The sequence below is a fragment of the Plecotus auritus genome, assembly GCF_963455305.1.
Source record: "Plecotus auritus genome assembly, chromosome: 10".
Taxonomy (NCBI): Eukaryota; Metazoa; Chordata; class Mammalia; order Chiroptera; family Vespertilionidae; genus Plecotus; species Plecotus auritus.
In genome coordinates this window covers 24,056,713-24,281,716 of record NC_137785.1, presented here as the reverse complement: position 1 = coordinate 24,281,716, position 225,004 = coordinate 24,056,713, and the positions used below count along the sequence as shown (strand labels likewise).

Genomic DNA, 225,004 nt, shown 5'->3' with positions numbered 1-225,004 from the left:
TGCACGATTAAGGATCAGAGCACGGGGTACATATATGAAGAGCAGAATCAGGTGTCCCTAAAAATTTGCCAGGCTCTCGTTAACCTGGAAAAAGAATCCAGAAGCAAAAGCCCAGTCTCCCCGTCCAGGAGACACCATTCCCCCAATCTCCTCCATCTCAAAATCCCAGGCTATTCCCATGAACTTCGGAGCCTCATAAAACTCCTTTGATAAATGATCGCCAGGGTGGACCTGCCACTGGGGATGATGGGACAAACCCTCCACATAAATCTTGAGTGTGCTCAAAGACTCCCTTGCTGCTGGCTTCTCAACAGACCCCTGATTTGCAGCACAGAATCCACAGCGATCATTTCTGTGGTTACTTCCTGGCTTCTGAGCCAGGAGGTTTCTGGAGAAAGTTGGGCATAGGTGGGTGGGGGAGGGGTGGAACAAAAGTAGAAGGGAATGACTTGGAACTGCCTCGAGGGTGCCTGGCATGCAGTAGGTGCTCAATACAAACCAGTTTGTGCCTTACAGCATGTAAAAATAGCAGCCAGTGTTTCCTGCATACTGACTACATCGAGATGCTATGCTCAGCATCTAGTTTAGGTCTCCAGACAGCCTGAGAAATAGGCACGTTACCTGGTTTTACTGATGGCAACATTGAGACTTGGAACGTTGAATGTGCATCCACGATCACAGAGCCGGGAAGTGGTAGAACTGAATTCAAACAGAGGCAGACGGGCCTTGCTCTGATGTGTACTGACTGCCAGCCAGCCTCCCCTGATCCTTTGCAATAAAGGCATCCTTGTCCCTGGGTGGGTCCTGTTAGGGAGGCTATTGTTCAGGGCTTGCTGGACGCCTGTGAGTCCGGCTTAGGGCTTCACCAGCGGCCCTGCCCCCGCCCAGGCTCCCCTCGCCCTCAGCAGCCAAGCTCTCAGGCCCTGGAATACTCAGTGGGCTGCGGCAGGTCCTCTCAGTGCTGGTACTGCCAACAGGGGCTGGGAAGTCCGCAGCAACAGATTCTTTCCAGCTGTTACTCTGAGTCACTGCAGGATATTCCAAAGCCTGACCGCCAGCCGGCCTGTCCTAGTCTTTTATTTCTGCCGTTAGTTGGGCCTGGCTCATTGATGGGGATGTAAACTGGGCCTGAAGCATGGAACCAACACTAAACTGGGGTGTTGTTTCTTAAAAACCTTTTGTTGAAGTGTGGCCTCCATACAGAACATTGTGCGTCATCACAGGGGTCCAGCTTGTGGAATTTTCACAGAGTGAGCACATCTGTGTAACCAGGACCCAGAAATAAGGCCTGTCCCGTCTCCCAGCAGCCTCTTGCAGGCCCTACCCCGACTGAGGCCGGCAACTTACAGCCAGGAGAACTCCAGGCGTCCTGACTTCTAACACCAGGTTGCTTTTTATTTTTAGCCGCTTTATTGAGATATAATTCACATACCACATAATCCACCAATTCAGTGATGTACAATTCAATGGCTTTTGGTATATTTAGAGTTGTGCAACCATCGCCACAATCAATTTGAAAACATTTTCATCACCTCAAAAAGAAACCCCGTTCCTTTCAGCTGTCACCCCTCAATCCCTCAGCCCCTGGCAGCCACTAATGCACTTTCTCTCTGTATGGATTGGCCCATTCTGAATGTTTTATATAAATGGGATCAGGCATGTGTGGCCTTTTGTGTCTGGCTTCTTTCACTCAGCGTAATGTTTTCAAGGTTCACCATGTTGTAGCATGTGTCTGCGTAGACCGTCTTTGTACTTTGTATAAATGGAAATGCATGTGCTCTTTGAGTCCGGCTTTTGGCTCCGTATTATGTCTGTGAAATTCTTCCCTGTTTTGCCTGTAGGAGTACTCAATGCTTTTTGTTGCTGTTTAGTATTCCACTATTTATATAATACCACAATTTATTCACCCATTCCACTGTCAGTGGGCTTTTAGGGAGTTCCCATTTTAGGCTAACATGAATACTATTTCTCTGAACATTCTCATTCATGTCTTTTCTTGAAAATACATGAGACATTTGTGTTGAATAGATACCTAGGAGTAGAATTGCTGGTCACGGCATAAGCATGTTTGACCTTAGTGCATATGACATTTTTAACCACATTTGTGGTAGCTTGTGGGATTCCCAGGGTTCCGTAGTTCCTAACCCCACCTCTGAGCTGCAAAGGGAAAGGGCTTAGCGGCTGGTGTTTTCGTTGGGTTGTGCGAGCACGCGTGGTTTCTCTGTCCTGGCTCTGAAACGATGTTCCTTTCACGGGCCAGAAATACTTAGGCATGGCTCCCTCTAAAAGGGGAAACACATTTTAAAATGCCAATCTGCCCAGGTCTTAGAAGGATTTAGAACATTCCAGCTGTAGAGAGGATGGCGCTCACCAGGAACAGTGACTTATAGTCCCTGGTTCCCATTTTGGGTCTTGACTCCACTCCCTCCTGGGTTCAAAGTGTGTTCTTACCTGCCATCCTGGGGAGCTGGGTTAGCTACTGCACAGGGTCCACAAAAGTGGCCAGCGGATGGTTCAATGGGATGTGCCTTAGAGTGAGGAGATCGACCCTTAGCCAGCCACGCTCTGTTCTAACTCCCCATCCATCGTCCATTTCATCTTTTCAGTGACCAGATGAGGTACAAGTATTATTTCCACTTTATAGACGAGGAGACTGAAGTCCAGAGAGGCTAAGCTACTTGGCCAAGATCACACAGTTTCTAAGTTACAGAGCTCAAATTTGCACCCAGAGCCCCCACATTTTGTTGTTGTTGTTGTTAATCCTCATCTGAGCATATTTTTCCATTGATTTTTAGAGAGAGTGGAAGGGTAGGGGAAAGACAAGAGAGAAACATCAATGTGAGAGAGAGAGACATAGATTGGTTGCCTCCCACACGACCCCCAACCAGGGCTGGGGATTGAACCTGCAACTGAGGTATGTGCACCTTGACTGGAATCAAATCCAGAACTCTTCAGTCCACAGGCCAACGCTTTATCCACTGAGCCAAACTGGCTAGGCCAGAGCCCCCACTTTTAAGTACAGAGCCTCTGGATTTGGATAGAAATCTCAGCCCTGCCACCTCTCTGTGTGACCCTGGGCAAGTGGCTGAACTTCTGAGCAATATTCCCCTAGTCCAGGTGAGTGTGGAGAAAAACCATGCCTACCTCCCCTCATTGCCGCGGGGAAGTCAAGCGCCAGGACATGGAAGCGCCAGAAACAGTGGGCATTGTATGGAGGTCCATTTGGCCCACGGCTGCTCCCTGAAGTGGTCCCCACCTTCGAGAAGTACATGTCTTCTAAAGGAGATATTCTTGGAGAGAGTTGAGACTTTCGATCTTTATTTGACAGGTGGAAGGTCCAAGACCCTGGGCAGCCCTGATTCCTCCAAGGTCACATGCAGGTTCTCAAGGAGAACCCTCAGCCTAAAGCCCCGCCACCCTTTTAGAAAATGGGGCAAGTGGTTCTGAGGCCATGGTGCCATCACCCAGTCCCTCAAGAACTTATTTCTTTCTGACTCCATCTCTTCCTCAGAGCCCAATGCTTAGCTCACACAATGCCAGCTCTGGTTTTAAGAGAGAACCAGACAGATCTGAGGCTCTGGGGGTCTCTGGGACTCCAGGCTCACCCCAGAGTCGGGTGGGTGGGGCAGGCAAGGAGCTGGGAGTCAGGCCTGGTGTCCTGTTGCGACGCTGGCTAGGCACCCTGACGCGCCTTCCAGAAAGACTATCTCCCTGTGGGGACACCCGCGACCCTACTCAGCCATTAATATTTATCAGACCTGAAAGCTGAGCCCCTGGCAAAGGGAAAACAGCCGTGAACAGGTGCCGCGGCGGCTGGCACCCTGGCCCGGGCCGTGGGCAGCTGGGGGCTTAGTTGAGGGTAGGGGGCTGGATGAGGCAGGCTGAGCAGGGGCCTCCTAGGCGGCAGAGATCTTAAAGGAGGGAAGTGGGCGACCAAGGCCGAGGACAGCTCACTGTGAGAAGCTGGGGGCTCCTCCTGCTGGGGCGGGCGAGGCCAGAGGGCTGGGGATAGCTCGAGGGCTCCAGGCCTGGGTGGAAACCAGGAACCGGGGGATGGGTTTGGCGGGGCAGCAATGGTTGCTTCACATCTGTTCTCTACCCAGGAGACAGCGTGGTCTTTTCAAAAGTGCAAATCTGATTGTGGCCTCCTTACTGCGTAAAATCCCTCTCAGTTTTCATAGCTCTCAGGTTAGAAATGAAACTGCCTGTGAGCTGGCCCTGCCATGTCCCCGGGAGACCACAGGACCTCTGGGCCCATTGGGCCTCCCAAGGGACACCCTGCACTTAGCATCAAGGACCTTTGCACATGCCATTTTGATGGCCAGGAACTTGATTCTCTCCCCCTGTGCCTCTCTAACTCCTGCCTGTGCCAGGCAGAGCACTCCTCCCTCAGACGGCATTGCCCAGATTCCCATGCCCCTGGGCTTCCCACTAGGTTCCCCCAGTGAAGACACTGGTGGAGACCAAAGTGCAGGCAGAGGGAGCAGCCAGGGCTTTTCTTCCTCTCCTCATCTCCCTCTCCCCCACCTCTCCTCTTCCCCTCTTCTCCTCTCCCCCTCTCCCCCTCTCTATTCTTACCTCCCAACCTTTAGGCAGTGTCTCTGGAAACGACCGTATTCACTCTGTGACTCCAGCAACTCTGTCTCTTCTTTGCCTGCAGCCCAGGGTGATGGCAGCTTCCTGCCATGCCTAATAGCCTCTGTTTGCTCTTGCAACTTCATGGTCCCTTTTATAACCAGGTCCCTTCATTTAATTCCCCCTCTTGGGCCACCTGACACAGATGCCCTTCTCCTGGCGTCACTTGGCTCATCCTTGGGTTCCTGCATGAGGGTCCAGACCTCACGGGAGCTTCCTGGGGCCCCCGGCCTGGCTCAGGAACCTCTGGGATATACTAGGTGATTTCTTTTCCTTCTGGGCACTTATTGCTGTTTGCAATTATGAATTCATGAGTGTGGTTATTCGATTAACATCTGTCTCCTCCCAATTTGCACATTCCACGAGGGGAAGGGCCAGACATCTGCTTTTGCTCAACTCTGTATCTCCCGTACCAGAACCTAGTGTAATGCCTGGCAGTTAGGAGGCACTCAGATATTTGCTGAATCATGAACCAGTGCATAAAGGAATAGGTGGACTAGGAGAGGGGTGAGGAACTCATTCAGATAGAACCACTGATTCTGGGTGAATCTCCCCCCCCCCTTTTTAAAGGTCACAGGATAAATTGCTTGGAGAAACTCATCATGCATTCATTCCTACAATTTCTTGAGCACCTACTGGGTGCCAAGATGAATAGATAGATAGGTGGGTGGGGGAGTGGATGGATGGTAAATGGGTAGATGGATAGATGGATGGATGGTGGATGGATGGATGGATGGGAGGGAAGAATAGATGGTGGGTGGGTGGATGGATGGATGGATGAATGGAAAGGAAGAATGGGTGATGGATGGACAGAAAAAGGAAGAATTAAGGAATGGATGAGTAGATGGGCAGTAGAAAGAACAGATTTACTCCTAGAAGAAAAAGGAAGGCAGGGAGGGAAGACAGGCAGGTTCAATTTAGAGAAAAGATACAGCTGTTTTGTTGGGGAGAGGCAGAGGGATGGGGAATGGCAGCACTCACACGGGAACTCTGTGTTGTGTCCCTCAAATATGCAGGAAGGGCAGGCTCTGAGAAAGGGGCGGGCAGGGAAGGTCATTTCTGAACTGCAGTTGCAATTCCCTTGTGTTAACCAAGATTAATGACTTTGGTTTGAAGAACCCATTTCTAGCCATGACTTTGGGACCAACAGGATGTGACCTGTAGCCCTTGGGCTGCCCCAGAGACCCAGGGCTCCTGACTTGGCAGTTAGGGTTGACATGCCCTGGCAGCAGGGGGCAGTGGCAACAGCTGAGACCCTAAAGTCCTAAGCACACACACAGTCCAGTGGCAGTCGAACAGCATTTCCCTTCGCCCCAGACCCCGGGGCAGATACTCCCTCTGCTCAGGGCCTCGCCTTCCCCCAGCCTTAGAGAACCAGGCTCTGAAGGAAATGCTGGTCTCCCCGCCCGCCTCAGCTGGTCCCCCTCTCTGTGAGAGTCCCAGGCCCAGCACCCCTGCTGCGGACGCCGTGGGGGCCCAGCATGGAGCTGGGAAAGCCAACCTCAGAGGCAGGGAAGAGGGAGGGGCAGGGTGGCAGGGGCGGCTGGGTGGGAGCTGCTGATTCACAGCCACCCTTCAACAGGTGGCCTGCCATCTGCGCTGGCTCCCCGCCCCAGCCACGTGTGCAGCCCTCTTGAGTTTAACTTCGGCTGTGCATGCGGCTTGAGTTCATACAGCCAGAAAAAGAACTCGCCGAGAGCGGGCTGGGCCGAGGACAGAGCGAGGGTCACTTGTCCCCTGAGAGCAGGGCTAAAAATGACCAGGGAATTTGGAAAGTCCCTGTGCACAGGCCCTAACCTGCATTTCCTTTCACGGGGTTCCTGGAGCTTGGCCTAAAAGCTTTTCGCAGCTCGGTGTGCCCACTGTTCACCTGGCAGATACCGAAATGCAGGCCCAGAGAGGTGAAGAGGCGTGCCTGGGCGCACACAGCTTAACCTTCCTGGATTCACTCTACTGATTCCCTGTTAATGAGTGGGCTCCCTGCCCGCTGCAGAAATAAGGCCTCAGGAGCCCATAAATCCAGCTAGGAGACCAGCCACAGAGAAGCCAAAATAATGCAAGAGCCTCCCAGCCCTGCCGCGAGGGTGACCAGAGGGTGTTTGAAGCTTTCACTCAACTTCTTCATTTGTAAAATGGAAATGATTATAACAATAGCATTGGCCTCTTAGGGCTGACATGTGAAAGGAGGTGTGGCATTACGTGCTATGGGGAAGATCTTTTCATTCAACTTCATTCAGCATCCTGTACCCTTCTTCTCCAAACAACCTCGTGCGGTTACTGTCATCAGCCTTTTGCAGAGGGAAGGGGTGTGGCTGGTCCTTTGCCAGCACTCCCAGGACAAGCCCAGACTTGAACCCAGGACAGTCAGAACCCCAGCTGCCTCCACACCCCACCCCCAGCCCTTCTAGGGCCCCCTCTTGCCTCCATACTGATGCTGCCTCCACCCTGGAAGGGAACGTGCTAAAACCTGTCCCCAGGGCAGGGCCCAGCTGTCACCCTCCCAGCTGCTGGGACCCTGTTGTGAGGCATCCAGTGCCAGCCTGCAGGCCGGGCCAAAGACACACATGCAGCTTCTGACACATCAGAGGTAGGGAGGGGCCTCGTGGGCCAGGCAGGCGCCGAGGTTACAGCATGTTCCACCGCTAATGGGCCCCCTCCTCCAGGCAGGCAGCCAGGCCTAGTACCTTCCCCACACTGGCCTCAGCGAACAAGCGAAGAGCCGTGGGAACTACCTGTGCGCGATGGAATCTCAGGAGCCTGGAACGCACGTGCTGGTTTTTTCAAGTCCCAGCTGGAAGAACGTTCTGTGAAGAACCCCTGGCAAACCTTGAGCCCAGGCTTGTCCTCCCGCAGGGGCAGTCATTCCTGGCAGAGCACCCCCTTTGCTACTCAGGGTGGTTGGTGGGCCAGGATGAGCGGATGCTTATTGATGTCTGGGTGGCCCTGGGCCCTGTCTGTGGTCTCGGCTTTCCTAGCTACCCTGTAGGCCAGGCCTCTCCCCTCCACTGGACATGATGACCTTGAACCTGGAAACATGCAGTGACTGACCCAGGGGAGCTGCACTGGGAACTGGTGGGTCCAAGGCCACCCCTGTCTCCTTGGCAGACATACAGGGGGCTCCTCTGGGCATCCAGCTAAGGCCGGTGTTGTCCTGGGGGCTCTACCTCGGGGGTATGGCCAATGGCCTCTACCTTCAAAGCTGGTAGGGCCTCATTAGCAGCTCATTCAAACAGGGGCCAAGAAGTGCAGATGGAGGAGGGGAATAGTGGGGGGTGGGGGTAGGGCGGCTTGTGGGAGGGTTCCGGAAGGACAGAGGCAGGCACAGGAGTGGGGGCAGCCCTCCCCCTCCCCCTCCCATAGAGCCCCAGGCACAGAGGGTGGTTGCATGGGGGCAGGAGGCAGCAGTCTCCCCCCAGGCTTAGGGCCCTGGAAAACCCAGGGGAGTTCATCCCAAAGGTGTCGAAGAAGAAAGCCAGCCAGCGGCCAGGGAAAGGGAGCAGGCGCCCATCCCAGGAAAGGCCTGCCTGCCAGGCCCTGGCCGCCCTGGGCTGAACGCCTCTTCCCACCGCCGGCCCAGAGGCGCCAGCGCTGGCCTGGGGAGAAACCGAGCCAGGTCAGGGCGGGCCTGTGGCCCTCCCTCCAGCCCCCACCCTGACAAGGGTTTTCTTCCCACAGGAGCCAGAGGCAGGGAACGGACATGATGATTCTGACCATGCAGAGACAGAGACGACAGACTGAGACAGAGACAGAGAGACAGAGAGAAACATGGACAGAGAGACAGACAGACATAGAGCCAGACAGAGATACCAGAGAGAAACAGACAGATGCAGAGACAGAGAGAGAGATACAGAGACAATGACACGGAGACACAGACAAAGAGATACAGACACAAGACCTCATGAACCTGGAAACACATAGAGACAGACAGACACACTGCACAATGACACCCGGATACAGACCCTCAGCAGGCCCTTGCCAGCCGGCTGCCCTCACTGCCTTCTGTCTCCCCAGGCACCCACCCACACACCGGGTACCGCACATCCCAACATCAGTGTCCTAGGGTTTTTTTGTTTTTTTGTTTTTTTAATATATTTTATTGATTTTTTACAGAGAGGAAGGAAGAGGGATAGAGAGTTAGAAACATCAATGAGAGAGAAACATCGATCAGCTGCCTCTTGCACACCCCCTACTGGGGATGTGCCCGCAACCAAGTTACGTGCCCTTGACCGGAATCGAACCTGGGACCTTTCAGTCCACAGGCCGACGCTCTATCCACTGAGCCAAACCGGTTTTGGCAGTGTCCTAGGTTTTGACCCAGATTCGCTCAGGGCCAATGCTCTGCGCCACGAGGGAGCCCGGGGGATGGACCTGCACCCAGCCAGCCACCTGCAGCCTGCGTTTGAGTCCTGGGTCTCCCATCTGCCAGCTATAAGACAGGTGGAGGGACATCACCTCTCCGAGCCTCAGTTTCCCCCTCTGTGAGACAGAGAGAGAAGGTGGCCGACTTGAAGGGTGGCTAAGGGACTGCAGGAGAAAAGTGATGAGCTTTAGAAGTGCCACCAAACTGCCCAGCTGAAGAGAAGAGTCTACACCACCAGGGCGAAGAGAGCGCTGGCCAGACTGCAGGGTCCGGATAGAGAACTGCCTTCCAGGCCTGTGGGGCAGTAATCCGCCATCACTCTGCCCACAGTCCAGGCGCCTCAGTCAGCCCGCCAACTGGGTATTCCAACGGGTCTACTGTGCACCGAGCACTGGAGGGCTCAAAGCTGCTGCAAACGCGGGGACCAGGCAGAATAAGGGGGCCGAGGCTTCGCGGTTCAGAGAACAGGGACCTGGTGGTGGACGTGGAAGAAGACTGTGGGTATGTGAGGCTGGGAAACACAGCTTCTTAAACCGATTTTATGGAAGCGTAATTTACACAACAAAATGCATCCATTGTAACCTTGACACATGTATACACTCACATAGCCACCTCCCTAAGCAAAACAATCAACATTTCCATCACCCCAAAAATCTTCCCTTATGCCCCTCCCCAGCCAACCCCCATCTGGCGGGGAAGGGGCACCCATCTTTCTCTATCCCTGTCGTTCGGCATTTTTTAGAGTTTCACACAATTGAGCACGCACTCTGTCGGGCTTCTCTCATTCAACATACGGTTTTTGAGATTCTTCCAAGTTACTGCGTGAGTGGCTCCGCTCCCTCCTTCCTTTTTGTTGGTGAGTAGTATTCCACTCTGTAGTGGCACGACCCTGTAGTTATGTCCCCTGTTGATGGACATCGGGTTGTTTCCAGGCTGGGGCCATTAGGAATGAAGCGGCTATGGGTACTCGGGTCCAGCTGTGGGTGTGGACGTGTTCCCCTTTCTCGGGGGTAAATGCTAAATGTGGAATTGCTGGGTCAGAGGCAAGTGTTGGCCCTGGGCCTCAGCTGGTGTGTCCCGTTTTTCTTTTCTTTAAAATGGGGGTGAAGAAAGTGGAAATAATCCAGATGTCAATCAACAGAATGAATAAGTAAAATGGGGTCTATCTACACAATGGAGGATTATGTGGCCATCAAAAAAGCATAAAAACAAGTGCTGGCGAGGATGTGGAGAAAAGGGAACCCTAGTGCACTGTTGGTGGGAATGCAGACTGGTGCAGCCACTGTGGAGAACAGAATGGAGTTTCCTCAAAAAATTAACAATGGAACTGCCTTATGACCCAGTGATTTCACTTCTGGGAATATATTTGAAAAAAAAAAAAAAAAAACCTAAAACACTTAATTCGAAAGAATGTATGGACCCCTATGTTCATTGCAGCATTACGGTAGCCAAGATTTGGAAACAGCCCAAATGCCCATCAATAGATGAGTGGATGAAAAAGCTGTGGTACATTTACTCAATGGAATACTACTCAGCCATAAAAAAGACAGAAATCGTACCCTTTGCAACAGCATGGATGGACCTGGAGAGCATTATGCTAAGTGAAATAAGCCGGTCAGAGAAAGACAAAACCATATGATTTCACTTACATGTGGAATCTAATGAACAAAATAAACTAACAAACAAAATAGAAACAGACTGGTAGATACACACAACAGACTGACAGATGTCAGAGCGGAGGGGGGGTTGAGGGACTGGATGAAAATGGTGAAGGAATTAAGCAAAAAAAAAAAAAAAAAAACCTCATGAACACAGACAGCAGTATAATGATTACCAGAGCGAAGGGGCATAGGGGTTGGGGAGGGGAAAGAGAGTAAAGGGGGATAAACAGAGATGGAAGGAGACTTGACTTTGGGTGGTGAACACAATACAATATGCAATTGATGTATTATAGAACTGTACACCTGAAACCTATATAATTTTATTAACCAATGTCACCCCAATAAAGTCAATTAAATAAAACAGTACAGTCCTGGCGCATGCTACAACATGGATGCACCATGAAAACATCATGCTAGACACAGACAGTAGGGCGGTGAAGGCCTGGAGCAAGGGGCGGGGTGGGCTCAGTAGGGGGTCAGTGGGAGAAAAAGGGGGACATATGTAATACTTTCAACAATAAAGATTTTTTTAAAACACAAAACACCATGCTAAGTAAGAGAAGCCAGACACAAAAGGCCACAAAGGGTAGGATTCCATTATATAAAATGTCCAAGGTAGATACATCATAGAGACAGAAAGAAGACTGATGGGGTGTCAGGGGCTGGGGAGGGGGAATCAGGAGTGCCTGCTAGTGGGTGTAAGGTCCCCTTTTGGGGTGATGAAATGTTCTGGAATTAGACTTAGGTGATGGCTGCACAACCTTTGAATGTACTAAATGTCACTGAATTGTACACTTTAAAATGGCTAAAATGCTAAATTTTACGTGATACGGATTTTGCCTCAGTGTAAAAGGGGGGCGGAGACAGCCCGGTAATAACAGTGCCCTCCTTGTAGGGTTTCTGTGAAGGTTAAGGAGATGGTACATGGAAGCACTAAGCACGGGGCAGGGCACACAACCACCGGAATAAAAGCTGGAGATGCTTAGGAGTTTTGTCTGGTTATTCCCAGGTGTAGGTCTCTCCCCCAGGCCTGGCACATAGTAGGTGCTCAACAAACATTTGCTAAACCATGAATGGCTGGCTTTAAGATTATGATCTCCCCTGTCTCTTAAACCTTTTTTTAAAATATATTTTTACTGATTTTAGAGAGGAAGAGAGAGAGGGATAGAAAAATTAATGATTGAGAGAGAATCATTGATTGGCTGCTTCCTGCATGCCCCCCACTGGGGATCGAGCCTGCAACCCAGGCATGTGCCCTTGACTGGAATCGAACCCTGGACTCTTTAGTCCCCAGGCCAACACTCTATCCACTGAGCCAAACCGGGCTCCCCTGTCTCTTAGATGCAGCCCTGCCAGGAAAAACGGGAATGAGCCTGTTTGTAGCACTACTCTGACCTTCAGAAATCTTCAGAACAATTCCATCCGATGGGAGGCTTTTAACGTTTATTAGAATTAATCTCCTCATGTTTACGAAGAAGGAAACCAGGAGAGGTTAAGAAACTCACCCAAGGTCAGCCACCAGCCCAGGCTGGCCAACGTCAGAGCCCACGGGGCTAAGTGAGCAAGCCAGCTCCCCAGGACACACGCCACGGGCAGATGTGCCTTTGACCTCTGCAGAGTGAGGTTCCCGCCCCAGCTCTCTGAGGGGAGGGGAGGCCAGGGATGTCCCTGGGGCCTGTGCTGAAAGCCTGGGCCCAGCGGGGAAGCAGGATGTGGGCTGACAGGGGTCCCCTTCCCCCTGGCTTGGCTCCCATGGACGCGGGGTCAGTGTGGAGTTCCCGGGGACTCCATGTCTGCTTTCACTCACAGGGAAAGAGGAGGTAAGAAAAATGGAGCAAAAACAAGCCAGGGAAACCTTGCTCACAGCTCCAAGCAGGCCTCTGTCCCCAGGTGGTCAAGCCTCTCCCACAGCCCCAGCCCTTGGCCTCTGGGTCCTGGGCCTCCGTGGCTGTGGGCACACCTCGTCCTCTTTCTTGGAATTCTCCAGAGACCTCCTTCCTTGGCTGCATCTCAGCCTCTCTGACGCCTCCCAGAGGCCATCACACCTCTTCCTGCCGGGTGGGGGGGCAGTCTCCCATAGAAGCCTCTCCCTCTGCCCTTCTCACCCCCTTCTCTCACCTCACCCCGCACACAAACACGTTTCCCCAACCAACCCGTCAGAACACCATTTTGCTCACATCATTCCCCTGTCACCAAACCATCTGTGGCTCCCTAGTGTGCCCAGAGAGGCAGTTTGGAGACTGGCCACAAGCAAGGGCCCTGTAGTCAGGATATCTGGGATTCAATCCTGGCTCAAACATTTAGAAATTGAGGGATACACCGGGCGAGTTACTCCACCCTTGTGGAGTCAGGATCACCCCTCCCGCACCAGGTAACTGGCACAGTAAATGAGTTGAAACGTGGGAAGCGTTTAGAACGGGGCCAGCTGAGCATTCTCAGTGTTAGAATTATTGAGGATGGAGGCAGCCCATCCCCTTGGTCTGGCCCAGGCCGTGGTGTCCTGGATCCGCACAGCCAGATGCACAGCCCCATCTGCCTGCTCCTGGCGCAGCCCTGGGAACCACTGTCCCCATCACGATGACGTCAGCCTCCTGCTGTCTGCCTCTCCAGAGTCAGGTCACCTCGTACAGCTCAGCTCCACGCACTCCCCTTCCCGAAGTCTCCCCAGACTCCCCGGCCAACTGGGCCCCTCAACTTGGCTTCCTGCATCCATGTCTACACCCGTGCTTCTCAGACAAGCTGCGAGGCCTTGCTGAGAGCCCCGGGGGCTCAGGGTGGGTCTGAGATGCAGCATTTCCATCAAGCGCCTGGATGCTGACACAGCTCATCCGGAAGCACTTCTGAGACCACCATTAGGGGAATTCAATCTCAATCCATTCTCCATTCCATTGTCCCCTATGTGGCAGTCCCATCTCTCCAACCAAACTCCGAGGCCCAGGGCCACGTCTTTCTCTCCTGCCTCTCTCCCAGGCCCCCTGACTTAACAGGTGTGGGTCGGACTGAACTGGGCCAAGCCCGCGAGCTGGGAGGAGAGACTCGGCACACACACCTCGGCCTCCACTGGCGAGGGCACGGCCGTTGGTCCACTCTGCTAGAAGGTCCTTGGTGCACACACAGTCAGCACTAAGAGCCTTACATGGATTGACTCATTTAATCATCATCACAACCCTATGAGGTGAGTACTAGTCTATCCTCACTTGACCAATAGGGAAACTGAGGCACAGAGAGGTTAAGGGTCGCACAACTAGCACTCTGACAGAGGCAGGACTGACACTCAGGCACCCTGGCTCTTGACATGTGGTCATAACGCCCAGGCTACAATGGCTCTCTCCAGCCTTAGCACAGGTCTGGCACATAGTAGGTGCTCAGTAACTGCGAACATCTCTTAGATGTGAGTCGTGGCTTCTCCAGGGACACAGTAGCATGTGGCAAGAATCAGGCCTGTGGCCACTCAGGATGCTGGGAGTCTCCAGGTGGGGGCAGCCCACTCTCTGCTCATCATCTCTTTCTGCACCCACTGTCTCTGAGTTTAGTCACACAGCTACTGGTGGTTCAGGGGACATTGTGGCCCTGGACCTGTGGCCACCTGCCAGGAATACCAGCCAATACACACCTGGGACTGTCCCCTGGACAGCAGCCTCTGGGCAGGAGGCCCCCATTCATCCAGTGACCACTGCCCCAGCCTGTGGGCCCTGTGGCTGCCCCTCCTCAGAGCAGCCTCGGGTTGGTTTACAGCCAGCTCCCAACCATTCATCAGATTAAAGGACCTCTACATTGAAAGAGGCGCCTCTGGGAGAGCAGGGGCCTCAGCCAAGCTCCAGGCCTCTGCCCCCCGCCTCCCAACCCTGGACAGAGGCCCTTCCCCTGCACAGGACCCAGGTCCTCCTGCTGGTCCCCCCACCCCACTGTTCATTCATTCCACACATCCGTCATGTACCTACTCTAAGCCACAGTGAGTTCTCTTGTCTCCTTGCTGTCGCCAGAGCTATGCATCTTGGGGCACGCTTTACTTTCTCACCTTCTGAGATGGCCCTGGGGTGGATCGTTTCACCCCAGGTGGTATCATCTCTCGGGGGCTCAGTTGAGGGGCCCCTATGGCCAGTTGCCAGCACAGGCTGGGCATCTACTTTGTGTTGGGCACTGCAGCATGCGATTTATGATGTGATCCCATTGACCCTTCCAAGCCCTCGAAAGGTGGGCCTCTCATGCCGCCACCCTTCACTGGCAGAGAGTGAAGCTCAGAAAGGTAGAGTGACCTGTCCCAGGCCACACAGCTGGTGAGAGACCAAGCCAGGGTTTCTCGTTGCCAAGCCGGGGGCTTCCATGTTCCCATCACACCACATCTGTCTGAGCTGGCTGGGTAACAGTCACACCACATCTGTCTGAGCTGGCTGGGTAACAGTCACACCACATCTGTCTGAGCTGGCTGGGTAACAGTCACACCACATCTGTCTGAGCTGGCTGGGTAACAGTCACACCACATCTGTCTGAGCTGGCTGGGTAACAGTCACACCACATCTGTCTGAGCTGGCTGGGTAACAGTCACACCACATCTGTCTGAGTTGGTTGGGTAACAGTCACAGCCTATGGTGATTCTCTGGATCCGAGGCCCCTCCAGGCCCCGCAGGCAGCAGCTTTCCTCGTCACCCACCCTGACTTCAAGGTCCTGGATTCCCAGCTCAAGAGATCAACCTTAACAATCAATCTGTGGTTAGCTGAAGAGCAACCCCTGACAGGGCCCATGTGCTAATCCCTGGAACCTGTGAATACGTGGTGACAAAAGGGACTGCACAATAGGTTAAGTGAAGGATCTTGAGATGGGAAGACTGTCTTGGGTTATATGGGTGACTCCAGTTGTAATCACAAGGCCCTTAGAAGAAGAAGACAGAAAAGTCAGGATCAGAGAGAAGGATCTGAAATTGCTAACACTGTGGGCTTTGAGGATGGAAGAAGGGGCCACAAGCCAAGGAATGTGGGCAAACTCTAGAAGCTAGAAAAAAGCAAGGATACAGATTTTCCCCTAAAGCCTCCAGAAGGAATGCTGACCTGCTCACACCTTGATTTTGGCCCATTTAGATCTGTATCAGATTTCTGAACTGCAGAAGAAATCTGTAATGTTTTAAGCCAACACATTTGGGTCGTTTGTTATAGCAACCATAAGAAACTCATACAACAGCCTAGATACCCCCTCTTGTCAGGGTCCTCGCCACACCTTCCCTCCCTTCTTCACCCCCACCATGCCCAGACCTGAGGCCTGAAGTAAGGCTTGGCTATCCTGGTCCATGCAGAGGCCCGCCCACCTCTGGGCTCTCACACCCGCACCGTCTGGTCCTGCTCACTTTCTTCCCCTGCCTGCCATTGTTAGTCACCTTATCACGCCTCTCCATCTCACCTCACATCTAATTGGAATTTCCTCAAAGGCAGGAAACCTGGTTTAGGCCGTCTTTGTCTCTCCCAGAGCACCCTGCATGGGGTGGGCTCAGACAGAGCACACTTGGCTTTCCTGCCCTGGAAGCCCAGGGTCTGCCCTCCCCTTCCGCACTCCCTGCCCTCCAGGCGGGCAGTCCACTTCTGCCTCTGGCAGAGCCTTAGTCCCAGGGGCTCCTGGAGTGCTTCTCCTCTTTCAGTTCAAAGCTCTGTCTTGTTCTCAGGGCTCAGCATGGTGTAGATGAGAATGTCACCTCTTCCGAGAGGTACTCCCTGATTGCCCATTAGAGGTTCCCCAGATTGCATGACCACAACTGGAAACCATTTCGTTTGTTGCTTAGCTTTTTTTCTAGAAACTTCCTGAGGGCAGCACTGTGCTACACTGAGGAGAGGGACCCACAGAACACTCAAATAAGATGAAGATAGATGTCTCTGCTTCTAGCCTGTTTCCACCTGACCAGCTGGGCGACCTCAGAGGAGCCTTGACCCTTCCCAGAGTTGGGGTGTTCCATCTGGAATGTGGCATAACAGTACCGGCCTCCCAGGATGGTGAGAGCCAAATAAGATGCCTGGTGTAGTGGCCCGGCACAGGTCTGCACATACTGAGTGCGCAGTTAGCAGGGTTCTCATTTTCCTTGACTGTCTGATGGTCACCACGGTGACCAGTGATCCATGGGCCAGGGAGGTGTTGATTTCCCTGGCAATGGAAAGAACAGCCCATCGATGCCCTATCCTCCTTACACCTGGACTGAGGGGAGACCCACAGCTGCCCAGTGTCACCTCTGGGGGGAAGGGACACTTTCTAGGTGAGGCCATGTGGGGGCATGCCCCTCGCTCAAGGTCATGCAGCCAGACTTCCAACCGCTCTGTCTGGTTTCCCCCACGTTTTGCTGTGGCTGCAGGAATCCCAGCAGCACTCTGAGGCATTCTGTGGGTGGACAGGAGCATCCCAGTCTGTCCGTGGCTCTGCAGCAATGAACATCTGACTAGCAGCACATCAGAGGCTCCCAGCCGGTGTGGATGGGCAGAACAAGGACACGGAGTTCCAGGTGGTGGGACAGAGGGACCAGGCTTGGGGGCTCGGAGGACTTTTTTCCCGTTGTCCTCAGACTCGCCCCAGCCCTGGTCACCACCCTAACCCCTCATCGAGTTCCTCGTCACAATAAGTGGGGTCGCGTCTGGATCCAGGCCACAGAGAACAGGAATTGGCCTTGGAAGTTTGGTGACAGGAAACGCTCTGTGGCCTTGGCTGGGTTTGGAGGAGGAGGCAGGGCAGGTTGTGCCCCTGGAGTATTGTGACTCGAGCCACAGAGCTTTTCTGGGGGAGGGGGCAGGGCAGGTTATAGGGGGTGGGGGGGGCAGCAGGATATCGTCCCTCCCCCACTGTCCTTCCCAGTCCCCTGACAGCCATTTGCTGAGGCCCTGTCTGCGAGGCATGGGGTGCACACTGTTTGTATATAAAATTCTGTTTTGGCCGGTGTGCATCTCTGCCTCAGCCAGGAGCGACAAGATCTGGCTGTCACGGTAGAGGCCGAGGCCGGATAGTCCTGGTGACCTTTTACAGTTCACTCCCACACACCCTCAGTGCCAGAGCTGTGGCCCCAGCCCATGGGAGGTGGGCGTAGGAGGCGGCGGGCACAGGGGTTCTCCTGATAAGGACATGGGGACCCCCATTAAAGCCCCTGACATCCTAGGTATCATTTCTGCTGGATGCAAAGAGCAGAGTAGCTGACAGCCAGCTGGGTCAGGAGAAGGAGGCCCACCTCCAGGTCAGAGCCCAGCTCAGCACCCACTCACTGCAGAGGATGCTGGGAGGTGCCCCATACCCAGAGCTGGGGGCCGGTTGACAGGGCTCCAGAGCCCCATGGCCCAACACGCAGAGCACATCCACTTCCTGCAAGGCCCTCTCCCCAAGGCCCCATTTGCTTTGAACAAATACCCCTCCTGCTGCCTCCTGAGCCTGAGCCTGGCCAGGCAGCGCAGGGCTCTGGGGAGGGTTTTCACAAAGACCTGTCCTACCCTGGGTCACCACAGGAAATCCTGGAGGCCAGCATTACAATGCATTGCTTCCGGCTGCCAGGGGGTCCCCGGGCACAGGAAAGAGGTGCCGGTGGCCCTGTGCTTCCCAAAGGGCCTGGGCCAGGTGGCTCCCAGGAATGCCCTGCGCTGAGTGGCAGGGGGGACGCACGCAGAAAGGCTGCCCTGGGTGAGGACCATGGGCATGTAAGCCTGTGAGGGACAGCCTTCCTAACATACCTCTTCCTCATGCTACTCCTCTGCTCACACACCGCCTGTGGCTCCCCGGGGCCTAAGGATCCAAGTCGACACACTGAAGTTCGGCACTCAAGGCTCTCAGGCCTCTCCAGCCCTGGGACCCTTCTCCTCAGCAAGGCCCCTCTCTGCCCCCAAATGCTCCTGTCTTGATGGGGCCTTTGCCTTGCTGTCCCGCCTCCTGGAAGACTGTCAGTCCTCTCGCTGCCCCAGCTCTGGCTGTCGGTCCAGCTTATTTAGTGTAAATCATGATCGATTCTGACAGCTCCTCCAACTCTCATGTTGATTGACACCTCCTGGGTCCCAGATGCTCCCAGCTGCTCCCACAGGGAAGATGTGTGCCGTGTGGTCAAGACAGCCAGGCCCACCTCGGTCCTGGTCCTGCCTCTGCTGTCACGACCTCCGGGTCTCTGGTGTCCCACCGATGAAACAGGAACACTGTGTCCCTGAGAGTGGCCATGCGGCCTGGTACTAAAGCACAGTGCCTGGCAGGTCAGAAGGGATCAATTCATATTAACTGTCGTCACTGTGGTCGGCAGAACAATGGCTCCAAAGATGTCCATGACCGAATCCCTGAATCCTGTGAATATATGACCTCACATGGCAGAGGGACTTTGCAGACGTGATCAAAGTAAGGTTCTGAGATGGGAGATGCTCCTGGATTACTCAGGGCGCCCAATGTCACAAGGGTCCTTATAGGAGGAAAGCGGGAGGGTCAGAGAAGGAAATGTGAGGACCAGGGGGGGAGTGGGGGAGAGAGAGAGAGGCTACGTGGCTGGCTTTGAAGATGGAGGAAGCCATGAGCCAAGGAATGGGGGTGGCCTCTAGAAAGTGGAAAAGCGGAGAAATCGTCTCTTCTAGAGCCTCCAGAAAGAATGCAGCCCCACCGACACCTTCGTTTTAGGGCTTCTGACTTCCAGAGCTACAAGATAGTACATCGTGTTTCCAGCCTGAAATTGTGGCAGTTTGTTACAGCAGCCACAGGAAACTTGCACAGTCAGATCCACATTGATGATCTCATTTAGTCCTAGAGCCGCCCTGGGAAGAAGGCCTGTGGGTTCCCATTGACAACAGCTCCTGGAGCGGGGGGGGGAGGGGTGCTCCAACCGGTGGCCTCAGCTCCTGTGGGGGGTTCCCAATCTGTGGCCTTAGTTCCTGTGGGGGGTTCCCAACCCAATGGCCTCAGCTCCTGTGGGGGGCTCCCAACCCAATGGCCTCAGCTCCTGTGGGGGGCTCCCAACCAGGTGGCCTCAGCTCCTGTGGGGGGCTCCCAACCAGGTGGCCTCAGCTCCTGTGGGGGGCTCCCAACCAGGTGGCCTCAGCTCCTGTGGGGGGCTCCCAACCCAATGACCTCAGCTCCTGTGGGGGGCTCCCAACCCAATGGCCTCAGCTCCTGTGGGGGGCTCCCAACCCAGTGGCCTCAGCTCCTGTGGGGGGCTCCCAACCCAGTGGCCTCAGCTCCTGTGGGGGGCTCCCAACCAGGTGGCCTCAGCTCCTGTGGGGGGCTCCCAAGCCAATGGCCTCAGCTCCTGTGGGGGGCTCCCAACCCAATGGCCTCAGCGTGCTGCCCAGCCCCGGGGTCTCGCTTTGTTCCTGGACTTTGGCTGATCGGCTGTTTATCTTTCATTTCACATCTCCACACCTTGTGCTGTGTCGGTGCCTTGTCCTTTGACCATACTTCTTCACTGGCATGCCTCCTTGCTCCACCAGCTCAGCTGTCAACTTCTTGATGGCAGGGGACTTGTCCTGTCTGGATCCATGAACATGGCCTCAGGAGGAGGGTACAGGTGCTTTACCCGACAAGTGGAGATGACTGTGTCAAGTTAAACAACGGCCCTTAGCAACCTTTCCTTTAAAATTACCTGGGAGTTAAAAAAAAAAGTTTCCTGGCTGTACCCTGAACCTATCGAATCAGAATTTCGGGGTGGGGCCTGGCAAGGCTATGTTTTGAAGCTCCCTAGGAGCATCGTGTGTGCGGGCAGGGTTGGGAGCACCTATCGTCTGGGGCTGTTGCAAGGCTCCGAATGGTAGCTGATATTTATTGAGCACTTATTCTAGGCGATGAAGTCCTTCAGCTGTGTTTGCGTATTTCAGCCTCACAGCAACCCCATGAGGCAGACACATTCATCACCCACATTTCACACCTGAGATGCCTGAGGCACAGAGAGGCTCAGGTAAGCAGGGGGGCCAGGGTTTCACCCACGCACTTTGGTTCTTCCGTCCATACTCAACCAGTGGCACCCAAGGCAGGTGTGGTGGTGGCAGATGGAGGATTTTTATCACTGATATTGTTTAGAATAAAAAGCAGCCTGAAAGTTGATAAGCTGATTCTCAATTTCATATGGAAATGCAAAATGCATTTGGAAAATTCCGAAACAATCCTGAAAAAAGCGAGCAAAGGTGGAGGGCTGACATCGTGATTTCAACACTTACTCCACGTCTGTAGTCTTCAGGACAGTGTGGTTCCTGCGTGAGGGTAGACTACCCATCAGTGGAAGAGAACTGCGAGTCTGGAAATAAACTCTAACCTTTATAGTCAACCCCATTTCCCCCATTCCATTGGGAAAGAACAGTCTTTTCAATAAATGGGGCTGGGACAGTTACACATCCACCGGCCAAAGAAGGAAGTTGGACCCTTATCCCATGGCATATGCTTACACTTCAAATGGATCGAGACCTACATATAAGAGCTAAAACTATAAAACTCTTAGAAGAAAACGGGGAAATCTTCATAACCTCGGACTAGGCAATGGTTTTTAGAAATGACACCAAAATGGCAACAAAAAAAAAATAGGGAAATTGGACTTCATCAAAATTAAAAACTTTTGCATTCCAAAGGAGACCACAATGAAATGAAAAGACAACTCGCAGAATGGGAGAAAAAATCTGTGCAGATAATATATCTGATGAGGGACCTGTATCCAGAACACATAAAGTGTATTTACAACTCAACAATAAAAAGTCGATCAAATTTTAAAATGGGCAAAGGGCATTGCCCCAAAGAAAACAGACAATAAGCATACAAAAAGCATGTAAGTTCAAACAACAAGGAGGTAGTATTTTATACCTACTATGATGGCTAGAATAAGAAAGACAGTAACAAGTGTTGGTGAGGATGTTGAGAAATTAGAACCATCATGCGTTGTTGGTGGGAATGTAAATGGACAGTTTGCTTTGGAGAAGTCTGGCAGTTCCTGAAAAGGTTAAGCATCGAGTTAGCAGGTGACCCAGCAATTCTATCTGTAGGTATATGCCCAAGAGAACTGAAAATGTACAGCAACACAAAGATCTTGCACACAAATGTTCATAGCAGCATTGTCAGACTATGTAAGTGAAAACAACTCAAATATGCACCAATGGATGAATGGACCAACCAACATGGTCTGTCCTGACACTGGAATATTATTCAGCCATCAAAAGGAGCGAAACAGAACATGGATGAGCCTTGGCAACATCATGCTAAGTAAAAGAAGCCAGGCAGACCACATACTGGAAGATTCCATCCACATGAAATATCCAAAATAGGCAAATCCCCAGACACAAAAGGAGGTTGATGGTAGCACAGGGGGAAATGGGGAGTGATTACAGGAATGGAGTGTGGTGTTTCCCTGCCGGCTGATGAGAATGTTCCGGAGTTAGGTGGTGGTGGTGGTTGCACAAGCTGTGAATATACTTAAAAACACTGAACTGTACGTGTCACAGGGTGAATTGTATCGTATGTGAATGATACCTCAGTGACACTGCTGCAGATAAAAGGGCAGACCGACTTGGCTGGTTTTATTACGTTTTCTTCCGCTGATGCCCCTCGACACCTGCACTGCTCCCACCCACGCGCTCCGTCGCTGTGGCACGTCACCGTCGCAGACATACGACACCTCCGTGCAAGGTGTGCCGTGCAGCAGGTGCTCAGAGAAGGAACCCAGGCCTTCTCTTCCCCACGTGCCTCCCCAGGCAGAGTGCAGGCCGCAGCCCACCTGGGGCTTTAGACACCGCCCCCCCCCCCCCCCCCCCCCCCCCCCCCCGCCGACATCATTCCCACACATGTTCTTTCACTCGGGTGCCTCTGTGGGGCTGCCCAGACCCCCTCAATGGGGATGTGTTTTCCCGACCACTGGGACAGACGGCTCAGCTGTCACCCTCAGGGTCAGCCCCAGCCAAGGTCAGGCCTTCCCAGGTGGCCAGTGCTCAGTGCTCAATGACCCACGCTGGTGCATGAAGGCCCGGACATCTTGGCTCAGCCGGGGACAACTCTGAGGACCACCCCAGCTCCATAGCTATTAGGGGGCTGGCCAAGGCTGCATGGCACTTCGATGCCCCCTGCCCAGCCTGTTCCTTACCCCTCATGATGCTGCTCCCAGGGCACCCCCAACATATCGGCCCCCTCCAAGCGTCAGCTCCCCGGCATGCTACTGGGGTAGAGACGCTGCCCAGCTCAGTGCACAGGGTGGCCCCCCACAGAGGAGTATCCAGTCCCAAATGGCCAAAGCCTTGACATAGTGCAATGGTTTTTAAACATATATATAGTTACTTAGAGACCATGTTAAAATGACTCCCGGGACTGTGGGAATCTCTCCAAGACAAACAACCCTGCTTCTTCAATAAATACATAGTAACAAAACGGAGATGGGGGGGTGTGTCGGGGAGAGAGACAGGAAGGGAGAGGGAGACAAAGGCAGACAAGGCGAGAGACAGGGCATGGGGAGGAGGAGAAAACGACAAGAGAGGGAAAGAGATGGAGGCAGAGAGACAGAGAGAGAGAAGAATGGAGGGAAAACCTATATATTAAAGAGACTATTAAACTTACATATTAAATTAAACCTTCAGTGTGTGGACCTTATTTGAATTCTAATTCAAACAAACCTGGGGGTGGGGGAGGGTGACGGTGTTAAGAATGGAAATAGCCCTGGCCAGGTGTGTCCGTTGATTGGAGCATCGTCCTGTACACCAAAAAAGGTTGCGGGTTCGATTCCCAGTCAGGGCACATACCTAGGTTGCAGTCAGGGTGTGTGTGTCTTGCTCACATCGATGTTTCTCTCTCTGAGTCTCAGCCCTCCTTTCAATTCTCTCTCTCAAAAAGAAATCAATGGAAACAATATCCTCAGGTGAGAATTAACCAGCAACAACAAATCCTTGTTCCTAGCAGACCCAAAACAGAAAAAGGTACCAACACACAGACCTCAGTGACACTCTCTCCAGAGGTCAGAGGAGGGGCCGGGGAGGCGGGTGCAGGTAGGCCAGGCCCGGCCACCATAAAGCAGCAGATGCAGGAAGAGAATTGCAGCAATCAGAGCTCCAGACCCCCAAATGGAAAGACACTTCTTGAAGCTTAATCTCACCTCTCAGCCTGAGCCGTCTGTCCCACAGCCAGACGGGCAGCGCGGCCACCTTCCCAGGGAGGATGCTCATGGCTGATTCTTCTTGGGGGAGCTCAGGGAGAAGCTGTTGAGTTACAACCAACCCTTCTAGACATGTCTCCCCCACACCAATGCCTCCAGCAGCAAAGGAGATCTCTCGATACCACCTGACAATGACACTGAGGATTAGATCCTCCGGTGGCCCCAGGGGCCCTCAGAACAAAGTCCTCCACCCTCTGTGACCTCAGGCTGACCACCAGCTGGCCCTGCCCGGCTCCCCAGCCCCCCCTCCGCACCTCCGCACCTGGGAACAGATGTGCATGCTTCCACGTGTCCCCAGCCCTTTGCACAGGTTGTTCCAGTGCCTAGAACAGTTTTCCCCGCCGCCCCAGTCCCCTTTCTGCTTGCTCTTACTCACCTTCCCCTTTTCAGCTTAAGTGTCTCCTCCTCTAGGAAGCCCTCCTGACTGTTCCGCGTGCCTGTCGTTAGCGACTTCTGCAGTCTGCTGAGCTACCCATATAGTTTCTGTTTTTCAGTCTGTATTGTAAATACTTGTTTAAGTGTTTCCCTTGCTAACTAGCTCCCTGACTTGTCCAGATTTAGCCTGTTGTTCTCTACCTCCAGGGCCTCCACCTGTCCATGCCACCAATTACTGCAATGGACTCCTCCCTGTTCTCTCACTCTCTGCCTCTCCTACCAGCTGCTGAGTGGCCTTCCTGAAATGTGAGCCAGATTATGATGCTCCCCTGTTCAAGCCCAAGGAGTAACTTCCTCGTTGCTCTTAGAACAAAGCCCAAAGTCCTGGCATGGCTCACAGGACCCCCATTTCTAGGCCCTGTCCCCCAACCTCCTCTTGTCCCTCTCTCCTTCTTGCTCCCTTCATTCAAGTCCCACTGGCTTCTTTTCAAATCCTAGAACCCACCAAGCTGTGCCTACCTCAGGGCCTATGCATGTGCTGCTCCCAATACCTGGAGAATTCTTCCCACTTCTCACAAGACTGGACCCTCCCTCCTGCCCAGCCCAGGTTGAAGGAGCCCCCCCCTCTGAAGCGGACTGACCTGGGACTCATAGGTTCTGGTGCCTAGTTTATTAATAGACCCCTCCTCGTTGTAAGTACTTGGATTTACTTAATTTTGTTTTGTTCCTCACATTCTGCTAAATGAAAGGAGGCAGGGACATTCTGTCTTGCACACTGTTATATTCCAGATACTGGCACACAGCGTGACCCGCCCCGAAGAAGTCAGTCACTATTTGTGAAACAAATGAATACACAACGCAGGGAATGTTCCTGGCCAGGCCTCGAAGCTGCTGAGATCCCTGGCGATCCCGCAGGGCTTCCCCATTGCTGGGGGTTTTGAGGAGACCAGGGGCCAGCACCCCTGCCCTCCTCCACCCTACGGTCACCAGCCTTCCCTGGTGAGCTTTTTTATTTGCAGGAGAGTTGATACTATTAAACTAAATGAACATGTCACAGAGTGGCCTGGTGTTGGTGGGGGTTTAAGCAGGTGTCTGTTCGAGGGAGCCACACAAAGGTAGACAAAAGGATGGACCGACGGACAGAGGGCCAAGCAAGCGAGGGGCCGTCTGGTGTCCAGCCAGCTGGGCTGGTGGGTTTGTGCTGTGGCTGGAAGGACTCTGAGAACCGTGGCCTCGTTCCAGCTCTGTGGGCCGTGAAGGTCCTCTCTGCACCCACGAGCCCCTTGGAGCCAGCGTCTATGATGTCTGAGCATCGGGGGAGCTCTGGGCCTGTAACTGGAGGCTGAGGGGCCATTTCTCTCCTTGTAAAGGCTCACGGGGAGGGGGACAGGCAAGAGCACAGCCAGCTCCCCTGCCCCCTAACCCCCAGTTGTCTTTCAACAGAAGAACTAGGTTTGTCTAAAATGTTATTTGTTCAGGCTCTTGCCTCCTGCCCAGTTTCCAGGGAGGACCTTAAGGATGTGCTCTTTAAGTGGGAATATGAAAAAGTTGTGGGGAAGAAGGAGAGGAGAGGGGAGGGGAGGGGAGGGGAGGGGAGGGGAGGGAAGGGAGGAGAAGGGAGGAGAGGGGAGGAGAGGGGAGGGGAGGAGGGGAGGGGAGAGGAGTGGAGGAGAGGACAAGGGAGGAGAGGAGAGGAGGGAAGGGGAGAGGAGGGGAAGGGAGAGGGGAGGGGAGGGAAGAGGAGGGGAGGGGAGGGGAGAGGGGAGGGGAGGGGGGAGGAGGGGAGGGGGAGGGGAGGGGAGGGGGGAGGAGGGGAGGGGGAGGGGAGGGAAGAGGGAGAGAGGGGAGAGGAGGGGAGGGGGAGGGGAGGGGAGGGGAGAAAGAAGGGAGGGAGGAACAGAGGGAGAGAAGGTGAGAAAAGAAGAAAAAAGGAAGAAAGTATCAAAGAAAGGGAAGGAGAGAAGAAAGCTATGAAAAAAGGAAAAAGGAAAAAGAGGAGAAGGGAGGGAAGAAAGAGAAGGAAGAGAAGGAAGGAAGGAAGGAAGGAAGGAAGGAAGGAAGGAAGGAAGGAAGGAAGGAAGAAGAGAAAGATTAAAAGAGGAAAAAGAGAGAAAGAAGGACAGAAAGGAGGGGCAGGATGAACACACTCAGCCCATAATCAGAGAAGCCCAGACACCAGGCTGTCCCAGAGCTCCCCCCACCCCCTGCGCCCGCTCTGGACTTGGCAGGCGGACTCCCTGGCGGGACCCCACCCTGAGCTCAGCCCTCTCCTCCCTCCTGGACAAGGCTGGTTACACAACCGCCTCTGTGGACGCCATCCAGGAGCTGCGGTCACATGGGGCAGCTTCGAGGGAGGGGCGGGGGAGGGAGGCACTTCCCAGACCCAGCCTGTCGCCACTGCTGCCCCCCCCCCCCCCCCCCGCCCTGTTAGCTTGGCTGGGAGTCAGCTCTTCAGCCCACTGGCTCAGCCAGACTGATCCGGGAGTGTTCCCAGATGTGCGCTGCGGGTAATAAAAAGGCGAACTGGTTCCTGTCAGCAGCAGGAAACTCCAAGAGAGCGACCCCCAGCAGCCGCTGGGCAGATGTTTGCAATGTGTGCTCTGGCGGCAGAGAAGGGAGGCCGGGGCAGCAGGACTGCCTGGCCTGCTGCACTGGAAGCACACTGGGGTGTCACTACATCCCCTTCTCCTTGGACACATGGCAGAAAGGGCTGGGGGTCCCGATGTATTCCCCTTGCAGGGCCCTGCTCATGCGACTCCCTTCCACCCTGTCCCCATCCCCCTTGGACTTCCCCTAGGTGTGCACATATGCCTGCCCGTTGGATTTGCCCTGCACCCGCACTCTCTGTCCATGGAACTGCCTCCCTGACCTCAGGGAATGGGCTTCTCCCAGCCAGAACCTAAGGTTCCTGGGACAGGTGCCTAGCACAGTATTTTATTCTTGCCCCTTGGCAACAGGAAAAAGCATGTGACTCAGGTCTGGCCAATCACAATTTGCCATTCTCCTAGCCACTGTGATTGGTGCAGAGATGGGCATGTGACCTAACCTGGACCAATCAAAATCCTTCCCTGAGACTTTTCTAGGTGGACAGAGGTGGAGAAAAGTGCCACCCTGAGCATCAGACTTTGTGAGAAGCAGTGCCAGAGGGATGTTTCTGGTCACCTAATCTGGGCATCTAGAGCTCGCACAGCAAGTTGGTGGCAGAACCTGGTCAGGGCAAGAGGAGCTCCAAAGGGGTCTCAGAAGTGCTGCTTCTAGTTCCGCTTGGTGGCCCCCAAGCTACCTCCTTGGCCAGAGCTTGTGGGTAGAGAGGGAGTGGCAGAACCACACTAGGTGACCCATTGACCTTGAGTGTTAGAGCACCATGAAACTGGAGCAACTGGAAGGGGGGTGCACGGGCAGCTGCGGCCGTGTGCAGGGGTGAGGAGAGGGACGGTCCCATGGGGTTCTGCAGGGAGAGGTTTGTTTTGCTTTAAATTGCAGGCTGAGGCCAATTAAACCAACCCAGCCAGGTCAGGCCCTGGCAAAGCAGCTGAGCTGACTCTGGGCAGCGGAGGGGTTAAATGAGGGCAGGCCCAAGCAGCCAGTTTGGGACAGGAAGTAGGGCCAAACTGAGGCCAGGCCCTGGAGGAAATGGAGGATTCTTTCTCTCAACCCTCAAACTGACCTTTTGGGATGGCCTGACTCTTTCCCCTTTTCATCTAATATGTATAAGCACCAAGAAGCACTTGGTTTCACAGTGATAGCTAATCTGCTCCTCGCCACACCCCTGTGAGGTAGAAACATGTGGTACTCACTTTCCAGATGAAGAAACTGAGGGCAGGGTGGTGATGCATCAGTCCTGGAACATGACTGCTCACAACTGACAAGGCCGAGGCCAAGATCCGGCTCTCCTGACCCCTAGGTAAGGGCCCTTTCCTCGGCAGCCCAGTGGCTCCTACTGATAGGGCTTTGCTGGGGGGTGGGTGGGGGTGCAGATATACCCCCAGGGCCTGGAGTCCCCGCCCCGAGTAGCCGTCCCTTCTCAACCTTTGCCCTTTACTCAGGCAACTCACTAACCACCCCTGGTCTTGTGACTTGACTGTGGTCCCTGCCTCCCTCACCCTTTTCCTTCTGCCCCTGCCTGTATCTTCCCTCTGACTGCCAGGCCCCGAGGAGCCATCTGTCCACCAGGCGTAGGTGGTACACACTCACACACTCATGCATACATGCACAAGCACACCAGGGTCTGTCCTGGACAAACTTCAGAAGGAAGCCACACAACTGCTTCTGGTCTCTCCCACAAGAAACACTGTTTGGGCCAAGTCCACTTGACTTTCTGGCCTGTTCGGGGTGTTTTGTTGGATGTTACTAGAGCTAGGAGTTGGCGAGGGAAGGGGATTGGGGGGAGGGGGGGATGTTCTTTCTGATTCCAACAAGGTCCCAGGCATCTCTACCAGGTGTGAGAATCACAGACGCAGCCTGAGTGAGTGGGCTGAGGCCTGCTGAGTCTTGGGATTTGCAGCACCTCCATAAGACAGGATTGGAGACCCTTCATATTTGGAGGCAGATATGCCTGGGCTCAAACCTTGCTCTTAGTCCTCCCTCCAACCTCCCATAAACTTAGTTATGCGACCTCATTGAGTTACTCAAACCTCTCAGAGCCTCAGTTTTCCCATCTGTGAGATAGGGATACTGGCAGTTGCCTGTCCGAGGACTGCTCAGCAAAGCCTGAATGAGTATGTTTGGAGGGTGCCACATACTGGCTATTACACAGATGAGCACCAGTGTCTCAAAAGCCACCCCCACCTGACATGACAATTGAGTCAGGTGCACAAAGCCCAGGATGGCATCATCCCCGATCCTATCTCCCAGCTCTGTCACCTCTTAAAGGGCTGAGGCTCCCAGCCCCACGCCCCAGGGAGCAGCTCTGAAAGGCTGGGAGTGGTGGCAGACAGAACATGGAGCAGCCGGCCAGCAGGGTGGGGGCCGGGAAGAGAAGGGGCGGCCACAGGAAAGGTGTGGCCGGAACTCCGGGAGCCGGCAGCTGGAAGGAAGGAGTCGCCAGGTGGGCCCACCCTCGGCCCGCAGGCAGAAGGCCAGGGCATTGGGAAGGACTGCTCCAGCCTCCGGAGACCCCGAGATGTCCTTCAGGACTGAAGGCCAAGCATTGTCCCCGATTACAAGGGGCTCTGGCCAGTGGCTTTCACACGGTTCATTGTGTCTCAGGGCCTGGGAACCAGCTCCGGTCCCCTGGCTCAATGCGGTTTTGGATTGGGGCCCCTCCATCTGCCACCATTGCTGACCTCAGCACTGCATGGGATGCAGACAAGGAGTGAGGCTGGGAGCATGGACTTAGCATTCCCTCAATCTGCATTACCAAGTGCCCACTGTGTGCCAGGCTCTGTGCCAGCACTGAGGGGACAGTGATAGCAAGTGTATATAAGCCCGACCTCCTGTATTCCTTCTATTCCTTCCTTTCTGACCCATCAGTGCCCTTTGTCATTAGTGGTAAGACGCTGGGGTGAGGCCCAATCACAAGCCAGTGAAGCCAGGGATGCGCCTGAGTGGTACCCAGGCTCTGGAAAGGCAGCCCCTAGTTCAATTCCGCTTACCCATCAGGGCGCTATGTTCAGTTGGTTAGGTTGCGCATTGTACAAGGTGCCACATCCAAGGGGATGCTGTTTACACTGTGGGCATTTTTATTATTTAAAAAACACTTGTTTTATTTTTATTACAGCTTTACTGATGCTAAAGATGGGCTGCTCACACATCAATTACGTCAGTTTTGTAATAGATGGCAACAAAGGGACTCGATCTAACAAAATCAGTGTAATGCAATTACTCCTAATGGTTGTTATTAACATTTGAAATTCCCATTATTTTGGGTTCAGTCGTTTACATACAATGCCTTTATGTTTGGTATACCATTGTTGTTGAGAAATTAATAATAGTATAACAAACATATTTATTGGAGCCTGGGCCAGATTGTTCAACTCTCTGAGCCTCCGTTTCCACATCTGCCTCATGAGCCTAAAGGCCTGTCCCTTGCACGGTGAGCTGAGGATGCAGGGAGCATGTTGGAACTCGGCGGTGCACAGTAGGTGCTCAGCAGGTGGTCCTTGCGGTGACTCCATGACGTGCAGCTCTCCTGGCAGCTTGCTCTGCAAAGTAGAGGCACTGTGGTGCCTCAGTTTACCCACTGAGAAGCAGGGGCAGCTCTCTCCAAGATCACCGATGGCAAAGAATGCTGTGCCTTACAAGGTCCTGTTCCGCCTGCCTGAACTTCCTAGCCCTTAGTTTCTCCAAATTTGGTCCTGCCCAGACTCTTGACCCTGCTTCCTGTCCCCCTCCCTTGACACCGCCCCTCGGAGCTGGTCATCATTGATGGGGGCCCTCCCCGGAGCCCCCAGAACTGCCCAAAGAGGAAATCCTCTTCCTCCCCTTGCAGACTGGAAGCTACAGAATGTTTCTTTTGGAATTTTTTGGCTTCCACGTTGTAGAATGTTCTAGCCTTGTCAGCCACAGCCCCCTCCCCCTCCCCCTGCCCCCCCCCCCCTCCCCAGCCAGCAATGCTTCAGCCAAAGACGTGCTTGGACCTTACCTCCCTTCTCCCCGCCCGCCCCCACCCCTTCTTCTATGTTTGTTGTAAGGAAAGCAAAATATGCCAAGGAGCCCAGAAGAACCGACTGGAAATCACCCAACCTCGCCTACAGCTGATTGTTTCCTAAACGAGAGGTGCCGGCGTAGCGGGAACATGGCAGTCTGCGGCCCTAACGTGAGGACAGGAGCAGTCCTAAGGGCTAGATGGGATCCTGCCTTGGCCTTTGAAAAGAAAAATCCAGCCCTTGATTCATTTAGCTCCCAACACTCCCCTCCTGGCAGCAGAATAATTAAATATTCATGCATTTTCTCCTTCCCCTAAAAAAAGTGATAAGTCAGATTTCTGCGCACGCATAGAAAAAGTGCCCCAAGGCGAGGGGTTGGAGCCCAATTTCAGCTGAAGACAAAGCCTCCACTTCAATTTACGAATGAAAACACCCTTCACCTTTGCTGCTGTGAATTTCCTAGATACACATGGTCAAGACAATCCGAGAATTATGAGGCTCCAGGACCAATTAGGGCTGTTTGTGTTGACGTCAAGTCTGGGGGAACTTTTTTCTTCCCCTTGCAAGTATTTATGATACTGACAGATGCAAGGGAGGGTGGGGGTGGGGAGGACCAGAACAGGAATAAGCCTTGTGGGGCCACGGGGATAAGGATTCAATGTGAAAAGCAGTCCCTGGTTTTGCCAGATCTGTCCGCGCTCCAGCTCTGCCGCTGCCGGTGTGAAGGCAGAAAGAGAGCGCTATTACACACCCAGGCACGTCATGAAGAGCAGGCGGCTGAAGCCACACAACCAACTTGAGGGCAAGGTGTTCATCCCATGTTGCCGTGAGGAGGGCGAGGTCTCAAGCAGCGAAATAATTTTCTCACAGTGGCAAGGCCGGGGAGTGGGATCTGAGTGCTGGCTCTTCAGGGACAGAAACTACCACGCTGTTTGGAATGCCATCCCATTTCAGTCCTACTGTGCACCAGGTGCGGGGGGGGGGGGGGGGGGAAGGGGTATGCCAGGCGAGGCTCCCACTCCTACGAGTGGCCATCCAGTGGGAGGCAAAGCCGTCAGCCTTGGAGCTGCCCCAAACAAGCCTCTCTGAGGCATGGGCAAAGGTGGGGGAAGCAATGGAAGGGTGAGGGGCACCCAATCAGGCTCAGTGTCTGACCGAACCTCCCCGGGAATGGTGTCCTACCTGCCTCTCACAAAACTGCCTGGACAGTGGCAGGGCCACTGGTGTGCCTTATGTACCCACAATGCTCACTCAAGCAGGCATGTATTTAGTTAGCACCTACTAGGTGCACGGGCACAGTGCATGGTGTAAATTCGGCCTCTCCACTTGAAGCCCTGGACAGGTGGTGGATCCCTCTGACCGCAGTGTCCCATCTGGAAAACGGGGCCAATGAGAGAAGCCCCTAGCAGGGTTGCTGTGAGGACTCCCTGAGATGCGGCAGCACAGGATCCCTGTGGGTTTATGCACCTAGAGGCCTGGGTTCAAATCCTACCTCTACCACACACTCTGAACTCAGGCCTGCAATGTACCCTCTCTGCATTTCAGTTTCTTCATCTAGAAAATGGGATGGTAAGAGTGCTGCTACCTCATGGGGCTTCTGTGAGGGTTAAAATTACTTGTGATTTGTTAAACATATACGTATACTTTCTATATACGTTATGCTCCATAACATAGGTTGTGTGTGATGGAGGAAGAGGCATTGCACACAAAATCCCTTAGCACAGCCTGGGCCTAGTGACTGGCCAGGAAATGTGATTGATTATTATTATTATTATTATTATTATTATTATTTTATCCTGTAGGTCAGTGGGAAGCCATGAGGTGTCTCAGAGCAAGGGGTCACCCTCAGCAAAGTCCTGCTTAATACCTATTAGAAGTAAAGATATGGGAGCCAGGACCACCAGCCCATGCAGTGCCTTTTTTAAAAAATTTTTTTAGTGATTTCAGAGAGGAAGGGAGAGGGAGAGAGAGAATCATGGATCGGCTGCCTCCTGCACGCCCCCTGCTGGGGATCGAGCCTGTAACCCAGGCATGTGCCCTCACCAGGAATTGAGCCTGGTTCATAAGTCGATACTCAGCCCCTGAGACCCACTGGCCGGGCATTGAGCCTTTGTATGTGTATCGACAGATGCCCCAGCTGGGCGACAGAGCCCCACGGCAGCACACATGGCTGGCTGGCTGGCTGGAGCCAGGTCCTCCCACAGAGGGAACAGCCTGCCCAGCAGTTCCGGCAGCCCTGGTCGGGGGGAAGAATGGAGCGGTTGGTAACTAGGGTCTCCCCTCTGAATTTCTCTGCCTCCCTGGCTCAGCCCCCGCCCTCCGCAGAGCAGGCCGCTCTGAGCTTGGAAGCCCACGCAGCAGATGGAAGGCTCTCCAGCTGGCGTGTGTGGGGGTGGGGAAAAGCGGGGTAGCATTTCCTGTGCCCCAATCCCAGCTTGCTCCTTCTCTGAGCACATTTTTCCACCTCACTTTTTTCCTTCTAATGTGCTCACACATCTGAAGATCTAGCTTGTTTTTTGTGAATGGAATGTAACTTGAGAGCCAGAGAGGAAAGTCAGGGGAGGCTGTGCAGATGGAAAAGGTGCCCCTCTCCATGTGAAAGGCAAGCCGCAGCCACAGCAGCAAGATGGACAGGGCCAGGTGGGGAAGGCCGCGCTGCCAGCGAGCCTGAAACAGGAGAGGCCAGGCCTCCCCGGCCCCAGGGCTCCCCGGCCTCTGGACTTGGTGCTGATCCACGCCAGTGCAGGACCACCCATGGAGAACCCGACCTCTGCCCCGCCCAGGGTGGGACATCTGGGGGCTGTGGCCTTGTGTCCGAGGCATCTGGTGATTTCCAGAGGTCCATCCTGCTGTATTGGCATTAAGCTGCACGCACTCACTCATTGGTTCAAAAAACACGCATGTGTGCTTACCATGTGCTGGGATTTGCACTAGGTGCTGGGCTCTGCTGTGAACGAGACAGTTGAGCCCCCTGACCTCATGGACTGGTGGGATAAGCAACCAGCACATGACTCTGAAGATTCACATGGACAAGAGGTTTCTCTGCATGCATTAATCCTCACAGCAATTCCAGGAGGATATTGCCACTGCCCACTTCACAGATGAGAACACTGATGCCCTGAGAGATAAAACAACTTGCACAAGAACAGAGCCGGCCAGGTCCTGTTGTCTCCGGGGCCCCAGTGTCTGACCAGGGTGCTTCCAAAAGCTAAAGCCCAGCGACAGGCAGGCCACAGGCCAGTGGGAGTAGGGAGACCTGGGGTGGGAACTCCTGGCCCCACCCAGTGGTCAGACAGGGCCTGCCTGGGGTGGGACAGGGCATCCTTCCCAAGGCAGCTGTAAAAGGAGAGTGCATCACTGAACTTTCCAAGGCTCCTGCCTTCCTAGAGGGCGGATAATAGCTCTCACCAAAGGGTGAGTGTGAGGATTAGACAAACGTTATTGTAGGTCAAGTGCTCGGCAGAGTGTCTGGCATCCAGTAAATGCTCAATAGATGCTGCTTGCACAGTGAACAACGTGCCCAGCTGTACCTGGCAGTACCTCTGTGTTCCCTCTCATTACAGGGCTATCCATTTAAACCGAGAGGGACCAGCCACGGCTGGGGGTTTTATTTGTTTGTGTTGTTTTTTTTAATACTAGAGGCCCAGTACATGAAAATTCATGCACCGGAGTGGGGGGTTCCTCAGCCCAGCCTGCCCCCTCTCACAGTCCGGGAGCCCTCAGGGGCAGGAGGCGACCCGGCGATCAGGGGAAGGTGATGCCCCATCACACCTCTGCTGCTGCCACTGCTGGCAACGCAAGCCTCGGCCAGCCCTGGTTACCTGTGCCTCAGGCGGCCCTGTGCCACTGGGCAGCCACCATCCGAGGCTTGCCTGCACCTCGGGCCGGCTCTGGGCGGCTGTGGGGCTGAAGAGACTGGGGAACTCCAGAGGCAGGTCTGCAGAGCCTTGCCACACGCCTGTTGCCCCAGTGGGGCTGAGGGGACTGGGCGCTGCCATCTTGTGGCTGTGGGCACCGGCACCTTTGAGGGTGTGGCAGTCAATTAGCATATTCCCTCCTTATTGGCTGTGGGTGCCGCCATCTTTGCGATGGCATGAGGGTCAATTAACATATTCCCTCTTTATTAGATAGGATATTTTTATTGATTTCAGAGAGGAAGGGAGAGGGAGAGAGAGAAACATCAATGATGAGAGAGAATCATTGATCAGCTGCCTCCTTCATGCTCTGCACTGCGGATTGAGTCTGCAACCCAGCCATGTGCCCTGACCGAGAATTGAACCCTGACCTCCTGGTTCAGAGGTCAATGTTCAACCACTGAGCCACACCAGCGGGGCAAAGAATGGTCTTGAAGGGCGGAAGGCTTTGGATGAGCTTCAGAGCAGCAGGGCGGCGGCCATCTCAGACCTGCCTGCGGATGCGAACACGCCTGTCGTTACGGAGCGTTTACTGTGCTCCACGCGTGCCAGCGCTGCCCAGGCAGCCCAGGCCACAGGAATAACCCCCGCAAGAGCTTGAAGAAGGGGCCACAGTTATCGGCTTGGAGAGGCTGGAAGGTGGAAGAGGGATGAGTATTGGGTGTGCTTTTCAGGACTCTCAGTGACAACATCCCCAAAGACGGAAAGCCCCCATTTCCCAGCCCTTCTCTGCTTTTTAAAAACACTGAAATATAACTCATGCACTATAAAATTCTAAAGTGCACAATTTGGCAGTTTTAGTATATTCACAAGGGTGTGTAACCGTCGCCAGTATGTAATTCCAGGACATTGTCATCACCCCCAAAAGAAACCCCTATCCTTTAGGTGTCCCCCCATTCTCCCTCCGCTAGATCCTGGCCCCCACCAATCTACTTTGTGTCTCTAGGAATTTTCCTCTTCTTGACATTTCACATGGACTCACCTTACATGGTTTTCTCGTGACTAACACCTTGATGTGCTCAAGGCTCGCCCATGTCACACCCCGTATCAGTGCTTCATTCCTTTTCGCGGCTGAATAATATCCCGTTGTAGGCTAGACCACAGTTTGCTTCTCCACTCCTCTGTTCACGGGTTTAGGGGTTGTTTTCACCTTTTGCCTATTGTGAATCATGCTGCTGTGAACATTTGTGTACACGATTTTATGTGGATGTACCTTTTGTTTGTTTGTTAATCCTTACCCGAGAATACCACTGTTTTGTTTTTTTTTGAGAGAGAGAGAGAGTGGAAGAAAGGGAGAGAGACGGAGAGAAACATCAATGTGAGAGAGACACATGGATTGGTTGCCTCTTGCATGCGCCTGGACCGGGGGGAGGGGGGTGGCCCTGGGGATGGAGCCTGCAACTGAAGTACATGCCCTTCACCGGGATCATACCTGTGATGCCTCAGTCCATAGGCTGATGCTCTAACCACTGAGCAAACCAGCCAGGGCTGGATGTATCTTTTCATTTCCCACGTGAAGACCCTGGAGTGGAATGACTGGGTCACGTAACTCTATGTCCAACCTCCAGGCTGCTTCCACAGCACCAGCTTCCATCCCCACCAGCAGTGCACCGGCCTCTGACTTCTCTCACCGACGCTTGTCATCACCCACCTTTCTGATTCTAACCGTCCCTGTGCGGGTGACGGCTCCTCTCTGCTCTCACTCCTTCTTCCACCAGATCTTCTGAACACAGTCCTTCCCACCCACAAAACTGCTCTTACTGGGGGCTCCCTCCAGACCGAGACTCCAGGAAGTCAGGGCACCCACCTGTCTCGTCCACTGTGGTTCCCGGGCCCCAGCCCAGCACGTTTGCTCAATAAAAACTGAGTTGAATGAATGAATGAATGAATGAATGAATGGCTTTGTGACAATCCTAAAGCATCAGCATGTGAACACATACCCTGAGATTGCATACTGCTTTGAGTTCTAAAGGTTTTTAAAAAATCACTTAGCAGTCCAAGGAGCCATACCCAAATTGGCGTTCTGTGGAAATTTCCAAGTTCTCATTAAGTTCTCCTCCGACAACTTGTCCTCGCCTCGGGCCTGGGAGGGACTTGTTCTCAGGGCGGGGGCGGGGTGACTCTGCCAGCCCCAGGCTGCCGTTTCCCTCCTGGACGGCGCCCTGGCCTGGCTGGGCCCAGCCCCCGCGTCTTGGCCTCCGAGGTGGTCATCTCAGCCAAAAGTGGCGGACTGTCAATTCACCGGGCGGATGCTGCCCTCGGAGAGGAAACGCGAGAGCTCAGCACTTATTGTTTAAAGAAACGCGTCCTGCACAGCCCAGGACAGGCCAGGAGGTGTCCTGTGGAACCGGGGAGCCTGCGGGGAGGTCACCTTTTGTTCCCTCTGACAGAGGCAGCTTGGCCGGTGGCCGGGCTTCAGCGGAACCCTGAAGTCAGCAGTTGATCTTGGGTGCCGTCCCACTTTCCTCGCTCATGCTCCCCATCCTCCCCGCTCTGCCAGAGAGCTCCCGAACCAAGCCCGGCCCGGCCCGGCTCCAGGACCAGGAATCAAAGCAGCCATCGCTCAGGGAGCACTCGCTGTGCGCCAGGCCCTGTCCAAGCCTGTGGCCCCCTACTAGGAAGGAGGCTGTCTCCCTGTGCCCCGTTCACAGGCGAGGCTGCAGCGGTCAGAACTGTCCACCAGGACGCAAGGCTGGGAGGAGGGGGAGCTGGATTCCAGCCAGGCCCTTGGGCTGTGGCCCTCCCCAAGGTGGGCTGGGCTCCTCGAGGAACTGGTGATGTTTTCAGGAATTCAAAACAGAGGAGCCAAGTAAGGACCCTGAGCTTTAGCTTATGTCAGTGAGGGGACTGCTGGCCTCTCTTCTGTGTCTCCTCCCTCCCTCCCTCCCTCCCGCTCCGTCACAAAATTCTTCCTCTGAATACATGCTGTGATAGAAAGATCTCATTTTGGAGGCTTTGTGTTTGTTTGTTAATTGTCACCGGCGGATATTTTCCCATTGATTTTTAGAAAGAGTGGAAGTGGGGCCGGGGCGGGGGGGGGGGGGGGGAGAGAGAGAGAAACATCGATGTGAGAGAGACACATTGATTGGTTACCTCCCACATGCAAGCGCCCGACCAGGGCCAAGGATCGAGCCTGCAACCGAGGTACGTGCCCTTGACTGGCATCAAACCCGGGCCCCTTCAGTCCGAGGGCCAACGCTTTATCCACTGAGTCAAACCGGCTAGGGCTCACTTTTGGAGGCTTTTAAGAAAATTTCCAACTTGACCAAGTAAAATATTGTCGAACTTGTGTTGGTTTCCCCCAGGTTATTATTTAAAATGTTTCCGACTGGTGGAACCGGACCCAGTGTGGGAGAGAGACATGGGCTTCCACACTCAGCTCTGACTGTCTCCAGCACAGAACACAAACCGTTCCGCGCCCGTTTCCTCGTTCGGAGGATAAACGTGTCCAAGCTCGGGGGGCTGTGTCCCTGGCTGCCCTGCGCACATTCTCCCAACCCTGCACTGACCAGGAGGGCTCGCCTGTCTCCCTGGTGATGGGACAGGTTAGATGGTAAGAAACTTGAGCTTGGGGTTAGTGCTGCATTTTCTCCCTCAGTTTTGGGGACCAACATAGGGTTGCCAACTTTTCGTTTTGCCAAGTAAGGACATTTTAAAAATGCCACTCTCACCGCTGTCATTTTACATCAGACAAGACACACAGGACCACCAAAAGCAAAGGAAGGCAGCAGTTTTAAAAAATGGGACCAGCCCTGCTCAGTGTGGCTCAGTGGATGGAGTGTCAGCCCTCGCACCAAAGGCTGGGCTCGGTTCCCGGTCAAGGACATGTACCTGGGCTGCAGGTTTGATCTGACCTGATGAGGGAGGCAACCCATCGATTGTGTCTCTCTAACATCCATGTCTCTCTTTCTCTCTCTCTCTCACCACCCCCCCACCACCGCCCCCCCCCCCCCCACACACACACATATACTCCTTCTACTTTCTCTAAAAAATCAATGGAAAAAATATCCTCCATGCCCAGCTGGTGTGGCTCAGTGATTGAGCATCAACCTATGAACGGAAGGTCACGGTCCAATTGTCTGTCAGGGCACATGCCTGGGTTGCGGGCTCGATCCCTAGTGTGGGTCGTGCAGGAGGCAGGCAATCAATGATTTTCTCTCATTATTGATGTTTCTCTCTCTCTCTCCCTCTCCTATCCTCTCTGAAATCAATAAAAATCTATTTAAAAAAAAAGTCCTCGGCTGAGGATTAATCAAAAATTTTAAAAAACAAACAGAAAAATGGGATCAGCCCCATTTCATGAGCACATTTTTGCATTTCCCATATTCTTCCATGTTTGCTCCCTTTGGACTGTGGAAGCGCCAACCAGGCCATGCTTGGCATGTGAATTCGGGGTGCTGGGCTGGGCCCCCGGCGGTGGCTGTTGTGGGGACCTGGCAGGAGAGAGCCTGGGCCCCTCCGCGCTGGTTTTCCACGGCCGGGAGGTGTCCTCCGGAGGCCATCCTGCCGAGGAGTGGGCCCCACACCGATGGGACGCCTTCTGGTGGACAACTCTCTCCCCTGCAAAGGTGCCCTGAGCTCCCGGGAGGGGAAAACGTCACTTTGCCCGCTGGTTTGGTTCCTTGCATCTCCCTGTGGCCTGCACTACGCTGTCTGCTCTGCAAATGCATGGCTGTTTGTTCCCGGACATGGTCCCCGTGCCCAGGAGACGCTTAATCAACGTTTGTTCAGTAATTGACCAAGTCCAAGTACATGGACTCTCTTGGACTATTAACAGCTGTTTAAAGCGAGGTTAGTTAACAACAGTTGAACCCAGGTGCTGGGTATACAAATTCTATTGTCCTCTTTTTCCCATTGTTCTATATACTTGAAATTTTTCTTAATAAAAAGATGGAAAAATAACAATGATACCAATGCAGAGTTTACAAGAAACAACATGGAGATCCCTGGGATATGTAGAAATTATGGAACCATGAAAGTGGTTTACCAATGAGATTGTAAAGAAATGTACCAAACGTCACTCAGGGATATCTGTGGACACGGATTATGGGTTTTTTACTCTGTACGTCCTACCAATGTTTCTGGCTTTTTCTATAATTAGGGGAATAAAAGTTTTATAAAAAATATGAATAAGATAGTTTAGGGTTTTAATTTCCCCATTGTCCTTCCCCTTCTCTCTTCTCCTGGAGGGCTACTGACTCTCCCTAAACTGTGCTCTCCTCACCTCGGAGCCAACAAGGCTTCCCTGTTCCATGGCGATGTTTGCGCTGCCAGGAATCCAGCAGGAGAGAGAAAAGAGGGGAGAGAGGCTCCCGCACATGGAACGGGGGCCGGGATCCCAGAGCTGGGGTGCCCAGGACAACACCCAGCTGTGAGCTGAGGCCTTTCTGTTCATCAGAAAGCTATTCAGGGGCAGCGTGCAGGCTGTTGGGGTTGTGGGATAGATCCCCAGGGTGGCAGAGACAGTAGGACACTTGGTCCCGCCCTCTCATTATTCAGAAAAGAGCCTGAGATTCAGAGAGGGCTCGTGACCTGCTCCAGGTCACATAGCAAGCAGTGGCCAAGGAAGCCCACAATTCCTGAGCCCTCCCTCCCAGGCCCCCTCACCACACTCCAGTGCTCCCTCTCGACCGCCCCACCAATGTGCCTGGATTTTTCTGTTTACTGGACCCCAATAGCAATGACTCCAACCCTTTCCTCACTTCCTGCATTTCCAGGTTTTGAAATCATCCCTGAGTTTTCCAAGGAAAACATTTTGGTTTTTCTTTCTTTTCTTCTGCTCATCGGAAGAAATCCGAGAACCCTCACTGCAGACAGGCAGTGAGGCGTGCCACAATGTGACCTTACGCCTGAGGAACCTGCGGCCACTGCTGGCTGGAGAAAGATGGGACACCAGGCCTGTCACTGGTGCTTGGTCAGCGCATGAGCCCTGAGCTGTAGGGAACACAGGGTGTTTGTCAGGTTCCTCAGATCCCTGACCTCGGGCTCCTCTCAGAAAAGACTGAGGGAGTCTACACTGAACTGCCCTTGGCCAGGGCTTTATTGGCTTTGAGTGCCAACTGGTTCAATGGGGAATTCGTAGACGTGAACCCTGCCCGAAGAGGGGCCCTGCAGGCTTTCCTAGCCTCCCTTGCAGCTAGGTGTGGACATGTGACTGAGTTCTGGCCAATGGGCTATGAACACAAAGTGATGTGTACAACTTAAGAAGGAGGCATGCCCCTATTTGCCCCTCCCTTCTTCAACCATCCCTTCTTCTTCTGCTTTTTTTTTTTTTTTTGAGGTATTTCTTTTATTATTCTTTTTTATTGTTGGTTTCAGAGAGGAAGGGAGAGGGAGAGAGAGAGAGAAATATCAATGATGAGAGAGAATCATTGATCAGCTGCCTCCTGCATGCCCCCTACTGGAGACCAAGCCCGCAACCCGGGCATATGCCCTTGATCTGAATCAAACCTGGGACCCTTCAGTCCACAGGCCGACACTCTATCCACTGTGCCAAACCGGCTAGGGCAGTGGTCGGCAAACTCATTAGTCAACAGAGCGGCAAACCGCGGTTCGTGAGCTGCATGTGGCTCGCGAGCCGCGGTTTGCTGACCCCTGGGCTGGGGCGACCATCCCTTCTTCTTACTGACTACATGTGGATGTAATGGCTGCAGTTCCAGCAGCTGGTTTGGGCCATGAGGCAACTCTAGGAATAGAAGCCAATGGAAGAACAAGATAGGAGAAACCTGGGCCCTGACATCATGGTGCCTCACACAAGTCAGAAGTAGATTTCCAACTTCTAAAAGCCATGATTATTTGGGGTTTCCCTTTACTTATGGCCAGTATCATCCCTAAGTAACTCTTCTTTGCTTGGGGGTGTGAAGCTGCTGTCCTTTGCAGAGTGGCTGTAGGGGACCTATTATGTGTGAGAGGCTTGGGAAAGCTCTGAGATGAGACCGATAGTTATTATATGTCATAATAATAGTGACATGTGCCCTAGCTTGTTTGGCTCAGTGGATAGAGCGTTGGCCCGTGGACTGAAGGGTCCTGGGTTCAACTCCTGGTCATGGGCACCTCAGTTGCAGGCTTGATCCCTGGCCCTGGTTGAGTCTCATGTTTGAGGCAACCAATTGATGTGTCTCTCTCACATCCATGTTTCTCTCTCTGTCTCTTCCTTCCCTTCCACTCTAAAACAAACAAACAAACAAACAAACAAACACAATCAATGGAAAAATATCCTTGGGTGAGGATTAACAGAAAAAAAAAAAAAATAATAATAGTGACATTTATCAGTGTGTATGTGCAAAACACTTAGCCCAGTGCCTGGCCCAGAGTAGAATCCAACAAATGTTAGCGACTTCCTGTCCTTCAGCAGGTCCCCTTCCCTGCTCTCACTCTCTGTGGTTGAAGTTACCCACAGTCAACCACGGTCCACAAACAGTAACTGGAAAAGCCTAGAAATAGACAATTCATTGGTTTTCGAATGTGCGCTCTTCTGAGTAGTGTGCTGGAATCTCGTGTCATCCTGCCCCATTCTACCCAGGAAGCGAGCCATGCCTCTGCCCAGCCATCCACCCTGTAAACACCACCCCCCGGGACCGACTGGGTTACCAGACCCACCGCCGTGGCATCGCAGCGCTTGTGTTCAAGTCACACTGATTGTACGTAGTCAGGGCCCCAAGTACAGGAGGAGTGATGCTGGCACTGCCCTGTTTCCGGCGGGTCTTGGAACATGACCTCCGTGGGCAAGGGGCACTGTTGGAGGGGTGTTTGAAGCGTGCACTCCGGTGCGTGGGGTACAAAGAGCTCTCTGGGGTCCGAGGGAAGAGCCAGGGGAGGGCTCTTGGACATGGCCCTAAAGGTGAACAGGAAGAGCAGGCTGGCCAGGCAGTGACATCGCCAGGCGCTGTGACCAAGAGCGTCACGGCACCACCTCCCACGCTGTCCACACGCCTGAGAGGAGACTCCCCAAAGCTCCCCCAGAGCCTGGCTTGGACTCCGCACTCTGGCTCCACGGTCCTCTTTCCGGAGGGCCAAGAAAAGTCCCCCCAGGAACACAGGGGCGCGGTCTAAAGCATAGGTCCTGTGCCCAGGAGCGGGGAGGTGAGAAGCTGGGGGCGGGGGCTGCAGTCTGCTGTGCCCCAGGGCTCCCATTACTTCTGTGTCCGCTGTGGCCAGCCCCAGAGAGAGGATAAATGGCCAGGCTTTGAATTAAAAAGGCGTTTCCTGTGGCTGCGGTATCAAATGAACCCCAACCTAGTTTCTTAAACAGCACACATTTATTACCTCCTCTCCTGGGGGTCTGAAGTCCCCAGGAGGCAGCGTCTGAGGGCGGGGGACAGGAGCAGACACCCTGCCTTCCTAGCTAGAATCCAAGCCCCTGACATTTTTAATTGAGTGAAAAGGGTTGAGTTCGCTTTTCTTTGGGGCTGACGTTTCAGAGGCCAGGACGCTAGTAGGCTGGCACATGAACTCTGGAACGGGCTCACCCGGGGCTGCTGCAGACCCCACCGTCGGCCTGGCCCGTCTTCTGAGTCTGAGTCTGGCTTGGAGGCCAGGCTAAGAGGATCCAGTGGGACTCGGGTCGGTAGAGGCCCCAGCTGGGTCCCCTGCTGAAAGCAGCAGGTGGTCTGGCCCAGGAAGTGGCTCTGACCTAGGTGGGCTGCACGGGAGCGGGGGAGGGGAGGCATTACATCATCCCGGGAGGGGTGTGAGGCCCTTCCTGGCTCCGTCTGGTTTCCTCCCCGAGGTGACATTATGAGGGTGGCTGAGGCTCAAAGAGGCGTCCTGGTGGCCCCGGGGCCCAGCTAGGAGCAGGGAGCTGGCACTTCGCCCCGTGGGCAGAAAGCTGTACAGTAAGGCAGGGTCCTGCCTGCCTGCGGAGGGCTGTGTGCCCCCAGGAGCCCAGGACTGGAGTGGAGGAGACGCTCACAAACACCTAGTGGTGGACAGAGGATGGACGAGCCCAGATGCTGCAGAGGAGCAGGTGGGGAGAGGGCTAGAAATGGTGGGGGCGGGGTGCTTAGCCTGGGTAGCCACAGTGCAGGAAAGGTAGTCTTAACGCAGGGGCAGGACCCAGGACCCCTCTGAGAGCTCCTGCCCACGCATTACACCTGAATCAATGTTCCAGGAAGCATCAAGGAGCCCAAATTGAGTGATGTTTCCCAAAGCACCTGACCCGGAGTCCGCAGAAATGTCAGCATCGCACCAGCTACAGGCAGCAGGTGACCCTGGCCTGGCTTCTGGGCCAGAAGAAGACTATTTCCTTATTTACTAAAATGAGATTATTGAGCCAGAGTGTGAGATCTGAATACAGTGTGTATAGATACTAGAACACAGTAATGTATAACTGTCAATCATCTGACTTGCTGTTTGTACTGTGTCTCTGTAAGAGGCTGGTCCCATGCTGAGGAAACATACGGAATATTTGGGTAAAAGGGCAGGGGCATGCAACTTGCTCAGAAACTATAGTGCATGTACGGAAAGAGAGAGAGAACGATAAAACAAGCAATAAAATGTTAACAATTGAGCCCTACCCGGTTTGGCTCAGTGGATAAAGCCTCGGCCTGGGGACTGAAGGGTCCCGGGTTTGATTCCGGTCAAGGGCACATGCCCAGGTTGCGGGCTCAACCCCTAGTAAGGGGTGTGCAGAAGGCAGCCGATCAATGATTCTCTCTCATCATTGATGTTTTTGTCTTTCTCTCCCTCTCCCTTCCTCTCTGAAATCAATTAAAAAAATATTTTAAAAAAACAATAAAAAAATAATCGGGGAATGTGGGTGAAGGAGTTCTTGTATTATTTCTGTGCAAACTGAAGATAAAAAGTTACAAAATAGAAAGAAAGAAAAGTCAATACCCGGGGTGGGGGGAGAGGGGGGAGAAAGAGCGAGGCTCCGATCCAAGGAGTCTGAACAGGCTCAGGCAGGAATTGCAGTGTGTCCCGATCCGTGACATTAATGGGGCAACTGGGAAAATGCGCGTGTGGAGAGAGGGGTGTTGGGTGCCAGCGCTGCATCTTGAAGTTTCCTGGGTGTGGTGGTCACACGAGGGTTTTCAGGACAATGTCCTTGCTCCTCTGCAGTGTACACTGGGTTTGGGGCTAAGGGTCAAGATGTCTGTAACCCTTTCTGTGGTTCAGCAAAAATACATTTATAGGAAAGAGAGAAAGCCATGCACTCTAAATGTGTGTGTGTGTGGGGGGGGTTACAAGGGGGTCCATGCTATTTTTCTCAAGGACACACACCTCCACACCCCTGCAGCCACGGGCAGTGAAGGCCACCCCCAGCTTCTGCATCCCCTCCCCATCTCGTAGCTTTTCTCTCTCTGACCACAAGATGTCCCCACGGAGCCCTACTAGAAGGTGGTTTTCTTTTGTTCAAGTTTCTTAACGTTTCTAAGATGTGAATTAAACCATCGCCCTTTCTCTCTGACCTGCTGCTCTTTCTCCCATGGTGTGTGAAGGCAGATTTTTTTCTCTGATGTGCTTCCCTTGGTGTTTTCTGGGGGCTCACCCAGCCCACTTTGCTGTCCCCGCATGGAATCCCCATGAGAAGGTCTCTGCTGCCCTCTGGTGGCCACTGCCTAGAACTCAGACCCCACCCTCCTTGAGGGGCAGAAACCTGAAAGGCTTGGCAGCTTCTCCTTGTCCTAAAAGTTTTGGAGTCTCCAGAGAAACAGCCCATCAGCTACACGGGGGTGTTTACCTTAAGGAGCTGGCTCAAGTGATAGTGGGGGCTGGCAGGTGTGAAGCCCACAGAGTGGGCTGGAGCCAGGCAAGAGCCAGCAGGGCAGTCTGGAGGCAGAAGTTCTTCCTCCCCAGGGAACCCTGGTTTTGCTCTTGTGGTTGTCCAGTGATGGGACGAGGCTCACCCCCATTAGAGGGTCATCTCCTTTACTTAAAGTCAGCCGACTGTAGGTGTGACCATGTCTACCAGATACCGTCACAGAAAAGTATGCTTTCCTGCTGATTTCCGACTCCTGCTTTGCTAAGAAAAGGAGCTCACTGTGGCTCCTGAGTGTGTGAGGATGGAATGAGTAAACAGCCAGCAGGGCTCTAAGCGCAGCTGTCCCAGGGCTGGCCTGAAGACGTTAGTCATTATTGTTATTACTAGAGGCCCGGTGCACGGATTCATGCACCGGTGGGGTCCCTCGGCCTGGCCTGCGCCCTCTCGCAATCCGGGACCCCTTGGGGGATGCCAGACTGCTGGTTTCAACCCAATCCCCACAGGCCAGACCGAGAGACCCCACCTCATGCATATGCATCCTTATATCCATCCGGGCCTCTAGTATGCATATAAGATCTTTGGTTCATCTCTTCCCGCCCTCCCCCTCCCCCTTTCCCTCTGAGATTCATCGGTCTGTTCCATGTTTCCATGCCTGTGCGTTGAGCGTCTGCCCCTTGGTGGTCAGTGCACATCATAGCTACCTGTCGAACAGTCGAACGGTCGCTTCGGCTTTTATGTAGATAGATGGTGAGAATCACCTGCATGAGTCAGTAATTAAGTTAGAGAAAGAGAGACAGGGAGGTCAGAGGAAGGAGGGAAGCAGGGAGGAGGGTTACTAGTTTCTTATGCCTTTCTTTGAGGTAAAATGTAGATACACGGACATGTACAAATATTACAATTAGTAAAACTATTTAATTAGTACAATTTTATATGTGCTGTTATATTTTCTCCTTTTTGTGTTATCTCTACTTTCTTTCTTTTCTAATAAGGAACAGATAGTTTTTATAATAAATAAGGGGGAAAACAATAAAATGATGATACAATTAAGATGCTCCTTTGGGCGGGTGCCCTGTCCCCTCCATTCTGCCACAGGCCTGGAGACTCCCCGACCTCCTCTGTGCTTTCCCATACGCCGTCCTGAGTAACCAGGCCTCCTAGGACCTGCCTGCCTTTCCCAGGCCCCCGGGGAAGGCCTGTGGCCTCCTGGAAGGAAGGGGGCCTCCGCACACAGGACCCACAAACACAGCTGGGCCCAAGGCTGAGTCCACCTCCGGGGGACCCAGGACACTGCCCTGTTCCACAAGAACCTCCACCTGCAAGGGGAGAGAGGGGGCCTCTCTGGGACTCCTCTGACCGATGCAGGGCTGGGCAGGCCCTCCTAACCCACTGGGAGCGGCTGGCCTGGGGAGGGGTTGTCAGGCAACCAGCCGAGTCTCCTCCCAGGGCAGCTGCGAGTGGCCCCGTTGCCCAGCAACCAGGTGGCAGCGTCCCCTGAGCCAGGACCTCGCAGCTGCGCCCAGCCCTGCCCTGCTTCTCACGGGCCTGCAGGACCCCTGGGGCGCCGTGCTTATTCCGCAAGCCTGGGACAGCTGGGGCCTCTGGTCACAATGAACATTGTTCTCTTCAGGTAAGTGGCTCTGTACTGGTGCTGGCCCTGGCTGGGAGGTGGGAGGGGGAGGCTGGGTTTTCAGGACCCCATGCATGCAGACAGATGGTGCAGCTGGGATTGCTCGATGGGGATGGAGTCAGGGAGGTGGGGAGTGATGAGAGTGAGCTTTCTTCTACACCCGCCTCTCCTCAAGGTCAAAAGAAAGCATCCAGAATATTGTCTCTGTCCACTTCTCCAGCATTACTGCCCACAGCTCTGAGGAAGCCAATTCACAGGGCCCACCCCCAACTTTCCTCGCTCACCTCCACCTAGAAAAGCCCTCCTCATGCCGTAAAGCCCGCCAGGGCTTGCCCCTTCTGTGGAAAGGTCGCGACCCCCCACTCTCAGCCTGATTCTATCACTGCTTTCTTACAACTCGCCTGTCCCTTAACCCATTGTTTCCACGCCTGCTTCCTCGGAGGGCCCCAAACCCGAGGGTGTCTCTGAATCACCCGATGTGCTTTTTAAAAAAATGCAGCTCCCTGGGCCTCCCTCACAGGGATTCTGGTTCACAGGTCAGGGCTGGGGGCCTGGGGCACTGCATGCTTAACTTGTGCCTCAGGTGATTCTGCTGGGAGGCAAGGACTCCACCCGCAGGAGCTGAAACTGCGGGCAGCTGTGTGACGTTGAGCAAGATGCTTCACCGCTCCGGGCCTCAGTTTACTCGTTCATTAAAAACGCTGATAGTATTAGTGCCTTGCTTATGAGTGATGCATATGGAGTGTTTTGCAAACTGAAGTGGTGCATGAGTCAGGGTTTGTTAGAAGGAGGACAAAGGCCCTCCTCACTGTTTCCAGCTTCAGGGATGTGATTGGATGGTTGCACAGGGGACTTTAGTCAACTGGAGAGAGGCAGCAGGGTCCTGGGGACAGGGACTCGGAGTTGGGGAGCGGCCCGGGCAGGAGGTGAGTGCCAGGGTGTTTAGGGGAGACTAAATTCAGCAGGGCTGGGAGGGGAGGATGAGTGGATGGAGCGGCTTTTCAGGGCAGGGAAACTGCTCTGTGACACTGTGACAGTGGATATGGGCAGCGGGCATTTGTCGAAACCCACAGGATGTACAAACAGCACGTGATCCATGTGCCCTAATGTAAACTATGGCTTTTAGGTAACAATGCATCACTATGGGCTCATCTTTTGTAACGAATGTCCCCCAGTGATGTGGGATGTACTAATGGGATGTGTGTGTGCTCAGGCACAGGGTTCCGGGACCTCACAGTGTTTCTGTGAACCTAAAACTGGTCGCCCAGAAAGTTCATCCATTTAAACATAAAGCTTCAAGGTTCAGAGAAGGAGAATTTCAACAACTTGGGGATAAGATAGAAAAGAGGACATGTCGGAAGGAGGAGACCGAGGCGGCCAGGAAATAAAGAGCAGCTCTGCCAGGGGACAAAAGCCCTCTGAAGGGTGGCAGGGGAGGCGCTTGGAGCCGAACCCCAGTTGGCGCTCCCGCCTGGCCACTGGCCCGCTCTGTGACCCAGCGCGACTCCCCCTCGATGGGCTGACACCTAACCTTGAGTGCTGTCCCAGGGACAGACGCCTGCCCAGCCGCTGGCCACCTGGGAAGAAGGGGATGGTGGGAGAGCCTGTGTCACTGCCCAGACGCCCCCTCCGGCCCCCACCTCCTCAGGGACAGCCAGGTGAGGGCGATGGAGAGCGCAGTGACCAACGCTGAGACGTACTTCGGCCGGTTCTGCTCGCTGCTGGCCGCCTACACCAGGAAGACAGCCAGGCTGCGGGACCAGGCCGACCGGCTGGTCAGGCAGCTCATCGACTTCGCCAACACGGAGAACCCCGAGATGCGGGCCACCATGAGGAACTTCGCCGAGGAGTTGGCCAAAGTGCAGGACTACCGGCAGGCCCAGGTGAGGTAGGCCCGGGGGAGGCAGGCCCGGGGGAGGCAGGCCCAGGTGAGGCAGGCCCAGGTGAGGCAGGCCCGGGGTGGGGGCAGGCCCGGGGGAGGCAGGCCCGGGGTGGGGGCAGGCCCGGGGTGGGGGCAGGCCCGGGGTGGGGGCAGGCCCAGGGGAGGCAGGCCCGGGGTGGGGGCAGGCCGGGGTGGGGGCAGGCCGGGGTGGGGGCAGGCCCGGGGTGGGGGCAGGCCCGGGGGAGGCAGGCCCAGGTGAGCGGGCTGCAGAGGCCCCACGGCCAGAGCCAGGGTGGGGTCAGAGGGTGGGGGCAACCCTGCAGGGGCCACAACCAGGGACATCTCCTCCCTGGGTGTGGGGGGCCACACCTCCGTTTATAGGACTAAGAACAGGAGGCTTTGGGGGCTGGATGAGCGGTGGACAAGGCCAGAAGGCCCAGGCGGCCGGTCCTGAGTCCTGCCGCTATGGGCTCCTGCGTCCCAGGCGGGAGGCGCATTCCGGGGCCCAGAGAGCCTGGAGAAGGGACAGGAGACTGCAGCATATTAAGAAAATAATTAAAAATAAAAATCTCCTACCAACCCCCAAAACTCCTGTGATTGTAGAAAAGAACAAAACAGCTTTTCTACTAAATGAGCATTTCACCAGGCCTGCAAGGCGCAGGGGATCGGATTAGTGATGGGAAGACAGACCAAGCCTCAGCCCCGCGCAGCCGGGCAGCGGAGCCCTCCCAGGCACGCGGTCAGGTTCTCCGGGAGGGAGAACTGGTCCTAGGCGAGGGGCTCAGCACCTTTGTACACAGGGTTTCCTGATTTCACCTGGGGACTGGGTGGCACCTGTGCCAGCTGATGGTCTTTACCCAAAGGAAAAGGGAAGTCTCACGTTTGTATGACAAGCAGGAGGTCACCGCTTGCAGTGGGTGAAACTTGGGAGACGCTCGCTGCCTTCCTGGATGTCTCCGTTTCAAAGACAAGACTGCGCTCTGGGTCATAAAACCCACAAGAGGCCTCTTTAGCTTTGACAAAGGTTTAGGTGCATCTCACAGGGACAGAGAAGGGGTTCACAATGGCACGTTTTCTAAAGGAGTGCTTCCAGGAAAGGGAAGGAAAGTCCCTTTCCCTGTTGGCTGTGGAAATCGTTTTTTCGATTTGTGTTTATCCTCACGAGGTCAGAAGCCTCAGTGAAGGAGACGGAAGGGGCCTTGGAGAGTGCAGCTCCCCTGGCCATGGGGGAGCCAGGCGTGCAGGGAGCCCGTCCTCAAGGCACCAGCCTCCCTGGAAACGTGTTAGGAATGCAGATCCCAGGCCACCCCTGGACCTGCTGAGGCGGAATCTCTGGGGTGACGCTGGCAATCCAGGTTCTCAGGAACCCCTGGGGGCATCCCGAGGCCTACTCTAGGTGCCACTTCCTGATTCTGAGCAATGCTGGCACCGGGTTAGCTTTGATTGTGATTATCACCATCACTGATGCTGTTGATTGAAGTGTCTAGTATCAGGCTGGACTCGGGTGTGAGGCTTCCCCCTCGCCGACCCTGCTGTGTTCTTAGGGTCAGCTCTGCATCCCAAATGAGATCCTAAGGCAGTCTGGAGAAGTAAAATAGCGACAGGTCCCATTCCTGTACCCATCCCTGGTGGGTACAGTCATTATACCCATTTTACAGGCACGGAAATGAGGCGCAGCGAGATGAAATGCATTGTCCAAGCCCTAGAGAAGCAGAACCCTGAACCCAGGCTGGTGATCGCAGCCGTAGGGTGAGGGAGGGCGCCCCGTGCTCCCCTGCCCCCTGCAGGCCCCACCTGCAGCTCTGTGTGTGTGACGACCCTACACGTGCGGGCTGGAGGTGGCTAGTCTCCAGGCATCCCCCTGGCTCCATCCATTCTGATTCTCTGCGTGTCTGTGCTCCCCCAGGTTGAGAGGCTGGAGACCAAGGTGGTCACCCCCCTGAAACTCTATGGGCCTCAGATAAAGCAGACACGGGTGAGTGAGGGCACTGCCCTGTGGGGTGCGCAGTGTGCGGGGCTGGCTGAGCCCCAGCCCCAGGAAACAGCCCTCCTTCTTCCTTTAGGCCGAGATCAAGAAATGCAAACATATACGGAATAACGAGATCAAACAACTGGAAAAGTTGGAGAAACTGAGGCAGAAGTCACCTTCAGATAGGCAAATGATCGTATCCTCCCCTGGCGTCCAGCCCAGGGCCTGGGAGCCCCGGGGCCAGGATTACCGTTTGTCACGGGCGCCCTCTGGTGGGGGCTGCTGGTTAACCTGTCTCCTTAACATCTCTCTCAGTCCCAGGTGAGGGTCACAAGGCTGGCTGTCTGGGGAAGGTAGATCGCATGCAGGTAATGAAAGACCTCACAAAACGGCGAGGTGAGCTCTTCCCTGGGCAGGTGTGTGCTGAGCTCAGGATAGGAAAGTCAGGTGTGGGGGGAGCCTGGGGCCAGGAGCCCTGGGGTCTCTCCACCACTGACACCGAGCAGCCGGTCAGCAATCACCCCCTCCTCAGGTCACCTATTTAACACTCACACGCGTAGGCACTTCTAGATGAGGAAACCCGGGCTAAGAAAGGTGTCTTCCCCAAGGTCACAAGGGAACGAACGGGGCAACCTGAACTCAGTTGAGGGCGCTCTAAAATCCAGGCTGTGCCGGTGTGAAGTGGGGTCATACAGAGGTCGATCAAAGGAACCAAGGAATTAGTTGATTAACTTGAGGGTGTTCCACATGCAGGAATTAATTATTCTCAATGTGGAGCACCTGTGATAATAATAGCTCAGCAGGTGCCCACTGCCTCATTCTTACAACAACCCTGGGAAGTAGGTCTTATCCCTGTCCCCTGTTCACAGGCAAGGGAATTGAGACTCTGAGAGGTTAAGTGACTTGCATGATGTCACACAGGTAGCAAGTGAATCTAAGCAGCGCCTGCCCCCTTTAGCCATGGTCCTACTCGGCCATTTCTTCGATGACCAAATTGTCTAGGGACCCCCTGAGCCGGGAGAGCCGGCCTACCAGCAGGGTGAGGATGATCCAGGTGGAAGCACCCCTGACACTGTCTGTCTCGGGCAGGCAGAGACCAGTGTGCAGAAGGCCTCGGCGGACGCCAGCCGCACTACCCACCAGCTGGAGGAGACGGTCGACGCCTTCCAGACGCAGAAGCTGAAGGACCTGCAGGTGGGTGGTCTGCCTGTGTTGGAAGTACTGAGGGCTGCCTTGTTCGTGCCGTGTGTGTGTGTGTGTGTGTGTGTGTGTGTGTACCTAGAGAGTGTGCGCATGTGTGAGTGTGTGTTAGCTAGTGCCCACTCAGCTCCCGGCACAGTTAATCCCAGCCTAATCCTGGCCTCGGGGCAGGAGGCCGGCTGCTCTGGGCAGCTGTCCCTCCCAGCTGGCCTGCTCAGTAGCCAACATTCGGCAGCCCTGCCCCTCAACACCCAGGCCCAGCTCCCCACCAGGAGAACGTGGTAGAGTGTGTCACCCCCAGCTCCCTTTCTTTCCACACAAGGACCCACAGGACTTGCCCTGACTTCCTCCTTTTCTCCATGAAGTTCTAAATGCCTTCCTCCTCCGCCCGGATGCCACCCTATGCAGCCCAGAACCGTGGACCCAGAGCCCAGCTCTTACCACAGGGCATCAGGGCATCGGGGTCTGAAGGACAAGCTGATCACACAGGCCCCTGCATCCACTTGACCCCCCTCTAGTCCATTTTCCAAACTGCAGCCTCAAGGATCTCACCAAAGGCAGCCCCAATCTGTCACCCCCAGGTTCAACTCCCTCCTGTGACTCCCCTTGTTCCAAGGATAAAGGCCTAGGTCCTCCCCAAGGCTGCAGAAGCCCCAGCCCCACCCCCAAGCTTCATCATAGACATTCCATTCCAAAAGCACCCACAGGTCCTTTGCACAGGCTCTGCCCTCTGCCAGGAAGGCCTTGGACTCTCAGGGAAAATTGCCTGGACTCCCAGACCAGTCCAGCGCCATTCTTTCTTTTTTATTTTTATTGATTTCTGAAAGGAAGGAAGAGGGAGAGAGAGAGAAACATCACTGGTAAGAGAGAATCATGGATCAGCTGCCTCCTACACTCCCCCTACTGGAGATTGAGCCCGAAACCCGGGCATGTGCCCTGACCAGGAATCGAACGTAACCCCCTAGTCGGTGTAACCACTGAACCACGCTGGCCAGGTTCCAGCCTCGTTCTTTTTCTTTTTTTTTTTTTTTAATATATTTTATTGATTTTTTTACAGAGAGGAAGGGAGAGGGATAGAGAGTCAGAAACACCGATGAGAGAGAAACACCGATCAGCTGCCTCCTGCACACCCCCCACTGGGGATGTGCCCGCAACCAAGGTACATGCCCTTGACCAGAATCAAACCTGGGACCCTTCACTCCGTAGGCCGACACTCTATCCACAGAGCCAAACCAGTTAGGGCTCCAGCCTCGTTCTTAATACACTCTGCTCTGCTCCCTCTGGGGGCAGTTAGCCCAGGGACAGATTAATTATATCTTTAGTTTACTCCTTAATCTAACAAACGTTTAATACACACCTACTATGTGCCAGTGCTATGCCTGAGGCTGGTCACGCCGCAGCCAGAAAAGCAGGGCCCTGTCTGTCCTCATGGGATTGACATCCTTCCCATGCCACAGGCCCCGCCATGCCGCATGCCATTCACCCGGGAGGGGAGAGTGTGGTGGAGAACTCGCGGCTCCATGCCTGCCTCCCGCACCACATGTCCCCAGGGCAGACCCCTGCCTGGCTTGTCACCTGCTGGGTCCTGGGTAGTACACAGCAAGTGTTTGGGAAATGAGTAAATAAACAAATGCACACGTGAGCCAACAGTGGTAATTAGTGCTCAAGCATGTACGTTGCAGGCAGGACTTAACCCACAGGCTGGCCATTATTAAGCACCTGATGTTTGCGGCCTGAAAACAGGGCTCTGTAAGGCGCCAGCGAGAGCACGAGATTCTCAGCCTCCCTCCACGGTCAGGGGCCACCACAAGTTGCAGTTTCAAGTGCGCATCCTTTAAACTTCCGGGGTCAAGGTGGTAAGGGACACTTAACCAAGCCATTCCACAAAAGCCCTCCAAATTTTAAGAGATAAAAACCCAGAACTTGAAATAATGATTACCACCCTATTGGTTTTAGGTCACACTTCTAATAAAATGATCAGATTTCCTCTCCAGCCCCCCTAAAAGAATGTCAGGAACATTTCATACAGGGGTTCCCATACCTGAGCATGCGTCAGAAGTCACCCGGCGGGCTCCTGAAACTGCAGAGCAGCAGGCCTGTCCTGGGTTCCACTCCATGGGGCTGGGGGCGGCGGAGAACTGGCATTTCTGAACAAGCTCCCGGATGGGGCTGGTGCTGATGCCAGGAGCAGACTGAGAGCTAATTGAATTCTCGTGGGGCTCTGCGAACAGGACTGCCCTGTCCCTACGGTGCAGAGACATAAACTGAGGCTGGAGGGGATGGCATTCCCTCGGCCCAGGCAGGATGAGGCTGTGACCCGCCTCTTGATTCTCAGCTGCTATCACCAGCCTGCCTGCCAGGGGCAGGAGGGGAGGAGGCAGGTATTTCCACCAGCCTTGGGACACTCTGCGCATTCTTCTCCCAGGCTGCCTTGCGGGCTTCCTCTGGCCTGCCTCTCCCAGGTGCTTCCCATGTTACCTGAAGTGGTGTGTTTCTAAACTTCAGGCTCCTTTTCTGACACCTAGCCTGTGCCCTGCGAGGGCCCTACACACAGTAGGAGTTTGTAGTAGGCCCCAAGCACAAAGGAGCCTCTGCTGGGGCCTGACACACAAAGGAGCCTGGCACGCAGTAGGAACTTGTACTAGGCACTGCACACAGTAGGAGCCTCCACTGGGGCCAAACAGGCAGTGGGAACTCTAAAAGAGCTTATTGAGACAAGCTGATCATTTGATCAAGAGAAGCCAATATCTAATTACATTTTAATGTGGTAACTCAGGTTGTGGAGCCTCTGGGCTGAGCCATGTCTGCCAGCAACACCCCTCCCTCTCCCGGAAGACCCACTCACAGCCCGTGGGTGGCAGAGGCTGAAGGTCTGTAGCCATCAACCTGCAAAGGCCGGGCGAAGGAGCCCAGGGTGACAGAGCTGAGGAAAGGACGCCCCTCAGAAAGTCCTCTCTGCAAAAGGAGGCCTCTACATTTCTGGAATAAGCTATGTGCAAGGCAGCTTTTGAATGGGAATGCATTATCTGTTCGAATAAATTAAAACTAACATTGACCGAGGACCTATCCCCATAAAGACAACTAATGCCTCCTCGCCCCCCAGTTTGTCCACATGCGAGGTGACCCCGGACTCTCCTTTTGACAGTGTTGCTTATGTGATTCGCACTTCCCTCCCCACAGAAAATTTTTTTGGACTTCGTGACCATTGAGATGGTCTTCCACGCCAAAGCGGTGGAGGTTTATTCCAGCGCCTTCCAGACGCTGGAGAACTACGACCTGGAGGGGGATCTGCAGGTGGGTCCCAGGTGCCCCGGGCCTGGCTGGTGGCCTGGGCTGAATTCGATTTGGGTTCTGTCTGGATAGAAGCGGTTTTTGTTGGCAACATTTTGTAATTTTTATCATTTGAAAGACTCATTCTGATGAACTGTTGTAAACCTCTGCCCCTGGGTACCAGTTTAAAAACAAGCAAATGAATCAATAATGACAAAGCCTCTCCAGGCCGATGCGCACTGTTGTTGGGATGTTCACGAGGTGCTTGTTACCCCGTCTGAGCTGATGAAAATCGAGCATTCTCTGTGACCTATGACACGACGGCCACGCCCGTGGTGTAAACAGCAGTCACTTGTCCTGGTCCCTTGGTGGTTCTGGGGTTGGTGAGCGCCGCTGGGTGGCCCTCACTTGGGCCTGTGGTCAGTTATCAATCAGGCGTAGCTGGGCTGGGTGCCTGTCCAAGGCTGGCTCGCTCACGTCTGGCAGTTGATGGCTGCCATCTGGGTACAGGACAGGCCATGGGATTTGCAGAGCTCAGTGCAAAATGAAAACGTGGGCCATACTGTCCAACAATTATTAAGAGTTTCCAGACGGCGACAGCGGGTCCCTTCTGAGCTCAGGGCCCTGGAGCCCGAAGACCTGGGGGTGGCCTCTCCGGGTGGCGTGGGCCTCCTCACAGCACGGCGGCTGGTCCAGGCGCCAGTGTTTATCCCGGGACAGAGCCAGGAGGAAACTATCACCTTTGGTGACCGAACCTTAGAAGTAACTTAGTGTCACTTCTCCTGCATTCTGTTCTTAGAAGCGAGTCACTCAGGCCACATTCAAGGGGAGGAGGGTTGCATTCCAGCTCCTAGTGGGAGACATGTCAAAGAATGTGTAGAGAGGCTCTAAAACCACCATATGAGGTCAGAAGCACATCGGTCGGGCTCTCCTCACTCATCCCTCTGATATGCCTGTAGGGGGAGAGTGATCTCTAATTTTCCTGTGCGAATCTGGACGCGTACCTAGCCTCTGGGCCTCAGCTTCCCCATCTATAAAACAGGATGAGAACGCCCACTGCAGGGGCTATTGTAGGTCGCATAGGATACTGAACAGGAGGTTCCCCGAGAGGTCGGTGCGGGTGGGGGCTCCGGGGGCGGGGGGTTAGCTGTGTCCCACCATCGTCCTACTCTCACCCCCATCTCTGTTTTCCTATTGGATCTAACCCACCTGAGTCTCTACGTGGCAGGATTTTAGAGCCAAGATGCGCGGAGTTTATGGGCATAAGGACGCGCGGCCCCGCAGGGACACCGCTCCCTCCGCAGCTGTTCCGTGGTCTCGCCCCTGCCAGGTGAGCAGGGGGGGTGGGGTGGGACTGTCAAACCTTTGACAAAGCGAAGTGACTCGAGGGGAGGTCATCTGAGAACATGGGTTTGAAAGGGGACGCTGAGAAGGAGGCGCTGCCAGCCAGTCTGACCTGGGCTTCCTGGAAAAGGATTCAATGAAGCACGGAGCCCAGCGGTGCTGACGCCATGTGTCCCGCGCGCCCCCTAGAGGCACCCTGCAGAAATGTGCACTTGAGAAGCCAGGGCTCAGGATGGTCCTCTAGGTATTAACGGAGCAGCATAAGTACAGACTGGAAGCAGCCTCCTGCCAATAGGGTAGGTTCAGTCACCCAGCGGGTGGGGGCGAGGGGAAAGCTCGCCCCACAGTGTGTGGAGGGGACAGGGGGTGTCTCTTGACTTTCTGAATCATTCTCCCCCAAGGCAGCGGAGGAAGTATGGCCCCAGGCAGGCCGACTGGATCCAAACCCACTGCTCCCAAGCTGAGTGACCTTGGGAATTCCTTAACCTCTCTGTGCCTTAGATTCCTCACCTGCGAAGTGAGGCTAGTAACAGTCCCCCCTTCGTAAGGCTGTGGTGAACGTTAGGTGAACAAATCTACGCAAAGCATTTAGAAAATGCTCAGTACTTGTGGCGGTCATTATTGCCACCGATGTGCAGTTATTATGGATATTGCTGTGATGATGATGATGGTTATTATTTAGAGCGCCCAGAGCACCCCGCGTGGCCAGAGAAAAGAAGAGGAGGCGAGCGAGGACGACTTCGCGGAGGCGGACCTGGAGGAGGACCCCAGGGGCTGGGGTGGGGACTCCATCAGTGGGACAAGAACTTCCAAGTCAGAGAACTAGGGGCTGACCCTGGATGTCTGGGGGGACTCTGCTGTGTATCCCTGGCAAATCATGTGTCATCTGAATTTCAGATTTCTCGTCTGTACAACAGGGACAATATCACTCGCCTCCCAGGTGGCTCTGGGGTTCAATGTGGCCAGCATGGTGCCTGCTGCATAATGGGTGTTCAATAAACAATGGGTGCATCCCCACCTGACTCGTGCTGACTCTCATTTCCCACTATGACCCGGGGACCCGAGTGTTTAAACCCTGTGTGTGTGCTGGAGTCCACATTCCCTCTTTTTATAAGGACGCCAGCCCCGCTGCCCTATCCAGTATGACCCCATCCTAACCAATTACAAGTAAGAGTCTATTTCCACTTTCAGAGGCCCTGGGAGTTAGGACGTCAACATGTAAGTTGATTCATCCCATAACACATGAACATGGTGTGCAGGGATGACCTTGGGACTGGGGACACATCACAGAAGTCCAGGGAAGTGGAGGGGCGATGCAGGTCAAGGAAGGGGTGGGTACATGATTTTCTCATCAGCAAGAGGAGATGCTGGTGACAACATCTATTTGACTCCAGAAAAAAAAAGTTATCTTTTGAAAAGCCTCTGCTATCACTGGGATTGCAATTTCTCAGCGATATGTGAAACAAGCAACTGGACAGCCTGACTTTTTCTTCAATGATAATTTATTTCAGTTTCCACCTTCTGACAATCCGAGGTGCAATATACAGACATTCTTTTTTCTCCCAGCAAGAAGCAGTGCTTGATTTCAGCACAGTTCTGAGATCCTCAACCATGAAACTCTCTCAACCTAAAACACAGTTTGCAGAGCATCACCCAGTGGGACACATTGTATAACTGCAACACATAAAAGACCTGCACCCCGAACGCCACCTTTAGCTTCTAAAGGTGATGTCCAGACGCAAGCTTAGGTCTGAGACAAACTGGGTGAAAGAGAAAACGGGGAACGCGCGTGTGTAAACCCCACCTGAAGCCCCAATGGAAGCCAAGCGTACCACAAAGGCGGCCGATGTTCTAACCCACTTACAGGTGCTCAGGGGATCATGTCTGTTGTTTGAAATCCTGGCATTTTCTAGTGTTCAAATGTTTGGCTTGTCTTTAAGGTGTCCCTGGGAAGTGACCTCATGGGCCGGGGAACTTAAGCCTTACTGTCTCCAGGACAGGACCCCACCCATCAGGCCTCATGTGGAAGGCCATGCACATCCCACGTCCCATTCTCCTTTCACGAGCACATGGCCCAGGGCCAAGGGGAGACAGGCACAGCCCCCCATCCTAGGACTGACCCCCAGGGCCAAGGGGATTTACTAGCAGGAGTCCTCTTTATGGTTAAAGTGCAAACCCCAGTCAGGGGCAGCTCCGAGGAGCTCCAGGCTATGGGGCTCAGGTCTGACTGGCCTTGTCAACGCCTGGAGTCTGCAGGTCAAGCCAGGATCGGGCTCCCCTGTGGCAGACGCCCCGAGAGAGCTGTGTGTGTAAGTGACAGGAAGGGCAGGCGCAGACCATCCCGGCTCGCTCCTGAAAACGATGCGTTTCCCACAGCAACCAAGAACCGGCACTGGGAGCGCTGCCCCACCTGAATCCTGGGTTTCCACTCACCAGCTGGCTGACTTGGGGACACAGGCTACACCAGGTTGGTTCCCCAGGGAACAAAGGCTGGCCCCCAGGTGCTCCTTCCATCCCTCCTGAGGAGTATGACACAGAGGCCCAGAAAGGGCAAGTGACACCCAGCCCAAGGGAGGCCCCCGAGAGCCTGCCTTGGTGTCAGCACTGGCTGTATTCGCTGGGTGTGAACAGCCTGGAAATGATCCTCCATCTGTTCTCTGGAGAACCAACATGCTCCTCCTCCCGGCCACACAGGGGTAAGGACGTGCGGACACATGGCCCGTGTGGCTAAGTAAGTCCTGCCCTGCCTGGGGCCTGAACACCGCACACCAGTCCATTAGAGGTACTTCTAGTCACACAACTTCCCTTCACCAGGAAGCTTGGCGGAAAGCCGTTCAAGTAAAACATCCCCGAGAATCACGAAAAGGAATAAATGGTTTGCAGAAAAGCGGGGTGAGCCGGCTGAGTTGTGAGAGCAATGGTTCAGGAGAACCAAAGGCTGGGAAGGTGTGGGAGGGGCAAGAATAACCCTTGGAGCAGATTCATCTACGGTTGAGGAAGGTGAGAGATTAGCCCTACACCAGCGGTCGCCAACCGGTGGTCCGCGAACCACTGGTGGTCCATGAGGTCCGATAGGTTGGCAACCGCTGGTTTAAGGAAACCTTTGGACCTGCTGGGTGTGGTGGGCGGGACTTGCTGCACCCGTTGCCTGAGGTTGGGGATGAGCCTCGAGCCCTCCTGCCCTTTCCCTGATTCCCAAGCTCCCTCAGTTCTGGGCTAAGGACTCAGCCCCCTGCTGCATAGCTGTCTTAAGTTTTGGGTAATTTGGCAATCAAGCTGATCTAACCATGGGTCTACCTGGCTACTCCCTAATTAAAAAGCCAAAGGTTAGAGCACAGTAATGCCCAGGAGGGCCAGGCTTGCAGCTTGTGGCCCTAACTTCCCGTCACGAACACCCGGGCCAGACAAAGCCCATGGCCAACTCCTGTGCAGACTGAATGCTGTGCTTCTCACATCAGGAGGCCGGGTGGTAAATTAACCACATAAAATAGTCCGTGAACGAGCGAACCTCCAGCTGCTGCCCTGAAGCCACATGAATCCCGCGGTCTCCCTGGGCATGGAGAGGTGAGAGCAGGATCCACGGGGGGTACCTGGCTCCCGCCCTGGCCTCTGCCCGGCATCCCCAGAGCTCGTGGGGTTAACCTGAACACCCAGGCCTTCATTGGGTGCGGAACTAGGAAGGGGACTCCTTTCCCAGTCCTTTTGTAATGTAAGAGCCTCTTGGCCCACTTTTCTTTCCGTTGGCCATAGGAAGATCAGGCTACCCATCTCACTGTACAAAGTACTTACAATATCAGAACTTGGCTCTCCTCCCTTTGGTTACACACACACACACACACACACACACACACACACACACAATCCGAATACTAACGTGGTCCCTCTTAAACACCCACCAGTATTGCAAAAATTATAACAAAGCTTAAAAACATACAAGGCTGCATTTCAACCTCACTGTTTTCCAAGCAGGGCACGTCTCACTTGCAAGCTTTACATGTCTCTTGGCTCACTATGACTCAGCCCGCGGGCAGCCAGCAGAAAAGCTGGGCTGCACTGCGAATGGCAGGCCTACGGAGCTCCGGCCTGGGAAACGGCACCTGCTGGGACCGGAACCTCTCTCCTTGGGCTCCATCTGAAGCTTCCTGCTCCGAGGCGAAGGCTCGCGAGTTTACAGGAAGGGCTCAGAGCTCTATGACCAAAGCGTCCTGTGTGCCACTGGGTGAGCCAGCTCCTCGGCTGGGGCCTCGAGAGCGCGTCCTGTGTCTGCTCGCTCCCAAGGCCCTTCTCCTCTGCCTGCCAGGCCCTGGAGGGAGGAGACGACATCACAGAGAGGAGAGGAAATACCACTGAGGCAAGCTGCCAGCTTTCTAAGAAGCCGCTCCTGCAGGAGGCAGTCTGAGGTGAAATGCTCAGCCAAAGGCAGCTGCCAAGGGAGACAGAGCAGCCTCCCATCCCCCTCACCGGGCCACACCAAGGCGGGCCCAGGGTCTCAGCCAGCGCTCCCTGGAGGGGCTGAGCATGACAGGCAGCACCTCTGGGGCCAGACTTACCCCCTGCGAGGAGGTGGATCTGTGAGAACAGGAGTGAGAGGGGGAAACAAAGCAACCCTTCCTTCCACCTTCAACTGCCATCTCCAGGGGCCTATTGATTAAAAAATGTCTCCAGATCATCTGGGAATTAAAGTGTTTGGAAAAGCCCATAGAGTCCAAAGCTGCATTTCCTCCCGAAGGCCGTGTGCTCCCGCCCCACCCCGCAGCTCCCCGGGAAAGTCTCCGAATGCACCCTTCTTCCTCCGGAAATCAGCGCTAACCAACGCTTCCCACACAAACACCTTGGAGCACAGGGATAAGCGCTTGGGGTGTCTTGAAGTCTTAATGCACCTCAGCTAACTGCTAGGAAATGACTGCTAAAGCAACACGGGCAAGCTGAGGGGCCTCCCGCAGCCCTGCAGGGCTCGGACAGACCACGGGGAGGCCCTGCTCTTACAGAGGGGTGCGGAGGGGGCACAGCAGTGCATCCAGGGCTCAGAGCTGGATGGTTGAGGGGGATGCATTACCTGAAGGAGGCACTGGAGGAGGGGGGTCCACACAGCCATCCATTTTGTTATTCCTCCGAAATGCACTCCTAGAGACACTGTCATCACTGGGGCCCAGAAATGGGGCTGGGAGAGGGACATGCCAGCCTGCACAACCTTAAGACACACGGCAGGCAAACCAGCAGCACCGCTGTGCTTGCTTAGTCACATGGCCAGAGAGGCTGACATCTCACACACACACACACACACACACACACACACACACACACACACATAAGCTCTTTCGGCTGATGACACTTACACCACACACTCTGACCACACGTTTCACGGCGCCTCTCCTGATTATCCAGACGTGCGTTCAATGGCTCTGCCAACACCTGCTCTTCTCTGGAACCTTCCAGGGAGGCATTTCATCAGTGCCCGTTTGAGCACTGGCTGGATAAGTGACCACCAGGCATGTATCCGCTGTGCTCAAGAGGAGACAGTAATGTGCTGTGGTTTCGAGCTGGAGGAGGTAGTAGGGAAAACAGGATGGAGAACAGACAGCCCCATGAGCCCATCTGAAGGTCAGTGCCCATGAGTGATGGGCGGGCGGCACAGGGAACGAGGCTGAGAAATTCCCACTGGAGGAGCCAGCATGCCAGACGCTTGCAGGCTGAATTCTGCACGTTTGGCTGGTGTGCTGTGCCTGGTACACACTCAGGGAGGAGTCCTGCTTCCCAGGCACCGGATGGGAGAGGGGTTGCCTGCAGGGCTTGCAAGGAAGAGCTCAATGGGGCCCAGGCTGCAGCAGGGAAAAGCGCCTCCCCGAGGCTGCCAGGGGTGGAGGGCCCAACACCCCGGAGTCCTCCGCTTAGCGGGCCTCACACCACCACCACCAGGAGCTGCCTGTGCCCAGCTGTGTAACGCCGACACAGACCTTTCCCTTTGAAATAAAGAGCAGCACTGTTTGCTTTCAGAAAGGGCGGCTGTCTTGCAGCCACTGAAAAAACCTCTTTCCTGCGCTGTTTCCTGGGACGGACGGCTGAGGCTACTCCCAGCGAGCGAGAGGGCGCTGCCAGCTGACCAGGTACAGTTCGACGGCCACGCAGACTCCTCAGCCCTGGGCTGAGTGCTGCGGTGACCTCTCCGGGTGCTCCACACCGACTGTGGCCAGGCCCTCTGCGCTGGCCTCTCTCCTGCCCTAAATTAGAACGTCTTCGAGGTTCCTGTGACTCTTGTTCCTGTGACACGGCGGGAGGAGCCAGGAAGAAGCCAGCACCGGCGTGGACCAACACCGAGAGGCCCCACCCGCCACAGGCGCTGCGCAGCAGGAGCCGACTGGGCGTCTGCCCTGCCCGAGCCTGAAGCAGAGCCCCAGGCCGTCTCCCAGCTGCCGTGTCAGTCGTGGCCGGCTCAGGGCTGCCCTGTGTACATTCCCACGCACCCCCCTGTCCTGCAGGGGCTGCGGGCAGACACGGCCCTGTGCCCACCCTGGTCCTGGCCTCCTTCCTCTTCCTTCAATTCCACGCCACAGGCCTGGCACTTGGGAGGGTGACGTCACCTCGTTTTAGTCACACAGTCCAGGGACACTTTGGCACGTGAGCGGGGGAGTAGACACAGGCGAGGGGGTGGGGAGGCGGGCAGCCGGGGTCTTCTAACCGCTAGTTCTGGGGCAGCGTGGGGCGGCGCTGGGTGCTGCCAGTGTCATGCAGGGTCATCAGGTGGGTGACAGCCAGTCGCTGGCCCAGGAGAGCGGTGCCCCCTCGGTCCTGAGGAGTGCCCTGGGCGACCCCGTGGCCTACTCGGCGGCCATCTGCTCGATGTGGTCGCTCAGCAGCTTGTATTGCTCTGGAAGAGAGGACAATGCTATTTTGTGGAAGAAATGGTGGCCTGGGCAGACCACGGGGAGGCCCTGCGGGTCCTACTCTTCTCGCCGAGGCAATGACAAGTCGGGACCGCATCAGGGACGGTGAGTGCAGGCTGCTGAGGCGACACAGCCCTCGCCACCAGCTCGCTGCGGGCCAGGCGTGGATGTGCACCTGGAAAGGGGCTCCTTGGCACCATGGGAACGATAATGCAGAGTGTGGTCCCTCGGGCCCTCCCAGAAGCCTGTGGGAGGCACGGTGCGGGCAGGCTAACTGTCATGGGAGCCAGGTGGTGGGAGAGGAATGGCGTTCTTGCCCTTTGCTGGTGTGGTGGGCTGGTGACAACATCTGAGATAATCTAGGGATGCCTCTAACACTCTCCCCTTCTTGAGGCCATTCTTTTGTAACGCCTTCAATTTGGAGGAGGATGAAGTTTTTTTTTTTGTTTTTTTTTTGTTTTTGTTTTTTTAAAAAAACACACATTGGCCAATCCAAATATGCATTGAAGTGGAAGGCTTGGAGGCCTGGAAGAAATGCTGTTTGTAGCAGGTGGGGTGATGCATGAAGGTGGGCACAGTCCTATGCCAGGGGAGCTGACATCAGCAATGGATCCCCTTCTGTTACAGAAGCAGAAACTCTAGATAAACTTCAAAATCCCCTCCACCTTCCCCAGCTGCCCGCTCACTGCAGCTGGTTTAAGAAACCAAGGAGGCCATGTGGTGGCCATTTAGGAGGAGGGGCAACTGGTGGTGAGTGTGGCCATTTTCAAGTTCAGAGTCGGAGCACCCAGTTCCATCCTTACCCTTGTCCCTGACCTTAAACACGGCCCCTGGCAGCCCCGCCCCTGGCAGCCCCGCCCCTGGCAGCCCCGCCGGGCTGAAATGGGCTTCCAAACAGCGCGAGCAGTGTCTTGTGCATTTAAGTCGACAGAGACAGAGGAGGGGCGACCCAGCGGACTTAGCACCCCACTTCTCACTAAAATGGGGCCATGCTTTCAGCAGGTGGGGAGCCTGGTCTGCAGAGCACGGTCCCTGGAATGGCAGCCCTGCCTCTGGCCGCGACTCACCTTCGTCCAGGTTGCCGATCACAGCCTGCTTCTTCAGAAAGTCATTGCACAGCTTCTTGTTCAGCCCGAAGGCCAGCATGTTGTGAGTGAACGTGCTGGAGGGAAAAACACCATGAGCTAGCACCCTCCTGCCCCCCTGGGGAGAGGGAACCGGGACCTGCCCTTCTTTCTGGAGGCCCAGCCTGCCGCCTGCCTGCGACTGTCAGACAGAAGTAAAAATAAATCGGTCCTGTCAGCCGGCCAAAGGCTCCCTGTGGCAGTGCCGCCTCAGGTGTGGAGATAGGAGGCGGGTGGTAGGAGCTGGAATCCAGGCCGAATGTAATGAGTCACACGCTGCCGAGTTGTCTGAGCCTTCTCGCTGTGCTGACCCTGTCACCGAGTGGACACCGTGGGTGGGAGCGTCCCCACCCAGTGTGGGCGTCAGCGTCAGCGCCTCTGCCCTGCTTCTCTTTCTGTGGGTGACCTGGTGTCACGGCCCATGTCCTTACCCCAGCTGCCCGAAGGTGATGTTTTCGTTGAACCGCAGGCTGTCGTCGCGCTCCTCCTGCGTCATGTGGCACCACTTCTCCCTGCAAGCACAGGGGACAGGAGGGCGTTCAGAGCACCACTGCACCCAGCCACTCCCCGCCCTGCTCTGTCCTAAGGTGTCAGCTGTACCCACGCAGGGCCTCCCCACACAGGAAGCCCGCCAGCGTTCCCACACTGCCTGAGGGCCCCCCCCCCCCCCACTTACTAATGTCACCCTTCCTAAGATGAGGAGGGCCCAAAGCTCAGACACTTCCTACCGACGGGAGGGGACGTGTGCTTGGTGGTTGCCTAGGACATTCTCCAGGAGCTAAGAATGCCACCCCCATGCCCTGCTCTTTGGTTTGAGGATGGGAGGTCACGGCCCATTTGACGTACAGAGAGACATGTGGAGGAAAGGACCCTGTGGCGTCCCGTGCGGAGTGGACGTCCAGACCCTGCGAAGAGGCTCTCTGGCCTCTCCAGCTTTGGTGGCTCTGGCCTGCAGGGAGGGGATGGCCTGCTGTGGGCGGCTATGCCTGAGGCCCAGGCAGCAGGGGGGCTGGAGGGCCCGCCGCCCTCACTGCCTGGTCAGGCAGCCTGGGTGCTGCGGTCACTCTCTCCCTGTGGCTTCCTCACAGCCAGCGCTGCCTGTCCACACCCTCCTGGGTGCGTGGACCAGACTCGGGTCCTCCCCGCAGGCCCCAGTGAACGGTGACCTGTGCCCACCATGAAGATGGCATAAAGCCTCTAACACAAAGCGAGAAAAGGATGCGGGGAGGGATGGTGTTCTGAGTGATTCATGCTGTCCCTGCCTGAAATCTGTCCCCACTGTCTCTCCCTGCCCTGTCCCCAGTGGACAGGAGACCACCCCACCCCTGCGCTACTCTGCCCCCATGTCCCCTGCATCGGAAGTGTGCTACTTGCAGGAGGTGCAGATGGTGAGAAGCTCATTTTAGCCTATTTCCCCCTAAAAATTAAACTCTGGATGATGAGTCTGACTAAAACAAGATTAAGAGAAAGATCAGAGAAAAGGGAGAGAGGAGGCAGTATGAGGGACGAGGGTTGGGATAATGGAGAAGCCAGAGGAAGAGAAACACCAAGAACATCAACACTTCACCCGCCCCTCCCGGCCTGGGACTCCGCAGGTGCCGCTGCCGCTCAGCGGGAGGCCCAGGACATGGGCATGAGGGAGGCGAGGACATGTGCAGCGCCCGTCTCCTCTGCCTCCGACAGGGCACCCAGGCAGACAGCCAGAACCTGCTCCCAGGTGCTGCACTAACCCCGCCCTCTCTCCCCAGAGGTCCCCTTAGAGCTGTCCAGGCACCCAGATCCCACCCTGCCCCCAGGCCTGCTGGGGCAGGTGTGCAGGCTGCAGGCTGCACAGGCCCAATCCCAGGGGCGCAGCAGCCCTGACTCCACCCCTCTGGGCCCAGGAGCAGAGGGGATTCTGTTTGCTGTGACTAGGAGTAGAACTGGGACCTTTAATCTGACCTCTGAAGCAAGAGGTAGAAGGTGATGCCTACAACCAAATCAATTCCTTTAAACTGTCCACCACCCAGACCCAGTCGAGTTCTAAAGCTCCCAGGGGGTGGAACATGCATCTAGACTGCAGCAGTGGGAACTGCAGTGACCAACAGCCTGTAGAATGGGGAGCCGTCACAGGAGATGTTTTCACCCAGAACAGAGAGGTCACTAATGGCACTGCAGCAGTTTACAATGAGGAGAAATAACACGGAGGCATCAAGTTGCCCTGGAGTCGGAGCTGACCCTCCTGCCCCCAATCTAGAAGCAACACCTGCCCCTCTTCCAGGTACGGCCTAGGGCACGTTTGGGTGTGTGTGGGGGGGGGGGGGGGCAGGTCTGAGATGTGTGCGGTCAGACCACATCTGCTCCAGTGAGAAGGCCTGTAAGGCCCAGAGGCTGGCCTGCTCCCGGGCTGGACACTGAATGGCCGGAGGCCACATGCCCCCACCCTCTTGGCCTGACTGAGGCTAAGGAGCCTGCTCCAGGAAGCTGGTTCACCACCTCACCCAGAGAGGCTGTGCGAGCTCAGGGGCTTTCTCCTAAAGGAGACACTGGTTATGCCTAAATGCCCCTTTTAGAGCCATAGGAAGGCTGCATAAAAAAACAAGATTTCTCATAAAACAGTAAGCACCAACACTATATTACTGATTAAAGGAAGCATGTTTTGGGAAATATTCATGGGGGGGTTTAAATCTTTGTATCAGAAACGATACTTTGAAGAGGCAGGCCCCTATATTACAAAGGATGTCCAACAAATAGAAAGTTCAGCTAGAGTCAGACCCCATTGTGGGCTAGCAGGAAACAACCCCTGCTAGGCCTTTCTCTCGGGGACCCCTCATACACACCAGCTCCGTTAGGCTGGGAGAGACAGCAGCTGTCCCTGTCCTGTGACTCCCACCCTGTTACGGCGGTGAGGGTCTGGCAGACCCCTGCACACCCGAGTGTGTGACTGAGTGTCCCCTGCACCTGCCCAGGGCTTCAGAGCCAGGATTCCAGTGTGACACATTGAAGGTACGGGTGCGGCTGTGAGGTCAGCCTGGAAGGGGCCAGAGTGGCCGGTGGAAAGCTTGATTTGCTTGAAGTCGGAGCTGACTTTCTGGACTTCACTGTTCTCTCCTCTCTGAACTCCCACTGGACCTTCTGGGAGGTCTGGGTGCCTTGTTTGTTTCCTATTTTGGGGTGCTCTGTCCTTGGAGAGCTCTCACCCGTCACCAGCCTGGCCCCCAGGGACACCCTCACTGCTGGCAGCCAGTGCTGAGTGGCACCTGTGTCTGGGCTCCGGCCACCCCCGCCCACCCTGAGGTGGCCCTGAGGGGACCCAGCACTGTAACATGAACAAAGTCACGTGGACACACACCTCTTCTTCTCCTCCTCTCCAGCATCCCCTCTGGAGCGGCAGCAGAAACAGGTCAACAGAGGAACATGTCAAAGTCATGCAAGATATGTGGATGGAAAAAGAGAACAAGCGGAAGAAGGAGGGTTATTACAGGCAGAAGCAGAGAAGGACAGAGAGAGGCAGCGTATTTGAGATAAATCTGCTTCCTAGGGATTTGAGAGCTAAGCAACAAGAAACCCCATTCACCTACAAGCATCTAAGCATTTCCTTCCGTTCAGTTCCCTGGCGAGTGTAGAGTTCTCTCTAGAGTCCTTGGGAAGTGTCAGCGTCCTCCCCCAACCCCCGCGTGCTCCCTCTGCCTCCCCCGGAAACGTAGCCACAGCAGACTGCTGGGGGCAGAGGCAGGCCACCTCGCTCCCATTAGGGTTCAGCTGCCACCCAAACAGGTTTCACCTGCAATTCCCCCACATGCTAGTGGGATGAAGACTCAAACGGCAGGATCTGCCCTCTCTCCTGCCAGGGACCAAGGTTAAGGGTTCTCCCTGGGGTTAGGGGGGAGGGGATTCATTTTGTTAATGAGAGAGGTTCAGAGGCTTCCAAAGTCCCCACCAGGGAGGCCAACAAGGGCACCCAGGACTGGGCCGCTGCTGCCCCTGTCCTGCCCAGCGCTGTGCGCAGTGGGGGGAAACCTTAGCTCACTGTGACCAGAGAGAGAACTGAGCCCCAGCCCATGGCAACCTTAGCTCACTGTTACCAGAGAGAGAACTGAGTGCCAACCCCTCAATGCCACCACGTGCCACGTGCTTGGTGAGATGGTTCACCCAAGGGGTCTTCGGAAGTGGCGAGACCACCCTCAGGGAAGCTGGGAAGGGCTGCAAACCAGAGGAGCAAGTTGAAAGCAGCAACTGCATTTCTCCAGATGTTCAAGCAGAGTCTGGGGGTGGCGGCCAGCCCTGCACCCCAGGATCCTGCAGCAGTGGTTCATGCTCAGGATTCCGACTTCTTACAGAGAACAGGCAGAGTGAGCCCGAGGGGTCCTGAGGGGTCCATTTAGGGGGAGTCTGCATTTCTTAGGGGAGTCAGGCTGAGTCATGCCAGTCCCAGGACAGGGAGAGCTCATGCAAGTACCCCACCCACGCCTGGAGTTCTGCGCCTGGGCCTCAGGCAGCCTGCAGGCAAAGGCCCAGGGCTGAAGGAGAGAGACCCGTGGACTCAGCCGTTCTTCTGCTCTCCTCCTCAGAAACAGGGAAAAAGTGCTGCCGGGTCCTCTTCCCCAGAGCGCCAGCCCACAGGTTGCTCCTACCTGGTCGTGGGGGACCGCTTTCTCCTCTCACAATGCACAGCATCGAAAAAGGCCGCATTCCAGAACCTCAGTGTGTGCCTAGGAAACAGAGACACACGTCACTTCTCTCCCAGAGGTGAGGGAAAGGCAGCTCCCGCCCACCTGAGGGGGGAGGAAGCCGTTTCCAGACACATCCAGATGATGGACAAGTCTCAGGGAGGCAGGGCTGAGATGGGAAGACAACTGAGCCTTAATCCTAAATCAGGTGCCTCCCTGGGGCTCCCGGCCAAGCATCATGAGTGCCTGGGTGAAGTGCAGGCAGGAAGGAGGCAGAGCTGGGTAACCCTGGATTCCTCAGGTCAAAGCTGAAGCCACTAGGGGCAGGAGCCTTTCCCACTTCTCCATCTCCCACTGAGGCTCCCAAGAGAACGCAGGGGGTTCAAAGAGACCTGCTTTTCTAGAACAGGTGCTAGTAACATAAACAGAACCTGGCAGGGACAGGCTACGTGCAGAGGGCAAACATGTTTATAGGGACACACAGTAAGAAGCATTCCTCTTAAAGAAGATCAGGGGTCAGCCAATCATGGATTTGGTGGGTGGGCCAAATCCAGCTGCTGCCTGTGTCAATCAATGTTTATAGGAACATAGCCCCACCCACTCACTTACATATTATCTAACAGCAAAGTTGAGTGGTCGCCTGCAAAGCCTAAAATATTCACCACCTGGCCCTTCAGGGCTGTTCCACTATTGCAGGTGATGAGACAGCCCCCAAGTCAAGGCCCAGGGGCTGTGACGGGCTGGTCAGCTTCCACTTCTCCCTGATTCCCCTTGAAAGTGGCCCAACTCAGATGGGACCTCCCCAGGGAAGTTTCTGGACAGCTCCAGCCCTGCCCTCGGCTGGGCCCTGGCTTTGTTGTGGCCTAGTTCTCCCACAGCTACACTGTGATCTCTGAGGGAGGGCATGCCTGCTACCCTGGGGTTCCAGGTGCTGCTGCATTGCCTGCTGTGAGCAAATAAATACAGGGATGGAGAGGCTGCAGAGGGATTAGCAGCACAAGTGCTCATCCACACAGAGCAAGACGGAGGGCAAGATTTCCCCTGACCACTGGCCTCTCACTTCATCCGCACCTTTATGTATATGAAGTGTCTTTATTGGGATATAACTCACATACCATAAATTCACTCTTTTAAGCATGCAATACTTAAGTGGTTTTGGTATATTCATAGAGTGGTGCAATCATCACCACTATCTATTTCCAAAATATTCTCATCACCCCATACCCATCAGCAGTCACCCCTCATTCCCCAATGCCCGCAACCCCTGGCAACCACTAATCTACTCTGTCCCCAGGGCTGTGCCTGTCCTGACATCTTATATAAATACATCACACCAGCTGGTCTTTCGGTCTGGCCCCTTTCACTTAGTAAAATCAGTTCCAGGGTCGCCCATGCTCCAGCAGGTACCAGTGCCTCGTTCCTTTACATGGCTGGGTGACATCCATGTATGGATATGTCACTCTGTGTATCCATACAGCTAATGTCCGTAGGGATGGACAGACAGATTGTTTCCACCATTAGGCTCTTAGGAAGAACACTATTGTGAAGATACATGCACAAGATTTTGCTTGAATACCCGTTTTCAATTCTTTTGAGTACATTTCTGGAGTAAAATTGCTGGTCATGGGTAACTATGTTTAACCTTCTGGGGAACTACCAGACTATTTTCTAAAGTGGCTGCCCCCGTTGACAATCTCGCCAGCAGTATATGAGGGCTCCAATTTCTCCGCACCCTCACCAACCCTGCTATTGTTCATCTGTTTATTTGGCTATCTTATGTGCGTGAGTGACCTTCATTTCTGGTGTGACCCAGGTGCGAGGGGAGCCTTACCAGATGGGCTGCTGCTTCAGGTGTGTGTACAGGTAGATCTTGTCCCCCTTCCTCTCCTCCTCCGGGCTGCACACGGTCACTGCGGGAGGGGGCGGAAGACTGAGCATGGCTCTGGTTGCAAACCCCATGGATGCTGCTGAGGCCACTGCTGCTCCCCAGTGGCCACCGGCATGCACACTGTTGCACAGTTGAAACTGCACGACAGCTTTGCCACTGCCCGTGGGCAGTAATGAGGCTCCTCACACCTGGCAATGACCCTTTCTGAGGGAGGGATCCCCAGAAGGCTCCTGCACCTCCAGGGATATTTCCCTAAACATCTGGGATAAGGAGCTTAGTTCCCGCTTCCTCTCCCTAGAGGACTGGCTCTCCTGCGGAAGTTCAGCAGGAGACAGACGGGAGCTGAGAGGGACTGGGGAGTCACCTGCGGCAGCACCTTGTGCTGCAGGGGCAGTGCAGCCCAGGACAGTTAGGCACCCGCTTGTTGGTGCTGCTAGTTAAAGGGGGGAGGGGCCTGGGTTACAGGACCAGGTAGCTGGGTGGCACTCACCAGTCTTCTGCTGCTTGTCCTTGGGCTTGCTCTCCTCCTCCCTGGGGGAGAGGGACCATGGCAGTGACAACATGACCCCCACACTCTCTCAAAGAAACCGTTTTACTCTGCTGAAACGGGACTCAGTCTCACAACCAGTGTGTACATTTCATGTGGTGTTCTCTAAACCAAATTTCGATTAAACCCATGCTACATTTGTCAATTGCCAGTCTTTTTGAATTTAGGCTACTTTGTGCCATTTTCTCTGAATTCAAAACTATGTGGACCAGAAAAGGAAGAAGCCGAGTTGCCACGCTGTAATCAAGCCATTGGAGGTGATCGCGGGGACCCCAGGTGGCTGGCACAGGCACCTGGCCCAGAGCTCTCTTGCTGACGCGCCTCTTCCTCTGTGGAAGTGTTCACGTCTGCACGCGTGAACAGGGTCCTGAGTGTCTGTGGAAGCTGCTGTCCTGGGGACAGAGGCTTCTCCTGAACCTGCCTCTTCCTTTAACACAAGCTCTCACCAGTCAGAGGAAGGAGGAGGGAGGGTTTGTAATTTCCCTCCCGCCAACTGACAATGTCCAAGTGCTCCTCATCCACCCAGAAAACGCAGACCCACGGGGGCCTCCCTGCATGTCGACAAGCAGAACACATTTGGGAACCCTAAAACCTCTGGGGGCAGGGAGGCAAGCCGGGCTGGCAGCTGCGCTTCTCGAGCAGCTCCTGGGCCCCTGAGATCCGAAGCAGCTCCTGGGCCCCTGAGATCCGCAATGGCGAACAGACTGTCATTGGCAGGCCAGCAATTCCTATCACCTCGAACTTAGTCACCTCTGCTGTTTGTCGTGCCTGAGGGCTGCCCCTCCCCAGTGAGACAGAGACGGCTCAGCAGGCGACACTTACTCGTTTTTCCTGACCAGGGGTCCCAGCCCCCCGAAGAAGCCCTTGACGTTCTCCGTCTTGGCCGTGTTCTTCAGCAGCCGCTCGGCGATGTCCTTCTTCTCCGCTAACCAGCTGTTGGCGGACTTCAAGTAGGAGTCGATGCTCCCTGCAGGCTTCTCCTTGGATTCTGAGGGAAGCAGGTGTGGTTTGCCTGGAGCCAGAGGAGAAAGAAAGTGGGATTAAGGACCGTATTGTGCAGCAGCAACAACAAAGGGCGGAAGGAACACCTGTCAGCTGCTGGAGCCGCTCTGGTGTGGTGGGGAGGCCTCCTTCCACATGGCCGGACACGGCAGCGAGAAGCAAACGGCTGAGAGGTGCCCCAGGGAAGACGTGAGCCTGGGCACCTTCTGTCTCGGGCAGTCACTAAGCACTGACTGTACAAGAAGTCAGCCAGGTGCCACAGGGGCCAGAGAAGAAACAGGCGAGGATCCAGCCCCAAAGAAGCACGCAGCCCAGAAAGGAGGTGAGCAGTGCACACAGTGAGAGTGTAGTGAAGGCAATGGCAGAGGCCGAGGTGGGGAGGGCGACAGAGGAAGGGTATTTCCTTGTGGTGGGAGGAGGCATGCAGGTTCCAGACAGGCTGATGGCACCTGCATGGGGCCTGAAACAGAAGGGCGTTGTATGAGGGAGATAGCCAGAGGAGGGTGTTCTGGGAGGAGGAGTGTGAGTGGAGGCAACACAAGGAATGTCCCTTTCTAAGGGCAGTGTATGGACCTTCAGGCCAAGACCCCCCTGCAGGCCAAGGCATCCCTTATAGGCCAACGTGCCCCCTACAAGCCAAGGTGCCCCCTATAGGCCAAGTTACCCCCTTATAGATCAAGACACCCCCCATGCAAGATGCCTCCTTCAGGTCAAAAGTGACCCCTTCAGGCTCAGGTGCCCCAATAGGCCAAGACATCCTCTACAGGTTAAAGGGCCCTCTACAGGTCAAGGTACTGAGTATCTCCTAATTTCAGCTGCTCTGGGCACAGATCTGGCTCAGATAAGTAGCATCTAGCTTTTCTAGGAGAAGAAGGAGCCACAGGTTGGATGTGTGTGGGGGGGGTTCCCATCTGACCCAATAGCAGCCATGAGTGGCCCAGCACCGAAAGCCTGCCCAGTGGTGGCCTGGCTGAGCTCAAGCAGTCAGACCAGCTGCTGCCAACAGAACTGAGGGGCACCGAGAGGATGGCTGTTGGGAATGAGGAGGGGACAAAGCCAAATTGCAGAGGACAGGGGTACACACAAGATCAATCTGTGGGTCACGCAGAAAGGGTGGAAAGGAAGGCAGCGCTAGCACTGCCCTGACATAGCAACGTCTCCTTACGTGGTCCGAATGAGACTGTAGCAGCTTAAGACAGGGAGCCCTCCAGCTCCGTATACCAGTAAGTCCCAATGGGATGAGCCAGAAGAGCTGTGAGAGCCTCAGCATGAAGAACAGCCTGCACTCTGCATGAAGGCATCCTGACCCGTGCCTGGGAGTGCTTCCCAGCCCGGAATCCAGACTGCTTCTCTCACCTTCCCGCAACAGCCAAGCCTAAAGCTGATGTCCTTACATCCAGCAGTGCCTGGGCCATCATGAAACGCCCCGCTGAAAGTGTTTCCTCACTTCCCAGCAGCTTGGAGGTTTCCTTCATACTGTGGACCAGGGGTCCTCAAACTTTTTAAACAGGGGGCCAATTCACTGTCCCTCAGACCATTGGAGGGCCGGACTATAGTTTAAAAAAAAACTATGAACAAATTCCTATGCGCACTGCGGGCCCGGGACGAGTCGGCTGCTGAGCAGGACAGGCAGCGGCACCCGGCGGGCCGGATAAATGTCCTCGGCGGGCCGCATGTGGCCCGCGGGCCATAGTTTGAGGACCCCTGCATGTGGACAGTCAACGACTTGACCCACCAGGTAGACCATGTCTCTTCCTGTCTCAGGAATCTCACTCCTCGCTCATTCCCTCCCTGACATCAGCATTCCCTGTCTTCTGGAAACCTCACAGCTTTGCCTTTGGTCAGGAAGAAATCCTCATTTGATGCCAGTTAGAGTTTCCAAGTTTGCCCTCCACGTGAGCCATGCCCCATGTCTTACCGATGTGGTAGTAAGTGAAGCACATGGTCATGAGGTTCTTGGCAGGCCCGAAGTCATCCATCTGATGACACCTGAAATGGGAAGCAAGGTTGACTGGCTAAATAATTGTCCCATCTGATTTTCTTTCTTTTTTTCCTACCCGATCTTTTTATTGCAAGTTCATGAAAAAAGACCAAAATCCTTTCCAAAGATGCCCAAATTAATACCTCACTTCCCAGATGCTACTTAGGAGAGACAACAAAAATAATGCCCCTTGGTCCAGTTACGTGAGTTACGTGAGTTAGATTTTTTTTAAATCCTCACATGAGAAGTGAGGATATTTTTTCCACTGATTTTTAGAGAGAGTGGAAGGGAGGAGAGAGGTGGGAGAGAGAGAGAGAGACATCGATATGACAGAGACACATTGACTGGTTGCCTCCCACATGCACCCTGCAAGCCAGGTATGTGCCCTTGACTAGGAATCAAACCCGAGACCTTCCAGTGCGCAGGCCGATGCTCTAACCACTGAGCAACATCGGCCAGAGCTAGTTTAATTTTCAACCTTGAACAAACAATGCTTAAAGAAAAAGTCAATAGAAATGATCTAGATAGTGGGTTTGGATCATTTTTGTTGCTATTTTAATATAAAAATAATTTAATAAATTTAAAGGACTAAACTACTAATAAAACCATACAGACTAGATGAAAGTAAAAACTAAAGATACTAATAAACTAAAATTATAAAACTCATATTTCAAAAAATAAATATTTCAAAATATTATAAAGTTTTGTTTTGTTTGCAATCCTACAACAATATATATGCTCACAAAGTAATGGAAAGATTTTGTGTTTTAGCAGGGTTGAAACTTGAATTTAATTTTTCCCCCTCAATTTTATTTAAGGAAGAATGCAAAAAAAAAATTGAGAAGTAGATAAGTGTGTTACCATGTGGGACAGGCACAATCTACACAAACTATGGGTTCATGAAAACTTCTGTAGATGCAAATGTCTGGAAGTTGAAGAATGTTGTGTCTAAGAGCATGGTGCACATGAGACAACATGAGCCCTCAGCTGAAGGCGGGGCACACCCAGTCCCCCCACCCACCCACCCGGGGCTATCTCCTGAACTTGGGGTGTTTTGGACAAGTGCAGGAAACACAGATCCTCGGCTCTTTTGCTCACTTTCCTCCAGTACATGCCCCATGTTCTGAGGAGACACAGGGGGATTAATAGTGAAGAGAAGAGCGACATTTCTGTTGTGAGAAGGAAGGGAAGGACAAAACAGACATGGGGACACAGGGAGGCGGCCTTGGTAGAAGCCATGGGACCAGGACCTGCTTTGAGGCCACACTGAGGTGATGGGGGAAGGATACTAAGTGATTGTCAGACCAGCCCCTTCCTTTTCCACCCACAATCCATGCTGTCCACCTGGATCATTGAAGCCACTGCTCGGCTTCCCCCAGGTCTAAATGTGTCCCTTAGATTCATAATTTGGAGGACACGTCACCCGCTCTGATACAAGTCCACGAGGTCTGAAGCAGGCCTGGCAGTCCTAGAGCCGTGGGGCCCCAGGAGGAGAGGCCGCGAGTCCGGGGCCTGCCTCCCACAGCTGCACAGAGGCAGAGGGCCCTTTCCACCCCCACACACATACTGTCTACCAACGCCTTTGTGAGAAAAGGCCCAGCAGTGCCAAATGCCTACTCAGAGCAGGCTGTGTCACCCAGTCGTATCATTAAGTGGGCGGTTACCTAGCTCGAAGTACTTCACAACAGGAAATCAAGAAAATTCCACATCTCTGCTGGAGGAGGGTGAGGTCAACTGTGTGTAATCACAGCCTGCCCCGAGGACCCGAGTGAGGGATTTACTCACACCCAGCTGCACTCTCTACTGCAGGTAAGGATTCTCATTAACTCCCTCCCACAGCTGCTGGTCACGACTTCGCCTTTTAGCTGATGCTGGGTGCATCACAGCAGCTTCGAGCTGATGACTCGGCGGCTCTTACTCACAACTGGGTTATCATGGGGCAGAGTAGGAAGAGAAGACAAGCTCCTGAGGACAAAGGCTTTGGGCAACAGCATTACTTACTCGAACAGGACCACCGCAAAAGACTGCACGAGGCGGTAGAAGGTCGGCTCTGAGACACACTTGGAATTGCAGCGCTGTTGGGGGAGAGGGCAGACACGTCATTGGGCAGCCGGGTGGCAGAGGCACAGCGCAGCTCAGAGGGGCTGTGGGCTTACCACGCTGAGCATCTCTCAAGGCAGCGGGGTGAGAGCCCAGGACCATACAGCCTCCCCTGCTCTGAGAAGCCAGGACCCTGGCAGGTGCTGGCACCCAGCACAGGACACAGCTTGTCGGAGCACAGGCAGATGTTTCACTGCATCTCCTAGGAACTTCACCCCTCACCCTCACACAAAAGTGTGGAGAGGCAAAACTCCAAATGACAACATTGGCTATTTCTGGATTGTAGGTTTATTAGCAGTTTTCTATTTGTGCTTACCTGCACTTTCTAATTTCTCTTTGAAGAATAAATTACTTGGGAGAAAAATACTTTAAAAACTAAGAACGTAAGCCACTTTATAGAAAAAAAAAAAAGGAATCCACTGGATATTTACAAAATTTAATTCTTTTCTGAACTTACAAGCTATCATTGTCCTGAATATATCTTTAGAAAAACTGAATATTGTAGGTTATTTAATAAAAATATGCATGGACATAACCCACATGCTTTCCATTAAAAGACGAACTTTTCTGGACTTTCATGTGGTGGATAGGCCAGTTTCTCACTCATTCCTTCCCAGCGGGGCATCCAAATGAGCTACATGCCACTTCCCACTATTCTAAATAGGCCTTTCGGAACATCTTGAGATAAGTGTTACTTTTTTTTTTTCTGTTGGGTCATTTCCCTCGACTCCTTTCTCCTGAGTGGAGGAATTAAAAAGAAAAAGGATATCACCAGCCCCCTGCCCATCACCGCCCTACCTCTCCCATCACACCTGCTCTTACCTGGGCGCTCACGTATCGAGCAAACCACTCCCGGCCTTTTCCACTTTCACTGCTGCAGTACTCCCCAAACTTGGCTTTCTCCTCCTGGTCCAAGTCCTCCCTGAAAAAAAGAGCAGAGGGAAAAAACTTTCAATTCCAAAAAGGTTACTGTAGGAGAAAAGGAAAGAGAGGAACACCAGCTGAGTACAGCTGCCTGAACTCCGTCAGCTCATCTTTACCCTCTGAGCAACCCTCTCAAGGAAATGGTGTTATTTCTATTTCAAAGGTGAGCAGACTGTGTATGGGAGTGGGGTGGGGGGCAATGGAGGGATATGAACACATATGTAATACCTTCATCAATAAAAAAAATTGAAAACCAAAAAGGGTGAGCAGACTGGCTTGGGGGACCAGGCACAGCTGGGGAGCGAACAGGGACTCCATCAGACTTCCTGGCTCCAAAGCCCATGCTCCTTCTCCCTGGTCCTCCTGCCTCCAGTTCGGTGGTCCAAACACTAACAAGGGTGACATCGACCTCCTCTGAGGGCTCGTTCTCTAGCTCACTAATCTCCAGTGCTGAAGCCAGCATGGACCCACCCACTGAATTCAAGGATGCCTCAGCCTCAGTAGGACAAGCAGCTGATGCCCCTCCCACCAATCAGAAGGTGGGTGTGGTTACTAAACCTCTGAGCTTCTGAAAAGCCAGTCTGCTCACCTCTATCCACTCTGTGTGAGGGGTGGAGACTGGGGGACCTTAGGGGGTCACCACTCACCACCTCCAGAGCGGACAAAGTGCTCACTGATCTCAAATCACTTCTGATCAGTCTTCATAGGGGGTGAATACTCCACCCAAAATTCAATGACTGCAAAAATGAAGTAGGGGCTGAAGATCAATTGGCTTATCCAATATTTCATTTATTTAAGGTTCTGTAGAAAACATCTTGGTCTCATTTATCCCCAAACACCAGATGAAATACGAGAATTTGCCAGCCATTTGCAATGATTTCTGGAATGCTCTTGAAAATGCACCCGATCCAGCTGTCCATGTTCCATGATGCCGACAGGCTGCCGCAAACACAGACCAGCCTTCCTGGCAAACTGACAGGCTTCGGGCTTTCTCCCCTGTTTGTTAACTGGGTGTGCTCAGAGAAAGCTGAGTAATGTCAGTGTTAGTCAAACAAAATAAATAGGAAGCCACATCTTCTGCTCTCCCAGAATGCATTTAAAATCAAACATACATGATTTTTAGATAGTCAAATAGATGGATTAGCATTTGAAATTTTCTCTTTTTTAACTGCATAGGAAACTGAGGCACACCTGAGTTTGCCTCAAACAATGCCAGTTTATAAACAAGGGACCTAAATCACGATAGAAAAGAATGTATCCTTTGCTGAGTGTCAACAAGTAGACATCCTCACTGCTTTAATGAAATTGGAAAACTTCCCTTTCTTCCAGAGCTCCTCAGATGTGATGAGTGTGAGCAGTTATACGTGTGTGAGGCCTTGTTAGAAGGCAGATCCAGGCTAGTGTGTGTGGAGTGGGGGGTGCTGCCCAAGACTGCATTTCTAAGGAGCTGCCAGTGATGCTGATGCTTTGGGTCCACAAAAGACAGTTTGGGCCCAGCCAGCATGGCTCAGTGGTTGAGCATTGACCTATGAACCAGGAGGTCATGGTTTGATTCCCAGTCAGGGCACATGACCAGGTTGTGGGCTCGATCCCTGGTCAGGAGGGTGCAGGAAGCAGCTGATCAATGTTTCTCTCTCATTATTGATGTTTTCTATCTCTCTCTCCCACTCCCTTCCTCTCTGAAATCAATAAAAATATATTATACTAGAGGGTTGGTGCACAAAATTCTTGCACTCCAGGGGGGTCCCTCATCCCGGCCTGCACCCTCTCACAGTCTGGGAGCCCTCGGGGGATGTCCAACTGATGGCTTAGGCCCTCTCTCACCACTGCTGCTGGGCTCGTGAGCCATGAGCCTGGCTTCTGGCTGAGCGGTGCTCCCCCTGTGGGAGTGCACTGACCACCAGAGGGCAGCTCCTGCATTGAGCATCTGCCTCTTGGTAGTCAGCGGGCGTCATAGAGACCAGTCGTCCTGCCATTCGGTCGATTTGCACATTAGCCTTTTATTATATAGGATATTAAAAAAAGACAGGCTGAGTAGCAAGACTTTCAGCCTTGAACATGCTGCTGTGAATGATGCAAGATCTCCAGGCAACACCTCACCCCTGAATTTGGGTTTGTTTGCCTCCCCTGACCCTTGGTTGAGATAGTAATTACATGAGGCGGGAGAGCTAGAACCTATCCACAGACTCCCTGCTTCTCCTGCATTCTAACTCTCACTCCCACTTCCTGTTGCTCCCAATGCCATGCTCCTTACCCATCCCTTCAAGAATCGTGAAAGGACAGGAAGAGGTGTGAGGAAGAGTCCCCACCGTAGCAGCTGCTTAAGGCTCATCACAAGGAGCATGACTCTGATACCTTCTTGCCTTATATTGCCCCTAAATTTAATGCCAGCTAATAATTGTGGCCCCCTAGCCAAGCATGACTCTGGCACGAAAGCGTGCAGATACCGGGGAAGCAAAACTAGTGTCCTTGGATTCAGCAATGGTGAGGTAAGGGTGTCGGTGGAGTGGTCAAAGCAGTAGTGGGATCAAATAAAGGGTGAAAATTCCCCACCTACTTCTCTCTGTAGCCGGGATGGGGCTGTGAACCACTGGGGAGGCCCATCACAGGCTGATGAGCGTCTGGGAGCCCTGGCCCAGGTGATGCTCTGCTCAGGGACAGAGCCCAGAGCGGAGAGGCCCCGGACACTTACCCTCCGGAGAAGATCTTCTCCACGTAGCCGCGCATGAACTCCCTGAGCTCCAGGGCCTCCTCATCCTTGGCCGACTCCGTGCTCTGGTTGGAAGAGAAGGACTCGTTGGAGGAGGAGCGGCGGTACTGGTCCCAGGATGGGTGAGAGGGCGACTCGCCCATGTCATTCTCGCTGTCTGCTGACTCCGTGGTCTCACTCTCTGACCCGCCATCACCCTGGGAGCTGTCCCCATCCTGCAGCTTTGGTGGCAGTGCCTCCATGGGTGAGGAGGCAGATGGCTCTGTCTCGAAGTCAATCAACGAGCCCACAGGAACCTCCGGGGCCTCCATCGCTCGGTGGGCTGCCAAGGAGGATGCCAGCTGGGTAGGTCGGAGGACTGGATTTCCAGGAGTGTCAGTGGGAGCTGGAGACTCCAAGGGAGCCTGCCAAACACATGTGAGTTGCTTGGCAACTTCTGGCCACCAGGAATGAGTCCTCTGGGGCAGCTGACGTGGCCCTAAGGCATCTAGGATGGAAGCACACACACATGATCAGCAGGAGGGCAGCTCCTTGTGTAAGGGAAATTCAGCACTGAGAATCCAAACTTAAATGAATGAACTAGGTTACCCAATTCCCTGTAAAGAGAAGAGGCCCCAAAATTCCAGAATTTGGGACCTCTCTATACTACTGTCATTTTCCTCTTGTCTGCTTCACTGTTAAATACCTGGTGTGTACACAGTAGGCACTCAGTAAGTATTTGTTGAATAAGTTGGCACATAAATACCAACAATCAGGATTTCTCCAAATAGGCTTCAAGAGGGCTGCGTGTGCCGGCCCTCTCTCCATTCCAGACTGCCTGACTGAGGACAACAGATAAAGTCTGACCCAGGCTAGACACCTGCTGCCCACTGTCACTGGGATCAGTAGCTGTGGGAGGTGGGTGTTGTCAGGAGGAGTCTTAGGAAGAGGCTTCTGCTATATATCCCTTCTCATCATCCCACTCAAAGCCTCCAACAATTTCTTTTTTTTTCTTTCTTATTGATTTCAGAGAGGAAGGGAGAGGGAGAGAGGGATAGAAACATCGATGAGAGAATCTTTGATTGGCTGCCTCCTGCACGCCCCACACTGGGAATCGAGCCCGCAACACAAGCATGTGCCCTGACCGGGAATCGAACCGTTACCTCCTGGTTCATAGGTTGCTGCTGGCCGTGCCCCTACGACCATTTCTAACATCACTGGCCATCTGGACCCAACCTCTCCTCTCCCCCTTCTCCCTGCACTACAGCCACCCTGGACAATGACATTTGCCTTCTGGTGTCTGTCCTGTTACTCTTCCTTCTCTTCTATCTTCCTCCCTCTTCCCCACCCAGAATTCTATCCATCCCTGGAGGCTTGGCTTAGCTCAGCTCTTCTGAGAAGCTTCCCTATATAACCCTGCTGAGCCCTGGCATTTCACTTACACTCACTTATAATTCTGTTTGTTTGGCAGGTAGATATTAGTCTTTTTGTTTATCCCACCAAAGTATAACCCCAGGAGGGTGGAGCAGGCCTTAGCCACCGTTGTAGCAACCTGAGTGCCCAGCACAGTCTACTCTTGACTAAATAAGTGTTCATGTACGTTTGCCGATGATGAAACAACCTGACCATGGACGTGCTCTAAGGATCCAGAGAGTTGGCAACACAGGCTATGTGGTAGTAGAGCTGGGGACAGAATCTCTGCTTGTAAACCAGGTCTCCTGACAGCCAGTCTGGGAGTCACCTGACAGTTCTGGAGCCCTCCCTTCCAGTGACGAAGCGGGAAGAAGTCCTCTGGTTGCCAAAGCCCCTCCAGGCAAGAGCACATCCCGAGCCAGGACCACATCCCTCTCCTCCCTTTTTACCGACCCCAATGTCTGGGACCACACCTGGAAGACAGAGGCTACTGATCTTGATGAACTAATGCATCTTCTGAGGGTAACAAAACTGCATTTACTGCCTGCTAAGAGCTTATCGATTATGGGTTTCTCCAAATTCCCCAGCCCAGGGTATTTTTAAATGCCCTGAGTCAGAAAGATGGAATGGCTGGCTCTTTGTCATCAGAATGGCAACAGCACGCCCTCAGTAGAGTCCTACAAAGCTTGCCTTGGTCCAAAAAAGAGACCCATAAACCCCAGTGCAAAAGAACTTTTTGGGCGAGAAGAGCAACAGGGACTCTTAGGGGCTCAGATCAGAGGGCTGGCGATTTGGGCAACCTGGCTCCCCTCTCCCCAGCCAGGTCACTGAGCCGTGGCCTTTGCTCTCTGGGCTGGGTCTCCCCATCTGAGACAGGAGGCCAGGTTAGGTCTCTAAGGTCCTGCTGGCAGTCGTGTTCTCAGAATCTCTGCACAACAGAGAGTCACACCTATAACACACCTACTATTAAAATGGAAAATCACACACTAGAAAAATGTTTGCAGTCACTATGATAGGAAAATTGAACCAATCAATTAATATTATAAATTAACTCAAACCCAGCTTTAAAAAATCTATATTCTGATAGATACTAAAAAATCTATATTCCAACAGATATGCAAACTACTCAAACAGGTAAGGCACACAAAAGGAAACACCATTATTAAATGCTTAGACAATTCTTCAACACATATTAAAACAAGTAGGTACCATCTGATATTATAAAATTAGCAAAAATTTAAAATTTATAATCCAAATGCTGATGAGGTTATGATAAAACTAAATTTTCTTAACAACCCTGGTAATAGGGATAAATACTTTAAAAGGCAATTTCTATAATTCTCGTTTTTCTCTCCTCAGATCCAGAAATTTAAATGCTCAGAATTTATCCTAAGAAAATAATTCAAAACACTAAAAAAATAGTTATGTGAAGAAAAGTGTTCACTGCAACAGTATTTCTAATCCTGATAAATTGAGAGTAAAATCTAAATATAGCAAAATGGCAAATAAATCTAACAATTTGATGCAATAGTAATCAGTAGATGTACAATTAGAAAGCAATTAGAACATCAGTGAATGTTCACTGTAAAGTTAAGTAACAAAATATTTTATGGTCAACAAATAATTATTAATCCTACTGCATGCCACCCTCTGTTCCAGGTTCTGAGAATCCTAAGTGAGTGAATTTTAATTTTACTGTAATTACAATTATTTATACATATGGAAAAGACTGGAAAAGAATACAGAAGTGTATTATAGGGCTGGCACAGAGGTAATTTCCCCTTTTCATTTTGTTCTTTACTACAACAATGCAGTATGCAATCAATAAAAATCCACAGGGAAAAGGAAACAAGAATCTCAAAACATTTCAAGTGGTCAGAAGGGCTGTGGCTATGTACCAAGGAAGCAGAACCCCCACCGCACAGGAGGTTCAAGATCAGACCCAACCATCATGGTTATTTCTGGTCCAGCCTGAGGCTCATGAGAAGCTCTCCCAGCGCAGTCTCAGCTAGAAAATCCTGGGAATGCGTGAGTCACCCTTTCCCAGGAGCCTCCTCTGTGGGCTCAGGAAGGAGGGGACGAAGTGAGATGGAGGGGACCCAAATGAGGGCCCAGGCCTGAGCTCCAGGCAGGCACTGGGCTTCAGCACTCGGGCCCCAGGGGCCTGTGCACTGTCATCTCATGTGGCAGCCCCGGGCCCCTCAGCCCAGGTTGCATGTCTCTCTGGAGAGAAGGCCAGGATGCCAAGCCTGTTCATAGAACTAAGGGCAAGGTGAGGGTGGTTGATGCTAAGGCCTTGAAGCCACCCCACCCTTTTCCTCCAGGAAAAACATGTAATTCCGGGCCTCTGTGCAGGACACGATGACGGGCACTCTGAGCACACCAGGATCCACAAGTGATTGCCTGTGTTGGGCCAGCCAGAGAACACAGAGGAAGTGAGCCCAGAGGGAACTGACCTCACTGTCCCTGCTCAGACCTAGCCAGGTGCCACCATGCAGGATCTCGGGCCCAGTGGAATCAGATCCAAAGAGCTTACCAAACAATGTTGAACTCTACTATGAGAAATCTTCCAATTCTGCAGCCTTGGCAAGTCATTTAAATTTATTTCAAAACATGTCGTTGGCCAAAGAAAACACATCTTTGTGTTAGGAACAGCCCTAAGTAGTGACGGCTTTGGAGAGTGGATCAAGCCCCAATCCATTTGCTTTGTTTTACACACACGGAGACTCTCAGACCCATAGTAGATCCAGCCTCTGACACTCTAGGTTTTAAATTGTGGCAGAGCCCCTGCAGGTCCAGCATGTGGATATTAAAAATACTTTTCTACAGGCTGGAAGCAGGACAAACCTTCCCACAATTGCACTTTTACAACTGATTTCCTAAACCTTATGGCAGAGACTTATGGCAGAATCTCCACCAACCAAATTAGGCTAAAATTCCAAGTCAACCTATAACTTCCAATGGCTTTAACCATCTATTCAGTCAGCAAATATTTATTGGGCAGCTGTAGGCATCAACTACTGTGCAAGGAGTTGGGAATACAGCTATGAACAAGGCCGTATGGAGCATTTGGTCGTGTGTGTGTGTGTGTGTGTGTGTGTGTGTGTGTGTGTGTGTAAGGCCGGGGGAGGGTAAGAGACAATTAATAAAAACCCAGATATAGTCTCAAGGTGATGATGTCCCTGAGAGTGCTGAGAGGTGGGGCTTCTTTGGACTGAGGGTCAGGGAGGCACATATTTGAGGTAAAGACAGAAGATCGTCTGGGAAGACTTGAGGGTCTGCTGAGCAGAGAAGGACAGTCTGGGCAGAGGGAACAGCCCTAAGTAGTGATGGCTTTGGAGAGTCCAGGATGATGAGGTAGAGAGCAGCTGCTCTCAGAGAAGAGGTTGGCCAGGCAGGCTGGGATAGATGTGCAGGGAGGGCATGTCGGCACGGTGGGAGCCTGGAATGCAGTGCAAGGGCGCTGGGCAGCCATGGGAAGAAATGAACACAGGCAGCTGCCATGGAGGACAGGAGGAGAGCAAAGGGGCCAGTGGGCACATCTGGTGGGAGGTTTCCAGACCTCCTGGGGACACCTCCTTCCGCCCAGCCTTTTCCCGCCACAGTGGGCCTGGCTGCAAAAGGAACTCGGAAGGAGATTGCCTTCTTGCGGCTGCTCAGCCACATCCCCGAGGAGCTTTGCTCAAATCTGATTTCCCCAACACCCCCAGCAACCAGAGGTAGGACTTCCCCAGCAAGTTGGCCTTGAGCAATCAGATGAGGTTCCCTGGGGGACAATCCAGAACTTTCTGTAACTCTGCCCCTTGCCATTAACCTCAGGCAGCTCCCTCTCTTTTACTGTCCCCAAGAACCACCGGACATGCTGCTCCTCCCACAAAAGGATTGCAATACCTCACTGGACCAGCATAAATAACACACATGGGCTCATGTTCATGTCCACCTGGCTTGTCTCCCATTTTACAACATCAGTAAATCAAGGCTTGAGAGGTGAAGGAGGGGGCCCATTACACCCAACTCGGAAGTGACAGGGCACAGAATCTAAACACAGGTCACCTGCAAAGACCACCATGCTGTCCTTGCAGCCACCTCCCTGGTGCTCCCCCAAGGACATATTTCCAGCAGTAGAGCTGCCAAGTCAGAGGTCTGCACACTCGGAAGGCTATGATGGCATTGCCAAATTACCTCCCCCAAAGTCTGCACTGTGGCGAGATATACTTGGTGGGTTTTACATTTGCACCTTCATCTCAACCATAAGGCCAAAACACCGCTGTACCCCGATTCAGAACTTGGATCTGCACAAGAAGGCAGGTGCACTGTGCAGACAAAGGAACTGGGACTGTGAGGCCAGTGTCTTTGGGGAACCAGAACACCCCCTCATCCCCAGCACTTGACTAAGGCGTCTGGTTTGATCACTTCACCTGATGACTGACCCACATAGAGAAAAACCAACCTCTTCTTCCTCGAGTGTCAGTCCACGCAGTCAGACTGGAAAAACCATTTAAATCTGCATAGGGTTCCTATTTTGGAAAATGTACATTTGAATTTCTGTTTGACCTAATCATTTGGAAGGTCATAGAAGTCAGCACGTAGGGAGCCATGCTAGCCCCTCCTGGCTCATGGGGGTAAGCTGAACAAGATCCCCTGTGACAATGTGAGACAGCTGAAGAAAGAAATCGAGGTTGATATTATCAGAGCATTTGATACTTCCAAGGCACAAACATGTAAACACGGTTCATTCTGGACCACTCCATCAAGCTGCTAGGGTAGTGTTGCGTTTTTACTCCCACTTTAGAGATAAGAAGTCTGGGGCTGGACAGAGGTAGGGTCACCTGGTAAGTGGGTGGAGAGCAGCACTGCCTACTGGTCAGGACTAGAGGTCAAAGGTCCCTTGCAGACACTGCCTGAACTTCTGCTATATTTTGGCCTCTCTTCAACCACAACTTGAATGTCATCTGCTGGGGCCTCCTGTAAAGCAGTGAGCTGACCCCCCCATAGAAAACCTATCTTGCTTTGCCTACATGTGGTGGAGGGCCAGTGAACATTATGAAGAGCTGCACACCCCTGCCCAATGTGGATTACTAGACTAAAAAACCCTCTATCCTGAGACCCCAGTTCACAAGACTGCAGCCCCACCTGCACCCATGCCAAGGCTTTGTCTGAAGAGAGAAAGTGAGGATCTTAGGTGGGAAGCAGAGTATTAATAACTCTCTCTCTACACAGTCACCAGACTCATGATAACACTGGGACTTAACCCTTGAAGGACCATTCACTCCATAGAGGTGGGCATCCTACTTCACTGGTGCAGCCTTCTTTGACTAATGCAGCCACCGGTCAATTGAATGCCCCCTATGGCTTTTAGTAAATGTCTTTCAGGAAACATGCCCAAAGAATCCCAGAAAAGTAAGTCTGTTCTTCCTTTGTGGTCGTGATCACAAGGGGTCCTGAAGAGCCTGACTCTGCATGACCTGTGATGGAAGAGAAGGGCCAGTGTGACTGGCTAAGGAGGCTGATGAGCCCAAGCCCACCCAGGTACAGGGACGGGGCTTGGCCAGGAGCAGACTTGGATCTGATGGCATCTCCTTAGCTGGATATCTTAGCTTTACACTGCCCAGGACTAGAGGAGACAGCCTGGCCAATTGGGGACACCCAATCTTCACCACAGGAGGCCCAGCCCAAGGAGCTGAGTGGGGAGGCTTTTCACCTAAAGTTGTGGTTCTCAAGCTTAGCCGGACACCCAGACAGAGGTGCTGTAGAATATTTCAATTTTTGAGGAAAACATGGTAATAACTTGACACTTGCTGGACACAAAGCAAACCACCAACTGGAGCAGTTTCACTTTAGGTCATCCTCCATCCCTTTAAATGATACCGTACCGCTGTGAAGCTGGATTTCCAGCAGTTTCCCGTGATAAAGAGCAAGTACGACCCTCAAATCAATATGGGGCAGGAAAGGAGAGTGGCTGTGTCCAATCAGATTCCAAGGATTAGAAGTTGGAATGTCCCATTAGTAAGTAATTAAGGCATTAAAGAATGAAATAGAAAGACTTTTTAAATGGTGTGGTAGGCTGAATAGTGGCCCTACAAAAGGACTTTGCAGATAGGATTAAGTTCGGAGCCTTGAGATGGGGAACTGATCCCAGATTATCTGGGTGGGCCCAACATAATAGCAAAGGTCCTTATAAGAGGGAGGCAGGAGGGTCAGCGTCAGAGAAGGGATGATGCTATGATGCGTGTTTGGAAGGTGGCGGAAGGTGTACAAGCCAAGGATGCAGGTAGCCTCTGGAAGCTGAAAAAGGCCAAGGAATGTGATTCTCCTCTGGGGCCTCCCAAGGAACCAGCCCTGCTCACACCTTGATGTTAGCACAATGCGACTGCTTCTATTTTTTGTCTTTTTAAAAAATTTATTTTAAATTTTTTATTTTTTTCTTTATTAAGGTATTACATATGTGTCCTTATCCTTCCATTGTCCCCCCACTCCCCCGCTCATGCCCTCACCCCCCTAGTGTCTGTGTCCATTGGTTATGCTTATATGCATGCATACAAGTCCTTTGGTTGATCTCTCCCCCTTCCCCCCACCCAGCCCTGCCTTCCCTCTGAGGTTTGGTGAACTGATCGATGCTTCTCTGCTTTTGAAGGTCTGCCCTGCTATAAAATAGCAAACGTGTTGTAAGCCACTAAGTATTTTGTGTGTGTGTTTTTAAGCAGCTAGAGAAAACTAATGCCAACAGCTAGTACGTTGTTAGGACATAAATACTTATTAAGTTGCTCAACTATTAAGGAATTTGTTTTAGCCTAAGGCTCCAGGAAAAAAATGACTGAGGCACGAAGATGCTGTGAAAGTTTGGGAACCTCTGGCCTAGAAAGACCCGGGAGCCAGTGCCCAACAAATCCCTTCTCTGCCACTGAACTTCCAACCGGAATCTCACACTGTCCTGCTAAATGGATTCTGCCCAGAACTTGGTCAAGCTTGTGGAGATCACTTCATTGTATTTCCCTTTATTAGAAACACTAGAGGCCCGGTGCACGAAATTTGTGCACAGGGTGGGTGTGTCCCTCAGCCCAGCCTGCACCCTCTCCAATCTGGGACCGCTCGAGAGATGTCCGACTGCCCATTTATGCTCGATCCCAGTAGGATCGGGCCTAAATGGGCAGTCGGATATCCCTCTCACAATCCAGGACTGCTGGCTCCCAACTGCTTGCCTGCCTGCCTTCTTGATTGCCCCTAACTGCTTCTGCCTGCCAGCCTGATCACCCCCTAACCACTCCCCTGCCAGCCTGATTGATCCCTAACTGCTCCCCTGCCAGCCTGTTTTCCCCTAACTGCCCTCCCCTGCAGGCCTGGTCCCCTCCAACTGCCCTTCCCTGCAGGCCTGGGTCCCCCCCAACTGCCCTTCCCTGCAGGCCCGGTCACCCCCAACTTCCCTCCTCTGCTTCCCTCCTGGTCACCCCTAACTGCCCTCCCCTGCAGGCTTGATCACCCCCAACTGCCCTCCCTTGCAGGCCTGGTCCCTCCCAACTGCCCTCCCCTGCTGGCCTGATCGCCCACAACTGCCTTCCCTTGCAGGCCTGGTCCCTCCCAACTGCCCTCCCCTGCTGGCCATCTTGTGGTGGCCATCTAGTGTCCACATGGGGGCAGCAATCTTGTGTTTTGGAGTGATGGTCAATTTGCATATTACTCTTTTATTAGATAGGATAGAGGCCTGGTGCATGGGTGGGGCCAGCTGGTTTGCCCTAAAGGGTGTCCGGATCAGGGTGGTGGTTCTCTTGGGGTGTGGGGCGGCCTGGGCAAGGGGCCTGTGGTGGTTTGCAGGTTGGCCACACCCCCCAGCCACCCAAGCGGAGGCCCTGGTATATGGGATTTATTTATCTTCTATAATTGAAACCTTGTAGCCTTCAGCGGAGCCAAGCCTCCTGCTTGCTCCATGGCCGCAGCCATTTTTGTTGTGATTTATTTATCTTCTATAATTGAAACTTTGTAGCCTTGAATGGAGGCCTAGGCTGGCCAGGGTGTGCAGAAAGCTTGGCTTCTTCCATTACTGGGAAAACCCAAGCCTCCTGCTCGCTCCGTGGCTGCAGCCATCTTGGTTGGGTTAATTTGCATACTCACTCCTGATTGGCTGGTGGGTGTGGCTTGTGGGTGTAGCAGAGGTACGGTCAATTTGAATATTACTCTTTTATTAGATAGGATATCGTCAGAGAAAGGTTTGGAAATAGAAACATCAATGATGAGAATCATCTATCAGCTGCCTCCTGCATGCCCCCTACTGGGGATCGAGCCCACAACCCAGGCCTGTGCCCTGACCAGGAATTGAACTATGACCTCCTGGTTCACGGGTCACACTGGCCAGGCAGAAGAAAAACTTCTTGCTCCCACAACCCCATCTCCATTTCTGTGTGGTCCTTTCTAGTCTTTGTCAATAGGCAAACTTTTTTTTTTTTTTTTTTACCATTTCAATGCCAAGAGAAATCTGAATTATTTCTTTGCACCTAGGCAGTGGCTATCCCTCTTGTGACATCTACAAACATGGAGGCACCTGCTGAATAGCGTTCTCTGGTCGCCTGAAGAATATTGTATTTCAAACTGACTTAACAAACTGACCTAACAGAGGTCAACCATCAGTCTGGAATTGGCTGCAGGAATTAGGATAGACAAACCCCTGCCTTAGATTTCTGGTCTTTGGGACTATCTTGAGATAACTGAACTTGATAAATTACTAGATTACTGTTATCTGCTTTTGTTCAGCTATTAAGTGACATAATAATGAACAGTTTCCAGGAAAATCATGCCTCACTGAAATAGCTGGAGGAGAGATGAGGGAGACGAAGGAAGAGAAGCCTTTCAACATGCTGTTCAATGCAATCACCCCATAAGGAAAGTGCTGTGAACACAATGCATGAAATGTAAATTATTGAGCTTCCACAGAACGCCCCTCAGCTCCCCTGTGCACCAGGCTCTGCCCTGGTGGAGTTTGGGAATCAAGAGATATGGGAACAACTTCCATCCCCCTCCTACACCCTTCGCAACCGGCAACACACTATTTGCCTCACAGCAGTGGTAGAGGCTCCTCCTGCAGCTCCACCACCCTCACCGCTCCCTCAGGTGCCCCAATCCCTGCAGCCACTAGTCAGAGAAGGACTCCAGTTGGCTGGCCTGGGCGGGCTGTGGTGAGGACACCCAGGAGCCCCACAGCACAGCCTGGCTCTCCAGCCCAGCCAGACCGCAGCACAAGCCCAGGCTCTTTAAAAAAAAAAATGTGCTTCCTGTTGCTCAGAACCTCACACTCTTGAGACCACAAGGTCTGCCTCTGCAAGGGGCTGCACCACTCACTCTAATACAGCTCCTGACAAACAAATCCACTCATCATTTTCTGGCTGGCTGATAACTGGCATTGCCTTAGAACCAGGGAAAGACTTTGGGGCATTTGGGGCTCTGAGGCAATAGTCGTTCTAATGAATGAATATATGTCAGTAAGAAGAAATGTCACAATGTCTTTTTAGATGTCAGTGTGTTCAAGCAGCTATTCAGACATGGATTTATATCCATTTGACATGGATCTAGAGCTACTTACAAGCCAGTGGAATCAAAGAAACCCATGACTGCAGCTGGGCAATGAATGCAGTGGTGTTTCCTGGCAGCCAAAGCAAAAATAGGAATCGTACTAGGTCATAAAATTCTTTTCATTCTGACAAATTCACCTGCAGAGTAATTTTTTCCAGACACTGAACTTAAAAATGAATTTGTCAAGGAGGCCCTCAAATGAAAAGACACTAATTATTATAATGAAAGTCTCTAATAACAAGGTTCTTGAAGAGATACAGAGATGTTGAAACTTCTATTTTTTAATTGACTCCCCCAAAATCTGAGGGCATTCATTAAATGAAATTGGTACAAGTATTTGTCTGGCTGGAGCATGCTACTAGGTGAAGATGAGAAGCCCCTGGTGATACAGGGACGCAGAGTCACACACCAGGAGACATCACAGTTAACATACCCATGAGCTCCTCTCCCTCAAATAGCAGATGTCCCAAAGGGCTTTTGGCAAGCACTGGATGATCACAGATCAGTGTTCCTGGCTGATTTCTCTGAATAGCACCTGAAGTGACAACATTCTAATTTGATAATCAAAACAGGATCCCTGTGGTGAAGTTCCCAGCGGGAGAGGATTGTCCTTCTGCTGTGAACCTTGAAGAGGCTGACTTATTCCCTGGGATACAACAGCAGCAGCATCTTAGGCAGCTTCAGGGGCTTCTCTTGTGGAGAGTGAAGGCCCAGTGAACACAAGGACAGTGGCAACTCCACCGCGCTCCTCCACCCCCGTGTGCAGGCACACCTGGGTCCCACACAGGATGGCCTGCTCACTGGCAGCTGGCTTGAAAGAGGTAATCCCCTACACTGGGAGCATGTCTGAACTGGCAACCGACAGGAGAATTCTACTCCTGAGTGTCAGGGCTAGGCTCTAGTTGGCTGCACCTCTTCATGGCCCAGAACAGTGCCAAGCACGTAGAGTTGCTCAGTGAATATCTATTGTTGAAAACTCACAGGTCAGGGTTCAAAGGTGATCTCCATGGCCACAGGCTGCTTCGTCCACCTCTGCATTAGTTTGCAAAGTCAGCTGGCCCGCCTCGGCCTAATCATCACCACACACTTCCTCCCACTGCCCTTGGTGCTCAGAGAAGGGAGAAAGCAGCTTAAGAAAAATGGTCAGAAAAACTGCGCTGCCAATGTATTTATAACCAAAAGGAGAAAAGGCTATAGGGTCACTATTGATCTTTTAGTCAATAAAGTTTCTAAGCCCTGCCCCTAAGCTATTGTGCTAGACTGCAAGAGAGACCACCACACACTCCTTGGCCTCAGTAAACTGCAAATATAACCCACAAGGCAAACAAAACTCATTTAGCAGTTCCACTGTTCTCCGCGTTAGGTGCTGTGTGCAAAGCACTATACGAAGAATAATTTATGAACTCAATCTTTAGAAAGTGCACATCTAATAGGGAAAATAAGACAAGTATGAATGTAAATTGTGCAATCGGGCACAAACACCTGAAAAAGAGGCACAAGGTTGGAGTAGATGGCAGCTCAGAAGATGCAAAACCACACCCAAAGGCAAGGAGATTGTCAGGGAAGAAGCCTGACCTGCATCTCTCTGAAGTCAAGGTCAATTCCTGCTAAGTAGAGATGGAAAGGGAGGCATCTCTAGAGAGCAATCGATGTTAACAAAGTCCTGACTTCCCCATGGAGGGGCTATGAACCTCTTTGGTTTGTGGAATGTAATGAGTTACCACTGCAGTGTGGCCTTGGGAGAAACTTAATTACCCTCTTGTCTTAAATCTGAAGCAGAGACTTCCAAAGTACTCAAAAGTTTTCTGATGGCAAAGTGTCAAGAAGTGGCCTCTTGTGATGTCCCTGACCAAAAGGAGCACAGGTGGGAGGCTTGGGGAGGAGCGGAAGGCCTGTGGCCATTCGGCGCCCATGTTCAGGACCTTTGTGGCATCCATCGCAACACAACCCCCAGCTCCCTGGGTTCAAGGTGCCTGCTGGGACACACCTGCATGGGAATAGGTGAAACTGATTGGCTGTAGCTCCCAGTAGAGTCCAGGTTAGACACGGACTTGGGGATCATGAACCAGAGCACATGCGAAGCACCAAACCCCTGAGAGAGCAGGAAGGGCTAAGCTGCTCTGCTGACACTGAGAGGTACCAACAGGTGTGGGAAAAGCAGAGGAGCTGCTCTCAGGAGAGTAAGCACAGGTTGCCTCGAATCCCTGCACAAGGCACCAGGTTGCAGGTTTGAATATTGGGGCTGAGGCCACACTGGTCAAGGAGAGTGGACTGAGCACATGGCTGCCACAGTCATGAATTACGACACACAGCCTTTACAGGATAAGTCTCTGAATCACGATTTCTCATTTCTGAGGAAGCAAAGGTAGCAGGTGGGGAATGCGAGAGAGGGCAGATGTAAACCTCATTTCAAAGAGGAAGACGGCAGATTCTGTGAAATAGATTTAGGGAGATAGCCCTGTCAGGGAATACCTCGAAAGAGGCTGCTAACAGGATGGCTCTGTGGGCACCACAGAAGGGACGCGATGAGAACTGAGGTCAAACCCTAAAGTCACACTGTGCTCTGGCGCTATATTTTGTGTTTCTTACAGATGCGTGGATGGAGGGGCACGGTGGGAGGAGCACCCTGGGTGTTAGCACGCTACTTGACAAATGCAGGACAACTTGGAGCCTGAATGTTATGAATTCAGGTGGATTTATAAATACTGGGTTTCATTATCCTGAAGGATACTTCTGGGGTTTTGGTTGTGCATTTTCAGATCTCTGAAACAGATGTGCCTTAGCACTGCTCCCTGCCAGGCTCATCATGATCCAGCTGTCATTGCCTGGAGACCAGACTGGACTCTGTTTTCTTTTTTTAAGCAATTAAAAAATAAAATTAAAAATACATAAATCATAACTATATATCACTCAATGAATTCCCTCAAAGTGAATATTCTATGTAACCATCACCGACCTCAGGGAACAGAACATGCCCCTCCCCTTGAGCCCCTCCCTGACACTCCCCTCCTCCCCAAAGGGAAATGCAGGGAGCACTCTGTAAGGAGCATATTGATGGCAAAGATGATGGACTTTGATGCTCTGAGACAACTTCTAAAGAATGGGCCTCTCTGAGTGGAAGTTTTAGAAGTGCTTTAACCAATTTATTTTGCTAATACTTTCCTCTTTGTTATGAATAAGAGTGATACTTGATAATAATCTATGTCTACGTAATTCTGAAGGTGTTCTTTCAATACAGAATAAAAATTCTAAGTGAAAATAAAGCATTGTGGGACCGTTTAAATGGAAATATTTGATCTTTCTTCATAATGCATAAAATAAAATGGTGAATATTACAACTGATGATGTCTTAAATTTGATGAAATATGATGGTCGAGCCGCCTCACCCACAGTCAACGTGGAAAGATGTCTCTATCGCTAATCGGCAAAGGACTCCAGTCCAAGCTCTATCCTACGGCCTCATTAATTACTCAGATTTAAATGCAGTTAACATGTTGATGGAGAACGTGGGGGGACATAAAGCTAGAGGGATAGAAAATGTGGTATATATGTACAAAGAAATATTATCCAATCATAAAAGAGAATAAAATCCTACCATTTGTGACATGGATAAAAACTTAAGGAAATTATGCTAAATGAAATCAGACAGAGAACGACAAATACTGTATGACCTCACTTATATTTAGAATCTTAAAAACAAAACCTCATAGAAACAGATATCACATCTGTGGTTGCCAGAGGAAGGTGGTGGGGGAAATGGGTAAAAGGTACAAACTCCCAGCTATAAGATAATAAGTTCTGGGGGTGCAATGTACAACTTGTGACTATGGTTAACATTACTATATTATATATTTGAAAGTTACTAAAAGAGTAGATCTTAAAAGTTGTCATTACAAGAAAAAAAAATGAAACTGTGAGCTAATGGGTGTTAACTTAATCTGGTGACTATTTCGTAATATGTACATATATCAAATCATTATGTGGTACACCTTAATGTACACAATGTTATTTGTCAATATCCCATAAAACTGAAAATAAATACGCCTCTTGATAGGAAATTTGTTCATTCCTGGGAGTTTGCTAAGGGCCTTCCATGAGCAGGACATACTATGGAACAAAGAGGTGATGACAACATTGTTTCTGCCCTTGAATAACACATAAATTATTAGTGAGGGTGTCTGACAATTTGACACAAAGTTACACAAGTCCAGAGGCAGCTCACAGGCTGACTGTACGTGCACTTAGTCAATGTGTTTGACGCCAAAAGCAAAAAACTCTAACCTGACCTCCAGGTCCTGCTCCAGGACAGGAGTGATGGTTTCACTCAATTCTGCTCACCTGTCAGGCTGCTCCTAGAACATCCTGGCCAATCCACACTTTGAAAGGAATGAGCAGTCTCTCTTACAGTAAGTCAACACACCTAAGAACCCACATGCATTGTTCTCCTCAACTATTAAGGCCAAAGCAACCCATTAGGATAATAATAAACTTGCAAAAGCATCTTAATTTAATTTTGAGGGTATAACAAGAATATTTTTGATATCGAAGAATTCAGAAAGTTTATATCTTGCACACCCTCTCTGAAAGAACTACTGGAGGATATATTTTAGCAATCCAGGGCGAGTGAGTATAAACACATACAACATATATTTTCCTCCCATAGCAAAAATCAACAAGGAAAACTGGACAATAAAATGCCACATATTTATCCAAGAAGATGGGCAGCTAACAGTATACTTGGGGATGAGAGACAAGGAAGATTACAGACATCACCTAGATGTTGGTAAAATTAAAGAGTGTAGTCAAATTTTTAATGATAATCCTAACTTGAGAGGGAGGGAATCTTGCAATGTAACCATAGACAGGAAAAAGGGGTGGGAAGTATCCTATCTAATAAAAGAGTAATACACAAATTAACCATCACTCCGCTACACCCACAAGGCATGCCCACCAGCCAATCAGGAGCGAGTATGCAAATTAACCCAACCAAGATGGCTGCAGTCACGGAGAGAGCATGAGGGAGGCTTGGGTTTCCCCAGCGATGGAGGAAGTCAAGCTTTCCACACACTCTGGCCAGCCCAGGCCTCCACTTAAGGCTACAAAGTTTCAATTATAGAAGATAAATTAATCCCAACAAAAATGGTAGCAACCACGGAGCTGGAGAGAGCAGGAGGCTAGGGTTGCCCCTGGCGATGGAGGAAGCCAAGTTTCCGCAGCCCTGGCCTGCTTTGTCCTCAACTTAAGGCTACGAAGTTTTAATTATAGAAGATAAATAAATCCCAACAGAAATGGCTGCCGCCACGGAGCGAGCAGAAGGCTTGGCTCTGCTCCAGGCTACAAAGTTTCAATTGTAGAAGATAAATAAATCCCAGATACCAGGGCCTCCACTTGGGTTGCCGGGCGGCGTGGCCAGCCTACAAACCACCACAGGTCCGTCACTCAGGCTGCCCCACGCCCCAAGGGAACCCTCACCCTGATCTGGGACACCCTTCAGGGCAAACCAGCTGGCCCCCACCCATGCACCAGGCCTCTATCCTATCTAATAAAAGAGTAATATGCAGATTGACCATCACTCCAACACACAAGATGGCTGCCCCCACGTGGTCAAAGATCCTGCCCCCATGTGGACACAAGATGGCCACCACAAGATGGCCAGCAGGGGAGGGCAGTTGGGAGGGACCAGGCATGCAAGGGAGGGCAGTTTGGGCGATCAAGCCTGCAGGGGAGGGCAGTTAGGGGTGACCAGGCCGGCAGAGGAGGAAAGTTGGGGGCAAAAAGGCTGGCAGGGGAGCAGTTAGACATCAATCAAGCTGGCAGGGGAGTGGTTAGGGGGTGATCAGGCTGGCAGGCAGAAGCGGTTAGGGGCAATCAAGAAGGCAGGCAAGCGAGCAGTTGGGAGCCAGCAGTCTGGATTGTGAGAGGGATGTCCGACTGCCCGTTTAGACCCGATCCCGGTGGGTCTAAACAGGCAGTCGGACATCCCTCGAGGGGTCCCAGATTGGAGAGGGTGCAGGCTGGGCTGAGGGACATCCCCTCCCCCCACCCCCCGTGCACAAATTTTATGCACCGGGCCTCTAGTTAGAAAATAAAAAGAATTTAAAAAAATGGATGGCAGGACAAAGGCATTTTAATTCAATAAATGCTTGTAAGAATTTTTTTTTTAAAGGGAAAGGCAAAAGGAGAGATCTATTGAGATTCTGGAGAGCATGCTAAATAAACAAGTAAATAAATAAATAAAACAAAAGCCTTCCCGATAATGGTGTCACATAAGCAATGGTGAAAAAGTCGAGGACATTTACCATGGAGAAAGTAACTTGGGAGACAAGATAGTGGTCTTCAAATTTCTGAGGGTGACAGAGAGATCAGATTGTTTCAGTGGCTGCAGAAGGCAGGATGAGTCTAACAGGGGAACCCTGGCACAGCAGCATCTCCAGTCATTAGCGCAGTCCCTCCAGAGTCCCCTTTGGGGAAGCCAGAATCGGAAGGTGGACATCTGCTGTTAGCAGGTTTGCAGCGGGAAAGGCTGCTGAACCTCTTAGGCTTCGTGCCATGTCCATGCTGAGATAACATCTTAGGATGCTCAGTGCAGGCTTCCCTCCAATGCAGCTGTCCTAATGGCTGCATCCGACAATGACTCCTATTTTATGACCTCCAGGAAAAAGGAAACATCTAAAATGTTCACTGTGCACAGGAAAGAGATAATGGACCATCTGCTGGTTCCCCAACACAGTGACTTCCTAACAAAACCGTGGCTTCACCATGTCAGTAAGAGCTGAGACAGACCGTGGGAGAGACAATCTCCTTGCCTCACGGAGCATACACTCAGGAGATCCTGCCTCCCTTGGTTCAGCAACAGTGCAGTAGGCTCCAGAGCTCACCCCACTCACCACATTGCCAAAACCCAGAAGGGTCCAGGAGTTCAACTAGTCCCCAGTGGACTAGGAAGGAAGGAAAAGGGATATCTGATTATAAACCAACTAGAGGCCCAGTGTACCCTCTCCAATCTGGGACCTCTCAGGGGATGTCCAACTGACAGTTTAGGCCTGATCCCTGCGGAATCTGGCTTAAACCATCAGTCGGACATCCCTCTCACAATCTGGGACTGCTGGCTCCTAACCACTCACCTGCCTGCCTGCCTGATTGCCCCTAACTGCTTCTGCCTGCCAGCCTGATCACCCCCTAACCGCTCTCCTGCTGGCCTGATTGATGCCAACTGCCCTCCGCTGCCAGCCCGATCACCCCCAACTGCACTCCCCTGCAGGCCTGGTCGCCCCCAACTGCTCTCCCCTGCAGGCCTGGTCCCCCCAACTGCCCTCCCCTCAGGCCTGGTTGCCCCCAACTGCCCTCCCCTGCCAGCCATCGTGTGACGACGTGGAGGTGGCCATCTTGTGGCAGCCATCTTGTGACGACATGGGGGCAGCCATCTTGTGATGACACAAGGATGTGAGGGTCAATTTGCATATAGGATGGCTCCTCCACAATCTGAGCCACTAAGATTTCTCAGTTTTTCAAAATCATCCTAAGTCCCAACTGAAGTCACCTTATTCAGGCATTTGGGTATACATTTTACACTTTACTAATATTTGGTTCATCCTAGGAAATTCCTCAGCAAATTTGTGGGCCCTCTAGTTTAAAGCAATAAGGAGCAATTTGGTGACAGTGGTTTTCCATTAATTTTTGCTATTAACTTACTGAGTTGGTTCCACTATAACCAAATGTTAGAATTTACTGCAAGGAATCCTCCCCACCCCCTTAGTGAGCAGCTGTACCTCTTTAATAAAAGAAGGACACAGCTGACAATTCGGGGACAGCTGGATTCAATTTGGATATAGACCCACTTGGCCTTCCATCCTTTTGGGTAATTTGGCAAAATAAATGCATATTGCCCCAAACCCTGGTATGGAAATAGCTGCATTCAATTATTGGATTGGGATAGGTTCCCTGAATAATCTGTGACTTGGTCCTTCACCAGAGAAGGGAGGTCAGGGATGGGCTGAGCAAACAAACGTCTGATCTTTTCCAGCTTGGTGCTTTGCTCCCATTGGCCCAGTGAAGGGCCAAAGAAAAGAGCGATGTGCACCGGACATCTGTGTCTGTGGGAGGAAAGGCTCCGGGCATATCCTCCTGGACACAGGGATCACGGGCAGGCTGCAGTACACCCTCTGGTTACAACTGCCAGTGTTTGTCACCGTTCAGCTATAACACCGTCATCCCTGGCTGCTGATCAAGGTGATCTGCAGTCTGGAGCTGGTCAAGGCTGCCCAGGCAGCTCTCCACTGGCCATGCACAGAAGGGGCGCTGCCACTATTCAAAAGCAACCTTGCAGAAGCATTTGGTAGTTGGCTTCTTCAAAACAGAACTTCTGCTTTCATCAGGCTAGTTGCACCTCCATCTCTCTCTCCCTCTCTCTCCCGCTCCCTCTCTGACTTTGCTAACGCTTTCTTCATTTCCCTATACACACTGCCCACATCCTTCTGGCTAAATCTCTTGGCACATCCTAAACCTGCTCTTCAACATGGAGAAATCTGAAAATTGTTATTGTGTTACACTGGTATTTTTTATAGGTCATCTATGGTCTTTTGAAATCCTCCCTAATGTTGAAATATGTTTAACAATATTTTAATGGATATCTATTTAACCTGTCCTAAAGAAATAACCCAAAATATGACCCAAGAAACCTATATGCAGCATTATTTATAACATTAAAATTTGAAAATAATCTAAATGGTCAAAAAAATTATGTAAATTCTGTTACGTTAATTATGACACTCTCTGAAATATTAGAGAGATCAATAATGAGAATATGGCATCATGAAAATGCTTATGTTAAATGGAAATGCAATGAAAAATGAAGAAACCAAGAAGTAAAATTATACTCTCCAAGGTAACAACAATGTAAAAATAATACAGGACAATACCACAGCTATCCTGTGTGCCCTAGACTGTTGCTATAAGGATCAAATGGTCTAATAAAGAAAAAAAAAAGTCAAATGGCTAAAGTGCTGTCCAAATTCTAAATGGTAGTAATATTGGGCATTTGCAGACTGTTTAGTACATGAATCAATAGAGCAATAGAAACTTTCAAGATCATATCGGTTTCAGATGCCCTGAAGAAAGTGGCCATTTCAAAAGCTCTGCTTTACAAGTTTAAAAAAATGTTTTTACTGATGAGAGAGAGAGAGAGAGAGAGAGAGAGAGAGAGGGAGAAACATCAATTGATTGCCTCCCGTATGTACCCCAATTTGGGCCCAAACCCACAACCTGGGCATGTGCCCTGACTAGGAATCAAACCAGTAAGCTTTTGGTGCAGGGGATGACAACCAACTGAGCCACACTGGCCAGGGCTGCTTTACAATTTTTACATGGCCTTTGTTTTCATCTGTGTCAACATGTGTAGATGGAAATTCAGTGACTGTCAGTGGTATCACTGGTCCACTTGTTCAGAAAGTCTTTGAACAAAGCAGGAGTTATTCTTACAATAAAGGCTTTGCTTTATTTGAGTGAATGAGTGACTGAGTGAGAGCAAAAGAGAGAGAGAGAGAGAAGTCTACGTTAAGAGATTAACTTCTCTATCAAGTTCAGATCAGACTCTGCAGCATGAACTACACACACTGGTGACGACCTGGATACAAACACTTGATATCCTAGATTAAAGACACAAGGTAATCTTTCTCTAATTCTCCATGTATACTTTTCCGTATGTTCCTGATGGAGAGAAAACCGTTCAGTTCAAGCTGGCAGCCTGCGTGGTTGTGAGGAACTCCCTTCCCACTCCGTAGGAGTAGCAGATATGTAAAGATGGGGATAAGGAAATTTCAAGGGAGAGGTTTCCCTAAGTTCTTTATGTGACCCTGTATATCAGGTATTTCTGTCAATATCTACCTAACCTTTCAACTTTTATTTTCCTCTTTCCCTATAGGAACCACAATTTTCCTAAGCCAGATATATCCTAGCTTCCTCACTGCGTTGTTAAATGCATCTAAAAAACTGTCTCTGGCTTCCTTGTGGATCTGATTAAGATGGAATGAGCACATTCCACCCGTCTCGCCCACTGAATGTGGCTATAAAACCTGGACAGAATAAACAGAGCAGCTATTTGAAGTCTCTGAAAAGTAAACAGTAGTGGAGAAATGAGGGAAGACAACCAGAATTTGATGTACCACCAAAGTGGTGATGACTCTGTCATCTCCTCATCCAGGAGCCCCAGCCTGGACTAAATACAGCCTAATACCCAAAAGCGAGCATCCGTATGGACAGCAGAGTACCAGGAGGAGCCACCTAGTCCTGGCTTGTAGAGCATGAAAGAGATCACCCAATTCTCAGAGATAGCGGGCCAAACCCAGGCAAATTCCCTTTTCCATTCCTGTCTTCTCAGCTCTCTTGTGTCCTGGTCCTCCCGTGAGTTCCTGAAACTCGGAGGGAGGAAAACTTTCTTTGCAATTGGAAATGCTATGGTCTGGAGAAGGGAAAAAAACAATAACCAACGCTTGGATTTTCTCAGTCTTGCTCTTGCCTAGTCATGGATGTGAGCCAAGGAAGAGTTTAGCAGAGAGGAGGAATAAAGCCCATGCTTTCTGGCTTAAGGACAGACGGCCCCAGGAAGTGTAATGTACTACAGCAATTGCAAAGAGGGAGGAGCTCAGGAAAACCACCCCATAAAGCTGTTTATGAGCTCCTGGGCTCACCCTGAGCTGAGCATTGTAGATATAATCCTAACTAGCATACTGTAGACTCTGAAGTTCAGGCGAGAATGCCTGGGACCCATATGGCCATGGAGTGGCTCAACAGGGACAGATCAGAAGAGCACAGTGAAGACTTTGAAAACACAACTGATACTGAAACTCACAGAAGGCTGGTAGGAACTTAGAATCCAAACTCAAATTGGTGGAGTCTCTTAATGCAATGTTCAAAATAGTCACCAAGATAGTCCATACTGTGGCTTGTAAAACAAACCTTAGAAAATTTATAACAATTGAAATCACACCAAGTATGCTCTATGGCCATAATGGAATTAAACTAGAAATCAACAATAGAAGCATAGCTGGAAAATCTCCAAACATTTGGAAATTAAACAACATAATATATTGGTCATAAAGGAAGTCTCAAGGAAAATTAGAAAACATATTGAACTGAATGAAAATGAAAATAAGATATATTAAAACCAGTGAGATATAGCTAAACCAGTGTTTACAGAGATATAAATAGCATTCAATGGTTGTATTAGGGGAAAAAAAAAAGGTCTTAAATCAATAATTTATGCTTCCACCTTAAAAACTAGAAAAAGAAAAGCAAAATTACCCCCAAACAAGTAGAAGGAATGAAATAATAAAAATAAGAGCAGAAATCAATGAGAATGGGAAAGAGATACAATGGAGAAAACCAATAAAACCAAAAACTTTTTCTTCAAGAAGACTATGAAACTCGATAAACCGCCCAGCTGGCGTGACTGAGTGGTTGAGTATTGACCTATGAACCAGGAGGCCAGGGTTCAATTCCAGGTCAGGGCACATGCCTGGGTTGCGGGCTAGATCCCCAGTGTGGGGTGTGCAGGAGGCAGCCAATCAATGATTTGCTCTCACCACTGATGTTTCTCTCTCTCTCTCCCTCTCCCTTCTTCTCTGAAATCAATAAATATATTAAAAAATAATAATGAAAGAATAAAGGAGATGTTTGTGAAAGAGTGGGAATAAAACAGTTATGCAAGTTCTAGACTTTGTTTCACTCAAATAAAATCCCAAGATGTTAGGGTTAGATGAGACTTTAGATTTCTGGACGACAGCGGCAGGTTGGAAGACAGATGACAATGGGACAGGGGGACAGAGGTTCAGGGGAAAGGCGCAGACTCCTGGAAGTAGCATTCAGATGGAAAATTGAGACATGGAGAAGTGAAGTGACGGGGTGATTTCACGGTGAACAAACTCACAGATGGTTTGTACAGAGCTGCATCTGGAACTCAGAATTTCTGCTCACGATGTCAACTCATTAAAAACAGAGAACTGGGGAAAATGCAGAGCCACTTTTGTCCCTGGATGTTTGTCATCTCTCTGCTCAGTGCCAAGTTTTAGAACTTTACCACCTGAGGTCAAAGAACAGTCACTGCTTCTCTGAATGGAGGAAACACCAGTGTGGACAGATAAAAGGTGTTATTTTGTAGAGTTCAGGTCAATTTATGAAGCCCTGACCATGTTTCAGGAGCTATGGTAAGTCCTGAGGAAACACAGAGGTTACTATGGCCTTCCCTTGCCAAACACAATCTAGGGAGAGACAGACATAAATAAACGATTACAGCCACGTGACAAGTGCTACAGTTCCAGGATGCAGATGCCACTGGGGCCTAGAAGTAAGAGCTCTCAGTTCTGCCTGTGGGATGTGGTAAGAGCCCGCTGGCCACACAAGGGAAGATGCTGCAGACAGAAAACAGCACATACTGGCCACTGGGAGGTAGTTTCATCTCCCTCCCAGCCCACCCCACCCATAACCCAATCAGACTTGTGCAGACCTATTTGGAGAGTACAGAAGGACAAAAAAATTTCCCAGGTCTAGCACAACTTCAGTGTATATTTGCAGGTATTGCCCAAAATCTTAAAATTGAAACATATGTAATCAATCATTTTCTACAACAATATAGAGAATATTCTCTTATAGAACAAATATGACATTATGATAATGACAATATAATAATACTACAAATTCCCTTATTTGGGGGGGATCTCAATATATACCAAAAATTAAAATAATCCTGCGTTGAAGTATAAATACATGTCTTTTAAAAGTGTAGTTGGTAGATGTTTACTCTCATGTAAGTGAAAAGAAATGGGTTTCTGCTTTGCTTTGCTTTGCTTTGCTTTGCTTTGCTTTGCTTTGCTTTGCTTTGAAAGTATCTGAGTAGCATTCAGGGGTTGCTTAGTGTATGAATCCACGGTTCTCACAGCACAGGCTTCTCCAGATGTCTTCTCGGCAGAACTCTAATTCATAGTTTAAAAGTGGAGTCAATGTCCTTTCACCTCAAATGCTCATAGTTGGAGGCAGCTCCCATTTGGTCTATCCTTTTAGGAAAAGAAACGAGAGGTGGGAAGGTTTAACTTGGGAGAGAGAGAAGGGAATGAAAAAAAACACACAAAAAGACCCCGGCCTGCATGGAACCTGCCACGTTCCTGGAGAATAATAACCTCCGTGAGGAACGGGGCCATGCTGGTCCTCAGTGGGACTCCTCAAATGTGGCCCAGGACACCGGGGCCGAGGATTCTCTGTAGTGAGGCTGTCCTGTGTGGGCATTGTAGGATGCTTAGCAGCCTTCCTGGCCTCTACCCACTAGATGCCAGAAGCACCGCCCTCCCAGTCATGACAACCAAGAATGTCTCTAGCCATTGCCCCCAGTTGAAATCCCTGATTAACTCTGACTAGCAACAGTGCTGAGGATCTCAATCCTGTTACCTGCTTCCTACTGAAAACCCTTCTCTAGTTAATATCACTGTCTCCCCCCAAATAAACCCAGTAAAGAGTCATTGGAAAATACTTATATTGGCCCTTGGACAATACAAGTCTCCACCGTACGTAGTTAACATTGTTGGTCACAGGGAACCTTATGTATTGAACTCCTCTGATTAAAACAGGTTCCAAATGGCACTGCCCACTCAGTTGCCTCTAGAGCAGTGGTTCACAACCTTCCTAATGCTGTGACCTTTTAATACAGTCCCTCATGTTGTGGTGACCCCCAACCATAAAATTATTTTCGTTGCTACTTCATAACTATAATTAGGCGACCCTGCTAGCGGTTCTCAACCTGTGGGTCGCGACCCACAGGTTGAGAACCGCTGCTGTAGAGCCTAAGACCATCGGAAAACACAGATATTTACATTACAATTCATTCACAGTAGCAAAATTACAGTTATGAAGTAGCAACGAAAATAAATTTATGGTTGGGGGTCACCACAACATGAGGAACTGTATTAAAGGGTTGCAGCATTAGGAAGGTTGAGAACCACTGCTCTAGAGCATTAAGAGGGTGGTTGGGTGTTTCATTTGTCCAGTCATGTTCGTTCAGTCATTCCACAGATATTCTTGAGCATTTACGGTGTGCCCAGTGTTGATCCAGGTGGACAAGACAAGCAAAAGCTAGTCAGGTAACAAATTGGTAAACAAACACATCACGATAGTCCCTCATAAGTCAATAAAATAAAAGGACAAATAGGTTCGAGCTGCATAGTCCCGTATGGCAGCCACTTGCCACATGTGGCTATTGAGCCATGAAACAGTGCGTTCGAACTGAGACGTGCTGACCACACCAGATTTCAGACTCAGTGCAAAAAACGTCTTTAATAATTTTTATATTGATTAAATGTGATAATGATATTTTGGATATACTAGGCTAAATAAAATCTGCTATCAAAATTATTTTGCCTGTTTTCTTTACTTGTTTAGTGTGGCTGCCTGAAACTTAAGATGCCGCATGAGGCTCACCCTGTATTTCTATTGGGTAGGGCTGGGCCAGAGAACCAGAGAGAGGCAGGATCTCCTTCGGCCTGAGACACCAGGAACGGTCACTCCACCCTCTGGAAGACCAGCATCCCAACTAGAGGAAAGGCAAATTCACTGGCGGCTCTGCGGTAGGAATGAAGCTGGCCCAGTGGAGCCACAGCCAGGCAGTGTGGTCCAGTGGGGAGTGCAGAGGAGGGGAGGAAAGAGCGGAGGCTGGCAAGGCTGCGGGCCAGGCACTAGGCAGGGGCCTGGAGGCCAAGTTTAGGATTTGGGGTTCCATCCGGGGAGCAGTGGGAGAGCACTGGAGGGTTTGCGTCAGGGGAACACCATGATCTGATTTAGACTTTGCAAAGATGCTGCACTCTGGCAGCCATGTGGAGAGAGGACTGGTGTGCAAGCCAGAACAGAAGCAGGGCCACTGGGCAGGCATCACTCTCCTCTGACCCCAAAGCTTTTGGCCACTCCAGGTGCCTTTAGAAGAGGATAGGAGACAAAGTCAGAGGTGAGACACTGCTACGTCTCTCCCACAGATAGCTAGCCTTAATTCTACTTACATTAAAATGGTGATTATGTAGAACACCTCTTTCCTCATAAGGGAGATAAAGGGAGTGTTTATTATCCAAATCCAGCCTGGGATTCCGAGAGTGCTCCAGCTGCTTCATGAAGTTCCGCATCATCGGCCTCCTCAGAGCAGAGCGGCTATTAGACCAGCTTTTCTTTATTAACTGGGTTCCCGTTTCCTGTGTTCCACCATCACCACACTAATTAAGTTACAAATTGGAAGGAGGGGTCGTAGGTTGGTCGTTTTGATCTCATTTAATTCTTTTACTTCGTTCTTGCTATTTTAAATTAACTCAAAATTTGGTTTTCTTCTCTCATGAGGCTTCCATCCCTTTTACTGGGCCCTGTTTTTGTATTTCAGCTTCCTGGGTTCACCCCGAAACCCCCAACTCAAGGATGTCAGCCGAAAAGCAACCCTCTAAGCTCATTTACTCTGGCATTTTCCATTTGCTTTGCTGTTTCTAGATTCTCATTTTCCCCTCGCTCGTTGGTCATTTTTGCCACTGGTGAGTCATTTGCTCTGAGTCATGCTTGGCTGTGATGCAAAGCCAGGAAAATGCCTCAGAACGCACCTGGTTTACAAAAGGATGTCACTGACAAACAGGGTCTGCACCCAGGGTCTGTTTTCCTAACTGCGTTCAGTAAGCAGGAGAGAAAAAAACCACCATTTTCTCCTTTTTCTTCCAAATGTACTATTTCTCTCAGCATTTGTGGAAAGAGTCTTAGTCAATTCATTTCAGACTTTCAGAGGCAGGAGAATGTATCTGGAATGAACCTAGAGCCCCCAAGGATGAAAGGCGGTCTTCCTTATGTAAGGTTCTTCCTCCGTTGTACCACGCGTACCTTCACACATGGGCCGCTTCAGGACCACGCTCCCTTTTGAGAGCCGTCAAGATACTGTTCTACACAGGGGCCACCAAGCTGTGCAGAGAACTAAAGATGAGAACTGTCCCCGGCCAGAGGAGACTGGGAGATGACAACTAAATGCAACATGGTACCTGGATTGGATCCTGGCACGGAAAGCTGTCTGAGTCTATGTGGCAGTTCTGCCCTTATAAGCTGGGTGATGGGAGGCAAATTACTCTGCCTATCCATGCCTCCGTCCTCTCATCTGTGAAATAGGGATGGTGACAATGGCCATCCCATAGTGTTCTTGTGAGGGTTAAAGTGACAACCCTCACATAGAGCACCTAGCACGTTGCTAGGCATGGCAAAGTAAACGGGAAAAATATGAGCTACAACAATCACCTTACCCCTCATGAACACAACATAAACGTCCCCTTTCACCTTCCTGTGCTTGCCACCTTGCCGGATCTAACTCTGAAGTTTAAGGAACTTCACTCTGAAAACCACTCCATGAATAAAAGCTTTCCCCACACTCTTGCCTCAAAAGCCTCACATTCTTCTAAGCCCCCTCCTTCCAAATATAAACTCTTGGCACAGGTGTTGTCACTTAGCACATGGGAACAAACAGCCTATCCAGTCCACACAGACAGAGGTTTGAAAGGCAGGAAGAAGAATGGATAGTCCGGATGAAAGCGCAGCCCACGGGGGGTGGGGGGGTGGGAGGGCATTCAGGGACATTAAAGAACAGCAGATCTCTGGAAGGAGACACACGCAAGGGAATGCTGGGATTGTGGTGCTGGGGAGAACCCAGAAGGTAGGGAAAGCAGAGCCAGAAATGAATTTCCACTGGACAGCTTTTGAATATTGTATCATCTGCATGTATTACCTAATCAAAATTAATTCAATTAAATAAGGGAAGGGGGTATTTGATATTGAGTAAGACAGAGCCAAAAATAAAAAGGTCTCTGAGGGCAAAGGTGCAAGTCATTTCAGATATTTTGCTGGCAGCCTGCCCTGCTCTCACCCACTCCCTTACCCCCTTACCCCCACCTCCAAGTAAGAAAAATTATTCTATGATCCCATGGCTTGTTTTCAGAACCTCAGCAATAGCCTTTCAGGGTCAAAATCTAAGACTCTGAAACTCAGAACTCTCAAAACCTTATGAAAAGGCCCTTCAGAATCACTGGAACAGCTCCACAAGGGAAAATGCAACTCCTAATGATATCACCTCCCATCAAAGCCACTGCGTGAGGTCTAACATGTTCAGCTGTATCTTTATTTCACCACTGGACATCAATGAGCTAGTCCTGCAGCACAATGGCAGGGTACAGCAAAATGAGGATATATTAAAGGAAACAATCCCTCCAGGGCCCCTGCAGAGTCAGGGAAGAAATCCCAGATCCTACCGGACCGTGCCACTAGTAAGACCTGTCCACCAGTAGGCGGTGAGGGGCAGGGAGGCCTAGGGCTTTGTAATCAGAGTTGGCAGGTTCATCTGGTCCTGCATGACCTTGGGCAAGTCACTCAATTGCCCCTCCTCACTTGTGACATATAGAGATCACCACTTACCTTGCAAGTTGTAAGGATCATGGAAGCTTTATGTACAAATATCCAAATCCATGACATTATCCCTAAAAACCCAGCACCTCCTGCCAGTTTTTCCCTTTAAAATGTCACTGGATTTGAAGTTGGAAGATGTTATGCATTGAGTTGTGTCCCCCTAAAAAGATGTGTTGAAGTCTTAACCCCCAGAACCTGTGACTATGACCTTATTTGGAAACAGGGTCTTTGTGGATTTAATTAGTTAAATTAAGAGAAAATCATAATGGAATAGAGTGGGTCCTAAATCCAGTTTGACTGGTATCCTTATAAGAAGAGAAGCAACAGAGACACATATACAGAGAAGGTAAGTGAAGGCATACACAGGGAGAAGAAGGCCACATGTCACAGGGACAGAGGTGGGAGGGGTGCAGCCGCAAGCCGAGGAATACCAAGGTCTGCTGGAAACCACTAGAGGTGGGGAAAGGCAGGAACAGATTCTCCCTCGGAGCCCCAAGAAGGAACCACCTCCCCAACACCTTGATTTTGAATTTCTGGTCCCTCCAACAGTGACAGAATAAACTTCTCTTGTTTTATGCCACAGTGTGTGGTACTTCATTACAGCAGCCCTAGGAAACTAATACAGGAAGTTTATCTGATTTTACTACCTATCGAATGAGTGAATTCTCTTGCCCAAAGGTCAGCTGGCCTGCTTATGTATGACTGCCTCTAGTAAAAAACAAAACCAACAAAAAACCAATAGTATCTACCAACGAAGCAATCCCTCCCACTCATGAAAAGGTGTGACTGTCATAAATACCATTCATTTAAAAATATTTATTAAGCACCTACTATATGCCAGGTACTGTTTGGGGCACTGTTGATAAGGAGTGGTAAATGTGGAGCAGACAATAAAAGGGTTCTCAAATAAGGTCATTTCTGACAGTGTTATGAAAAAATAAAACAATGTAATAAGATAGAGTGAATGGGTTTGGATCCAGGAAGAAATTACCTGATTGTTAGGGAATGCCCCATGGAGGATGTCATTTGGGGGCAGTGACTTGAATTACAGGGAGCCAGCCATGGGAAAATCTGGCAGGAGGAACCACCTGTGCAAGCGCCCTGAGGCAGAGCAAGGCAGGCATGCTCAAAGCACAGGACGAAGGTGGGACTTCTGTGAGTAAGAGAGGAGTAAGTGATGAAGCTGGAGAAACAGCAATGTCAGCCGGTACTCCAAGCCAGTAGACCAAGGTAAGAAGTTTCAACTTGATCCCATGAGTACAGGGAAGCCACTGGGGAGAGACATGATTTGACTCACAGTTTTAAAAAGATCACTCTGACACAATAAAGTTCTTAAAACTGAAGTCTTTCTCACTATTACTTTTGTCCTTTGGTTTTTGGGATCTTGGGCCTTTACAGAACAAGTTTAATAAATGACAGTCCTGAAACTTTCATGACGCTGGCTTCTAAGATCCTCCTGGCTTACCAGCTCGAAATCATTCACCGCTGGAGCAATTCCCAATGAATATGCTTGATTTTTCCCTATGTCCTTCATTAAATGTGATGTCTAGAAAGGAACACAATATTCTAAGCATGGAGCAGACTGGAACTATCACCTTTCTCATTCCAGATCTATATTTCTATTGATTGCCCTAAGTTTGCCTACCGAAACATATATATGATAACCTCCCCATGAAGTCCCTTTAAAACACACACACACACACAAACACAAACACCTCCACCTGAGGATATATTTAGAAAGAGGAAAGGGTAGAAGGAGGGGGGAGAGGGAGAAAGGGGGAGGGGGAGAGAGAGAGAGAGAGAGAGAGAGAGAGAGAGAGAGAGAGAGAGACCCCTTGATGTGAAAGAGAAGCATCAGTTGGCTCCTGTATGCAACCCCACCTGGGATCAAACCCACAACTTAGGTACATGCCCTGACTGGGAATCGAACCTGCAACCTTTTGGTGTACAGGACAATGCTCCAACCAACTGAGCCACCCAGCCAGGGCTGAAGTCCCTTTTTTGATGCCCAGGGATTAAATCTTGTTCTTTCCTAATGAGAACAGTTGTGCCATGTTTGTTGTTGTTGTATGTGGGGTTTTTGTTTGTTTGTTTGTTTGTTTGTTTTTTGTAAGTGTCACCATTACCCAAACAATATGTATTAAAACGATAAAATAAACAAAACTACTGGGTCAGCCCCTGAGGTTTCACAACCACGGCATTTCTCTTCCGGATGAAGGACAAGGAAAACAATTATGGCAAGTTTCCCTACAATTGCTTTGGTCTCTTGCATCACACAACTGAAGACACCTAGATTATTTGGAAACACTAAGCACTTGAGCAAAAGACACTCCCTGCAATCATACTTCCTACTAGATTTCTCAAAGACTTAAAAACAAATCTGAGTAGATGCAGACTATCTCATGCTTGGGGTAGGAGGAAGTGGTGAAGACGCATCTACACCTGAAAGCTAAGCTGACTTAGTAAGCAGGGAAATGGTAGGAGAGAAGGATGCTCTGCCAATGGATGCCGGGAAAGCCCTGCGGCCTCTGGATGTGCAGCTTCCTAGCCAGATCCGTCCCACATCCCCTTCCACATCCGGTGTCAGATGGCTAGGTTTACCACTGCTTTGCCCCCTACTATCTAAGTGACCTTGGGCAAGTCACTTAGCCTCAGTTTCTTCATCCGTGACACTGAAATGAGGATTCCACCTATCACTCCAAGTTTATTGTGACGATCAATTAAGATTTTGCATGTGGAAGCCCTTTGTAAAGTACTCTCGTGTAAAAGTGAGGGGTTATTATTGGTAATAGGACTTTTACTCCGCCCTTCGCAGCTCCTTCCCGCAGCTCATTGCCTTTCCATGACTTTTTTCTCTTCCAAGGCTGCTTTTGATGTTTCTTTTAACCTGATTATTTTCTTTTTTGAAAGAGGAGGGAGGCAGGGAGGGAGACATGTAGTATAACTCACCCCACTCTAAACTTTTCCTAAAGACTGTCCTAGAAGAAGTCCCTTTAGAGCCATTGGAAATCATCATAAAGCAATTTACCTCTGAAGAACCAGTTATTGTCATGAAAAGAGAACCACATCTGATATTTGTGGATATTCTCCACTTTCTGTAGCAAATTTATAAGGTTAATAATTTACTAACGTCACTGAATAGCTTCTTCATTATCTTTAACTAGAGGCCTGGTGCACGGATTCGTGCACCAGTGGGGTCCCTTGACCTGGCCTGCGGGGATTGGGCCAAAACTGGCTCTCCAACATCCCCCGAGGGGTCCAGGATTGTGAGAGGGCGATTCTTGGGTGACGGTCCTGGGAATCGGGCTCCCTCCTCTCTGGTTCTGGATGCATCACCCAAGAACTGCAGCTGCCAAGTCACCACAGCTCGGCAGCTCCTGCATTGAGCATCTGCCTCCTGGTGGTCAGTGCACATCATAGCTACCGATCGGACGGTCAGACAGTCGGACGGTCGCTTAGGTTTATATATATATATATATATGTAGATTGTTACATTCTCAAATAATACAAAATATCTTCACATTAACTGACAATGCCCTACAAAAAACAAACTGCAAAAAACAAAAACATGGGAATGCAATCCAGAACCAAATGAGAGAGGCTAAAGATAATCTGCCGATCACCAGGAGTGCTATGTGTGCATCCTCAGTTCTATTCATTTCTTTAATGGAAAAAGAATATCTCATGAGTCAACTTTTTCATTGTGAGCCGATCTCAATAGCTTACTGCCCTGCACTTCAGTCCTATTTCTCAACAAAGTGGGAATAAAAATGAGTGACATCCAAAGGGAAACACTTTGCATAATGGGAGAATACACACTTCCAAACAGAAATATAAGAAGACGGCAAGGAGCACTCACGTGTAATACAATCTTAAGTTTCCTTTTTTTCTTTGCTTAATTCAGTGCTAAGCATCTCGGCTGCCCAGGTTTAGGGTTAGGGAGGGGGTGCCTTCAATAAAATGAATCTGAAGCATTAGCGTTAGGTGACAATGGCCTGGGCCCTGACAGCTGTCAGCTTGCCTTGAACACTGACTCACCACAGCTACAACCTCCAGGTCAGGGCGCCTCACCTGTGCCAGCTCACAGCCAAGTTGGCACCCTTGCCTAGCACTTAACCAGAAAGTTGGAGGAGCTGGCCAGTTCCTTTTCCTCTTCCCCGTCTTCTCCTTCTCCCAAATCCCATCTACATGTAACCTAGGGAAGCACAAACCCAGTACAAGAGGAACATGTCCCCAGCTCCAAGAAGACCACATCCAGTCCTTTCAAAGACCCCGGACACCGGTTCAGTCTGTCCGGAGCCAGCTGTCCTACACTGCGTTTCTAACCCTGCGTTTGTACTGCTGTGCCCTCTGCAAACCCCTCAGTGCTCAATGACCTGTCGGGAGGAGGGGAGCCCTGGGCAGGCGCGGGCAGAGCTGATGGCAGGCACCCGCCCGGGGGCCCTCTCCCTGGCCGCCACCCCTCCCGCGTCCGCCACCCGGGAGCAGAGAGGCAGCAAACTTAAAACCGAACACACGCACGACTTGGCAAATGTCTTTCCAGCCTGGTTCCAGGCACTCCCCCCAGCACGCCTTTCCAGGAGTCTGGCGGGGGGAAGAGGGGGTCTTCATCCCCTCAAGACTGGGGAGCCAGCTCCATCTCAGAGCCACTTGGCAACACCATCTGCCACCGGGGGTGGGGACCCCGCGTACAGTCCCCCAGCCTGTGGGCTCCCCTTCCCATTTCTTCACCCCGCCCGGCACCGCAGACCCCGCAGGAATCCCTGCGGCCCAAGGCCCTCCACCCCGCGTCACCAATGACCCCCTTCCCCTCCCGCAGCCCCTCACGCGCTGGTCCCAGAGAAGCCCGTGCCGTTGCCTCGGGCGCTCCAGCTGGCGCCCTCCGGAGAGCTCCCGCGCCGCCCGGGGACCCCGGCCCGTCTACACCCCGCGGGCACCGACGGGGGGCCCCTCTCACCGCGGCGCGCCGGCGGGTCAGGGACGGACAGAGCGAGCGGGAGCTGGTAGGCTCGGCGGTGCAGCCGCGGCGCTGGTCGGAGAGCCGGGACCTCGCGCAAGCTGTCAGTCAGCCGCCGCGCCCGCCCCCGGCCCTGTGTGCGCAGGCGTGAGGGCGGCCGGAGCGATGTCACATGACAGGACAGTGCCGCCGCCCGCGCCCGGCGCTCACGACTGTGCGGGGTCCGTTTGGTTCACTCTCGGCCCGGCTGCTCCGCGGTGGGAGGCCTGGTCCCCCGCCTCTGGGACTGCGCTCAGAGATCTCTGGCGGGAAGGTCCTGGGAACCTCGTTTCCTGGGTCTGCTTAAAACTAGGGTGTTCTTGGGAAGGGTTAGGTGAGGCAGGCTGTTGTGGGCGATTTGGTGACTTTGCGGGTGGTGAGGAACTCCGGCAGGGAGTCGGGAAGGATGGCCTGGTTCTGAGTGTCCCCACCTTTAAAACACCTTTTGCCATTTTCTGCCCGCCTATTCCACAGTTAGGGTGAAGTCACAGCATTAATGAACATACTTTAAAAATAAGTCAGGCAGGGATGCATGGTGTAAAAGGGCAATTTGAGACCAATTTATTTCTTGAAAGAGGGCATCCTACTGGTAAAGGCTGATAGATTCCACCTCGCCTGCTCCACAAGCTTCGGCCAGGCTGCATCTTTTTTAGCATATACAATAAACACAACGTTCAAGCCATCCTGTTCCTTCCACATTCCTTCAATTAAAAAATGAATAAATAAAAAGGTAATGCCCTGGCCTGTGGAGCTCAGTTGGTTGAGCATCATCCCATGTGTCAAGAGGCCATGGATTCAATTCCAGGTCAGCATATATCTAGGTTGCTGGCTCCATCAACGGTAGGGGGTGCACAGGGGGCAGCTGATCTATGTTACTCATCGATGTTTCCCTCACCCTTCCTCTCTCTATAAAAAAAAATAAATAAATAAAAACTTTTTTTAAAAAAAAAAAGGTGAACAATAGTAGTGTCTCCTATGGAAGCCTTTTATAGTTCTAGAAGAAGGAGGTATAGAAGCAGAAACTGACATCTCCCCAGTAAGTTTGGGGTTAGGTGACACTTGGTTCCAACACTTAGCAAATTAAGTATCTGATTCTGGAGTATGGGCTCCGTACCTCAAACTCTAAAGACATTTCCACAGCTACATTGCAGAGCTATAGTGCTCCTGGCGGTTGCTCATATGAAATAATAAAGCCCTGTCTCAAAATAAAGGCAGTAGTATCTGAAAGGAGGCTGAATGTCAATTTTAGAAAACTGGGTACTCTGAAGTTGTAGTTGTGCAGAAGGAACTGGAGGCCTGCCATTTATGAGAAAAGATGACATGGATTGATGATCAGGTAGCTTTCCTGAACCCCAAGCATGGAGCTGCTGGTCCGTGGGAAGAGGATCTATTGAACTTCAGACTTGCTGGAAGACGTTTAAGGGAACTACATGAAGAAAAATAGCTGGGAACTGCAGTCCCACAGGAGCAATGGCTGGGTCATAGCTGCTTTTAGTCCTTCCCAGATTTGCTTGACCAGCTTGGTATGGCCATCATGTATGATTGTTCTCTTGGTGTTTCAAGTTTGGTGTGAACTCAGGAAGGGAAGGAGGACAGCCTTCACTTCTTCATGTGGACACTACGGATAAGTAGACATACTATTGGTTCCTGTAAGGTCTGCCCTGTGTCCAGCAGAGTATGAGCTTGTCTTGCATACTTTATGGGAATAGAGGAGGATTGTATCTGTGGCTGGAGGAAGTCCTCCTCTGTTCAGTGAGTGAACCTAGCACAAGGCACCATCTCCTGTAGGCCTGACCTGGCTGGTGATACCAGCTAGTTAGGAAAATTGAAAAGTATGAGCTCATTCAGGGTCAAATTCCATTTAGGGGAAATATAATTTCTCTTCAAGAGATTCATATGGACTTTCTCTCTTTCTATCTCATTAAAGGTCTTCTGACCTTGCCAGAGGGTTTGAGAGAGGCAGATGACATAGCCATTTTTTAAAAAGGGGAAGAAAGTAAGTTCAGTAAACTTGACTTTGGGCCTGAAAAATATTCATAACAGATTACTTACAAAAAATATTTGTGTCCCTCAGAAGAGGAAGCACCAATGAAAAGACCAAGTCATGCTAGATTAACCTTATCTCTGTTGTGAAATATAGAGACTGATAAATCAAGGAAATATAATAGAAGTAGTGTGTCTGGACCTGGAAGGTGTGTTTACCAAGATTCTTTCAATTATAAGAATTCAATTCATACTGGTTTTTGAAGCGAGAGACTGTATTGGCTCCCATAACTGAAAAGTTCTGGAGTTGGTCCAGCAAGATCTAGGGGCTCAAATGATGTTATCAGAACTTAGTCTCTTTCCCCTACCTGACTGCTTCCCTCTGATTTGGCTTCATTCTCAGATTAGGTTTTTTATGGAGTGGTCTCTGGCAGCAACAGGTTTATATTCTTTCAACTTCGCAGAAAAAAAAGGCGGGGGGGGGGGGGCGAGGAGGGAATTCTCTCTTTGAATATTTCCAGCCGAAGTCCCAGGATTCGGTCTGAATGGACCAACATCACTCATGTGCTCATCCCCTTGAACCAATCTCTGAGGCCAGGTGTTGGGATAACTGGATTGGCCACATCTGGACAGGAGTGAGGATCAGCCCTAACCAGCTACTTGGGTAGGGAGCAAGGGAAGGGTGGTTTCCCACAGGAAAATGAGATACTCTTGTGAGGAGAAGGGGGACAGATTCTGGGCAGGCAAGGGAAAACAACATATTTAGGACAGAGCATTTGCTAAGATATCTCATGATACTATAGGAAGGGAAGGAAGAAAAGGAAGGAGAAATAGTAAATTTATTGGATGACTGAATTAATATTCAAAAATACTTTGATTAGAGAATGAGTCCAAAAACAATTATACAAGATAAAACTGGTGTTGTGACATAGCATTAGTCTGTGTTTCTGGTTACCCACCATGTCTATTTTCCCTTCCCCCTTTGTAACATATTGCACAAACTTAGTGGCTAACATGACACAAATTTATTATCTTACAGTTCTGGAGGTCATGTCCTAAAATCAAGGTATCAGCAGGGGTGATTCCTTCGGGAATCTCTGGGGAGAATCATTTTCTTTCCTTTTTCAGTTTCTAGCAGCCTCCTGCATTCCTTGACTCAAGGCCCCTTCCTCCATCTTCAAAAGCAAATTCCTTTAATCTAGAATGGTTACCAGCTATTTCCCGCTTCAAGACACTAATGTGTACTAGGAGTACAGGCCAGTTGTTTTGTAGAATGTCTGTTTATATTTTTCTGATTGCTCCCTTATAGAGTCAGGAGTACTGTATAATTTTTGGCAGCAGTACTGCATAGCTGTGTGTCCTTAGTGCATTGTATCAGGAGGCACAAACATCAGTGTATCTTGTATGATACTATGCTTGAGCAATGGTGGAGATGGTGATATTTATTCAGTGTAAAGGGACCGTTTCTTCCTTTTGTAAATAACTAGTAATCTGTGGAGAGGTGCTTTGAGATTATTTAAATATCCTCTTTTCCGGTAGTTTAGCATCCATTAACAATAATAGTAGCGTTGCAAAACCTTGAGTATTCTAATTCAGTTAGTTGACATTTATTAGTTGACATTGCCCTGCATCTATTCTTGCCCTTCTCCAATATGCTCTCCACAAAGAAGCTAGAATGACCTTTAAAAACCACAAATGTGATCAAATCCTCCAGTGGCTTCCCACTTTCCCTCAAATGTGGCTGGCATCCCTCAACTGGTTGTTAGGACCCTGAATGACCCAAGCCCTTCTAAACGCTCCAGCCTGGACTCAAGCCACTCCCCCTTTGCCCTCCACACAAGGGCCCCTTACAGAACTTCAAACAATTCAAGTTGCTTTCCACCCCATCGCCCTTTGCTTAGAACCCTCTTCCTCCACCTCCTGCACCCTTTGCTCATCAAATACCCAGGTGTCCTTCACATATCACATCCTAAAGAAAGCCTTCCATGTGACCCCCACACCAGATCAGATTCCCAGGTCTATACCCTCTCACCATACAATGTGCTTTTCCTTTATTGGAACATATCAGTTTGTAATTGTGCACTTACTTGTTCAATTAGTCTCTGAGATAATTAACATAACAGGCAGGACTGTGTCTGGTTTTGCTCACTGGTGTCTGCAGCACTTAGCATGGTGCTAGGCACAGAGTAAATCACTAAATGCCTCTGAATGAACCAATATGAGTCTAGGACAAGGACAAGAAGAGGACTGAGTGATTGGAAAATAGCACAAATGGGCAGGGGCTTGCTTCCAGGGGACTTGGTGGATCGAGTCTTGGCAGCAGGAGCAGAGGAATCATGTCACCAGTCAGTCCTTGGAGCTTGGTATGGAGCTGCATTGCTGTGGAGCATGGCCTCCGGCTCCTTAGGGAGTGTGTACAGTATAAAGAGCAGGATCTTCACAGCCAGATGCAAGGAGGTCTACAAGCTTCTCTGCTTCCTTTGGGCAATCACTTAACACTGAGCCTTCGTTTCCTGATCATACATCTTCACGGGGATGTGAGGATGAAGTGAGTCTGTGAGGCAATATGACAGCAGCAAAGAGCAAGGCCTCTGCGTCTGAATCCTGGCTCTCCACTCCTAGCTGTGTGACCTTGATTGAGCACACGGCTTAACCTCACTGGGCCTGTTCCTTCATTTACAAAAGGGGCCAACCATGGTGGGTTCATTCATCCCATGCATTATTATTGAGTACCTACTTATTGACAGGCACTGGCAAGACGGTAGTGGAGACCAACAGAACTCACTGCCTTCCGTGGGGCTGGCATTGCAGCGAGGGAGAAACCATGGGATAACTAAGTGAGAGATATAGGAAGTTAGCTGCGACATGACAAGGAGCAAAGCCAGGTGGACGAAGTGAGATGTTGCAGAAATGGAAGTGGGGAGTGGGGGTGGATTTTAGGTGGGGTTCCAGGGAGAAAGAAGCCTTCCAAGTCAAATTCCAAAGGGCATAAGAGAGTGAGCTTGAGAGATCCATGGGCCAAGACCAGAGCCTGACCCTCAGTAACTGCTCCATACCTGTCCACTAGCCATCTGCCTTCCCACCAGCAGAGTCCGCAGCAGGCTCTACCCACAGCTGGAGGCACAGTGACCCAGGGAAAATAAATTCAGGAGCACATCATACCACTTTCTGGGCCTTGTCTAATACCATGGGTTGTGGAGTTTAAGCCTTCTGGCTTCCCTAGTCTGGCTGTTGTATTCAACACTACAAACGCGGTGGAAAAAAATAAGAAACAACCCCAAACATCCTTCTGTGGGGAAGATGCTTTGAGATTATTTAAACATCCTATTTTCCAGCAGTTTAGCACCCATCAACAATAATACTATCGTGGTTGCCAAACCTTGAATGTTCTATTTCAATTGCTCCATTGACATTTATTAGTTGACATTTCCCTGTATCTATTCTTGACCTTCTCCAATATGCTGTCCACAAAGAAGCTAGAATGACCTTTAAAAACCACAAATGTGATCAAATCCTCACTGGATCTTCTGGAACAAACCTCTGTACCTTTGTCTGTCTCTTCTCTCACACTGTTTACTTGAAGTTGAGCAGACAATTACTGGATGAATTTTTACCAAGTGAGCACCCATATAACCAGCACCCAGATCAAGAAATAGACTATTACTAGCATCACCCATTAATGGTAACCACTGCCCTGCCCTGTCTCCTCTACCAAAGATCAGTTTTGCCTAACGTTGCACTTCTTTTTAATGAGATCAGATAATATGTACTTTTTGTGTCTTGCTTCTTTTACTCACATCTTATTAGTGAGATTGGTCTGTATGGCTGTGTGTAATATAGACTTTCATTCTGTACAGTATTTCATTGTAGGAATATACCACAATTTATTTATTCCTTCTGTTGCCCATGTGCTTTTAGATTGTTTCCAATTTAGAACTACCATGGGTAGTGCTGGGTGAACATTCTAATACACACCTCTTGGTGAACATATGTACAGTATGTTCAGCTTCAGCAGATACTCCCAACAATTGTCCAAGGCAGTTTGACAATGACATGCCCACCAGCAGTGTACGGAACTTCTAGTTACTTCAACCCTTGGGGGGTTTCATGTTAGGTATGTAAATAGTGTTCATTGTGGTCTGAGTGTGCATTTCCCCAATGACTAATGAAAATGAACACTGTTTTGGATAGTCTCTTTTGTCAAGTACTTGTTCAAGTGTTCTGCCAATTGTCTTATGGGGTTGTCTCATTTACTTTTAATTACATGTTTTTGCTTTTTTTTCCTAATAAATCTTTATTGTTCAGATTATTACAGTTGTTCCTCTTTTTCCCCCCATAGCTCCCCTCCACCAGGTTTGCACACCACCCTCTGCCCTTACCCGCCCCTCTCACTGTCCTCATCCATAGGTGTACAATTTTTGTCCAGTCTCTTCCCACACCCCCCACACCCTTTCCCCCCGAGAATTGTCAGTCCATTCCCTTTCTATGCCCCTGATCCTATTATATTCACCAGTTTATTCTGTTCATCAGACTTTTTATTCACTTGATTTTTAGATTCACTTGATAGATATGTATTTCTTGTCACTTTGTTGTTCATAGTTTTTGTCTTTACCTTTTTCTTCTTCGTCCTCTTCTTAAAGAATACCCTTCAGCATCCTATCTAATCCTATCTAATAAAAGAGTAATATGCAAATTGACCATCACTCCAACACATAAGATGGCTGCCCCCATGTGGTCAAAGATGGCTGCCCCCATGTGGACACAAGATGGCTGCCACAAGATGGCCATCAGGGGAGGGCAGTTGGGAGGGACCAGGCCTGCAAGGGAGGGCAGTTAGGGGCAATCAGGCTGGCAGGGGAGCAGTTAGGCATCAATCACGCTGTCAGGGGAGTGGTTAGGGGGTGATCAGGCTGGCAGGCAGAAGCGGTTAGGGGCAATCAGGAAGGCAAGCAGGCAAGCAGTTGGGAGCCAGCAGTCCTGAATCAGGCCTAAGTGGGCAGTTGGACATCCCTTGAGGGGTCCCATATTGGAGAGGGTGAAGGCTGGGCTGAGGGACACACACCTCAGTGTACGAATTTCGTGCACCGGGCCTCTAGTTTCATATAATACTGGTTTGGTATTGATGAATTCCTTTAGCTTTTTCTTATCTGTGAAGCTCTTTATCTGACCTTCAATTCTAAATGATAGCTTTTCTGGGTAGAGTAATCTTGGTTGTAGGTTCTTGCTATTCATCACTTTGAATATTTCTTGCCACTCCCGTCTGACCTGCATAGTTTCTGTTGAGAAATCAGCTGACAATCGTATGGGTACTCCCTTGTAGGTAGCTAACTGTTTTTCTCTTGCTGCTTTTAATATTCTCTCTTTGTCTTTGCTCTTGGCATTTTAATTATAATGTGTCTTGGTGTGGTCCTCTTTGGATTCCTTTTGATTGGGGTTTTCTGTGCTTCCTGAACTTGTAAGTCTATTTCTTTCACCAGGTAGGGTAAGTTTTCTGTCATTATTTCTTCCAATAGGTTTTCAGTATATTGCTCTCTCTCTTCTTCTGGCACCCCCATAATTTGGATGTTGGTACGCTTGAGGTTGTCCCAGAGGCTCCTTACACTATCTTCAAATATTTGGATTCTTTTTGCTTTTCCGGTTGAGTGTTTTTTGCTTCTTTGTATTTCAAATCTTTGACTTGATTCTTGCAGTCCTCTAGTCTGCTGTTAGGTCTCTGTATAATATTTTTTATTTCAGTTGGTGTATGTTTAATTTCTAGTTGGTCCTTTTTCATATCCTTGATGGTCTCGCTAAATTTATTGGCCTTTTCTAGGAAACTCTTGAAAAACCTTATAACCGTGGTTTTGAACTCTATATCCAGTAGTTTGCTTTCCTCCATTTCTTTCATTTGTGATCTGTTTCTTTGTCTCCACATTTTCGCTGCTTCCCTGAGTTGGTAGAGTAGCTTTGTGTGGTAGGTGTCCTATAGGGCCCAGTGGCTCAGCCTCCCCCAGTTACCTGAGGTAGACACTTTTGTTGCACCCCTTTGTGGACTGTATGCACAGCCTTGTTGTAGTTAAGTCTTGATTGTTGTTGGTATCACTGGGAGGAATTGACCTCCAGGCCAATTGGCTGTGAGGATCAGCTGTGTCTACGCTGGGAGAACTTCTGTGCTAGAGACACCCTTATGAGACAAGACTTGCAAAATTGCAAAAGCTTCTGTGCTCAGCTTGGATGGGGCAGAGTCTCAGGGTGGAGCAGGCAACCTTGGCTTCCCATCAGCCCTGCCCTATGAGGCCCCTGGGTCTCAGTGTCCCTCAGTAATTGCCGCAAGCACCTCTGAGAGAAAGCCGTCCTAGAGTTTCGTCTGCTGTCAGACAGTCCAGTTTCTCCCCGAATGAGTCTGGATTCCCAGAAACTCACCCTGAACTGGAGTTCAGCGTAGTCAGGAGCTTCCGTCTCCCTCCCACGTTAGAAAGCCAGTCGTGCACTCAGCCACCCGTGCACTCAGCAGTCAGTCCTCTCTGCACACGCGCGCCTCCGAACCTCTGCCTTCCGCAGCTCCCCTGAGTCTCAGTGTGCTTTCTCTTTTCCTGACAGTCCAGATCCCCCCCCCCCCCAAATGAGTCTGGGTTCCCAGAATCTCGCCCAGGACTGGAGTTCAGCGCAGTCAGGAGCTTCCTTCTCCCTCCTGCTTGGGAAAGCCAGCCACATACTCAGCCTCCCGTGCACTCAGCTGCCTGTCCTCCCCGCACGTGCGTGTCTCCGCACCTCAGCCTTTTGCAGCTCCTCTGAGTCTCAATGTGCTTTCCTCTTTCCTTCTAGTTGTAGAATTTCCACTCAGCCAGCATTCCTGTGGTTCTGGATGGTGTCCGTTTTGTCTTTTAGTTGTAGTTTTGATATTGTTGTGCGAGGCAGCAATTTAGGTGTTTACCTATGCGGCCATCTTGGTTTCTCCCTAGAAGATTCTTGAGTAACCTTATAACCGTGGGTTTGAAATCTATATCCAGTAGTTTGCTTTCCTCCATTTCTTTCATTTGTGACCTGTTTCTTTGTCTCCGCATTTTGGCTGCTTCCCTGTGTTGATAGCGTGGCTTTATGTGCGAGGTGTCCTATAGGGCCCAGTGGCTCAGCCTCACTAATTACCTGAGGTGGACACTCTTGGTGCACTCCTTTGTGGGCTGTGTGCACAGTCTTGTTGTAGTTAAGCCTTGATTGTTGTTGGTATCACTGGGAGGAATTGACCTCCAGGCCAATTGGCTGTGAGGATCAGTTGTGTCTATGATGGGAGAACTTCTGTGCTGAAGACACCCTTATGGTGCAAGACTTGCTTCAGTGGGGCTTTGGCGCTCACTGAGTCTGCCCCCTGAGTGTGTCTCTTATGGATCTGAAGAGTTGTAGTCTGGATGGTCCCACTCTGACCACTGGGTACACTGGCTCTTGGATCTCCATGGAGAGAGGCCACCCAGCAGTAGCTACAGAGAGATCTGCAGATTCCTTCTCTTTGTTTGGGGTTTGTAGGTGCCCAGATGAGGCCCAGCTGTGAAGCAATGCAAGCTGCTGTGGAGCCTTGGGTCTTCTTTTGGAGGCTCTGGGGCTCTTTGACCCAGCTGCAGTACGTTAGATTTCAGATTGCAAAGGGCCAGGCCATTCATATGCAAAAACCTCTGAGCACAAATTGGGTGGGGTGGGGTCTCAGGGAATCACCAGGGTGGAGCAAACAGCAGTGGCTGACCATCAGCCCTGCCTGGAAGAGGTCCTGTGCCTCTGTGTCCCTGGCACTGTGCAGGAACAATGATCGCTGCAAGCACCTCTGAAAGAAAGCCATCCTCGAGTTCCGCCCCATGCCAGACAGTCCAGTTTCTCCCGGTATGAGTCTGGGTCCCCAGAGTCCTGCCCAGAACTTGAGTTCAGAGCATTCGGGAGCTTGTGTCTCCCTCCCGATTGGAAAAGACAACAGCGTATTCAATTGCCAGTCCTTTACGAGCGCGCGCGCCTCTGTACCTCTGCACTTCACTTCTGTACCTTCGCTCCTCCTCTGAGTCTCAGTGTGCTTTTCTCTTTCCTTCTAGTTGTAGAATTTCCACTCAGCCAGCCTTCCTGTGGTTCTGGATGATACCCGTTTTGTCTTTTAGCTGTAGTTTTGAAGTGGTTGTGTGAGGCAGCAAGTTCAGGTGTTTACCTATGCCGCCATATTGGTTTCTCCTAATTACAATTTTATGTATTTAAAAATAAATATAGGGTTTAGAAAAATAAATTAAAGACTTGTTTCTTGTATATTTTTTCCAGGAATAGTCTATGTACATAAAAACATATACCCCCCACTCTTCTTTTTTACACAAATACACAATTTTACACAATAGACTTAATATACCACCTGGAAGACCATTCATATGAACACATAAAAGTCTGCCTCATTCTCTTTTTATAATTGCACAGCGCAGTATTTCATTTATGTATACAACATAATTTATTTAATATATTAATGGGCGTGTAGGGTGATGCCAGTTTTTTTGCTTCTAAAACCAGGCTACCATAAATACTCAAGTACAAGCATCTTTGTGCACATGGGTGAGTCTATCTGTAGGATAAATTCCCAAGGGAAATCGCTGGGTCAAAGGGAATCTTGCTCTGCAAAGAGCTGAACAAATTTACAATTGCACCAATTTGATCTGCCTTGCCAACATGAAGTATTATCAAACTCTTATTTTGCCAATCTACTAGATCAGTGGTCGGCAAACTGTGGCTCGCGAGCCGCAGTTTGCCGACCACTGTACTAGATGAAAACTGGGATCTCCTTGTGCTTTAAATTTGCATTCATTCCTGTTACTTTGAATGTGGGCTGAGCTTTCTTTCACATATGTGACTAGAGCCTCCACTTTTAAAAGGGCTGTTTCCTGGGATGACTGGTTAGCTGGAAACCAGCTCCTGAGGGGAAACCAGAACTAAGCCAGAGATTGGGATATTCCCTTCCCTGCAAAGACCTCCAATTTAGGAGGTGTTCTGCTCCCAGGACTTCAGTGAAATTAGAGAGAGGCAAAACCAAAAACACCTCTGTGTTGAGACACAATTTTAAAACTGGAAGAAACTTAGAAATCAAGACTAATCTCATATTTTAGAGATTAAGGGGTAAAAAGACAAAGCTGAAGCCTGGAGAGGGGAAATGACTTGCAGAAGACCGCACATGTCAATTCTGTTGAGAAAGAGATGAAAGTCCTTGATAAGAGTTGAATTGTTTTTGTCATCTGCTGTCATCCTTGTTAAATATTTTAAAGCATTATTTCATTGTGCTATTATTTCTTTTAACAAGGGTGCAATTTTAAAGTTAAAATAAACAAGCTATGCTAGTAATAAAAAATGCAGACAAGTGTGGGGACTCAGGAGAATTATGGGGTAGAGATCCCTCCTCTTTACTTTTTTTAAAATTTTATTTTATTGTTTAAAGTATTACAAATAATAGTACATATGTCTCCTTTTTTCCCCCATTGACTTTCCCCCGGCCTCCCCTACCCCCCGGCACATGCCCTCACCGCCCCCCTCCCCCGCCAGTGTCTTGTGTCCATTGGTTATGCTTATATGCCTGCATACAAATCCTTTTCCCTCTTTACTTTTTGTGTAAGACTTTGAAATGAGTATTGGGTGTTTTCAATGAACAATTGGGTGTTGTCTGTCACACCCTTCTAGTTTTCTAGTTCCATGAGGTGTGTTTTTTCCTTTTCTTTAAGCTATTTATAACTCTATAGGCTATAGAGAATTTATAGCAATGAATGTGATTCTTGCCCACAGATATGCCAGACAAGTGAATCTTGTATAGTAGAAGTCCAACTGACCTCCCTCCCCACACTGTAAAAGAAGCCAGTTTTGCATCTATTAAGCAAATTCATCTCAGCATTCCTGACTGCTTATATATGTGTCTGTCTTTTGGATTCATCTCTCAACTATTTGTATCATCTTACATACTTTCTCATTAATTAGTGAGTTAAATTAAATATTTTACATGTGTTTATATTTGTATAAAAGTCATGATTTTACCTTTTTAAAAATAGGTTTTTATTGATTTCAGAGAGAGGAAGGGAGAGGAAGAGATGGAAACATCCAGGAAACATCCAGCTGCCTCTTGCACGCCCCCTACTGGGGATGTAGCCCGCAATCCCAAGCTTGTACCCAGACTATCAATCCAACTGGTGACCTCCTTGTGCCTGAGATGATGTTCACCCACTGAGGCACACTTGCCGGGCTCACTTGTTGTGTGTGTGTGTGTGTGTGTGTGTGTGTTTTGTTTTGTTTTGAGAAGCTATTCTTTTAACATTGCTCGCAGCAAGTATATCTCAAGTATAGTCTCGGTGTCATCAGAGATAACCATCCTTTCTTTGAGCCTATGTGAAAAGAATTGACCACTGACGGGAGGGGCCAACCTCACTTTTTCCTTTGTGAAAACAACGATCCCAGGCAACAGGAGGCTCAGTGAAGGGTGACTGAATGCATAGCACCACTCTGAATACAGAGATACGAGACCCACTAACACATGTTTAAACTTTTTTTTTTAATATATTTTATTGATATTTTACAGAGAGGAAAGGAGAGGGATAGAGAGCTAGAAACATCGATGAGAGAGAAACATCGATCAGCTGCCTTTTGCACACCTCCCACTGAGGATGTGCCCGCAACCAAGGTACATGCCCTTGACTGGAATCGAACCCGGGACCCCTCAGTCCGCAGGCCGACGCTCCATCCACTGAGCCAAACCGGTTTCGGCTGTTTAAACTTTTAAAGCTGGAATTTTGATGATTAATTTAATGTACCCCTTATTCCTAAAGCTTGGCTGGAATGAGTTTCTGGGGGCAAGACAGTAAATAATGAGAAAGTAGCTTGCAGTCAGTGAGATTCTTATAGATTCCTTAACTATAATTACTGTTTTTCTCATACAATTTAGTTAGTACTTACCAGTTTAACAACAAACACTGAGCATCTACTTCCCAGACCTGCAGCCATTGCCCCAAATATTATAGGAAACCCAAATAAATAAAAAACGTATCTACCTTCAAAATATTTAGGACATCACCTGGAAGGAATCCTTGGAATGTTCTGACATCCAGGTCCCTCAGAGAGGGAACACCAGAGCCTCCGCAGACCCCAGGTGCCAGGCCTCCAATCCCCAGCCCAGTATGCTTTCCTTTTTTCTTTTTAAACCAGAGAACTGTATATTTTATTTACTTATTTTTAAAGTATCTTTTTATTGATTTTCGAGAGAGGAAGGGAAAGGGAGATAGAAACATCCATGAGAGAGAAACATCCTCTGGCTGGCTCCTGCACATCCCCTCCTGGGGATGAAGTTCGCAACCCAGGCATGTGCCCTTACCAGGAGTCAACCCAGGGATCTCTTGGCGCACGGGAGGGCACTCAATCAACGGAGCCACACCAACCGGGCTATGCTTCCCCTTTTCCTCATTTGCTTCTGCCTCCATCTTTTTCATTGCTGTTTCCATGTCCCCGTTTTTTGAGTTCTCATTCCCGCACACCCTACAGGCCACACCTACAGCTGACAGTTCCTTAAGAGGTCGCCGCGGCCTCCAACCACTTGGGAAGAACTCTGGACCTTGGATGACAGCTCAACGCGTGGCTTGGACCTTGCGGCAGCCCGTAGACCCCATCCTTTCCCTTCCGGATCTCAGTTTGGAGATCCTTTACTTTAGCGAAGGGAGCTTGCGACTAGAAGCTGCTTTTCTCAAGGAACTGCCACTCCTTAAGAGCCTCTGTTCCAGAGAGCCCCTGGCCACTGAGTCCCGGAGAGCGCCTTACGAGCCCATCTCCGCGGCCAGGAGCCCGAGGGACAGCCTGAACTGCGCACGCGTGACGCCGCTGACCTCGCGGGTTCACTTCCGGGGGTCGCACTGCTGTGCTCTTCAGGCAGGGTTCTGGGCTCTGGTGTGTGCTCGGCGGCCACCTCCCTTCGTTCGGCTCGGCCGGACCGGCCCGCTCCGAGCCACGCGGCCCGCTCCGGCCCGGCCATGAGCGCGGCCGCATGATGCGTCCCTGCCTTGGCCGCTGCAGTCGCCGCCGCCGCCGCCGCTGGCCAGGAGGAGCCGTAGCGCCGGGCGACCCCGCCCGGGCCTCGGGTGAGTGCGGCGGGCTGGGCTGGGCTGGGCTGGGCTGGGCCGGGCCCGACGGGCTGGCTGCTCAAGCGCAGGTGTCCTAGCCACTACCTGCCCCTGCTCCCTCTCCTCCACCCCGCCCGCTGTGATCTGCAGCCTTCCCGGATTCCTCAGGGGCACTGTGCGTGCACTTGACTTCCCCAGGTGTCTCCTTGTCGCTCCTTAGTTGATCTTTCGGGATAGGGTCCGAATTGCAGGTCCCAGTTTTGTGCCTGACCTTGGCTTGACAGTAAGCTCTCCGATCCACTGTTTTCTCCACTAATAATGGGTTGTTGTCAGGACTAGAAGAGAGAATGGCTATAAACCCTTCTGTAAGCTGTAAAGAATTGTTTATAGGCATATATTACAATGGGCTTTCTCCCACACGGTGCGTGGCTTCTTGAATGCTCTTGTTCTTCCTTCCCTGTTAAGTTTTTAACTTTTTTATTCTTTGTGCATCTTTCTCATTATCTTCCCTTCCCCATCAATGTTCTTTGGGGGATTTCCGGACAGGACATCCGGTACAGGCAGGTCAGCTTCAAGACAATGTCTGCATCTTCTCTTAGTGTGGTCAAGGCTCTTCTTCTTGAAAAGTCATTGCTGCTGGAACTAAGTCTCTTTTTGCCCTTAGCAACCAGTTTATTATGGAGGTTAAATTGGCGTGTAGGAAGAACTGTTGATACACCTGCCTTGTAGCTTCTTTTGCTGTCCAGGTTGTATACAATGCTTTCCAAACCGATGCTACGTGGTTACGTTTGCATTCTGCTTAGTGTATGTACTTAATGCACATATATTTATCTGTTTTACTCTTATTGTCTCAGGTAGTTTAGAAATCTAGCTCAAAATATTTTTTTCCTAAACTCTTCACCTCACAGATGATGAATTTATTTTTTTATATTGTCTTACAACTTTTACTTATCTAAAGTCACCTTTTAAAAAGTCACCTTGTTAAGTTTGTTTGGTAGGAAGTTATAACTTGGTTAAAGTGACTGGCTATAGAGATATTTGAAAAATGGAATGGAACACAAGTGATAAATTGCATCTCTTGAACACTTTGGAAAATTGAAGTTATTTGGATTGTGTACTTTTTGGAGTTAGACTGGTAAGTTCCCATTGACTTTTGAGTTGAGAGATGGAGGAGCACAAGACCTCCTGAAAAGGTAATTTCCTAAAGAATTCATAAAACAATTGGAACTCTACGCAGATGTCTCATAGGAAGGCAAAGTGGGTAAAAATGTATAGAGATGGGTTCTATTACCTGTGACTCATAGCCTGCCTCTGATTACAATTAGTGAATTGCAGCTTTGCAGCCATGCTAATCAGTGTACTATAAAAGCAGAAATCCTCTTCTAGTGATACAGTCATGCACCACTTAACAACAGAGATACATTCTGAGAAATGCATCATTAGGTGATTATGTTGTGTGTGAACATCATAGAGTGTATTTACACAAACCTAGATGGTATAGCCTACTGCACACCTAAATTATATGGCATAGCCTGTTGCTCCTAGGCTGCAAACCTATATATCGTGTTACTGTACAACCAAGATTAAAGCAAACACAAGAGAAAATTATGCAATTAAGAGACGCAGTAAACCAGATGTATGAGGCTGCTGTCATGTATCATGGCATACTATTTTATAAGTAGAAGGTACATTCCAGCTATAAGAAGTATAGTATAGTAAATACATAAACCAGTAACATAGTTGTTTATTATTATCACGTATTGCATACTATACATGTTTGTATGTGCAGTACTTTTATGTGACTGGCAGCACAGTAGTGTTGTTTAGACCAGCATCACCACAAACATGTGAGAAATTCGTTGTGCTATGACGTCACTAGGCAATAGGACTTTTTCAGCTCCCTTATAATCTTAGGAGATGACCATCCTATATGTGGTTCATTGTTGACCGAAATGTCGTTATGCGGCACATGATTGTATTAGCATGAATAGAATGGCCGGAAATTTATGTAAGAACAGTCTTGATTTAGTCAAAAGTATGGACATACTTTTACATTCTTACTGAAACTGTTACTGCAGGCTTGGACACTTTGGTGATATAAGTAATATAATCTTTGTTAATTTGATGAAATGGGGGTTAGAAATAAGTTCACATACAAAGTTAATGTTTGGGATAAACTGAGAAGCAGTTTTCCTGATGATTCCAGAACTTTGCTGCTCCAATCTGTGCTGAACATCTCTACAGAATAATTTTCTTGAAGCAGCTTTTTGGGTATGTGTTTCTTAAAAGTGATATTTAATTATAAAAGTAACACAGGCTTGTTTTGTAAAAAAATTCAAGAACTAAAGCAGAGCATAAAATCTAAACACTCGTTTTCACTCCCGCTTTCTCCAAGGCCAGTGTCCAGGATCAGTGTTAACAACTCGCTGTGTGACCCTTCAGCTGTAGCCCTTGAGAAGAGTTTAGGTGAACCGTGAGAGTTAGTCAGCTACAAAGTTTAGAAGGAACAGTCCACACAAGACCACCTTCACTACTGGCATCAGCTGCAAGTTTGGGGATTCCCAGAGCTACCCTGATGTTTGATTATTAGGAAGAAGGACTCACAGAACTCACCAAAAGCTGTTACCCTCACAATTATGGTTCGTAACAGGGAAAGGATACAGACTAAAAGCAGCCAAGGTAAGAGGCTTGTAGGACAAAGTCCAGGGAAGTATCAGAGGTGGGGCTTCTGTCGGAACACTTGAAACAATATGCACAGGGTATTGCCAAGCAGGGAAGCTCACTGGGCCTGGGTGTTCAGAGTCTATTGGGGTTCCACCTGTGATTGATCGCTCACTTGCTTGATCTTAGTTTCTAGGTCACCTGATACTGCATGACCCAAAGCCTCAACTTAAATTGAATTATTAGTCTTTCTTGTGTGGCCAGCCCCCACTGAAAATCAGATTGTCAGCTGAGGACAAAGGCCAAACCTCCTTTTGGACAAGGTTAAATTCTTTACTGCACAGCATCCTTCCTTCTCTCATGGTCCCTTCCTCAAATATATATACTAGGTGTATCAGTTAATAATGTGGATTTTGTAATCAAAGAAAACACGATAATTTCAAGAGAAACATCAAAAGTGCTTTATTCAAAGCAATGTCCATCGCTAGCTACACATTTCCCCCATCTTTCAGGTAATTTGTGGATACTGTCCCAATAGAACTTTTCTTGTTTTGAGGCAAACCATTCAGAGACCCAATTTTTCACTTCTTCGTATGTTTTGAAGTGCTGCTCAGAAAGTGCGTGTGCCATCTATCAGACCACGTGGTAATCTGAAGGAGCAAGGTCTGGTAAATACAGCGGGTGGGTTAATACTTCCCAGCAAGATCTTTTAACGTGTCTTTAATTGGTTTTAAAGTGTGTGATGGTGCGTCATCATGAAGCAAAATTACTTTGCCGTGTCTTCTGGCCCATTCTGGTCATTTCACGATCAAAGCATGGTTCAAATTGATTATTTGTTGTCGGTAGCAATCAGTATTAACGGTTTCACCTGGTTTCAGAAGTTCATAATACACCACACCTTCCTGATCCCACCAAATGCAGAGCATTGTCTTCTTTCCGAAGCGATTTGGCCTTGCAGTCAATGTTGATGGTTGACCTGGATCAACCCATGATTTTGTGCATTTGGGATTCTCACAATAAATCCACTTTTAATTGCCAGTCACAGTTCGATGCAAAAAAGACTTTATTTCGTGCCGTTGAAGCAACATTTTACTGATGACTTTCTGGTTTTCCATTTGTCTTTCGTTCAGTTGATGTGGCACCCATTTTCCTTCCTTTAAAATCTTTCCCTTTGCTTGTAAACGATCGGAAATTATTTGCTGAGCAATGTTTAATCTTTCTGCAAGTTGTTTTTGAGTTTGACATGCATCTTCACTCAATAATGCTTGTAATTGTTGGTCTTCAAACTTTTTCGGTTGACCTGGACGTTCTTTGTCTTTCACATCGAAATCATCACTTTTAAAGCATTTAAACCAGCATTCACAAGTATTTTGAGATGGAGCATGTTCACTATAAGCTTCCCAAAGTATTTAGCAGCACTTTTCTTCAAAATAAAGTAATGAATTAAAACTTCCCGCAGATGCTCTTTTTTTTGGCACGAAATTCGACCTTTTTAAGTGTAAAAATATCTATGATGTTAACACCTTCAGAAAATTTGACATATGAAGTTTTGAAGCTTGTTGTCAATACAATAAAATAGCATACATATCAAATCGCATATATATATCAACATATGTGTAACTCCATATATTGAAAAAAATCCGCATTATTAGCTGGTACACCAAGTATATATATTTTAACCATTGACAAATGATTGTCTTCTAGATCATGGAGGAGACAAAGGCCACTGGGAGAGTCTCTCAACTTTGAATCCTTTCTAGGTAAAATGCCTGAACACTCATCAGTCTTTTGTGTCCCCTCACCTCTGAAGAAGAGATATTCCCTCTTTCCCAATGTCAACTTGTATCTGTTCTTTGGTCTGCCTGTTACGGGATAAGCACTTAGTCATTTACTCACTTGCCTCTTTGATTTTCTTTCATTGACTTCTTTGCTTCTTTCTACAAACATGTTCTTGTCTTACTAATCTTAGCCTTGCTTATGCTTCATTCCATCTTGAAAAGCCTTCAGTAGAATCCTGCTAATTGTCTTATAAAATCCAGACTCCTTATGGGGCCAAGAGAATGCCTTATATTGGCACAGCACCCTTTAGTTTTGAAAACACTTGTGTTATCTTACAGTGCCTTGCCTGAAGTGGGTGCTTGGTAAATGTTAGATTAATGAATAATTTGGCTAGGAAGCGAGTGAGAGTCTTCTCTTGGAGGAAACCGCAGGAGCAAAAGCACAGAGCTGTGAAAGGGCATGTGGCAAGGGGAGCCTGAACGAGCCTGTGTGGAAGAGTGGTGAAGACTGAGCCTGGAAAGGTAGGGGGAGCAGATTCAGTGGGGCCCTGAATGCCATGGTCCCAAGGTTTGTGACCAGACTGATTTTGTAACCCAGGCTGTGATTTTGATGAGGACTCCTGCAGCCAGAGGGTGGTTGGCACCTAGAACCCCTCTGAGGTTAGGATTCTGCACTGTACAGGCAGAGGTGAGCATGCCCAAACTTGGGTTGTGGCAAAGGTGAGGAGAGAAGGAGTGTGTGCCTAGAGGTTAAAAGGTACCTAACAAATACTGGCTGTGTGAGGCGTGTCATCAGTAAATGGAAGGAGAGGGCAGCCTTGTGTTAAGCTGGTGGTTTGTTTCTTTCTGGGAAAGGGTGCAGTTCATTTGCAACGCTCAGTAAGTAGGGGGCAGGCAGAATAGAGAAGCGTCCAGTTTCCCTTGAGACAGGCTTTTACAGTATCATTTCTTTGTTGAAATGTTTTGAATTCTTAGAGTTCCTTATTTCCCAAATTCAATTTATCCATTACAGAATACATTTTCTAAAACCAAGTGCTCTGGGAGGCAGTGTATTTTAATGGAAGAATATGGGCTTTGAAGTCAACACAGTCCCGACTCCACCCTTTTCTGGCTGTGAACTTGGGCACGTTACTTCAGCTCTAAGGCTCAATTTCCTCATCCCTAAAATGCTAATAATATCGTCCAGCTTTTAGGGTAGTGGCAGGAGTGTGATAATGTGGATAAAGCTCCTGACATACAGTGGATATTCAGTAATTGGCCTTTCCTTTCACCTTCTATGTTTTACATTGTTATTAACTTGCAACTGAGAGCTAAATGTTCCTTGTACTTAGGATTTGGGTGAATCTGATGTTCTAAAAATTCACTTCATATTAAATAAGGAAGCCCTAGTTCGGAAAATACAGAAGGAGGTTGGGATTCATAAGCATCACTCAGGTTCAGTTGTTCCCTGGGACAGGACATTTAAAGAGTTTAGAACTCTGGGGCGCTTTTTATTTCTGGATTTAGAATTCTTGAGGGTTTACTTACCATGTTGGGATTTTTAAAAATTGCTGCTCCATTTGACATTGAGTCAGGCTGTGGCTCTAGAACAGGGACAAAGTGAAACCTTTCCTGTTGTGTGAACATGCCTTTGAGATGCCTTATCCAGCCTAGGTGCTCCAGGGGACACACCTCAAATTGATACTTCCCCAAAAAACCCCCTACTAGTGTGGGTTTCTCTCTTCTTCCCCTTCCCCCTCTCTCCCCTAATCCTTCCACATTTCTCTCCTACTCTTTTCTCCAAGGCTCCCCGACCTTCTGACCCCACCCCCCATGCTGGATCTCCCATTTTGATCCTCTTTCATATTTCTTTTATGTTCCCATGGGCTTCATTTCTACTTTTTCTTGTCTTCCTCAAGCATGCTCCCTGATTCTCTCACTCATTCATGCAACAAATATTTGCGGCATGTGTATTGAGCGAGTGGTGGTCTGGGGATATTACAAGGAATATTTTGTTGAGGTGTCTGACAAAGGAACAAGACAGCCAGCAAGGGGAGAGGGTAAGAGGTGAGGTCAGCAGGCTACAGAATGGGTAGGATTTTATAGGCCATGGGAGGCCTTTGGCTTGTGTTCTAACTGCAGAGGCAGGCGTGGGATGGTTTTAAGTGAGGGATTGGCTCCATCTGATTTCTCAGTAAAGACGTATGCTGGTGCTGGATGGGGAAATGGATGGTGGGTGAGTGGAGGCAGTGAGTGTAAAACAGCACTGATTAGGAGTCCAGGTGAGGGCTCAGATGCCTTGATCTGGTTAGGTGGGGAAGTGGAAGAGAGGGTCAGATTTGGGTTGCTGTTGGAGGTGGAATCCATAGGACTTGCTTTGGATAGATGTGGAGGTGGGGGAAAGAGTTAAATAAAAGGTGAGTCCTGTGTTTTGACCTTGGCCACTAGATGGTGGTGCCCTTTATTAAGGTGGGAAGAGTGGGTCATAACAGTTTGGTGTATGTGGGGGGGTGTGTGTTTCTGCTTTGACCTTCCTACAGTGGCATTGTTGAGGAGTTAGTTGGATATACTCAGCGATGCATTATTAGTTTTGAAGTTTCTCAGATATACATTTTTTTTTTGGATATACATATTTTTTAACTAAATGGGGCTAAGATCCTGTGAGACCATTTGGAAAGCATATACATAAAGGGGAAAACCCGGGACTGAGCATGGGCACTCCCAACATTTGGGTATCTATGCAGGAGAAGGACCTCGTAAGTGATAGAAGTGTGGCTGGTGAGAGGAGAAAAACTCAAGAGTTGTCTCCACCCTCCCCCACTCTCTACTCCCAGCCCCACCCTCCATTCATGAGATTGACTTTCCTCTCCTAGTCCCATGGCTTTTGCTGGTGTGTTTCCATCTTTTTGGTATGTAGTATCTGAGTGCTGTTTTGTGTGATTAAGTACTTTAGTGTAAAAGACCTTGCTAGGAAGATTATATTATATACTTTTACTGTTCACAGTAAGGATAATGAGACTTGGCTTTGGTTAGCTTATTACTGTGTTGGGTTTTTCCTTAGAGGTTAATATTCTGTTCTTCAGCTTCAGTAATTTAAGAAGAAAATAGTGTTTTCACATGGTATACATTATTGGTAGGGTTTGAAAGCACAAACTAAATCTTTCATGATTGTAAATTGATGGAAAGTACATTTAAGAACATACAGTAAATACACTGGGAGATTAACTGAATGCTCAGTACTTGTACCAAATTCAGTGAGGGTTCTGGCTTTCTCTTTAGCGAACCCCACCCTAACTCAGGCCCTATCCTGGTTCACTTATCCTTCAGGTTGGTGACATACCTGGGACATAAGTGCTTGGCATCCTCCCTTCACTCCCCTTCTGTTTATCAACCTGTTTGCATGGCCATATCTATAATAATAAAAGTATAATATGCAAATTGACCGAACAGCTGAACGACCATCTGGACAACCACGCTATGACATGCACTGGCACCAAACCAGCCAAGGCGGGTGTGATGCAATTGGTCAGGGGGCCCCACCATCGCCCCATGATCGCCCCGCAATCGATTGCCCCAAAGAGGGAGGCCCAGGCCAGCCAAGTGATCACACCCCATGCCTGTCACCACAGAGGGAGGTGATTGGTGGCGGGGGTGGGGGGACAGCGCTGCACAGATGGCAAGCAGTGGCAGCGGCAGGGGCGGGGCCAGCTGCCAGAAGTGGGGTAAGGAAAGCCCTGATAGGGCCTGATCGCCGGCCAGGCCTAGGGACCCTATTCAAAGTTTCCCAGATTGTGAGAGGGCGCAGGCCCAGCTGAGGGTCATCCCACCCCCTGTCCACGTGCACGGATTTCATGCACCGGGCCTCTAGTTTGAGATATCATCCTTATCCAAATGGCACCTTCTCTGAGTTCTTAAAGGGCGTGCAGGAGGCAGCTGATCAATGATTCTCTCTCATTGATGTTTCTTTCTCTCTCTCCCTCTCCCTTCCTCTCTGAAATCACTAAAAACATATTTAAAACAAACAAACAAAAGTCCCCCAGCCTCAGTTACCCCGGGCTCTTGCTCGTGTCACTTTCTCCAAACCTGGTTCTCAGTCTCACCAGGACTTGCAGTTCCTTGAGGTCTTCTGTCTCCTGGTTTCTCAGGCCTCACCCGTCATCCTCACTCTGGTTTTCTAGCCCAAGTCTTGCCTCTGATACCCTGGTTTTCTGTCACCTTTGTTAATCTCCATCCCCTGTAAGCCTTTGCAGTGCTGGGTCAGGCTTTTGGATAAAAGGGCTCGCCGTTCTTATCACCTTATTAGAAACTGGCCGTTATCAGCACTGTCTGCGCCCGTGTTGTGTTTCAGCCCTTCTTTTGGCTGCCCTCCCCCAGCCTCCTTTCCCCAGGCTCAGTAGCTCTTCTTTGCACAGAAAACAGTGCTATGGAGTGTGACCCTCTTTAGCTTTGGTCCGTCTTGTCCATAGTCTCCCATCTTCCTCCAGTCTAAGGAAGAAGAGTCATTCTCTGTCAGCTGTCACCTCCCTGAGTCTGCACACTTGGGCCCTCATTCTTTTTTTAGTTTTAATCCTCACCCCAGGATATGTTTTTATTGATTTTTAGAGAGAGAGGAAGGGGGAGAGGAATAGAGAGAAACATTGGTTGGGTGCCTCCGCATGTATCCCGACTGGGGATCAAACCCACAACCTAGGTATGTGCCCTGACTAGAATCGAACCTGCAATCTTTGGTGTGTGGAATGACTCTCCAACCAACTGAGCCACCGGGCCAGGACTGGACCCTCATTCTTTAAAAACAGATAAAAGTGAGCCTACATTGCTTTTGTAGTTGTAGGACACGTTCAAATAAGTATAAATTAGAAATAAAAAAGAAACCGGAACAAGCATGGCTGGATCTCTTAGCTTATATTCTCTTAGTCTGACAGTCTAATTGGTTTACCTAGGCCAGTAGTCTGTAAACCACGGCTCACGAGCTGCGGTTTGCCACTCTGTTGATTAATGAGTTTGCCGACCACTGACCTAGGCATATACTCTTTATTCTCTTTATAGTCAATCACTTTTTGTAAACATTAGCTCTCTCTCTTTTTTTTAAATTGATTTTTAAGAGAGAGAGAGAAAAACATTGATAAGGCTGCTTCTGGTACATGCCCCCACCAGGGATTGAACATGCCCCCTGGGTACGTGCCCTGACCGGGAATCGAATCCACCACCGTTTGGTGTATGCAGTGATGCTCCAGCCAACCGAGCCACACCAGCCAGGGCTGCGTTCAGTCACTTTTGGGGCTGTCCTGGGCTTTTTAAAAGTGTGGCATGGTCAGACTGAGATGCATGGTGGATCTCTCATGAAGTCCCAGAGGCTAACTGTGACTTTGGGTGGGTACTTAAATCTTGTGGGACCATGGTGGTCATCTGTAAAATGATGAGACCAAATATTTCTTGAAGACAGTTGTAGCTTTAAGTGAGAGGAAATTAAAAAAAAAAAAATTTCCCCCCACTTTTCCTTCTAGCTATCTATGTCCTTTACTTAACCACATTAAAAAAATTTTTTTTTGGCTTCTTTAATTATCTCACCACCCTGTCTCCAAGCTCTTGGCACTACTTCTTCTTCTTTTTTTAATCTTCACCTGAAGATATGTTTATTGATTTGAGAGAGAGAGAGAAAGGGAGAGGAGAGAGAGATGGAGAGGAGAGAGAGATTGGGGGAGGAGGGTAGAGAGAAACATTGGCCTCCCACAAGTGCCCCAATTGGGGGGGTCGAACCCAAAACCTAGGTATGTGCCCTGACCTGAATCAAACCACATCCTTTTGGTGTATGGGGCGACGCTCCAACTGAGCCACACTGACTAGGGCAGCTCTTGGCACTCCTGAAGCTGAATCCGCCTGGCATCTCCTGGACCCCCCTTGTTGACTGCTCCCACCTTCCTTCCTGCCCTTAACTTCCTTCCTGGCCTCCTTCCTGGCTGTTCCTCACCCTTTCCTGTCTGTGCTCCCCAGGGTTTCAGCCTCACACTTCTGTGGCCTCTTGGATGAGAGCATCCGGTCCCACTTCACCTCTTCACCCCAGGGCCTCTGTGCTGGGTCTCTCATTCCATATCTCTAGGTTGGGGCTGGAGAAGATCAGCTATTAATTGGCAGCTGGTCAGCTCTGCTGGTTTATTCCTTGTGCCCCAGTCGCAGCACTCTCCCTGAGTCTACAGCTCCCATGTTCCATGAGAAGTTCAGCCAGGGCAGTAATATGTCTGAGTGCCTTTATTTCCTCACACTGTGCCCCGTCCATTCTGCGTTGGTGGCTATGCTTTTTCTCGCTGGAACTGCCTCTCAGCCCCTTCAGGGCCTGCCTTCCTCTTGGCCCTGGCCTCCATCATCTGCTCTGGGTCACAGCCTCCTGGTTGCCTTGTTCCTTCCATCCTAGTCTCACTTGCTCGTCAGTTATCTTTTAAAAACATCTGTCTCCTTACCTGAATTCTGGTGCCTCCCATTCTAGCAGAATGAAGTGCAGAATCCAGACTCTTTAGCTGGGCATCAAAGAGCGTTGTTTTGGACCCCAGTCCATCCTTAGGTCACATTTCCCTTTCCTCTCCCCTGCACTCTGCCCCCTGCGCCTTTTCACACTACTCTCTCCTCCTGTGACATCTTGCTTGTTCATCAGGGCCCACCCTGCTGTCTTCTTTATTGACACTTGCTCTGGTTCCTGCAGACAGAATTGGTCTTTGTCATCTCTCCTTTCACACTTTGCTCCTAATTTGGGGATAACACTTAGCACATTATTTACAAGGCTGCCTGCCACCTCTGCTAGTTTGTGAGCTCCAGTGGGCCAAGCTCCTGTCCTTGGTTGCTCATGGGAAGTGGGGCTTGCATAGAGTATGGTGCTTGCCCCTCCCTGTCCCCATGTTTGAATTAAGTGGCTCTCTCACAGCTGGCGTAAGCTTCTTATGCTGTTTCTGTGTCTGAAGCAGAGACTTGCTTATTTCTGTGTTTTATATAGGTCATCAGTGAGAATATGAATAGTAAAACAATGATAATTCCAACAGCATATTAATATAAACATGAATACCAAGCTCTGGGGTAGATTTTCTTTTCATTGCCTTAGTGAAGTAATTTGTAACTTAATTCTTTTTTGTAGTAACTGATCACCAAAGAAAACTGATATCTTTTGTTTACTTAGTTGTTTTTAGTTTGTTTATGAGAAATATACATCTTGTTTATAGCCAAAGAAAATAGTGAGGGGAAGAGATTAAGAAACTTAACTGAAGATACAGTTAAAAGTAAATCTAAGAGGGGTCTTGACTCCTGAATAACCTTAAAGTTGTTGGCTGTTGCTTAGGTATTTTAATAAAGTTACTATATACAAATACCATATTTTAAAAGTCACCATTAGTTTAAGCAGCTTGGCATTTATGGCCACATTTGTCATTAACAAGTTCATAAGGGACTTGGAGCCAGAAATACGTTAGGGTGGTGTTGAGGGCCGGGCAGGAGGGTGTGTACAGGTAGGTGCAGAGGGTGAACCAAGTCCTGAGGAGAGTTGCAGTGGATGGAGTGGGCGGGGAGGCTGTGCAGAGCCTGGCCCAGGTCGGGGTGCGGCAAACCTGAGAGGAAGCACTGAGCAGCCTTTGGGTACTGGAACACCAGAATCTGTTTCGTGGCAGGGACTAAGGAAACATACCCTCAATGCCTCTTGCTTTTTCTTTTTAAATTTTTACTTTTTTTCTTTTTAATCCTCACCTGAGGATATTTTTCCCATTGAATTTTAGAGAGAGTGGAAGGAGGGAAGGAGGAAGGGAGATACGGGAAGGGGGGGGGAGAGAGAGAAAGAGAGAGAGAGGTGAAAGAGACATCGATTGGTTACCTCCCGCATTGCCCCAACTGGGGCCAGGGACCACCCTTCGGTGTGTGGGTCAATGCTCTAACCCAGCGGTCGCCAACCTTTTGGACCTCACGGGCCACCAGTGGTCTGCGGACGATTGGTTGGCGACCGCTGCTCTAACCACTTAGCATACCAGCCAGGGCCCTCCAGGCCTCTTAATCTCTCCTAGACCCCTATTCCTTCACCCTCTGCCACACCAGCGTCCCAGTGTCCCAAGTCAGGCGTCTTGGTTTTAGAAAACACCACCATATTTTAATTAGATTATTTCCCGTTAAAAAATGGGCAGAGGACCAGAACAGACACTTTTCCCAAGAAGACATAGAGGTGGCCAAAATATTTATGAAAACTTCACCAGCTATAAGGGAAATGCACATCAAAACCACAAGATACCACCTCACACTGTTAGAATGGCTATCATCAATGAGACAAGTAATAACAAGTGCTGGAGAGGATGTGAAGAAGAGGGAACCCTTGCACACTGCTGGTGGCAGTACAGCCACTATGGAAAACAGTGTGGCGGTTTCTCAGAAAATTAAGAGCAGAACTACCATATGACCTAGCAGTCCTTCAGGGTATCTACCTGAAAAACTTGAAAACAATTACTTGTAAAAATACATGTACCCCTATCATTATTCACAGTGGCCAAGACATAGAAACAAGCCAAGTGTCCTTTGACAGATGATTGGCTAAAGAAGATGTGATACATATACACAAAGGAATACTACTCAGCTATAGAAAGATGAAATACTCCCATTTGTGACAGCATGGATGGATTGTGAGAATATCATGCAAACAACAATATGATTTCACTTACATGTGGGATATAAAATAAAAAGCACTAAAGGAACAAACAAATTCACAGACAATAGTATGGCGGTTACCAGATGGGAAAGGGGGTGGGGAAAGATGAAGAGGGTATAGGGGGTCAAATATGTGGTGACTGAGGGGGACTAGGCTTTGGGTGGTGAGCACACAATGCAATACACAGATGATGTATTCTAGAACTGTACTCCTGAAACCTATATAATTATTAACCAGTGTACCATAATAAACTTAATTTAAAAAAGAAAAGACACCAACTGAGGGTTTAAGCAGAAAAATACAATATTGGATAAAAACAGAATGGACAGGCCGTAAGGCGCACGGCCAGGCAGCAGAATGGAAGCCAGCTGTGAGCTGTGCTGCAGGAGGAGGTTTGGAGGCTGCCCTGCCGACCTCCTGCTGTTTGGAAGATGGGCTCCCGGACTGGTCCTCTAATCTTATTTTTTCCTCTAAGGTCCTTCTCTTTGTCCTTTAGTTCTCCTTTCTGGGAGATTTCCCCTTTCTCTGTCCAATCCTACTTTGGAGATTTCAAAATTCTACTGTCATATTTTTATTATTCAGTAACTAGGAAGTCCTCATAATGTTCCTCTTTTTGTTTCACAGATACAGTTTCTTATTTCTTCTTACGTTTTCTTCTCTGTATGTCATGCCTGCTCTGAATTCTTTTTCTCCCCTTGTTTCTTTTTGGGGCTCAGTCTTTATTGAGACCTGTTTTGGGTTTTCTTCAAAACACCTGCCTGTTGGCTGTTCGTTCATATTCAAGAATGAGCTGGGCCGAGACCTTGGAGCCATGGTAGGATGTCCTCTGGTGCCTTTGTCTTAGGGAAATGTGGCAGTGAATCTGACCTCTTCGTTGGTATCTGACCCCTGCATCTTGGTCTCTCCAGGCCTTTTCTCTTGGGCTACACCAGTGGTCGGCAAACTCATTAGTCAACAGAGCGGCAAACCACGGCTCGCGAGCCGCATGTGGCTTGCGAGCCGTGGTTTGCCGACCACTGGGCTACACGAATGCTTCTAGAGAAACTGTCTACTCGCTCACCTGCCAGTGAGCCAAGTGGGAGATATGAACTGGGAGCTTCTTTATTCAGAGGGTGGTCCTCACTCACGTGCACCATGGTCCTTCACGTGACTTGCTCCTTCTATCCGGCACTTCTTACGCCCTGGTCTCATTCTGCCGCTCTTTTCTGTAATCCCTTTGCTGTGGCTGATAAAACAAATGTTGACTGTCGGGATGCAGGCTAGGCAGATTTGGTCTCAGCTTAAAATATTTGTATGCAACACTGAGGCTAAAATAGCAAGAGGGAAAATGGACAGACTTAAAATATGTAATTTTCAGGATTGGGAATCAATTTACTAGTAGTGAAAATTTAGAGTAAGATTCATAGTTAAGGATTGTTCTCAATAATAGCACTTTATGTGTAAAATGTTATGTTGGTTATGTATGCTCCAAAAATTAATCATACCCTAGGAAATACTGTATGCTCTTCTGTCATAAAATAACTAACTTTTCTAATCAATTTTTTTTTCTTTCAGATCCTATCACATAGGACAGTATGTACCTTCAGATCCTGAAGAAAAGGCGCAAAATGTTCAAATAATGTTTCAAAGTAATTTGTGAGGTAAGCATGTGGTTCTTTATTCAGGTGTCTAATCACTATTGCCTTTCTGACAGCTGACACTAGTGACTGCGTCCATGGAAAAGGCCATACAGGCCACACAAAAGGTTAATGGTGATAAGGAAATATTTCTCTTCACCTGTTGTCCTTGGTTTGCTTACCACCTGTCCCAGAAGGAGAGCATATCATAGGGGTGGGGCAGGGCATCCAGAAAGTGACTGTTAAGTTATTAGCAAGTTTCACAAGGTGAGGTGAATGCTCAGTATAAATGGAATGGAATGTTTTTGCTTGTACGGTTGTCCCCTTAAATAATGGAGGTCTTCAGTGTAGTTTTTGTGTTCTGTGAAACTAGCTTTATTTAGCACTAGAGGCCAGGTGCACGAAATTCGTGCACGGTGCGGGGGGGCGGGGAGTCCCTCAGCCCGGCCTGCACCCTCTCGCAATCTGGGACATCCCTCGCACAATCCAGGACCACTGGCTCCTAACTGCTCACCTGCCTGCCTGCCTGATCATCCCTAACCACTCTGCCTGATTGCCCCTAACCGCCTCTGCCTCGGCCCCCGCCGCCACAGCTTCATCAGGAATGACGTCTGGAAGGTCGTTTGACTGTCCAGTCTAATTAACATATTATGCTTTTATTATTATAGATAAGGACCAGCAGCTTAGCTTCAGGAGTATAGACAAAAATCCCATTAAGTTGGAAAACGATGATACAACATCTTCTTGACCATCAGTCAATGCATAGTGCTTTCAAGTTTCTCCCAAAAATGGTCTTCAGGAGTATTAAATCAATAGCAATTTTAGTGTCTAGGGTAGAATAAGATTGCAGCCCTATTGTAATGAGTGTGTATATTTTAGTTTTGCATCGAGAATCACTGTACCATTGCTCTCATGCTCCCAGTATTTTTAGATTAGTTCAATGTAAAGGAATTGTTTCTTCATTTCCTCCCTTCCCTTCCTGCTGCATTAGTGAAGTGGACACAGTGACTCAGCAGAATGCTCGTGCAGTTGATGAGAGATAACTGAACACATCCAGCTTAACCTTGTTGTGTCCATTGCTTACATTCTTGAAAAGAAAGTCACTTCTGGCTATCAGATTATTTTTCCCTTTGTCTTCTAGTGGATTTAACAACTTTGGCTCTAAAGCACATGAGCATTATGCACCAGCATTCTATTATGCACTTCCAGGAATGTCCTGCCATGCCAATGGCTGGTGTCCTTGTGGTTACTCTTCCTGCCATCTGCACCCCCAGCCGAGGCCGTAGGACCACTGGCTGCGTCCCACACTCTGGCCATTCGCACCAGTGCCTCCACCGGAAGGTTAGGTTGGATTGGCTCAGCTGGTCAGCATGTGTGCCTTTAGAAGCCCTTCAAGGTCCTGATTTCTGGGGGGAGCTCACACTGCACAAACATTGTGCTGACAAAAGGCTAGTCTGTCTCTGGACATGTGGCTGTGCAGCTCTTTATCTTACTGCCCAGCAAACAAGCATCGTTTCTCATAGAAAGCGTTCTACTGGAGGAGTCACTGTAAAGCAGAGGGGTTCTGTTGGAGGAATTTTTCAGCGTAAGGTCTTGATGCACAGTTATGATTCAGTTAGAAACTTATGGAAATCACTAAGAAATAATCGCATCTGAGAGGTACAAGTTTCTTGTTGTTGATCTGCCTGTAAACAAACATGCACTTGCCAACAGTACACAGGCACCACAGGCAGCACAGGGAGAGAGGACCAGACCCTCCATCCAGGCCGACAGGGAGGGAAGACAGCAGCTCTTGTGGTGGAAGGGGTCCATGCACTGCAGGTGGAACTGATGAGCGTGCCCTGAGGATTCTAGGCTGGTAGAGAAGCTTCCGGATAGTGTCAGCCCTCTGGTAGAGTCAGGCGTTAAGAGTGGGGTAGGCAGAACCAGTTTGCACCTCTTCTCCAGATACTCATGTCTGATATTCACAGACCTTTCAAAATGCTCCTCAGAGGAAGGAGAGTTGTCTTTTCAGGATGCCTTGCTTGGAAGAGAGAAATGTTGGGCCCTACAGGGTGTGGGATGACATAGAGGAATGGACTCAGCAGAGGTGTTAGCAGGGAAGGTGGGCAGGCAAATCTGGGTGATGTCAACATTCAGTCATGCTCCCTGACTGAGAGAATGGCTGGCTAAGGTCTGCCCAATTCTTATCTTTTAGTTTCTTCTATTTTACTTAACAAAATTTTAAAGATATTTTTGCTGATCTAAGAGCAGGTGTTATTTTACTGTCCACGGGGAACATTTTTATTTCTCTCTTATGCCAGTCCATGTTTTTATATAAAGGGGGAATTTTAAAAATATTTGCAGAATGAACTCTCATCTGCAAGTTCATTCATTCATTAAATGTTTTCATAATTACTATGCTCCAGTTGCATTTAAGGAAAAAACAAAAACAAACAAAAAAATGACCCGGCCATTGTTGCTTAGTAGTTGAGCATCTAACTAGGAACCAGGAGGTCACAGTTCAATTCTCAGTCAGGGCACATGCCCAGGTTGCGGGCTTGATCCCCAGTAGAGGGCATACAGGAGGCAGCCAATCAATGATTCTCTCTCATTATTGGTGTTTCTATCTCTCCCTCTTCCTTCCTCTCTCAAGTAAATATATATATACACTAGAGGCCTGGTGCACGAAATTTCGTGCACTGGAGGGGGTCCCTCAGCCTGGCCTGCGCCCTCTCGCAGTCCTGGACCCCTCGGAGGATGTCTGCCTGCCGGACATCCCTCTCGCAGTCTGGGACCCCTTGCTCCTTACTGCCTGCCTGCAGTGGAGGCGGCAGAGGCTCCCACCACCACCACTGCACTCGCCAGCCGTGAGTCCTGCTTCTGGCTGAGTGGTGCTCCCCCTGTGGGAGCCCACTGACCACCAGGGGGCAGCTCCTGCATTGAGGATCTGTCCCCTGGTGGTCAGTGTGCATCATAGCGACCGGTCGTTCCGCTGTTTGGTCGATTTGCATATTAGGGTTTTATTATATAGGATAGGATGTGTGTGTGTGTGTGTGTGTGTATACTAGTATATCGAAATACCCAGATTCAAAGACTGCTGGTAATCACTTGTAGCAGACTTGTTTCCAAGAGCACCCATTCTCACTACTCCGCTCCTTCACAGAGGGGAGAGGCCCTCGCTCTGTGCTTGTCTGAAAGATGAGCAGTGCGCCTGTGCTGAGAAAGCACTTGTGTCATTTGCTAAAAGGCTGTCAGTGATTTTCTGTCCCTTGAATGAACACTAAAGCCAAATGAACTCTGACTCTTTATTTCCCTTGTCTTTATCACGAGTATCACTACTCTTATACCAAACACTGATAAGAGAAGGTCATATGTTTAAACAAGTTGCTAGGAAAAATGCAAGTTCCTCTTTCCTTTTGTTGGATCCTGTATGTTCTCAGGTATCAGGGACTGTAGGAAATATAGGAAAGGTGTCAAAAGAATGGATTAATAAGTGAAGGAAACTTTAAAAGATTAAAATAGAGAGGAAGGGCATTCTAGAAACAGTATAGAGTTGAAGAAGATAGAGATAAAGATGGGAGCTTGCCTCCAAAACAGAGTTAAGACGAGGGAGGAATGAAAGTAAACTGAGAATCACATTGAGAAAACCCAGGTAAGCACTATGGTGTGGACAGTGGATGGCAGCTGTGGTACAAGTCTCGTGTCCACTGGGGCTTTGGGACTTGGGTGCTGTGATTCTGCATTGGATTTGTTCTTTTCATGATCTTTGTCCATCTGTGGCAGTGGCTAGCCCTACGTGTGCTCCCCAAGAGCCTCATCAGCTCTGTGTCCAATCCCCCTCTAGGGTGCATCGGGGAAATCATGCCGTCATCAGGACACCGGCTCCGAGATGTCGAACACCATCCTCTCCTGACCGAAAACGACAATTATGACTCTTCGTCCTCCTCTTCCTCTGAGGCTGACGCGGCAGACAGGGTCTGGTTCATCCATGACGGCTGTGGCATGATCTGCGCTGTCATGACGTGGCTTCTGGTCGTCTATGCAGACTTTGTGGTGACATTTGTCATGCTGCTGCCTTCCAAAGACTTCTGGTACTCCGTGGTCAACGGAGTCATTTTTAACTGCTTAGCGGTGCTTGCCCTGTCATCTCACCTGAGAACCATGCTCACCGACCCTGTGAGTACTCGCTGTTGAGCTGGATTTTCTCATGTGTCTGGTCTATCGCTACATGGGCCGTGCAGCAGACGGCCTGTTGCTCCTGTAACCTCAGGTTTTCATTAATTCCTAGAAATAGGCTTGTAGCATTTTTTACTGGAGAAGAAGCATCGCTTAAACAGAAATGGTATCACGGTATGTCAATGAAAAATATTCCCACTGGCTGTTTATTCAAATGAAGAGATTGTACTAAATAATTTCTAAAATCCCTCCTAGTTTAAATATTTCATTTCTCTGAGGAATGGACTGAAAACTGAGAGATCCGGGATCTGGATTATACCACTGTGCTAACCTTTTCAATTGCCTTTGACCATAAGCAACTAATTTAACTTCTTTGGGCTAAAGGGTAGCTATTACCTCTAAGTTTTGCTAGCTTTGTAATTCTCTTGTTTTTAAGTCTCAGCTAAAATGAGAAGTAAACGTCTCATTCTAGCTGGTAAAAGGTCAAGATTCAGCCGCGCTACGAAGCAGAGAGGGAGAACTCATTGATTACCGGTTATATCAGGTGTGAGTGTGACCTTGGAGGAAGCGGTTGCTAAAAAGAGATCAGGTTCAGTGCAGTGAGAGAGCTGGCACTGGTGTGTGAGAACAAGGGCGGTGTATTGGGCTTATCTTTGGAGCAGTTTCCCTGACACTAAAGATGGGCCAGCTCTCACACATTGAACTGCCCTTACTTCCTGATGTCTTGAAGGCCCTGGACTCAGAACCTCCATGCTGGGCATAAGGCTGCTAACCTGAGATTTTGAGGCGTCCTCTGGTTAGGCAAAGTGGTAGTGATCCTCGAAGTTCAGCCCAGAGTCACCTCCAGACTGGCTCCCAGGCTCACCCCAGAGTCCAGAGGAGGCTCTTCGTGGGAGGCAGCCTGCAGCCCAGGGCAGAGTTCTCCCACCAGCGGAACTGCTGCAGGTGTCACAGCTAGGTTTTGTGGTCGGTGTGGAGTTCAGTTTGAAGAGGTTCTTTCCACCACAGCATTAAAAGAGTGGTTTTAAGCCACTAGTACAGGGCCTCCTGATTTGTACATTCAAGTCTACTGGGCTCATGTCTGTTGGTAAGCTTTCTCTTAAAAGGTACCAAGAAGTTAATGTTTTGTTATAAAACTTTTTTATACATAAGATTAGGCCTTTGTCTGAGAATAAACCAATATTGATCAGTCCACAGAATGTGGTTGACACGTTGACTTACTAAAATGAGAAGTAAACGTCTCATTCTAGCTCAGTGGTCAGCAAACTCATTAGTCAACAGAGCCAAATATCAACAGTACAACGATTGAAATTTCTTTTGAGAGCCGAAAACCAACTTTTGCGCATGGGACACGAAGTTTCAATCGCACTGTACGTGCGCGCCCACATGTGATATTTTGTGGAAGAGCCACACTCAAGGGGCCAAAGAGCCGCATGTGGCTCACGAGCCACAGTTTGCCGACCACTGTTCTAGCTGGTAAAAGGTCAAGATTCAGCTGCGCTATGAAGCAGAGAGGGAGAACTCATTGATTACCAGTTATATCAGGTGTGAGTGTGACCGGTTATATCAGGAGTGAGTGTGAGAAGTACTTCCTGATGTCTTGAAGGCTCTGGTCTTCAAACTGAACTCGCGAGCCGCGGTTTGCGGCTCTGTTTGACTAATGAGTTTGCCGACCACTGCTGTAAGGCATTACCCTTACCCAGAAGTTTTGACTTCAGGTTAAAGACATTAGTACATTATTAAAATGTTTTTTAAGTGTTTTTCCCTAAGGCAGTGGTCGGCAAACTCATTAGTCAACAGAGCGGCAAACCGTGGCTCGCGAGCCGCATGTGGTTCATGAGCCGCAGTTTGCCGACCACTGCCCTAGATTATTCACTCTGTTACCTGTTTGCCCATTGGAGGTCTTGGGCCTCGGACAGTGTCATAGGCCCAACCAGTGAGCAGCTGGGAGCAGCACTTAGGTGACAACTTGGAAGCTAAGTCTGCCCACGGTTTTATAGCTTCACCTGATTGTGGGGTCTTTCACCATCACCGAATCTGATGTCCCTCAGAGATGTTTAAAGCAGCAGTCACCAACTGGTAGTCCGTGGACCACTGGTGGTCCATGAGGTCCGAAAGGCTGGTGACAGCTGGTTTAAAGGCCCCTCTTCTCCCCTTTACACAGCAAAACCTCCCTCTGGGAACACACCTGCTCCTGGCCCCTGTGCATCTCCATCCCCTGTCCTCACTACAGCACCAACACCACACAATAGTACCCAGGCCACAGAGGGGGCAGTTACAGGGCCAGGGCCCAGATTCACGATTTCTACTCTATATTCATTGTAGGGAAAGCCCTGTTAGTGTGGACCATCTTCCTGGATATTGAAAGCTGGATGAGTCCATCCTTTGTAGCATTTTGGTGATGGGACCACTTCCACACACAGGTCCCTAGTTGTGAGTGTGCAGGACAGGGCCTCGGGGGAAGGAGGGCTGACCAGGCAGACACTCCTTGTCAGAGTGTGTTTGTTTCCCCTGTTAAGTATAGTTGCCTCTCACTCCTGGCTGTGCAGCTCCCGGCCCTACCCCTCTCCTCCTCTGGGAAAAGGCCCCAGAACTCTTACCAGAAGTCCCAAGAGCTGGGGGAGGTGAATGGGGAGAAGGTGTATGCGGGACATCTCTTCTGTCCCTGGTGGGTGTATACATCACTGTGGTGTTGAATGGAAGCATGAGAGGAAGGCAGACTAAGCTAGAGGAGGAGTTGAAATCATGGACATCAGTTTTTCCATTGGAATTTGATTCATATACCACACACCCTTTTAAAGTGCATAGTTCAGTGATTTTTAGTGCATTCATAGAATTGTGTATCCATCACTACAATCAATTTTAAACATTTCATCACCCCCAAAAAACCCCTGCCCCCATAGCCATCACTACCTAGTTCCCCATTCCCCCAGCCCTAGGCAGCCACTAATCTACTTTCAATCTTTGCCTATTCTGGAATCATAACTGTAATCATACAATATGTGGCCTTCTATGCTTGGCTCCCTTCACCCAGCAGGAGGTGTTCAGGGTCTGTCCAGGTTGCAGCGTATGCCGCTGTCTCATCCTCCTATGGCCGAGGAGCATTGTTTTGTTTATTAGACAGTGTCACTTGACGGACCTTTGGGTTGTTTTCACGTTGGGCTGTTGGGGTACTGCTGCCATGAAAATGTCGTACAAGCTTTTGTGGACCTGGGCTTCGTTTCTTATGTATGTACCTAGGAGTGGAATTGCTGGGTCATGTGGGAACTCCACATTGAACTTTTTGAGGAACCGCCAGACTGTTTTCCACACCAGCTGCCCCATTTTGCCTCCCCACCAGCAGTGCCTGAGGGTCCAGTTCCTCTGCATCCTCTTGTCTTGTTCACCTTTTATCATAGGCGCCTCAGGATATGAAGTGGTGCTTCACTGTGGTTTTGATGTGCATCTCCCCAATGACTAGTGATGCTGAGCATCTTTCCATGTGCTTTTGGCTACTCCTATGTCTTTGGAGAAGTGTCCATTTAAGTCCTCTGTCCATTTGGATGTCATGTTTCAGCCAGGCCACACCAGAATTCTGGTGGTAAGTTACAGAACCCACTGGGGGTCAGTGTAAATAAAACTGAGGAACCTAGCGGCAAGAGTCCTGCTGAGAGCCTGGCCGGCTGCAGAACCGGGATGTGAACACTGTGCGAGGTAGACTGGGGCTGGGGCGGACAGGCTTTCTCTGTCCTGTGGGTATGCTGTCTTGCTCAGCATCCCAGCTCTCCCTGCGCCTAGTGAAGAAGGGTAGCCCCACAGAGCATGCAATTGGAATTAAGTTCCAGATCCACATTCCTGAAGGGAGATTATGAGGCCCAGCAGGGTCAGGTGTCCACTCTTGTTCTCTCAATGGGGGGTTTGCTTTCTTTTCTCTGCAGAGCATGGCTTTACCATCCCAGGGCCCAGTGTGGGCTCGGCCAGAACCACCACGCCACCCCAGGGCAGGGCAGATAGCCAGCCCACTGCGGCTTCATGTCTTTTTGCTAAACCAATAGGACCTAGTCAGCCTTTGCTAGAATTGGCTTTAGTTTGTTATTTGAGAAAAGTCCTTCGTACTTTGAATGAGGAGCAGGAAGGATGATGCAGTCCGTGATCTTTGATGGAGCAGAGATCTGATCATAAAGCAACAGCCCAGGTATTGGAAGATGAGACTTTGACCAAACTTAACGTTGGGAAACACCGAGAACTTAAAATTGTGAAGGGATACTGAGTGACTGCAAAGGGGCCACCTACCCCTCGCCAGAGCCTGCTGTCCTGAAGCCCCAGCCTTTTTTTGTTTTTGTTTTTTGTTAATCCTCACCAGAGGATATTTTTCCCATTGCTTTTTCAGAGAGAGGGAGGAAGGGGGAGAGATACAGACAGAGAGTGAAGGGGAGGGAGAGAGAGAAATGTCAATGTGAGAGACATAACAACTGGTTGCCTCCCGCACACACCCCAACTGGGGGTGGGGAGTGAACCCCAAAACCCAGGCACATGCCCTTGACTGGGAATCTAACCTGCAACCCTTTGGTACACAGGCCATACTCTGCACACACCGACCAGGGCCCAGCCTCTTTTTATGAACGTCAGCCTTCTCAGACATTTGCTGAATGCCGATGAAGGGCACCCTTGGAGGAGCGTTGGTCCTGCGCCAGGTGCTGCCAAAGGTTTTCTTTCATTAACCCTCCAGCCCCTGGGAGAGGTGGAGTAAATGAGACCAACATCCGAAAATGAGACCCCCACACAAAGCTGGGATTCGAACAAGATTTGTCTGTCTCCAAAGCCCCTGCTTCATGTTAAATTCTTATTTATAAACTAGAGGCCCGATGCAGGGAATTCATGCAATAGTAGGCCTTCCTTCCCCCAGCTGCTGGCACTAGCTTCCCTCTGGCACCCGGGACCCGGGCTTCCCTTGCTGCCCCGGCTTCGTCCAGAAGGTTGCCTGGAAGGACGTCCAGTCTAACTAGCATATTATGCTTTTATTATTATAGATAGATGTTTCACACTTACACAGAAGTAGAGAGAAAATAGTGTCATGAACCCCATGGTCAGTCTTGTGTCAGCCATACCCTCACCTAACTCCCTCTCTTCCCCTCCCCAGAGTACTTAGAAGTAAATCTCAGACACTAAAAAACTATTTGTAAATATTTGTGTGTATCTTTAAAAAGTAAGGGCTCTTCTTTATAAAAGCATAGCCTCAATGCCCATAGCTCATGTGGAGCTACTGATTAATTTCTCCATACCTCTCCAGTTAGAGCTCACATTTCCTCAGTGATCTCAGTTCTTTTACTTTCTTCTTGTTTGAATAAGGATTCAAATAACGTCTGTGCTTTGCGATTGGTTGACCTATCTCTTATATCTCTTGATCTCTGTGGTTCTTTCTCTCTTATTTCCTTGGGATTTTTTTTTAATCCTCACCTGAGGATATGTTTACTAGAGGCCCGGTGCACGAATTTGTGCACCAGTGGGGTCCCTCGGCCTGGCCTGAGGGATTGGGCCAAAACCAGCTCTCTGAAATCCCCCAAGGGGTCCTGGATTGCGAGAGGGCACAGGCCAGGCCGAGGGACCCACTGGTGCATGATCCGGGCCAGGGAGGGAGGCAGGAGGTTGGCCAGCCGGGGAGGGATGGTGGGAGGGCTCCAGGGCATGTCTGGCTCATCTCGCTCAGTCCCAATCAGCTGGACCCCAGCAGCAAGCTAACCCACCAGTTGGAGCATCTGCCCCCTGGTGGTCAGTGCACATCATAGCGACTGGTTGACCAATCGACTGTCTGCCCCTGGTGGTCAGTGCACGTCATAGCGAGCGGTTGAGCAGCCTTAGCATATCATTAGCATATTACACTTTGATTGATTGAACAGCCAACCGGAAGACCAGACACTGGAGTGGACTGTGATCGCAGCATCTGCTGGTGGTGCGAGCCGAGCATAGGCCAGCTCCTCTACGCAAGCTCACCTCAAAAGACTCTGCTTCCACGTGTAGGCCATCGCTGTGGGGCCTCAGGGAAATCATCTCCAAGTCCTGAGGAGACCGGGCCTTGAGGAGCCTTCATTGGCTGCCCAGGGTTCTGAGCAGCCAAACGGAATATCTGGAGCCAGCAAATGCCTGCACACCATGAGGGAGTCTCCAGTCACTGGTTTCTCACAACAACTGTTTGCCTAACCCTCAAGAGATACACAGCTTTCTTCACTAAGAAATCATAAGTAATTTCCTAAAAAAAGTGGGGGGTCATATTCTGCTTTTTAGAAGGGTATTTATCACCTTTATTTTTCCTATGGAAAAGTACATGTGTGTCTCCTAAAAATTAAGGTGGCTGGAGTTTTAAATCTGGTCCATTTCCTCTGATGGAAATGTGTGAGGCTGAACTGTCACCAGGAGCGGGTATACAACATGGTATTTTATAAAATCATAACAGCATTAAGACTTTCGGATTGGTGAGGAAACTTGAAAGACTCCAAATTGAGATATGTAAATTAAGTAAAATGTTGCACCCAGCATTCTGATTTTAATTTTCAAAAATAAGAGTTTAAACCCTTAACTTTTTTTATCTTCCTATGGAGACACATTGAGTGTTAGGAAATGCTAGGACCTTGACCAAAACAGCTTCCCCATATTAAGACAATGAAACTGACTTCCCTCCGGAGGGAAGTCAACTATAGCAGAGGGTTGGGCGGGGCACATTTTACCCACAGGCCCTCCTGTCCCACTTCCCCAGAGCACCTTCTGGAGGCCTTACTTCCTTCTGGTGACGCTGGGCTCGCAGGGGCCTTGGAGCTGATAGTCCTCAGTCTTTTTCAAACTTGGATGTCAGCCCTCACCCTCCAGAGGTTTGTACCTGGCTCGGGGGTCCAGCCTGCGCATCCTGGCTTTAACGAGCTCCAGCACTGCTCCTACTGGTCAGCAGAGTCCCTTACTGTCTGCTTACCCACTGCCTCCTCAGTCCCCCAGAGCTCTTAGCCCCTGCCCTTCCATCGCCTCATACTTCTGTATCACTACACCACTGGCCTGATGTTCCCAGTGGCTCAGTGAGGCTCTTTCTCCAGAAACGTGCATTTCTGCATGAAGCACAGGCTCTGAGGGGCTAAGAAATGGGATATGCGCCTGCTGGTGTGGCTCAGTGGTTGAGTTTCCACCTATGAACCTAGAGGTCACTGTTCAATTCCTAGTCAGTGTACATGCCTAGTTGAGGCCTTGATCCCCAGTGAGGGCCATGCAGGAGGCAGCCGATCAGTGATTTTCTTTCATCATTGATGTTTCTATCTCTCTCCTCCTTTCCTCTCTGAAATTATCCTATATAATAAAACCCTAATAAGCAAATTGACTGAATGGCAGAACGACCAGTCGCTATAACACATACTGACCTCCAGGGGGCAGACGCTCACCACAGGAGTTGCCCCCAGGTCATCACTGTGCTCCCACAGGGGGAGTGCTGCTCAGCCAGAAGCTGGGCTCACAGCTGGCGAGCACAACGGCAGTGGTGGGAGCCTCTCCTGCCTCTGCTGCAGGCGGGTGGTAAGGAGTGAGGGGTCCTAGACTGCAAGAGTCCCGGACTGCAAGAGGGATGTCTGACTGCTGACTTAGGGATCGGGCTTAAGCTGGCAGGCGGACATCCCTGGAGGGGTCCCAGACTGCGAGAGGGCGCAGGCAGGGCTGAGGGACCCTCCCCCTGTCCCAATGCATGAATGTTGTGCACTGGGCCTCTAGTCCTCATCCTATATAATAAAAGCCTAATATGCTAAGTGTCCGGTAGTCCATTCAACCAATCAAAGAGTAATATGCTAATGATATGCTAAGGCCATTCAACTGCTCACTATGACATCCACTGACCACGAGGGGGCAGATGCTCTGACCAGTAGGTTAGCTTGCTGCTGGAGTCCAGCCGATCGGGACTGAGTGAGAAGGGCTGGACATGCCCTGGAGCCCTCCTGCGGTCCCTTCCCAGCTGGCCAACCTCCTGTGTCCCTCCCGGCCCTAATTGTGCACCAGTGGGATCCCTCAGCCTGGCCTGTGCTCTCTCGCAATCCGGGACCCCTAGGGGGATGTTGAAGAGCCGGTTTCAGCCCAATCCCACAGGCCAGGCCAAGGAACTCCACTGGTGCACAAATTCATGCACCGGGCCTCTAGTCCTATCTAACAAAAGAGTAATATGCAAATTGACCATACCTCTGCTACACCCACAAGCCATTCCCACCAGCCAATCAGGAGCGAGTATGCAAATTAACCCAACCAAGATGGCTGCAGCCACAGAGTGAGCAGGAGGCTTGGGTTTCCCCAGCAATGGAGGAAGCCAAGCTTCCTGCACACCCTGGCTGGCCGTGGACTCCACTCAAGGCTACAAAGTTTCAATTATAGAAGATAAATAAATCCCAACAAAAATGGCTGTGGCCACGGAGCTGGAGAGAGCAGGAGGCTTGAGTTTCCCGGTGATGGAGGAAGCCAAGCTTCCTGGCCTGCCTTAGCTTCCACTCAAGGCTACAAAGTTTCAATTATAGAAGATAAATAAATCCCAACAAAAATGGCTGTGGCCACAGAGCGAGCATGAGGCTTGGGTTTCCCGGGCAATAGAGGAATCCAAGCTTTCCACCTGCCCTGGCCTGCCCTAGCCTCCGCTCAAGGCTACAAAGTTTCAATTATAGAAGATAAATAAATCCCAGATACCAGGTCCTCCACTTGGGTCGCCAGGGGGCGTGGCCGGCCTGCAAACCACCACAGGCCCCTCACCCAGGCCACCCCACGCCCCAAGGGAACCCCCACCCTGATCTGGGACACACTTCAGGGCAAACCAGCCAGCCCCCACCCGTGAACCAGGCCTCTATCCTATCTAATAAAAGAGTAGTATGCAAATTGACCATCACTCCAACACACAAGATGGCTGCCCCCATGTGGACACTAGATGGCCACCACAAGATGGCCAGCAGGGGAGGGGCCAGGCCTGCAAGGGAAGGCAGTTGTGGGCGATCAGGCCAGCAGGGGAGGGCAGTTGGGAGGGACCAGGCCTGCAAGGGAGGGCAGTTGGGGGCGATCAAGCCTGCAGGAGAGGGCAGTTAGGGGTGACCAGGAGGGAAACAGAGGAGGGAAGTTGGGGGTGACCGGGCCTGCAGGAAGGGCAGTTGGGGGGGGGACCCAGGCCTGCAGGGGAGAGCAGTTGGGGGTGACCAGGCCTTCAGGGGAGGGCAGTTAGGGGTGACCAGGCCTGCAGGGGAGGGCAGTTAGGGGCAATTGGGCTGGCAGGGGAGCAGTTAGGCATCAATCAGGCTGGCAGGGGAGTTGTTAGGGGGTGATCAGGCTGGCAGGCAGAAGCAGTTAGGGACAATCAGGAAGTCAGGCAGGCGAGCAGTTGGGAGCCAGCAGTCTGGATTGTGAGAGGGATGTCCCAGATTGGAGAGGGTGCAGGCTGGGCTGAGGGACACACACCCCCATGCCCGAATTTCGTGCACCAGGCCTCTAGCATATAATAAAAGCCCAATATGCAAATTGTCCCCTTGACTGGGAGTTCAACTGCTTGCTATGACGTACACTGACCACCAGGGGGCAGTGTGGAACATGGCAGGTGTCAGCAACACAGCGCTGGCAGCAGGCGGCAGTGGAGGTGCTGCCGGCCCCAATGGGCCCCAACGAGAGCGAGACCATGGCGGGATGGTGGAGCAGGTGAGCGGGCGGTGCCAGGTCAAGGCGGGTGTGAGCAGGGGCCTGATCGCCCTACAGACAGTGACCGGCAGCGGCGGCAGCAGGGGATGGGGCCGCTGCCCATCTCCCAGGCGCTGAGGGAGCTGGGTGGGGCTCTGGCCTCAACTGAACGCCCTGCAGACAGTGACCAGCAGCTGGTCGGCTCTGATCACTTGATCAGGGCCAGGCCCCCATTTGGGACGGGGAACTGGGGTGGATGGCAGCGACCAACCTCCCACGGCACCCAGGCAGGGGGCTGCAACCTCTCGCCAGCTACCTGTGGGGGGGCTGGGGGGAGCAGAATTGCGGTGAGAATGCGGGGTGTCTGCCGAGCTCGCTCTCACTTCCCCTGCTACCCTCCCCCGGGATGCCAGGGCTCATGTCCCAGGGAAGCCTCCCCAATCCCTCCCCACCCCCAGTGCTCAGGTGCTGGGTGCCCGTGAGGAGCCCACCCCGCACCTGCACAGCCTCTTCTGGGTAAACCAGGCCGCAGTTGCCAGGACCACAGGGCCCAGTCGGGCTCCCTGTGGGTTCGTGCAGGAGCTGGTCTGCGAGGCTGGTGGGGAGAGAGCGTGCTGCCTGCCCAGCTTCCGTGCGGCGCCACTGGGCAGGCCAAAGGCCCACACTGCGCCCCGAACCGCGGCTCACTGAATCTCTGTGTGGGGACACGGGTGCCATGACTCAAGCGGATGGGGGGCGCATGGGGACCAAGGGGCCCAGGTGCTGCCCAGGGCCCAGAGGTCAGCTGGGACCTGCCCTTCCATGCCAGACGCTCGCACTTCGATTGCCGGCCAGGCCTAGGGACCACACCCGTGCACGAATTTCATGCATCGGGCCTCTAATGTGTGTGTATGTGTGTGTATGTGTGTGTGTGCGTGTGTGTACATATACTTATATATGTATATATGTACATAAAAGATCAAGGCAATACCAGCCAGGGCCCAGCCTTTTTTATGAACATCAGCCTTCTCAGGAGACACTTGCCGACTGCTGATGAAGGGCACCCTTGGAGGAACCAGTGCTCCAGGTGCCCTGCCAAACATGTTCTTTCATTAACCCTCCAGCGCCTGGGAGAGCGGGAGTAAATCCACATCTGAAAATGAGGCCCCACACAAAGCTGGGGTTCTAACAAGATTTGTCTGTCTCCCTATTGCAGCCTCTTGGGGCCACTGCCTGATGCTCAGGTGGCCACTGCCCCATGTCTGGCCTCCAGGCTACCTGGTTCTGTGAAGACAACTTCTGGCCATCAGCACTCTGCCTCCTGCCATTCGTTCACTTTTCCCTAACTCCTCTTCCCGTTGCTCCTCTTTCCCCAGCTCCCCTAGCTTGTGGGGCATGTGTACTGACTGTTACAGCTCCTGACCCCCAGCCGGAGACGCTGAGCTGGGTCGGTCACTCAGGGCCCCATTTCTAGGTTTGAGTGTGAGAGTGGATTAGGTTGGCAGACACAGATGCATTACATCTGAAAACAAGATAAGCCCTTTGTGAGATTGTTTTGTTCGGTGTTCCCTATGGCAGCTGATAGGAAACTGTGGGTAGCGTTATCAGGCCCCCCCCCGCCCCCAGCCCTGCATTAGAATGGAGTGATAGGGAAATGGTAACCATCAGCTGCCCTTGCATTGGAGTGGCTTCACAAACCTTGCACTGTGGAACTTGCACTAGCTAGGAAAAACTGTGACTAAATATCACATGATCTCACTCACTTGTGGAATATAATGAACAACATAGCGGATGAACAAAAATAGAACCAGAGACATAGAAGCATCGAACAGACTGTCCAACCTATGAGGGAAGGCGGGGTGTGGGGATAAGAGATCAACCAAAGGACTTGTACGCATGCATATGAACATAGCCAATGGACACAGACAGTACGGGGGTGAGGGCATGTGCTGGGGTGGGGGTGAGGGGCGGTGGCGGGGAGCGGCCGGGGAAAGGTCAAGGGGGGAAAAAGGAGACTCATGTAATACTTTAAACAATAAAGAATTTAAATTTAAAAAAAAAACAACTCATGTGACTTATGTGACAGTTTATGAGGGATAAGGTATTTATTTTGAGTTCATTTTAATGCATATTTTTTCCATGCAAAATAAAACTTCTGGTCCTGCCTGAGTAATAGTTATTTTTCATACTAATATGCTTTAAGTGGCAACTAATTATTGTTAAGCCTAAGACTAATTCCTACATTTATTGACTGTTTTTAGCCTTTCCTTCTCCTTAACTAAACATTCTTATTAAACTGTAGGGAGCAGTACCCAGAGGAAATGCTACTAAAGAATACATGGAGAGTTTGCAGCTAAAGCCTGGAGAAGTGATCTACAAGTGCCCAAAGTGCTGCTGTATCAAGCCCGAGCGTGCCCACCACTGCAGGTACCCGGCCCCTCCCTGGGCAGCCCGAGTGCCCACCATTGCAGGTACCCGGCCCCTCCCTGGGCAGCCCGAGTGCCCACCACTGCAGGTACCCGGCCCCTCCCTGGGCAGCCCGAGTGCCCACCACTGCAGGTACCCGGCCCCTCCCTGGGCAGCCCAAGTGCCCACCATTGCAGGTACCCGGCCCCTCCCTGGGCAGCCCAAGTGCCCACCACTGCAGGTACCCGGCCCCTCTCTGGGGCAGCCCGAGTGCCCACCACTGCAGGTACCCGGCCCCTCTCTGGGGCAGCCCGAGTGCCCACCACTGCAGGTACCCAGCCGCTCCCTGGGGCAGCCCGAGTGCCCACCACTGCAGGTACCCGGCCGCTCCCTGGGCAGCCCGAGTGCCCACCACTGCAGGTACCCGGCCGCTCCCTGGGCAGCCCGAGTGCCCACCACTGCAGGTACCCGGCCGCTCCCTGGGCAGCCCGAATGCCCACCACTGCAGGTACCCGGCCCCTCCCTGGGCAGCCCGAGTGCCCACCACTGCAGGTACCCGGCCCCTCCCTGGGCAGCCCAAGCGCCCACCACTGCAGGTACCTGGCCCCTCCCTGGGCAGCCCAAGCGCCCGCCACTGCAGGTACCTGGCCCCTCCCTGGGGCAGGCGGTCCCTCTCAGTTACCTCTGACCAGCATTACAATTTTGTGTATTGGACGCATGGCTTGGGGTTATGTTCCCTCAGAGCATGGAATACTAATAATCCAACCTCTCCTTTTCAGTATTTGCAAAAGATGTATCCGGAAAATGGACCATCACTGCCCGTGGGTGAACAATTGTGTAGGAGAAAAGAATCAGAGATTTTTTGTGCTCTTTACTGTGAGTAGAAGTATTTATGTGGTAACTTACATTGAGTTTTAAATTCTTAAACTAGAATCTTGCCTGGAGCTGGTAAATTTATTCTAACCTTAGACCAGTTTCCCTCCGACCTTTTCTTTGGATTCAAATTATAATTCTGTGCTGTGATTGGAAGGAAGTAATCTGACAGATAAATATATGCTGCTTATGGTGCTTTAGGTGTTTTACTGTCATTTAATTCTCTCAGATACACAGTTCTTAATAAGATCTTGCTGAAGTTAGAACATGATTCCCTGCAGTGTGTTTTCCTATAAAATTATGTAACTTGGTCTAGCGTGCTCTCGGGTAGGAGATGTCAACTACTGCGATAGATTCCTTCCCTCGTTCATTTTATCGACAAATGCAATGGAGGCGTCCACATCAGGTTAAGCAGCCTTTGCTCCCAGAAATAGGTGATTGCTCATCATGTGACCAGTTTTCCGTCGTTGCAGATGTACATAGCTCTGTCTTCAGTGCACGCTCTGATTCTCTGTGGACTCCAGTTCATTTCCTGCGTCCGGGGGCAGTGGACAGGTAAGGCCATATGCATCTTTCCTGGAGACACGCTGCTGGGTGATGAGGGAAAGGCTTTAAAGGAAAACTGCTTTTCCAGTTTTGAAAGAAATCCTAGCTCTTATTTTAGGAGTTGGGTTTTTTTTTTGTTTTTAAGAAAAGAATTTGGGTAGGTATTAATACTGCCTTTTTCCTAGTATAATGAAGTTCTCTATATACTAGTAACTATTCTTCCTTAGTCAATTGATAATTTCTATTAGATAGTCTCATTTGTATTTTGCGGATATGAAGACTAAAGGGAAGTTAGTATTGTTCCCACCAAACCTGGTTAGCCAGCTGGGCACTGTTCAGCTGCTCCTCATGACTAAATGAGTGTGGTGAAGGTGGGCATGGCCTGTCCAGCCCTGGATGCCCAGGCAGGTACAGTTGTCCTGCCCAGGGGCGGGGGAGGAGCGGCCTGTGTGTACTCCCGTGTGTAGGTACCCCTGCCTCTCTCCTTCTCCGGCTTTTGTTGCACTTTAATACACAGATACAGTCTTAATAGAAACCTCAGTTATTCTGGAATCTTTGGAAACTGCTGACCGGAAACAGTGGTGTGAATTTTCGCTCGGGAGGCCGCCCTCCTCGGCCCCTTGGTGAACAATGAGTGTGCCTACTTAGAGAATGAGCACATTCTCCCTGGAAGCTGGCCCAGGGCTGCCACTGTGTGGGTCCTGGGAGCTAAACTCACGACATCCTGCGGTATTTGTTATGCTGTGATGTCCAACCCATTTTCTCTCGTTTGTAGAATGCAGTGATTTTTCACCTCCGATCACTGTAATCCTGTTGATCTTCCTGTGCCTTGAGGGTCTCCTGTTTTTCACTTTCACTGCAGTTATGTTCGGCACCCAGATCCACTCAATATGCAATGATGAAACGGTATGCTTCGTCCTGGGCTGTGTTTGCTTAAGGTTTGGTGAGAGTTTGAGTAAATGGGAAATTCTAATGTCCACAGCAGGTGTGTGTGTATTATTAACTCGGAGATTAATTGGGCCGCCTTGATAAGCACCGACAGGCTCGCTGTATTTGTTCTTCCTGTTCTTATGCGAGTGCATATTTCAGGGATCAGTGTGACCTGAGAGTCAACAGAGCCAGGCAGGTTCCCAGTTTCCAGGAGACCCAACCCCTGGAGCAGCTGAGTGAGTTGCAGGAATTGATCGCCTTCATGCCTTTGAACTGTAGGCCTAGAGCAGACGCTCGATAAATATTTGTAGTAAATGAATTAAAGGCTGCCCCTGGCCCAGAGGACTAGCTCTCTTCCTCACCACTGTGGCTCTTCGGCTGTCCTCATCGCTGTGCCACTGCCTGGCTAAGTGATGTTGGCCTGACCAGGCGGCTGTAGCCTGGCTGTGCTCAGGGAGGCCGTGGGGCCGGTGCCGGGGAAGGAGAGCCCACACTTCACCCCCACCTCGATCTCAAATGCAGAGGGACAGTTTAGTGGTGATTCCACGTTTTCAGCACTTGGCCTAACCTGGATGTGTTGGGGTTTCCTGGCACTGCCACCCACACACTTTTCTTTCTGCTTCCAGGAGATTGAGAGACTGAAAAGCGAGGAGCCAACTTGGGAGCGGCGGCTGCGATGGGAGGGGATGAAGTCTGTCTTTGGGGGGCCGCCTTCCCTCCTCTGGATAAATCCCTTCGTCGGCTTCCGATTTAGGCGACTGCAAATGAGACCCAGAAAAGGAGGCCCGGAGTTCTCCGTTTGAGACCCCTCTCATGCTGGAACTTGTGAATGGACTTTAAATTATTTATTTGGTGTCTGAAAGGGTATCAACAACTCATCTGTGACCAATAGGGCAAATGGAACCTACACAAACCAGTTGCTTGCAGCAAGCAGAATCTTATATATTTACAGTCGCAGGTGGCAGATTTTTCAAACTAGGAACCTGGGTGATGCAGGTGTTTTCACCTGTACAACTAACAAAAGGGAGGTGGCCACGTGAAGAAGCCAAATGTCATTCTCCTCCCGCCCAGTTAGGACTTTGTTAAGACTATTTTGCATTTCTAAGAAGCTGTGTGATATTACATGGGTTATTAAAGCCTGTGTACTGAGCTGCTGTTTTCAATCACGAAGAAGGAAAGTTAATCCAGTGAAAAGAATCCTCCGACGAGTGGTCCCAGGGAGGCCTGTTGACCCTGCGATTCATTAGTGCACTCCCCTGGTCCAGAAGGGGCGTTTACATAGAAGTACATTTTGGTCTCCATTAGCTCTGACATTCGCACTGAATTTGCAAAAGATCTGTGCATTGCACACGAAGGCGGCTCCAGGTACACTCCCACTGCCCGGAGGGGCCTTCTTTGACCCTGCAGCAAGTCTGTGTGCGTGTCTGTGTCCGTGTGTGTGCGTGCGTGCATGTGTGTTTTAAAATTGACAGTGTTGTTTAGGCGATGTAACACTTAATGGCTGTGAGCAGCAAACAAACTATTTTTTAGAAACCGACGTTTCAGGGAAGCGGGGAGAGCTGCCCCGGGATCCTCCTCCCGTGGGTTCACTATGAATGTATTGCAAACTGGAGAATATCTTGATCCAAAGAACAATCATTCCTGTGTGGTCCTTTGTTGCCCTCCTGTTTTCATTTTATCTTAAAAATCTTGAGCACATGAGGGCCTTGGAACTGACTTTTTTAGTTCTGCCCAAATTAGCAGTGTATAAACAGCACCTCAGTGAGAGAAGAGTGACGTCCCCTGGCGGCCTTCACCTGTGCGGTGTGGTGGGCGTGTAGGAAGAGGGGCTGGCACCGCAACAGGTACACACTGAGAGAGACAGGCGTCACTGAGAAGGTGAGGGGACCACAGGCCATGAACCCTGGACTCTGTGTCCCTCACTTGCAAAGAATATTCAAGATGGAACAGCTTGTTTTTCTTTATTTTTTTAAAATCATTTTTGTTTCTCTACCCACATCACCAGTGAGAAAAAAAAAAAGGACCCTTGTTGCAGAGCTTAAAATTATGCCAGAAAGCAAACAGCTCCCCTCCTTGGGGACTCGCCTTAAACTTGCCTGGTCTGTACATGTTCTGTGGGACCCATGAGGAAGCGTCTGTGACAGTCCGAGGGTCTCCGTGAGCCTGCCTCCCACGCTGAGAAGAGTTGGTGTCTCCCTCCTCGTCTTCATGCCTTTCTGTTCATCTGTGAATCGTTTTTGTTTCTGTTTTTAATTGATCCGTACCCTTTCCTAATCAGGGCTTCTACCACTGCTGATGCAAAACCACAAAGGGACCTTCTCGAGACACAATGGTAGCCAGGTGAACAAAGCTGTAGGATGTGGAAGTGAATCAAGTCACTGCAGAAACTGTGAGCTATGGGGGAGCTGTGTCGCTGTCCCAGGGCCAGGCACCCCGGTGATCCAGAGAGTTTCCCCGAGATTGTTTTGCATATTCATTTGCACATCTGTTGTCTGGGTTGGACTTGTGTATTGGGCTTCAGTGTGAGCCTTTTCATATGTATATCTTGTTTATCAATAAATTATCAAAGTGGTTGAATCCTGTGAGACTTGGCAAGTATGTGCAAATCAAGTATACTTGACTTTTCAACCTCTTCTTTCAATGTAACTTTTATATTAAATAAAATCACCGGTTGACGGATCTCAAACAGTTTATTATGTGGTAGAGTTCTTGGTGGATTGTCAATGTGTTTTCTGTGGCAGGCTTTTCCTTGGCTTATTGACACCAGCACCCCGGGCTGTGACCGTCACCCCTCACCTCTAGTGCCTGTAAAAAGTGATGGGCATTCAGATGCTGCTCATGCACACTCTGCCCTATCCACATTTAATATTTTACTCTTAAATTGACACGCCATTTTACTTAGCTTTATCTTAAACATTGCTGTCATTTTTTAGTGCTGTTTGAAATAAAATTAAATTTTAAAAATATCCCTCTTCAATCCAGAATCTCAGCTTCCTATAATTTCATTCAACAAATGTATCTATTTGTGCTTGAGGGACCCAAAGATGAGTGAAGAGGGTGACCGTGCCCTCCTACCGCCGCACAGGGAAGATGGGCAGTTCCACGAATGACCACCGGTGCCCGCCGGGAAGCCACACGCACTCTTCCACGAGGCACTCGCCGGCCTTGCAGACGTGCAGAAACACCTGGGTCCTGGACACGGAGATACAGACCAACCGGACACCAGGCCAGCAGCAACTCTCAAGCCTATGTTGGTGGCTCTGCAGAATTTTGCTGCGATGTTGATTGTATTCCTCTTATTAGGACATTACCGAGGCTCGTTAAGAAGTCCGACATTTGCATTTAAATGGAAAATGAAAATATTACCTAAAGAGGAAGTAGCCTAAATCTTATCTTCTATTAGATATGATTTTGGTTTGGCTGCCTACGCAGAGAAAAATGCCCTTAAGGATAGCGTGGGAAAAGCAGAGGAACGGGGATGCCCATAGAATCCACATTGATCCAAAGTAGCATTTGGGTGCCTCAGCGAAAGGGTATGCTACCTGCAACATTGCCTGAGGGTCGGATGTTAAACCATATTGCTCCTATCCATCCAACTGATAATTTAGGCAGCCCAAGGACTCAGGGAAGATAAAGTGATGATGCAGATCTGTGGTGGTTCCGTTAGCAGAAAGCTGAGCCAGTGTTTGGTCTGTAAGAGAAGGAATGGCTTGATTGCTGGCCTGTTGGGAAACTCCAAGAAAATTACTGAAGAACTTTCTATGCACAATGCGTTTTCAATTCAGAGAACACACGAGTTCCAGGTTCCTGGCACCCCTTGATTCACTGCCTGCTCTCTCTTCCCCTCCCCACTCACCCAATATATTTACTTTCCACATTTTGTTCATTAGAGTTTATACTATGACGACTAAATATTTTGTGCTAAACCAAGTAGGGTTCTGTGATGTACAACTTTTTGCTTTTCCCGAAGATTAAAGTTGCTGGTGTGCCCTATACACCCACCAGTCAGTCTTCTCCGCCCCAACAAGCCTCTGGGTGTGGGCCTCTACACCCTCCCCTCCTGTCCCCCGGCTGCCCTGGCTTCAGGTGCTTGCATAGCTATTTTCCCAAGGTTCCTGTGTTCAAGCTCCGGCTTCCTGGGTTCTGCATCTTCCAGATTCTTCAACTGTTCAACATGTTCCCTTGTAGTTCCTTGAAGAGGGGTATGTTGTTCAAGTTTTTCAAGATTTTAGCCTGTCCGAAAATGCCTTGTTTGACCCTCGCCTATGGTTGATGGTTTACCAGACCATGGATTCTCTCTTCATTACTTCGCATTTAGCACATCGGAGACACCAAACCATCCTTGTCCACTCCCAACGCAGCCATTGAGAGGATCCAGTCCTTCTGGTTCCTGTTTTACGTGACCTCGATCTTTTATTTTAAAATCTTAGGAAGCCTTTAATATCCTCTTTTTAGTCCTAATTCCTCAAATTGAGCAATGATCTGCCTTGGTGCCCTGCTTGGCGTCTCCATCTGAGACGTGCTTTTGGGTTCTGGTAAATGTGCTGTTACTTCTTCGGGAATTTAATATCTTATTTTCCAACTCTTACAAAGTGAAAGTTGCACTGACCAACCCTCTCATTTTCTTTTATTGATATACCAGTAGTCGCCAACCTTTCGGACCTCACAGACCACCGGCTGGTGACCACTGGTCTATGCTTTCTGGAATGCACCCGTAACTTGGTCTTGCAGCTCTTCTGGATATTTTATGCAGGAGTGATAGCTTTAATTTCCAAGAGCTTTTTACTAGTATTGTTCCTTTGTCCTTAAAAAAAAAAAGAATGACTTAATTTTTTTCAGAGCAGTTTTAGGTTCACAGCAAAATTAAATGGGAGGTACAGAGATTTCCCACATACCTTTTGTGCCCACGCATGCATGGCTTCCCCATCCCCCATCAATATCCTCACCAGAGTGGCGCATCTGTTACAATCAACGAACCTACACTGACACATAATCACCCAAAGTCCACAGTTTACACTATGGTTCACTCTTGGTGGTGTACATTGTGTGGGGTTGGACACATGTATTATGATATGTATCCATCATTATTGTTCAGAGTACTCTCACTACCCTAAAATTCCTCTGTGCTCTGCCTATTCATTCCTCCCACAACTCCCCACTGATCTTTTTACAGTCTGCATATTTCATCTTTTCTAGAATGTCATGGAGTTGGAATCATTGTGTGCAGCCTTTTCACATTAGTTTCTTTCACTTAGTAATAGGCCTTTAAATTTCCTTCACACCTTGTCATGGCTTAATAGCTCATTTCTTCTCAGTGCTGAATGCTATTCCATTGTATGTACCACAGTTTATCCATTCGCCTACTAAGGGCATCTTGGTTTTGGCAATTATGAATAAAGCTGCTGTGTGTAGGTTTTTGTGTGGACATAAATTTTCAATGCCTTTCTGTTCTGCTAGGAGTTTTACAGTTTCTGGTCTTCTAAGTCTAATCCATTTTGAGTTCATTTTTGTGTGTGGTATAAGATAAGGGTCCAATTTCATTCTTTTGCATGTGAATATCCCGTTTTTCCAACACCATTTATTAAAGAGACTGCCCTTTCCCCATTGTGTATTTTGGCACCCCTGTTGAAGATCAGTTGACCATATATGCATGGGTTTATTTCTGGGCTCTCTATTCTGTTCCATTGGTCTATGTGTTGTCTTTATGCCAATACCACACTGTTTTGATTGCTCTAGCTTTGTCATATATTTTGAAATCATAAGAGTGATGCCTGTAGCTTAGTTCTCAAGACTGATTTGGCTAGTAGTCATGGTCTTTTGTAGCACCATATGAATTTTATAATTGTTTTTTCCGTTTTTGTAAAAAAATGCCATTGGAATTTTGATAGGGATTACATTGAATCTGTAGATAGATTTTGGTAATATGGACATTTTAACAATATTAAGTCTTCCAGTTCATGAACATGGGATATCTTTCCATTTGCTTGTGTCTTCAGTATATAAATCTTTCACCTCCTTAGTTAAGTTTATTCTTAAATATTTTGTTCTTTTTGGTGATTTTGTAAATGGGATAATCTTCCTTATTTCCTTTTCACATAGTTTGTTGTTAGTGTATAAAAATGCAACTGTTGTTTTTTTTTGCATGTTGAGTCTGTATTCTGCAACTTTACTGAATTTTAACAGGTTTTTGGTGGACTCTTTAGAGTTTTCAACATATAAGATTATGTTGTCTGCAAACAGGGACATTTTTATTTCTCCCTTTCTAATTTGTTGGGCTTTTACTTCTTTTTCTTGCCTAATTGCTGCGATTAGGACTTCATATATGGCCATTATTATTATTATCATTATTATTAGGCCTTTATTTTGAGGTACTTTTCTTCTTTTATTTTTATTTCTTTTTTATTTTCCAATTACAGTTGACATTCAGTATTTTCAGGTATACTGCACAGAGGTTAGACATTTATATAACTTACGAAGTGATCCCTGTGATAAGTACCCACCTGATACCATACATAGTTATTACAATATCATTGACTATATATTCTCTATGTTGTACCTTATATCCCTATGATATTTTGGAACTGCCAGGTACTTCTTAATCCCTTCAACTTTTTCACCGAGTTCCCTGACCCTCTCCCCTCTGGCAAAGGTACTTTCCTTTTTTCTGCATCAATTTAGATAATTGTATAATTTTATCCTGTATATGGTTAATGTGGTGTCTCACATTAATTGATTTGCATTTGTTGAACTATGCTTGCATTCCAAGGATAAGTACCACTTGGTCATGGTGTGTGATTCTTTTAATGTGCTGTTGGATTCAGTTTTCTAATATTTTGTTAAGAATTTTTGCATCTATGTTTATCAGGGATATTGACCTATCGTTTTCTTTCCCTGTGGTATTTCTGTCTGGTTTTGGTATCAGTGTAATGCTGGCTTCCTCAAATGAGTTTGAAAGTGTTCCCTCCTCTTCAGATTTTTGGAAGACGTTGAGAAGGACTGCCATTAATTCTTCCTCAAATGGTTGGTATGAGTGAAGCCGTCTGGTCCTGGTGACAAGTTCTTCCAAACAGGCATGTCCTCAGCCTGCTGCAGGACATATGGTCCTCTCAGAGCTTACAGATAAGGACCACCAAGACGTTTGCATGCTCACAGGTCCCTCCACATTCTCCAGACAACACAAACACAGCAACTCCAGGTAAGAGAAAACAACTGCAAAAACCAACGATGAGATAAACTTCATTCCATCTAAGGAATGAAAACTGCCACTGTTACATGCTGTCTCCCTTCTTGTGTCCATCAGCCCATAGTTCCTGCTGTATAGACGCGATTTTTCCCCAGTGCTGGAACATCTCAAAGAAACGTGACGCTGAAGGCTGGCGGGAGCTGAGATGGGGAACAAGCTCTTACATTTACTTGGGACCCTAAGTCCCCTCATATATTTCTGAATAGTAGCCCCACACACGAAAGCCACAGAAGTGAATGCCTGGCAAGGCCCTGTTTTCATAAGGATATCACCATGTTGTCCAAAGGCCTCCTGTTCAAAGACACCCAACATTTTACAAACTCTCTCCTGGAGCTCTTGAACATAACATACATACAGATTCCTTGGCATATTGGTAAAATCTAGGCTCTGCTTTGGCAGGTCTGGGGGATGGCCCGAGATCCTGCATTTTTAACCAACTCCCAGTGAGGCGGCTGCTGCTGGTCCACAGACCACACTTTAGAGTAACAGAGTCTAAATGTTGTTGGCCAGCGTGGGAAGAGTTCATCAACCTGTGGTAGCTACTCAGTGCAAGTCCTAAACAACGCTTTGGCAACACGGAAATACACCTGTATAAATAAGACAGTCCTCACTTACACACCTATGTCAAGACCATGTGCATGTACACACACATGTCTAAATAAAATCAGAACAGGAAGGAAAAAATTGGAAAATGAAAGCATTTGGGCTTGTTGAGGTGACTAGCCTTTTGGAGAATTTAAATTTTTAGAGCCTTTGTATGTTTGTGGAATAAGCAATTTTTTTAAAAGTATGTGATCCAGAAAGTAAGCTGTTGAGTTGAGCTGTGTACCTCTACTCTAAAAGGACCTTTCAGAACTCACTCATTTTGAGAACTGTTATGGCTTTGTGAGAAAAGCCTAGAAGATAGGATTCACGTAGGACGTGTGCCTGTGGGAAAAGCCGCGCTTACAATTATTTAATCAGGACATGATTCAGTCAGTGGAGGGTGGTCCCCTTCAGTGGTGTCATTTGGGGGGTGAGAATCATTTTCCCGCAGAGCCAGTGACCCGAATGCTCTTGGATTTGGCGTCACGGCAGCACAGTGCCGTTCTCACTGATGTTTCGTCTTGGCTGTTTCCCCAGTCCCAGCCATCCCAAGGAAGGAAGTTGCCCAGCTCTGAATGCGGGTCCCAGTTGCAGGGCTGTTTTAAGCACCAGAGGCATCATCAAATCAGCAAGGAGGTTCCCCAGGGCCGGTTTGGAGGGGACATGGTCATTTGGGTGCGGAAGCTCTGGCTTATTGAAGATCTGCAAGCTGGTGCCCTAGCCCCAACATCCTCTCTCCTGACAGGTGCCTAGATGCAGACATGCACACAGGTGTGAGTAAACAGGCTCACATGCAACCACAAGCCCTCCGACACACCTGCTGGCTCATCTTCACCTGGCCATAGGATTTGTTTGAGTTCCAAGACAATCTCCAAGTGCAAGGTTAAACAATAACGATGATTGCCAGGACAACATTGCCATTCCCAGTTTCCAAAGTGCCTTCCTACGCCCGGTCTGATCAAGTCTTCACTGTAACCCTTTGAGGCAGATAACACGTACAGTAAGTGCCCACTTAACGTCGTCAGAAGGTTCTTGGAAATGCACCTTTAAGCGACACATACTAAGTAGAGTATAACAAAACCAACTTCACCACAGGCTAATTGATAGAAACAACAGATGAGTTTGTATGGCATATTTCTCATCACAAAAACATTAACAGACTTCTAATAAGGACGCAAAAACACTTCTAATGTTAAACATGGAAGTAAATGTGAACTAGACATACATGTAAGAAAGATAAATGAAAGCAAGTCAGGTCATTCTTTTCCAACCCATTTATTCCAGCTCAGGTTCGGGTGGCCAGAGCCTCTGCTAGCAGCTCAGGGCACAAGGTGGGCCTCCACCCTGGACAGGATGCCCTTGCATCACAGGGTGCATGCATCCCCACACTCACTCAGACAAGGACAATATAGACACTCCAGTGTACCTCATGTGCACATCTCTGGGATGTGGGAAGAAATGGAGTCCCGGGAGAAAACCCGTGCAGACATGGGGAGAACATGCACAGGACAGTGGCCAGGGCTGGGAACCAATTGTTTTTTCTCATCAGTGTTATAACCAAATAACACTGAATGAAATAACATTATTCAAGGACCTGCTGTACCCGTTTTATAGACCAAAAGACTGAGGCTTATCAAGGTTACATGAAATGCCCAGCTTCCACAGGTAGGAAGAGAGGAAAGATTCCACAGAGGCCATTCTAACTAGATTAAAAATACTTTTTTCTAATCTAGTTCCTTCTGTTTGTATTTTTTAAAAAATTACTGAGTTTAAAAACAGGAAAAGGACTAATGAAAGCTCTTGAATTGATAACGAAGTCAAAAGCAGGAACAAATGAAAACCCTCACTGTGGTTATTTCAGTAATATTTTCAGCTCAGGGGTTTGAACCGCAGAGTGTACTGTAGCTGACTTCATCCTTGCTCCCAGGCCAACCGTGCCTCCCTTGGTACCTGAGCATGGCCTGTCAATTCCCTGCCCCTCCCCCACCCCCACCTCAAGGAAGCCTCTGTGTTGTATTTAGCACGCTTGCAGGTGCTGGGCCCAACTGGGAATTTCTGGTCTCCACTGATATTCAAATTCTGAGTTTTGAGGGTCTGGGATGTGTATAGCCATGGTCTAACATGCCCTGGCTCAGAATATAAACTCACTTGACCTTTCTCCATTACAGAGATATGCCCACCATGGTCTCTATCAAAGCCTGGAAGAACAGCTGCTTGGGGCACCTGGGGGACAGGGACGGAACTCAGGCCTGGAGGGACCCTGATGATGTCTGGGAGGGGTTGCTCAGGGGCCCACAGGGATCATGTTATGTTTAACATAATTAGCATTAGCTATTCAATAACACAGTCATGTGCTACATAACGATGTTTCGATCAAGATTATAACAAAGCTGAAAAAACTCCTATTGCCTAGTGATGTCATAGCCATCATAATGTCATCGTGCAAAGCATCACTCACGTGTCTGTGGTAATGCTGGTTCTGGTGTAAATTACCCTCCTGCACTGCCGGCTGTGTAACAGGACAGCACATCCAATCACAGTTATAGGCTCCTCCATCCGGTTGTGTAAGTGCGCTCTGTGATGTTCACAACAACGAAATCGCTGAAGGATGCATTTCTCGGAATGTAGCCCCATCATTAAGCCATTAAATTGTACATTACCCATTTCATTATTGTAATGACAATGTTATTAATAATAATGACAATAATAATAATAGAATAATAATGTGAGGAGCTGGCTGACCTCCAACTTACCTGGTCATAGGAAGCAGCTCACAGAACTCCAGGAGGACCAATTTCTGCCACTTCATGGACTTGAACATGTCACTGAGGGTGGCTGGGTCCCAGGCGGCAAGCGGCTGGGGAGAATGCTGCAGGGAGAGGAGAAAGGGGTGGCCCTCAGCCTGGCATCTACATAATGTCCACCAGAGTGCGCCACAAGACAGCAAATGCCCACACTTGTTCAGCCACAAAACCAAATTCCTCTACTGTTGACTCATCCGGCCAATTGGCCCACAGATATTTACTGAACACCTACTGTGTGCAGGCGAGGCCTCTGCCCTCAGTAGACACGAATATAATCAGTTAAATTATAATTATGTACTGTGATACATGGGATAAGAGAACATAGCAGCAGGGAGAAGGAGCATCACAGTAGGCAGCATGAATGAGGAATCTGGGAAGAGGGGGAAGGGAAGAGAAAGGGAAGAGTTGTGCAAAGGCCCTGGGGCAGGGAAGGGCTGGGAGAGTTGCAGTATACCCACTATGGGTGGTGAGGTTTAGTCTTTAACATCAACTTGGAATTGGAGCTAGTTAAACCAGAGAATGCTGGAGCTAGTTCATGGCTCCGTCTACCAGGTTCAGAGAAGGTGCTGAGGGGTTAACATGCACACACACACTAAAGGTCACCGAGCGGGTGGGGCAGAGACTCATCTGAAGTAGATCTCTTAAAGAAGGGGCTAGTCATCACCCCTAAAGTCCAGGAGCATTTCCTTCTTGGGTGGGTTGTTAGGGTCCTCAGTGGAAACGCTGAGGCCTGGGGGAGAAGGGTTGACATCTGCTATGGAAAGCCACTGTGGGAGTGTAGGGGTGGAGGTACAAGTGGTCAGGAGGGGTCTGTGCATGGCCTTTCTCTGGCCTGGGCCTGGGTGAGACCAGCCCTGCAGGCACTGGGGACAGTTGCTCACTGGGTGGCCTTGAAGGTTGTCTGGCAAGAGATCTGCTCAGAAAGCGTGGTGACCCCGGGGACTCCGCGAGGCCTGCTCTGAGGGCAGGGCTGGCTCTCAGTCTGAGCGGCCATGAGATGTGGTTGAAGGAGCCAGGCAGATGTGGCTGTGAATCCCCTGCTGTGTGACCCGGGGCAAGTGTCTTCATCTTCTGAGATTCGGTTTGTTTCCTCCGCTGTAAACTGACACAGTAACAGCTCCTGCCTCGTGCAGCCACTGGGAGGATTAGAAAGGACTGACTGGATGCCTGGCACATATTAGGCACTCAAGAAGCGGCAGTGACTATTATGGTCTGGTCTGGTGAAGGGCTTTGCAGCAAAGACAGGACCTCAAGCCAGGCCCGGCATGCAGAGGACAGCTGGGTTCCTCGTCCATCTTGTTTGCTCATTTCTCGGTTTTTCTGGATTAACACGGTGTTCTCAGTTAAGATGGTCTTGCAGGATTTTTTAAAAAACCAAATAAAAACTTAACCAACTAAACAAAACCAAGTCCATTTATAACAAAGTCCCACCAAGGCAAACATTTGCAGTCCCCCGGAAGGCATTTATCCATGGAGAGAGGCCCGTGGAATTTTAAAAGGCTGCAGCTCGTGTCCTGAAAACCACCAGCCTCTTGGTGTTTGCCTGGGCCGTCCACTCCGCTGGGAGGTACTTTTCCATCTGTCCTCCTTTCTCCCAGCAAAGCCCAAGGTGGTGGGGCGGCCGTCCAGGCACTTGGACGCTCTGTCCTTGGTCACCTTGGACAGAGGCTGCCAGCTGGTGGCCGTGACCCGGCCTGGCCCCCCTGGCATTGGTAAAACACCCACAGTCAGTCCCTCACCCCTACAAATCATTTCACCTAGAAACACGGATTCACGGCCTCCCTGAGCCCCAATTCTTACCCGGCCAAACTTCCTTATTTTTGTTTTGTAATTTGTTGAGGCACAACTCACATAACATAAAACTAAACATTTAAACAATTCGGTGGCATTTCATAGTGCTCTACCACCTACGTCCAGTTCCAGAGCATGTCCATCGTCCCCAAACCCTGGGCCGTCAGCAGGGGCTCCCCAGCCCCTGGGACCAACCAAGGCCCTTGAGAGCAGGAGGAAAGAGGCTGGAGAAAGAGCCATCCCCTGAAGGAGACCCCCCCAAAGCAGGGGACAGCCTCTACCTCTCACTCCTGCCCCCCACAAGGCTGGGGCTGCCATGCTGGTCTGGCCACGAAATTTGGGTTATAGTTTGCCACCTCTCACCTCTGTCTGGAGTAGAAAAGAACATGGTCACTAACGGGAAAGCTCTAGAGATGTTAGAAGGGCCTCAGTTAAAAGAGGAGAAGCCGAAGCCGAGAGAAGGCGGGGTTAGTGGCTAGACAATGACCCACGTGTGCGAATACATTTATGTATGGGCCCCCCCTCCCCCAATTAAAGCAGAGCTTCCTTTGCCCAGCTTCCTCTTCCTCCCTGCCTTGCAGTTCCCTTTCCACGTTTTGGGCAGAGTTGGGGAACAGACGGGCGGTAAGAGCAGCTACAGAGACAGAGGGGCTCCAGGGAGGAGCTCCCTGGTTGTGAGAATCTGGACTCCAGATGAGGCCGGAGAGAACCAGCGAAACTGGAGGGAGGAGGCTCCTTTTCCGCACAGAAGCAACACCGAGGGGAGGGGAGGGGAGGGGAGGGGGCGAGAGGCAAACTGCAATGAAAGCTGGATGTGGGGGCGGTCTGGGTGGACGCGTGAGGGGAGGGAGTCACAGCAGAACCTCAGAGACGCGGGAGGAGAGAAAGCAGGGTGTTGAGAAACACAGTTGTGGATTAAGGAGTGGATCCCTTTCGATGTTGCAGAGAAATGCAAGTGAAGCCCACATGCCTCCCTCTCCCTCTCTGCTGGCTGCACCTCACTTCCGGACGCCCTCCTGCCGGGCTCCTGGCAGGGTCCATGTGCAAAGGCGGCCTAGCAGCGAGGAAATAACTTATTCCCCATTACAACTCGGAGCGGGGCGGGGGGGTGGGGGGTGGGCTGTCACTCCCCCACATCAAAGATAAGGAAACTGAGGCACCAGGAGGTCATGTGAGTTGCCAAGGTCCCGGAGCTAGAAAGGGGCCAACCCAGGACAAACCCCGTGTTTTCCTGGCTACAAACCCCAGCCTCCTCTCTCTGTCCAGCTCTGCCCCTGGGGAGGGATCCTGTGTCACTGAATCGCCCTTTTCCAGAGTTGAACATTTTGGGCCAAATCTGAGAGAGGTCCGCTGTTTCCTCGGTTTGGCCTGACCTCAGGGCACTGCTGCTTGGTCATTGGCAAGTCCCCTGTTGGCGGTCAGCGGCTGGTGGCCAGGCTGCTCTGGGCACGATGCAGTGGGAATTCGGATAACTCAATAAAAGCTCTTATTTACCTTTATGGTCAAAACACACAGGACAGTTTACACATATCATATATGAGTGTGCCTGCTGCGGGCATCGTGGGGGGGGGAGGCACCCCAGTCCGAGTTGGTGGGAGCTGAAATCCGCACAGCTTTCTGGAGGGGGGGAGGGCATGAATCAGGTCTGAGACAGGCCGAGCCTTTGACTCGCAGCTCCGCCTCCAGGAGCACAGCCCAAGGGAAGCATCCCGCAGGCAGGTCCATTGTTCTCATCCCCACAGCCACCACCCTGAGGCCCAGGCGCCCATGTGTCCATGGAGCTCGCGTCTGATTGGTTAACTACAGCAATGGGTCTCCCCAAATCTGATTTCGCTTCTCACCCCCAAAATGGGAGAGCATGTTGGCTTTTTTAAAAAATATATATTTTATTGATTTTTTACAGAGAGGAAGGGAGAGGGATAGAGAGTTAGAAACATCGACGAGAGAGAGACATCGATCAGCTGCCTCCTGCACACCCCCCACTGGGGATGTGCCCGCAACCAAGCTATATGCCCTTGACCGGGATCGAACCTGGGACCCTTCAGTCCGCAGGCCGACGCTCTATCCACTGAGCCAAACCGGTCAGGGCCATGTTGGCTCTTTTTAAAAAACAGCATCTAATTATGCAAACAAATTTCTATTGACCTCACGGCTTGCCTTCTCACTCCAAAGCCACAGAACCTTCCATCTGGAGGGGACGTGAGGACGTCTCTGTCCACCGTTTCCCAACGTGTATCCCGTGGGCGGCTTCGGGGTCGGTGGAAGCAGATGCTTTCCTGCTTGAATGCACTTGGGCAGATGGGCCGTGCTCTTCCTACAGGACTTCGCAGAGCCTCTGCTACAGGCTGGGCGCCGCACGCTTCCACAGGCAGACAGAGGGAGCAGTGTTCCCGCTCGGGGCTCGGCCACTGCACTCATTTCCGGGCCTGCTGTACCAAGTTTCCGCACACTGGGTGGCGGAAGACAGGAGACTTTTATTCTCTCTCCATCCAGGAGGCCGGAAGCCCAAAATCGAGGTGTCAGCAGGGCCAGGCTCCCTCCGAAGGCTCTAGGGGAGTGTCCTCCCCGCCTCTTCCAGCTCCTGGGGTTCATGGACTGTGGCCACATCGCTCCCACCTCTGCTTCCGCTCCACACGTGCATCGTCCCTTGTGTCTGTGTGTTTTGCTGTGTCCAAACTTCCCTCTTCTTACAAGTCTTTGGATTAGGGCCCGCCCTACTCCAGTGTGACCTCGTTTTAACTTGATCACATCAGCAAAGACCTTAGTTCCAAATAAGGTTACAAAGCTCTGCATGGATGGGAATTTTGGAGGGACACTACTCACCCCAGTACAGATGGGAAGACCTCAGAGGCTTCTGAGCAGGAAGACACAGGAGCCAGTGGATGTCACTTTCCGAGCATCCCTCGCTCAGCCTGCTGCGCTGGGACAGGCCGCCAGGGCAGTGGGGGAGGGGATGGGCGCACAGAGACAGCAGTGGGGTGACCACTGCCCAAGGTCACCTCCCAACATATCTGCCCAGGGGTCCTACCACCCAGCTTCCTCTGCGCCCACCATGTGCCCGTGGACACGCCTGCCTCCCTGTCAACATGGGAGGCTGTAAATATTGGGACTTCAGCAAGCCACTCCTCCTCTCGGGGACGCGGGGTCCCCTTCTGAAATACGGGGTTCCGAACTCAAAGGTGGTCCTGTTGGTGGTGCCCTGCTGGGCCCCTGCAGCTCTGCAGAAATGGTCCTGCCCTGCCCCCCCTCCCCCCCACGCAATCCCCACAGGCCTTCCCGGCAGCTGGTATGTGTCTGGGTGTTCTGGGGAAGGACAGGATGGATGTGCTGGGAGGGCGCACTGCCGTGGGTACTGCCAGCAGACAACAGGGTCTGCACTGTGCAGGAGAGGTCACCGGGTGGGGAGACTCCCGTGACCACAGCCTGAGGCCCGGGTCCCGTCCGTTCCAACAGGGCCGAGGGCAGGTTGTGCTCATGAAGGAGTCGCGTGGCCCAGGCTGGAGTCAGGACCAGCCCGCCCACCACAGTCTCTTCCCAAGCTTGCCATGAAGCAGGTTACAGAGCCACAAAAACCGTCCTAATTTGAGCTTTGAAATTTCTTGTGGACCTCTGTCTGTTGCCGGGAATTCAAAGGATTCGGTCCAACATCTGTGCAAAAAGAAGGCTGCTCCGCCTCCACGGGACGGGCTAGGCTGGGCGGCAGCCGTGACTGCGCGGCTGGGGGATTGCCTGGGCCGGGTGCATGGCTGTCTCCGTTTCCCCACCTGTAAAACGGAACATCACTGACCAGCCTCCTTTATAAAAGAACAGCTTGATCCCCAGCAATGGAGGAGGACATGAGCTATGAATCAAGGCCAGTCCTTCAACTTGGGTATGTTTAGCTTGGAGGCATATCTGCTGGTTTTCTTGTGTCTCTTCAAAGCGTTGACTAATCGGAAACGGGCAAGAGCAGCCGGTGGGTATTGAGTGTCTTGGGGCTGCCACACACGGGGCCTTCAAACAGCAGAACCGTACAGCTCTGGAAGCGAGAAGGGTAACATCGGCTGTGGGCAGGGCCACGCTCCCTCTGGAGGCCCCTGGGGAGGAGTCTCGCCGCCCCAGCCTTTGGGGTTGCCAGCAATCCTCAGCGTTCCTCAGCTTGCAGACATATCGCTTCACTCTCTGCCCATCACCATATATCTACGTCTGCATTCCTCTCTTCTCATAAGGACACGGTCACTGAATTCAGGGCCAGCCTAATCCAGCACAACCTCTTTTAAGTTACCTAGTTCCGAACAAGGTCACATTCACAGGTTTGGGCATTAGGCCTCAGCGTACCTTTTTCAGGACACAACCCCCCCCCGGTAGAGTGGGCAGCATGACGGCCTCCCCTCCACCCACGTTCTTCCCATGTTGACAGCAAAATGAGAGAAAGGCTTAGCTTAGGGACAGTTCCCTCCTGGCTTTTTTTCTTTTGAGGAAGGGCTGCCAGGGACAGCCCGGGACACACCTTCCCTCGCAGCTGTAAGTGCCACAGGCTTCCCTTCCAAGGAGCCGTCGGCCTGAGGTCAGCCAGCCGCCCTCTGGCAAAGCCAGGCCGGACGCAGGGCTGCAGCGCCCGGCCAGGGCTGGGCCGTGACCCAAGGATCCTTCCGGGGAAGGAGCTCAGAGTCTCATCCCCGGTCCAGGAACAAGGCACAGCCAAAGAGCAGAGGTGAGAGCAAGAATCCAGGCAGAGAGGAACCCGCGCCTGTGCCTGTTAGATGCAGAAGAGCGACCTCGGCGCCAGGGCCTCTAGGGCCGTGTGCACAGACCACAGCGGCCACCGGCCCCGCAGGTCCTCTGGGTGGGGGCCAGGGTCAGCTCACGGGCTCCCTGGAGGCTGGCACCGCGGGGGACTGGAGAACACTGCCACCCAAACGGTGCGCTGCTTCACAGAGGGGTGCAGGGACCAGCCAGGGGTCACACCGTAACCAGGCAGGGCCGAGGCAGACGCTGAGGCCCCGCACCCCAGTTCTGCCAAGGAGAGCCCGGGGCCTTTTCCCCCCAAGATGGCGTCCGTCAGGGAGGTTTCTGCCGTGGGAACAGAGAGCTGATTTTGTAGTGTTTTGTTTTTTAATGTTTTTCCTGATTTTAGGGAGAGAAAGAGAGAAACATGGATGTGTGAGAAAAACACCCATTGTTTGCCTCCTGTACGCACCCTGACCAGGGGTCAAACCCGAAACCTGGCTATGTGCCCTGACCGGGAATTGAACCGGCGATCTTTTGGTACATGGGACAATGCTCAACCAACTGAGCTACACCTGGCCAGGGCTGATTTCCTAATGGTTTTATAGTGGCCGTCAGGAAGAAAATGTCACCTGCTTAGCAGCCAGGGACACCTGGTGTTTTGGAAAAGGGGTGAGAGAAGTGTTATTGACTAAACGCCTGCCACACGCTGCATGCACACTCACATCCCGCCACCTCACCCTGGGAGCAGTTACAGACCCATCTCACCTGGGAGCAGCCAGACGCTCAGGGCAGCCTGGAGTCAGCCGAGGGTCCCCACCCCCCTCAGGCCCTTGCGGATGGCGGTTCCGCTCACTGAGCTGTTTCCTCACCTGTAAAAGGGCATCACAAACTCACTGTCACAGGTGGTCATGAGGATGAGGGGTTCCATCCCAGGAATGGGTACCTAGTAGGTGCTCAAGAAAAGTGATGTGTTGCTTTTCTGTGGGTGCTGTGCTAAACGTCCACAAATAGAGCAGCTTAAACAGCACACGTTTACCATCTGACCGTTCTGGAGGTCAGAGGCCCCACATGAGTCTCCCAGGCTAAGCCACGGTGTGGCAGGCCTGCCTTCCTCTGGCGGTCCCAGGGGGCATTAGATTCCTGCCCTTTCCAGCTTCTAGCAGCACCCAGATTCCTCCGCTCGTGGCCCCTGCCTCCGTCTTCAGAGCCGGCCACATGGCATCTCTCCGATCCTTTCTCCATGGGACCACAGCTGGGAAGGGCCTCTGGCTTTAAGGGGTCAAGTGATGACATGGGGCCCACCTGATGGCCCAGGATCATCGCCACATCACCAGGTCCTTAACTCGGTCATATCTACAAAGTCCCTTCTGCCATGTCAGATCAGATGTGCATACGTTCTGGGAATCAGGGTGAGACACCTTTGGGGGGCGGTATTCTGCTGACCACATCGGAGTCGAGTTGAATCCCATAAAGCGAGGGGTGCCTGAGCCGGCTTTTGGCATTTCTTCTTGGAAGAAGAGGATTCCACTAAAACCATCTCATTCGAGGGCCATTTCCCATCCTTCTGCTGCTTTTGACTCTCTTCAAAGAGGCACTGTCTAGCCAAGAAGACGGGCCAGGACTGCCAAACGGTTGCTTCAGAATAAACCCTCCTAGGAAATTTCCATGGGACCGGGCCCTCTTCTTCCCCCACAGACCTGCCTGAAATCCCAGCCCACGCAGGGCTCCTTGGAGAAAGGGCGCCAGACCTCGCGCTCCCGATGTGTTGGTGTTTATTTTGTTTGTTTGTTTTGCTCTGTCCATGAAGCAGCACCAGGACGCCGTTCCGAGGCCCAGGCCCTGGCCCTCACCTTCATCTTAGGAAAGGGTTTACAGCTGCGTCCTCATCGCCTCGCCACCCCAGCTCAGATTCCTCAGGGCTCCCCCTCGGGGCCTCCCATGCGCTCGGCTCTTGCGCAAGCTCGGCACATGTGCAGGGGTCACGGATTGTGCCCCCCTGAGCCAGCACGTAAACCCCACTTGCACAACAACCCAGCATCTTCTGACTTTATTTGATTCATCCATTAAGTCACTGTTCGCAGATGGGCTCAGAGTTCGGGTGCTTTTGCACGCAGGAAATGCATTTGTTTTAGATTTCCACCGGGTTTACAAGGACAGATGCCATCTCAGGAATCCTCCCGATAATTCTGGCATTCCCACTTCCTGATGAAACAGGGTGGGGCGGGGAACTTGGTCACAGTCATGCAGTCGGTAAGTGACAGGGCTGGGGTTTGTCTTCTGACTTTAAATCGTTCCAATTTACTGAGCAACACTCACTCTCTACTGGGATATGGTGCTAGAATAAGAACATACATATTTGGTCTTGGTCTCGGGTTCGGGGCTCCTAAGACTCATAATTTCTTGGAAGGGGTGAGAGGAGCATTTGGGTTATTCCTAACAAGCCCCTCCACCACACCCGAGTTTATGCTGACGAGGTGACCTGGGTGGCCCCTAGATAGCTTCCAGATGGGGACTGATTGCCAGAGGAACCATCCAGGTGATGAGGTTTGGAACTTGCAGCCCCATCCCTGACCTCCACGTAGAAGTGGGGAGGGGCTGGAGATGGAGTTAATAAAGATTTAATCACGGATCCCTAAGTAATGGAACCTCCACAGAAAACCTAAAATAAGGAGCGTAGAGACCTTTTGCTGAAACATATTCACGTGCCTGGAGAGCAGCGCACCCCAAACTCCGGGGACAGCACTTGACGCACTTGTCACCCTTCCAGACCTCACCTTATAGACATCTTCATCTGGCTGCTCATTTGTGTCATTTATAACAAACCAGCTAATGTAAGGAAAGGGGTCCCCTAAGTTCTGTCAGCTGGTACAGCAGATTATTGAACCTGAGGAGGCTGCTGGGGAACCCTTGGTAAATAGCCTAATGCAGTGGTCGGCAAACTCATTAGTCAACAGAGCCAAATATCAACAGAACAACGATTGAAATTTCTTTTGAGAGCCAAATTTTTTTAACTTAAACTTCTTCTAATGCCACTTCTTCAAAATAGACTCGCCCAGGCCGTGGTATTTTGTGGAGAGCCACACTCAAGGGGCCAAAGAGCCGCATGTGGCTCGCGAGCCGCAGTTTGCCGACCACTAATGAGACAGAAGTGTGGGTAACATGGTAACCCTCTAATTGTGACTGGCGTCTGAAGGGGGGACCATCCTGTGAGACTGAGCCCTTAACCTGTGACGTCTGTGCTATCTCTGGGTAGTTAGTGTCAGAAGGAATTAAATTTCAGGGCACTCAATTGTGTCCACAGAGAAGCAGAGCATTGCTTGGTGTGCAAAACCCACACATGTGGTGTTAGAAGTGTTATGAGTAAAAAAACAGATCTTGATAGTATCTGTTTTTATTCACGCATTCATTCATTCGATGTTTAGTACGTTCACTGAGTCAAGTTTGTGCTGGTGAGAGTGATGGACAGGACAGGCACCCCTCCCCTTCCTGGATGTGCTGGGATGGGAAGCGTGGCCTGCAGACCAGTGGCTCTCACCCCCACTCACCCCATCCCCAGGACCACTGTGGAACTCGGACAAACACAGAACATGTCCTCATTCAGTCGGTGTGGGCTGGGGCCATCACACTGGCAATTTTTAAAATTTCTTTTTAATTTAGGTGTGTGGTAGGCTGAGTAATGGCCCCCAAAAGATATCGGGTCCTAACCCCTGGAAACTATAAATATTACCTTTTGTGGCAAGGGCTTTGCAAATGTGACTAAGGATCTTGAGATGGGAACATCATCCTGGATTGTCTGCTGGACCTTAAATGCCACCACATGGACCTTGACAGGGCAGGCAGGGGCAGATCTGGCCACACAGAGGAGGTGGCAGGGTGGCCTAGAGGCAGAAATAGGAGTGATGTGGCCTTAAGTCAAGGAACAGAAGCTGAAAGAGAAGGAAGGATTCTGCCCTGGAGCCTCCAGAGAGAGCATGGCTTTGCTGACACCTTGATTTCGCACTCTGGCCTCCAGAGCTGGGAGAGAATACATTTCTGTTCTTTTAAGCCACCATGTTTATAGCAATTCATGACAGCACTCACCGGAAACTAACACAAAAAAGTAACTACATATAGATATGCATGTAAATCTAAAGTACGCAACTTGAAGAATTGTTATATATACACCCACGTGCCACCCCATAGGTCAAGATAGAAACTCCCAGCATCCCAGGTTTCCAGTCAGTATCCCTTCTCCCCCTCCCTTCCCCGCCACCCCTCTCCCCCTCCTAGCACCCCCCCATAACCTCTCTCCTGACCTTCGTCACAGCTAGCTTGCCAGTCCTAGAACTTCATAGACACGGACCACACAGCGTGTGCTCTAGTGTGAGGCTTCTGCTAAACGTAATAGCAGTGAGATTCGAGTGTGCTGCTGGTTTTCTTTCTTTATTGATGAGTACTGTTCCACTATGGAAATATATTGTAGTTTGCGCATCCATTCTCCTGTTGATGGACATCTGGGCTGCTCTGGGTATTAGCTATGGTTAATAAAGCTGACAGGAACAGTGTCGGAGTCTTTTGTGAATATATGTGCTCGCATATTTCAGGCGCATGCCTAGGAGTGGACTGGCTGTGTCCGGATCCCTAAGTTTCTATAGCTTCCCAGGTGATTCAAATGTGTAATCAGGTGTGAGAACCACTGATTTTGGCTAATGGTTCCCAACTGGGGATGATTTTGCCCCCCAGGGGACATCTGGCAAGGCCTGGAGACATTTTTGGTTGTCACAACTCAGGGTGGGGGTAACTGACAGTACCTGATGGATAGCGGTCAGGATGCGCAAAACATCCTGCAGTACAGAGGGCAGCCCCCGCCCTCCGCACACAGCACAGTTATCCGGCCCCAATGGTCAAAAGGACTGAGGCTGAGAAACCCGACTGTACCCCAATCACTCACAACCACATGCATGAATAACGTGAATGACCCACCTGCACACAAGTTACAGCTCACAGAGCCGGCCCCTGCTTTGAGAGGTGGGGTGTGCTGACACGGCGAGGGTCAGAGGTCTGGTCACTCTTGGCGAGCCCTGGAGAGAGAGGGCAGGCTGCCCGGTGAGGATGCGGACAGGTTTTCCCAAACCACCCTCAGCTGTGGGCCTGCAGCTGAGGCTCTGGGTAACCCCCTGCCCCACGGTGCACGCATGGGTTTCCACGTTATCCCCACGCCGCAGTTCTCTCCTCCTGGGGCTATTGGCTCCAGGGACAGAGAAAGCCCCCAGCGGGTAGGAACCGCGTCTTATCCATCACTGCAGATGTTTGCTAAGTGAATGGGTAAACGGGCTTCCAAGCCAGTCCTCCTGTTCCAGGTACAGGGAGAGCTGAAGTGAGATTGGCGGTGGCCCTCAGGGCGCGGGAACAAAGTTCCAAGGGCAGGCTATCAACAAGCTCCACCTGCTGGGGGGTGTTGAATGGCTTCCCACGGGCAACCTCAGGGGGTCTGGGTGTGGGGAGATTGGCTGGGTGTGGACCACACCCACTTCCTCTTCCTCCTAAACACAACCTGGACTACATTTCCCAGCATCCCTTGCAGTCAGGTGTGGCCATGTAACAATTTTGGCCAATGGAATCTGGGTAGAACTTGTGCTTCCCTTAAAAGCTCTGACACCTACTCTCCCTGCTCTGCCCCTGCCCACCAGCTGGAAGCAAAGGACTCCTGGGGGGTGGCAGAGCTACAGACGGGAAGAACCCAGTTCCTAAATTGCCCCCTAAAAAAGCCACACACTTAACACTAGCTTTGCACTATTGGGTGGAAAACAACCTTTGTGTTAAGTCACTGAAAAGTGGAGATTTGTTTGTTACAGCAGCTAGCATGCCCTTAACTAGTACACCAGGTTTCTGCAAACCAGGGGATGGGGTTTTAACTCCACTCCAGGCAAGAAGTGAATCCTCGCCCCAGAAAGGAACGTAAGATGCAGAATGAGGGAGAAGATGCTGAGTTTGCAGGAAAAAAAACCCCAACAACAGATGCCAAAGAGACCACTGAACTACAGTGTAACTAGCTCTTCTCAACCAGCACATTGGGGTTGTTGAAATTTATAGATGACTCAGCTGTGCCAAAATGAATGAATCTTTCTTTGCACTCATTTTTTAAAAATTATATTTAATTTATTAATGTGCACATACATATTTAAAACCATATTAGATATTTCTTAGAAATACGGCTAATTCCTCCTCTCACATTCCACAAAGTCATTCTATTCGAACTGCCCCCGGCTTCCACGCCAGGGTTTTGTCACGCTTAGAGCCGCGCTGTGTTCTGTCGTTTGCTTTTCATTATTTGGGAGGTGGAGCTCTCAATCCAGATATGATCTGATCACTCCCAGCTTGGCTGCTCTGTGACCCTCCATCAGGGTCACTTCGCCCCTTACAGGGGTGACCTCCTCCCCTACCCACCCTGAGCGGTCCCCTCAGCATGTTCCATACTCCCCATTGGGGCCCCCACGCCGTGGGGAGCAGCGGGGTTCTCCCACCTGCCAGGCCACGGTGGGGGCCCGGGCCTCTTGGCCTTCAGATCCCCTCCTGGCTCTTCCCTTTCTCGGCATCATAGTTGGGCCAACCCCCAGCAGCTGCATTTCCCAGGTGCCTGGGTCCACTGGACGAGGCCAATGGGAGGCACAGGGGGAGAAGCTGGGTGTTCTCTCCTTTCCCTCCGGCTACATCTCAGGTGACCGTGTATGTCCTCCACGGCCCCTCTTCCTCCGGGTAGACCTCTGTGTGCTAGCTTCCTCCCCCAGCCTGGCCCCAGCGAGGCCTCCTTCTGTCTTTTCAGCTCCAGAATCGGAGGCAGCTTCCTGCAGTAGCTGAACTCAAGAGATGACTAGAGTTCCTTCCGTTTGGCTTCTCCTCCGTCTGTCACCTGCTTCCCCCAGGCCCCGCATTCATTCCCTCTAGAGAAGTGCTCAGAGGGTGTGTTTCCTGGGATGGACCCCAGTGGCTACGTGGGCCCACAGGGAGGTTCTCACCACAGGCCATCTTTCCAGGCCCACTTGGGGGCATGGGGACAGGCTACCTGGTCTCCACGTTTCCACCTGGAAGGCTGCAGCCAGGCTCTCACTTCTTCCCCCTGCCCCTCTCCCTGGCTCTTCCTCTCTGCGTGTCCTCCTCCCTCAGCTGCATCTCGCATCTCCCCCTTCTCTGATCTTCTCTGATTCATGTCAAGGTCAGTCTCCACATGCAGCCTTCACAAGAGAACACAAATTTTGGGAGCTTTTACTCACACTGGTGAGACCGAATTTCAAGAGCACTATCTCACCAAGGACTTAAAAAACACTCTAAGAAGTTACTTTGGCTCGGCCGGCATGGCTCAGTGGTTGAGCATTGACCCAGGAACCAGGAGGTCACGGTTTGGTTCCCAGTCAGGGCACACGCCAGCTGGGCTGGATCCCCTGTAGGGGGTGTGCAGGAGGCAGCCGATCGATGATGTTTCTCTCTCACCGATGTTTCTCTCTATTATCCTTCTCCCTTCCCCTCTCTCTAAAAATCAATTTAAAAAAAAACATTTTAAAAAGTTATTTTTATGTCAAAGCTGAGTGTTTATCCCTTTGTGTCCAGTCTTGTCCTCTCAGCACTAAGCCGCATTTCATGGCCTGGTGTGATAACAGAAGGGGTGCTGGTGGGGATACCCCAAAAGAAAATTATGAGTGATTTCATAGGATTCGTCCCCTCTAGAAGTAAAGTCAGTAGCCAGCAAAGAAAGGCGTATTCATAGGAGCAAAACTTTGTAGAAGCAAGATACTGGTGACTGGGGGGGGGGGGGGGGGGGGGAACACGGGGGCCTGGGTGAGAAAAGGACTCGAGACTCCCCCCCTCCCGCCCCCTTTGGCACTGTTATACTGGCACCCGTCATATTTTATGAAAACAAAGGAGGAAAAACATCTCTCATTCAAAAAAGTTTATGGGCTCAGCTCATTCTATCTGACATGAAGACATTGAGGAAACACAGCTGATAAAAGTCTTGCTGGAGGCTGTGCTTTGAGAAAGGACCCAAGTTGTGACTAACAACTGGTGGGTGATTTGTGATAAGCATTTACAGTTTCAAGCAGAAACAGGCCACAGGCATGTGAGGGAGGCTCCGGCGGCCGCCACCAGACCCCCGCCTTCTGCCAGGCTGGGGCTTATCTGCCGTCAGTAATGCGGAGGATGTCAGTTGCTGTCGCTGTGTCTCTGCTCCTGGTTGTCTGTCTGTCTGTCTGAACAGTAAACTATGCACACACTCATCCAGGGTCTGAGATTAAAGGCCCCTCCAGGACTGTTAAGGAAAGACTATCAGGATCCCTCCCCTCCCAGTGCTCAATGTCTGATGTCAGACCCAAACCAGCCTCCCCCGCCACCCCCCCCCCCTCAGAGAAAGCCCAGCCAGTCAGCCCTGGTGCTATCTGGGCCAGCACTACGCAGCTCTGGCCTGTCCTCGGCTCTCTCCTGGAAAGCGTGGGTTGGAGGCAAGCAAGCCACCTGGGAGGCTGGGCCCGGAGAGCCGTGTCCTCCAGCACCAACGGGGCAGGACTGTAGCTACAGGCACTGCAAGGTCTGCTTAGAACAGTGGTTCTCAACCTTTCTAATGCCGCGACCCTTTAATATAGTTCCTCATGTTGTGGTGACTCCCAACCATAAAATTATTTTCGTTGCTACTTCATAACTGTAATTTTGCTACTGTTAATGAATCGTAATGTAAATATCTGTGTTTTCCGATGGTCTTAGGCTCTACAGCAGCGGTTCTCAACCTGTGGGTCGCTAGCAGGATCGCCTAAGACCATCGGAAAACACAGATATTTACATTACGATTCATTAACAGTAGCAAAATTACAGTTATGAAGTAGCAACGAAAATAATTTTATCATTGGGGGTCACAACATGAGGAACTATATTAAAGGGTCGCGGCATTAGAAAGGTTGAGAACCACTGGCTTAGAACCAAGCCCAGGTCAGGTCCTGGTCATAGGAGCCTGGTGCTGCCCAGGAGCACTGAAGGTGTCATTCTTCATACAGCCACCAGAGGGCACTGTCCAACACCACATCAGCACGCCCCTTGTGAAAAAACTTCCCTGGCTCCCAGGACCCTTAGGATCAAGCCAGATCCATCCACCCGGATGAAAAGGCCATCAACGATCTGACCTTTCCAGCTCCGTCTCACTCCCCATGCTCCCCGTCCAGCAATGACGGCTTTCTCACATTTCCTAGAAAACGCGGCACTTCCTGTGGCTGCGAGGCTTTTGCAACCACTCTGCCCACTTCTAAGAAGGCTCGTGCACTCATCACTCAGGCACCTAGAGAACTGCTAGTCCTTTAGGCTTTATCTTAAATGCCAGCCCAGTCCCAAAGGCAGGCCGTCCCCACACACCTGCGGAGTGTACATCTCCCCGTTCGGCACCTTGTACTTCTCTTTGCTGTGCTCGCTGTGGGTGCAGTTACATCCTTAAATCCATCATGGCCTGTCTGCCGTCCGCTGTCTCCCCAGCTAGACATCAGTGCTGTCTGACCCAACCTGTCCACGGCCGGCGCCCCAGGGCAGGCCCGCACAATGCCTGCAGTGTGCCGTCTGCTGCTAGCAGGCTACCTGAGGTAGACGCCAGTGCCAGCCACCAAATATTTCTGGACCTCACTCCCTGGGCACTTGGTAGGATTTCACTTCCTGCCCCTTGTGGTGGGACATGGCACTCTCCTACGTACAGCAGCCAACGGCTGTGAGCCACGGAGACTGCTGCTGCCCAGGCTAAACCGGTGGTCGGCAAACTGCGGCTCGCGAGCCACATGCGGCTCTTTGGCCCCTTGAGTGTGGCTCTTCCACAAAATACCACGGCCTGGGCGAGTCTGTTTTGAAGAAGTGGCGTTAGAAGAAGTTTAAGTTTAAAAAATGTGGCTCTCAAAAGAAATTTCAATCGTTGTACTGTTGATATTTGGCTCTGTTGACTAATGAGTTTGCCGCTAGACTTTCAACTGCCGTGGACACCCGTCGGCCTGGTGCCTGGCAACAGCTGAGGTGGCAGCTGCTCCTTTAGTCGGGGTTCCTGAGTGTCTGTGAATTGGTTTACAAATTTAACATCAACATCCGAGGGGCAGCAGCCGTAGCATATTTGTCATGCTCTGTGCTGTGCAAATATCCAAAGCGCCGGCACTGGAATGCCTAGCACAGGTGCAAACAGCTGGGAATAAAATCAAACGTGTCCAGAGGGGCCGAAGGAGGGGCCGAAGGAGGGGCCGAAGGAGCCCGAGGTGGGCGGCAGGAGCAGCCTAGGCCAGCGGTCGCCAGCCGGGGTCTGCGGACTTGGTGCTTCGTGAGGTCCGAAAGGCTGGCGGCCACTGGCCTAGGCTGCTTTCTCTTCCCGTCAGGACTTAGGAACACATCTGCCCCGACTGCTCCCCGTTTTCTGAAGACAGGGAGCAGCTTCCATGCAATGGGCTCTTGTAGGGGATGAAATGGGGTCATTGTGATGCGGGTTTAAGAACCAAAACGACTTTAGTCACCTGTGCTCTTGGTGACACAAAAATAACAGTGGCGCGGCTCATGCTGAGCCCAGGAGTGGTGCGGTGATTCAGAAGAGCTGGTCTCTGCATGTGAAGACGGTTATGATATTTTGTAACTAATCTGTTTCACTTATATCTTCTTTTTTTGGGTATGCTCAACAGTGTATTACAGTAACAATCTATGTGTAAGTGAGTAAAAAAAGAGCTCTTTGGGTCAGTATCAAATAAAAGCTAAATGGTAACAAGCACCATGGGGCGGGTGGCGAGGGATTTGTGATGCTTTTCTCAGGGGTGCAGGCTGGCGAGCCTGGCATGGGCATCCCACCCCTGAGGAAACACGGGGGCACCATCTAAACGCCCACAGTGCAATGTTCCCATTTCTGAGGGGAAGAAATCAAGGGTTTGAAAGATGCGTGAAGGCGCCCCAAGCCACTGTGTTAATGGAAGGCAGAGCAGGGTTGAAACAGCCTCCCTGTCCCCCAGTTCCTGTTCTTACCAGCCACCCACCCCCTCTCTGGTCGCAGGGAGTCCCCACCTCCCCCAGGCTCTTCCCACGTGGGCCGCTCCTGGCAGCAGCTACCCTTTGCACAGAGCGTTGTTTGGAGGGTACCTCACCAGCTCGCCCCTAACACTCCAACACCCCCTCCCCGCATGAGGCTGCTGTGAGCAGGGCTTGTCCTGAAGCGGTTTGCCCTGGGGGAACAAGCTGGGGACACGTCCACCCAGCTCACAGCTCACCTTCTGGGCTTAGAACCCAGCCTGCCACTAACAACCTGGGCCCCACCACCTGCTCCTCACATAGAAGCGTATCAAGCACACGCGTGTGCACACACACACATGAAAACACACACAGACACATGCACACACACAGATACACACACACACACGTGCATGGACGTTCCAAGCACCTAGAATAGTGGCCAGCCCACAGTCAGTCTTCAGTAAATATCTATTTAGTAAATGAATAATTACTAAACCAATCATGTGCTCACTATGCTGAGGTGGAGGAAACCCCCCCAAAACACAGTGTCTTAAGTCAGAGCTCCCAAAGCACCTCCAGGTGAGGATCTCTGGGCATCTACACGGAAATGCTCCTGGGGGAGCAGGCTGAGGCGGGGGAGCAGGGCTGGAGGGTGAACCACGAGGGTGCGCGCTCAGGCCCTGGCCCAGCCTCAGCCGGAACCTGAGGCACGATGCACACGGGTACACACGCCAAGGCTTGGGGAGGAAAGCTACCTAACAAGTTTGTCCTGACTGTGGAAGGCGGAGGGAGAGGGACTTACCTGGCTCCTCTGTTAGCATCAGGCAAGAGCCCGGGAGCCTCAGTTTCCCCTTTAGAAATGCGTGATGACCCAGAGGCCTGGCCCACCAGGCCGCCGTGAGCCTCAAGCGGAGGAGAGGCAACCGTGAGCCATGATCATCAGTCCGCACCTGGCGCCCAAGGTCGCCACAGCAGGAGCTTCTTTCTGGTTGGTTTGGGGACCCGTCCACGGTGTTCAACTACCCACATCCCTTTCTGACCAAGATGAGCTGGAAGTAAAGGGCGGTCAAGGCAAAGTGCCAGCTCTGGCCGAGCCATCGGCCCCGCCCCGCCGTCGCCCCCGGATCTGCCTGTAGCCTGGCCTCCTCACTCCGTTTCTTGCTAATGAGAGGTGAGTGGCGGGCTGCGAGCAAGAAATGCCTTACTGATGGCAGGTGGGCCGAAGGCAGGTAACATGGGCCAGAGCGGGGGTCATTTAAACACTCAGGTAGGAGGAAGAGCCAGAGCGGGCCAGCCGGGCCACCGCTGAGCGAGCACCGGGCAGGAAGCATGCTCTGCTTCGAGCTGGACGGTATCTTTTTAAGCGGAAATGTCGATCGACTTCGCGAAGAAGACTCGGTCCTTGGAGAGAAGCCAAGTCTTTCCCAGGACAACAGCCTCGGGCTGTGCACAGGCTGACCCAGAGTGGAGGCGCTCCTACGTGCAGTAGGAAGTTGGGGGGTGTTGACCCCCCCAAATGGGGCTGAAGAATAAGGAGGAGAGCTGTGCCATTCCCTCCCCCACTCCTTGCCTACCTTCCTTCTTTCTTTTTTATTCTTTCCCTGCCTCATTCCCTCTGTTCCTTTTTATTCCCCTTTTTAAAAAAAACATGTTTTTATTGATTTCAAAGAGGAACGGAGAAGGGGAGAGAGATAGAAACTTCACTGATGAGAGAGAACCGTTGATTGGCTGTCTCCTCACACCCCCCACTGGGGATCGAGCCCACAACCCGGGTAGGTGGCCTGACAGGGAATCGAACCGTGACCTCCTGGTTCATAAGTTGACGCTCAAACCACTGAGCTATACTGGCTGGGCCTGTTTTTTGTTTTGTTGAATTTTTATTAGATGCTTACTATGTCCCCCTAGGCACTGGGGTTACAGCAATGAAGAAAAAGAACAAAATTTAAAAATTCTGCCTTTGCAGATCTTACATTTTCACGGGAGAGAGACAATATAACAAATAAGTAAAAATAAGTTTTTAAAATGTGCAAAAGAGAACAAATGAGTAAGGAAAGGTGGGGGCTGCAGAACTTATAGCTTAGGTGCCAGGGAAGAAAGGTCTCTCTGAGAAGGTGGTAAGATCACTGGGGAAGGGCATTCCAGGCAGTGGGAACAGCAGGTGCAAAGGGCCTGGGGCAGCACTGTGTGTCTGAGTAACATGAAGAAGGCTCAGCTCTAGCTGGGTTGGCTCAGTGGATAGAGCGTCGGCCTGCGGACTGAAGAGTCCCAGGTTTAATTCCAGTCACGGGCACATGCCTGGGTTGTGGGCTCCATCCCCAGTGGGGGGCTTGCAGGAGGCAGCTGATCAATGATTCTCTTTCATTGTTGGTGTTTCTATCTCTCTCTCCTTTCGTCTCTGAAGTAAACAAAAATATATTTAAGGAGAAGAAGAAGAAGGAGGAGGAGGAGGAGGAGGAGGAGGAGGAGGAGGAGAAGAAGAAGAAGAAGAAGAAGAAGAAGAAGAAGAAGAAGAAGAAGAAGAAGAAGAAGAAGAAGAAGAAAGCTCAAACAGCCCTAGACGGTTTTCTCAGTGGTTAGAGCATCGGCCGTGACTGAAGGGTCATGGGTTCAATTCTGGTCGAGGGCACATGCCTGGGTTGAGGGCTCAATCCCTGGCCCTGGTTGGGGCCTGTGTGGGAGGCAACTAATCAATGTCTCTCTCGCATGAATGTTTCTCTCTCACTCTCTCCCCCTCCCTTCCACTCTTTCTAAAAATCAGTGGGAAAATATCCTTGAGTTAGGATTAACAAATAAAAGAAAAAGAAGGCTCAAATGTACCCACTCCTGTCTATGGCGTGTTGCAGACGCCTCCTCTCTGTCCCACCTGCTTCCAGCTCTCTCTCTGAGCCGTGGATGGTTACAAGTATCCATGTGATGCCAGCTGGACGTGTGCTCCATGGGCGGAGGGGGCAGGGGCGGGGACACTCAGGTGGGAAAACTGACACAGCTCTGCCCTCCTGGGTTACAGTCTGGTCCAGATAGTGAACACTGGCAGCTCACCTCGACCAAAAGGCTTGTTTTGTTTGGCCAGCAACACATGTGTTCTTATTGGGTAACTTTTAATTTTGATAGAGTTTCACACTCACAGAGAAGTTGCAAGAATAGTACATGAAACTCCCATATCCTCTTTCTACAGACTCACCAATGGCTTAGATTTTGCCCATTCACTTCATCGTCTGTGCTTTCCCTCCCCAGGTACACTGGCACGCTGGTGTCTTCTCTGCACCATTTGAGAGTGAGTCACAGCCCTTCCTGCCCACAAACACTTCGGTGTGATTGAAGCAAGTTAAGTGTCCGTGGTGGGTGAGTAGATAAAGAAAATGTGGTCTGGCCACACGATGGACGATTATTCAGCCTCTGGCCTTAAGACAAACCTGTGCAACAGCACGGAATGAACCTTGAGGACATTGTGCTAAATTAAATAAGCCAGACCCCGCAGGACAAACACCACATGCTAACTCTTCCAGGATGAGCCCCACCCTCACAGAAGCAGAGAGGAGCCGAGGGCGTGGGGTTACTGCACAGCACGGAGCCTACGGTTAACAATACTGTATTGTGAACTTAATAACTTGCTAAGAGGATACGTCTTATGTTAGGTGTTTTTATCACACACAAAAATGAGAAATCATGGCGAGTAGGGGAGAGCTTTTGGAGTGAAGGATATGTTTAGGGCATAGATTGTGGTGGTGGTTTCATACAAACCCATGGGGTTCAGGTTGTATACACTGAATAGGTACAGCTTTTTTTCTAAAATGTTTTTTATTGATTTTTAGAGAGAGAGGAAGAAAGAGGGATAGAGAGAGAGAAACATCGATGAGAAAGAAATAGTGATTGGCTGCCTCCTGCACACCCCCTTCTGGGGATCGAGCCCACAACCCGAGCATGTGCCCTGACCTGGAATTGAACCGGTGACCTCTTGGTTCACGGGTCAATGCTCTCTTTAGTCTTTTTTCACTCCTTTTTTTTTTTTTTTTGTCTCCCATGATGTTGACATTTTTGAGGTGCATGGGCCCTAGAAAAAAATTGATTCCTCAAAGTCAACTTTTGTTAAGTTCCCTGTAAAATGGTGAGCATACAGAACACTTCCATTCCATGAACAGAAAATCACTGATTTTTAAATATCTAACCACAAAAAAAGAAAGAAAATCACTACGGTTTTGGTCCAAGATATGTTGGTTTTGGTCCTTCTTCTGCCGATGGGGAGAGCTGCATCTGTAAACGAGTGCAACGTGAATGCAGACGTGATGAGTAGGAGACTCATAACCAATGCTGGCGCAGGCCCACCTGGAACCCCAGTGAGTCCTCTGGGTGTCCCCACGTGCCCCAGTGCCTGCCACGGGCCTGTTCCAGCCCGTACTCCTTGTTCCACGCTGGAGATTGTCCTTTTCCCTGGGGATCAGCCCCTGCTCTGAGAGCTCCCTGAGGAGCCGGAGTTGGTGCCACCAGGGCTGGGACCACGCATGCTGGAGGGTGGCAGGGGCTGAAGAGGACAGGATGGCTGGGAAGTTGTGGATGTCAGTTTTGATCACTTGACACACTTCTGTCTGTTTTCTGCACTGAAAAGTTATTATGTTCCCCTTGTCACTAATAAATAATTTGTGGAGAAATACTTTGAGACCATAAATATCCTGTTCCTCCAAAAATCATCACTTGCTTTCAGCATCCACTGATGCTCTAACTCCATCGTTCTGAACATATTTGTTAGTTGGCAAACATTAATTGGCAGATAGATAGTCGGCAAAGAGAAGCTTTGTTTCAAAGACAGCTTTCTCTCCTCCCTCACTTATTTGTTTATTTCTGTCAGCGTGGCGTGGGTGTTTCATCCATGAAAGGATCATTCTAGCTGATTTAAGGAGATTGGATGGAGGTGGCGGTGGATGTATTAGTCAGCTACTGCTGTGTAACAAGTCACAAAGCCTTTGTTTGTAAAGTTTTAGTCTCTTTTATGGTCTCTGTGGGCCAGGTATTTGGGAACAGCCAGAGGGGAAGTTATGGTTTGGGGTTTCTTGGGGTCAAGATGTAGGCCTGAAGGCTTCACTGCAGATAGAGGATCTACTCACACGACTGCCATACAGTGCTGGCCATTGGCAGGAGGCCCCACCCCTCCTCACAGGCTGTTTGCGTGTCCTCACGGCATGGTGGCTGGCTTCCCCAGACCGCGTGGTCCAAGAGAGGAAGAGCCAGGCAGAGGCTGTCCTTCCCAGGCCCTGCCCTGAGGGGTGGCACAGCACAGCTCCCACCACATTCTACCAGTTAGGAGTGACACTTAGTGGGTCTGGCCCATGCTGGGGGGTAGGAAATGAGCCTCCACCCTTCAAAAGGAGCCAAAGAATGTGGAGGCATTTGTGGGTTCCTCAGAAAGTTAAACACAGAGTCACCTGATGACCTGGTACCCCTCCTCAGTGTAAACCCTGAGAACTACAGCAGGGGCTCACACAAGTGGCTGTACATGCATGCTCATGGCAGCACCATAAACAGCAAAACGATGGAGATGGCCCAAGTGTCCATCACCCGATGAGTGGGTGACCTAGGTGTCCTTTGCTTATCCAAGGACATCAGGAGGAGGCTGCGTGCGCAGATGGGCCTGGAGCGGAGACACAGCACACAGGAGGGCCCGCCCTCGCTGGGAGATAGCGCGCCAGCAGTCCTGCCTCTGTGCATGAGCTGCAGAGGAAACACCTTTTCTGATCACACATTGGCTAAGCTCCCTGTACACCACTCGTGGTGTTCTTGGTAACTTGGGTACTAAGAATCCAAGAAGGTGATCTAGGGTTTCTACCTCACTCCTGGAGGAAAAAACGAAGGTCCGCTGCTGGAGGGGCTAAGAAATGTCATATCCTGCCCTAGCCAGTTTGGGTTAGTGGATAGAGCCTCAACCTGTGGATCGCAGGGTCCCAGTTCGATTCTGGTCAAGGGCATGTACCTAGGTTGCAGGCTCCTCCCTGGCTGGGGCCCAGGTCAGGGCTCATGCAGGAGACAACCAATCGAAGTGTCTCTCTCACATTGATGTTTCTCTCTGTCTTTCCCTCTCTCTTCCACGCTCTCTGAAAATCAAAGGAAAAATATCCTCAGGTGAGGAAAAAGAAAGAAAGAAAGAAAGAAAGAAAGAAAGAAAGAAAGAAAGAAAGAAAGAAAGAAAAAGAAATGTCACAACCTATGAAAGAGACATCTTGAAAATGCCTAAAGAAAGTTGTCATTTTTTTGTGGTGAAGGGACTGGAGTCCGAGTTGATGAAAACACCTTAGTGGCTGCGTGGGCTGGCAGTGGCAGCAGCAGCGAGGTGATGGGGGTGGCGCCTTCCCCTGATCCGCCGGTCGCCTCCCACAGAGGGAGGCCAGACTGCGGTTTAGGCCCGCTCCCCATGGGGAGCCTAAGCCATCAGTAGGACATCCCCTGAGGGCTCCCGGATTGTGAGAGGGGGCAGGCTGGGCTGAGGGACCCCATCCCCCAGTGCACGAATTTCATGCACTGGGCCTCTAGTTTGGTCATAAAAGGAGCGAAGCCCTGAGGCACACTACTGCATAGATCAACCTTGAAACCCCTCTGCTACGCGGAAGAAGCCGGACACAAAAGGCCACAAATTGTGTGACTCCATTTATATGAAATGTCCAGCTTAGAAACACCCATGGAGACAGAAGGATTGGTGGGTGCCAGGGGTTGGGGGAAGATGGAATTAGGTGGGTTCGGGGTTTGACTTTGGGGAGGTGGAAATGTTTTAGGACTAGAGAAAAGTGGTGTTTGTACAGCACTGGGAATGTACTACATGCCACTGAACGGATCACTTCAAATGGTTAGGTTTTCGTTATTGTGCGTTCACCACAATCAATTATTCTAAAAAACAAAACAAAAACAGAACACACCACAGTGAGTCCGACTGAACCCTGTGAGGCCAGCTGGAGCCGCGGTGGATCAGAGAGGGAGGCAGGAGGGCAGGCTGGAGAGGAGGGCAAGGTGAGCAGAGGGCGTGCAGACGGCTGGCACCCCTGCCTGGAGGGGTCAGCGGGGAGGAAAGGAGGGAGATGCCCAGCTTCGGGAACATGGGGGGGTGAGGGGGTGGGGCTCAGCGGCGTCTGGAACACCACGGCCCCCAGAAGCTCCTGGAAGAAGAGGAAGAGGCTGTTTGCACGTTGGGTTTGTGGTGCAAAGGAGCCTCCGGGGGCTGCTCATGTGAGCATCTTCCAGGAATGAGTCAGAGGGAGGGCGTGCTAACGGCATCTATCTAGAAAAACAGGCGGCGTGTCCTGTCATCTGGAACCATCCCTCCCCACATTCCGGGGGTGAGCCCCAATGTCAGATGGCTGGCACTTGAGCCCGGCCTGGCAGCAGACCGCTGAATGTGTCTGTGCGGTGTGGGGTGGGGCCGTGTGGGCTTGGGGTTTTGTGGCTGGCGGGGGCTGCGCTCTGTCAGAGGCATGCCCTGGAACCCCCTGTGCTCCCTCAAACTGAAGGGCCACCTCCCTTGTGTTTGGTGGTGTTCCCTCCGCCCATTTCTCTTTGGGGGGCAGGAATTCGTTCCCGCTCTGGAAAATGCCCAGAAGTTAGACCACTGGGGATCAGAGTGGATGGCATTTTCATCAGCACCGAGCCCGAGCCGTATGTATTATGATGTGCATCCCTATTTAAGAAGGTGGGCGCGTGGACAATGGTAACCACTGTGGCACGTTTGGGGCACACCACAGGGTAATGAACTTGGGCTCGGGGTCAGATGGACTTGCTCTCTGTCCCACCCACTAGCACTGGACTTCCCCTTCTGTAGCCTGGGTGATGGCCTGCCTGACGGCCCCGTGATAAGCCTGTGACATGCGGGGTGCCGGGCACACGACGGCATGATGACCGGTGACGATCTTTACAGCATTCGGATGTGCCTGGGGTGTCGGCTGAACTTCACCTAATCCCCCTCCTAACAACCATCTGGGGTGAGGACAGTTCTCCCCATTTTCTTAGGGGAAGAAAGAGAGGCTCAGTTCAGGCGTGACTAGGGGGTAGGTCCCACATCTGTCTGATTTCAAAATTCACATGATTTTCTTTACTTCGTGAGCCCCTCACAACCTGTGTATATCCTGTTTGGAAATACATCTGAGAGGCTTGCTTCCTGAAATGGCCCCAGGGGTAGGGAACTTACAGAGAGTTCGCCTCCGCTGGGAGCAGCTCCGGGCGGAACCGGGCAGCCATGGAATAAGACGTTTCTGTTTGTTCCAGAACCTGCAGGGTCCTGGGCAAGCCACGTAGCAGGAAAGGCGCTGGGAGGGCAGGCGCCCGGGCACGCTGGGTCAGGGTAACCGAGGGAGGCGAGGAGCCCTCCATGTGCCCAGGTGTGGGCAGGGAAAGTGGCGGCTGCTCCCTGGCTGGTAAGGACAGCGGGCAGTGGGCACCAGGGCCGGAGGGTGGAGAGTGGATGTGGACGCCCAGCGTCTTCAAAGGCCAGCACCCTAGGCGGGGAGGGGCCCCATCAGGAGCCCTGGGGGCCGCCCCAGGGGCTGCAGGTGAGCCGGTGGGCATCCCGGCCCCCTGGCCTCTCACACTCACATGACCTCATGGGAGGGGGCGGGAACCTTGTCCTGCTCTGGGTAAACCTCAGAAAGCCAAACAAACAGTCCCTCTTAGAAGCCAGGTCCGGATTTGCCATGGACATCTGGAAAACGTTACCGTATTTCCCAATCTCCGCTGACTGCCCTCGGGCTGTGGGAGCGCTGCCCTGGGTGGTGAGTGTGTGGGGCAGAGGTCTTCCCTGCAGGCTGAGCCGACAGGGCCAGGCACCGTAGGAATGTCACCTTGGACGCCAGAGGGACAGCTAAGAGGCACACCTCACTTGGGTGTTGTGCCACGCGAGGCCGGACGTGATGGGCAGGGTGCTCTGGACCCTGAGGGAGGTGCAAGAGGCCATAGCTTGGGCTCTCTTACCGAACCCGAACCCCGGGCTTCCTTCATTTCCTAACGTGCCCAAGCCCTTCCAGCCGCGGGCCCCCAGCTCTGCTGCCTTTGTATGGAATGCTCGCCCAGCCCTGCACGCCCACTGCCCCTCCCTCTCAGGTCCACGGACACATTCCCCGTCTTCAACGGGATCCGAGCCTATTGTGGGCTCGTAGAGGCCCCGATTCCATAATAAATCGCAGGGCTGTCTCCCCAGCTGTCACCCCGGGCAGGCAGGGGAGTGTCTGTCTGGCTCATGTCTGTGTCCAGGCCTCGGACACGGTCGAAGCCCAGTAACGAATTTGTTGAATAAACGCGTGGACCATTGAAAACCCCTGGTAAAGGGTTTTTTCCAACTCAGCTGTTTTCTCCTCTTGTGAATGCGTTAGAAACACGTGGATGACAGAGCTCCTAACTTTTCTGAGATGTATTTTTGATGTTTTAACGGAAAAAGTAGCGACAAGCAAAAGCAACTTGTCGAAGTTGAAGCGACCGTGAAAGCTGTTGTGGGACACTCTTCCCAGCCCTTCAGCTGCGCTAACCCTCCCGACCTTGGCCCCTGGCGCAGGCAGAGCTGCCCATTGGGCTGGGCTGGCGGCGGCTAGAACCCTGCATTATCCTAAAGGACTGTTTCCTTAGGCGAACGAGCTTACGCCGGCCGAAGCCTCAGGTTCCTACTGTGTCCTAGGAACCACGGTACAGAATTCAGTCTGGCTCGGCTTTCTTCGAGAGCGCGGGGACGAACGTGCAAGCAGGCTCCTGGGCCTGCTGACCAGGAGGCCTGGCTGGGCCCTTGGCAGGGAGGCGCTTGCAGGAGCTCAGGCTGATGGGACGGCCTGTGTCCGCTCCACGAGAGGACCCCAAGCCTGGAGCCCTGGGGCAGGGAACCCTAATGAACTATTCACGTTTAGACAACCCCCCCTTTGGTGGCTTTGCCTGAGTGAAGGTAACTGGGAAGCGGGGTGCCCTTGTTAGCACTTAGACAAACAGAACCCTTTGACTCATCAACAGCCCTCAGAAGGCCAGGTCTGGAAAACTTGAACAAGGAAAAAAAAAAAAAGTTGAAATAAACAAATATGAAAAAAGAAGAAAAATGTTTTTGAAAGGCTGGAACCAATTTGGGGGTTAAACCCAGCTGCCCACACAGATTCATTTCAGCTTTTCAAGCGTTATTCTATAAGATTTATTTCCTGCTAGAGCATTTGACAACTATTGTATAAATGGTTTCCATTTATTCTGGAGAGGCGTCTTCTCCTGCTCCGGGGAGGTCTGACCAGGACCCAACTAAATCAAAACAACAACAACTGGGTTTGATTTGGAACAACAAAACCCACAGGAAGACAGAAGAGTAGAATAAATGCTGATACTAGAGGAGTCTTCAGACACTGTGGAATGAGCCACCCCGGGCACCTCTGGCCCTCTGAGAAACCTAGGCCCGAGGCCTGCTGTGTGTCCTTGGGCCAATTACTTAACCTTTCTGAGCCCCTGTTTTCTGATCTGTAAAATGGGGACAGTGGATGGACCACCTCTCAGGGAGGCTGTGAGCATTAAGAGAGACCGGACATGGCACATTGTAAACACTTAAAATGGTAGCACTTAGTATTCTTATAAAATAGAAATGTTTGCCCCAGCTGGTTTGGCTCAGTGGATAGAGCATCGGCCTGCCGACTGAAGGGTCCTAGGTTTGATTCCTGTCAAGGGCACATGCCCGGGTTGCAGGCTCAATCCCCAGTAGGGGGTGTGCAGGAGGCAGCCAATCAATGATTCTCTCTCATTGATATTTCTCTCTCCCTCTCCCTTCCTCTCTGAAATCAATAAAAAGATATTTAAAAAAACAAAATAGAAATATTCGAAGCATAAAGGACTTCTCCTCACTATGCTCAATACGTGGGTTCGTACCGCAAGGGCTCCCAGAGGCGCTGATAACGCCTGGATTCCGCTGGGGACATGGAAATGCTTGTTACCGAGCGCACGCGTGGGTTCAGGGGAGGACAGGGATTCGTTCGTCCAAGGACTCACAGTCCACCACCGTTGTCTTCTGATTCTAAAAGACTCTTTTCATATGAAAGAAGAAGGACCCTCCTATAGAAAAAAATGGTTTTCCAACCTCACAATCAAGTCATTCTTTCATGTCTTTGACCAAAAAAAATTTTTTTATTTTTTTAAATTTGGCCAATTCTGTGAAGGTTGCTGGAAAAAATAAAAATAAAAACTTTCCATGAGCTGATAGGGAGGCATGGAAAGCTCATCAGCGTGGGAAGAGAGCAGGTTTCCTGCAACGTGTGCCGGATCTGGGCAGTTTGGGAGAAGGTTTGGGTTTTGCCATGAGTGTGGGGCGGGGGCAGCAGCCGGGCAGGGTCACCCGCCGCTTGCACAACGCCAGATGCTGCCGACACTCTGCACAGCAGAGTGGAGCTCCAGCGGCCACTGTCAGTGGGATGCCACGTCAGTAGAGTCCCCTGGCCTTCAGCCAGAGCAGCTGGGGCCCCCAGGCTGGTGCAAGAAGGCCGCACTGACCCAAGCACGCCAGCTCGGCCAAGGCCCCTCAGGTCAGGGCACAGGGCAGGGCGCTGTCACCCTGGTAAGTTCATCAGCACATCTGGGCACCCAGTGGCAATAGGGCAAGAGAGGCCAGGGGCTGGAGGCCAAGAAAACGATTTGAGGTCAGCACCGGCAGAGCCAAGCAAAGGAGAGGGAGCAAGTGCAGGCCAGGCCAGCGGGCCATGTCAGCTCCTGGGCGCCAAACCAAGCTGCGGCCGAGTGCCGGCCAGAGTCAGCACAGGGATGCTGACGGGGCCTCAGAGAGCCTGGCAACGGGCAGGGCGCTACCTCCCAGCCCTGGGTTCCCGGCAGTGACCCAGGCTGCTGCCCGAGGACACAGACCGCTCACCCTTGGCTGTGACCTTGGCTGCCTCCTGCTGGGAGGGGCAGAGGCAGGGGTAGAGGGGGAGGCAGCCGTGGCAGAGCAGCTGGGATGACCTAAGCGTCTGGGGAGGCATCCATGGCTCTGGCTTCTTAGCTCAAGGCCAGGCTTATCACAGGCCTGGGGAGGGGGTGCTCAGGATGGACACCCCCCAAATGCCAAGAATCTCCCTGATCTCCCTGGCAAGTCACAGGCCGCCCAGAGGGTTTGCTTAGCGCCCCCCCCCCCCCACCGTCCCCCCCTTTGGTTCATAAGCTCCTCGGCCTTGAGTTTTAGGTTGGGTTCTCCAGACACAGAACCTGAAGCGAGGGAGTGTGGAAGGGAGGTGGGTGGGAAAGATGACAAAGGAGCAGCCCTGAGCGAGGCCTGCTGGGAGGCTGGGAGCGTGCCTCAGAGCTGTCCCCCAGGAGGGGCAGGACCCCGGCCTATACACCCAGGCTTGTCCTTCCCAGCGTGAAGCCTGCTCCTGAGTCATTGCTCCGCCCTAAGGTGGCCAACCGTGCAGTGTGCCTGGGATGGAGGGTGTCTGCATTGAGACGTGCAGTGCTGAAGCCAGGAACGTCCTGTGCAAACTGGTACGAGTTGGTCCCCCTACTCTCTGGGCCTTCTGGGGACTCCTGGCGCATGCTGAGTTTGCTTCCGTGGCCAGGGAACACGCTTGGACAGGGCACCGCAGGTAAGAGTCTGTTGGCATGAGCCACAATGGCAAGTTGGAAAAGGCAAGGGACATCCAGCAGCATCTGCTACACCAGACCAGCCACGCCCAGGGCCTGCGACTGTCTCACCCCCAGTCCCCTTCCTGCGCCTCCTCTTACTTCCCAGCCAGTGTTCCACAGACACTCCTGCCCGCACCTCCCACCTCAGGGCCTTACACGGCTGTTCCCTCTGCCTGCAAATCGCTTCCCTGGACACGCCCAGAGTGTAACCTTTGTGAGGGGAGCTGGGGCACGATCAGCACACTGTTCCCTGGCACACAGTAAACATCCAAATAAATCAACAAAAATGATCTAAAAACCACACACAGCAGAAATAATGGTCTCAAATGCACCTGGAGATGAGACTCCGGCCTTCCCATCCATGGCGATTGCTTGCTCCAGAGGGAATTGGGGAACTGTGAAATGTGGCCGCCTGGAGAGAGCTGGGGTTCAGACGCGCCTCTCTGGCGGCCGCCTCTGCTGCCTCACACCGGCGAGCCTCCTGCACCCCCTGAAATCGTCATTAGAGGAGGCGTGGCCCAGGCCCAGGACTTTCAGACACGTCCACTGTACTGATTAATCCACCTAGGACCCCAGCAAGTTAAACCAAAAGTGCAGTTTTGCCTTCATTCAACAGGCCTTCCCTCTGGGGGGGGCCAAAGGACAACCCAGGAATTTGGGGACAGCTTAGCATAAGGACAGATACAAGGCTCTGAAGGGCTGAGACCAGCGCTTCTCAATTAGTGACATGCACCCCAGTTAGCTGGGGGTCTTGTTAGACGCGTTTGGTGCAGAAGGTTAGGACTGGAGCCAGAGCCTCTGCATTTCTAACCAGCTCCGGCGATGCCGCTGGTCTGTGGCTGAGGCTTTGAGCATGCGCACCTGGGAACGTCACCCCTCTCTCTTGAGTCAGGAAGAATTTGATCATCTTGCCTGCAGTTTCAACAGGGCCAGCAGTGGTGAGGGGTGGGAGAGAGGCCCTGGAGTCGCCGCAGTGTGAGGCCTGGGGAAGCTTCTTGGACACACAGGCCCATGTTTCTGAGTCAGGGTACTGTGCGTGCTGCTGTGACAACGAGGCCCCCTAAAACACGGCTTAAACACGGCTTCATTTCTCTCACAGTCCCGAGGGTGGTGACTACTGGCAGGACAACTTTGCTAGCTCCAACACCTGGTTTTTATTTCTAAATCCAAAGTGGTTGCCGCAGCTCCTGTCCTCACGTTCTACAGTCCACATAGTGGGAAGAAGGGAAAGCAGAGGAGCTCATAGCCATTCTTTTTAAGGGCCTAACCCAGCAGGAACTTCTGTGCACACTCCCCTGGCCCGGCACAGCCATGTGATCATTCCTAGCTGCAAAGGAGGCACGAAAGCGGAGGCATCCCATCACTAAAGACGCAGGGGGTATGGATATCGGCTACATCTATAGGAAGAGAAGCTATTACTATACTAAAACTCCAACACTGAATTCGTATAAATAATATTTCAACAACTTGATCGGACAGAGGCTGCCTGCTCATGTGGTAGGTGGAATAATGGCCCCCAAAGATGTCCACGTTCCAGTCCTCAGAACTTGTAAACGTGTTATTTTATGTGACAAAAGGGCCTTTGCAGATGTGACTCAGTTAAGGACCTTGAGATGGGAAGATTATCCCGGAGGATCTGGGTGGGCCCAGTGTGATCACAAGGTTCCTTATGAGGAGGGGGCAGGAGGGGCAGAGCCAGAGGTGGAGATGTGATGACAGAAGCGGAGGTTGGAGGGATGCACATTGCAGACAGAGGAAGGGGCTGTGAGCCAAGGGAAGCAGGTGGCCGCTGCAAGTTGGAAAAGGCAAGGAACCAGATCCTCCCTGGAGCCTCCAGATGGAACGCAGCCCTGTCAACACCCCGACGTTAGCCTGTAAGACTCACTTGGGACTTCTGGCCTCCAGAACTGTAAGACAATACATTTATGTTGTTTTAAACTGGTAAGTTTGTGGCAGTTTGTTACAGCAGCCAGGGAAAACTGACACGGCTAGGGAAAAAACACGGGAGTTAGCTTAGCTGGGTCCTTCTCATTTGAAAACACGGTCACAGCGCCCTGGGCCCCTTATTGGCCCACGAGGTCTGCTCTGAGAGTTGTGTCTGCACCCTGACTTCCGCCAGGCCTTCTGTGGGCTGAAAAGACCCCTTTTTGGTCTGGCACCTGCCCCCCTTCTCCAGCCACCTTAACAATTGTAAAGGGCAAATGAAAAATCGTGTTTTACCTACAATTATCAGTGATTCTGTTTGCATGTATGATCTCTCTCTGTGATATGTATGTTTGCCTGTGTTTATATATGGTATAGTGTTTTCTACCTCCGGATGGTACTACTAGTTTGATTGGCATAAGGAATTAAATTCTTATATAAATTAGGAAATATAATAGAAATGAACACAAATGCTTTCCAGGATCAAATGATCTAGGAATATATTTGATATGAAAGCTATTTTAAGTTTGGTTTGGTTAAACAGACATGTCTTTTAGAGTTATCAACATTAAATATGGTACTTTTGTTTTACCTGGGTTTGCAGAATAAGTGCATGCTCTGTTACAAATTTGGCAAGAAAATATCTTGGGTAATAATTGACTTTGAAATATTATCGTGTCATTAAGAACTAATAGGTAGAAATAAAATGAAAGGTTCTGATAAAACTTTCAGTAATAATTGTTAAAATATGTTTAATCATAGTTTTCCAAAATCTCTTGGTAACTTGAAACTTTAGAGGGTTTTTTTTTATTATTGATTTCAGAGAGGAAGGAAGAGGGAGAGAGAGAGAGAGAAACATCCATGATGAGAGAGAATCATGGATCAGCTGCCTCCTGCAAGTCCCCCACTGGGGATCGAGCCCACAACCAAGGCATGTGCCCTTGACCGGAATCGAACCTGGGACCTTTCAGTTCGCAGGCCGATGCTCTATCCACTGAGCCAAACCAGCTAGTGCGAAACTTTAGAGTTTTACTAAGATAAATTAAATTATAAAAATTATTGAATATCTAAATATTTCAAAATATTGTTCTAAATCATTCATAGCGTAATCTAAAACTACATACTTTTGGCTTCTTATTACAGAAAATCTAAACACTTGATTTGGATCTGTATTTTATTAAATATATGTTTATAAAAATTGTGAATATATTTGCCAATGAAAGAGCCTATATCTCTAAAGGCTATGAAATGTATTCATAAGTTTGCCAGTTTAAAGAAAACTAATGACTTAGTTTTTAGTTGTCATTATGAATTAAGGTTTCTAAGAGTTAAGAGACCCAATTAAGATGGGAAAAAAATGCCCTAGCTGGTTTGGCTCAGTGGATAGAGCGTTGGCCTGTGGACCAAAGGGTCTCAGGTTTGATTCCAGTCAAGGGCACATACCTTGACTGCAGGCTCCTCCTTGGCCTGGGCCAGCCGTGGGCAAACTACGGTCCGCGGGCCGGATCCAGCCCGTTCGGCTGTTCTATCCGGCCCGCGGAGCCGAAAGAGCCGAGGGTTCTCTTGCTCTCCCCTCTGCTCCTTTACTTTGAATTTATATTAGTTCACACAAACACTCCATCCATGCTTTTGTTCCGGCCCTCTGGTCCAGTTTAGGAACCCATTGTGGCCCTCGAGTCAAAAAGTTTGCCCACCCCTGGCCTGGGCCCTGGTCAAAGCATGTGCAGGAGGCAACCAAGCAATGTGTTTCTCTCACATTGATGTTTCTCTCTGACTCTCCCTCTCTCTTCCACTCCCTCTAAAAAAATCAATGGAAAAATAGCCTCAGGTGAGGATTAAAAAAAAAAAAAGATGGAAAGAAACTGTATGTCTTTGTAATGGAAGGTATTGCGGTAAGGAGATATATTTGAAGAAATTAAAGGAAAGAAATTTTGTCCTAAAGTTGGTTATTTCAGAATAAGAGGCAAACTAAAAGGGACAAGGAGAGTTGTAGAAGGTTTGCGAGAGAAATCTTGAATAAATTTTGTAGATGGTAAAGATGAATAAGGTTGGAATAAATAAAATTAAGTAAATGAATTAAATAACAAATGTGAGCTATTGCAAAACCAGAATTTAGTTCTCTTTCAGGCTGTGGGGGAGGCTTCTCCTGCTTCTGCCTAGAAAGCCAAGATTCTGTTTCATTAGAATAGTTCTGTGTCAGATTGTCTTAAGCAAATCCTTGCTTATTCAAAACAACCTTCTCAGTCCTAAGAACTAACCCATATTTACGTTTCCTACTTTTTATTATCACTTTGGGTAAATGAATCATTTAATATTGTCTCATAACGATATGTGATCTTTTAGGTCAAGAATGTTGGATGAACTTCCCAGGGTTTAAATTTTAAAAGGAAACTTTTTTCTTGGAAATAGCGTTGGGTTATTCCAATGAGCCCCTGGAATACCTCAAAGATTTGTTCTCTATTTATTTATTTTTTAAATATTATTTTTATTGATTTGAGAGAGAAAGGGAGAGAGAACACTGATGGGAGAGAAACATTGATTGGCTGCCCCCTGCATTCCCCCACTGGGGATAGAGCAATCCAGGCCCTGACTGGGAATTGAACCTGTGACCTCCTGGTTCAGACTCCAGACCAGGGGTGGGCAAACTTTTTGACTCGAGGGCCACAATGGGTTCTTAAACTGGACCGGAGGGCCGGAACAAAAGCATGGATGGAGTGTTTGTGTGAACTAATATAAATTCAAAGTAAAGGAGTGGAGGGGAAAGCAAGAGAACTGGATAAAACAGCAGGATCCGGCCCACGGGCCGTAGTTTGCCCATGGCTGCTCCAGACCCTGGAGGGAGTGGCTTGCCCAAGGACCTGAAGCTGCAACCTGGTGGAACCTTTGGATGACAGCCTGTGCAAAGGCCCAGGGGTGCAAGGGAGCTGGGAGAAGTGTCAACAAGTCTGTAGTCTCTGTGGAGGTAGCCAGGGGTCTGGCTATGGGACCTGAGGACCCCCTCATCCCAAGCCAGAAGGCCATGTAAATGATAAAATATAAATGACAGGTGATGAGCGCAGGTCTGAGCAGGGAGGAGGCCGAGGATGCAGAACCCTGCAGCCCCTCAGGAAGCCTGTGTGCCAGAGCCCCATCCACGCCCTGCTCAGCATCTCTGTTCCAACAAGGAGGGGCGGAGACCTTCCGCCTGGTGGGGAATGTGGGGCCGCCTCGCACCCTGAAACTCTGCCTGAGCCCTCTTCTTCTGGACAAACATTTCAGGGCAGGGACATTTCCTCCTGGAGATAAGGCCCGGGCAGGCCTCCCTGGCTGGGGCCTTTGTGGATGGCTGGGGATTCGGAGTCTGGCTCTCTGCGCATGGAGATGCTGGAATTTTTCTGATGATAAGTTAGCCTCAAGTTCCCGAAGATTCCAGGGGCTTAAGCCACCTCAAAGTCTGCATGGTGTTTACAAACAAAATCCAACTGGAAAGTTTGCAGCCTTAAGAAAATATACAACCCACAATATGATGGGCTGCTTTGTTTTGCTGTGTTAACAAGGCCTGGCCTTGAACGAGGGGCCCTAGGACAGAGCCTCTGACTTGGGAGATGTAATCGAACTCAAGTATCTTTTCTGTTTTAGCTTAGGGGTCAATTTTGGAAAACTTAAATTGTCCATAGGTCATCCTCCCCTTGCTCCCCCTCCAAATTAACAATAAAAATAACTTCAGGGCATCTCATGGGAAAACATCTTTTTTTTTTTTTAGCAGCTCTTTTGAGATCTAATTCATATACCACACAATTCACCCGTGTAAAGTGCACGAGTCAGCCCTGGCCAGTGTGGCTCAGAGGACTGGAGCATTGTCCCGTGCACCGAAGGGCTGTGGGTTCAATTCACAGTCAGGGTACATACAGGAGGCAACCAAGATGTTTCTCTCTCTTTCTGAGAATAAAATAACAAATAAAATGCACAATTCAATGTTTTGTTTTTAACATATTCACAGTCAGGCAACCATCAATACAATTAATTTTAGAACACTTAATCACCCTCCAAGGAAACCTGTTTGCTTAGTCATCAGCCCAATCCCCCCGACCCCAGCCCAGCTTCTGCAGCCACTAATCTACTGTCTCTACAGATCAAACATGTCAAACTTGCGGCCGCATGCCCCGTTTATTTGGCCCGTGTTAGTCTGAGTTTGACATGCCTGCTGTAGATTTACTACTCTGGCCATTTCATATACAGGAACTCCTACAGTGTGAGGTCTTTGTGACTGGCGTATTTCCCTCAGCCTAATGGTCTAAGGCCGTGGTCGGCAAACTGCGGCTCGCGAGCCACATGCGGCTCTTTGGCCCCTTGAGTGTGGCTCTTCCACAAAATACCACGACCTGGGCGAGTCTATTTTGAAGAAGTGGCATTAGAAGTAGTTTAAGTTTAAAAAATTTGGCTCTCAAAAGAAATTTCAATCGTTGTACTGTTGATATTTGGCTCTGTTGACTAATGAGTTTGCCGACCACTGGTCTAAGGTTTATCAAGAAGCCTGTGGCATGGGGCCGTCTCAGTGCAGATGTTCATGGCATGGAGGGGCACGGCCACACACTCATTCAGATGGAGAGATGGTCACAGCCACAGGCCAGACTCTCGTCACTGTAGTCGGACCACCCCCGGCCAGGCAGTGGCTGTTCCTCATGATGGGGAGCTTGGCAGGTGGGACTCCGACCAGCAGGCCCGAGGCCTTGAGATGCTGCAGCACGTCTGAAGCTAACCGCTGACGGAGGACGACGGGCAGCCGTCCCCAGCATTCAGCTGCACCCCACAGCCCTGACTCTGTCAGTCAGGATGGGAAGTTCAGCTCCAGGTCCAGAAAAGCAGCAAAACCAGACCCCTGACCAATGGCTGACCTCAGGACCAGCTGCATTGAATAATGACCCCCTGCCCTGGTGCCAGCCAATCAGTGGAGACCCTGACCCTGAAAGGACACACCTGGAAAACTGCTGAATATTCCATTGAGATCTTCTCCTGGGACCCCCCTAAAATTCCACCCTGACAACCCTCAGGATGGAGGAGCCAGTGCGCTCTTCCTCCCACTCCTCCTCCCCAGAGCACACCCATGCCTTTCCCTTTCCCTTCTCCCCGCCCCCTCCCTGCCCCAGGCACGTTACCAGTAGCTCCCTCATGCCCAAGCTCCTAGGACCCTTCCTTTACAACTTTTTTCTTAAACCCACTTCTAGGAATTACTTTTTCTACCTCTGTGATTAACCAAATAAATGTTCTCTTATTTAACACGTTAAGCGCCCAGTCAGTTACCGGTGACTGACACTTAACGTGTTAAGAGGATGAGGGGGAGAAGGAGGAGGAGAGTGGGTGAGGAGGAGGAGAAGGAGAAGGAGAAGGAGAAAGAGAAGAAGGGGAGAAGGAGAAGGAGAAGGGGAGAAGGAGAAGGAGAAGAAGGGGAGAAGGAGAACGAGAAGGGGAGAAGGAGAAAGAGAAGGGGAGAAGGAGAAGGAGAAGGAGGAGAAGGAGGAGAAGGGGAGAAGGAGAAGGAGAAGGAGAAGGAGGAAAAGGAGAAGGAGAAAGAGAAAAAGGGGAGAAGGAGAAGGAGAAGAAGGGAAGAAGGAGAAGGAGAAGGAGAAGGAGGAGAAGGAGAAGGGGAGAAGGAGAAGGAGAAGGAGGAGAATGGGAGAAGGAGAAGGAGAAGGAGAAGGGGAGAAGGAGAAGGAGAAGGAGAAGGAGAAGGGGAGAAGGAGAAGGAGAAGGGGAGAAGGAGAAGGAGAAGGGGAGAAGGAGAAGGAGAAGGAGAAGGAGAAGGAGAAGGAGAAGGAGAAGGGGAGAAGGAGAAGGAGAAGAAGGAGAAGGAAAAGAAGGAGAAGGAGTCATCATCTTCGGTATGGGGCTGGTCCATAGGACCCTTCCTTGAATAACGTGTAAAGTGCTTCAGTGTCTACTTGGGCGAAACCACATGTAAGAAATGATTCCTGCTTCACACGGGACCTTTTGGGACCTCTGCCTGGCGGTCTGTGTAGGATGCACGGGTGGAGCAGGCATTCAATGAGAAGGAAGGAGAGGGGCTGCCTAGACAGGGTGGGTGGGGGAGGAGTTTTACAAGTTATCCAGGTATAATTCAGACCCCCAGTTTATAGAGTGATCCCTGGTGCTCTGCTGCCCCCTAGTGGTGGGCAATTCTGTTACCACCTCCTTTGGGAGGCTCCCCTTGATTGCTGCCTGAAGCTGGGGCTGTTTGTTACACCAGAGACCCCAAGGCCAGGCTCTTCATACTGAGTCGGTCTTGGGAACCGGTCTGCTAGCAGTCATTTGTACCTTAGCAAGAGTCCGTCCAAGTCCTTGATTCTCCTCTCCAGGGGAGATTTCCATGTAAACCCCAAAGCTCGCCACTGAAGGGCTGGAAGGTTCTGCCCTTGGCTTCAAGTTTTATGGACCAGAAAGGAAAGAGGTGGTGGGGGCGTCCCTCTGAGAACCCTAGAGAGCAGCTGTCTCCCTGCCCTGGAAACTGGGAGAACCTGGCCAAGGCCTGCTTCCAGTCCTGGGCGCCCTCCCTGGAGGGATGGGGAAGGGGGTACAGTTTGCATCCTCCTTGTAAGATATAACCTCTGATTCTGAGCACTCACCAGTGATGAGCTTTAGTGCTGTAGCTTCCTACACACTTACAGCCACTCTCCAATGTCAGTTACCATTAGCCTTATTTGACGGACACTGTGATGGGCTCAGACAGGCTGAGGGCTCGCTACCTTCACAGCTGGTAAGCTGAAGTGACTGGGAGACGTCGGGCGGAGAGGCCAGAGGCCAGCTGGCCCCATGCACTGAGAACTCAGAAGTGGCAAGAGCTGAAGCTGGGAGTGCAGTTAGTGCACATTGATGCACCTAAAACCAGGAATGGGGTGAGCTCTCTGAGGGAGGGTGGGTCCAATGAGTAGATGCCCGGGGTCAGGTGTCTGAGGGGACAGGAAAGGACAAGATGGGAGGGAGGGAGGGAGACTGAGGGGTGCAGATGGTAAGTGCTGACTGACAGATGCCAATGGGAGTGTGTAGTCTCTAAGAAAATTCCATGTGATCAGCCACTTTGCTGGCTGTGGTGCAAAGCCCGCCAGTTGAGAGAGGGGTCCAGGACAGGCAGAGGCTCCACCCGGGGGTGGAATTGAACTCAGTTCCCTTCTCTGTGCTTTTGCTTGAAGGACAATTTGCAAGGGAAAAGAATGTAGTGGGGGGAATGGTGGCCTGTAAGAAGGTATGTCCACTCCTAACTCCCGAACGTGGGAAGGTGGACTGATTTGGAAATAGAGTCTTTGCAGATGTAATTGAGTTAAGGATCTCAAGCCGGGACTGTCCCGAGTCATCCAGGTGGGCTGCACGCGTCCAACTGGCTTATGAAAGACAGACCAGAAGACAGACACAGCGGAGAGGCCCGGTGACACTGGAGGCAGAGACTGAAGTGAGGTGGCCACAGCCGAGGACCACCTGGGGCCATCGGGAGCTGGAAGAGGCAGGAGGGGTTTTCTCGTAGAGCCTTCACTCTGTGGGAGAATACACTTCTATTCTTTTAAGCCACCCAGTTGGTTGTAATTTGATATGGCAGCCTGAGGAAACCCATATAATATACTGTATATCAACATATTTATAACTATGTCTATATCCATCTATATTAATATATCTATATCTGTATATATATCCTATCTAATAAAGAGAGAATATGCAAATTGACCGTAACTCAGCGACAAAGATGGAGGCACTCACAGCCAATAAGGAGGGAATATGCAAATTGACGTGACAAGGTTAGAGGCGGAAAGGCAGCTCCAGGCCGGAGCGAAGGTGGTGCTGGCAGCCAGGGGAAGGAAGGCCTATTCTTGCACGAATCTTTGTGCATCGGGCCTCTAGTATAATATAAAATAGCTCTCCTCTCTTACATATAGATTATCTGTCATATAAATTAGACTATACCATCTGTCTTAGTGTTTCTCAAAGTGTGGTCTGAGGAACACCCGCACCTAAACTGCCTTGGGACCTTGTAAAAAATAAAGACCCCTGGGCCACTCCCAGACCTGCAGAACTCAACCTCTGGGTGGGGCCCCCAAATGGCATTTCAAACCAGATTTCCAGGCGATTCTGATGGATCTGGCAGTCTGGGACCCCTGGTCCTGGATACAGCTGTGAGGATGCGTTGAGGGCAGGCAGGCAGATTGCTCTGGCTGAGGGAGGTCACTGATGTGCCCTCCTTGGGGCTGGTTTGTGCTGTGGCCCAGATGTTTGGGGTCACGGGGACCGGCTCTGCCCTGGGCCAGCTGCTCCGCAGAAGGGCCAGGAACACACAAAGCCTGTTGTTGGGCTGACGTTCGCACTCGCACACTTGGCTTCCCAGCAGTTTCAGCAGCTGCTTCGTGTTGGGCTGCTCTGGGAATTCCGGGGCCCAGGAAAGTGGCTGGGGTGGGCCGCAGGGCCATCTGGAAGTTTCCGGGCCACAAGGAACATTTATGTAACTGTTTCGGAGGGGAGGATGGGTGATGAGGCCAAGGACAAACACCGTGTTCCACACGCTGGGCTGGGGTGGGCCTGGGTGCCACCTCCAGGCCCATCTGGGCAACAGGGACTTCTCTTATCCCTCCACCCCCCGCTGCCTCCCAAAGTGTTGTCAAGGCTGGAAGAGCAGAGGAGGGGAGTGTCATCTTCACGTGCAGGGCCATCCGTCTGTTCGCTGCCTCACCCACAGGGCTCACTCTAGGGCTGAGCACACGGCAGGTCTCAGGGGACGTTTGTTGAATGGATGTGGCGTGAACTGGGTTGCTACCAGTGGGAGGGTCTGTACAGAGCAGGGCTTGGCGTGCTCCCCGCAGCATTAGCATCCCTGGGGACTTAGCAGGAGTGCGTGTGGCTTCATGGCCCAGCCCCGCTTCCGGGAGGTGTCGGGGTTCAGATGCCCCTCAAGTGTGAGGGCCACTGTGTGGTGCATGATCTTCAGCCCTGGCTGTGCTTTAGAATCACTCACAGAGCCTCCAAGCATAAAACCAACGCCAACCCAGCCCATGCCCACTTCAGACTGAACGGATCCGCGTCCCTGGAGGAGGGCAGGCCTTTAGTTGTTCCCTGTAACTCTCCTGGGCGGGGGTGGCGATCGGCTGGTTTGGATGAAAGGGCACACGGGGTGTGTGAAGTGACCTCCATCTAAGGGCCAGGAACACACAGTTGGGTTTAAATCCTGGCCCTGCCTCTTAACAGCTGGTGACTTCGGGCCAGTCACAAGCTCTGTGCCTTGGTTTCTTCATCTGCAAACCAAGGGTAGTAATAACGTACCTGCCTCCTAGGTGTTGTGGGAATTCTTGTGTTCATTTCTATAAAGTACTTATGACAGTGTTTGGGACACCACGGATAATAAATGGAAGCTGATATTATTGATAGTGGCAATATTGCTATTATTATCATTACTGTTATTACTAATCATTACTACGGTTAATATTACTACTCTGATGACTACTACCACCACCAGTATTACTATTGTTACTATCATTACTACTGCTAGGACTATTACTACTACTTCGAATAGTATTACCATCATTGCTATGATTACCATTGCTACTACCATTATTAGTACTATTAGTACTACCATTATTATTACTATTGCTACCATTATTACTACTACTGTTGATCTGCTGTCATTATTACTGTGATTAGTACTGCTATTACTATTATTGCTACCATTAATACTGTTATCGTTATCACTACTATTACTACCACATGACTATCATTACACTTTCTATTAGTATGACTATTATTGTTTGTGTTATTACTATCATTATTATTACAACTACTAGAGGCCCAAGGCATGAAAATTCGTGCAAGAGTAGGCCTTCCTTCTCCCGGCTGCCGGCACTGGCTTTCCTCTGGCACCTGGGACCCGGGCTGGCTTCCCTTGGGCCGCCTACAGGCACCCGGAACCCAGCTGGCTTCCCTCCGGTCCCAGCTTCGTCTGGAAGGACGTCTGGAATGATGTCCGGAAGACGTCTGGTCTAATTAGCATATTATCCTTTTATTATTATAGATTACTATTTTGTCCATCCTCCAGCTTTCCCAGAGAGGGGCAGACACCTCTCACGCCTGCTGATTCTAGGCTATGAGAGCAGGAACTCAACCGAAAGCCCTACTCTTTGCAGAAACACAGCCACAGGAGCATTCGAACCCGCGCAGAGGCAGGAAGAGGCTGGTAGAAATCACTGGTTGGAGGTGGCAGAGGCCCAACAGCCCCCCCCCACCCCGGGGCTCCTGAAGGTCAGGGCGCCACCACGCATGCCCAATCTCTCGGGCTCACGTTTTAAAAGGGTCTCAGCCAATCTTTTGTCCTTCCCAAGCAAACAGGCAGGATTTATGCTGGGAGGTTTCTTCAAAGTAGTCCTTCCCTACCCAAATCCTATCTTCTTGGGGCCAGAAATGAAACAAAACAGAGCGTCTCTCAGCTTTTGAAGCCAGAGAAGGGAACGCCTCTTATTTTTTGAAAGGCCGGAGGGGTGCGGGGAAAGGCCAGCCACATCAAGCTGGGCTTTGCTCTGCACGTTTCTTTAGGAGGAAGGGAGAAAAAAATGACCTGGAACTTTAAAAAGGAATTTGACAACTAACCTTTAGAATTCAGAACATAATTCCCAATCCCAGATTCAATAAATGCAGCAAAAATCTCCTTCAGAGAGTGTCCCACTGGTGAGGGCTAAGCCTGGCTTTCAATCCTAGTGGAAATGGGTGGGTAAGGGGTTCCCTCTCCCTGCTCTGACCAGCCAGAGTTAGTCTCTGAAAAAAACTGAAAACTGAGGCATGGAATAGATCAAACATGTATTTTTTCAAGTGTGGCTTTTCCCTAACCGTAGCATTATACTTGATCATTAGTGCACATTTGGGAAATGGAGAAAAGCAGAAAGAGAAAAATCCCATGTTCAGCGAGGACCTCTGTTAGCCTTTAGTGGATTTTCTTTCAGTCTTCTCTCTGTACATTTTATTTTGTTATTTTTTGCATGTTTTTATATTTTTATTGATTTCGGATAGGAAGGGAAAGGGACGCAGAGAGAGGAACATCAATGATGAGAGAGAATCACTGATAGGATGCCTCCTGCATACTCCCTACTGGGGACTGAGCCCGCAACTGGGGCATGTGCCCTGACCAGGATGGAACTGTGACCTCCTGGTTCATAGGTCAACACTCAACCACTGATCCACACAGGCCAGGCTCTCTGTACATTTTAAAACACAGATAATATCATACTGTAGGTTACATTTTGCATTTTTAACTTACTATGGCAAAGGTTTTTCTTTCTCCCTGACCTAGGGTTACCTGGACTACCAGCCCCTGGTCCAGTTTCACCCCGGAGCCAGACACCCCAGAGCCACCTCTGGCCCTGCCTTCTTCCTCTTCCCCAAACCCACGTACGTAACCTCAAGGGGTGCCGCCTCAGTATTCTCAACCCACTCACTTCTCTCCATGCCACAGCCACCACCCCAGGCTGCCGCCAGGTCAGACGCAGAGGGAAGCACTTTAGAAATAATTGGCTGAAAGCCTCGCACAGGTGAGGCTGCGACACCCTGGTTTCCACCTTCTACTCTGGACCCTTCGATCCATGTTCACAGTGTCACCGAACAAGCCTTCCAGGTGCAAGTCTGATCCCATCACGCCCTGATTAAAACCTCAAGGGTCATAGCCCATTGCTTCTAGGGCAGTGGTCGGCAAACTCATTAGTCAACAGAGCCAAATACCAACAGTACAACGATTGAAATTTCTTTTGAGAGCCACATTTTTTTAAACTTAAACTTCTTCTAACGCCACTTCTTCAAAATAGACTCGCCCAGGCCGTGGTATTTTGTGGAAGAGCCACACTCAAGGGGCCGAAGAGCCGCATGTGGCTCACGAGCCGCAGTTTGCCGACCACGGTTCTAGGGTCAAGAGCAGGTTCCTCCTTCAGGAAGCCTCCCCGACTGCCCACGCGAACACCCCACTTCGTGGCACCACATGCCACTGCCTGCCATTCTCGCAGGTGTCTGTGGGCCCGCCGTCTGCCCTCCCTGAATCGTGGCGCCTCTGGGAACCACTCTACCCGCTGCTCAGTCTGAAACCGCATTTGTGGGTGGAATGAATGAGAGAGCTGTCGCCACAGGTCCATGAACAGCATCAAGCCGCATTATCACTCCCTGTTCTCCGAGCCTTGCCTTTTTGATGGAATGTAGGACATGCAGTCACCTAGCCCAGTGCCCATCTGTGCGTCCACATTTTGGCACCCAGTGCTGAGATCTCATGATTGCTTGCATTTTATCAGGGACACAGATCTAGTTCTCAGGCTAAAGCATTTGTGGGAAAATAGCTCAGCACAAAGAGGAGACCACAGACAGCATTTCTCTGAAAATCCTGTTGGGTTACCTGCACCCCGGCCTCCAGGGAGAGGGAGGCCCAACTCCCGCACATCAGATCTCCTTGCTCCCTGGCGTTTGGGGATGTGGTTGTCACTTCACTACACTGACCACTGCCTGCCGTTGTCACCGAGGGAGCCCCGAGGGCCATTTGGAAGGACAGCTGCAGGGAAAGCTGAGGCCGCAGGTGTAGGAACCTCCTGGTGCCAGCCCGGAAGCTTCGTCTCCTGGACGATACTTTAGGGTTGTCACTGAGTCCCTGGAGCCAATGCAGATTTGACACAGGAGGAGGTCACTGTGGGATGAGATGCAGAGCATCTGAGGTCACCCCAAGCTGGGACCCATCGCTGCCGACACCTCAGGGCCTTCCTGCTGCAATCGGCGTCCTTTGGGTTAAAACAATCTATCATTCTCTTCCTAAAGTGGCGGGCTCTTGGCGAGCAACAGGAGGAGAAACAAACGCACACTGTCTGGAAGGACAGGAGTTGGCCAAGGAGTGCGATCTGGACTGCGCTCCTCAGCAGCTGGGCCGTGAACGGAGCGAATACGAAGTGTGTTAGCCTGGAAATGATGGTCATGCTGATCAGCATCGCTGCCGTCATGGCAAGGTTTGCCCAGCACGGAGCCAAAGACTGGGGCATCGTTTTTTATTTTATTTTATTTTTATTGGGGCAGCACTCATGACCGTATTTAAGAGACAAGAACGTGGAGGTTTAGGCTCACAATCACAGGGCTCATACGTGGCAGGGCGGGGCTTCACTCACGGCGATTCCTTACCTGCTTGGCGACGCCCGCAGTGCCCTGCTCCCCGTACAGCCAGGCAGCTCCAGCAGGTAGAAGACTAAGAAGTAGATGACACCCTGGAGACTCAGTTTTTCCACCTATAAAATGGGCTAATGCTACCTAATTCACAGATTTGCTGGAAACCATTTTGCCTCCTCGCCTCTTCCCCTAGTTTTCTCCTCTTCCTTCAGGCCTGGGCATAAACTATTTGCACCTGGCGCCTCCCCAACTCCCACCTTGCCTCAGGTCCCGTGGGTTCCCACAGCACCCCGTGCCTCTCTGTAGGCCCTCTTCCTCTGTCGTTCCTGTTCTGTGTCTGTGGGTTCCCCTAGGGCAGGGGCAAGTCTGTGTCTCAGTGATCACTGAGCCACCAGGGTCCACTCCAGTGCCTGGCACATAGTGGGTGCTTTTGTCTTCACTGGGGCTGGAGGAGGGGGTGGAGATATTCAGCGCATGTGGGGCCTCTCGGGCTGAGCGTGCGCGCCCACCTGACCTGCGATCATTTCCAGCAGCCCCTGGGTGGACTGAGGAGGCCCAGGTGTGTTTCAACATTGCCCCAGATTCACTGCTACTTACTTTTTGTGTTTTTGTTATTATTTTTTTGTAACTTTTTATTTTGGTGCAATTTCAAACTCACAAAAAAGTTGCAAGAAGAATATAAGGAATTCTGATGCACCTTTCACCCAGATTCGCCAGTCATTTCCATTTTGCCCTGTTTGCTTTATTCTTCTTTCTCTACATGTTTCCATATGTAATATATTATATATCAGTGGTCGGCAAACTCATTAGTCAACAGAGCCAAATATCAACAGTACAACGATTGAAATTTCTTTTGAGAGCCAGATTTTTTAAACTTAAACTTCTTCTAGCACCACTTCTTCAAAATAGACTCGCCCAGGCCGTGGTATTTTGTGGAAGAGCCACACTCAAGGGGCCAAAGAACCGCATGTGGCTCACGAGCCGCAGTTTGCCGACCACAGTTACATAGAAATAGATGTATGTAAATTGCAGGCATCAGTCCCTTTTATGCATCAATATCAAAGTGTTTACTGCCTAAGAACAGAACTTTCTTTTACCTAACTATAGGAGAATGATCCAAAGCGGGACATTTTACATCTTACCTAGATAAGTACTATTGTTGTGTTGTAGTATTTAGTCTACTGTAACATACTGCCGACTCTTCCTAACCCAGGCCACTGGCACGCTCTCCCATCCCAGCGAAGTCGCAGGCTTCCCCTGTATCCTGGGTTCCGCATCCAGCTGGTGTAGTTCCCATCTACCTTTCTCTCTTCTCATTTGGACAGTCCCTCAGCTTTTATCTTTCTAAACTGTTGTTTTTGAAGAGCGTGCTTCTTGTTTTGACCCAGGAGCTGGGAACTATGTATTCCATTCTGAGTCAACTTTGGAGAATTTTGTGTATTATGAAATGGATGTCCCCACATGTGGTCACGCCCTGTCACATGGCTCCAAAGTGTGGCTGTGACCTACACTCTTTTTTCTAGGCTGGGGACTCCCTCTGAGGGTGGCGTGGCCCACGGTTAGGAGCGTGTGATCTGACCCGACTGCTCAGGCTCAAATCCCAGCTCCGTGCTGTCCAGCCCGTGTGACCTTGGGTAAATCACTCCTCCTCTCTGCGCCTCCGTTTCCTCGTCTGTGGAATGGGGATAATAATGGTACCTACCTGATGGGGTTGTTGTGAAGATTAACAAGTTAATATTTATAAAGGGCTGAGAACTGTGCCTGGCACATGTAAAATAAGGGGAATTTTTGGAATACAGAAGCTGTCTGGTCTCATTCACACACTCTTAAGGATGCAGCTTGCGTCTCACATTCTGGGCACAGTGGCTCAGTCACATGAAATGTATTCATGCTTCTCCCTCACAACAGCCACACCTTCCCTTCTCCTTGGGCTCTCCCTTCACACAAGCACATGTGTCATGCATGTGAGCGCGCGCGCACACACACACACACACACACACACGAAACACAAGAGCTGGTTTCCTAGGCCCAGGACGCCAGGTAAGGGACTTCGTCAACTGCTTCTAAGACCCTGACCAGAAAGGGCTTGGCCACTTGTGCCAGCCAGCTGGCCAGGAGAAAGGGTCCCCTTGACGTCCTTCCCTACTTTAACCCCATCGCTGAGCAGGGGCCCAGGGTGACAGCTGGGAAGAGGGCGTCACAGAAATAAAGCCTCTTCGCACAGGGCTGGGAGAGCGGAGCGGGAAGCTGCCTGTTGCTCTGGCTCGTGGGTTCCTGCCAGGAAATCACACTTCACTCCCTTCCTCCGTGTGGGCCCAGGTTACAACCACACACACCTGACCTGCAGCCAGAGCCCCCGACACCAGGAATGGGACCTGGCTTCCGCACGTGCCTGCAGGGTCAGTCTGGTGACTAGAGTCTCGTCCCTCTTGTGTTCATTCACTCAATCGTTCATTCAGCAACGTGTTACTGTACAAGCTGTTTTGATTGTTCCCCTATGGTTGTGATATTAGCAAACACATTTGCTGTGCTCTCTTTGTTACTGTACTCTCAGTCAGTCTCTCTGAAGCAGGCCAGGTGCTGTTCTAAGCACTTTACACACACTCCCTCATGGACTCCTCATAACTACCCTATGAAATAAGTACTATAATTGTCCTCCTTGTCTGCATAAAGAAATGGAGGCACAGAGAGGGTAAGGCACTTGCCCAAGGTCACACAGCTAGAAGGGACCAGGCCAGGACTCTAATCTGTGGGCTCCTGGGAATGATAGTGGGGGGGCGGGGGATGATGATGAAAGCGTAAGGACTGGGGTATGATATCCTTGGAAGGAGGAAGTGCAGGGATGTGTGAGATGCTGAGGAAGTGCCATGAGGTCACACCCTCTGCGGGGTGAAGGCCATCTCAAGCACTAGCAGCCGTGTGAGGGGGCTCAATGACTGACTGCACTTAGCAAGTCACGGGTGGAGCTGGGCTACAGCGCAGATTTGGGGTTTCTTGTGTGCATCTGGGTGCAAGCCAGGGCGGGGTGTCCCCAGCATAAGGGCCCCGTTCACACAGGGCTGCTAGGTCAATGGGGAGCCGTGCCAAGGTTTGGTTCTGCCTCTTGTCTACCTTGGAAAATGACTTAATTTCAGTTTTCTCATCCGGCCAACGGGCAGAATAATAGCTCTGTGCCATGGGGTTGCTGTGAAGGAAGGTGACGATTTCTGCAGGCTCAGGCAATCGGGGGTAGCAAGTGGGCCCTTCATTTGAAGTCACACATTCTGTTATCTTTCCGAAGTGCGCCGAGAAAACATGGGGGAGGGTGGCAGCATGGTTTGAATTAAGCTGTATTTTTGCATCCTCGTCCAGTGACACAAATGGCTGCGGTGACGGAGAAGTGTGGTCTGAATTTTCCATTTGGGATCAGACATCTCCTGGCTTGGCCAGCCTCCTCCGGAAGTGGGCAGGTCATCCCTGGGAGCCAGGGAAGGTAAACGTTGACCATCACACCGGCTCCGTGCCTGCTCGGGCCACCAGGCCAGCCAGGGGAGGAAGACGCTCCCCGCAGAGCCTGGGGCCACTCTGGGACATTCAAACTGTCCTTGAACACGTGTGCCCACACACCCTTGTGTGACAAGGTCATCTCATTTTGGAGCACATGTCCACGCCCATCAGCACATGCTTCTGTCTCAATCCTCCATCGACCCGTTTAGCCAGGGCGGGTCCAGGCCCACAGGGAGGGTGGGGCAGCACCGGCAGGTGGAAGGGCGGGCCGGGCTTTAGTAATTTCCATCTTGATTTCAAAGTTCCGCTGAACGCAAAGGCAAGCCAGAGGCAACTCCAGCTGCAGGAAGCTTACACCGAAGGTGCTCCACGGCTGACCTGGGCTCTGTGGCCGGGGACCTGGGCAAGGTGCTTAGCCTCATTGGGCCTCAGTTTCCTCACCTGTAAATGGGGATATCTACACCTGCCTCGTGGGCTTGTGGTGAGGATGAAATAAGAGGAGGCATGAATTTTTGAGCCACATGCTCAGGTGTGCGAGAAAAGATGCATCTTCATTTTTCTATAATCAACCTGGACCTTTAGCTCTCAATTCCTGCCATTCCCCATCTCTCATGAAGTCAGCCGAATAAAACTGGTCAGTTGGAAAAAGGCATCCTGGTTTTTCTTGTTTCAAGTTTAAATCAGTGGATTCTCCATCCCCCCGCCCCACCCCTTCTGAGGTGGCATGCCTTTAAAAACGGAAGTCGGAGCCCACCTCTCCTGGGCTCCAAACCCTCCCATGGCTCCCAATTCCCTGGAGGCAATGCCCCAGTCCTTCCCCCAGCCTGCCGCCTTCTCTGACCTGCCCACCCTCTCTTGGCCCTCAGGTCTCATCTCTTGCTCTGCTCCCTCCCCTTCCTGGATTCCCTTGGGCCGAGCACACTCCTGTCTCGGCACCGTGGAGTTTGCTGCTTCCTCCACCTGCAACTCTCCTCCTCTGATACCCACCCTGCTCCTCCCTCACCTTCGTCTCTCCTTTTCAACATCGCCTTCTCAGTGATCCCCACCTCACCTTCCCCGACCAGCTGATTTAAAAGTAAAATACCAACAACCTCACCTCTGGCATTCCCCCTCCCACAACACTCTCCCCACCTGATAATATGTGTAACGGGTGTGTTTGTTTACTGCCTGCCTCCCCCATCCTGCAACGAAGGAAAGTTTCACAGAGGAGCGGACACATTTGTGTTGTTGTTGTTTTCAGGTGCTCAATAAATGCTCGATGGAAGAATGGATTGATGGATGGATGCATGGATGCATGGATGCATGGATGGATGCATGCATGGATGGATGGATGCATGGATGGATGGATGCATGGATGGATAGATGAATGGCTTCAGTCTGGGGAATTTGCAAGTTCTGGAAAAAAGTGGGGAACAAGTTCCTTCTACACTCCAGTTTCTCAGGACTAATCTGGGAGCTTCCTCCCTTCATCCCCACCTGATTTCAGTATAATGAGAGGCGTTCACAGGCAGCCCTTCCCGTCACCCTGTAGAAAAGGCATTTGTAACAAGGACATGGAGGATCCCATAGCATCTCAGGGAGGGCTGCAGGGTCACACAGGAAGGTTCTGCAGCCAGAAACGATACCTAAGATCATGCCATCGACTGGTATGGTGGAAGCCACCTGCTGCGTGGCTGAGCCCTGGGCAACACAGTTTGCTAACGCAGCTCCCTGGGTCGGGTGCCTGGACTCTCCTGTTAGTTAGGGTTGCCACATAAAACACAGGAGACCCAATTCACTTTGAATTGCAGATAAACAATGATTAACATTCTAGTGAGAGTATGTTCCATATAATATTTTATTGTTATTATTTTACTTTGTCTAAATCTGGCACCCCTACTTGCTACTCCTGAAACCCCCACTGCTCCTCGGAGAGAAGACTCTGGACATAAGCTTCCTTGCATCAGGGGCTCCCAATGCAGCCTCACAGAAACACGTCACCTGCGTGCACCCTAGCTGCAGGGGAACCTGGGAAAGCGAGCGTCAGGCACTCTGAGCTTCCACAGTAGGAAGGGCTGCCTCGGATGAGAGCAAGGAGCCCCTCAGACTGTGAACAGCGCCTGGGTCTAGGCTTCTGCTCTCTATTGTCAGGGAGCCTTGGCCGGGGAAGATCCAGGCTCTTCCAAAATGTGCTGTGTGCTCCCTGAGACTTGGGTTTTGAGACATGGGCCTCTTTCCCCTCAACCTATTTCCTCTGCCAGAGAGTTTTATGTCTATTTAGATTTAATTTCCACTAAAAGGAACTAGGGCTCCTCGGAGAAATGGTTGATTCCAAGACCAGGACAAGGAAAGTACAAGATGAGCCGGGAACATCTTGTTGTGCCAGAAAGTTGTGCCAAAACCGATGGAGCCACGTCAACAGCACACAGAAGGCAGCTGGAAGGAGCTCCCATGGTTCCAATCTGGGAGGATTTGAGCATCAAACTAAAACATGATAGTAAAGCATTGCAATCCACTGTATAGAACAAGAAGTAATGACCCCATATCAATATGTGTGTGTTTGTGTGTATATAATACATATACACTGAGTGGCCAGATTATTATGATCTCTGAACGCATAGTAATCTGGCCACTCAGTGTATATCCTATATAATAAAAGGCTAATATGCAAATTGCCCCCTCGACCAGGAGTTCGACCAGCAGACAGGCCGGCCAACCGCCCATGTCCCCTCCCCCTGGCCAGGCTGGCCGGATCCCACCCATACACGAATTCATGCACCGGGCCTCTAGTATATATATATATATATATATATATATATATATATATATATATATATATATATTAATACTGAGTGGCCAGATTATTATGCGTTCAGAGATCATAATAATCTGGCCACTCAGTGTAGGTAATACATAGTATACAAATATGTAATGTATACATTTACAAAATATAAAATACTTGTGTATGAATACTTAAATGAGAAGGGGCAAAGGGAAAACGTTTCCTTATAGGACAGTGACTAATACATGTGGGAGGTGTAATGGAATTAGGAGAGCCACCACTCGGCAGCATGTTCAAGTGTTTGCTTAGGCAAGAGTCATCCATAGAGGCTAAAACTTGTGAGTGAAGGTTTTATGGGGTATTGGGTTTTTACATACTCTCAATATGTTCTCTCTAAGGCCATTATTTATTGCAAAAAAGCATAGGGGACCTTCACCTGGAGAAATCCGGCAGACACCTTCACCAAGAGGTCAGAATCGCCATCAACAGCAACAGGGCGAGTAGGCAGGCACGCTGGGAAGCACACGTCACTCCTGTGAGATTCCTGCCAGACACGTGCAGCCTGACGCTGGTGATGAAGAAACACTCGCTAAACTCAATTTGAGGGACATTCCACAAAATAGTTGGACAGTAATGTTTAAAAAAAGTCAACATGATGAAAGAACATAAAGCCAACAGCTTGTTCGGATTCAAGGACACGGGAAAGACCTGAAAATGTAATGCGACTCATGATCTGAGAGCTTCGTCTGCCATAACAGACATTCCTGGGACAAACGGCGAACTCTGAATAAGGCCTGCAGGCTAGATCATAGAGCATCCGTGTTAATTTCCTGATTTAGAGAATTATATCAGGAAGTGTAAGAAAATGCCTCCTTCTTACTAGGAGGATGTCCTTCTTTCAGGAAAATATACACTAAAGCACTTAGAGATAAAGGGGGTCTCATATCTGCAACTTCCTCTTAAATAGTTTAGAAAAGAAAGAGAGAAGGGAAATAATCAAGTAGAGGCCGAGATGTTAATGTCTGGGGAATCTGAATGAAGGTATACAGGAATTCTTTAAGCTACTATTGCAACGCTTCTGCCAGTCTGAAATGAGGTCAAAATAAAAAGTTAAAACAAATAAACAAGTCTGTTTAGAAACTCAAAAGCTAACATTGCATCCTTTATTCCTGCAGATCTGCTGTGGTCTCCCTTCCCCGAGAGAGAAGCCAGAATAATGGTTTAAGTAGCAGCAACCACTATGTATATAGTACTTATTATGTACCAGGCTTCCAAATGCTATTTTAAAAGCCGTGTTCACTTGTTTGAGCCTCATAACAACCCTATGAAGTAGCTGCTCCTATTGTCCCCATATTATATATGAGGAAACTGAGCCACAGAGAGGTTTCCAGATCATAAGTGGTAGAGCTGGGATTTGAACTCACACCGTCTGGCTTCCGGTTCCCCTCCTGCCCCTCAGAAGGTCATATTGGGAAGATTTCAAAGGTGTACCAGATGTCCTCAAACTACGGCCCTCGGGCCACATGTGGCCCACCGAAGACATTTATCCGGCCCGCCAGGTGCCGCTGCCTGTCCTGCTTAGCAGCCAACTCGTCCCGGGCCCGCAGTGCGCATAGGAATTTGTTCATAGTTTTTTTTTTTTTAACTATAGTCCGGCCCACCAATGGTCTGAGGGACAGTGAACTGGCCCCCTGTTTAAAAAGTTTGAGGACCCCTGGGAGAGACTGAAGAGGAAACATGGGATAAGGCACTAAGAGGTTCTGGACCCAATTCTTATGTGGGAAGGGGGAAATTTACCAACTCCTGCTCAAGAAAAAAAGATAATTTCTCTGTTCAGTGTGGCTCAGTGGTTAGAGTGTTGGTCCATGCACCGAAAAGTGACAGGTTCAATTCCCAGTCAAGGGCAC

The 225,004-nt window shown here is 50.6% G+C and overlaps 3 protein-coding genes across 8 annotated transcripts; 2 read left to right on the top strand and 1 right to left on the bottom strand.

Annotated features, from left to right (window-relative positions):
• Nucleotides 1-46,935: 46,935 nt before the first annotated feature.
• CIBAR2 (CBY1 interacting BAR domain containing 2) lies at nucleotides 46,936-57,446 on the top strand (the record flags this gene model as incomplete). Its single annotated transcript, XM_080645190.1, has 8 exons — nucleotides 46,936-46,955; nucleotides 48,604-48,838; nucleotides 50,744-50,812; nucleotides 50,901-51,002; nucleotides 51,896-52,000; nucleotides 55,187-55,300; nucleotides 56,505-56,606; nucleotides 57,303-57,446. 8 exons carry the CDS (start codon nucleotides 46,936-46,938, stop codon nucleotides 57,444-57,446), a joined length of 891 nt encoding a protein of 296 aa, XP_080501316.1.
• A 666-nt stretch (nucleotides 57,447-58,112) lies between these two features.
• Nucleotides 58,113-113,907, bottom strand: KIAA0513. Of its 3 annotated transcripts, none has more exons than XM_080645622.1 (13): nucleotides 113,779-113,900; nucleotides 80,409-80,913; nucleotides 77,615-77,714; nucleotides 76,694-76,767; nucleotides 74,630-74,700; nucleotides 72,532-72,721; nucleotides 71,653-71,693; nucleotides 71,106-71,184; nucleotides 69,239-69,316; nucleotides 67,957-67,986; nucleotides 65,057-65,137; nucleotides 64,569-64,663; nucleotides 58,113-63,485 (listed from the first exon to the last, which is right to left on the bottom strand). In XM_080645622.1, exons 2-13 carry the CDS (start codon nucleotides 80,735-80,737, stop codon nucleotides 63,436-63,438), a joined length of 1,218 nt encoding a protein of 405 aa, XP_080501748.1. In that variant the 5' UTR covers nucleotides 80,738-80,913; nucleotides 113,779-113,900; the 3' UTR covers nucleotides 58,113-63,435. The 3 variants fall into 3 exon arrangements, with proteins under 3 accessions (XP_080501748.1, XP_080501749.1, XP_080501747.1); XM_080645623.1 differs by lacking the exon at nucleotides 113,779-113,900 and adding an exon at nucleotides 113,649-113,667; XM_080645621.1 differs by lacking the exon at nucleotides 67,957-67,986 and having other exon boundaries at nucleotides 113,779-113,907.
• Nucleotides 113,908-127,465: 13,558 nt separating this feature from the next.
• On the top strand, nucleotides 127,466-163,801 carry ZDHHC7 (zDHHC palmitoyltransferase 7). 4 transcript variants are annotated; one of them, XR_013959161.1, is made up of 10 exons: nucleotides 127,668-127,895; nucleotides 130,273-130,556; nucleotides 142,515-142,600; nucleotides 146,403-146,734; nucleotides 158,658-158,782; nucleotides 159,541-159,637; nucleotides 160,108-160,189; nucleotides 160,956-161,086; nucleotides 161,737-162,475; nucleotides 163,389-163,801. XR_013959161.1 is itself a non-coding variant. In XM_080643683.1 (9 exons), exons 4-9 carry the CDS (start codon nucleotides 146,420-146,422, stop codon nucleotides 161,911-161,913), a joined length of 927 nt encoding a protein of 308 aa, XP_080499809.1. In that variant the 5' UTR covers nucleotides 127,655-127,895; nucleotides 130,273-130,556; nucleotides 142,515-142,600; nucleotides 146,403-146,419; the 3' UTR covers nucleotides 161,914-163,801. The 4 variants fall into 4 exon arrangements, 2 of the variants coding, with proteins under 2 accessions (XP_080499808.1, XP_080499809.1); XR_013959160.1 differs by lacking the exon at nucleotides 130,273-130,556 and having other exon boundaries at nucleotides 127,466-127,895; XM_080643683.1 differs by having other exon boundaries at nucleotides 127,655-127,895; nucleotides 161,737-163,801.
• The last annotated feature ends 61,203 nt before the right edge of the window (nucleotides 163,802-225,004 follow it).

Coding starts and splice junctions, on each gene's coding strand:
- KIAA0513 (XM_080645622.1), bottom strand. CDS start 80,737: ATGGAGGCCCCGGAGGTTCCTGTGGGCTCGTTGATTGACTTCGAGACA. Junction 74,701..76,693: donor TTTGCGGTGGTCCTGTTCGA/GTAAGTAATGCT, acceptor TTCCCATTTCAG/GTGTCATCAGATGGATGACT. Junction 63,486..64,568: donor GATCGGCAACCTGGACGAAG/GTGAGTCGCGGC, acceptor CCTCTCTTCCAG/AGCAATACAAGCTGCTGAGC.
- ZDHHC7 (XM_080643682.1), top strand. CDS start 146,420: ATGCCGTCATCAGGACACCGGCTCCGAGATGTCGAACACCATCCTCTC. Junction 160,190..160,955: donor CGTCCGGGGGCAGTGGACAG/GTAAGGCCATAT, acceptor TCTCGTTTGTAG/AATGCAGTGATTTTTCACCT. Junction 161,087..161,736: donor CAATATGCAATGATGAAACG/GTATGCTTCGTC, acceptor TTCTGCTTCCAG/GAGATTGAGAGACTGAAAAG.